Genomic DNA, 244,587 nt, shown 5'->3' with positions numbered 1-244,587 from the left:
GCCAGGGAACCAAAACTAATGCGCTATAATTAATATCATTTGGAAGATAATGTAACTTATTGTGAAATGTGTAATTGAGATTTAAGATTGACTTCTTAAGAAACTTCTTTAAGGATTTAAGATATTTGAAAACACGCTATTTAAATAAAAATAAAAGTTATTTTTTATAGTACATATAGAATTTTACTCTGTAACAGGACGTAACGTTTCGTAATAATTGTTTATTTGGATCAGATTTCATTATTAAAAATTTTTTATTTGTATTTTTAGTACTTTTCTGAATAACCAAATAGAGATAATAGATGTCTTATCGACATTTCACTTCACAAAATATCATGTGTCTACATTTATTTGTATCTGACGCTCACTGTCATGCCAATCGTTTGTCTCATATTTTGAGACACACATACACATGGGTCTCGTATATTCAATTACACAACTTAATGCTTCCACCAGTCCACGGAAGTTCATATTTTCTGAATAATCAAGGGGCATCAAACAGTTGGATTGTTGACTCGAACAAACGAATGGGCGGTTTAATCTGAAATATTTCTGTATAACATGACTCTTTGTACATAATTACACTTTTGCATATTTAGCTGATTCTGACGTGTGTTCAAAATATATCACTTGTTGTCTTTCCATATTTTGACATCAAGTGTCAAATGTTGCACCAAGATTGTACTAGGTACATTGCTCAGTCTACCAAATTATATCTTCGTAGTATACCCTATCCCGGGAAACTCTAGAGCGAGGCTTAGAATTATTCTCCCCTTATTCTTTGGACTAGAGGAAAAGTTTTCGAGGATAACTAAATATTGTACATATCAATATTGCCTGAAAGTCGTGTTTACGACCTCAAATTGTTCAGAATTCGCTAAACAACATACTGGTATAATTGTCATATCACCTCGTTATTTTGAAAATACTCATAATTATATACTTATGTAGTATATAGTAATGAGTCATGTGTTTTGCTGTCTCTGGTCGTAGCCCCCCCCAAAGTTGATGGTTTAGCGATCTCAGCCCCCCAAAGTTGATGGTCTAGAACATTTCAAATGTGCATTTAAAGTTAAGTTCATGTGGCACAATACAGAGTAAACCTTACAAGAGAAGCAAAATAATACATTAGATTGGGGGGGGGGGGGGGCTCGAGCTCCCCAAGCCCCATGGAGTCGGCGCCTATGAGTATACGCTACCCCGGGAAACTCTGGAGCGAGGCCTCGCATAAGGGCAGAGATGTCGAGAAAGCGAATGGGCGGAAGTGAAGCAAAGGGTACTGTCTGGCTGCCTTAGCTGAGATCATGGACGGAAGTGCGCATGCGCCAACTGGACGTGTTCAATGGCAAAATAGGAGTGACGGCACTTGTGTCAGGAAGCGGGTTCCGTGAAAATGGTCTGCTGTGGAAACAACAATGAAGTTTCAAACGTAGTAACATCCGCCAAAATACGTAGAGATGTTTACGAATTATGTAATGGTACAGAATGGAAAAAATAGCCATCGATATACTATATAAGCAAACATAATATATCAGGAAAGTATTCATCACGTCACATTAGTAGATAAACTTGTTTGTAAAATTGTAAACCAGTAGCTTTATTTTAGATCATTCAATTAAATTGATCTCCTTAGTAAATATTATAATTTGCACAAATGTACATAGCAGTAATCAGGATAGTATTCACTAATAATAGTATGTATTATACATAGTATTATAAATATAATATAGAAAATGTAGTAACTGAATTCTTTGTGGCATTGTGTATTATATTGATGGTGTTTTGTAGAATATGCAACAGAGACCAAAACGACACAGTTTTCTCTGTTCCACTTCGAAACGGTTGTGTTATGAATTTTAAGAGCCATCATAAACACAACACCGCAAGCGGTAATATACACAACAAGCAAAATGCCATAGGCTGGTTTGGTGAGTGTTCTACCTGCTCCCCTTCTCGCGTTTGGAATCGTACTTTCCAGCTAGTTTCGTTTCCCTTGGCCGGACTGTAACTGAAGTCTTTCCCCCCCCCTTCCCCGCAATCCCGTTCCTTCGCACGTGTTCATTGGTCGAGCCCTCTCGAGTCACTACTTGCGCAGAGACTTGTTTTCGTTCGCTCATTATAGAGATTCCCTGGACAGAGTATAGTTTATGTTCTGTTGTTGATTGATGATAATCCACAGTTCACTCATATTTGCAGCTTGCATAGTATCGAAGATACAGCAACGTTAAGATGTGTTTACTGTGTAACATATTCTCAATTTGTTGGCTATTTGCGAGTTATATTATGAAAAAACTTTATAAAATATATTTTTATATCGATCGTATTTTGTAAATATTGCAGTTCATCCAATGTAGCTTGAATATTTTCGGAGATTGTTCAGCTCTCATACACAGAAGGACTGACAAATCAATATAATTTCAAGAGCACTCAAACCAAACTACATGGCGGAGTGGTTAGCACAATGCGCTACGACGACAGGAGTTCCTGAATCGAATCCCGGCCTGAGCTTTGTGAGTGTCTCTTCATCTATTTCATCATATCATCACTCATCCTCATCGCCGTTATAAGCTAAAATGGCAGAAAAGCGACACTAATAAACATTACACAAATGTAGTGCGTTCAACTAGCATTTGCTGTGTCGTAAAGTTCACTAAAATCTTATTGCTCTCTTTAAACAATTTGTGAGACATCGACATGTCACATGATATCAATTGTTATTTCCTCTCATGGCCAGGAAGCATTTTTTGCGTATTACATGTATATCCATCAATGTAGAAATTCATAAAAAATAGTAATTGTTCTTTGCAATATTTAGAATCACATCGCGTGATTTTTCCCAAAAGTGTTCATTAAAAAGTTACTTTATTTCGTTGATATTGTTTAGGGGCCTCAAAGGCCCACCCCTTGGTAATTCTAAGGAAAGATTTCGCAATGATGTTTTAAAGGTATTTCAATACATGAGAGGATATATTCAATTGCTAAACTATAGTAACAATTCGAAATAATGAATGTATGGGTAGTAGAAAAAGAAAAGAAAGATGACATGAAAGTAGTGTCTAATTAATTAACTTATGTGTAAAAATGACAGAAAACACACATCAGTCCAGTTCAATTGAACTTTCATTCATGGGCCTCTGAGCCCCCTCCCCCTTGGTAATCCGTGTAAAAAAAAATACCTTGGCATTTAGGGTTAATCAATCAATTTTAGGGTACTAAACGCACGGCCATGAAATTAGGTGGATGGCAGAAGTTGCCACGTCGGAGCACAACCCCATGTGTTCTGAGGTTTAAGAGAATGAAAGTTCTCGTTGTAGAGTTAACAGTATTTGCTCGAAAGGTCAGGGATGACACAAAAGTGTCCCGGAGAGAGGTCGGTTTGAGGCTCGAACTAGGCAACGCAGCCCGGTTAACGTTGCCACACACTGCGCGGGAACCAGCGACTTTTGTCCTGCTATGGCTTTGCTTTTCCTACGTGTGACACCAGCGCAAATCTGCCCAGCAGCCTATTTCCATGGCTTTGCGTTTAATCATTTTAAATCTGAAAAAAAATCACGAATATGCGGCGATCGTGTCCGTCTGACTGTACGTCAGGTTCATCAATTTTTATATCAGAAACTGGAGCACAGATATAAAATCAAACTTTGGAGGATTCACAGACCTAACCAACAACAGATCAAAGCAAGCAAAACTAACTCTATCAAATGGCCCGTCTGGCCCTAAGAGACTTTTCGAAATGCCAGAAAGTAATTACTTGTATTTTTGCTATTAAGTGTTTCTTTTTTGCCACCTTGGGATTAGGATGAATGATGATGTGATAAAATTTATGAAGGATACCCAGAAATAACACCCATGGCCAAGACGGGATTCGAACTCAGAACCCAAGGCATCGTAGCGCCCTGTGTCAACCCCTCCGCCACAGGGGTCGACTATCAAAGGCTAGGAAATCAGAGATCAAAGATTACTCAACAACTGAAGTCCAAGTAAATGTGACACAAATTATTCTGTCGTGTAAAAGAACTGAAGCGAAAACTATAGCCCAGTCGATGAAAAGAGGGAGGAAGTCGAATTGGGGAATTATTCCGTAAAAGCTGAATTTTGAACAGTTGTCAGACCCTACCATAAGTGCAGAACTCCAAAATTCCCGCCCCCAGTGATTTCCCTACTCCCCCAAAAACCTCAGATTCGTAGATTGTTATTTCCTGACTAATGTTCATAAGCTGATAATCTTTTTTTAGTCTTCATCCTCATTAGATAGACTGAAAAAAGTTATGTTTGATTTTTCGCTAATGACAGTGGGTTTGCCCTAATTTAAACAATAATATTTCAGAAAGGCGATTTTCGATTTTTTGAAGGTTTTACCTGGTAACTTTTGAATAAATTAGGCGACAGAAAATTGTATCTTTAATTAAAAGTTTTAAAATGTTATAAGTTTTAATGTATTTTAATAAAAAATACGCCATAAAATGTGTCTATAAATTGAAGACAGTACATCATTTGTTAATGGTAGTGTGATCCAGTAGCGCCAAGTACATGTATATTCGATTTTAAACCAGGAGCGTAGTGCTGATTACATCACCTTCACAAATATCCAATATCGTAAATGTGTGGAGTTTGCTGCCACACCTCCATGGCGTGTTCCAATGTGCAGGGGCGGCCATGATAGAATAAAAAACGCCATCGGCGGATCACCGACCGTGGCAGAGGGGTTAGCACAACACGCTACAACCGCAGGGTCTCGGATTCGAATCCAGGCCTGGTTATTGGTGTTCTTTGTAAGTGCCCTTTCAACTTTCATCATATCGTCACGATTAGCCAATGGTGGAAGACAAGCAACGTAAAATAACCTAATTCAATCCATCAATCAAAGCCATCAGAAGATCGTTTAATTATTTCTTATTTGTATTTATTTTTATATTTATTTAGAAAGTAATATTGTCTTTTTTAAGCAGAAATTCGGCGTTAAATACTGTATTTAAAAAAGTTAATTCAAATCAATCATTCAATCATGTATTGTTTAACTAAAATACTATTAAGTTTTAAAATATTATCTGAATCTGAATATTAATTTCCAAATACGCACGCAAGGATGTACACCTCGTTTCGGAAAACACACATTTATGCAATGTGAATATTTACCTTAAAACTCTTTCAGTAAGTAATTAAACGCAAACAAAAACTTACCCCCAGTTTTTGTATGATCTCCGCTTTGCCCCGCAGATGCCATGGCTTTAGACGATGGGAGTAAACGCAAGCGAGACTTCGCCGGAACACACAATGTTGCCAGCTACTCAATCAAGTTATGTAGCATTCTCCCATCTAAAAATTTCAATTAAGAATCTTTACATGTTCCAAGTTATGTTGCGCACAACGTGTGGATTCAACTTTTTGATTTGGATTCATTACTCGGATCAGATGTAAATATGTAACGTATAGATTGACATTGTATTTTATTCTCCTTTATGGACAAGATTGGTGCATAATAATAGTAATAATAATAATAGCGAGAAATCATGAAAATAATATGAAAACTAAAGTGAATATTAATTTCTTCACACAAATCTCTTCCCGAAGATTACAATTTGTTACACGAATATTAGAAAATTTCTCGCCTTACAAACAAATTTACATCATATTTGTAGAACTAACAATCATATTAAATTAACATTTGTTGAATACTTAAATATGAACTGCTGAACACAATTCATTCATCAACTCTGTATTAATATACAAACATTTTAATGTGAAAATGACAAAAATATAAACCTCTCAGTTGTGTAGATTTCATTAAATTAATTTTAATACATAATTGTTTAGACAATAACAACAAATATACTAAAAACTCTGGTATTTATTGATTATAAGCTGGGAACATACTGCCAGTTTCTTTAAACTCAAATGCATTGTTAACGATAGCAATGACGACGTTTCAAGGTCTTAACAATATTTACTTCAAGAACAAGTTTAAATTTGAAAGCACATATAAGGTTGTATAAGGCAAGAAACAGATTAAACAATAACGTGCAGAATTCTAAGAAAGTCTAGGTCACAGGAAACATTCTAGAGAGGTATATACTATACTATACTCTCTAGCATTCTTAAACCTGAAGGTTAATGGCTGCAGCAACACAAGTCTTTCATCTGTCCATATCCTGGGCAAGATCAATCCAATATTTTCCATCCTCATCGATTTCCTTTAGGTCCATCTCAACGTTATCCCTCCATTTTCGTCTTGGCCTTCTTACAGGTCTCTTACCATCAGGTTTCACGTCAAGACAGGGATGCAGGAAAGAAAATATACAATTTTCGCTGCACGAACAACACAACACAATCCACTACAACAGGGTGTGCAGCAAATAGTTTACCCATTGTTGCCAGTTGTGTGAGTCTGTGACACAAAATGTACAATGTGCATCATGTCTTGCTGGGTAATGCAGTCTACAAATAAAGCTCAATTTATGTAGACTAATTTATAAATAAGGCATAGTTAGCAAACTTACACATCCGTAGCTACTACACTTTTGCAAAGGTCTACCTGTAATTAATTTGAATTTGAATTTGAATTTGAATTTTATTTTCTTCCGTTGACCCTTGATTAAAAGGGCATGGAAAACGTCAAGATACATAATGAAAAGTACATCATAACAAAAGAGAAGAAACATTGTGTAGTACATTACATCACTACACCAAAGTAAAAATTGAAAAATACACTTCATTTCACTACAATAAAAATGAAAACACATTATCGTTGTTGCATGAATGAAATAAGAATACAATTAAAATACATATTGCTTAGTACATTGGCCTTGTATTGTCTTGTTCCATAAATTCTGTGAGACTGTAGAGAGCTCTCTCTGTCACATATTTTTTTATTGTTTGTGTTTGTTTATTTTTTGGAGATATCAGTTTTATGTTACTAGGGACGTTCAATATATAAGTTTCTCTGTGCTATAAAATATTGTATAAAGCAATGCCATTAAAACGAAGCACATGGTTGACTAGCGCCATCCTTCGTCTACAAGGAACAACAATCGATTCGTTATCAGACGTGAAGGCGCATGCGCTCAAGGGCGAAAAGTAAATGCTTGTTCGGAAAACGCGGGCTCGCGTCATAAGGAATTCAGAAGCATGGATGGTGCACGCGTGTTGGAAAGCTGGAGTAAAGAAGGAAGAACAATTAATGCTGACCGTTATTGTCAAACATTGGATAAACTGAAAAACGCAATTCGACATAAGCGACCAGGTCTCCCGTCAGCTGGTGTCATTCTTCTTGACGATAACGCTCGCCCCCACTCAGCAGTGCAAACACAACACAAAATTGAAAAATTGGGGTGGGAACGGTTGCTCCACCCTCCATACAGCCCTGATTTAGCACCGAGTTATTTCCATCTTTTTCCGGTGTTAAAGTCTGAATTGCAAGGTTACCGTTTCGAAACAGATGAAGAAGTGAAGCAGAATGTGAGAATAGTGCTCAATAGCCAGAGCCCTGATTTTCTTGCAAAGGGTATGGACAAATTGGTGCAACGGTGGGACAAATGCCTGAATCTCTATGGGGATTATGTGCAAAAGTGAGGAAGGAGCCTCCTACACATGTATGTATAGTTTTCTAATGTATCTTAAAAGTATAATTTTTTACAGTATACGGAAACTTATATATTGAACGACCGAGGCAGCTGGTTGTAGTATATATTCCCGGCATTCATTGGTGATTGTTTTGAGATATTGAGTCTGTGTTGATTCTGGTAATAAGTATCTTTCCTTCTTGTCTTGTGGTTGTGTATTTGGTTATTTTTAGTCATGCTTCTAGTATTTAGAACAAACGTCATAGCCTTATAGATGTATAGGGAGTATATTGTCATTATTTGTTTTTCCCTGAATAACTCTTTGCAAGATTCCCTGCAGCCTACGCGATGGTAGGCATCAAAAGGAGAAGAGGGATCATCAATTTGTTCCTCGCAGTGCTGTGTTTAAGATGGACAAAATCTTAATTTTATTTAGGGCATCAAAATGATCTAGGGACCAATCAAAGACGTCTGTCGATACCAGGAGCTCCCAAGTGGAGAAATGAGATAAGACCAAAAACATAAAGAATGAGCTGAAGAAGTAATTAGACCATCCCTAGTTATTCGAGGTTTCAATGTTTTATACATATTTAGCTATATATATATATCTTCATTTATTTTTTATTTATTCAATTACTGCCTCAACAGAGGTAAATCCTCCAATTACAGAAGACAGATAAGCAATCTTACAAAAGATAATATAATACCAATACTGAAATGACGCTGTTCCAAAAATTGGAAACTTCAAATCATTTTTTTTCTCTTAGGCTCTACTAGTGTTCACCAGGACGAAGCAAGGAACTGAGGATTGATGCGATGAGTGGCTGAAGTGTTAAGAGATGTAAAGATTCCGTCATGGTTTAAAATTTGTTTCTGAAATTGTGATTTTTGTGGTTGTGTATCCTTTTGTCATATTTATTACATAATTCCTGAACCAAGGAAACAGGCCTAGAGACTATCCTCCAGCACTACCCAGAAACGGATGAAATCCAGAGGAGCAGCTCAAGTAGTCTAATTAGATATAGTCCTGCTGAAAGCAACACATGAGGAGCATGCTAGAATTGTATAATAACCAAGAAACATGTTAAGTACGTTGACCAACTCTGGTATCAGTGACGACAGAACAACTTGAGTAACCAAACTATCTCCTGGTTCATCCACTCATATACAGTAGTAGCTATTAGTGTCGGCCGGGGTATTGAGAAATATTTTACAGCTTAACCAAGATAGACAAAGTCGCGAAGTAAAGTGCACAGTCATTTGTTTTCTCCTCTCGTTTCCTCTTCTCTAGTGCTTTTTGACAGTACTGCAAAATTTGGCAAAGAAAGGACACTGGAGCATTTGCTGCTGATTGCATTGTTCACGCTCCCACCACTCGCTTATGGTTGAAAATTGTTTAAAAAATACCTCAGTTCTGTGTGCCAAATCGAGGTACGCCATATTGTTGGCTACCATATTGAATTCAAATAAAAACATATATAGGAAAAGGGGGGGGTGATATGATATATCACCGATATGAAGGAAATGGACTTACAGACACAGCTAAGATTGTCCGTGGGCCTAACCTATTTGTATCATGACGAATTGTACCCAGCATAACTCCTTTACATTTTATAGAGGGCGTTAAGGAACTTTTGACTCACGTTGTAGATAGTGTCCTTCTACATCTTACATCATTATTAGCATTACGTCATACTCTAGTTTTAGCCAAAAGTTTCAATTTTAATTTTATTTAAAGGTTTAGCTATGCAAATCCATCATGCTTTTTGTCTAAGCACTTTATCTTTAGTTTTTGCATTGACAAACATTGCATTCCTGTCAGCTCATTTCTTGATGTTCCCCTAAATAGGAGACTTCTGAACATTTGTGATAATTTCACCACTACTTTAGATTCTACCTGAAATACTTCAGGCTCCTGCTATGGATGGGCAGAATAAATTATCTTCATGAGCTCGGACAAAGTTTTCTATATTTTTATCTGTTCTCTAGCTTGTCAAACGTAGATGACATGGAATCATGGGCGTATATTTAGTTCACGAAAGGGAGGGGTTCAACTTTTGGTATGATAAGTTGAAAATCCAGGGCACTGCTGACCGGAAGCTTGTTGGGGAGCGGGGATGGGGAGGGTGGTGGACTCGGAAAAGTTGTGTGTATGTAGTCACGGTCATGCTACTTAGTATTGATACTTATCTGTTCATCTTGTGTCAAACAACTTGAGATTGTTACGATATTTATCTGGTTTTCTTGCAGTGCGTTTTTAAAAACCAAATTTCTTTAAGAAGTCTCAAGGGGAGAAAAATTATAACTGGTTTGACAGTCTCAATGTAGTTTCTTATGGCAGAAATTCCGAAACTTTCAGGAAATTGCAGACATTTGGTGTGCAGTCCCATCTGGTGAGTGGAATTACGTAATTTCCTTCCCACCCATATCTCGTCTCGAATTTAGGAAAATAAAATAAGTTCGAAGAAATTTTTATGAACAAGCTGATGGAACAGGTAATCTGGTAATTTTACTGAACCAAAAGGGAAGGGGGGGGGGTTTGACCCGTTGAACCCCCTTTAAATACGCCCATGCATGGAATCATTTCCTTTTGGTGGTTGTGGTATTTTGCTTCTCTATTCTCTATTCCTGCTACTTTTGGCTAACCGCAACGATGACGATGAGTGATGACGGGATGAAATTGATGAAAGGACACTCACAAAGAACATCCATGCCCAGACTGGGGATTCGAACTAAGGATCCCTGGGTCGTAGCGCGATGAGCTAACCGCTCCGTCACTAACGTCGCTTCATTCTCTTTTGATCTTGCGTTTTCCCAAAGAGCAACGTTAATGCATTTTCCTAATAATTGCAATATCGTCTTCTTAAATTTAGTACATATTCTGGGCCTGAGATATCTTGGAATTATGAAGTGAGAAAATGTTTTGAGCTTTAGTACTTTTAAATGTGCTCTGTTTGTTCGGTGCTAGTGGGCATTATGTGAAATTGTTTCAACAGCTTTTACGAAAATATTCGGGATTAATTTTCAGGATTATAGTGCACTGCTACTTATTACGGTTCTGGATTTCATGATTAAAAACTTGCGGTATACTCACCTATACTCGGTGCTGGCAATCTCTGGAGTAAGCGAACGAAAACAAGTCTCTGCGCAAGTGGTGACTCGAGATGGATTGACCAATGAACGCGTGAGAGGGGAAGTGGAGGGTAAAACGTCGCTGCAGCTCCCAGCCATTTGCAGCAGCGCGTGCTGCTGCTTCGCCAACTCGCTTTCTCCTCTTCTCTTCCGTTATGTGCGACCTCGCTCCACAGATTTCTGGGACATATTATACAATACACTTCTTTATACAACATGTTTGTCCAAAGTGCAGTTCGACCGTCATTGGACAAGAGTGCTATATAAAGAAGCAGGATTACTAAGTGTACCTAAGAGGGACGAGGGACAGGTAAGTGGAGAACTAACTAACTAACTAACTAACTAACTAACTCTCTAGCCTTCATAAACCCGAAGGTTCATGGCTGCAGCAACATAAGACTTCCATCTGTCCCTATCTTGAGCAACATCTAAATACTCTTTTCCATCCCTACCGATTTCCCTTAGGTCCATCTCAACGTTGTCCCTCCATCTTCGTCTTGGCCTTCCTACAGGTCTCTTACCATCAGGTTCCCCAACAAGAATCATGTAAACTCCTCTTTCCTCTCCCATTCGTGCCACATGGCCTGCCCACCTAAGTCTTCTTGATTTATTTTTTTCTAATAATATCTGGACATGAATACAAATTATGTAGTTCTCCTCATCCCTTTTAGGTCCAAATATTTTCCTAAGGATCTTATTTTCAAATACTCTCAATTTATGTTCCTCTTTCAATGTAAGGGACCAAGTTTAACACCCATATAATACTACAGGCAAAATTACTGTTTTGTATATTTTAACTTTCAGTTTCTTGGATATTAAACGAGAAAACAAAAGTTTAAGGTAAGTGACTGAGGTAAGTGGAGAGGGTTACATAATTTAGAAATACATCATTTGTATTAATGTCCAGATATTATTAGAACAATTAAATCAAGAAGACTTAGGTGGGAAGTCCATATAGTAATTTGGAGAAGAAAGAAAAGTTTAAAGGATTCTTGTTGGGAAACCTGATGGTAAGAGACCTGTAGGTAGGCGAAGACGAAGATGGAGGAATAACGTTGAGATGGACTTTAAGGAAATCGGTAGGGATGGGAAGATTGGATTGATCTTGCTCAAGATCTGGACAGATGCCACAGCCACAGCCATAAAGCTTCGAGTTTAAGAATGCTAGAGCGTTAGTTTTAGTTGGCTACTAAGTGAGGCAAGCGTACCCTTCATTTTTACTGTCTGAACTAGAGAGTAGGATTTTTGCCTTTAATACCAGGTTCTTTGTGGTGAGGTAACGACATTACACAGACTATAATATATGGTAGCTTTTCTGAGAGATGTAAATAGAAGGCTTAGCTGCTTGTTAAATATGGCATCAGAAAACGGGTTTTCTAGTTATGTAATGTAATATTGGTTGTAGGTACTATTTGCAGCAACAAAGGAGAAAACATAGTGTAATAAACAAATATCCTTGTTATATTTTGTATCTCAAAAGAAGTTTTATGTTCAGCATGTTTAATGTTGCTTTATCTGTGACCATGACAACGAACAGTAATAGTAATAAACGTTGACATTCCACATAACATTGACACTTTCCTCGAATACTGTTCCCCAATTTGGGCGATGGCCTCAAAAACCAATCTCACCAGAATAGATTCTGTTCTCAGTTTCTTTCTTGCAATTGTTCGCCATAGCATACCTTCCTTTCGACATGTATCCAAATCAGACACCATGGCTGCTCTGAATATTCACACTCCATCCTTTCGTCGTGATCTAGCTGACATGAAATTTTTGTACAAGATAATAAATGGCAAAATTAGAACTGATCTCCTAATCAGTGAATTTACACTTAGGGTACCCCAAAAGCTAACGCGCAACCTGCAACTCTTCCACAACCCAACCACTAAGCTATCCCTTCTACAACGCTCCTTGTTTTACAGGCTCCCAGAAATCTACAACAAACTTCCCCTGAATGTAGATATTTTCCTTCCAGAACGTAATTTTTGTATATTACTGACGAAGAACATGTAAATATATCCCATCTTGTTATTGTTTTTATCTTTTGTTATTTTTTGTTTCTACTTTATGATGTTTCAGTGAAAAATGGCCAAATAAGACTGTACCTGAAACTCTGAGTAAATAAATAAATAAATAAATAGATAGAAGTAATTAGTGGGATCCATACTCCGTAAGAGCCCATATTAAGTTTGATAGAACATTTAGGCTGGGGAAATATTTTTGAGGTGTGGATGTGTATACCTTGCTTATAATGTGTCATGGTGTTTTTATCAATTTTGAAATATTTTACCGCTAGATTTCCTGTCTCTTCTGTGTCATTGCGACAGGGATAAGAGGCGCTGGAAATCTTTGATCTCTTGGTCAGACATGGGCCTAAATGTAAATTAGTGCAAATTTATTGATCCATTGGTCAGATATGGGCCCAGCCTTTATGAACTTCGAACGAAAATTTCTTTACCTAGAAAACTGACATACTTCATTCCATTTTAAGGCATTTAGACGATGGGGGGGGGGGGGTAATCCAACACTCCCCCACCCATGGGTCCATCACTGTATACATGTACGGGGTGTAAGGGGTGACGTGACCTTCCACGTAGTACACCCAAATGTCAACCTCACTTCCACGTTAGTGCACCCTGGACTGAAGACTAATGAGGCTCTGGCGACTGGCCCCATAGCCAGAATAATTTTGTTTGTGGTGTCCTGTGTTTTGTCCTTATTTGTACTGAGTGCTCCTTTACAGCCTCAGCTTTTAACAGAAGTCAGAAGATTTTAATATTTTATGATTTTAGTTATGCAACGTTAGAGTTGTTCTGTGTAACGATAAGGGGCTGGACCCCGTATAATGTGACGGGTGCAAAATAGCCTTAGTGCTGACGCACCCAAAATTTTAAATAAAAAAAAATTCAACTGTATACATGTACGAGTGTATATGTGCGAATTTTGCATAAAGAATATATACTGCATGCAGTGGCGGCGATTGGGTTCCAAAACCAGGGGGTAAGGCGCCAAAACTGGGGGGGGGGGCAAAAACAGCATATTTCCATTTGTAGATAAGATTTAGCATAGTGCGGGGGCAAAAGTGGTAAAAAGTGTGTGGGGAGGGGGGCAATTGCCCTCCCTCGCTCCCCCTAATCGCCGCCACTGAGCATGGTGTGCAGTAGTGGAATTATGGTAGATATGATGGGATTATCCCCGCCGTAGCCCTCAAATGAAATAAAATGGCTTAGTTTTCTGAGTAATCAGTCCTTGTTTTAGGAAACCGAAAAAGAACACCCATGCACAGGTCGGTATTCGAACCCGGGACCCCTTGCACCATAGCGCGCTGTGCTATCCACTCTGCCACGGAGGTCGGCATCCTGACATTTATCGCAATAACATTTTGTGTAGTACATTTGGTTAACAGTTCAATATCGATTTGTCGTTTTCATAGTTCGATATAGTTTGAATATTGATATCGAAATTTTCGATATTGAAAATATAGATCGCGTCATCAATATCGATTTAACTAAGGGAAAGGGAGAATCCTTTTGCTGGTTGAATAAGCAAAAATAGGAGTCCAAAAATACAATAGAGTACAGTATCGAGGACGTAAAATTTGAAGAGAATGAATGTGCTGTTGCATTCTTCATGTACAGTCACGAGCACTTCTGGGTTACAAAAATCTCATTGACTTTCAATGAGATCATTACAACCCAAATCTGTCCGTAACTGTACAAGTTAAGTCAAGCACAAGGTTGTTTATGAGGACCATCGTCGATCTCAATAATATCGTTACCATCGATATCAGTAATATCTGTATTAGTGAATTCGATAATATCGATATTGTCAATGTGACGTCGGTATTTTCCGATATCGATATAACGAAGTCGCTAATATCAACGCTTCGATATTTTAAACTATCGAATCGATCGCACAGCTCTACATATGCTGCTGTTGACGCACGAAAGTGATTTGGTTCTAACGGTGATTCTGGATGTAGATACCGCCTGTTTGACTCCTGCAGTGAATTCTGCCCTGCTCTCGTAAATTACCACGTGAGCAAATACGTACAAAGCATAAAACGTGACAAAAAACTTTGAAGCAATCTCGCTGGTGGGCGGAGCGAAGGATGTTATCTGGGACAAGACCTGGAAACGTGCCAGCTCACTCCTCGCAGTTGTGTTTGTGACTGACAGAGAGTATGGCCTCAAAAGTTCAGTGTGGTAAGTAGATACTCCTTGTAGCAACAAGTTGGAATGTGGGTGGACTGCTTCAGCTCACTGACAAAGGGTCAACGATAACAGATAGTATTCATGGTGTTTGTACTTGCTTATTAACATAGCTTTTTCTCATAACATTGACTTTGACGATGAGAGGGTGACATAAAGGTTTTTTTTTTTAAGAGTGATAGAACTTTCGATAGGGATAGCTGTCATTTGTTTTGTTTTGATGACATGTTGTTTTGTCATTTCATATCAGTGAGCATTGGAAATGATCATGGAAAGACTGACGGCGCAACAACGTTTACAAATTGTGGAAATATATTTCCAAAATCAATGTTCTGTGCGCCAAACTTATAGAGCACTTCGGAAATATCGGTGCTGTCAGTGAATCGGCCTCACAAGATCATGGGACCTAACGCCACTGGATTATTTTCTTTGGGATATCTAGAGTCTCTGGTTTATGCTGATAAACCAGCAACAATTGACTCTTTGGAAGCCAACATAACTCGTGTTATTAACGACATACGTCCCCAATTACTTGAAAAAGTGGTTCAAAATTGGACTGATCGAATCCGGTTCATCACAGCTAGTCGTGGTGGACATATGCCGGAAATTATTTTCAAAAAGTAAATGTCAGAAAGTTATCTTTCAAATGAAAACACAATTGGCTTCAAACTTATTTTTTTATGTGCTTTATTTCAATTCAAAGTTCTATCACTCTAAAAAAAACATCGTCACGCTTTCAATAACGTGTTTCATGTCACTCTCAGTCCATAGGCGTGCGCACAGGGAGGCAAGAGGGGGCAGTTGCCCTCCTAATACTCTCAGTATGAGGCAAGGACAGTTTTTTTTTTTTTGGGTAGGCACCATTAAGAGGCCACAATGCGGGGGCAAAAAATAAGGGGCAACCGTCCTCTCCAAGCCCTACTAATAGCCGGCCGGCACTGTTGGAAGTGAATATTTGATTTTACTCTATTGTACGAACCCAGAAAGGGGGAAATAAAGGAAGGGGGCAAAGTAAGTTATGCCAAAGAAGTTTGAATTCTTCTAATACAGTGATTTTTCGGCGGGTCCGGACACACACTATATACGCTCCAATTTCGTACCCATCAATACAATAAAACATTGATATGAAATGTGTTTTCCCCTCCGATTGAACTTTCTTCAAGTCTTTGACCCCTAATCAGTGGGTCTGCGCACGCCTATGTCTCAGTCCATGTATTGCAGGGTCATTCTTTCGTCTTGCAAACACCTTGACGCTCCTGAGTAGGCATACAGCCGTGTAGAATAGAATGGAATAGAATATCCTTTATTGAGTGGGCGAGCCTGTTTCCACCTCGTTGGCCGCTCTTACATCAAACCCTTATCAAATACTTTTTACAATTGCACTTTATTTGAAACTCACTGTTACAGCAGAAAAATATAGAAAAATAAAACATGCATACTTATAGCGTAAACAATTAATATACTGAAGCCACACAGTTAAATATAAAACCACAATCACACCGCGCTACGACGCCAGAGGTCCCAGGTTTTTGTCCCGGCGGCCTAGACATGGGTATTCTGTGTGTATCCTTTCATCAATTTCATCATATCATCACTGATCCTCATCGCGATTATCCAAAAGTGGCAGAAGAGAAGAGATGACTTACTTGACTTATTTCCTGTTACTCCGCTACGAAGCATAGGGCCTCAACGAAGCATCGCCAAGGGACTCTGTTTCCAGCCATCTTCCTTATCTCGTTGCAGGTCTTTCCTGCTTCCCATATTTCTTGATCTATTGTCCTTCTCCAACTCATTCTTGGCCTTCCTCTCTCTATTGCCGATGGATCTTTCCTCAATGTGTGGCCAATCCACTTCCACTTTCTTCTTTGGATCTGTATTGCCACCGGTTCCTCTTGCGTACGTTTCCATAGATCTTCATTTGAGATAATATCTGGCCAATATATTCCTAGAAGTTTTCTTAGGCATCTATATATGAATGTCTGTAGGTCTTTAGTAATTTTCTTTGTTACTTTCCAAGTTTCACATCCATAAAGGAGAAGTGACTTCACATTAGTTCTAAAAATTCGCAGCTTAGTTCTTATTGAACTTTCTCTGGCTTTCCAAACTTTATATAGCTGAATAGATGCCACATTTGCTTTCCTAATTCTCGATCTAACATCATCTTCTGTTCTCCCTGTATTTGTTACCAGATATGTAAACTCCTTAACCTCTTCAATATTTTCCTTATTCAAGTGGAAATTATTTACATTTGTTCTTAATAATTTATTAATGAAAATTTATCTTTAAACCAACTCTTTTACTTTCCTTATCCAAATTAGAAGAGATACAAAAAAGATAATTTACGAAAGTTTTGCAGGAGTATGTAGTTCACTTCCAGTCGGCGAATATTGGATAGTTAACATTTATCCCAGATTTGAACTTGATTAACACCGTGCTTTTATCCATGTCAGATAAATTAATTTTAACTCATTACATATTCCGTAACGTTCTCCCAGGAACGGGGATCGAATCAGGGACTTTAAGATGTCCCGATGGGTTGATGTAGCTCATTGATCATTCATCCGTGTTTATGGAGCAACTCGCTATTCGTGGTAGGCTTGATGGTAAGGTGCGAGAGGTACTAACCACACACACTCAAGAGATGGCAAAACACAACTATTTGGATTTTACGCTTTCAAGTTTGGATCACACATTAGATAACGTGTCTTTGCTGATAGCTCTGACCTTCAGAGTGAACACTTAGGCGTGAGACTGTACAGCTCTCCCAAAACTCTCCTGCTGCTTCCAAGCCACAGTCTCATGGAAATTACCCCTCATCGCCCGTTGCACTCAATATGTATTCTCCCTCCTTTCTCCATAATGCCGAGTCATTCTTACAACCCAGAAGTATCCGTGATTGTGCCAGCGTTTCAATTTTGGTAATTCTATGTATTGTACACTGTATCTGGGGAGTCTGTGGAGCAGCATCGCACATAACGGCAGAGAAGGGGAGAAAGAGAGTAGGAGGAGCAAACCAGAGCGCGCTGCTGCAACCTCGTTTCCCCTTCATGCACGTGCTCATTGGTTCATTTATTTCGCAGTAGCGTAACTAACACGCTCTGTGCCCCCCCCCCCGCAACTTACAGTTCTGCGCCCCTACGCATTAAAAAAAAACTTTCTTCTCTAAAATATTCTGCATTTTTATTAAATTTTTACAAATATGAAAATACATACATGTAATTTGAATCTATTTAAAAACTGGTACGAAAGGTATTGTTACAATTACAAATGAAAATACACTGTTACTATTGTTAAATTCCCATTACCAGTCCTGCGCGTTTGTTGATGGAAGCGAATTTTTGTGCTAGTTTCGTCAAGTCCAGTTTTCGAGCACGATCGCTCTCAATGCTTAGCAGCGTTCTTCTTATGATTTCAGTTGATTCTACATTCTGAAATGAAGCCATTTATGTAGCTATAGTGCAAGATCTTGTTCATATTTCTTCTACACCAACTACAAAAGAAACTTAACAACACAATTTCACCAAACCTTGCTAAAACGCGGGCGCTAAGTAATGGCGGGGAGAGGTGAAAACGTTTCCAGCAAGGCCTCCCCGATGGCGCAGTGGTAGCGTCGTCGCCTTGTAATCAAGGGGTCCCGGGTTCGATACAAGTGGTTAGGATCCCACTTTAAACTGTAGGTCCAGTCCCGATTAGCCTTACTGTGCATAAAGTGGACTTAAAACAACATATCAATCAATCAATCAATCGTTTCCAGCAAATTCCCTTGCCTGTCCTCTACCCTTTGGCGACGTAATCTGTGACTTCAGCTAATGAAGGTTTTCTTCTAAACTGGTAATTTACTTTCTACTTTTCTACAGGCGTGATTAACATTTTCTGTTAAAAATATAATGTGTTCGGTTGAAAATATATTTTAACGCCAAAACTAAAACTTTTGTGAAAAATCAGTGTTTCTTAACTTTTAATTCTTACTGTGCCCCCGAAGCTCGTGCTGCATGGTTATTATTTACGCCACTGCCCTTTCAAGTCACTACTTGCACAGAGAATTTGTTCTCGTTCGCCTGCTGCACAATTTTGCGGGACAGAGTGTAGATTGAATGTTCCTAAACATTTGTGAGGAATTTTAAGTGTTGTACTACGTTTACACTTCCAAGCGGAAGACACAGGTTCAAGTTATCGGATGTGTGATCTCAGGTTGGGTTTTCCGACAATGCCCCTGTATAAAGAGGCTCTGAGGTTCACCCAGCCTCGAAGCAATGGGGCAAACCTATACTCAGAGAACTAAATGCATCATATCGATTGATGCACCAGAATGTTTTATGGTTTCTTCAAAGAATCAGATTCACGTTTGATGCATTTGGGTGAATTTTTGTGTGTCGTGAAAGAAACACCAAAGTGCATCATTTGATTCAAGTAAGGATTTCTTTCAGTCGAGATGCACTTCAATGCATCAGTTGATGCGTTTTGATGCACCTTCCTGGATCTTTTTTGATGATGCACTTAAACGTTTGGTCTGAGCTACACAAACTCTGTAGCTCAGACCAAACGTTTAAGTAGGGCCTCCCTGATGGCGCAGTGGTAGCGTCATCGCCTTGTAATCAAGGGGTCCCGGGTTCGATACCCGGTGGAGGCACAAGTGGTTCGGATCCCACTTTAAGCTGTAGGTCCAGTCCCGATTAGCCTTACTGTGCATAAAGTGGACTTAAAACACCAAATCAACAAACGTTTAAGTGCATCATCCAAAGAGATGTAGGATGGTGCATCAAGGAACATCAACTGATGCACTGAAGTGCATCTCGACTGGAGGGAATCCTCACTTGAATCAAATGATGCACTTTGGTGATTCTTTCACGACACACAAAAATTCACCCAAATGCATCAAACGTGAATCTGATTCTTTGAAGATACCATGAAACACACTTTTGTGCATAAATCGATGCATTCTGGTGCATCGATCGATATGATGCATTTAGTTTTCTGTGTGATAGGGAGTAAACATGACACGGGCATGGTGCTCATCACATTACATCCAGGATGACTGAGATCGAGAATGTGTTGAACCTTATCTCCACACCCCATATTATACGTACTTTCATGGCATGGTACAATGTACAGCGGTTAGCTTTACATTTTTATATTAAGACTTATAAAACCTACAACATACTTACATTTTCAATGCTAACATCTTTTATTTTCTAGAGGATATCCCAACGAACAAATCGACGCCACTCTTGTATCGTATTTGTGGGTGGATGACCAATGAATACTAATTTCCCGTTCAATGAATAATATTCTAACCAAACTGTACCATAGAAACAATTTACTCTTAAATATTTGCTTGTGAATTCACTTTTGTACCGATGAAGACGATAATTTCCCTTCAAGTTATTAAATTAAAGATTTTCTTTTCTAGTACTTGGTGAAGTTCCCGCTGAAAACCTGGGGAGAACGATTACCCATGAGCACTTATCTCTCTCCTTCAGCACATTTTACGTTCCACCTCCAGACATCATTAACAAATATTTCCAAAGAGGAATTTCCCTGGACAACGCTGGAATCATAAGAAACTATCCGTGAGTATCCTACCAGATGACTTAGGAATGCCATTGAATTAGAGTTATTTATTCAATAAATATTTTAGTTATTTAAGTTAAATATGAACAAATAGTATTTAAAGAGTTCAGTTCGTCTAAAGTATTCTGACAAACATTTCTTAACCTTACAAAATATAACTATTGTTTACTTCAAGAATTACTAATTCTTTCAACTCGCAGTTATTATCATAAAATGTTATAAATAGTGATTTTTTCTACAAACACATTATTTTTAATTTCTAAAATCGTCTTTAGATTTTGAACGTTGACCTACTTATTAAAATGCATTTGTCACTCCTACTAGACCTATTCTCAAATGTAGCGATACGATTCACAGAGGCTGATAATTGTACACATTTAGTTGTATATGCCAACAATTTATGAGCAATCTCACAGGGCCACTGAATATGTCCACCTACCTGGCAGGCAACAGATTTCGTAGCAAGTTTTGCGACTCATGTTTTGCTAATTACTTAGTATTAAATCGTTAGTGGCCTCTGTTATCCAGGGATATCTGTAGTTGCCCTTCCCCATCCCCGATTTTAGAACGCATCGCAATAAAATAACCTTGCTATCTAAGCGAACTAGGTAATATACTTGAACATTGTGCTTGCCCCAATGGAAGTTTTATAATGGAAACTGCAAACTTCTATTTTTTAAGTTTTCATCCAAAGTGGGTTTCCAGTACTATAAAAATCTAGGGGGCCACAGAGGGCTCAGACCTGTTTTGGGTGGCTTCAGCCCCCATAGCCCCCGTGTAGCACCGTCCCTGCCTGTGTATGGGACCTGTGGCCACCCACTATCGTGAGGAAATTTTAGAGTGCCGTAGCCCGGTCATGGAAACCTACAACAACGACTGGGGGTTCGTCGTGCTGACCACACGTCCAACCTCTGGCGGGAGTGGTACTCGGCAGTCGGTAGGTAGGCCCTGGTTCTCACGGGCTGTTGCGCTACGGACTGTTTATTATTGTTAGTAAGAAGTTTCAGAGTTAATTTGAGATATGTGCTTAGGGTGTCTTTGTTCCGTCCTTACCCTACAGTTTTCTCACATAATATTGGTACAAAATCAATGAAAAGTTTGAATTTTGCATAACGTCCAGGATAAAAAGACACCGTGAAAGTGTCATGCGCAGTGTTGCCACAATCTGAGGACATCATTTCCCTTTCCAAGGGGTAAAATTTCCCTTTTTGGACCATTTTTTCCTTCAACTAAACAAATATAATAATAATAATTATTATAAATATTAGCAGAAGTAGTAGTAGTAGTAGCAGCAGCAGCAATAGTAGTAAAAATTTCGTTGGTCCATGTTCGTATGAATAAAAAATGTTACACAAATTTTTCACATACATGTCAGCTTCATCGCTTTCCGGTCACATGTCCCAGGTTTGAATCATGGTCATGAATGCATTAAATCGTTAATTATCATCGTTACAATTATCCGAAGATACAGAAAAGCGACGTACAATAAACTTAAAAGAAATATAAATAGATATAGACTTATATTTATGAGAACAGAAATGAGAAGTAACAGGAAGAAATAAAAATGTGAATATGGAGCTGGAACTTAACATAAACTGTAATAATGTAGAGTCAGAAGTCTTAAAAATTCCCTGAAATTGTGATATTTTTCATCGAAATTCCCTTTTCGCTTTTGGCTAAAATTTTGGTCTGAATTTCCCTTCAAAAGGGAAATTTCCCTTCATGTGGCAACACTGGTCACGCGCCATTTTTGCGAACCCTGGGAGCCATCCAAGTTGGAAAAGTATCGGCTGGTATCAACAAATAAAACCCAACCGATGCCTTACGGCTCAGCCCTAAGAATATACTAAAATTAACTTGAATGCCCAATATTTATTTCGCTTAATACCAATTACGCTTTTAATTGACAGGTATTCCAGCAAGTACAATCTGATTTTCAACGACGAGGAAACACATGAAGCTGTTCTTGACGATGTCAAGTTCTTTCGACAGTGTGGAGGAGGAACAATCGTTGAGAATTCTTGCCATGGACTTGAACGGAATGTAAAGTTCTTGCAGGAAGTAAGCAGAAAAACTGGCGTCAATGTAGTTGCTGGAACAGGTACATTGAAACACCTTCATTAAGAAATATTACTGAAATTTGTCTATTGTGTAGGCATCAGATATAGAGTATTCGACGTGAGCAGTTTCAACCTTTTCAGTACTCGGCGAACATTTAAATTTATTTTTTAATCTTGTAGTATTTTCAACCAGGGGGACAAAGACAGTATATTTCCCTTTGTAGATAAGGTTTAGCATAGTGCGGGGGCAAAAGTGGCGCAAAGAAGGGGGAGCAACCCCCCCTTGCCCCCTAATCGCCGCCACTGCTATGGTGTTTGGTAAACACGCAACGCCAATCTGAAGAAAGAATATCCTATTCAAACGTCTGATTGACCCAAGCATACGCTAGTTACTTCAAATATCACAAACCATTAGCTTCTTTTTTAACAATGTACCCGATCACATATTTCACAACGTAGCATTTTTTAAAAACCTATCAACATTTTGTTCGCTTGAATTGATGTACAGTGGGTGCAGAAAATGTTCCTGCCCTTGAATATTAGATTTAAGTAGATTTGTTATTTTATTACACTACAAAGGCATTTGATTCTTCCGTTCGAAATAAAATATTATACAGGGTAATTATAAATGATCATCGGGTTTTAATGTGAAATATTTCCAAAACTATTAATGTAATATGTGTGTGCTAATCATGAAACGAAATAACACATCTGAAAGTATAATTTCTCATATTTGTAACCTTGGCCCTTGCCGACAGATGGCAGAACAAACCTAGTTTCCAAAATGGCGTCTATGCAGCAGAAAGGTTTCTGTGTTTTGGAATATGAGAAGTGTTTTTCAGTTGTTACCGTACAGCGTGCATTCCGGAGACAGTTTGCAACTACACCGCCAGTTCATCAAAGCATTCTGCGATGGCAGCGACGGTTTAAGGAAATGTAAATGCCTGGATTGGGCGATGTGCTAAAGATGACTTAGCGTTTTTCCATAGCCTCCTAGATCTCCCGACCTAACGGTTTGTATTTTTTTCCTTTGGAGGGCATGTAAAAGACAGTGTATGTGCCACCACTCCCAACATCTTTAGTTGAGCTGCAGGATTGCATTACAGCTGCATTTACGACCATTAGTAGGGATATGCTAGAGCGCATGTGGGGCGAACGAGACTATCCCATAGATGTGTGACGTGTGACGAAAGGAAGCGACATTGAACATTTGTGAAAGTATGTCTGAAACTTGGATAGTTTCTGTTTGTTTACATGTATAATTCTTTATTTTATGTGTTAGCTATATAATTTTTTGTTTTTAAAAAGTGGAAATTTCATAAAACCCCCCAAAAATTCAAAGCGATACTGTGCCCCTAATTGAGCCAGAGTGAAAACGATTGCAGATTCGGAATCTGCACGTCAAGACCTTTCAATAGAGTATATGGAAGGGTGAAGGGGGTCATACGAAAATTTAAAATCGCCATATCTCCGTTCCTAATTGAGCTAGGAGAATGGTTGATAGCTCGTTGGATTCAGAATGAAGTCCTCTTTCCGATTCTACAATACAAAATGGGGGTTTTATTTAAAATTTCGCCCACCGCCCCACCCCCAGGGGGCGGGGGTGGGGAATCAAGTGTGATATCATTGAATAGCTTTCTTTCACTTAATAAACACGTATATTTTCGTTTTCCAATTCGATGTGTATTTCTCACGATATGTGACCGTTCCGGGACTTTTGGACCACCCGGTATATTTTTTTCAAACCCGTTGAATCATTTATAATTACCCTGTACATATACTTAATAATTCTTACAGGTTTCTACGTTGCTGATGTTCAGAAGCCTAATGAACTTAACAGAACTATTGAATCTATGACTGAACTCATGACGACTGAACTCACCGAGGGATGTATCGACGCGAAAGATGTAAAATGTGGTTTTATAGGAGAAGTTGGAAGTTCGTGGCCAATTAAAGGTGCGTCTACCATATTGTTATTCTTTTAGTGTATCCTTTTGCTCTTTTGATACGAGTATTTTGCATTACACAGAGCGTGGAATAATGTTCTTAAGAATCTATATTTTCAGTATTTAAGAAATCATTTACATATACAAACATTTAAACATGCTTCTTGATGTAACTTTCGGAAGAACGTTCTCCTCCGTGGCAGTGCGGTCGAAGGCGCTGTGCTTTGGACTCCGACTGCTGGACGGCATGGGTTCGAGTCCGCCTGGGTTCAGTCTCTGGGTTCTCGGCCTGTGGCAGCCCACCTTCGTGAGAAAATTTGGGAGCGTAATCCGGTCATAAAAATCTCCTATAACGGTTGGGGGTTCGACGTGCTGACCTGCACGTCACCCCATTACCGGTTGAAGATCTCCACACTTCTAGGTAGGATTACACGGTTGTAGAGCCACAGATTACTTATATGTTTATTATATTTCGGGATAACACGCACTCCCTTTACCAGACATTTATTTATAGTTTAATCAATGTTAATATGACAAAAGAATACATTTAACAAATACAAAAAAATAAACAGTTAGACAATGAATCTTGTCAATAATATTACACTGTTAGAACCTAGCAGGTTCGGAGTACATAATAAAATAGAGAGGGGACCCTCTGAAGAAAGTCCGCCTCTATCCGCTTACTTTCATGGATAGGCGCTTGTCCTGGTGACTTTAATAATAAACCAGGACGTCAGATCCATTGAATGGCGGTTCACCCGTTTATTTTGTGCGTAAAGCGTTTCAAAATAATTTAATTACAATAGCAATACAATAATAGTAGAACATTTATTGATTAAAATATGCAGGAAGGTGTGAATATAGTTGGCCATCACTTTGAACAACTCTTACAACACAGGTTAGTACTTGCTATGTGTAATGAATACAATTTCCTGCATAGTAAAGTTATGTGCGTAAGAATAAGCGGGACGTCACGGGTCGAAAATGCCGGCATCCGCGCCGTGCCTCGTCGTTCTGCAGTCACGCGCTATCTCGGCCAGGAGTCAAGACGAACGCACGGCATAATTATATTACTTGATGAAAATAAGCAACTTTAGATTATAGACAAATATAATTTAATGCGAACATATCATCAGGAATAATTAATTGTCAGGCTTTATTGCGAAAAGGTGGATTTTCAATTCTGAGGCACGCCTTATGACACCTGTACTAACAGTTTACATCGAAACATTTATAGTTAATGCCATTGGCAGGTATTAATTTGTTTAGAAGTTACAAATTTCGGTATAAATAAATTTTTGATTAGATTAGCAATTTTTATGGATATGTGAAAGGTATTTTTGTGTTTTGTTTTTAACTGGTTCCGCGGAGGAGTTCCAAATCTCCTCAATGTGAGTTGATTTTGTTTAAAATCCAAATTTGTTTTATGAGTTTTTAAAAAAATATTATTTAAGATTGTTTTATGTTTAAAATTTGGAATTATTTGAAAAGGGTGGGTAAAATTGCGGTTTTTATTGAAAATAATTAAATTCTTTCTTAAATAAAAAGTCGTCATTGTTAGGCAATCAGTATCAAAGTTATTGTCATAAGTAACTCGAAAAGTGTAATTCTCAGAAAATACAGAACATCTTTGTTAATAACAACACAATACTTTATTGCAATAGTTTCTTAAAATCATGTACAAATTAAAATTGTTTTCATTCTGAATGTATGCATGTATATCTATGTTTTACAGTAAATATATAAGATGTAAATTTCAATAATAAAAGCATCCGCTGAAATTAGTTAGACCCTTTCATGAATTTTCAATTCTTCAGAAGTCTTTCGATATGTACCATTGACAACCATAAGTACAGCTTTTTAAATATACTGGTCGACAATTGCTAAGGAACAAACACATATTGACCCATAACTTTGTCATACACAACTCCGTGTCAGTTTGTTGCCAGAAAGAGACCAGTAGAGGGAAGAAGGGGCTCAACGATTCCTTGCTGCCCTGTATTGGTCTCTTTCGGGCAACAAACTGACACGGAGTTGTGTATGAAAAAGATATGGGTCAATATGTGTCTGTTCCTTAGCAACTGTCGACCAGTGTATATGGGACCTACAAAAGCCTCACATGAGATTTCCATGCAGTTAGGGATATTCTCAAGGAACACTGAGAGTGCGAAGCTTCTCATTTTTCAGCTAGTATCAGTGGCTGCGATTAGGGAGGGGCGGGGCAGTTTCCCCTCACGTTGTTCCACTTTTGTCCCCGCACTTTGCTGGATCTTATGTCCCAAGGGGAAGTAAATTGTCCTCCCCCCGGTTTTGACACCATTACCCCCTCCAATTTTGGAACCCAATCGCCGCCACTGGCTAGTATGGTAATTTTGTAAACATCCTGGAGACAAGTTTAAGTAGTGTATATTAGTTGTTTCTACGCAATACTTAGTAGGTATGCATTTGTAGCCTCTTTTTTTATTAATTGAATATCAGTTTTTGACATATTTTGACAATTTTTTGTCGACGTTTTAGCGTTTAGCGATGTTTTAGTAAAATTTCCCTTTTTTCCCACTTGTTTCTAACTCATACTTAGTAGGTATTGTCGTTTAGCATCTTTTTTTATCAATTGAATATCAGGTTTTGACATATTTTGACAATTTTTTGTCGATGTTTTAGCGCTTAGCGATGTTTTAGTAAAATTTCCCATTTTTCCCACTTGTTTGTAGGAGGTGTGGGGTTAGAGCCCCACACTTTCTTGATGACAGCCGATGTTGGGGGTGATATGATCAGAACCACGCCCCTGGCTGCCATTACCCCCCAGAGTTTCCTCCAGGTACCCACTTTATACGACGCTGGGTGGGCGCCGGAGCCGCTTGAACAGGTGGAAAAAATCCTGGTTCTCCCCCGCCGGGGATCCAACCCGGGTCTCTCGCATGGTAGTCAGACGCCATAACGACTGAGCTACCGAGGCCGTTAGATTCGTTCTAATGCTTTTTTCTGATACCTCGAAAAGGAGAAAATGGTACAAGAACACATTTATGACCTTTTACAGGTTAAAGATACGTGGAAATAACCTTTACCACTGCATTTCTCGTGAAATTCTAGCCTCATTTGATACATCATATCGCCCCCTTTCCATTTAAAATCTTGAAGTTCAATTCAAGATGGCAGCCGTCATCATCAAGTGCCCTATAACATTTCCCCCCACCTCTATTACAAATCTACAGTGATAGTTTTGCTGAACATGATGTATTCAACCTTTTTTCAACTTTTGGACCACCCAGTAAAATGACCGTGTTCTTCAACAAATTAAAATTGAAGGTGATTCTGATAATACCAGGAAAAGAAGATCATAGTGTACCAGCCCTGCTAATGTCTGGCAAGAGAGAACATTTCAGCACGTACCAGAAACACTCACATATGATGGAGGACCAGCCAACCTCCGCCGCGGAGTGGTTAGAACAACGCGTTACGACGGCAGGGGTCCCGGGTTCGACTACCGGCCTGGCCAGTAGTATTATTCTTTGCGAGTGTCTCTTCATCATATCATAAGCCATCCTTATCTTTGTGATTAGCCAAACGTTGCAGAAAAGCGAAGTAAATTTAACCGAATCAATAAATCAATAGATGATAGAGGACCACATTATCCGAAAAGAATTCGCCCTTGCCTGCATGGACAAAGTATGTGCGAGAACAAGCAGATACTTGTGTGAACGCTGTAATGTAAACTAGTAGTGTATATTAGTTGTTTCTACGCAATACTTAGTAGGTATGCATTTGTAGCCTCTTTTTTTATTAATTGAATATCAGTTTTTGACATATTTTGACAATTTTTTGTCGACGTTTTAGCGTTTAGCGATGTTTTAGTAAAATTTCCCTTTTTTCCCACTTGTTTCTAACTCATACTTAGTAGGTATTGTCGTTTAGCATCTTTTTTTATCAATTGAATATCAGTTTTTGACATATTTTGACAATTTTTTGTCGATGTTTTAGCGCTTAGCGATGTTTTAGTAAAATTTCCCATTTTTCCCACTTGTTTCTAAGTAACACTTTGTAGGTATGCTCTTTTAGCCTCTTTTTTTTATCAATTGAATATCAGTTTTTGACATATTTTGACAATTTTTTTGTCGATGTTTTAGCGTTTAGCGATGTTTTAGTAAAATTTTCAATTTTTCCTACTTCACACTTGTAGGTATTTCACGATCTTACGTGATATAACTTAACCTATCCTTTTTTCTTACTTGTTGTTTCAAAATAGTACTTTGTAGGTATCCTCTTTTCTTATCAATTGAATATCAGTTTTTGACATATTTTGACAATATTTCGTCGATGTTTTACCGTTTAGCGATGTACATGATGAATCCGCAAACACATTTTTCCTAAGTCTTACCGTTTCCAAGATAACACCACTTCCGGTCGCCATTTTGGATTTCCGAGCATAGGTTCTATTCATATTTTACTTACATATAGGCGTACGTGATGAATCCGCAAACAGATTTTTCCTAAGTCTTACCGTTTCCAAGATAACCCCACTTCCGGTCGCCATTTTGGATTTCCGAGCATAGGTTCTATTCATATTTTACTTACATATAGGTGTACATGATGAATCACCAAACAGATTTCTCCTAAGTCTTACCGTTTCCAAGATAACCCCACTTCCGGTCGCCATTTTGGATTTCCGAGCATAGGTTCTATTCATACTTTTCCTCACGTATAGGCGTACATGATGAATCCGCAAACAGTTTCTTGCTAAGTCTTACCGTTTTCAAGATAACCCCACTTCCGGTTGCCATTTTGGATTTCCGAACATAGGTTCTATTCATACTTTTCCTCACGTATAGGCGTACATGATGAATCCGCAAACAGTTTCTTGCTAAGTCTTACCGTTTTCAAGATAACCCCACTTCCGGTTGCCATTTTGGATTTCCGAACATAGGTTCTATTCATATTTTACTCACATATAGGCGTACATGATGAATCCGCAAACAGTTTCTTGCAAAGTCTTACCGTTTCCAAGATAACCCTACTTCCGGTCGCCATTTTGGAATTCCGAGCATGGGTTCTATTCATACTTTTTCTCACGTATAGGGGCTATCCACCGGAAGGAAGTGCCTTCGCGCGGACGCCATACTTGTAGCACAACAACTTCCGGTTCGTAGGCTCACAACATGCCGCTAAAGGGAGCTGAGATTGTGTCATGTATGAAAGGAACGAATGAGTGTGTACAAGGAGGATGTGAACTACGATCAGGGCTAAATAATCTTTCATGGATCTCTCTTCATCCATTTCCTCGAGATCTAGGCGCCAAATTATTACATTCAAGCTATCAGGCGTGAAAATTGGAAGACCATTAGCAGGAGTAGACTGCGCAGTAATGACAACGGAACGAAAAAAAAAAACACATTCCGATCCAGACTTCGGAAAAAATGATAGTTTAAAAGTAGTTTATTCCCTGCATTTTTTTGTACTAAATGTCCGAAATTTATTGAAATTAGCAGTTTTTATTCCAGAAATGCAAAATAAATCATCACCCGAGGGTGAAATTGTGTGTATAATTATTTTTTTTTTTTAGTATCGGGTAATGTTGAATATTTTCTGCTCCTATAATCTCCCAATTTAGTCGAGAAATAACATTATTTTTCCCGTTTTGAACGTCAGGACTTGAAAAATACCCCGTCCTGTTTCCTTCCCAACCAAAAATTTTGCGTCCCGCACCACTTGCACTTCATTAAAAGTAGAAGAGAAATCATTCAAATCTTGATTTTCTCTCTGTTTTAGTGATATGAGCAAAAATATTACTTTTCCTTTCAAAAAATGCTCGTTCATGGCCAGATAGGTTACACGTTAAGTTCTTGAAGTACACACGAACTGTATTAAATTTTGTGTAACCAGATTCTTTTTTGTGTGTGTGTAACCAGAGGAAATATTTTTTTGTGTAGCCAGAAAATTAATTGCGGGTACTATTATTAATTTTCGTCTTTTGCAATGGAAATCTTTTCAACATTGATAGATAGAGTGCTTCCCCGATGGCGCAGTGGTAGCCTCGTCGCCTTGTAATCAAGGGGTTCCGGGTTCGATTCCCGGTGGAGGCATATTGTGGTTCGAATCCCAATTTAAACTGTAGGTCCAGTCCCGATTAGCCTTACTGTGCACAAAGTGGACTTAAAACACCAACTCAATCAATCAAATCAACATTGATGGAGAAGAGGTCCTAGGTTTGAACACCATGGTGAGGCAATGGTGTGTCATTGTGTTTGTCCCATCATTAATTTTTCCAGTTTCTTATTCATCTTCATCGTCATGTTTAACACAAATAGCAGAAAATTGACTTAAAAAAACAATGAGCGTTTTGTATTTCTGCGTTCAAACGAGAACGAAACCAGCAAGTGTGCATTATCGCACGCCTCTGACTCGTCCTGACTGAAGAAAGAAGAAAAGAAGCTCCTTTTTCCGTTTTTTATATGTCCGTACATCTCGCACATTTTCACTTAAAACATAAATGTATGCATTTAAGCGCTCTCGCTCTGTAGGAAAAATTACTTTCTATTTAATATGTAGGCTACAAATATCACCAATGAAACGACGATCAGCAAATGGATCTCATCTTGGAATAATGCCGTATTACTTCCTAGTTGCTCATCCAATTGATATGCAAAGCCTCTACTTTGCCCTGATATCTCTTATTCTCCTCGTCGTCAAGTGCTTTTATATGATCCATTTCATCCGGTATACAAAACGAGAAGAAATGCCACAAGTACGCGCTTGAATTACCCGGCCGCCGTGAACCGGAAGTTGTTGTGCTACAGTTCGACAATCGATTGTGCCGTTCGATATGTTTTTGTTTACTCGTGGATAGCCCCTATAGGCGTACATGATGAATCCGCAAACAGATTCTTGCTAAGTCTTATCGTTTCCAAGATAATCCCACTTCCGGTCGCCATTTTGGATTTCCGAGCATAAGTTAGTAGATAGTAAATGTGATTCCCACCGCAACTCTGATTTCTTGACCAAACGACCTCAAAAACCTGAAAAACTCACTTTCTCTCCACGTTCCGCGCCTCATTTATTGCGCTGACGATGTTTCACAGCGTAGAAAAGCAGTGATGAGTGAAATTCACTCTCTCATCCTCTCATCCTTTGAAGGATGAATGCACCTTATCGTAATTTTCCAAGTCCGGGACCAATGTTTATATATCGTGAGCTTTGTAAACCTCTCGCGAACGATGTGATATTTCTACCACACACACACATATGCGCGTGCCTCTTATTATTTCTGTACTGTGACGCAAGCAAACAAACAAAATAATAATTGTTTTTTTTTTTTTTAGGATCCCCCTATAACCCCGCCAGGGTGCGTGGTGCCCAACCAAAAAAAGGTTCTTCTTACGGCTGCGGTTATAGATAACCACACCTCCGTAGAGTTTCACGTGTTTTTTTGTTTTTTTCTCAAAGGTCCTATGGGACACCTCTGTTTGTCAAAAATTCGAGATATTTGCAATTTAACGCTGTGGACTTAGAAAATTTTCGATTGATGAAAAAAAAATTGGTTCCATGACGACCTATGTTCATTTTGGTATGGGAGGACAGAGGACATCGAGACTCGACCGACACACTAAACCCAACCTCTCTTCGCGTACTCTACGTCACCAAAAGAGGTTAAAGGTTCCAAATAACAATAGTTAGAGTTTCCCCAATCTAGTAAAGTGGATTGGTTGAAATCTCCAAGGCGTATTTTGCATTTTTTTTTCAAATATGAACACGTTAAAACTGAACTGTCTCGGATTTTTGAGTTTTGTATTCGCCCTGAGAAAATTCTATATAAAATAACATACCTGAAAATTATATTCACAGTAGATTGATTTTTTTGAGTTTTGTAATCACCTCAATAAATTCTATATAAAATAACATACCTGAAAATTGTATTCACAGTAGATTGAATTCTTGAGATTTTGTATTCGCACACAAGAAATTCTATATAAATAACATACCTGAAATTCTATTTACAGTAGATTGAATTTTTGAGTTTTGTAATCACTCCAAGAAATTCTATATAAAATAACATACCTGAAAATTGTATCGCTATATACTAGACTTTTTGATTTCTGTGATTTTGGAGAAAGCAATGGCATCCACCATCAGTTTCAATCGTAAAAATGATAAAACTGAATGTGTTACTTGTGGGAAGCAAATCTCAAGGAACAATTTATCGGTACATAGGGCCAGATGTAGCGAAACAGCTTCGAGTTTAAATCGTTCGTTACCTTCTAAGCCTTGTGCTCGATGCGGAAAGATGATCAGCATTGCAAATTTAAGTAAACACCTGAAAATTTGCAAACCATCGACCGAACAAGGAACATTGAAAAGAAAAATCGATGATCCAGGAACCGAAGCTTCTACTTCCAAACAAGTAAAATTATCCGATGAACGAAAACCAATTAGATCTGCATTTAACCGTCATATTCAGGATTTCTCTTTTACTTCGGAACCAGGCTACGACATTCTTAGTTTCTTGCGTGAAACGAAAACATCTGTGATAAATATTCTAAAAAATAAATTGGAAAATAATTCCATAAAAGTATACGTTGATCTATTTTCCGAATACGAAAAAGTCGATGGTACAACAAGTATTTTTTATCATCGTACAAAAAACCAAGCTCTTCATTTGGCGGACGTCGATAATTTGGACGAATTTTATTCTGATCTTTCAAATGAACTGGTTAAGAAACACGACGATTTCGAGGCTAAAGGGTCGGGATGGTCTCTGTGTGGAAGTCCTCACACGTTAACCGTTTACGTGAACCGATTCTCGCCTCTTCGTGCATCCAGCTACGTTCCTCTTCCAGTGGATATTAAAAATAAAAAAGCTGTGCTGAATATTCAAAATATAGATGATAAATGTTTTCTTTGGTGTGTGTTGGCGGAACTTCACCCGATTCATTGGTCAAATCATCCAGAACAGGTTTATCATTACAAGCAGCATGAACCTGAACTGGAAAATGCAATGGCTGGCATCGAATACCCGGTGACCATTTCTGATATATCAAAATTCGAAACACGAGCACGAGATGCAGAAGGAAAACGCTTAATCATCAACGTGTATTCCTATACGTTGGATAAACATGTCGTGCATCCCGTCAGGATAAGCGATGTCGACGATGATGATGCTCGTGTGATTAATCTTCTTCTAATTTCAAACGACAGTGTTCACCATTACTGTATCATTCGTTCACTATCACGCTTAGTCAGAAGTCAATCAACCAAGCATGCAAACCACATCGAAGTTTGCCCGAGATGCCTAACCACGTTCGACGATCAAAAACAAGTCGATTATCGAAAATACACCGGACGTCAGATTGCTATCGAGAAACTTGCCGAACATAAAATTTATTGCGGCAACAACAGACCGGTTCGAATGTTGATGCCCGAAAAGAACGAAGTGGAAGAATTCAAAATGCACAAGGCATTGTTGGAACATCCGGCCATCATCGTTGCTGATTTCGAGGTGTTCCTCAAACCACTCTCATACTGCGATCCGGATCCCGAAGTTTCTTCCACCACACCTTACCAGCTTCACGAACCAAACAGTTTCGGTTACGTTGTCGTGCGACAGGATAAAATAGATGAACCGTACGTATACCGAGGACCCGATGCAATCGAACGCTTCTTCGAAAAGATGATCGAGGAGGTTGGGAAAATTGCATGCATGCTGCGAAAATCGAAACCGATGCTTCCGTTATCTGCTATCGAACTTCAAAATTACTATGACACTGTCAAGTGTCCTGTGTGCGATAACCACTTCACAGACGACAATCGTAAAGTGTTTCACCATTCGCATACGGACGGTCGCTTCATAAGCGGAATCTGTAATGCATGCAACCTCAAAATCCAAAAACCAAAATTCGTCCCCATATTCTTTCACAATGGTTCTAATTACGATTTTCATCCCTTAATTAGGAAACTCGGATACGACACTCAAAAAATAGATATTCTTGCTCAAAACGAAGAACAATACATCTCTATAAGTAAGAAAGTTATGATTCCTGAGACTAAAAATACCATTGAGATGAGGTTTCTGGATTCATACAGATTTCTCTCTGCCAGCCTGGACGCTCTTGCCAGCAAACTTTTAGACGAACAATTCAAAATAACTAGAGCTAGTTTTCCCAACGTAGACATAGAACTCGTTAGACGTAAAGGGGTTTATCCTTACGAATATGTTAGTGATAATTCTAAATTTAACGACGACGCTCTCCCACCTCCAAGAGAATTTTACAGCAGACTCAGAGAGAAAGGAATCACGGAAGAAGAATACCAACACGCGCAACTCATGTGGGACAAATTAGAATGTAGGACACTCGGAGACTACCACGATGCCTACTTAAAATTAGACGTAACGATACTCGCGGATGTTTTTCAATCGTTCAGGAAAACGGCAACGAATATTTACAAATTAGATCCAGCGTATTTCTACAGCCTACCGGGATTAGCGTGGTCGGCAATGTTATTCCAGACAAAGGTTAAGCTGGAACTGATATCGGACGTGGACATGTTACTTTCATCGAGAGGGGGATTCGGGGCGGGATGGTACAATGTGTGCAGAGATATGCAAAAGCCAACAACGTGCACATGAAAGAAGATTATGATTCAAATCGAGCATCGAATTACATCTTCTACGCCGACGTTAATAATCTCTACGGACATGCCATGGTACAGAAACTTCCTTACGGAGGATTCGAATGGGCATCAATAGACATAGAAAATTTCGACGATAGTAGTGGTATCAGCCCGGTTCACAAACCGAAAATGGGGCTCGGTGGGGCTCGCCTTAATGGATTTCTCTCGTAAGGCATGAGCCCCATTTTCTGGCAGTGTTGCCAGCTCCTTACTCGAAAAAATCACCAAGGTTTTTTTTTGGGTCTAACCTAGCCTAAAGCAAGGAGCTGGCAATCTTGCTTGAGGCTCGCCTTAATGGTTTGCTCTTGTAAGGCATAAGCCCTATTTTCTCGCAGTGTTGCCAACATCTTACTCGAAAAAATCACCAAGGTTTTTTTTTGGGTCTAACCTAGCCTCAAACAAGGAGCTGGCAACCTTGCTTGAGGCTTGCCTTACAGTGCATAAAGCAAGGAGCTGGCAACCTTGCTTGAGGCTTGCCTTACAGTGCATAAAGCAAGGTTGCCAACCTACTGGTACTTTTGCCATGGCTTTTTACAAAAAAGAGAGAGGAGAGAGAGAGAGAGGGAAGAGTTAAACAACCGACAGCTGCCAACACCCACCTACAGCTTTTTTTTCTTGGTCTAGCCTAACCTAAAGCAAGGAGCTGGCAACGTTGCTTGAGGCTTGCCTTACAGTGCATAAAGCAAAGTTGCCAACCTACTGGTATTTTTGCCATAGCCTTTTACAAAAAAGAGAGAGGAGAGAGAGAGGGAAGAGTTAAACAACCGACAGCTGCCAACACCCACCTACAGCTTTTTTTTTTCTTGGTCTAACCTAGCCTAAAGCAAGGAGCTGGCAACTTTGCTTGAGGCTTGCCTTACTGTGCATAAAGGAATTTTTGCCAACCTACACACACTAAACAAGGAGAGTCGGCAACAAACACGCACTGCCGTAAAAAAGAGAGAGATGGGTGGATGGTAATATAGTATGTGTGTGCGTGTGTGCGTATAATATGTAGCATTATTAACTAGAGTGTGTTGGCAACCCACTTACAACTAAAAAAAAATAGAGATGCCAACTTTGCTGTAAGATGAAGAGAGAGAGAGATTTATGGCTGGCAACAGTGGTGAGCGAATGCATCTTATTGTAAATGTTTTCCAAGTCCCAAAAAAAAAAAAGAGAGAGGCCAATGTTTATATATCGTGACTTTTGTAAACCTCTCTCGGGGGAACGATGTGCCACACACGCGCGCGCGCGTATGTATTGTGACGCAAACAAACAAACAAAATAATAATTGTTGTTTTTTAGGATACCTGGCCCCTATAACCTCGCCAGGGTGCGTGGTGCCCAGCCAAAAAAATAAAGGTTTTCTAACGGCTGCGGTTATCTACAACCGCACCTCTGTAGAGTTTCACGTGTTTTTTTTTCTCAAACTTCCATGAAACTCTACAGAGGACCTCCGTAATGCATGCAACGTGTACTAACGACTCTAGTGTTATTTGATGTTGTGATATTTTTGGATATAGAGTTTTATTGTGAGATATAGATAAAAATAATTATGTTTATTATAATATTTTCTTGATGAAGATGGAGAATATGTGTGTGTTACAAATAAAGTTGCATGCTTTTTTTTTCTAGTGTGTGTATGTGTTTTTGATGTTTCGACAGCATCTGAAACGATAAAAAAAGAAATTTTATTGTTAATTTTCACGTGTAAAAACAACAACAAATTTTTTTGTGCAAATTTTCTGATTGTCTCGTGCTATAGTGCAAAAAAAGATATTGTAACTGATAACTAATAAAATTGACATTTGTACCTGATCTGAACTAGTGAAATTCGTATTGTACTATTGTAACTGATTGTGCTAGTACAAAATATTTCTTATTGTGCAAGAAAAGATGTTTAACCACGTCGAATTGAAGGTAGAGGTCCGCTCTGTGAGGATGAATAAACCCGTTCTTGATCTTGCAGTCGTCGAACTTGCTGGAATCTTTTTCCTGATTCTTGTCCCTCCCGGTCTGAAAAAGCACTACGACGAAATCTGGCATGTCGAACTGTATGTTGTTGAACTGCGTCGTCACGTCGAATTCCATGTGACTTCCCGACGCCATCTTCTGCACGCACTGGTAACCGTGAAAGTGAATCGGCACCTGCGGACTTTTCAAGATCTCCGCTTTGTACTTGAGGGCGTAGTTCGTTTCGTATTCCACCACCGGCATTCTCAATTCCATGCTTCGGATGACGCATTTCGCCGCTTCGGGTAAAGTGTTGGCTATCGGCGTGGTGCCGTCCGGACCCAAAGTAGCGTATCGCATGAGTGCGTCGTTGTCGTTGGCCGCTCTTCGAAACGTGATCCTCAGTCCTCCCTTCCACATGATCTCCTTGTAGTCCGAGAAGAAACCAGGCAGCAGACGCATGGGAAAGAGCACCGTGTGACTTCTCGTCGATATTTTGGTCCCGGCTTCGAATCCCCCGGCCTGGTAGTACGCTGCGTCCGTTTTGGATAATTTCAACGTTCCCACTGCCGTCGACGTGATGCCTGGATAATCTATTCTGTCGATGACGGTGTTGTGTTTCCTCACCTCCACCTGCGAGAACAGGTGAGGCACGAAGTTGTCCACGAGTATCAAGTTTGCTGCTGCAGGAAACGCGTCTCCGCTTTCCTTCTTCACCACGTCGAATTGAAGGTAGAGGTCCGCTCTGTGAGGATGAATGAACCCGTCGCCTACGTCCACGTCGTATTCGATCTCCCTGTTCGCTTCGTTCAGATTGGCGAACGTGCGACGGTTGGGAGGGAAAGATTGCAATTCGTAACTTTCGATTTGCTCCATTTTCACTATGTATGGTTATTTATTATATGTTGATCTCCACGATGGCCGTCGTAGTGGCACCTGCGAAATCCACCACGTCTCCTTTCTCGTTCGTCACCACCAACTCTATGTCGTCTATGCGGTTGCGACATACTGGAAAATAGATCGGCGAAGAGGGTGTGTAGATGATCGGTTCCATGAACTCGGAACTTGGTTTGAACGTGGCTATAATTCCCGTCTGCTTGTGACTTCCTAACAATCCGTCCGAAGATTTCGTGATCATGCCTTCCGCCACGTTACAGTGTATGTTCAGAGTCTCTATGTCCAAGAATTTAGGAATGTTGGTTGCCACGTGCTTGATACCAGCTTCGAGTTTGGTGTCGTTCTCGAAACCTAAAAGTTCTCCCATGGTGCCCAGGTCCACGGTCTCCGTCGCGGATAGGATTTCCACTCTGTGCGTGACCGAATTTTGAGAAAGGTATGTGCCTTTGGGTAATTGAGCTTGCAAAGTGGAAAGATTGTATTGTCCTGGCGTGACGACGATGTGTTCGCTTCCGACGCTAATTTTGTTGTTGTGCTGCGTAACATTAGGTATGAGGTACATGCTGTAGAATGCACGCAGAGCCACGGATTTAGGATAGACGATGTCGTCGTGCAGCGTGAGTTTCAAGATCGAAGATTCGCTCGTAAGATGGAACACGCCCATCCTAGTGATGCTGTTTGAGGTTCCACAATGCTTTCTGGAAATCCTCGATCGTAGGGTTATTTATTTTAGAGAGAAACACGAGCATGGAGAGGCAGAGATGACCGCAGTTCACGTCTCCGAAATTTTGAATGCGTTCGTCGTTGTAGTATATAGAGGTTTTGCTCGTTTTCAGATAATGAATTAAATTTGTAGGTGGAACACCTCCGAAAGAATCGAAAACGAATGCTCCATCATCATTTTTGTGGTAACATATCCAATGCGTGCCTGGATTTTCTTGACCGTCCAAGTTGACTACTCCGCATTCTCTTCTTTTAACGCTTGAAGGTAACGAGTCGGACATGAAAACTCCTCTGAAGTGTTTGATTTGTAACGGTTCGATCAGAGATTCAATGTCTCGGTTGGTGAGTGCTGTTGTTTCTTTTTTTAAACTTCTTCATCATGCCCTTTTCTTTTTTCTTCTCCATGGCCAGGTTGTGACGTTTCTGTTCTTCCAACTCGGCCTTGTTCTTCTTCGAGTCGATGACGGTTTTCGCGATGGCGGCACTTCCGCCAGCCAAACTTCCAACGGCCCCCAATGCTGCCAGGATGGCCGGGATGCTGAATATGAAACCTCCGATCTTTTGCTGTTTCCGCGAACGCTGCAAGCGTCTCAATTGAGGTGTGCTGAGCAGCAATTTCATTCCGTGTCCTTTCGACAAGCAAGAACGTTTCTTCTCACGTTGTTTCTTGGTAAGTAACCCATCGAGGGCACCTAGATTTTTTAGATTCGAATATGGTATCTGGTACACGACACCCTTGGGCTTCATGTTGATGCTCTATGTGTTATTTTCACGGTATGTTATTTATATATATATTCTGAGATTTTTTCTTGTGTAGTTTTTTTACGGTATGTTATTTATATACCCCACCCCAATTTTTGTTTCGTGTTCATGGCGATGGTAGTACCCAGTGCGGCGACCCGTTCACCCAGCGATGCGTCTCTGCTCACGAACCTTTCGAAAGCTGCGTGCTCTAACTTTCTGTCTGCTTCGTGACGTGCATCCAAATCCGTCTGCGTGGTGTTGTAGACGATGTCGTGATCTTTGCATGCCGCGTCCAACGGATTCACACCCTTGTCTCCTCTCTCCAATCTTTTCTCGAGTTTGGTACCCGGTCCGCAGTACTGGTAGCCAGGTAGATGCATCTCGAAAGGTAACTTGTTGATGATGTCGTTCACGAGTCCCTTTCCTTCGGCAACGTTCCAGAATCTCGGAGGCAGCGTGTTGATGATTTTGATCAGGTAACCTATGCCCTTGTCGTCGTTCACGATGAAGTTGGAAAGTTTCGTGCTGATCATGTCCACGATGCCAATCTTCTCGTTGTAGAAATTACGATTGCCTGCATTCTCTTCGCCGGCTATCACCAACAATCGGTCCACGAGTTTCCTAACGTCGTCCACCCAAACGAATTCTTTGGGTAACGTGTTGTAGCGTTTGACGCCGCTGCCTGTTTTGACCTGGTTCCAAATCGGTTTGATGAGATTCCTGTACTTCTCACCACTGCTCGATTTCACCCTATTCTGCGAGGCGTCGTTGTTCTGGTACAAGGCATCCGTCATGATCAGAATTTCCTTGTAACTTTGGTAATCTTCGTCGGTGTAATCTTTCGGCTGCTTTTTGGCGACGAGTTCCCACAGTCCCACCGTACCCGGATACCTGGTCCAACTATCCTTGTCGCCTAAATTGACTTTAATGTCGTTGCCTTCGAAGGTCACCTTCGATTTCCCAATCTTCCACACCACACCGCCGCCTTCGCTGGTTTCCATGCTGGGATACAATCCGAACACTTCATCCTTGTCGAATTTCCCCGTGCTCATTTAGTCTCGTGCCAAAGGTCCCAACTCGATTTTATCCGAAGACGTGCTGCCTATGGCTCGACGTCGTGCCGGTGCATCCTTCAGTTCGAACGGCGTCGAAGGAATGCTCGAAATAGGCGTGGGTACGGCGTAACTTTTAGCTGCGAGCGGTACGAGTTCGTTGATCAAATTTTTATTTTGTTCCGTGACACTTTTAATTTCTTTACCTAGACCGCTGATGGCTTCGATCACAGGTTGATCCTGACGTTTCTTCTCTTCGTAGAATCCGCGATTCTCGGATTTCCAACCTTTGAAGCGTTTCGCGAGGTAATCGCGAAGCTTGAGATTTTCGTCTTCGATTTTCCGTTTCGTCATGACGTTATTTATACACGTCGTTTCTCACAACGTTGCAACGTTTAGAAAGTCGTTGATTTTGTTTCTGTATTTTCCGTCGTTGGGTTTCCTCGTCATGTCGATCGTAGCAAATCCGAAATCGTCACTGTTCCAGCAAGAAGAGCAGCCTTCCGAAAATTGATTGTAGTTCATGTCTCCGCCTACGTAGTCATCGTACGCATGCTTGAGGTTGGTGTGATCTTGACGAAACAAACATATGAAATTAGCGTTGTCGCGTAGTAACTGTTTTGGAATTTTGGAAAACGTTTGAGCTAGGTAAAAGCAATCCATTTCTTTGTGACGACCTTGCGTGAAAAAGTTGCGAATTTCATTTTGATTTTCCAGGATGGCGTCGTCGAACACGACGACTGAATTTTCACGACAATCGTCGAGTGGTTTTATTTCCGAGGCGAACGTTGCAATGTGCAGACCATCGTACAGTTTCATCAGTTGCTGGTATTTGGATTGCTCCAAACTTTTCGAGAACACGTACAGGTGCCTGTTTTTCCAATCTAACCAATTCGGTGCGAGGAGAAAATTGTCCACGAGCAGTGTCGTTTTCCCACACCCCGAAGGACCTACGATAAGACAGCGGATGCTGTCGGGAAGCAACTCACCGTTTTTTTTTCTCGTTTGACTTTCCGGATCTGGTAGACGCTTCACCACGTTCCACGTACTCACAAGATCACTTCGTTCGCGTCGATCCAACTCTTTTCCGGAAGTCCCAGCCATTTGACAAACAGTTTGTCACCTTTCCTACGCAATACTTTCTCGATGAGGTACGTGTCGGGGTGTTTCGTTTTAGAGATTTCCTCTTCGTAAAATCTTCCTTTCAAGATCTCGCCGCTACTATCTTTTATTATATACGTGTGTCGGTTTCCGGGTAGAACTCGAACCACCGTAAAAATTTCCGTGCTCCAATTTTTTGTGAATCCCTTCTCGAAGGTGCGTTTGAATTTGCTGATCCTCACCTGGTCTCCAATTTTGTATTTAGCTTTTTTTGTCGTGGGAGTGTACTTTGGACAGTAAACTGTAGAAATTAAACGCTGCTCGTCAGATTTCGTAACGTCAGCTGGCTTCATGCCTATCGTTCTGTGTGCCGTATCATTATAGGTGTCGACGAGTTCCGGCAGGATGTCGACCCATTTGTAATTTCCCCGAAGCGTGAATCGTTTCCACATGTGTGTTTTCAAGGTTCGATTAAATCTTTCCACGATGCTGGCTTTGATGTGACTGAAGGTCGAATAATGTTGAATCTTGTGTTTTTGAATAAACTTTTGGAATACGGCGTTGTAAAATTCTTTACCGTTGTCCGTTTGCAGAAACCGTGGTCGTCTGCCACCGCTTTCGCGAAAAATTGTCTTGAATGCTTCCGTGACGCACGTTCCCGTTTTCGCCTTCAAAGGTAGAGCCCATGCGAATTTCGAAAACTTGTCTATGACGGTGAGAAGGTACTTGTTGCCCTTGTTCAATTTATGCACGTTTTTCAAATTGCCGCTACTCATCTCCACGAGGTCACTTTGCCAGAGGTCGTCGATGCCCTTGGTTACCACAGCCAAACGTTCGTAGTTACGGCGTGCAGGTTTATGCAATTCTTCGACGATGGCTTGCCTAGACATTTTTTTAGAGATTACGTTTCAAGAGAAGCACAAGCGTGATGGGATTCAAAGAGGGTGGCACTTCGCTCGTGTTTTGAATGATCAGCTTATCGCCGGCACTCACGTCGAAAACGGTAAGATCATCGTCTTCGTGTATTTCATATATGTTGCGCGTTTCGTTCCAACGTGCCAGAGGAATGTTTCCTGCTTTCTGGACACCACGATTCGATATCAAAGTCATGGTAGGAACGCTAGCTTTTCTACCGTGAGACCAGTACGAAAATTCGTTTATCTGAATCGTTTCATCGAGGAGAAACTTGTAGTACGGATGATAAGGATGCAACATGTACAGTTTGTTACCTTCGACGAACGTGGAGATTCTCTGTTGATTGGGTACGCTGTTGATTTCGATGGCTTGCAGAAAATGCAGTTTAGCGAATTTAGTGTCGACGCCGAGCAGATTACTGTGAACTTGTCCGAGTTTATTTTCGATGGGCAGCAAATGCTCGACTATGGTATCCGTTACGGCAGAAAACGACGGTTTGATTTTCACTTCCACGTTCAACTGCTTGTAGTTTTCGTTGAGTTCTTGCAACTTGGCACCGAAAGAGGCCAGCGTCGATTCCTGCGTGGATTCCAGCACTCCGACTTGATCTCTGATGTTGACGACGATGTTCTGAAGGTTCTCGACTTGATTCAATTTCGAGCTCTTCTCGGTAAGATCGTTCACGATCCTTCGCATCTCTGTAAACTGCGTGTGAAGGTCGGCGACGCTCTGCGAAGTGGGCAGCGTCGACACCAGCGAACTAATTTCGTCCCGAATCTCTTCCACGTTCGCCGTTTCCGTTTCTAGTCGTTTCAGCATTCGAGATATGTTTCTTTTCAAAACGTGCAATTCTTTGGAGGTGGGGAGATTGGCCACCCTACTCTCGAGATCGCTCAATGAACTTTTGATGTCGCTCGATTCGGATAGTGCCGTCACCGCCGTTTTCAATTTTTCCAAATCTTCGCTCGAAGGTACGCTTGTCCGTAACGATTCCAAGTCACCCTGTATGTTGTCCAGTACGTGATGAAAATGAGCAAGATTGGATTCGACGTTCAAATTTTCTAAATATTCGATCTTCTGCTGAACCGTGCTCAACGTGTCTTGAATTATCGTCAACGCTCTCGCTTCAGCGTGAATATTTTTAATTTCTTCGTTGATCAATTCCAAGGACGCCTGAAGCGTAGCGATGGTGGTTTGAATGTGTTCGAAATCTTGATAGGCCTCCAATTGAATTTTTATGTTCGCGACGCTTTTACCGATGACCTGCAGTTCGTCCGACGATGGTAGGTTCGTCATTGTATCTTCCAAAGTCTGCAACTTGGATTTAATTTCTTCCAACGTGCTGGTGAATTCTTCTTGTAATTTGGAAACGACGACATGTAAGCGTTCTGCGTCTATATCGTTCACGACGGTTTGAAGTTCAGATAAATTATTTTCTATTGCGGAAGTTCGTTCTTCGATTTCGAGTTTCAATTTTTCCAAATCTTCATTTTTCGATTGAAATTGCTGTAATTTGGCCAAATCATTTTGAAGTGAATCCACGCTCAACTGTATATTTTGAACGTTGTCGTAAGAAGGTACGTCGACATAATTTTTTATCAGCGTCTTCAGTTCGGAATCGATTTTCAGAATGGGGTCGAGACATTGCGTTTGGAGCGTAGCGATTTCCGACTCTAAACTTTTGTTTAAGGTTTCCTGCAAAGCGATCAAATCGGTCCTCAACTTCTTAACTCGAATGTCCAACATGAGAATCTCTTCTGCGTGGTCTACACGCTTGGTGTTGCCGAAAATGTCGTTAGGCATTTTTGATTAACGGTTATTTATAATAGGATAGACGATTCGTAATTCTACGAAGAGAGGAATAAGTTTGTCGTAATCTCCGAGGAGTTCCATGTAAAAATAATCTCCTGCAGACACATCGTACGTAATGTTAGAAAGCATCTTGTCGTGCTTGATTCGAAAAATGTTCTTGCCGGTAGAAATTTTGATTTCGCCTGCGTTTTCCGGATTCACGGTGATTTGAAGTTTCCCGTCGATCGGAATTTCGTAGAAATGTAAATTGTTATTAAAAACATAAAACATCTTGCCCACATCGTCATTCAGTTTCGTCCAAATGCTGTTGAGGTGAATGATCAACAGACCGTTGAGTTTAGGTAACACGGAAGGTAAGACTTCATGATCTGGTATGGTTTCCATAATGATCTGTTTTTTGAAACCGAACAAATTCATAGACATGCTGGTTATTTAAGAATACGGTCAAAGTTTTTTTTGTAATGACAGTCAAAGTGTTTTTTTTGTTTTGTTTTGTTTTTATGAATCTTCTGTTGAAGATGGACATATGTTGCAGGTTTTGCTTTCTGCTAAGCGATAGTGCCCCCACGGCAATGTGTGAATACCACACTCGAGGACGCACCTCTTATCGTCATCGGGATCCAGCGCAATTTTTCTAACTTTGTTTGTGGTCAACACATGGTCGACGCTCTGGATGCGCTGTTCTGCTCTTAGAACCGACGACCTGGTCTTGAGGCAATCGACGAAGTCCTCGAATGTGAGATGCTCCCGAACCACCTGTCTGCCGACACCCTTGGCCTTCTTGGTAACGCTGCCCTCGGCTTTGATGGCATAGGCCTTGGCGCGAGGACCTGCAAACTCGAGAATTACATCACCGTCCTTCTCGTCTTTGAGTTTGCCAGGCACCTTCTTGTTGCGGGGCAGGATACCGTACTTGTTTTGCTGGGCATAGCCCGAGGTTTCGAAAAGGTTAACCAAAGATGGAACTGTGGCTATATCCCCGTACGCGTCGTCCGTGCGAACGTGGTACACCAAGCTGTCCGTGTCCGTGTAGAGTAGGCTAATATTGTCGTTATAGTGCTGGCGTAGTTTCCCATAATATATTTGAAACATGTGCAGCTTGCTCAGGTCTAATACTGAGGCGCCAACATAAATTGGCTTGTTGAGCTTCACCTCGCTCTTCCTCATATGCACCAGAGCAAGCTGTTCGTTATAAATGGTCCTCGATTTGAATAACGGGTTTGCTACGAGCCTGCGACATTGTGCTTTGTTTGATATTAGCCTCACATCTACACGATTCCGTACATTCTCCATGGTTTTCCCGAACACCGCATTGCTCATAAGCTTGAAGAAATCCTTATCAAGCTCGGACGTGGCTGCGGTGCGGTGTTTGGTGTTGACTTCAATATATGGACGCAACCACGGAGAATGCTCGAACTTGAGGATGCGGTGAACTGCGTGGACCGCGACCCCTCGCTGCATCAACCACCGGAGATTCTGGTAGTGCAGGACGTAATTCTTCTTGGGCTCGAAATCCATGACGAGCTTCTTCTGGTTGGAATCGGGTGGACACTTGAACTCGGGTGCAGGGGGGAGATCCCTGAACAAATCCTGCAGCTTCTCGGAGAATTGCAGATCAACCTCGGCGAAGAACCCATGTTCTGAATCGTCGAAGCTTTCGATGTCGAAGTTGGAGGGGTCAGCCCACTCGAAGTCTCTAAAGGGGAGTGGCTGCATCATGGAGTGTCCGTAGAGGTTATTGACGTCCGTGTACATGATGTAGCTGGACGGTTGTGAGGGGTCGTAGCCGGTGGCCATGTGGTGATTGTTGGCGCGCGAGTGTCGCTGCGACACCTGGACCATTCCACCCCGCACGGCACGTTCCACAAACAGCACCATGTCCACGTCCGAAAGAAGCTCCAGCTCGATCTTCGTCACCAGAAACATGGCTGACCACGCCAGTCCGGGGAGACTATAGAAGTAGGCAGGGTCCAGCTGGTAGATCTTCATTGCGGTCGCACGGAACGTCTGGAACACGTCGGCGAGGAGCGTCACATCAAGTCTGAGGTAGGCGTCGTGGTAGTACCCGAGAGTTCGACAGCCCAGCTCGCGCCACATGGACTGGGCGTGGTGATATTCCTCGTCGGTGATGTTCGAGCCTCGCAGCTTGCTATAGAAGTTTGCTCGAGGAGGTAGCGACGTCTCTGCGAACTTGGAAGGGTCTGTGATGTATTCGTAGGGATAGACCCCCTTACGCTTGAAGAGGCCGGCGTCCAAGTTCGGAAAGTTTCCGGAGGTAATGAGCATTTGCTCGTCGCTAAGCTTCCCTGCGAGAGCATCGAGGCTGGCCGGGAGGAACCTCAGGGAGTCGAGGAAGCGAAGCTCGACGGTAGAGTGTGATCCTGAGATTCGCACCCACTTGCTCAAGCTAATGTAACGCTCCTCGTTCTGCGCCAGGACGTTGATTCGCATGTCGTGAGGCACCCAAAGTGAGGCACCAGATGGTGGAAGTCGTATCCCGAGCCATTATGAAAAAACACAGGGATGAAGCGCGGGTCCCGCGTCATGAGGTTGCATCCGTTGCACCATGGACCAACGTACCTACCGTTAAAGTGATCATGGTGTTGGACTTTACGGTTGTTGGCGGTGTACTCCTTGACGCAGACAGGGCAAGCGATGGCCTCGTCGTGTCTACGTTGATCGTCGGGGGACAGTGGGAGCATAGACTTGTGGGGCCAACAGTACCTTCCCTATCTCGTTGGCCTCGACAACCACTCGAGGAAGTGTTTGGCTGCGTCGGGACCACGGTACACGTAGGGCTTGGGGGCGATGTGCCGGTCACGTCGCACCACAACGTATGCGAAACTGGATGCCTCGTGGAGTTGGTAAGGGGTGATAGAGGAAACTTCGGGATCGGGATCGCAAGTGGACAGGGGTTTGAGGAAGGCCTCGAAATCCGCGATGATGATAGCGGGGTGCTCCACCATGGCACCGTGCATGCGGAAACGCTCCACGACGCCAGATTCGGGTAAGACTGCCACCCCAGGCTCGTTGGCATTGCAGTAGCGCTTGTGGTGAGCGAGCTTCTCTGCAGCGATGTTGGAGCCTCGAACATGTTGGTAATTGTGTTGATCCCGTCCGTCGAACATTGACAAGCACCTGCGACACACCTCGACGTGGTGACTATCACTGCTCCGTTGGCTCGAAACAAGTCTAGAGAGCGAGCGAATAAGGGTGTAATGGTGATGGGTCTCGTTCTTGATGAGCAGAAGGTGAATTTCCTGCGCACCATCGTCGTCTACGTCGCTCACCCGGATAGGGTACACCACATTTTTGTCAGTGAGGCCATAAACGTTGATGGCCAACCGAGGGTTGTGTGTACGGGCCTCAAACTTTTGAATATCCGGGACCTCCACTGGGTAGTCGATCCCAGCCATGGCATTTTCCAGTTCTGGCTCGTAGGGTAGGTAGTGGTTAACCCGGTGTGGTTGGTTTTTCCAGTCGACAGGGTGCAACGCCGCAAGCACCGACCAGAGAAAGCACTTGGCGTCACTGTTCTGAATGTTCAGGACAGCCTTCTTTGCCACAATGGTAGGTGGTAAGGGGACGTAGCTGGAGGCGGAGAGAGGCATGAACTTACAAAGTTTGACGCACAGTTCGTGAGGCTCGCCACACAGCGAACCCCCCGAGCCTTTAGCTTGATGTTCTTCTTGTTTTGCCACCAGCTCATCGGCAAACTGGTTGTAGATGACCTCGAGGTTGTCGACATCCGCCAGATGCAGCGTCTTCGCCTTGGTGTTGTGGCAGAAGCTGTAAATTTCATCAGACGGCTTCTTGTACTGGCAACGTAGCGATGCGTAGAATTTGGTGGAGTGCGTTGCAAGCGCATCACCGAGGATGGAAATAATTTTGGCTTGCATGTTCTCCAAAAAGCTACGCACGTCGCATGAGCCCTCCGAAGTGAGGACAAAGTCCTCTAACAACCGCTCGAAAGCAGTCTGGTTCGCTTTCGCCACAGGCTTGACACGTTTGGCGGATGGTGCATTGATGGAGGCTGCTTCTGCCTTCCTCTTGGTGGAGGTCGAAGACTGGGCCCCAGATGTATTTTTGCTTAGACAATTAAGCTTATGCTTCTTGGCATACGCAATTGTGATCTGTTTATTGCATCCGGAACATAGTTCAGTGGCAGCCAAATGCTTGCCTGGCACGCAGGTACGACAATGTCTTGCAAAACGTTTGCTTGATATGGTTCTCTTGCACACAGGACAACTTTTCATGGAGCGCATTTTTTTTGGGGGGTATGTTTATTTATATGTGATCTGTTGGTGGTAGAGTGTTTACAAAAAAAAATGCCTTACGAGAAAAATTTTGTAGGCTAATTCTAATTAGTGTTAGTTTGAGGGGTTTATTTATATATGGGTGGCGTTGTTTTCCTCAAATATGTGCTTTAATAAACCCTGTAAAAAAATTTAAAAAAATATATAAGAAAAATATGATTGTAGATAGAAAAAAGCACAATAAATATTGTATGCATGTGTAATTCTATTTAGTTTATTTTTTGCTAGACACGAATCTTCTTCAGATTTTATTGCCCATTAGTATATTTTTCTACCAATCTAGTAGAGGTATGAAACTATGAAAATGTACTTGTTTATATATATTCTATTGTTTCGGCTGATATAATAGCAAATATATATATATAGCTATTTTGAAATTCTGAAACTTTCAGGTATACTTATTTTTACATGCAAACATACATCATAAAAAATTACACAATCGTATTTCTTTTTCCATACACACATTTTTTATTTTCAGAAAACAAAGTTATTTTCGATCTTTTTTTTTTAAATCAAACAATAAACATTATTTGTGTTTATAGTATTTGTCGGGCAATAGCAGATAAAACAAGAATGGGTTTTCTACGACCCATAGTTTACGAGTTACAAAACAACTTAGAAATTACATCTTGAAATTTAAATTTAAAATAACTCGAAAACAGTAAGCACTAATCATTATGTTTCCAATAGGTTGTAGAGTACATTCAATTTTTTATCAAATGTCATTAAAATTTTCGAAATAGGGTAAAAACTAAGCCAGCAAATCAAGTTTCTCAAAAAATAAAAAAATTGTCTATATTTTCGAAACTTGAGGGGGTGGAATCGATTTTATTTGCTAGTCGTATAGTTTTCGTCAAATCCTATCCAACAAACCTAAAATCTTCATCCTAGGTCAATTAGGAACCAAGAAAATCAATGTCTTGGAAAACATCTTAAGACAAATATCTTAAGAAAATTTTCTTGACAGACCGGAAGTAACATCTTGACAGACCGGAAGTCGACTTTCTTAAAGATTAAGACAAATATCTTAAGATGTTTTCCAAGACATTGATTTTCTTGGTTCCTATGGGGCCTAGAACCACGCAACTTTGGATTATGTATATACCGTTGTTTTTTCCTACATATTCACTAGGGCTCGAAAGTGCGGTGGTTGTGTTGTTGCCTTGTAATCAAGAGGTCCTAGGTTCGAACCCGATAAAAGTACATAGTGGTTCGGATCCTACTTTAAAAAAACTGTAGGCCTAGTCCCGATTAGCCTTACTGTGCATATGTGAATATAGGAAAGTACAATGCAAAATCAGCAATGTGTGATGTGGTCAGCACCAAATATTTTAATTTTATATGTATATTTAAGTTTCATGCATAAACATGGCAGTTTTCCTATATGCTTTTATGGTATGGTGCTATGCACAGAGGAGCACTTTATTTAAGCATATTTAACTTCTCTTTCCATCTCTCAATCTATTCATATTTGACACAGTCATTGCAAGTCGGCCATTTTGTTTACGTAGCAATTACGTTAAAAAAACTTTAAACCACATTATTGCTATTTTTTGTGAATGCTTGTTGTGATAAAAAAAAAACATAATTAGATATATTTTATTTAATTTTATGTTTAATATCTTTTCTGTGTATAAAACTAAATAATAATAAAATTCGAAACACTATATACCTCCACTAAATATCAAACGCACAAGAAAAAAAAACAGGCTAACACACGCAAAATTATACTGGTCTGCCAGACGCCAGAGCCTCGTTACTCTACAGTCCAGGGTGTACTACGTGGAAGTGAGGTTAACTGTTGGGCACCTTACCAGAAGATCGTCCTCTTACACCCCGCATATTGCTATTTTGCATATGCCTGATGTATATAGTAATATGTAATAAATATATATATATATGAAAAAAAAAGCAAGAAAAAAAAGGAGAGAGATACATGCAACACACTCAAAACTTGTATACTTTCTCTCTCTCTTTTTGCGTGTTTTGCGAGTATATATTCCTTCCACAATATGCTTAAGGATTGTTTGGTTTTTGTAGAGAGTTTTACCTTTTATCTACAATTTCTTTACATCTGTTTGGCTATTACAGAATCAACTCACAGAAGCAACACTACCTATTTATATAACACAAAGCCAACTCATGCAAGCTAACAAACAAATTTACTCACGCTAGTTAATTTCAATCACAATCACAATGTTCTCCTTGAAGCTCACAATAAAGATAGGACCTGATGCCTTCGAACTTCTAGTTTTATTAGTCGAGGAGTAATATGTAGGTTAACAACGTGGACTAGTAGAAATCCGCTCTAGAAAATAGTTCTATACTTCAATTTTTAGCAATATCATTTTCCTACTTTCGTAAATTCATCACGTCACCCCCACCAATGCTGTTACCTGACGTCATTATTTCTCAACAGTTGGCTGAGCTGATGTGAAAATTACATAGCATCCTCTGTGGTGAATATGAATTTTTGAACGAAATAAATGCGTCAGCATGAAATTCCATCATTATTGTTAGCTTTTGAAAAAACAGGAAGTACATCCGCCACTGTGAATAGCCAGAAATGCTACCCCTCCCCCCCAGTCATCCATCTCTCTTACAACAGCGTGTGTGTGCTGGCAACTCTCTCTAGTTGCAGGTTTTTTAGTTAACTCGTAATCCTCGTCAAAAACTACAGTAACATCATAATGTCATATTGCACAAAAGAGGGAGGACATCGCTCACCACTGTTGCCAGCCATAAATCTCTCTCTCTCTTCATCTTACAGCAAAGTTGGCATCTCTATTTTTTTTTTTTAGTTGTAAGTGGGTTGCCAACACACTCTAGTTAATAATGCTACATATTATACGCACACACGCACACACATACTATATTACCATCCACCCATCTCTCTCTTTTTTACGGCAGTGCGTGTTTGTTGCCGGCTCTCCTTGTTTAGTGTGTGTAGGTTGGCAAAAATTGCTTTATGCACTGTAAGGCAAGCCTCAAGCAAAGTTGCCAGCTCCTTGCTTTAGGTTAGGTTAGACCAAGAAAAAAAAAAGGCTGTAGGTGGGTGTTGGCAGCTGTCGGTTGTTTAACTCTTCCCTCTCTCTCTCCTCTCTCTTTTTTGTAAAAGGCTATGGCAAAAATACCAGTAGGTTGGCAACCTTGCTTTATGCACTGTAAGGCAAGCCTTAAGTAAGGTTGCCAGCTCCTTGCTTTAGGTTAGGTTAGACCAAGAAAAAAAAGCTGTAGGTGGGTGTTGGCAGCTGTCGGTTGTTTAACTCTTCCCTCTCTCTCTCTCTCCTCTCTCTTTTTTGTAAAAAGCCATGGCAAAAGTACCAGTAGGTTGGCAACCTTGCTTTATGCACTGTAAGGCAAGCCTCAAGCAAGGTTGCCAGCTCCTTGCTTTATGCACTGTAAGGCAAGCCTCAAGCAAGGTTGCCAGCTCCTTGTTTGAGGCTAGGTTAGACCCAAAAAAAAAAACCTTGGTGATTTTTTCGAGTAAGATGTTGGCAACACTGCGAGAAAATAGGGCTTATGCCTTACAAGAGCAAACCATTAAGGCGAGCCTCAAGCAAGATTGCCAGCTCCTTGCTTTAGGCTAGGTTAGACCCAAAAAAAAACCTTGGTGATTTTTTCGAGTAAGGAGCTGGCAACACTGCCAGAAAATGGGGCTCATGCCTTACGAGAGAAATCCATTAAGGCGAGCCCCACCGAGCCCCATTTTCGGTTTGTGAACCGGGCTGATACCACTACTGACGATAGTGAGTATGGCTTCTTCGCAGAGGTGGATATCGAATTCCCCGACCATTTACACGATCTGTTCAGCGATTTACCACCGGCATCCGAGTTCAAATCTTCGCCTCATTCTAATCAATGCAAGCTTTTATTGACTCTAGAGGGGAAAAAGAGATACGTTGTTCATTACTCGAATCTCCGATTCTTGATCGGGAAGGGTGCTAAGGTAGCGAATATTAGAAGAGTCCTCAGGTTTAAACATTCCGAGTGGCTCAAACCGTACATTGAAACAAACACGCAACATAGGACGGTTGCCACTTCCGATTTAGACAAAGATTTTTTTAAATTGATGAATAACGCGGTGTATGGCAAGACGATGGAAAACGTGCGGAATCATGTAGACGTGAAATTGGTTTCGGATAAAAATAAATGCATGAAGTGGATAGCCGATCCTAGATTCAAGTCGAGAAAAATTTACAACGAGAATTTGGCACTTTTCAATCTAGATATAAAATTGATGAAATTCAGAAAACCAATTTACGTTGGCGCAACGGTTCTCGACTTGTCGAAACTTTACATGTTCGAATTTCATTATGACGTGATGAAACCCTTCTACAATGATAAAATATCACTTTTGTACACGGACACGGACAGCTTCATTTACAGCATACAAACACCTAACCTATACGAAGACATAAAAAATCCTTCCATGCTTGAGTATTTCGATACTTCTGCGTATCCTCAACCCAACAGATTTGGAATTCCATCTCGTAACAAAAAAGTCCTAGGTAAACTGAAAGATGAATGTAACGGTGATATTATTGTCGAGTTCGCGGGTTTGCGTTCGAAGATGTATGCCATGAGAACAGAGAGTAGCGTCACGAAGAAAGCAAAAGGTGTGGGCAAGAATACGGTGGAGAACAAACTCACCTTCCACGATTACATCGATTGCCTTTACTCACAATCGAGAAATGTGAGAAATGTGAGAAACGTTGCAACGTTTAGAAAGTCGTTGATTTTGTTTCTGTATTTTCCGTCGTTGGGTTTCCTCGTCATGTCGATCGTCGCGAATCCGAAATCGTCACTGTTCCAGCAAGTAGAGCAGCGTTCCGAAAATTGATTGATCAACAGGCCGTTGAGTTTAGATAACATGGAAGGTAGAAATTCATGATCTGCCGTGCGGTGTACAGTCTCCATTGTTTGCTTTCGGAAACCAAAGAGATTCATTGTCCTTGCTAGTTATTTATTGTGTATGTGATAATTTGAGACAGTTAAAGTTTTTTTTATTTTAGTTACAGTTATTTAAGTTTATTTTTTTTTATTTGCATTGCCTACAATTTTTACTAATTTCTAAACGATAGTGTCCCCAAGGCAACGTGTGGATTCCACAAGACAAAATACATCTTTTATCGTCATGCGGATCTAATGCTACTTTCCTAACTTCGTTTGTTGTAATCACATGGTCTACACTTTGGATTCTTTGTTCTATACTTAGTATCGTCGATTGTGAGTAAAGGCAATCGATGTAATCGTGGAAGGTGAGTTTGTTCTCCACCGTATTCTTGCCCACACCTTTTGCTTTCTTCGTGACGCTACTCTCTGTTCTCATGGCATACATCTTCGAACGCAAACCCGCGAACTCGACAATAATATCACCGTTACATTCATCTTTCAGTTTACCTAGGACTTTTTTGTTACGAGATGGAATTCCAAATCTGTTGGGTTGAGGATACGCAGAAGTATCGAAATACTCAAGCATGGAAGGATTTTTTATGTCTTCGTATAGGTTAGGTGTTTGTATGCTGTAAATGAAGCTGTCCGTGTCCGTGTACAAAAGTGATATTTTATCATTGTAGAAGGGTTTCATCACGTCATAATGAAATTCGAACATGTAAAGTTTCGACAAGTCGAGAACCGTTGCGCCAACGTAAATTGGTTTTCTGAATTTCATCAATTTTATATCTAGATTGAAAAGTGCCAAATTCTCGTTGTAAATTTTTCTCGACTTGAATCTAGGATCGGCTATCCACTTCATGCATTTATTTTTATCCGAAACCAATTTCACGTCTACATGATTCCGCACGTTTTCCATCGTCTTGCCATACACCGCGTTATTCATCAATTTAAAAAAATCTTTGTCTAAATCGGAAGTGGCAACCGTCCTATGTTGCGTGTTTGTTTCAATGTACGGTTTGAGCCACTCGGAATGTTTAAACCTGAGGACTCTTCTAATATTCGCTACCTTAGCACCCTTCCCGATCAAGAATCGGAGATTCGAGTAATGAACAACGTATCTCTTTTTCCCCTCTAGAGTCAATAAAAGCTTGCATTGATTAGAATGAGGCGAAGATTTGAACTCGGATGCCGGTGGTAAATCGCTGAACAGATCGTGTAAATGGTCGGGGAATTCGATATCCACCTCTGCGAAGAAGCCATACTCACTATCGTCGAAATTTTCTATGTCTATTGATGCCCATTCGAATCCTCCGTAAGGAAGTTTCTGTACCATGGCATGTCCGTAGAGATTATTAACGTCGGCGTAGAAGATGTAATTCGATGCTCGATTTGAATCATAATCTTCTTTCATGTGCACGTTGTTGGCTTTTGCATATCTCTGCACACATTGTACCATCCCGCCCCGAATCCCCCTCTCGATGAAAGTAACATGTCCACGTCCGATATCAGTTCCAGCTTAACCTTTGTCTGGAATAACATTGCCGACCACGCTAATCCCGGTAGGCTGTAGAAATACGCTGGATCTAATTTGTAAATATTCGTTGCCGTTTTCCTGAACGATTGAAAAACATCCGCGAGTATCGTTACGTCTAATTTTAAGTAGGCATCGTGGTAGTCTCCGAGTGTCCTACATTCTAATTTGTCCCACATGAGTTGCGCGTGTTGGTATTCTTCTTCCGTGATTCCTTTCTCTCTGAGTCTGCTGTAAAATTCTCTTGGAGGTGGGAGAGCGTCGTCGTTAAATTTAGAATTATCACTAACATATTCGTAAGGATAAACCCCTTTACGTCTAACGAGTTCTATGTCTACGTTGGGAAAACTAGCTCTAGTTATTTTGAATTGTTCGTCTAAAAGTTTGCTGGCAAGAGCGTCCAGGCTGGCAGAGAGAAATCTGTATGAATCCAGAAACCTCATCTCAATGGTATTTTTAGTCTCAGGAATCATAACTTTCTTACTTATAGAGATGTATCGTTCTTCGTTTTGAGCAAGAATATCTATTTTTTGAGTGTCGTATCCGAGTTTCCTAATTAAGGGATGAAAATCGTAATTAGAACCATTGTGAAAGAATATGGGGACGAATTTTGGTTTTTGGATTTTGAGGTTGCATGCATTACAGATTCCGCTTATGAAGCGACCGTCCGTATGCGAATGGTGAAACACTTTACGATTGTCGTCTGTGAAGTGGTTATCGCACACAGGACACTTGACAGTGTCATAGTAATTTTGAAGTTCGATAGCAGATAACGGAAGCATCGGTTTCGATTTTCGCAGCATGCATCCAATTTTCCCAACCTCCTCGATCATCTTTTCGAAGAAGCGTTCGATTGCATCGGGTCCTCGGTATACGTACGGTTCATCTATTTTATCCTGTCGCACGACAACGTAACCGAAACTGTTTGGTTCGTGAAGCTGGTAAGGTGTGGTGGAAGAAACTTCGGGATCCGGATCGCAGTATGAGAGTGGTTTGAGGAACACCTCGAAATCAGCAACGATGATGGCCGGATGTTCCAACAATGCCTTGTGCATTTTGAATTCTTCCACTTCGTTCTTTTCGGGCATCAACATTCGAACCGGTCTGTTGTTGCCGCAATAAATTTTATGTTCGGCAAGTTTCTCGATAGCAATCTGACGTCCGGTGTATTTTCGATAATCGACTTGTTTTTGATCGTCGAACGTGGTTAGGCATCTCGGGCAAACTTCGATGTGGTTTGCATGCTTGGTTGATTGACTTCTGACTAAGCGTGATAGTGAACGAATGATACAGTAATGGTGAACACTGTCGTTTGAAATTAGAAGAAGATTAATCACACGAGCATCATCATCGTCGACATCGCTTATCCTGACGGGATGCACGACATGTTTATCCAACGTATAGGAATACACGTTGATGATTAAGCGTTTTCCTTCTGCATCTCGTGCTCGTGTTTCGAATTTTGATATATCAGAAATGGTCACCGGGTATTCGATGCCAGCCATTGCATTTTCCAGTTCAGGTTCATGCTGCTTGTAATGATAAACCTGTTCTGGATGATTTGACCAATGAATCGGGTGAAGTTCCGCCAACACACACCAAAGAAAACATTTATCATCTATATTTTGAATATTCAGCACAGCTTTTTTATTTTTAATATCCACTGGAAGAGGAACGTAGCTGGATGCACGAAGAGGCGAGAATCGGTTCACGTAAACGGTTAACGTGTGAGGACTTCCACACAGAGACCATCCCGACCCTTTAGCCTCGAAATCGTCGTGTTTCTTAACCAGTTCATTTGAAAGATCAGAATAAAATTCGTCCAAATTATCGACGTCCGCCAAATGAAGAGCTTGGTTTTTTGTACGATGATAAAAAATACTTGTTGTACCATCGACTTTTTCGTATTCGGAAAATAGATCAACGTATACTTTTATGGAATTATTTTCCAATTTATTTTTTAGAATATTTATCACAGATGTTTTCGTTTCACGCAAGAAACTAAGAATGTCGTAGCCTGGTTCCGAAGTAAAAGAGAAATCCTGAATATGACGGTTAAATGCAGATCTAATTGGTTTTCGTTCATCGGATAATTTTACTTGTTTGGAAGTAGAAGCTTCGGTTCCTGGATCATCGATTTTTCTTTTCAATGTTCCTTGTTCGGTCGATGGTTTGCAAATTTTCAGGTGTTTACTTAAATTTGCAATGCTGATCATCTTTCCGCATCGAGCACAAGGCTTAGAAGGTAACGAACGATTTAAACTCGAAGCTGTTTCGCTACATCTGGCCCTATGTACCGATAAATTGTTCCTTGAGATTTGCTTCCCACAAGTAACACATTCAGTTTTATCATTTTTACGATTGAAACTGATGGTGGATGCCATTGCTTTCTCCAAAATCACAGAAATCAAAAAGTCTAGTATATAGCGATACAATTTTCAGGTATGTTATTTTATATAGAATTTCTTGGAGTGATTACAAAACTCAAAAATTCAATCTACTGTAAATAGAATTTCAGGTATGTTATTTATATAGAATTTCTTGCGTGCGAATACAAAATCTCAAGAATTCAATCTACTGTGAATACAATTTTCAGGTATGTTATTTTATATAGAATTTATTGAGGTGATTACAAAACTCAAAAAAATCAATCTACTGTGAATATAATTTTCAGGTATGTTATTTTATATAGAATTTTCTCAGGGCGAATACAAAACTCAAAAATCCGAGACAGTTCAGTTTTAACGTGTTCATATTTGAAAAAAAAATGCAAAATACGCCTTGGAGATTTCAACCAATCCACTTTACTAGATTGGGGAAACTCTAACTATTGTTATTTGGAACCTTTAACCTCTTTTGGTGACGTAGAGTACGCGAAGAGAGGTTGGGTTTAGTGTGTCGGTCGAGTCTCGGTGTCCTCTGTCCTCCCATATCAAAATAAACATAGGTCGTCATAGAACAAAAAAAAATGTACCGAAAATTTTCTAAGTCCAGCGTTAAAAAAATCTTAAATTGCAAATATCTCGAAAATGGTAAGAGTTATCGAAAAAATATATCGAAAAACACCCCCATACGGCATCGTTAGATGCCCCCTGTCGATTTTGGAAGTGTAGAATACGTGTACCAAGTTTTGGTGGTCCTGGAGTCAAGGGGTAAGAAGTTAGCCCACCCCCTCCCAAAAACTTTGATCACTCGTAACTTTTGAACGAATAGTCGTAGAGAGGTCGGGTTTAGTGCGTCGGTCGAGTCTCGGTGTCCTCTGTCCACCCATACCAAAATGAACATAGGTCGTCATGGAACCAATTTTTTTTTCATCAATCGAAAATTTTCTAAGTCCACAGCGTTAAATTGCAAATATCTCGAATTTTTGACAAACAGAGGTGTCCCATAGGACCTTTGAGAAAAAAACAAAAAAACACGTGAAACTCTACGGAGGTGTGGTTATCTATAACCGCAGCCGTAAGAAGAACCTTTTTTTGGTTGGGCACCACGCACCCTGGCGGGGTTATAGGGAGATCCTAAAAAAAAAAAACAATTATTATTTTGTTTGTTTGCTTGCGTCACAGTACAGAAATAATAAGAGGCACGCGCATATGTGTGTGTGTGGTAGAAATATCACATCGTTCGCGAGAGGTTTACAAAGCTCACGATATATAAACATTGGTCCCGGACTTGGAAAATTACGATAAGGTGCATTCATCCTTCAAAGGATGAGAGGATGAGAGAGTGAATTTCACTCATCACTGCTTTTCTACGCTGTGAAACATCGTCAGCGCAATAAATGAGGCGCGGAACGTGGAGAGAAAGTGAGTTTTTCAGGTTTTTGAGGTCGTTTGGTCAAGAAATCAGAGTTGCGGTGGGAATCACATTTACTATCTACTAACTTATGCTCGGAAATCCAAAATGGCGACCGGAAGTGGGATTATCTTGGAAACGATAAGACTTAGCAAGAATCTGTTTGCGGATTCATCATGTACGCCTATACGTGAGAAAAAGTATGAATAGAACCCATGCTCGGAATTCCAAAATGGCGACCGGAAGTAGGGTTATCTTGGAAACGGTAAGACTTAGCAAGAATCTGTTTGCGGATTCATCATGTACGCCTATATGTGAGTAAAATATGAATAGAACCTATGTTCGGAAATCCAAAATGGCAACCGGAAGTGGGGTTATCTTGAAAACGGTAAGACTTAGCAAGAAACTGTTTGCGGATTCATCATGTACGCCTATACGTGAGGAAAAGTATGAATAGAACCTATGTTCGGAAATCCAAAATGGCAACCGGAAGTGGGGTTATCTTGAAAACGGTAAGACTTAGCAAGAAACTGTTTGCGGATTCATCATGTACGCCTATACGTGAGGAAAAGTATGAATAGAACCTATGCTCGGAAATCCAAAATGGCGACCGGAAGTGGGGTTATCTTGGAAACGGTAAGACTTAGGAGAAATCTGTTTGGTGATTCATCATGTACACCTATATGTAAGTAAAATATGAATAGAACCTATGCTCGGAAATCCAAAATGGCGACCGGAAGTGGGGTTATCTTGGAAACGGTAAGACTTAGGAAAAATCTGTTTGCGGATTCATCACGTACGCCTATATGTAAGTAAAATATGAATAGAACCTATGCTCGGAAATCCAAAATGGCGACCGGAAGTGGTGTTATCTTGGAAACGGTAAGACTTAGGAAAAATGTGTTTGCGGATTCATCATGTACATCGCTAAACGCTAAAACATCGACAAAATATTGTCAAAATATGTCAAAAACTGATATTCAATTGATAAAAAAAGAGGATACCTACAAAGTACTATTTTGAAACAACAAGTAAGAAAAAAGGATAGGTTAAGTTATATCACGTAAGATCGTGAAATACCTACAAGTGTGAAGTAGGAAAAATTGAAAATTTTACTAAAACATCGCTAAACGCTAAAACATCGACAAAAAAATTGTCAAAATATGTCAAAAACTGATATTCAATTGATAAAAAAAAGAGGCTAAAAGAGCATACCTACAAAGTGTTACTTAGAAACAAGTGGGAAAAATGGGAAATTTTACTAAAACATCGCTAAGCGCTAAAACATCGACAAAAAATTGTCAAAATATGTCAAAAACTGATATTCAATTGATAAAAAAAGATGCTAAACGACAATACCTACTAAGTATGAGTTAGAAACAAGTGGGAAAAAAGGGAAATTTTACTAAAACATCGCTAAACGCTAAAACGTCGACAAAAAATTGTCAAAATATGTCAAAAACTGATATTCAATTAATAAAAAAAGAGGCTACAAATGCATACCTACTAAGTATTGCGTAGAAACAACTAATATACACTACTAGTTTACATTACAGCGTTCACACAAGTATCTGCTTGTTCTCGCACATACTTTGTCCATGCAGGCAAGGGCGAATTCTTTTCGGATAATGTGGTCCTCTATCATCTATTGATTTATTGATTCGGTTAAATTTACTTCGCTTTTCTGCAACGTTTGGCTAATCACAAAGATAAGGATGGCTTATGATATGATGAAGAGACACTCGCAAAGAATAATACTACTGGCCAGGCCGGTAGTCGAACCCGGGACCCCTGCCGTCGTAACGCGTTGTTCTAACCACTCCGCGGCGGAGGTTGGCTGGTCCTCCATCATATGTGAGTGTTTCTGGTACGTGCTGAAATGTTCTCTCTTGCCAGACATTAGCAGGGCTGGTACACTATGATCTTCTTTTCCTGGTATTATCAGAATCACCTTCAATTTTAATTTGTTGAAGAACACGGTCATTTTACTGGGTGGTCCAAAAGTTGAAAAAAGGTTGAATACATCATGTTCAGCAAAACTAACACTGTAGATTTGTAATAGAGGTGGGGGGAAATGTTATAGGGCACTTGACGATGACGGCTGCCATCTTGAATTGAACTTCAAGATTTTAAATGGAAAGGGGGCGATATGATGTATCAAATGAGGCTAGAATTTCACGAGAAATGCAGTGGTAAAGGTTATTTCCACGTATCTTTAACCTGTAAAAGGTCATAAATGTGTTCTTGTACCATTTTCTCCTTTTCGAGGTATCAGAAAAAAGCATTAGAACGAATCTAACGGCCTCGGTAGCTCAGTCGTTATGGCGTCTGACTACCATGCGAGAGACCCGGGTTGGATCCCCGGCGGGGGAGAACCAGGATTTTTTCCACCTGTTCAAGCGGCTCCGGCGCCCACCCAGCGTCGTATAAAGTGGGTACCTGGAGGAAACTCTGGGGGGTAATGGCAGCCAGGGGCGTGGTTCTGATCATATCACCCCCAACATCGGCTGTCATCAAGAAAGTGTGGGGCTCTAACCCCACACCTCCTATACGCCTTCATGGCGTGGTGCAGAGCACAGGGGAGCACTTTACATTTTTTAAGGCTCTAACGCGTCAGTAAAGCATGAGCGTGTGTGGATTAGACATTTTTCAAGTAACGAATTAGCTAATCGCGAAGATGAGGATGAGTGATGATATGATGAAATTGATGAATGGACTGAACATCCATGATCAGACGGGTACCTGTGTTAACCACTTAGCCACGGAGGTCCGTAGCTGAAAAAAAGGAGGAGTGAGTTGGCATCTGAACGAGATTCCACTGTCGAAGTGTAAATCACCAACTAATTACTTAAGTTGACTACTAATCAAAGGAAATTCAAATTCCAGAATCTTGCATCGATTGCTACCACCTTTTCAGATCATCATAAACAAGACATTGCCATTTACAACGTTCTGAAAGTCACAGTTGCAAAATAAATACAGGAATAACCAAAAATACTAGGCAAAATTATACAATACGGACACTAATCCTCAAAATAGAATTTTCTAGACTATAAAAACCTGTTATTCGGCTTCAAACAACACGAAATGCATTTAAAACACCAAAACCTATGTTTTACTACGTAGTAATAAAGTAGGCAAATAGGCAAAAATTCGCCCCTTACTTATCAGGATTCAGGAGAATAAATTTGATCAAGCGATCACCGAATCGGGAGGAAACTGTTCGAAAGTTCTCTTTTACTATTTCAGCTCATTTTGCACAAAAATATTGTGTTTCAAACAAAAAAAAAAAGTTTTAGACAATTGTTAAGCCTTATGAAATCACGAAATGATTACATGTTTTGCGGAAGGCCAGGTCAGACCAAGAAATATTCATGCGTGTTTGGTTTGTATGCACTCATAGAAGACAATTGTATGAAACAAAAGAAAAAAAGAATCACTATTCATTTACATGTTATATGTGAATAACACTCTCCCCCCCAAATGAAGATAAAACTTTCACCCGGGGGGGGGGTGGAGCTTTGGTGTCCCCTACTTTCCATCCTGTCCGCACCCGCCCCCCCTCACATTTATATCCTGGCCTACCTACTTTCAACCTTTCCCAATAAGAAACATACCATGCTACATACGCGTGTACTTACGGCTTTAATGACCCAAAATAATAGCCTTATTTTCAAAATACTTTAAGTAAAAGATCACATTTATTGTAGGTATTAAATAATACCTTTATAATGACATCAAAATAACAGTAAGTGCTTCATGATTATTATGTTATTAAGCAGCAACTACAATTAATTCTTGTCAACATTATATCCAATCTTTTAAAAACAAATAGCCACGCACCCAGTGGAGGCACATACTGATCCGGATCGCATTTTGAACTGTAGGTCCAGTCCCGATTAGCCTTTCTGTGCATAAGGTGCACTTTCTCGATTTGGTGCCCCGAGCAATCGCCAGGGTCGTCCAGCCCAGGATATACCTTCTGTACAGATATGAAAAATAAGGTCCCTAAATATCGTCAACAAATTAATATCTACATAATTACACTGTTAATATTTCACACGTGTGTTCACGCACACACTCTCTCACACAAACCACACATGTGTATGTATTCAGAATTAATAAGTATTTTATCAAGCAGTAAAGTGAGGTGTCTTTTAAAATAACAATCCCAGACTTTTCATCTGTTATGTAATAAGTATATTGAATATTATGGTAGTAAATGCATTTTAACCTGAACGATTGTGCGGACACCAGAGGTGACAAAATGTTTGATCATTAATTTCCTGATCAGAGCCATCAACAATGAAAATTCACACCATGACATAATATTCTTATAAAAGTATGGGAAAGGGATAATAAAATTTATACAGAATCAAAATATCTCGAATGCACCTCATATGAAGCCTGGGGTGGGGAACAAGGAAAATGTTCGATGGTTGCCGTTTGAAAGAAGTGACGTCATAGTACAAGTCAGTTTTCTCCTTGCATTCAAGATTAACGTTCAAGAATTCTAATGTACAACGGTTACAAATAATGCTTTAAAGCTAGACTGTCGATCATCGAGAGACTGTGATATAGAAATCGAGTATCGAATGATACGTAGGCACTGATTGATTGATCGATTGATTTGCTTTATTTTACTTCGCTTCTTGTGTCACTTATGGTTAATTTGCGAAGATGGGGATGAGTGATGATATGACGAAATTGATGAATGGATTCGAACCCGGGACCCCTTGCGTCGTAGCGCGATGTGCTAACCAATCTGCCACGGGGGCCAGAACGTAGAAACTGAATGATATTTTATTGTATTCTGTGCTGAAGAGGAAGTAAAGTCATTCTTTAATCCTGATTGAATTGCAAAGAATTTATTCACTTTAAAGAAGCTTCCAAGTACGTTGCATTAAGGATCATGGAATTAGAACACATGTGTTGGAAGGCCTAAGATGAACCTTAGCGTATCAAAATAATAATATGAAACCTCCATGTCTGTTGAAATAATGTTTAATGTGTACAGATTTTCTCTTCTTGTGTATCATCTTGGAGTTTCATTTACTTTAAAAAAACATGCCATATTTGGTTAAAAATTGAAATTGCTGTCCAATTTTTGTTTGATAGGAATCGAATGTGATTTTTGAATCATTTCAAGTTTTCTGATGACAACGTTACAACTTTCGTATACTCATTTTATTGTCTTAAACGTTTTTTTCTTCAATGTACGAGATTGAATCCTGTTCTGAGGTTTTATTCAGACACGCAATTGGGAGAGATCCATATAGATAAGTTATGCATGATATTTGTTTAATCTAATCACAAAATAAGACGGTAGGAATGAAATGATCAGAGACTCCAATCGAACGAGAAGGACACGAAACTCTGCAACTCGACAAGAGGAAGAACGGGATCATCCTTCACAGACACTTATTTCATTTAAAGCATTCTTGTTGATGCACCAGGCAACATTACTAACAATGCGGCATGGAAGTTACAATATATCCATTGTTGAAATGTTGCGTGAAAACGCAGAAAGCTTTAGATTGTGATCAAGTACGGTTCGATTTAAGGTTTTCGCCATTCTCAAAGTGGAATAAAAGGAGTTAATTATGCAGCGCCAGGTGACAGAACGCAGGCAGACCCCAGGTCTCTTGCGAGCTATGATCATAGGCCGACTGCTAAGCCCTGCGATGCAGGAAGCGATGAGAACAACCCCTCGATCCCTCGTACGAAGAGCAGTGCGCAGGATGATATTCCTCGAGGCGTATGAATCTTCGTATAGCCTTCAGCTGTACAGGATTCACTATTTGGCTATTGTGGAAGTTGCGGCGGAGTATTATCTCTCGCATGGTGGTATAATTATCGCCGAGAAACAGGAACTTACCATGTGGACAGAGCAAGAAGTATGCCACAGACTTCTTGAAATTTCAAGTGCTGAGTTTAAGCAACCGATGAAAATTTTTGATGTCAATAAGAAGTTCGTAGTTAGTCAGAAAACGTTTGGACGAAATGAAGAAGTGGTGAAACGACTAAATCTCGCGGAGTTGGATAACAGATTTCACAGTTTGAGTTTATACAGGTTTACACATTGGCGCATGGCAGAAATCGTGTTAGGATGCCGTACATATGAAGTTAGATATGTTGGAGTGCTGGTAATGGTATTTTCTGAGTGTTCTGAGCAAGTTCTTAGTATGAAAAGTGAAGTTAGCGGTCAGAATGGAACGATTCTTCATTTCCTTGCTAGGCAGGCAGCTTCAAAGGACATACTTGATTCTAATTCGCAGAAAGATGGCGAAAGGAAATTATGCAAACATCCGCAGGAACTGGATTTAAGAGTTTCGACAGAAAAACAAGGAGAAATGATATACACCGTAGGATCGTATTTAATGTCGTTCTGGAGCAGAATCAGAAGTTATGTTGGAGAATATATTTATTCCTTGAAGTTTCCCTTCAGAGAACAACAGAAGAGTGACTTGAGTTGCAATTCGAGAGAATGGCAGGAAAACGGTGACAATAAACATCGTGAAATGAAAGAGTTTGAAATGGTAGAAAAATGCATGGTAAAAGACCTTGATAGAGAACCGGAGGACAGAAGTCAGGCAGACGATGGACTGAAACGTACAGAAATATGGGATGGAATGACGGAAGAAGGACAAGAAGTCTACAGAAGAGAAGAAGGTATCCCCATTCCAAAGTACATGTACGAGTCTACCCAAACGGACTTCACAAAACGAGAGAAATTTTTCTTCGAATATGACTACCTGAGCACTTACATACAAAGCTTGAAAGAGAAGAAGCGTAACATAAAAGGTATGGAGAAAGTAATATTTGATCTGTTGCAGACGTTGCCTACTGATTACTGTAGTAACGGTAACGAGCCGAGAGTGAAGAAGATAAAGGAAAGGGCGAAGGAACTGATGCAGGAGATGTGGGATCTGATGGAGAAGTATCACACTGAACACCGAAGTAACGAGCCGAGTCTGAAGAAGATAAGGGAAACGATGGCGGAACTGATCCAGGAGACTGACAGCATCAAAGATACGGTGAACATTTTTGCAAAGACCGTCGAAGGCCAGTATCGCATGATTGGGACAAAGATCGAACAAAACACCAAAGATGTGAGGTGGTCAGATCTTCCAGACGACAAAGGGCTCCGGTGGAATTTCTCTAGACTCGAACGTCAGAGGGACATTTCTGAACGCGCGCGAAGCTTTGTAGAGGTACGCAGAGGCTTGCGGCATCGTAACGAATACACCCCGGAAGGAGAAAAGCGAGAGAAGGCAGAAGAGACTGAACATATTTCCGAAGATGATCTTTGGGATTTCTACGTCTGTACCATGGAGACCCTCAGAACTTTGGAGGACACCGTCGAGAAGGTTGGTGAAGTCCCGGATACAACGCCAGGCGAAAACCTCCGAATAATGTACGAGGCGCGAGATCAGTACCGCAACGTTATGAAGGACGTGGTGTCGAAATTCAAGAAGTCCGTCTCGGACAAAGTTAAAGAAAAGGAAATTCTTCTTAGAACAGTCAATAAGCTTCTTGAGGAAGCAGAAGCGGAGTATATGCCATTAAACAGGTATATCAACATCAAATACAAACTAATGTTGCCAACGAAGAAGGCGTATGCGGATCGAAAACTTTCAAAGGTGAAGCCAAAATCTTCGGATGAGAAGCAGACAATGAGGAGTGAAGACGCTCAGATCGACGACATGTCTTCCGAAGTGAAGACACAGTCAATGGATAGGAAGCAAACAATGCAGATAGAAGATGGCCACAGCGATGGAATTCAAAATGCAACGAATACACTAATATCGAATCAACCGCTTATAACCAAGATTGAAGACGCTCAGCTGGACGACATGTCTTCCGAAGTGAAGATACAGTCAATCGATAGGAAACAGACAATGCAGATAGAAGATGGTCATAGCGATGGAATTCATTATGCATTTAAGACACTGGTATTGAATCAGCCGCTTAAAATCAAGATTGAAGAAGCTCAGGTGGACGACATGTCTTCCGAAGTGAAGACACAGTCAATGGATAGGAAGCAAACAATGCAGATAGAAGATGGCCACAGCGATGGAATTCAAAATGCAATAAATACACTAGTATCGAATCAACCGCTTATAACCAAGATTGAAGAAGCTCAGCTGGACGACATGTCTTCCGAAGTGAAGATACAGTCAATCGATAGGAAACAGACAATGCAGATAGAAGATGGTCATAGCGATGGAATTCATTATGCATTTAAGACACTGGTATTGAATCAGCCGCTTAAAATCAAGATTGAAGAAGCTCAGGTGGACGACATGTCTTCCGAAGTGAAGACACAGTCAATGGATAGGAAGCAAACAATGCAGATAGAAGATGGCCACAGCGATGGAATTCAAAATGCAATGAATACACTAGTATCGAATCAACCGCTTATAACCAAGATTGAAGAAGCTCAGCTGGACGACATGTCTTCCGAAGTGAAGATACAGTCAATCGATAGGAAACAGACAATGCAGATAGAAGATGGCCATAGCGATGGAATTCATTATGCATTTAAGACACTGGTATTGAATCAGCCGCTTAAAATCAAGATTGAAGAAGCTCAGGTGGACGACATGTCTTCCGAAGTGAAGACACAGTCAATGGATAGGAAGCAAACAATGCAGATAGAAGATGGCCACAGCGATGGAATTCAAAATGCAATGAATACACTAGTATCGAATCAACCGCTTATAACCAAGATTGAAGAAGCTCAGCTGGACGACATGTCTTCCGAAGTGAAGACACAGTCAATCGATAGGAAGCAAACAATGAAGATAGAAGATGGCCACAGCGATGGAATTCATTATACAATGAAGACACTAGTATCGAATCAGCCGCATGGAATGAAGAAGGAAGATGTTGAAAAGGATGAACAGCCTGGCATAAACGGAGAATCTTCCAAGGACATAGTTCTTATAGATGACGAAGAACCAGTGGAAGATGATAAACCAAGCTTTATTAGGAGAATTCGAAGACTGCTATGCATGTGCTAATTGAAATTAGAAACTTGTATCAATATAGTTAATGTGAAATAAAGTACAGTATTGAAACAGTATCAAAATGTTAACTCTACCAGTAATGAGCAAAACTTTGAAATTCAGAAATATCTTTGTTATCTGATATGCTGTAAATAGTTAGAAGTGTGTGGGTTGTTTTTTGTTAATTTCAGTTATCTTATGGTGATCTTATATACCTCGGCTTAATCGTCATAATGAGGATGAATGATGATTTAGTGTAATAGAGGGAGCAAGTGAGTGGGGCATTTTGTATACTCACTCACTTCTCATTTATACGAAAGTGAAACGCATTTTAGGAATAGGTTCTATTTTCTTTCGTTTCATTTGCACCACCAATGAGAACATTAAAAAAAAAAGTGTCTCCCAACTGTACCTCAATAAAGAGAAAAATACCTATGTGAGAAAGACATAAACATTACTTTTAAATTGGGTAGTGTTAAACAATTATAACAACAACGACTATATTAATAGCATTTGCAGTTTATTTCAATCCCGTAGTAGTTTGTACAACACTTCTTTTTAAACAAACTGAGTCTCAAATTCCCCTCTTTTGATTTTTACATAAGATGGACAATGCCATGTCGAAGAAGTGAAGTAGTTAAATATATAAGATTTTAATGCCTAATTAATTTTGTGTAAAAAAGAATGGAAAATGATTAGGAATTTCTAGAAAATATTGCTCCTTCTGTTTCTGTAAGTTCTATACTTGAACCATTTCACCTATCTTACCATACTTTTCCATCTTTCCAATTTCGACCGGTGGGAACACATAGTGGTTTTCATCCCATTTTACACAGTGCATAAAAGTGTTCATAAAATTCATTTCAAACTCAAGGTCTACTTGCCAAAAGTGGCGACTTGAAAAATTTACATAGGGGCAAAACCAAAAATTCTAGTCACATCTCGCGACTTTGCTAATTGCAATCGTTGCCTCCCTTTTCTCTTAGGAGGACTCTCATACTAGATTTACACAGCACGGTGAAAGCAACAAAGAACATACTAATTACAGTTTTACACACATAATTAATAAATGCAACAGGTGTCTGCAATTAACAGCACTATTACCTAGGTATACTAATTTACACAACATTACATATGCAATACACATGTGTTGAATCAACATAAAAAACGACAGTTGATAAAATCACATAAAATGAATATTGCGCCGGGGCGATAATCTTTCGTGGTTGGTGGGAAGGGGAACGGTAGAGGAGAGGACGCCATTTCATGCAGTCAGTTGCAATGGAGGGTTGGAGAATGCAACAACGTGTTACCTGCAGAGATTTTAAATAAATTAAATTTCGGTCCAGGAGAGAAAATCAGCAAGCGTAAATGGGTTCTGGACCGTAAAGAACCTTTTTATCTGTAAAGTATTTCAATTCGGTCCAGGAACCTTTTTCTCCGGGTCAATTTCAATACGGTCCAGGAACCTTTTTTCTGGATGAATTTAAATACGGTCCAGGAACATTTTCTTCTGGATGAATTTAAATACGGTTCAGGAACCTTTTCTTCTGGATGAATTTAAATACGGTTCAGGAACCTTTTCTTCTGGATGAATTTAAATACGGTCCAGGAACATTTTCTTCTGGATGAATTTAAATACGGTCCAGGAACATTTTCTTCTGGATGAATTTAAATACGGTTCAGGAACCTTTTCTTCTGGATGAATTTAAATACGGTCCAGGAACATTTTCTTCTGGATGAATTTAAATACGGTCCAGGAACCTTTTCTTCTGGATGAATTTAAATACGGTCCAGGAACCTTTTCTTCTGGATGAATTTAAATACGGTCCAGGAACCTTTTCTTCTGGATGAATTTAAATACGGTCCAGGAACCTTTTCTTCTGGATGAATTTAAATACGGTCCAGGAACCTTTTCTTCTGGATGAATTTAAATACGGTCCAGGAACCTTTTCTCCTGGATGAATTTAAATATGGTCTAGGAACCATTTTCCAGGATCAATTTAAATTCGGTCCCGGAACCTATTTGCAACGAAACAATAAGCAACTTGGACCGAATTTAAATTGTGTGAGAAAGAAAGGTTCCGGTCCTGTAACGGAACCAAATAGAACCCATTACAATTTATGGATTCCTGGACCTTCAACAACCCTTGTTACCTGTGTTCGTAGTTATTACGAAGTCTGTGACAGGAGCAGCAGACGACAGTTCATTGTTGGTCGACATAAACACCAAGGACGTATTTAGTGGGGGTCAAGGGGTCCGGACCCCCTTCCCCGAAAGACTAAACAAATATTACTAAAATTAAGAAATGAAAAATATATTCGTTTAGCCTATGTTGTATAATTTCCTCTGAACTTATTGGAAGAAAAGAATTATATTTGGATCATACGGTTGATTGATTGAACGATTTAGTTTATTTTACTTCGCGTTTTGTGCCTCTTGGCTATTTTACGAAGATGGGGATGAGTGATGAAATTGATGAATGGACATTCACAAACAACCAAGCCCGAGCGGGATTCGAACGGGACCCTTGGCGTCGCAGTGCAATGTGCTAACCACTCGGCCACAGGATCCGGCTTGGATCATATGGCTTTAAAGAACAGGAAGAACGTATTTTGGGGGGTCCGGACCCCCCTGCCCACCCGAAAGACTCATTAAGTACGAAAATTATATGAAAATATACTTCTTTAGCATTTGTTGCTTAATTTGCTCTGAATGTATTGGAAAACAAGGATTATACAGAGCATTCCCTGACATTCGCTACGAGACTCGGCGGCAAGCTGCCCGGCATCAGCGCTTGTCTTTCCCGGTGAACGGGTCAGCGACAGTCGCTAGAGTCGGGTATTGAAATTACAGTTTTCATATTGTGTACTAACCTTGACTACAGAAGGTTTTAAAAATGATGTCCCTCTGCTGCAACACATTCCTGGCATCTCCGAAGGAAATTGGCATTTACACGTGCAAGTTCGTCTACTGTAATTCTCCAGATTTTTCGTACAATACTCTCTTTTAACTCACGGATGGTGTGCGGATTGTCTTTGTATACTTTATTTCCCCATTTTTCTTTCCACTTTTATTCAGAACTGACCCTGTTCCTCTAAACGTTTTTACGAGGTTTAATAAGAGACTGTCGCGGATCCGTTCACCGGGAAAGACAATCGCTGATGCCGGGCCGCTTGCCGCCGAGTCTCGTACCGAATATCAGGGAATGCTCTGTATTTGGATCATACAGCTTTGAGGAACAGGGAGGACTTATTAAGGAGGGGGGGTTCAGATGGACCCCCCGAAAGACTGAAGAAGTACTAAAATTAAGTAATGAAAATATTAGCATTTGTTGCATAATCTATGGTTATTAATTTCCTCTGAACTTTTTAGAAGACAAGAATTATATTGTGATCATACGCCTTTGAATGACATTATAAAGGTGATTTGTGTACACTATTACTCAAAATAATATGCATAAAATATTAATCAGAAACTTACTAGGGAACGTAAAGAAAGCTTATTTTCACCCCGAAAACTACGGTAATTGAGTTGCAGTAGACTTTCGTATTTCAAAATATGAGCGTCAGAATTTTTTACAGAGGCAAGGTAGAAATTTGGAATGACGGAAAACAACTATTTTTCAATTACGTTTAAAAATTTGAAAATGACAAAATACGTCAATATTGCTTTTCCAATTTAGTGTCGCTATTGAATTCGTTTACACAAAACATCTAATTAACTATTTTGAAACGAATATTAATTACCCAATTTATTATGAAGAAAATATAGAATAATATTTGGAATATTTGTACAATATTAGAGCCCGTACACACATAACGTTACGGTCTAAACTTTTCAAATATGCTAACATACTTACTCGTTTCCATTCTTCCAATAATACACTCCTATTTTCAACGACATTAAGAGTATTGAGGAAACTAAAACGTTGCCGAAGGTCACGTATGTGAGCGCATGCGCGAGTCTATTATACAAGTATATATTGGAATGTCTTGTCGTTTTCCTCTGAGCTTTTTTAATGTCTTTTGTATTGGTTTTTAATGTCTGAATTCATAGGGATGTGTTTTGACATTGTTCTGTTGCAATGATTTTCAGATTTCGAGAAGAGGGCCATTGAAGCCACGGGTGCAGTTCAGGAGAGCCTTGGTTGTCCAGTGAGCTTTCACCCGGGGAGGGACAAGAAGGCCCCTTTTGAGATCATCCGCATATACCAGGAGGCTGGAGGCTCTGTCGCTAAGGCCACCATGTCGCATCTTGAGAGTGAGTACGTTACATACTATAGTGTTAGTTCCGTAGAAGTCATAGAGACATGGGAAAAAAATATTAAGAAAATTATCACGGGAGGAGCAAGAGGCCCTTATTGTAATTTAAAAGTGTTGTTTTTCGAATCTACCTAGGTAAGCATAACAATAAGTACGTAGATTTTCCTTCATGTGGGCTGTTGTTGGAAGGTGTGTAAAATCTAGACTGAAAATGTTTATCCCATTTATTTAGCAGACTCTTAAATACCTGGTGATCCGTTTGAGATGTCAGAAAAGTAAACCTTTATACACAATAGGTTATTGTACGTATCTGTGAGCAGTTTGTTATAATGTAAGCACAAGTGATGTAAGTTTCGAGTGATTAGAGATTAGATTCAGCTGCGTGGCGGCAGTAGCATGCATGTAATACTCGAAAATTTCTCATACCATACAACAGACTGTGTGCGCTGTTGTGCCGTGATCACCACCTTTGTTACCATGCACATTAGCGCCTCCATGTGGCTGAAATCTGTAAACTTCCACTCATTCGAAACTTACATCCTTTCTGCTTATATTACAACAAGCTGCTCAGAGATACGTACATTAACCTCTTGTGTATAAAGGTTTGCTATTCTGACATCTCAAACGGATCACCCGGTATATTTTAAAGCGTACTTTTGCTTTAAAATGTATGTCATTCCATTGTTATAATTGTGGAAAATTAAATAAGTACACTGCTTAGTGTTTATGGTTACCCAACATACATTCTAAATCTTACATCCTATATAATCTGACAATTCTTGTTTTCGTTTTTAAGGTTTTAGGGTATTAATAGGCAAATCTGAGAAAAGTATATCCATACTTTGATCCTGTCCATCCACTCGATTGTGTTAACTATCGCATCTCAGAAAACACAGAACTATAAAGACTCTAGACTACCAAAGAGCAGCTTAATACAACACAAATTAACCTGATAAGAACATTAATCAATCTAAAACAGTAAATATGAAAATTTGATATTGTCTAAAATAGAAATGTTTATTTCAAGACACATAAATTACATCAATTTGACAGCAATAAAATATCGAACGTTATTAATATATTAGTTGTATCGAGTTACATCGAGGTGTAAACAATAACAATAGGTTCCTTTAAAACATCAGTACATCCTTTGAATATGTCTGGTGAGATTTTTTAAATCCAGTTTTATGGATCCATACGTTTATCTACTAGTATAATATTTAGATGGTTAAAACTAACATTATAATAATATTATTACGTTTCCACATTGGTAAAGAGTCCGTACGATAAATTAAACTTAATGCGAGTCTTGATGAAAATGAACTTGCACAACATTTAAACAACGCATGTTGTCAGCAGTTATTTCAAACTATCTAATTATTCCGTCATAATGATTGTTTGGATATTAAGTATTCCTAACGTTCTGTATTGCAAAAATTGTTTCAATGAGAATTTGAGTCTCATACAACTGTGTGGAGGCACACTATTCAGTGGTTCAAATCCTTCTTTAAACTGTAGATGAAGTTCCAATTAATCTACATGAGCATTATTATTATTATTATTATTATTATCATAGGCGTAACTTGGCGGGGGCAAGGGGGGCACTTTCCCCCAATATTTTCAGGTTTCTTAAAATGTACATGTTAGGGGAGCAAAGTAATAGAGAGTAATATTTGTGATTTCGCAAACGTCACAGTTATTTAGCAAATAATCCTGGATGCTATTTTTATGAGATGGAAAACTTTTCAATCCTCTGCCCCCACCCCCAAGAATAAAACCCCCGATTTGATTCTGCCCTCCCAAAATTAGACCCCCTGTCTGATTCTGCCCCCTCAAAATTAGACCCCAGGTCTGATTCTGCCCCCTCAATATTAGACACCACGTCTGATTCTGCCTCAAAATTAGATCTCAAGTTACGCCCATGATTATTATTATATTCTGTTATTTCCCATTTCAGGGACGCTTTTGGATGATTCTGACCTTCTGGAATTTGCTGATCTTGGAACTTATTGTCAATTTGATTTGTTTGGCATCGAAGTTTCGTTCTATCAGCTAGCACCGCAGATAGAAATGCCATCCGATGCTCAGAGAATACACAAGATAAATGCCCTGATAAAAGACGGAAAGGCTGACAAGATACTAGTTGCTCACGACGTACATACAAAACATCGTTTGGTAAGTAGTTTCATGATGTTTCAACGAGCAGGGGAAAATTCTATTACTATTGTCGACTTCCCGTAACTAGTTCGTGACTACCAAATAATTCAAAAGTGTGGACAATGTTTCAGTTGTAAGAAAGTACATCCAAATTTCGTGGAGGATTAGCACTTTTTCGGTAAAAGCTGATTTATCACATTCCCTGGCCTATGTTTTAATAAGATAATACAGTGCTCTTCACGGTTGTCCGTGGAGCGGCGGATAACGCACCGGGCAGTAAGAACGCGTCTGCCGGCAAATTGGATGCAACATCCGCGTAACTGAAACCGAAGCTCGTACAATTACATCGTTTCAATTTAAATGAGCACGTACCTTGTTACAAGAGGTGCTGGAAGTGTCCTTCTGCATCCATTCATTTACGGCATCTTTTAAGCAAATTTTCACTAACATGTATCAGTTCCTCTTCCGAAATTACTTCAATTTCTCTCCTGATACTTTCTTTCAGTTCTTCTAATGTATGGCTTCAGGTTGAAATGCTTGGCCACTCTCCGCCCAGACGTCATGGGAGTGTCTGTTTCTTGTACAAGGTGCCGGAAGAATTTCTGAGGAGTGTGTTCAAATTGTGCTCCAATGTCGTCTAGTTTCTCCCCAGTAAGCACACGCCGTTTCACCCTTCGCTTCTTATCAAGAACAGAACCTGTTTTCGTAAATTTCTTCACAAGTTTTCGAACACTGTCTCTGCATGGAACAGGAACGTCTGGGAATTCTACTGCAAAAAAACTTCTACTTCCCCACAAGAATTCGTAATGATGGAAGAGTTGTACATAAACTTTCGTTGTTTTAAATTGTACTTATAGCATGGCATTATTAGGCTGCAGAAAAGTACCAGTAATACGTAAACTGAAACAAGTACACTTCGCAACATCTTATTTGACCGCCCTGAAAAACTTTAAAGTCCGGAATTCGTAAATTTGGCAGCATAGAGCTTCAGAACCAACTAAGAGTAGCCAACTTTGCAACATTTCTTCTTCCTGAATGAAAACGCTCGTGATTTTTTTTCATTCTTTCACATTCCATAAAGTAAAGATACCCTAAAGCAGTAATAAAATATATGAGTAGACAAAAAAATGTTAAGTAGAAATACGAATGTTGAAAATATTTCAAGATCCTTCGTTCTGAATTTGAAAATAGGAAAATGTATGTGCATTGTGAAACACTGAACAGGTTCTCATCCACCTGGAAAAATTTGCGGTCACATTTGAATGCAAGGACGCAAATTTATGATGATTTTATGCGAAATGTTTAGTAAAGATACCTTGCACAACACCAAACGATTCTGCAAAGTGTGTCTTTTCCTTGGTTCTTGGCGAAAAATGGTTCGAAACTCCGTCACAATGTTGCTTCAACTGAGATTAACGTGCTTTACTGAGCTTTCTATTAGCAATCTCCTGGAGTAGTTGGTTAGATGACAGCACTTTCGTTTTTTTACTGTTTTCGTCAAGATCGAAACATCGTAGGTTCAAATCCCACCCTTTCCTTATTATTTTTTCCTTTTTATTTACCGAGTACGAAGTGTTCTAATAACGTAATATAATATTATATGATGTTACTGTAAATATTTATGCGATACATGCTCAGTGCCGGCGATTGGGTTTCAAAACTGATGGGGCAAGGTGGGGGGAGGGGGGAGGGCAAGGTCAGTTTCTTTGCCTTGGTAGATAATGTTTAGCATAGTGCTGGGTCATCTGCCCCTCCACACTCCATAATCGTCGCCACTGTGCATGCCTCAAGTAATGCTTCTACTAATGTTTTTAATCTTTCAGTGATTGGTAGGATTTTAGGAAATACTTTTTCTTTCATTCAGCTCTTATAAGTTAACACATATTAAAACTTACATGTCAACTTTCTGCATCCGGAAATGCTGGACATAAATCGCATAAATATCAACGGAAATATCCAAGAAACGTAGATAAGCATTCTCGTCCAAAGCCGTATACTTCCCAAAAAAGATTTTGCAAGTATTTTTGTACCCATGACCTTCCATTCCATAAGCAAACGATCCCCCTACACCACACGATTCACATTATTTTATGCACTCGGTTCGGATCCCACTTTAAACTGTAGGTTCAGTCCCGATTAGCCTTACTATGCATAAAGTTGACTTAAAACACCAAATCAACCAATTCATCTCCTTTCAGAGTGGGCCTTCTATGATATTGGAGTCGGCCAGCATCCGAAAATACAGTTCTGCTTCGCGTATACCAGAGTGTAATTGCATTTAATATTGTGACTAATTTTACTTTAAAACTACAGATTAAAGCGATAATAGTGTCCAGAAAAAGAACCTCAAAGTAGATCTTCACACAAAGTATTTTAATCCATTGCCAAACATTTCAGTTAAGAATAATATTATGCTTTTCCATTGACCGTATTTTCGATCCATGGTAAATTTGCTAAAAGGACCATGTCAAGAAATCTAAATATGTAATATGTAAATTTTACTAGTAAATGCATTTAAAATGCACGAAACAACAGGGGAGGAGAAAAATAAACCTCAAAAATGAAGTAAAAATGCAACAAAAACTGTTAAAAATACTGACAAATAAACTAAAAGCCAAAAAAGACAGAAAAATGCAAAGAAATGTACAATAGAAAGTGTTTTCCGGCTCTAACTGAAGGGAAACGGACATGATATCAGGTTTAGCATTGTTTTTAAGGGTCAGAAAAAAAGTTGATTTTTTCATCAACTTCCGGACCCTAAGTAGTAATTATGACCATTGAAAAAGTTGGAGGTAACTTACTTAAAATTTTCTTGTTGAGGGATCATACGTCCCATATCTTCACTTCATAATAAAGAAAAACATCAAGTTCATATTTCGGAAATGACTTGGAGTTTTCCACCACGAAAATGTGTTTTTCATAGTTTGAAGTTCGTTAGTATTATCTTTCAAGGTTTCTATTGTTTTAATTTCACACATATTTTATATTTCATACGTTCCTCTCTCTTTTCATACAGTCTTTGGAAAAAAGCTGAAGTTTCTTATCAAACAGGGTCTGGTTCAAATTACTCCTTTTCGCTCTCCTGTTCTTACTTTAAACAAACAACAAAATACTTCGTAACTAAACGATTGCTTGTTCAAAACACGGAATTTTTACACAATTTACAAAATATGACAAAACGCCAATAGACATTGTTGCGTTCCCCGGAATATTCTCAATGGATCTACTTACTTTTATTCCTCAACGGCGATCATGAGACTTATCAGCCTACTTTGAAGCCCTCAGGTAGTGGGAAATCAGATAAGGATATGTTAACGTAAACCTTACTAACTCTCGCACACACAAGATATATTTAGATGTCAGTTAATGTTAATATATAACACTTGCACTCACAATTAAACTTCTTATTACAAACAAAATTGTATTAAGATCATAATACTTCTTCACTACACAAATTAACACATTCACATTTAAAAAATCACTTCCATTATTCCAGCAACATCCATAATGATATCTCTCACCTCACAACCCACAATCAAATGTTTTTAGGTATAACCATAACAGACTACCCAATTGAACAAAACAAATTACGTCATAATAGACAATTAACATATTAAACATATCAAACACTTAAAATGATACAATAAGTGGGTGCGTATCAACATGTTCATCACTTTTCCCTTTCAACGTTTCTCGATTTTATCTGAATTCGTTTCCTCATGAAAATTGCCATGAGGAAATTATAGATATGACATTATGTGTGAATTGGTTTCTTCAAACTGGTAGCAAATTTTAACATGAGCTACCTGGAGAAGAGGTAGGGTGCTTGATTCTTACGAGGGAGGTCGTAGATTCGATTCTCCAACTAGGCAGGTTTTTTTTCAGGAGTATATCGTTGAGTGTAAAGTTTATCCACCGTGCTAAGAAGTTAACATTGGTCTCTGTATTTCACGAGAGGAAAGGAAATAGTAAGAGAAAGTTATTTCGATGATAGGAGGATGTCATATGCCACGTGGAATGCGCAGAATCAAGTTACATAGAGCTAAGTCTGTAATGGTGGTTTCGAATATTGCAAAGTTAGTGCGGAAAGTTTGTTATATCTGATACTCGTACTTTCTGTTCAAAGAAGACAAACATTTTAGATACAAAGCAGTGAAGAATTAACGATCATTATGAGGTTTTAAATTTCTTGTTTGCCACTCACTATTATTAGTAGTTTCTTACCGAATCGGCCTTCGTGGCAATAACAATTTGTTTATGTTAATTAGCGATTTACTATTAGTTTTAGACGCATGGTAAGATGGTGGTGAGGGGATTGACAACAGTCATTACGAAGGAACGGACATAAAATTACCAATCTTAGCAATTTGAACTCATTAAATGCTCTCCTTCGTTACAGTACTACACTACATCACTACTTAACATAGCTGGTTTTCTCTATCGATATCAAATAATCAATATTTTAGGTGTCAGTGAAGAACACACAATACATAACTTAAATAACATTACATTTTGCATCCTGAATACATATATGTGATTTGTGAATTAATCATGATGTGTGTGTTAACACAACATATGAATAATAACTAAAAAGAAAAGTTTTAACTTTAAATCCTGGAAATCTTCAACTTCTAAGGGGAAATATGCGCAGAAGGGACGTCCCTCAAGTGTGCATCTAATTCATTTTTAAATATTCTAATATCAACGGTATCTGTTCAGCAAACAAAGAAAAAAAGGAAGAGGAGAGGGTTGGATTGGAACCCGCGATCTTTCACGCTTGATGAAAAATAAATTATAGCAGCGCCTCACCAACTGCTCTACGTTAACTTAATGACGTTATACCCTTAAAAACATGTTGACGTTTATGAAGACTCCCACCTTCCTGTGTTTCAAGCACATTTTCTCGACAAGTAGTGTAAAATATATGTTTTTGAGAACTGTTCGATATTATGCAAGGTATTGTAAATAAAATGTTGCATAAACTCCTCACAAATTTGCATCTTTCTGCACAAACGTGATAGAAATTTCCTCCAGGTGGAAAAAAACTCTATTCAGTGTTTCAACCCCCCCCAAATTTCAAGTCGAGCAAGCACAATCGTAAATATCCTTCAAGGTTCTTTTTCCAATTTATTATTTCTGTTTGATTGTGTATAATAATAGTGGTTTATAGTTTCTAAGTTCATGGAAAGTGTTAAATTCAAAACCTATCACTGCAGCGTTTTTCGTCTAGTGGAAGGATCTACTCAAAGTTGGCTACTCTCACCTGGAGCTGAAGTGCAGTGTTGCTAAGTTTACGATTTCGGGACTTAGAATTCTTTCGGGGCGGTCAAATAAGATGTTGCGAAGTGTACATCTAAAGCGCTTGTTAACACCTTAACGCTTAACAAACACGTGCAAACTGGACACCAGCTATCTCGATCCTGAAGCAATGACGCGTCCAGTGCCAAGGTCAGCAAACAGCTGCGAGTCTAAATATCGGCAGATGCGCTCTCACTGCCCGGTGCATTAGTTGCCGCTTCACCGACAACTCGACCGTGAAAAGCACTGCACTATGTATCATTTGTTGTTTACGCGTTATTACTGGCCAGGGACTGCAGTTGAAACCTACTTTCAGTTTCAGTTTCAGTTCGGCCAGGAATGAAACATTGTGGTTCACTTTCAGTTCTCGAACTGAAACTGGATTGAAACCGGAGTATATATGTCCGAACCAGAACTGGAATGATCTGATGTTTTACATCCAGTTCGGCCCGGAATGAAACCATTCGGTTCATTTTCAGTTCTCGAACTGAAACTGGAATGGAACCGGAATATATCTATCCGAACCGTAACTGAAATTATCTGAGGTTATGGTTTCAGTTCTCGACCTGAAACTGGAATGAAACCGGAATATATCTATCCGAACCGTAACTGGAATTATCTGAGGTTATGGTTTCAGTTCTCGACCTGAAACTGGAATGAAACCGGAATATATCTATCCGAACCGTAACTGAAATTATCTGGGGTTATAGTTTCAGTTCGGCCCGGAATGAAACATTTCGGTTCACTTTCAGTTCTCGAACTGAAACTGGAATGAAACAGGAATATATCTATCCGAACCGTAACTGGAATGATCTGACGCTGTGCTTCTAGTCCGAACTGTAATTGGATGGTCTGAGCTTGCACTTCCAGTTTGACCCGGAATGAAAGTTTTCAGTTAAGTTTCAGTTCTCGAACTTAAACCGTTTCCAGACCCAAATGTTAAGGATCTGGGTGTTTTGCGATGTTTGAGATCGAGAAAAATACTGAGTAACTTTTACATTTTCTTCATTTAAGAACTGTATCTCACATTGTACTGACAATTGTATTTTTTTTGTAATTATCTGTGAAATGAAAACGAAAAGTTTATATGAATCCGCCGCGTCACTTTTACCGCAGTTGATTCAGTTCAAAATGGCATCAAACAATGGGATGAAAATTAACTGTGGAAAAAGTTACGTATCTTCTACTAAGAAAATTAACTTAAATCTATACAAATTGTACATACAATCATAATAAATAAAGCAATCTAATTACATTATATCTCTTATATCTCATGATTCCAAAACAAGATTCTGGTTGCTATTAGATGATGGTATAAACTTATTTTGAGAATTTTTTTCAACCTTGTAAAATTTTCACTTTTTGAGAAATTGTGTTGATTTGAGTGAAATCATTTGACATGGAATGACCCAACTATATACTGTATATTTATATATAAACATACATACATACATATATATATATATATATATATATATATATATATATATATATATATATATATATATATATATATATATACACATATAAGGTATCAAAATTGCAGTTATTTCAATATGTATCTATATACCTAGGTATAATCTTTAAATAACGGCCCTAATAACGGGTACACAGAAATATTCAGTTATGTCAAGGGGGACTCTCAGGCAAAAAGTTTCAGAAACACTGCTTTAATGGCATTTCGGATCTTATCTATTTCCAAATTTTCGGATCTGGCACCCCCCAAAATACCAAAATTGGTCACTACGAAGTTTTCTTCCGAAACAGAACTTAAATTGAAAGTACACGGAGGGTTATGGTGTACCAGAATGTAGCGAAACATTTCAGTTCAGGTTCGGGTGCGAACCAAAAGTGTTCACAATGAGGTTTCATTCCGGAACTGAACTGAAACTAAAAATACACGGAGGGTTATGGTGCACCAGAATGCAGCGAAACATTTCAGTTCAGGTTCGGGTGCGAACTATAAGTCGAACTGGAGCATGTTTCAGTTCGAGTTCAAATTCGGTTCGCAGTCCCTGTTACTGGCATCCTATCTAACTTGCGGCTGAATTTATATTGTTAATCTCCACCTAATATAATATTCATCGAAGATTTGCTGTTGTTTTTATTTTCTCCTGTTAATAATTAAAATACAGAGCGTTCCCTGACATTCGCTACGAGACTCGGCGGCAAGCTGCCCCGCGACAGTCGCTAGAGTCGGCTATTAAAATTACAGTTTTCATATTGTGTACTAATCTTGACTACAGAAGGTGTTGAAAATGACGTCCCTCTGCTGCAGCACATTCCTGGCATCTCCGAAGGAAATTTGCATTTACACGTGCAAGTTCGTCTACTGTAATTCTCCAGATTTATCATACAATACTCTCTCTTAACTCACGGATGGTGTGCGGATTGTCTTTGTATACTTTATTTCTCCATTTTTCTTTCCACTTTTATTCAGAACTGACCCTGTTACTCTAAACTTTTTTACGAGGTTTAATATATATATTATAATATATTATATATAATATATATTAATATATAATATATATTATATATATTAATATAAGCGACTGTCGCGGACTCGTTCACCGGAAAAGACAAGCGCTGATGCCGGGCCGCTTGCCGCCGAGTCTCGTAGCGAATGTCAGGGAATGCTCTGTATTTGAATCATACAGATTTGAGGGACAGGAAGGACATATTAATGAGGAGGGTTCAGATGGACCCCCCGAAAGACTGAACAAGTACTAAAATTAAGTAATGAAAATATTAGCATTTGTTGCATAATCTATGGTTATTTTTAGAAGGCAAGAATTATATTGTGATCATACGCCTTTGAATGACATTACAAAGAAGATTTATGTACACTACTGCCCAAAATAATATGCATAAAATATTAATCAGAAACTTACTAGGGAACGTAAAGAAAGCTTATTTTCACCCCGAAAACTGTAATTCTTTCGATTTCTCGTACAATACTCTCTTTTAACTCACGGATGGTGTACGGATTGTCTTTGTATACTTTATTCTTAGATTTCCCCATTTTCCACTTTTATTCAGAACTGATCCTGTTACTGTAAACTTTTTTACGAGGTTTAATATAGTGGTCCTATGTGGAACGGGAACACAAGGAAATTTCGTTTCAATACGTCGTCGCAATTCTCCACAATTCCTCTTTCCGAAGTAACACTCGACAAGATAAATCCTTTCCGAGGGAAAATTATACTGGCGTCAGTCTGCAACGTCAACAGAAAGGGAAAGAGAGCGAAGGCAGGGACAGCGAAAAAAAAGCAGACTGTAGCGTGCGACTGTCGCGGACCCGTTCACCGGGAAAGACAAGCTCTGACGCCAGGCCGTTTGACGCCGAGTCTCGTAGTGAATGTCAGGGAATGGTCTGTAGTTAGGCTACGTATTTTACAAAGTTGGTGAATTTAGATTCAACTTTTGTGCTACGTAACCTGAGTGAAATAAAAAAGTAATTTGACTGCAAGTAAGAAAAATATATTGTTTATAATTTAACTTCTGCCTTCAAGTTGGCTATTTTGTTTGTTAAAAGGAGGCTTTTGTGACACCATAAAGCATTTGGACCACGAAGGCAATACCCACCGCTACACATAGAAGTCGTATTTTAATGTCCAGAAATTCAACAACATAAAATTTATCTTTTACTTTCGGCTCAAGAGCAAAGAGGAAGCGCATATGTATGACGGTGGATAACTCTACTGACAAAATCTTAAGATGTATAGTGTATAACTTGTAAGTGAACGTGTGCGATAACTTTTGATTTTTCCTTTGTTTCAAGTATGTAGTTTAACAAATATTTATCCGGAACGAGGTTATCTGATCGAGATTCAAGCATATATTGTAATATCTGAAGTAACTTATTGGTCATTGAAATATTTAGGTAATTTTGTAGGGATTTTGATTTATATTATTTGGTCCCTAGTCCAGATAATAACCGATACTATTAAAATAACATACAACTTGTACACTGATACTGGTTATCTCAAATATAGAACGCACATTGTACAGTTCAAGACCTCATAAGTAAGATATGTACTTATTTGTTTAGAAGACTGTGTAATTTGTTTGAATATTTAAGGAATATTACGAAGAGTACGACCCTGTTTCTATGTAGGATATTGTTTCTATAGACGAGAGACGACATGGAATAAATAGGTGGAGGGGGTGTATTGAAAAAGCATTGCATACAATTGGAAACATTTGGAACCATTGGAATTATTTATTAAGTTGATTTGGATATGAAATCGCGATTTTGTTAACCTCAATAACATAGGTGGGAAATGTACAAACTAACTACACTTTTATAATTTAGCCAAAGCTTTTCTTCTCACTTATTTATGACATCTTGTGGTATCAATATCTTAGCATTGTGTACTATTTTATAAATTCGACCAGTAAAATAATATGCATTTTTGATTGATAACAGGAAAAAAATTGAAAATCAAGAATGTTTATTTTTAAATTGTGAAAATACAGCGTTATTAAAAAAGAATGGTACAAAAGTAAGGTTAATTTATTTTTAAGTGAAAAGAGATACAAAAGCAATTCTGGTGGGAAAGAAGGAGGAAGGTTGTAAATTTATAGCCTGTGGTTGTAGTTGACGTAAAATCCGCAAGAACCGATACTTGTTGTTGATAGCTAAAATGGCAACAACGAAGGTAGAGCAAGCATATTGCGTAATGAAATTTGCACGAACAGGGGCAGTTGTTACAGTTCAGAGACACTTTCGTGCGAAATTCAAGAAATACCACCACATAGACACTGCCTTACACGCTGGGTGCAGAAGTTTGAATCAACTGGATGTTTGTGCAGTAGAAACATTCCCGGTCGACCAGGAACGTCGAGGGAGACAGTGGATTGGATTCGTGTTGCTTTTCAAACGACTCCCAGAAAATCGACAAACCAAGCAAGTAAAGAACTTAATGTGCCACAACCCAGTGTATGGCGTATTCTAAGAAAGCGTCTATTCTTTAAACCATACAAATTGCAACTCATGCAGGCGCTGAAAAACGTAGGTATGCCAAAACACCAGACCTTCTGCATTGAAATACAGATTCTGTTCGAAGAAGAGGATGGATTCGCTGACAGGTTAGTTTTTAGTAATGAAGCGACATTTCATGTTAGTGGGAAAGTGAATCGCCATAATGTTAGGATCTGGGGTACAGAACACCCTCATAATGTAGTGCAGCAGGAAAGAAACCCACCAAAAGTGAATGTGTTTTGTGCAATAAGCAGACGGAAAGTGTATGGACCTTTCTTTTTTGCCGAAGCCACTGTTACTGGCCAGATCTACCTGGACATGTTATCGGAATGGCTTATGCCACAACTGTACTGGAAGAAGATATTCCGAATTCCATCTTTCAACAGGATGGTGCTCCTCCCCACTTCCACAACCCTGTTCGTGCAAACCTCAATGCCACCAGACCAGGTCGTTGGATTGGCCGTACCGGGAATCAAGATTTGACAATGCTGACCTGGCCTCCACGATCCCCAGATCTTACTCCATGCGACTTCTTTTTATGGGGGTTTGTGAAAGACACCGTGTACGTTCCTCCATTACCACAGGACCTGGATAATTTAAAGCAACGCATCTCTCATGCAGTGGAGCTGATAACCGAGGATATGTTGGAACGCGTCTGACAAGAAATGGATTATCGTTTTGACATCTGCGTGTCACCCAGGGTGCTCATATCCAACATTTGTAATTGCCCAGATAAATGTACAACCTTCCTTTATTCTTTCCCACCAGAATTGCTTTTGTATCTCCTTTCACTTAAAAATAAATTAACTTTACTTTAGTACCATTCTTTTGGAATAACCCTGTATTATCCATAGACAGATGCATGCATGAAGGGAAAATTTAATATTTTCATTACTTGAAGTACTATGTTTTTCATTTTTCAGATCAAATTTGGTGGTCATGGTTACGCGCACATACTCTTGAACGTCGCTCCAAGGCTTTCCGGGGAAGGAAGGGACAAGGAAACAGCAGATAAAATTTTAATTCAAAATCCAAAATCGTGGCTCTCATAATATTACATCAAATAAAACTGTTTTATAACATTATAGAGGTACTGAATTTGTGGTTTTTAAGGATGGAAGTTATTTTTGTATTTTTAATTGAAAACTTAATATACAGCTATAAATTTTATTTTACCATTGAATAATTGTTTAATTCAATAACCTCCAGAATATTGTTTCTTACAATGCATGGCAACTTTTAAACTGAAAATTTTAATTTGATCTTTCACACCTAGTAGAAATTCATTTGAGGGAACATGAGACCAAAAATTATTCTCGTGGAATATGGCTACCACAAGCTCTAATACAGTCATTGTGAAAAATAGCATCGGTGTGAAAAATACTCCAACCCACTCTCCCAATTTGGAGTTACAAAGATCGAAGGTAATAAGGATTTGTTAGTAGTTTCAGTACAAAACAAATCAAGTGATGTCTTGAAGTAATTTCGAGGGCCTCCGGATTCGAATCTCGACCTGGGCATTCTTTATGAGTGTCCCTTCATCAATTCCATCATATTGTCACTCATCCGCATTGTCGCGATTAGCCACAAGTGACAAAAAAGCAACGCTAAATGAACAATAAAAACTAATGAAATCAAATCGAAGTATTTTTGAGATCATCAATTTAACTAAAGGTAATTGCAAGCTATCTTACAGAAGTTTGAGCTTTAAAAACACTTACGACTTCGATTGAAAATAATATGTGCTTTTATTTATAAAATAGTGACAAAATAATACAATAAAGATTGTTTCGAAATCAATAAGCCAGTAGCGAGGAAACAAAAATAACATTGGCGATAAATATATTGGGGTATAAGGATTATATGTATTTCATGTTAATAAACAAGATTATTAAATAATAATTATATACACACAACGATGTAAAAAATGCACAGCTAGAAACATATATAATAAGAGTCATTGTAGAACGTTTTCTTCATTAGCATTACATTGTTAATAGTGTTCTACGTGCAAGATTAAATAAATCGAATTTCGTAAAACATGACTGACAAACTTTTTCTCCTTTCTTTCACAGAATACATAATTTTCGTTGTCAACTTTCACTTTCTTCTTTATAAGGTCTCACTTATGGAATTAACTGACAATAAATGCTTGTTTTTATAGTTTCAAACCTGAAATTTTTGTAGTTCAAATGTCAAATCAACTCACTTCAAGTCCCATTCCTATAGTGAACCAGCAATTTTTTCTTATACCTTTCAACGATATGATAGTGTTGAAGATTGCTTCGGTGAGCGAATATCAGACTTCTATTTCTACGTCAGAAAGATCTGCTATGCATGGATATTTCTCTGCAGCTTCGGGCAAAGATATTAAGTCATCCGAAGGCGGGATATGCAGGGCTCTCATTTCATCACGCACCTGAAACACAAAGAATTAACACTCACTGTCAAAGTTATGCAACGCACAAAGCATTATAGTACAGTTCAAAGTTCAATTTTGAATATTCGTGTTGCCTTCGTAGGTGCATTACTTAGGGAATATTTTAAAAAAATAATAGGAAACTGGAAACGAGTCATTCCAGCAAATTTTGTAAGATGCATTCTGGGCACGAGCTATCATGTTCACATAATTGTAATTTTGTAACAGTTGAAGAGAATATATGATTTTTTAATTTATTTACTTGAAGTTTCAGATACTGTACTGAAAGACCATTTTATACTGAAACTGTAGCAACAAGAAAAATAAAACTATCACAACAAAACAAGACAATACAAGATGGCAGATGAAAGAAAATAAATTGTTACACGTACATTCTTAGTGATTGTCGGACACTACACTATGTTCTGAAAAGAAAATATCAATATTTACAGGCAGGTTATTATATAAGTGGGGGAGCCTATAGTAAAGATACCGCTGTAGGAGAGAGAGCCTTGTAGTGGGAATGTTAAAGAGCTTTACATTGCGGGCTGGCCGTGCTGACACTGGTAGTGCAATTGGTTGACTGGGAATTCGGTTTTTATTTTGCCATTAATGATTTTATGCAAAACTTTGATGCCTGCTAGTTCGTGACGAGTGTGTGATGACTGGATATTCAAAATAGACATATCTGTTTTATGGAGGTGTTTGGGAGAAGGTATTCTATGGCGAGCAATGGCGAGGAAAAAGCTTATGACAGGATCAATCCTGGATAGATTCGTTTTAGAAGCCATAGTCCAGATGGGACGTGACACCCTTTGACACACTTTTAAGATTGGATGCAGAAAATAGAGGAAGGGCTTTTGTTTTAAGATATTTTATTTTCGGGATTAAGGATAATAGTTCGTCACGTATTTACGTACAAAGAGATCTGATACCACTACAAGTATCACTTGATCCCTATTTCTTATTACAAGAGTCAAACGAAAACCTTAAAGAGTCCAATAAAAATTGTAGGATACACTGTATACAGCTCAAATTAACATGAGGTATCAACTGCTACTTACGAAACGACCTCAAGGCTGCAACAATAATCAAGTGAACTTCAAAACATCATTTTTGTTATTTTTAAATGGTGCCTCCTATACACACTTGCACTAGTGAAGAGGAATAGTTTCTTGCCCTCTGTTAGTCTAAAACGTACAGATCTCGGCAAATGAAAATGCAATATCTCTGTGAATGCTTACCACACCAGCAAGTTTATTAATGGAGGATAAAGTTCGACAATGGCCTCAGTTCGCAGGCAGATGGGTGGTAAGGCCTTCGCAGAGGCTCATAAGTGACTGCACGTGGATCCCCCAAAAAACTTATTCTTCTTAAGGCATACAGGCACTAATTCAAAGTTGAAAATATATGTAGATTAGCAATAGGTCTGTGCTAAAATGCAGCAAACTTGTTCAACTCAACATACAGAAATCTACTAGACAAGATACAAAAAACTTAAGGTTTTATTTGACTCTCCCGTGTACTTATTTAATGGATTTTTTTTGTCGATGCATGCAGGTAAAGCCCGACCCTGTGGCCGAGTGGTTAGCACATCGCGCTGCGACGCCAAGGGTCCCGGGTTCGAATCCCGGTCGGGCTTGGTTGTTTGTGAATGTCCATTCATCAATTTCATAATTTCATCACTCATCCCCATTTTCGCAAATTAGCCAAGAGGCACAAAACGCGAAGTAAAATAAACTAAATCAAATCAAAATCAAAGCATGCAGGTAAACACCTAAGAAGGCAACACGAATTCTCAAAATATTCACCGTTCTGTGTATTTTCATGTGACAACATAGAAAGTTCTCGTATTTCCATGTTCATTTTGAAAATTTTAGCTAGTTGCAAAGCTAGACTGAGAAAAACCGCAAGAAAGTGTTTGGACGCTCAATTGAAAACACTTAACCAAACCAAATAACGTGCCCTCCAAAAGTTGTTTGAAATTTTGTATGTCTCATAATATCACCTATAAATGATTAAGTATGGAAAATGCCCAAATCTCACCTTCTCTACTTCTTTGAAAACACGTAGCAGGTTCAATCCTGCTATTTTCTTCAGGTCTTCTACTGTCCACTGAAGAGTCCTGAGGAGTTCTGCAAACAACAATGGGTACATGGAAACGTCTTCCAGGCCTCTTGGAGTTCTGTGACGAAAGATAAAAGGATGAGAAGGCTCTTGATATATCAAGTGAATCTTGGTAAAGATAACGGATTTGCCGTAATTTTACCTCGATACAAAAAAAAAATATACATGTAAGGTAACTGGGGGGAATAACGCCTATTGAAGTAATAACGCCAGGTGGCTATATATCGAAAAGTTGAAAGTGAATTCGATAGATGGCATATGTATTGTGTGCGTTACTAGCAAGTAAGTCACGTGATTCCTTTGTTCTGACGGCGCGCCATTCTTCCCAGTGTGAGTTAGCTGTTTGTGGTGAAAGCTGGAGACGCTGATGTAAAATTGAGAAGGTAAGTTCTTAGTGTGCAGAAGTTTTTTGCTCACGTTAGAGGTTCGCGCTCTGTATTATTTTTGTACGTGGGTCGTTATGTTTTCCAAACGTGCTACTAACTAATTCTCTTTGTTTTGAGGAATAAGCAAAATGACTTCCGAAAGAGGAACTTGCATATTATGGGTAATAGCGCCAACTTCGATTTGGGGTAACAACGCCAACTTTGCCATTGTGTTTATTTTTAATATGAGATATCTTCAACACGGGCACTTATTGTTTGCTTTCGGTTTGTGTTTTAGATGCCACGAAAGTACACGAAAAGACATATCAGAATGTATCAGTACTGTAGAAAATAAATAAACGTGGAAAATAAGTAGTTGTATTTACGGTACTATAAACTCACGAAAGTATGAACCCCCCCTCAAGCAGATTTGCTATACTTAAAACAAGCTGAACATGAGCATATGAGCTTTTTGCTCAAGTGTGGAATCTTGTCTAATTCAAGATTTTTGTAAAAATGCCCTCGGGAATATTTCGGAAAGTATGACCCCCCTCAGATTGATTTGCCTATACTTACAAAAGGCACTTCTGTGAGATTGTTGTCCATAAATTTGTTAAAAATATGCCCTTTTTGATATTTTTTGATATCTTAAGTATAGTGACTGCTATAGTGCCCTAGCAGGTATAGATTTCAAAATTTTGTTAATATTACACTTTTCAGAAAATTCTATTTATAAAAATTAGGCATTTACAGCTTAAGTATTGCATATATCAGGAAAATTATAGAGACATAAAATGTAGAGAATCATGCCTAGAATATGCCTACAAAATTTCAAGTCTCCAGTACTGATAGTTTATGAAAAATCTCAAATTCAAAAAATTATCGATTTTTTAACAAAACTTCTAAACAGCCTCTAGATTTCAAATATGCAACCCCCATGCACCTATCTTGAAAAATAGGCAAGTTATTTAAGATCTAGAGAACAACAAGAGATTTTTGAAAAATTATAGAGATCAAAAAGTTGCATCTTGCCATGCCCAGGCCAAAGCAACAAACCCCATGTCTCTAGGATTCATGGTTCCAGAGATAATCAAAATCCAAAAAATTATCGATTTTTTCAAAATTTGAGTATGTTGCTCTGGGGAACATGCAGAGTCACCCCATAAAATATTACTGGCCTAGGATCAAAATTAGTGAAAATTGCAAAAATAAAATAATCGATTTTTTCAAAATTTGAGTATGTTGCTCTGGGGAACATGCAGAGTCACCCCATAAAATATTACTGGCCTAGGATCAAAATTAGTGACAGAATGCAGAAACAAAAATTATAATAGGGCTTGGATACAGCTACCAGCCATTATATTTTTATTTTGAACACAGCACTTAAAACTAAGCCAAGATGCACCCCCACCCCCACCCACACCCACCCACCCACACCCACCCACCCCTACCCACCCCCACACCCACCCACCCACATCCATACATATTTACTTCCCGGCACACTTCTATTGCATCATGTTGTGCAATATTAATTGATTAAATGGTTATGACATAATGTGCTGATGTGGTGTTTTCTGATTGGCTAAAGCAAGCAAGGTTTTGATTGGTCCGACAAAACTATAAAAGCCAGGGCACAGTGCAGATTCTTCACCATTGCTGGATCGGCAGTGGAACCCACAAGTGGGGGATAGAACCTGAACAGGCTCCACCAAAGTATAGGAGACTTGAAGCATATAATTTGGCGGAATAACCCAAGTAAGGTCATAGAGACAATATACACTGATGCAATAAAAGCCAATTTTTGGCAGGGGGGCCAAAGTGGTTCCTAAATACAAAATAATTAATATCTCAAGAACTAATTGACATAGAGCTATGCAGTTTTTTTTGTCTGCACTGGAATAACCCAAGTAAGGTCATAGAGACAATATACACTGATGCAATAAAAGCCAATTTTTGGCAGGGGGGCCAAAGTGGTTCCTAAATACAAAACTCAAGAACTAATTGACATAGAGCTATGCAGTTTTTTTGTCTGCACTGAACTCAACTGATCCAGCATAGAGTTTTGATTTGAACCCCAAGAAATTGTATATAAATACCAAAGCCAAAAATATTAATACACATATACACACACACAAAGCACAGTGTTGAACTCAACTGATCCAGCATAAAGTTTTGATTTGAATCCCAAGAAATTGTATATAAATACCAAAGCCAAAAATATTAAGTGTATACACACATATATACATACACACACACAAAGTACAGTGCTGAACCCCAACTGATATTTTTTATTCAGTATAAAGTTTTGAATTGAATCCCCGGAAATTGTATATAATAAACAACAGCAAAAATGCCGAATCAAAAATATTGCGACCAGTGCAATAAAAATATATCCAGCCCCAATTGGGCCAAGCACCAAAAGATTTGTAACCCGGGCAAATACAGAACTCCCACAATAATTTGCCCCAAATGCCATAGAAAATACAGCATGCAATACTTCACATATACACATAAAGATACTTGCTCTGCATTGCCCTCTCAACCATCTACATCTGGTCTGAAAAGAAAGCACGAAGCACCTCTTAATGCCAGAGCAGCAAAACAGCCACGCTATGAACCTATCCGTAGCAGTTTTAACGGCCAATTAAGGGATCACCGGTTTGTATCAGAGCCAAGATGTGGCATTGAGAATTTCTTGAACAGTGTAAATCCTAAAGTGCAGGCAATTCTAAATGAACAAAATGGCTCTTATAAGCTGTCCCTCAAATTGTTTGTACAATATAAGAAACCAAACGGTACAAAATTTACACATCCCCACTTAACAGAAACTGTACCTGTATATTCAAATACAAATTCAGACAAAATAATAAGCAGGCTGATAGATCAATTGAACATTAAACACTCTGAATTTGCGGCAAAAGAGTCAGGATGGAGCCTATGCGGTTCATCACACAAGTTATATGTTAATATTTCTGAATTCAGCCCATTACAAGGTTCCACTTATGTGCCATTACCTGCTAATATTAAAAACAGAAGAGCCGTGGTCAATATAGAAAATACCGACCAGAAATGTTTTCTGTGGTGTATATTAGCTGCTTTGTATCCAGTTTCAAGGAATCCTCAGAGAATAAGTTATTACAAACAGCATGAACATGATTTTGACGATGCAATGGAGGGTTTGGAATATCCAATGTCTGTTCAGAATATTGATAAATTTGAAAAAAGGGCCAGGCACATCAATGGCAAACAATTATCTATTAATGTATTTACTTGTTCTACTGGCAATTGCTTGATAGATCCTCTCAGAATCAGTACATTTGATGATGATTCTGCAATTCCGATTGATCTGCTCTTAATTGAAAAGGATGGTACATATCATTACACTCTGATACATAATCTTGAAGCTTTAGTGAGAACACAACTAGACAAAACTCATACAATATTTAAGTTGTGCAGAAGATGTTTAACTGTATTTGATGGTCAAAAAATGGTGAAAGGGGTTCGGGAAGAGAGTGCAGAAATTGCTAAAAACAAGTTAATTGAGCATCTGAAATACTGTGGCAACCATAAACCTGTTCATATGGTGATGCCCAATCCAAGTGAAAATTGCAAATTCAAAAAGTATGAAGCCTTGTTGGAACACCCAGCATATATTGTTTGTGATTTCGAATCGAACCTCAAACCTCTTGCATTCTGCAATCCAGATCCCGAAGAATCTTCAACTACACCATACCAGTTACATGAACCTTCCAGCTTTTGTTATACAGTTGTACAGGATGGTGTAGCTAGTGAGCCATATTCATACAAGGGACCAAATGCCATCAAAATATTTGCACATAGAATAGAAAATGTGTGCCGTGACATAGCATCTAACATCTTATTAAAATCAAAGCCTATGTTGCCTTTAACAGAGGAACAGATTGAAGATTTCAACAATGCAGAAAAATGCCCGGTATGTGATTCTGAATTTTCAGATACAAATATCAAGGTACATCACCATTCTCATACAGATGGTCGATATAAACAGGCCCTGTGTAATAGCTGTAATATTAAGATCAAGAGACCAAGATTTGTCCCCATATTTTGCCATGGAGCATCCAATTATGATTTCCATCATCTGATCAGGTACGAGGGGTTTGACAAGCAGAATTTAAATATTTTAGCTGAAAATGATGAAAAATATATATCTATTAGCAAGATAATTAAAGTTGATGGTGTTCCTATTCACATAAGATTTCTTGATTCTTACAGATTTTTATCTGCTGGCCTGGCCACACTGGCCTCTCAATTATCTGATGATCAATTCAAAATCACACGTGCATTGTTTCCAAATCAGGACCTGAAATTAATTAGGCGGAAGGGTGTATATCCATATGACTATGTTACAGATTTTTCTAAATTTGATGAGTGTTCTCTGCCACCACAACAAGCATTTTACAGCAAAATCAGAGGATCTGGAATCACTGATGATGATTATCACCATGCTCAGTTGATGTGGAACAATTTAAAATGCAAGACATTTGGTGATTATCACATGGCATATTTAAAACTTGATGTAACCCTCTTAGCTGATATATTGCAAGCATTCAGAAAATCTTCCATGCAAAATTATAAACTGGATCCAATATATTTTTACAGTGCCCCGGGCCTAGCATGGGCTGCAACGTTTTTGAACACTAAAATGCAATTGGATCTGATCCACGATCAAGATAAGTATCTGTTTATGGAGAAATGTATAAGAGGAGGGATGGTGCAATGTTCCCAGAGATATGCCAGAGCAAATAACAAGTATATGCCTGATTATGATCCAGCACGGCCATCAAATTATATAACGTATGTAGATGCAAACAACCTCTATGGTCACGCCATGATGCAAAAACTGCCATATGCAGAGCTTGAATGGGTTGAAAATTTCAATATTGAAGATCTTAAGGACTTTGATGACAGTGAATATGGCCTATTCATAGAGGTTGATCTGACAATTCCTGATGATTCGCACAATAAATTTTCTGATCTGTCCCCAATTCCCGAGGTCCAGTGCTCACCTGGCTCTAAACAGAAGAAGCTCATGATGACACTGGAGCCGAAACAAGGATATGTTATATATTACAAAAACCTCCAGTTCCTGATGAAACATGGTGTTCAAGTGACCAAAGTTGGCAAAGTCTTGAGGTTCAGGCACTCAGAATGGTTGAAACCATACATTGATACAAATACAGAGCTTCGAACATCTGCAAAGAGCCAATTTGATAAGGGCTTGTTTAAATTGATGGTGAATTCAGTGTATGGCAAAACAATTGAAAATGTCAGGAAACATACCGATGTTAAAATAATTACTGACCCCAGCCGGAGCAAAAAATTGGTTGCAAAGCCTAATTTCAATTATAGAAGAATTTATGATGAGCACATGGCACTTTTCAACATGATGAAAACAAAGATTAAGTTTGATAAACCTATTTATGTAGGGGCTGTGATATTGGAATTGTCCAAATTACATATGTTAATATTGTATTATGATGTGCTGAAACCTTTTTATGGTGATCGTGTAAAATTATTGTACATGGACACGGATAGTTTTATTCTTGATATTCAAACAGAAGATGTTTATCAAGATATTGCACAGTCTGAATTGTTTAAATATTTTGATACCAGTGAATTGCCTGGCCATCTGAATATTCAACCCCACAACAAAAAGGTGCCTGGCAAGTTAAAAGATGAGACGCTTGGTGATGTTATTGTGAAATTTGCTGGGTTAAGTGCCAAGATGTACACTTTTAAAACATGTAGTGCTGTTGTCAAAAAAGCCAAGGGCATTGGCAGAGTGACTGTTGACAAAGAGCTTAAATTTGAAGATTATGAAAATTGCATCAAATCCCAGAATTCAATCAGAACATCAGAAAATAGAATTCAGAGTGAGGATCACTTATTGACTTCAAATATTGTAAGAAAAGTGGCCCTGGACCCACATGATGACAAGAGATGCATTTTATCATGTGGCATACATACTTTACCTTGGGGGCATTGTGATTTGAAAAGTGGGAAACAATGCCCAATTACAGAGCATGATTTGAAATAAATAAACATGCCTATGAACTTATTTGGGTTCAAAAAACAAGGTATTATGGACCTGCCAACACCACAACCCTCTCCTGATATGCTGTCTAAACTGAGTGGCTTGTTAATTATTCACCTGAACAGCATATTTACAGATAATGATGATGAAACAGGTAAAACATTGTACATATTTAACAATAATTTAAATCATTACCAATTACCTGTAGGTGGGCAATTGCAATTTATTACAACCCCTGAGGGCGATGTCAAGATTTCAGTAGGGAGAAATATTTATAGAATTAAGCACTCAAATATGATTTCTGGCACTGTATATACTGTTTCTGCTGGTGACTGCTTATATATTGAGGTCCCTGGATCATATGACAAGCTTATACCCTTTTTTATAGAATTAAGAATCAGATACTCTATAATAAATAACCATTAAAACAAAAATGCCTAATGATATATTTGGCCATACAAGACATGAAGATCACAGTGATGAGATTCTGATGCTTGATGTCAGAGTCAAGAAATTAAGAAGTGATTTACAAGCTTTACAAACCACACTCAATGCCAGTCTTCAATTAGAAATTACAAATTTACAATCACAATGCATGGACCCTCTTCTTAAAATTGATTCTGAACTCAAATTGCTGCTTCAGAGATATACTGATTTGGCAACATTGGATAATTTTCAAAGTTTAGAAGAAGCTGTAGCAGCTCTTCAAGCCAAATTTAAGACCCAGGCTAACAACTCTGAGCAATTGAAACAACAATTGGAAGAACAAATAAATAATGTCCAGGCACAGCTCCAAACAATTGTCAAAAGCATAAAATCACAGGAAGATTTTGATCTAGTGATTTCCACTCTAAAAGAACAGATTCAATCCCTCCAAATACCTAATCTGGACCCTCTGAACAATGCCATAGCCGAGGTTAAAGAAAAAATTGAGACACTTGAAAATTTTATGAACAACTTGCCATCTTCTGATGCTTTGAATGCAATAACTCGGAGTGTTGCAAATATCAAGCTGCAACTTGAGACATATGAAGATTTTGGAAAAATTCAAAGTACCATAACCCATCTTGAAGGTACAATAGCAGCAGTGCAAAGTGATTTGTCAAATGTACTAGAATCCAGATTGCCTGGGATTGTAGATACACTTGTCAGTGTCCAGCAACAAATCACAAAGCTTGAAAACCTCAACACTGAATCTGAACTATCTCATTTTCATCACTTGATCGATGATATCCAAACAAAGCTTGAAATTTTACAACAATCAACACCCTCTCAGGCAGATATAGCCCTGCTCCAAAATGCTATGCAAAATGTGGCTGATGCATCTGAATTAAACAATGTGAAATTGGCACTTGAATATTTGCAAAATACAGTATCAAATCTCCCTACATCACAGGAACTTAAAAATATTAAGAGGGCAGTGAATCGCATATTGAAATCAGAAGATATCAAGAATATCCAAGCAGAGATCAAACATCTCACTCAGACAGTGGCCACTCTACCAACAAATCAACATATTAATGAACTGCATGCCCTGTTTGAGGATATCAGAAGACAGGTCCATGATCTTACTGCTCAAAATTCAAAATTGGCAGTTGTTGAAAATTTGCAACAAATTGTAGCTAATATCAAGCAACAGCTAGGAACCATGGAATCCAATCAAGCAAATGCTCTGTCTGTTTTTGCCACCCAGCTACAAGAAATTGTGCAACAATACAAGAAACTTATTGTGGACATAAAAATCAAGCCAGGCCACGATGATGTTGTTAGGACCATCAATGAGCACCTTGAATCTGTAACAAGCAGATTGCTCACAGCAGAAAAGGAAATAACAGGCATAATCGAGAATCCAAAACATACAGTAATTCTTGAATTGTACAGCATCCCCAACAAAGAATATGATTCTCCATTTACACCAGGTGGCAAAATATATATGCTGTCCCCTGCACAATTTTATTACCAGTTTTTTGTTGGGGGCACATTGAGACCAATCAAGATCAAATATTGGCATCAACCACAGGCACACCACTACCCTACCTTATCAATAACAAATGCTGATAACAAAGTAAAAATCACCAGTGTAGAGTTAGAGGATTTTACAGACCCCAATACATTAGAAACATCTTATGTTGAAGATGATGGCTCTCTGGAATTTAAAATACAAATAGGGGACAAATTATATTTAGAAAATCCTGCAGTATCAGCTGCTGAACACCCCATAGTTGCAATATTCTTGTTTACATATTATGTCTAGACAAATTATTGTTGATGAATTACACAGACAAGCCAGACATAATTATAAGAGACTCCCAGTAGTCACAAAGGGCATAGATGATTTATGGCAGAGCGACTTGATTGAAATGGCAAGTGGACAGCTGAAAAACTTAGACAAAATCAACAAGGGCTACAAGTATCTACTCACTGTCATAGATACATTTTCAAAATTTGCCTGGGCTGTGCCACTCAAATCCAAGACTGGAAAATGTGTTACAGAAGCCATCAGAACAATCATCAATCAGAGTGGAAGATCCCCGCGCTATTTGCAAACAGATAATGGCAAAGAATTTTATAATTCAGTGTTTCAACAATTTATTAAAAGCCAGTCAATACAACATTACTCGAGTTACAGTGATCTCAAGGCCTCAATTGTAGAGAGATTCAACAGAACCCTAAAAAATCTTATGTATAAACAATTTACACTTCAAGGTAATTATAAATGGATTAATATTCTTCCAGAACTTCTACATAAATATAACAACTCGGTCCATTCCACAATCAACATGAAACCCTCCGAAGTAACTTCATCTGATGAGCAAAAATTGATCAGGACTGTTTATTATCCTAGATACCAGCCAACAACAAGAAGGGCCAAATACAGGGTGGGTGATCAAGTAAGAATCAGTAAATATAAGCACTTATTCAAGAGAGGCTTTACAAGAAACTGGAGCACTGAATTATTTACAGTGGTTCAAGTTAAACCCGGGACCCTTAACACATATATAATAAAAGATCACAGAGGAGAAATTCTCAAAGGCAGGTTTTATGAACAAGAGCTCAGCAAAACTAAACAGCCTGACACATATCTCATAGAAAAAATCATCCGCAGAAAAGGCAACAAGTTACTTGTCAAATGGCTGGGTCATCCGGAAAACAGCTGGATCGATGCAGACAAAGTGATAATATGAGCACCTGGGATGTTATAAAAAGGCTGCCAGAACCTGAACAGCAGATTAAGAGAAATGGCAAGTTGCTGCCTGAAAATATTAGATGTCTTATTGTTGGGCCATCGGCTTGTGGTAAAACTACACTAATGGTTGATAATTTTTTATTGGCACCCAACTGGTTAGACTGGAAAAACAGGCACTTGTATGTCTTCTCTAAGAGCTTGGAACAATTAAAATATCAGCAGCTGATGAAGCTATATGATGGATTGGATATTGCCACTTTTGAACCAGATGTTAAGCCACTTCATGAATGTCTCGATAATTCTGTTGTTGTGTTTGATGACATTATACTGGATAATCAAAACAAGGTTAGAAATTTCTTTACACAGGGGCGGCACAAAAACATTGATTGCTTCTACCTTGCACAGACTTTTTCAAAAATTCCGAAGCAACTGATCCGAGACAACAGCAATTTTATATGTGTGTTTCATCAAGATCATACCAACCTCAAACACATACATGATGAATATGTAGGTGGGGACTTGAGCTACAATGATTTTTCCAAGTTTTGCAGTAGGTGCTGGAACCAGGACAGTTATGGGTTTGTCACAATTGATATGACAAGAACACCCAATAGCGGCAAATACAGAAATAAAATCAACGATTTTCTAGACGTTGAAACATATATAAATAACCATGAAACGACCAGTCATTGATGATCTTAAGTTAAGAGATTATCTTGTAAAAAGATTTAAGGGATGGAAATCAGAGAACCGAGGAATTTATGAAAAACACAAACAAACAGAACAGCCTGTAATTGATGCTATTAATAATTTAGGTAAGAATATCAAAACTGTTACAGAGCAGAATCAAGATTTGATCACGGAGCTTGTACCTGTAGCTGCAAGGAACATATTAGATTATCCATTCACCCCACTTTCCAGTATTCATACACCTAGTCCTGTTGCTCCTCGAAGAATTGAAGCTACTCAGGATCCTATTGAATTGGGTCTTCTTGCTCAAAAATATTTAACTACACCTAAAGACAACAAAGATGAGGTCTTTGGCTTATATGCTGACACAGAGCTTGATGGGAGCATCATTCATAGAATTGGCAATTTCAGAGTAACATTTATGGGGGATGATATAATTGTTTATTCAGAATCTCGTCTCGGAGAAAAAGGTGCTTTTGTTAAGTACCCCGGAACACCTGGATTGTGGGAACTGATGACTAGGAAAAGGCCTGGCAGCTATACAGATCAAGATTATGAGCATTACAAAGAAATATTAATAAAATCAGATGCTCTATACCAGAACAATGATCCCACACAAAAAAGATTCAAGTCTAGCAGTGGGGCAAAATACAATAATTTAATCAAGCCCATATGGTCACAGATCAAGACAGGTAGTGGAATCAAACAATACAACACCCTGCCCAAAGAATTTGTGTGGGTTGATGATGTCAGGAAACTTGTAGATAGGTTATTGGTGATAGCTGGGGAGGAAAATGCTGGCAACCACAATTTTTACAATGAAAAGGTTGGAATTATGGACATGATAAGCACAAAATTGTCTAATTTTATAGTGAATGACACTAAGGGGATTGGATATCTCATAAAAATTATTAATACTCTACCCCCTAAATTTTGGAATGTTTCTGAGGGTCGGGGGTTGGTTAATGACATTATAAACAAGCTGCCATTTGAACTACATATTCCAGGCTATCAGTATTGTGGTCCAGGCACAAAATTGGATCATAGATTAAACAGAGGTGATCCTGGTGTAAATCCCCTAGATGCTGCTTGCAGAGACCATGACATAGCATACAACACACATACCGATCTTGACAAGAGACATGTTGCAGACAAGAAATTAGAAGAGGCTGCATTTGGTAGATTTGTAAGCAAAGATGCTTCTTTGAGTGAGAGAATAGCAGCATTGGGAACCACCATAGCTATGAGCACCAAACAAAAACTGGGGTGGGGGCTGTGAATATGTATATAATAAACCTAGAATGAAGGCCAAGGGTGTTATGTATCAAATACCTTATGCAGGTCTCAAATCTCTTAAAACTATTGACAGTCTCTTGACCAAAAAGCAGCGCAAGAAAAAAAGCTCTTGTCTTGCAAAAGGACATGGTATGAAATTGTTGCTTAGTACCCCCCAATTAAAAAAATTACAGCAATCTAGAAAAAAATCACATACAGGGGGTTTCATATTTACTATCCCGGCCATCTTAGCTGCTCTCGGGGCTGTTGGGAGCTTGGCTGGGGGATCAGCCGCCATAGCAAAAACAGTAATAGATGCCAAGAAAAATAGGGCAGAATTAGATGAGCAGAGGCGCCATAACCTGGCCATGGAGAAAAAAGGCAAAGGTGTTAAGAGAGCCATGAATAAGTTTAAAAAAAACAAGAGCCGCTTACAAACCAAGATATTGAAGCTTTAATCAAGCCACTGGGCATCAAAAATTTTAGAGGTGTGTACATGTCTGATTCTTTACCAGAACAACCACTCAACAAAGAGTGTGGCATTGTTAATTTGGATGAGTACAAAAATCAGGGCACTCACTGGATCTGTTATCTTAAATATTTAAACAATGAGGCATTTGTGTTTGATTCATTTGGAGGTGTTCCACCTGAAAATTTAGTAAAATATCTAAAATCACCTAATCTTTATTACAATAATGCCCGTGTTCAAAATTTCAAAGATGTTAATTGCGGACATTTGTGTTTATCTGTTCTTAGATATATGTCTCAAATAAATAAACCATCAATTGAAAATTTTCAAAAGGCCTTGTGGTATCTGAAACATCATGGGGGTATTCCATCTCACCAGCCAAAATTCAATATTGAAACTCAAATTACATGATGACATAGTGTATCCCAAAACAATAGCTCTCAGAGCATTTTACGGCATGTACTTGATCCCTAATATTACGCACCACAACAACACAATTGCAATAGGGGATCAAAAAATTGTCATCACTCCAGGGCAATATAATCTATCCACTCTAAATGCTCAATTACCCAGAGGTGTAGTGTTAAGTCAAAATTCTGTCACTCACAGAGTAGAGATTGTATCTGCTACAGAAACAGTGCATCTGGGTACTATAGGAGAGCTGTTAGGATTTGAGAACAACACAAAACTTGAAGCGGCCATCAAACACACTGCTATGAATATACCTAAATTCTTAGCCATAGAGACTCTGAATATTCACTGTAATGTGGCTGAGGGTATGATCACCAAATCAAATGGCATAGGCACTCACAAACAAACCGGCATCATTGCAACATTCAAACCTAATTCCGAATTCATGGAGCCAATCATCTACAATCCATCCCCAACATTATATTTTCCTGTGTGCCATAATAGAATAGATTACATTGAATTGATGGTCACTAATGAAAAAGAAGAATTAGTTGATTTTGCTGGAGCCACAACAACTGCTGTCATAGAGATTAACATTTAAATAAAAATACATACAATGGAAAATATTGAGAGTTATGAGCTACAATCATTCCCCCCAAACAGGAGGACATTTGCAAATTTAAATCAACCCAACACAGAGATTGAGGTTGATCTTGATGTAGGGGATGGCTTTATACACCCCCACAGAGCAGATCTATACATCAAGTTTGATGTTGTAAAGCTCGATGGAACAGATTACCCTGCAAATTCAAACATAAGATTGGTAGATAATTTTGTGCCGCATCTGTTCTCTGAAATTGAGATCAGAAAGCATGGTGTTGTTATAAACAGAATAGATTATCCCGGCATTACCTCCACAGCTTTGGCCACACTAAAATTATCCAAAACCGAGGCTTCATACTACAAAATAGGTGGATTTGAAGCTGGTGATAAAATATTATCCAAAAATCACACAGTGCTGTTCCCCATGCGCCTGTTGCCAGGATTCTTCTCGGATTACAAAGATATTATGTGGAAGGGCGGGTTAAGAATCACATTTAGAAGAGCTGCAAATGATAACAATGCATTGATGAGGTACAGCACATTAAACTCTACAGGAGAAGCTCTGCCTAATACCTTACCAGATGCAGGCAAGTGCATTATTCAGACTATGGAGCTAAGAATCCCAGTTGTTGAATATGAAGCCAGTTATGCTCTTAAATACAAAGCTGATATCCTAAAAAATCCACAGATTCCTCTGCAATTTTACACATATCAATGCGTACAGAAGCCTGCCGCTGGTACTTATTATGAGTTTGATGCTACAAATTCATTCTCCAGCATACAATACGACATGCCTGATTTTGTGGTGGTACTGTTTCAGACTGGAAGACACAACAATCAGGAAAAAAATTCAAGCAAATTTGATAGCTGCAACATCAAGAACATATATCTTAAAAATGGCAGAAATGAGGTATTTCCTAGAGAAAATTACAATTTAGACATGTCCAAGGATGATTTCCTCAAATTATATGAAGCTTTTTCGGCTTTCAAGAGGGTCACTACTGGCAGTACTGACATGTATTACACACCAGATGAATTCAAAGCACGGAGACCCATGTTTGTCATCAACGCTTCAAAAAGGAAACAAGTTGTGGTTAATGACAGGACAAACATTAAAATTATCTGTGAATTCCACGAGGCATTACCCGATGACACCATATGTAGTGTTATTCTCATAGGAGAAAAATCATATGTTTATGACATAAGAAATGAGAGAGTCACGGAGCAATTCTAGAAGAATTACATTGTTTTAATATTAGATAAACAAATTGAGCCTGGTATCCAATTGAACTTAAACCAGAAATAAATATGTGTGTGTCTGTGTGTGTATGTATGTGTGGGTGTGTATGTGTGTGTGGGTGTGTGTGTGGGTGTGTATGTGTGTGTGTATGTGTGTGGATGGCCTAGTTTTAAGTGTGGCCACAAGAGGGGCATATTTTTAACAAATTTATGGACAGCAATCTCTCAGAAGTGCCTTTTATAAGTGTAGCCTCATCAATCTGAGGGGGTCATACTTTCTGAGGAAATTCCCAAGGGCATTTTTACAAAAATCTTGAATTAGACAAGATTCCACACTTGAGCAAAAAGCTCATATGCTCATGTTCAGCTTGTTTTAAGTATAGCAAATCTGCTTGAGGGGGGGTTCATACTTTCGTGAGTTTATAGTACCGTAAATACAACTACTAAAATAGAATCTGTTTTTGTGTATTATATACATTTCCATTTACTATATGTTTATGTTAATGTAATATATTATACGTTGCATGTTATGGCATCTTCTAAATAGTTGTAGAATGAATAATGCTTCAAGTGTGTATAAAGTGAGTAATTACCATTTATCTATTTTATTAGGACATTCTTATAGTATGGCGTTATCACCCCTACACATGTGGCGTTATTACCCGGCTATGTGGGAAATAACGCCAAAATGCACCTTCTTAGAAAAAAGCTCTCAGAAAATTTACTATTTGAAATAAAGATACCATAATTTTTTTGTTGCTAGCGAAAAAATGCATCTATTTCCATATCCAGTTTTTACATTGCCAGATGTTTTTATAATGCCAGGAAAAATCCAAGAAGCTTAGAATGGCGTTATTCCCCCCAGTTACCTTATTAGTAATTATATATGATGTAAATAACCTTCGAATATGGAAACAAAGTTAGTATTTCGGGGTTTAAGGGGTGACACTTTATCCGGACACCCAAATGTCAACCTCACTTTCAAGTAGTACACCCTGGACTGCATTTGGCAGACTAACGAAGCTCTGGCGTCTGGATCTATAGCCAGTGTAATCCTCTGTAGGGCTGTGTGTGTGTTGTTCTGTGTTTTGCCCTAATGTGTGCAGAGTGCCATTTTACAGCCCCATCTTTTCATTCATGTAAGAATATTTAGTCCTCCGACATTATAGTTATATAGTTATATTTTAGAGCTGAACCCGCATAATATGACGGGTGCAAAATTGCCTAACTGCTGAAGCACCCAAAATTTTAAATTCAATCAATCAATCAAAAAAAATAGTATTTCAATTTCGTTGTGTCTAAATACCTACATTGGTTTTATGAACGTTAGGAAGTCGAATAATAATCTATACTCGGAAAGAAAGATAGACGAGAGCTTGGTTCTCACACTTCCACGAAGCTCGAATTACAAGCATTTGGAAACGAAAGTGAGCGCAGCGCTCACCCGCGAGTAACGGCGGGTTAACCTCGGAAAGAGGGTTCCAAGTTTTAGTCCTGGCTTTGCACGAGAATTTTATCTCCTTTGGTTTATGTACTTTTAGGATAATTTCTTACTCTAAAAATATAATGGCTGTATTGTTGGGAACAAGCAAGCGAGCAAGGAAAGTTTTAATAAATATATTTCTTTAAGCCGATAACTTTGTTAATGTAATAATTTATATCACATTTAAAATACGTTCACTGAGCGTCACGATATTTCTTGTTTCCAACTTTCCCTTCCCTAACCGACACAATTTTTAGGAAGAATAGGGACGAACTATTGATTATTAAGTACATTTTGCGTAACCTTTGAAAGAGGACAATGCTACTGAAATATAAACCATTTGGCCTAATTGTAAAAACATGCTATTGCATCATCAGTTTGCTGAAACAGACATTGTGGTTAAATTTAAAAATGTGCAAAACACAGATTAGCACGAGAAGATTTGTGTTTCATAAGCGGTGTGTCATATTAGTTAAACCAAATCAGAGGACGTTCTACTTTAGTGAACTAAATTTTAGATGGTTAATTTCTACATTGCTATCATGGTGTTTTTTATGTAGAGGGATTGGGGTAAACAGACAAGTAGCCTCATTGTGTCGGCTAGGAGAGGAAACGTCGGAAACAAGAAACATCGTGACGCTCAGTGAACATATTTTAAATATGATAATAATTATTATATTAACAAAGTTATCGGCTTAAAGAAATAGATTTATTAAAACTTTCCTTGCTCGCTTGCATGTTCCCAACAATACAGCCATTATATTTTTAGAGTAAGAAATTATCCTAAAAGTACATAAAGCAAGGTAGATAAATTTCTCGTGCAAAGCCAGGACTAAAAACCCGGAACCTTCTTTCTGAGGTTAACCCACCGTTACTCGCGGGTGAGCGCTGCGCTCACTTTCGTTTCCAAATGCTTGTAATTTGAGCTTCGTGGAAGTGTGAGAACCAAGCTCTCGTCTATTTTTATTTCCGAGTATCTCCTCCAATAAGATACCACAATCCGAAATATGAGTGATAGCTAACGCTCTCTGAGGTGCCTTTGTTTCAGTCGTGTCGGAGCTGCAAGATGAAGGGAACACGGTGTTCACCCATGAGCAACTATATTTTCGCCTGGTAATAAGTTACAATGGATTCTATTTGCTTCTTAAGTGAAGCATTGAAATGTGTACTATGCATAAACAAAATATACATAGTCTACATTGTGTAAAGTTCATGATCTGAGTCAAATTTAGCAAACAAAAAAAAATCATTACATGTCGAAAAATAGGTGGAGTGAGAGCCACGCTAACCCACGAGTTAGGGCTTGACCGAACCGATCGCGAGTATCGCCAGGTTAAATAAAAAAAAAATGAACCTACAACTCAAAGCGTTCGACTAGCGAGCTGGCATTAAATATTTTGGAAATCTCTAAAAACTGCTTCAATTTCTTGTAAGGAATCTACGAGTTAACTCAAGGTACCTTTATTAGGTATGCCATTCCCGAGGTTTCGAGATTTTTTCCCATGATTCTGTGCGCGCTATGACGTCATTAAGAGGACAGAATGGAACTTACTTCGTTAGCGTATATGGAAGCTTGAGATAAATGGGTCGATTATTTACTTATAAGGTACACACCTTTTATTGAATGCCGGTAGAATGAGAACAAATCACCCTTTTGTGCTCTTGCCACGTGCAATAATAATAGAAGAAAATCGCCTGGAATAAAGTATTCATCGCTTCGCAAAAAAGAAGTTGCTGTAGCAGGATTGATTCAAATTGTTCCTCCAAATTTTGGACTTATTCAGTGGTGCAAACCACAGGGTGGGCAGGGGTATTGCCCCCCAACCTTCGACGGAAGTCAATTCTAGGAGGGGCAAACATTGAAGACCAAAGGCACCTGCAGGGAGCACAGAGGAGCAATTGCCCCCTTCTATTTCAAATTTTATACAAATAAAAATACTGCTTTTCTCAGTCTCGTCAAGTTCAGAGCCGTAGCTAGGGGGCGGCGGGAGTCGGCTATGGGCGCCAAATAATCTAAATTAAGAAAAAAAAAGTTGTGAAAGAGAGAATGCATTGGCGCCATGTGATATTATTTGTTCCCTATTAAATCAATATTGTTTTAAATTGCAAAAATTGGATCTAAAAATTTTCTTTCTCGCTTCGCTCGCAATATAATTGCTTTCTGTAATGTGATGTATTTAAATAATATGTTTTGTATATATGTAATGAATAAACTTTGAATACGTACATAATTTAGTGTTAGCATCTTGCATATGTATTTTCTTATTTTATGTCGCTCCATGTTTGCGTTGTGTAAAACATATGAAAGTTATACATGTTATATGTACAAAAAAATATCTTCAGCATGCATTTAACATTCATTTTCTGCCATTCAAAAATACAGTCTGTGTGCTTGTTTTCAATTATTAGCTAATGTAAAATTTCTGGTGTTGAAAAAATATTTCAAATCGATTGTTCCAAATAAATGCTTAAGTACAGACATCGACCTCCCTTTTGCGTAATTTATGAGGATAATAACGTCTTTGATACTACTACTACTGCCAATAGTAATAATAATGCCATTATTAATGTTATTATTATTACTATTATTATTATTGGTACGTTTATCCTGGCACTTGCCCCCTCCAGACAAAAATTCGTGGTTGCGCCTCTGGCCTTACTTCCACACTCGCCTTCCATATCATCACGTATGCAACTTTCAAAAACCTTTACACAATCGGAACTCAGTTTCTAAGTATTGCTTCATTGAATATTGAGTGAAAGATAAGATTTATTAGCTTTGAAGTTGAAACATCGCCCGAGAAAATAATACTTTGAACATCTCGTAGGTAGCCAACACTAATTAACAATTACACTGTGTTACTTTACTTTATGTGCGTTTGTAGAGAAATTGTGCTGAAAATATAATGTACGACTTACAGGACAGACGTTTTGCCCCTGCACATCCTTTCAATTTTCTCGTCAATCAATGAGAACAGCTGTCATGTAAATAATGCCCAAAGAAGCTATTCAATGTAAAGCATACTTATCAAAGCAAGGAAAAATTTATCAATGATTTTTGTATTATCAATATAATGTGTTGTATACACGTCTATTATATTATAATTTAAAGATATCGTACAAATATAATACTATTTTGCTGGCTTTAATTTATTTTATATGTGCTTTAAAAAGCCTCGTTGGTTCAGTCGGTAAATAATCTGACTGTCACACTGAAGACGAGGATTCTGTTCCCAGGGTGGTTGGTCTCGAGGGGGATTTTCTCAGCAACGTCCTTGCATGAAAACTGTTTTGAGGTTCACCAGGGGTCTAAAAAAATAGTATTTTGGGGGCCGGAACGTGATGCTAACACCACCTTCATAAATGGCCGGGATTGTGAATCATAATCCCTATATTCATTCATGGCATGTTACAACGCGCAGAAGGTACTTTTGCTTTTAAAACTTAGTGCATATTTAGTCGCACACCGTGGCCGTTCGGTCTAAGACGTCATGCTTTGGGCTTTGGCTACGGAACGCGCAGGTTCGAGTCTCCTAGGGGAAGCGTAACAACTTTCCTTCTGAAGTTACGGACTGTGTATGGGACCGGTGGCCACCCACCATTGTGAGCTACAATGAGTAGCGTAATCCGGTCATGGAAACTTACAAAAATGACTGGGGGGTCGTCGTGCTGACCACACGCCACCTCGTAACAGGTTGGATGATCTCCCTCCTCGGCAGGTGGAAGTGAGGCCGGCAGTCGGTAGGTAGCCCTTAGCCCTGTATTAGTACACATTTGAATACATGCCACGAGAATACTGACACATTATGAAATTTGTTTGACTCAACTCAAACATACTGCAGAAACTCTTTCCATGTAGATTTAATAGCCGGCATCCGTGGCAGAGTGGTTAGCACATCGCGCTACGACGCCAAGGATCCCATTTTCGAATCCCGACCTGGGTATGGATGTTTGTGAGTGTCCATTCATCAATTTCATCATCATGACTCATCCTCATCTTCGCAATTAGCCAAAAGTGGCAGAAAAGTGAAGTAAAATAAACCAAATAAAAAAACAACTAGATTTAATATTTCATATTTGTGTTGCTTGGTTGAATTGGCGTTTTAAATCCGCTTTTTGCACAGAAAGGCTAATTGGGACTGGGCCTACAGTTTAAAGTTGGATCCGAACCACTATGTGCCTACACCGGGTATCGAACCCGGGACCCCTAGACTACAAGGCGACGGCGCTGCCACTAGGTCATCGGGGAAGCCATATTGGTGTTGCTTCACAAGACTTATTTTCTAATTGCGCACTGTATTATTAGTAAAACACATTTTATGTGTGTGTTGGATATGGTATGAGATTTAATTAGGAAAAGCGATGGATAACGTAATATTTATACAAAGTAAATTAATGTATTATGTTCTTACAACAAATGTAACTATTACACAATAGGAAGCAAGTGCCGTAATTAGCCGTAAGTTTCTTTTTAATTCCTCGCAGTAGTAAATATTGATACAAATAAAATCTAAAAATTTAGATCCTCAAATTATAATTCTCAGCTTGCATTTACCTCCGAAGAAGTATCATTCGTCCGAAAAGCAATCTCTGACTGTTGGCTGATAAATGCGACTTGCCTAATAGCTATACAGGAAAACGTAACAGCATAATCGTTCCATTTTTTTTTGTTTTGTATTTGTATTGCTTTTGGTGGCCGCGGTGGCTCAGTCGGTAACGCGTCTGACTACCATGCTAAAGGTCCCGGGTTCGATCCCCGGCCGGTTCAAATCCGGGAACTTTTCTAACGGTGGAAGCGGCCCCGGCGCCCACCCAGCGTCGAATAACATGGGTACCTGGGGGAAACCCTGGGGGGTAAAGGCGGTCAGGGGCGTGATGCTGATCACATCACCCCCACTCACGACCGGATCAAGAAAGTGTGGGGCGTTACCCCCACACCCCCTATACGCCTTCATGGCGTGGTGCTATGCACAGGGGAACACTTTACCTTTCTTTACCTTTGTTTTATTTCAAGTATAATTTACCCCTTGGCTAATCGCAAGGATGAAAATGAATGGTGAGTAGATGAAATGGATGAAGGGATGATCACAAATCCATGTGGATCACAAACAGTACAGAGTAATACATATTGCTGGTTGTTGATTGTTGGATTGTTGTTGATCCCTTCGGCCTTCGACCCGAACTAGCACTACACTGAGGCTCCGGAAATTCCGCTGTCGTTGATGTCTTCAGCTTTGGACTCCAACTGGAACTAGTAGTAGACTTCGTTACTTTACGGTATTTAGTCCTTTTCATCTTCGAATCACTAGATCTTATAAAGCCACCAATGGACACTGACTGATCACTAATCGATTGTATGAACTGTCACACTTACCTTTGAATTCTCATTAACCGATTCTGTTGTACAGATCAACTTGAAAATTGAAGCCGCGTATTTTAACCTCATTATATTCTAGAACGTTCCGCAGATAAAACGATTCGTTAATGTTGACAGTAGTTCGATTCCTTCTCTTATTCAAGTACGTTCCCTCTCGCGCTTTCCAGAGATTAAAAAATTACAATGAATCGCCCTACGTGTGGCACTACGTTTGCAGCTTCCAAATGCTGACAAGTCTTTACATAGTGCTGCGACAACACCGAAAGCTCCAAAAAGTTTTAATGCAATATTATCAACAACAGGGTTATAGAACACTCTCCGTGTTGGTAAGTATTTCTCTCCTTATATTATCGGCACATTATTCAAGAAAACAAAAACCTAATTTTATGTAGTGTAAACTGAAAAAATTAAGGGGGGACTCCAGCCCCCTGATCCCACCTTGGATACGCGCTATTAACAATAACAGGGTTATAGAACATTCTGTGTCTTGCCTCGATAATTATTTCTCTCAAATTATCATCACATTATTCAAGAAGCCATGAACCTAATTTTATGAAGCGTAATTTCCTGAAGGGAGTGCTGGAGCCCCCTGATTCCCACCTTGGATACATGCTTGACTCGATAATTATTTCTCTCCTTAAATTATCGTCACATTATTTTATTTCCCACCACAAGAAACCAAAAACCTCATTTTATCTATTGTAAACCGTAAACTTTCGAGGGACTCGAGCCCCCTAAGCTCCCCCTTGGATACGTGCCTGTTGCGAGTGTCCCTTCATGAATTTAAACTAAACATCACTCATCCTGTTCGTCGCGATTAGCCAAAAGTGGAAGAAGACGCTAAATAACAAAAACAAATTTATCCTCATCCTGGCGATCAAAAGTAGCGTAAAATTATTAAAGGGAAATTCCAGGACATTCAGTAAAAATTCATATCAGAATATGCCCGGACAAGAACTTTCCTTAGAACTAGACATTTAAAATAAATGCAATAGGTTAGCTGGATAGAAAAGCCGGCAGTGGACTACAGCTAACAGGGACAAGATATCACGCAAATAATGTCTGAAAAATAAACTATGCATTGTTTCGGAATAAGTGTATTCTTCTATCGCGTATTTGATCTCTTGTTGTCAAATTAAATTAACAGCTTTGGTGTATAATATCAAAAGATGCATGAAAACACAGCGTTTCATGTGCAATCTGCTACTTTCTACGCATAGCTTTCTTCCGCTAGTGTCCTCTTGGTGACGTCACAAGCTCTAGCCAATAACGTGCAAGTCGCGGAGTGGCCCCCTCTGGAGTTAACTCTCGAACATTGTAACGAGAAGAGTTCGATCCCAATATAATTTTCTGAATTTCTCTTATTTTTCCTGCGATATATACGTATACTATTTAAAAGTCTTTATTTATTAATTACAATAATATTTCACATGAATGGTACACTTCGCAACATCTTATTTGACCGCCCCAAAAGAATTCTAAGTCCCGAAATCGTAAACTTAGCAACATTGCACTTCAGCTCCAGGTGAGAGTAGCCAACTTTGAGTAGGTCCTTCCACTAGACGATAAACGCTGCGGTGATAGGTTTTCAATTTAACACTTTCCATGAACTTAGAAACTATAAACCGCTATTATAATACACAATCAAACAGAAATAATAAATTGGAAAAAGAACCTTGTATGATATTTACGATTCTGCTTGCTCGACTTGAAATTTGGGGGGTTTGAAACACTGAATAGAGTTTTTCTCCACCTGGAGGAAATTGCAGAAAGAAGCAAATTTGTGAGGAGTTTATGCGACATTTTATTTACGATAAGTAAAGTAAAGTAAAGTGCTCCCCTGTGCATAGCACCACGCCATGAAGGCGTATAGGGGTGTGGGGGTAACGCCCCACACTTTCTTGATCCGGTCGTGAGTGGGGGTGATGTGATCAGCACCACGCCCCTGACCGCCTTTACCCCCCAGGGTTTCCCCCAGGTACCCATGTTATTCGACGCTGGGTGGGCGGTCAGGCGTGGTGCTATGCACAGGGGAGCACTTTACCTTTACCTTTAATTCCTTGTAGCAGATTTCTACAGTTTAGTTATTCAATTGATGTTAGATACGTGGACAATAATGAACGAATACATAAACTGTGTATGTGTTTGTTTGTGTGCACAAGTATCATTATTAACCTGCTGAAATAATTTTATACGAAATTACATAAATAAGAACGTAAATTATTTTACCTATTTATTCCGTCGAAATCACCACCTACACCAATATGGTCTATTCCAATTAGATTTCGAATGTATCTGATATGATCTGAAATATAAAGGAATGATTCAGTCATATATTCATTGAAACTGGCACAGTTATATATGTAGTATATCGAGATGCTGTATGTACATATCCGTGTGTATATTTAGTTATGTTTAAGGCCATATTTACCATAATATAATTAATGAGATGCATCACAATAGTAGTGGTTGTTCTCGTCAATATTAGTAATTGAACATTTGTACTTAATTTGGTACTCTTTCACTGAGTCCCGAGTTTTCATTGCTTCCTTTCCAGTAATACTTCATTTTGGGCCATATTTTTAGCTTGTCTCTACTTACAAATGCAGCATATTTTCACTTCTCACTTACGATATTCATGCAATGTCAACTTCTAGTCTTATCATTTCTCGCATACCCATCTATGCACAATATTATGTATTGCCTGTAATTTCCTAGCATACTTGGTGGTACAATACAGGTTAGAATACATTAAAATAATGTGATACAGTACTTTCGTACACGAATGACTAATACTTGCAAAAAAATGGGAAGCAATGACATTAACAATTATAATCTGAAGTTACACTTATGAAAACACAAGACAATTGTGTCAATAGCAGTGTGCGAATTGACAGAGGGGCATGCCGGGGATTTCCCCCAACAAATCCCAGGCAAAATAAAATTATTTTTATCCCTGCCAGGGATGTTTTTACCCCATTAATTTATTTTACTGGCTGGTAACATATACAAATTTTCATACCAACGAAAATCTACCCCCGAAATCACAAATAAGTCACTGGGTGGCATCCTTCCAAACCAGAAGGCTTAATTCGCCCCATGGCGTTAAATAACTTAATAATGAATCGAGGAGATTGGATAGAAAAGAAGTATTTGAGATCACTCTATTTAAAAATAAATGTATGCTTTTGCAATAAATAAATAAATAAATAAATAGCGAATAAATACAATCATACCTGCAACATCTGCGACGGATGCTTTTGGTCCACATTTAACGAAATAGTTGTAAAAGGTTACCATCACCATTCCGCCGTTAATAGCCTGGAAAAAAAGTAGGAACCAAAGTTGAAGACTGGTACTTATTTGTAATAGTATTTATAGAATTCTACGTTTTCTAAAGACATTAGACTAATTCACAAAATAAACAGTAATATTACAATCAGCAATATATCGTATCACGCCGAAGGAGTGACTCGAACCCGGAACCCCGGGCGTCATAACCCGATAGTCTAATCACTTCATAAAAAGGGCCCGGTTGAGGAAGCTGGAAAGAGCTTCCTTCAAGCAAATTACACAAGCGATCTTCAGCGGATGTAATAAATTGCTGATATGAATTCTTCCTGAAATCGTAGGAAAGAGAATGCAAACGCAGCCTTACGCTATAAACACCGTTATCGAGGGACACGGTCTCGTCAACGGTTTTAGTGATCGAAAGTTCGAATTTCACATAAATAGTTCGAGAGAACATTCTCAGCCCCAGTTGTGTTCATAAATTTATAGCCTACACAGTCGTTGCCTCCGAATTCTCTGATTTTCAATTGATACGTAAAGATATACCGCGGAGTTGCGCTACGTAAAAAAGTTTATTTTCAGGACTGCGCCGTGTCTACCGATTCAACGAGATCTTCAACTACAGGACACCAGAGGTAAACAGACATTCCTTTATCCCGTTTCTTACATTTACACAACCCTGCCAGACCAGTCAATCGAAGTGTTAAAATCTAATGGTTAAATGTTCTTATTCCACAGGGGCAAGCCCCTTTTGCTTATTTGAGTCTTACCGTTATGTTTCTCCCGGGCTATCACTCACAGCTAAATGTGCACCTCTCGCAGCCAAAACTTATAGTACCAGGCTCTCACATAGCCTGAGGTTCGATCCCCTAAATTTACTTTAGATTTAGACGACATTAACAACTTATCAATCTTAGAATACGTTAGGCTATGTTCCTCAAACTACTGGTACGCTTGTCGGTGCAACCACTACTGTTCCAGCATGAGCAATAGTATTTACTAGTGGTGGTAGAAGTAGGTAATGAACATAACACAATTCACTTTTGGTTTCAGTAATATGTTATTGAGAAATAAGACGGCAATTTATTCATAGTAACAACTTCCCACATATTTTCTTCAGTCAATGACACAATAACAATATAGAATGTATTCCCTGTGTATACAAGAAAATATAATCGGTTAAGAAACGTTGCCTATATTGAATGACTTACACTCGTTCCTGTAACAAGCTTAGTTAAAGAAAGTAGGGAGCTTTTTTTTTTTAGATTGAACCACGTTTTACATAAAAATACTAGTTCTCATTTTTCATTTGCAAAACTTTTATTATAATGATATTAAAATAATATTAAAAATACATTCTGGAAACGCTGTAATGGATAGTTCTGCTAGGATATGGAAAAATAATCAAAGTGATTAATTTTGTGGATAATGATGCTTATTTTGGTTATAACACCATTAAGCCTTGTTTCCATGATAAGAAAAACTCAATTATGCTGACCAGGGCAGTAATTTATTTTATTATAAAACATAAACTAAACTTAACGTTTCAACTTTCTAGCAAGGTCTTCTTCAGACTCTGCACCAAGTACAAATGTAACAAGGTACAAAACAGGACGATATATATCTATACACAAACATTACTCCCCTCCAGACTATTAGAAAGTTGTTCTGGAACAATCTAGCAGGTGGCTTTCCCTTGTCAACTGTACTTTCACGTAAAATACTAAACATATTTACTTCCATCTAGAGTCCAACCACATTCTGAAGAAGACCTTGCTAGAAGGTTGAAATGTTAAGTTTAGTTTATGTTTTATAATAAAATAAATTACTGCCTTGGTCAGCATAATTGTTTTTTTTTTATTATTTCGGTTTTTGAAAAATACTTCTTCAAACTATGGCAACACTGAAATAAAAACTTTCTCATATTGCCTGAAGAATTTGGAGGCAAAATTCCTGCAAGTACTTTAAGTTACATTCATTTTGTTCAGGTTCAACTCAAAGTATGTCGAACGGCACTTCTATATTATTGATAAAAGACAGGAACTAAACTCGCATACTTAGATGGATACACTTACCAAATCCCTAAGAACGTCATCGGGGACATTCCTGGAGGAGTTGCAGAGGGAGTAGACGGAGGAGTGGGAGAAGATGACGGGGGCTTTGCTGGTCGCCAGAGCGTCCTTCATCGTGTGGACTGACGTGTGGGACAGATCCACCATCATCCCCAGCCGGTTCATCTCCCTCACTACGGACTGAAACAGGTAATATGTTACAATAATCATTCACAAGCAACATCAAGGGAGATTTTGCAAATAATTCACAAGTGCAGCTATTCATTACAATTACTACGAAGAGCCTGGGTTACCACATACAACGTGGGAACCTGTATTCGATTCCACGTTAGGGGACTATTTGTGGTTATTCTTTCATGAGTTTTACCAAGTACTGGCTGACAATCAGTTGCAATTAAGCTAGGGAGGTACAGTGAAGTATGAAATTGGTTGCTGGAAAAAAAAGTATAGTATATTTTCCTGATTTCCAAAAATCTGAAAATGTCTACCAGTCCGTGCCAAGGTACTGAAAATGTTGAATCAACAATCACAATCATATTTATAGGGATCATAATAGCATAATCGCCAAAATTATGACCATAAAGTTGAAATAGGCTCCAAATTAAAAAATTACGACCGAGCATTGTGTGAAAGTGCAATTTACAATTTAGTTTGGTATGTGAAAGTTCTCATATACTCGGCCCTAGGGAAATAATTTTGCAATTTAGAAGAAAAATATTTACGGAGTTATCACTCAAATAATGCATAATTGTTATTTCTTCATAGTAAAAGCTAAACAGAGCTTTAACAATATCAAGCAATGGCAAAATGTGAATTTGCATTCTGTATCTGTTATATTACACAAATTCTATTAGTGTATTATCCAACTTAGTAACTAAGATATTATGGTTAATAGAATTAAAAGTTTTGAAAATTCGAGATGCAGTATACCTAGTTGATTTCTATTACCAAAAGCTGGTTAATCAAATTATAATTAAGGAAATTGATATCTAGACACCCTATGACGTTAGCGTACTCCGAAATTTTATTTTGGTGGGATCTGAACTTGTAACCTATTAGACCCTACATGATTTTTCCCATATTATATATTAATGTTTGTGTTAGACACGTTTGATATACTTTAAAAAGTTACCTAATTTTGGAGGTACAATCTCATTACACCGGTGGAGGCACATAGTGGTTCGGATCCCACTTTAAACTGTAGGTCCAGTCCCGATTAGCCTTACTGTGCATAAAGTTGACTTAAAACACCAAATCAATCATCCAATAAAAAATCTAATTACCAAGTCTTTCTTGTCTGCGAAAAGGAGAGGTACTTTGGGGGTACTGTCGCTTGTACCCCTTCTGGCAAATTACCAGTTCTTACAATGTTCAAGATATCATTCAGAATTCTTTGGTTACCTTACGTCCATATATGTACATTTTAATCTAAAATTATCTTAATTTTTAATTTGGCATATTCCTAAATATTACATGTAACTCACAACAATGTTTTCCTCAAACTTTAATATTTTTTTTCTTTCATGCATTTTGCTGGGAGCTACTGGCTCATCAGCCTCTCTCCTCGGCCTTGTCCTTTGTGTACGATATCTCTTGTGACGTGTAAGGGGACGGGGTGTCATCAGGCAACCCCCCAAAGAAAAAGCTTTATATAGTTGTCATATTTTATTCTTCAATTGTGAAATATGCGTCCTGAAGAAGTTGACCTTCATATCAAAAGTGTAATTCTCTCAATTCTTATCAAAGTTTTGTGCATTAATCATAATTAGGGCCCAGGACTTTTTGTCCTATAATACTGTAAAATATGTTGCTAATTTATGTCATAAATTTAAAATATGTCAGAAAAATGCAGAAATATTCCCAGTAAAGTAAAAAAAATATGCACAACTCCCAACGACTAGGATGGGGATGAGGTATTAAATGAAGTCAGAATTCCTGTAATTATCCTAAGTTTCATTTACAATTATGGAAACTAAATAATAATTGGCAGCTCGGTAGAGCTCTGGTAAATCTAGGCAATGAATAGATACAAAGAACTTTTGAAAGCAGATCTTAACTATATAGAATTTGAAAAGCAGCCCACAAAATTTTTATTAGAACAAATTACACTCAATATTATTTCAGTTCTGGGTCATTCCATGTCAAATCATCCAGAAATTTGTGAAAATGTCACCCACCATCCCCGATTTTGATGAAATTCGGTATACTTATGGAATTTTTAATGCTGATTACAAAATTGACAATTTTTTTTAGATTGGTCAAGGGGCTCAGAAGTTACGCGCTTTTTAAAATCTCAATGTACGCCACTCGAGGCTCCACTTTGAATGACACGCATTAGGTTATAAATGATGCTATCTTCCCTCAGGTTTGCCATAGAAACTTCAAGTTTCTTTTCGTTTGTTCAAAATAGTGTAAACTTTCATTTAAATAAGGTTTCAGATGATTGTATTAATAACCATGTATTTTTATGTATAGTTTCATGTATTTTTTTAGAAGAAAAAATTACTAATTTCAAGAGCGAATTTCGTGCAATGCCCCCCTTCAATTTTCCCCCAATTTTATATGTAGGTAGCTCAAAGTGTGTACTAATGCCTGATGGAAAAATTGGTATGGGCGGTTCAGAGACAGGGTGATAAAAAAATTATTTGCATGAAATGACATTAAAAGTTAATCTTATTAAAAATGCTTATGTATTTAGCACAAAGTCTGAAGTACAATACGTTTTAAGGTATAACATTCAAAATTTCTGTTCACTATGTGTGAAGGTAAGCATAGGCGTAACCTGGCGAGGGCAAAGGGAAGAATTTGACCCCTCCAAAATTAAATTAAATTAAATGTATTTAGCAAATAATCTTGTACACTATTGTTATGGGATGGAAAACTTTGTGTTTCTTTCAACCCAAAGATAGTTCCCAAGTTACGCCCATCAAGATAGTACTAATAATACTTAAACTATTGTACTCTATGCATTGCCAAAGTTTCATGTACTATCAATTGTACCCTTCACATTTTAGAAGTTTCTGTGCTATATGGCAAAATCTCCTTGGAAAAACTTCAATCAGCACAAATGTGTATTATTAATTCTAACTTCATATTACGTATCCCAGTGAAGAGTAGCCAAAAAAATAACTTCCATATTGAGATAAAATGCACAAAAAGAACGTTCTCGAAGATAATTTGCTAAACTTGGGAATGCTAATAATGATGACTATATTTCTTAAAAAAATGAAGACAGTTGAAACTGACTTAGATACAGTGGAACGTCGATTTTATGTTATTCAGGCGACCAAGCTGAAAAAAAACTTAAAAGGCGAGAAAATGTAAAACGGAGGAATATTTCTTAGCAATTTGCTATGTTGGGACCGCCAAAATTGAATATAAAATACAGGACAATGTAAAATCAAGGAACTTGAAATCGGGGTTCTGCTGCAATTGTTATTTGTAAATTTTAATTAAGTTTTGAATTTCGGAGGGGGTAAATGCTTCCCATTGCCCTCACCAGGTTACGCCTATGCTTACCTTTACACATAGTGAACATAAATTTTGAATGTTAAACTTAAAACATATTGTACTTCAGACTTTGTGCTAAATACATAAGCATTTTTAATAAGATTAACTTTTAATGTCATTTCATGAAAATGATTTTTTATCACCCTGTCTCTGAACCGCCCATCCCAATTTTTCCATCAGGCATTAGTACACACTTTGAGCTACCTACATATAAAATTGGGGGGAAATTGAAGGGGGGGCATTGCACGAAATTCGCTCTTGAAGTTAGTAATTTTTTCTTCTAAAAAAATACATGAAACTATACATAAAAATACATGGTTATTAATACAATCATCTGAAACCTTATTTAAATGAAAGTTTACACTATTTTGAACAAACGAAAAGAAACTTGAAGTTTCTACGGCAAACCTGAGGGAAGATAGCATCATTTATAACCTAATGCGTGTCATTCAAAGTGGAGCCTCGAGTGGCGTACATTGAGATTTTAAAAAGCTCGTAACTTCTGAGCCCCTTGACCAATCTAAAAAAAATTGTCATTTTTGTAATCAGCATTAAAAATTCTATAAGTATACCGAATTTCATCAAAATCGGGGATGGTGGGTGACATGGCCTGGATGAATTGACGTGGAATGACCCATCTATAATTAACACATATCTATCATCTTGTGGCAACAATCAATGCACAAAAAACATTTTAGGGGGATTTTTAAGTATGAGGGTCATTCGGAAAGTAACCGCCGTTTGGCTTAAAAAAAACAACTCATAGATACAACAAATTTTTACTTTACATGTAAAAGGTACAACTGTCCTCTATTTTTCAACATAGTCGCCATGAAAAATTCAAGTACTTGTCATAGCGTTTCACGAACTTACAAATCCCTTCTGCATAAAACTCTTTCGCCTGGGAATTCAACCAACCTGTCACAGCATGTTGAAGATCCTCATCGTCAGCAAAGTGCTGTGCCCCAAGCCCCTTCTACATGTGAGTGAACAGATGAAAATCAGAAGGAGCCAAGTCCGGGATGTACGGGGATGATCAAAAACGTCCCATTTGAATTGGCGCAAAAGGTCTTGTGTTCACCGAGCAGTGTGAGGGCGAGCGTTGTCATGCACGAACACAACCCCAGACGTCAGCAGATCGCGACGTTTGTTCTGGATGGCTCTTCTCAGTTTCTACAAAGTGTTACAGTAAACTTCAGAAGTTATTGTCGTACCACGTTCACGATGAATGTCTACCGCTTACAGATTTTTTGCCCAAAGAAATCTTATCACTCCGCGTACCACGCATTTGGGCGGGATTTTCGATGGCAGCACACATTTTATGACGTTATAACCAGCACAGCTGGAAGCTTACTGAATCACAGATTGCGTGATGTAACAACGGTTGCGCTCTGCCAACTACTACTAGCGCCACGCCACAACGGCGGTTACTTTCCGAATGGCCCTCGTACATAGAATTTGAAAAACAACCTACAATTTTTTGTCAGAACAAGTTACACTAAATACTGTCACAAGTTTCTGTTCGTGGCATTCTATTCACTCACACTAACAGTAATACGTGCCTGACTCAAACGACAACTGATCTTGTTGCCTATAGAGAAAGGGCTGTAATGTACAAACAATTGAAACTTGTTTACTTCCTGTCCGTTAGTTCTCGTGCCCGCACAACAATGTCGGAGAGCGGTTTTCCTCAATAATGCTCACTCTGCTATCAATTGTTGGAAGGAAAAAAAAGGAAGGGGTATTATTCTGTACTATAGCTCTTTTCAGTTGTTACGGCGTGCGCTCTAGAAGCTGCCAGGGAAAGTGGAGAGCGGGGAAACGACCTATCCAGCGCAACGAGACAGGCCGGTTAGGGAGAGAGACTGCAGCGTTGCCAGAGTAGCGGGAAAGGCGAGTTGAAATCTAAAGAACCATGAAATACAGACGTCCCATTGTTCGCGTATGGCCTGAGTATGAGTATTATCCCCATCTTGTGGTCAGTAGAATACCGATAAGTGTATGATATCAAGTGTATACGTTGTAGGAATTCTTTCCAACTGTACCGAATGGTATCTATAGCATTGTCCATTACAATCACTGCGTCTTTGATGTTCCTTTCGTCAAGCATATCTAAAAACTGCAAAAACCACTGAAAACTTATTTACATTCCTGTAGAAAAGCAGTGTGACTGGAACCTACGTGACAAACAATAATGCGCCCACCTTTACCCACGGGCACTTTTAAATCCCCTGTACCCTCTTTATTTTGCCAGATTTTCGTTGGATCGTAATTCTGATGTATGTACGTTTCATCTAAATGAAATACCTATATAGGGCAAAGGTTCCTTATTTTTTAGAAGATGCATTTTTCGCAAAAACGTTACTCTGGCTGTGACTATATCGGCTCTCTCCATCAGAAATCGTCTACCGTCGTTGCTCTTTTTGTACTTTAACCCCATATACTTCAGTATCCTCCACAACGACGAAACTCCCCACTGAAAGCTTTTTTGTGTATGCAAATCAACGAAAACTGGTTCAGTGTTGGATATTTACCCTTTACATAATACCCGAGGATAATTCTTATTATTATATCTTTATCGCAACCGTCGATACCCTTTGCGATACTGTTCCTTTTGATTCGTTTGCGCGGTGATTCAAATGACCTGGAACCCGACGCCTCAAGACAGTCTTTGCCTTCCCCAACAATACGCTGCGCAGTTCGCGTCACTCCACAAGCTTCCGACACTCTCTGTTGTACTTCGTGCACACTTACCAAGGGACCACTGTTTTCTGCTTCCTTTTGAAAATATCCATGAACCCTACTGATTATTTTCCTGCCTTGGCTACAAACTACCTCTTTCCTGTTCGCCATCATACGATACTTACTGCGTTAATAAGCACAAAGCTCCCTATGGAACAACGAGAGTACAAATAAACGTCACATCACATGCCACGTACACGTTTATCGAAGAAACAATGCAGTTAGGCAATGCACGATGCGACAACAATTACTCCCACGTATGTTATTCCTACATTCCGCTCATAACAAACAGGAATCAACACTGGGGCAAGACACCATCAGCAACGCGGTGAATTGGCAACACAGCAACGTGCAGAACGAAGTTAGCGCTGCAGCTTCCTCCCGCAACTGCGTAACTTTCGGCTCCACCGCTAGGTGGTCTGTTCTGTGGTTGGTCAGCGGCATGTTCCCCGCTCCCCACTTCCCCTGCCAGCTTATAGAGCACACGACGTAAGAACTGAAAAGAGCTATAGTCGGCAAGAAAAGACGGCAACTGCTTTTAATTTCTTCGTCCATAATTTCCTTATCCTGTCATTGATAATATGAACTATCCGTTCCGCTAAAGTTATGAAGAATAAATTATAAAATAACCGATTATATGAAAGATAATTAAGAAATTATACAGAAATAAGTCCTATTACGAGAAAATTGAAGAAATATGTTGTAAAAAACATGTAAAAATATGTGAAAATATGCCTTATCAAGTTGGCCTGTTTCGGCTGATTTTCATCAGATACGTAAAGATCGCACCCCGGTATTCGATCCAATGCCAAATATAAAATATGTTATAACATAAAGTCCCTGGCCCTAATCATAGTATAAAAATATTAATCCTTCGAATTCTTACCTTTCCAAATTCAGAAAGCCCAAGATGTCCTCGAAACGAATCTTCATTCTCAACTGACGAGGAATCTGCCCTGAAATGGAAATTATTATAAGCAATGATCATAAATTTTCCAATTTTCTGGTTACTTCTTGTTCAAATTAACATATTCAGAAGTTAGAAAGTTGACGCAATAAAAAAGTGTTAGTGTAACGACAATTAATAATATATGTATATTAATACAATTAATATGTTAAACTAATAAACTAAATTAGTAAATGTCATAATGTTCCTAATATATACACTTTTATAGTATTCACAATGAAACAGCTACTCACCGAGCCTGTAAGGTACCTCTCTGGTAAAAATTATATAAATTTTGTCTCAAGTGCGCAGATTCCTGTAGAACAAAACATTATCTCTTAATTGTAACAAAGTTAATTTACTAAAAAAAATTGCCCTCTGACAAAAGATAGAATGAACATTTTCTGATAGTTTACTATGCGTTAATAGTGACATCGCCCCTCAGCAAACAATAAGAATTACATAAATAAATATTATTTTAGCCATAATTTACACGTTTCTATAGTAGGTAGGTGTAAACTGATTTTAACTGCTCCCGCAGATAATACCACCTACCAACTATCTGCCTCATCAGTTAATTTCTCTGGAGTATACAATGAATAACGCAATATTATTTCTAAGATAACAATATCAGCCTGAACCAGTTAAGCAGTCGGCTTTGAATCTCGCATCCGATGTTCTCGGGTTCGAGTCCAGACCTGATCATGGGTGTTATTTGTGAGTATCCTTTCATTAATTTCATTTAATCATCCTCATCGTTGCGATTAGCCAAAAGTGTCAGAAAAGTGACGGAGAACAACAAAGAGACAAATAAAAGAAAAATAATCTTAATAAATATATATGGGCTTTCATTATAATAGAAAACCATTCATAACATTTAGTTGTTATGAATAAATTTTTACTATGGCTAGTAATGCCGCTATAAGAGCCATAATCCAAAGGGGTTATCCCGGTTCTTACATTTCATATCTTTACTTTGGTTAATCGTGACGATGATGATGGATGATGATTAGCTGAAATTAATAGCAATCATACCCAGGACAGGACTCAAATCCACCTTAGGTAATCATCATACCGAATAAATTGAATAGAATTATTGTGATTGGTAATACGTAAAAACTTGATATTACAAAGGCAAGAAAGGCAATTTTAGATCTCTTTCTTTGTAAATTTACAGGAATAATAATTTAATCTAATGGTGCATCGCGAAGCTAATTCTTTTCCAACATTTATTTTTCTAATTCAGTACGCTCTCTTGATCTCTTACTGGAGTGACATCCCGCCAATATATACTTATTTATTTTCTTCTTTCATAACAAAAATGTGAAGAAATTGAAGAACTGGAAAAAAGAGGAAGGTATGACTTGATGTATCGTGAAGTAAACTGCTTGGGCTTCCAAAAGAAGAAATGGAAAACAATGTGGATGATAGAAGACGAGGAAGGATGTGAAATCACAGACAAAAAAGGAATATCGAATGTGTGGGGAAAGTACGTTGAAGAGCTCTACCAGAAAGATAATCGCCCAGACAGTCTGAATGTAGAAAATGAAGACGACGTGCCTGATGATGAGAAAGGATACTATATCCTGAATGAAGAATTTGAGCAAGCACTCAAAGAAATGAGGAATGGGAAAGCAACGGGCACTGATGAAATTCCTGTTGAACTTATCAAATGCCTGGGAGATGGAAAAAGAGAAAAACTGCACTTATGCAATGAAATCTATGAGAAAGGGGATTGGCCACAAGATTTCACGGAGACTGTTTTGATACATCTGCAGAAGAAAATCAATGCCAGAAAATGTTCTGAGTACAGGACAATCAGCTTGATATCTCACTCGGCAAAAATTCTTCTAAGAATTCTGAACAGACGCCTATACTCGAAGGTCAGTGGCGAGTTAGAGGAAGAACAGTTTGGTTTCAGGAAAGGAAGAGGTACAAGGGATGCAATTGGTTTACTGAGGACCATTGGGGAAAGATATTTAGAGAAAGGAAAGGAGGTGTTTGTAGTATTTGTAGACCTGGAGAAAGCCTTTGATAGAGTGAATTGGGTTAAACTTTTAGAAATTCTGAAGAAAATTGGTGTAGATTGGAAAGAGAGAAGACTTCTAAGCAACTTATACATGAATCAACGAGTTAAAGTGAGAACAGGAGACGAAATGACAGAAGGCTGTGAAATTGGAAGAGGAGTACGACAAGGATGCTGCCTATCGCCTACTTTGTTTAATATCTATTTAGAAGATATAGTGAAAACTTGTTTCCAGGGTACAGGAGGTGTCAAATTGGGAGGAAGAAGAATAAACTGCATAAGATTTGCTGATGACATGGCATTATTCGCTGAGGATGAAATAACCATAAATAGAATGTTAGAAGAGTTAAACAGCAGCTGTGAGCAGTATGGAATGAAGATTAATGTAAAGAAGACAAAGGCAATGGTTATAGGACGGAAACCAAGGAATATTAATGTGAGAGCAAACAGTGAAAGAATCCAGCAAGTGGATAGCTTCAGGTACCTCGGATGCACTATAAGCAGTGACATGAGCTGCAACCAAGAAGTGAAAATGAGAATCGCAATAGCAAAAGAAGCTTTCAATAGAAGAAAAAATGTTTTTTGTGGACCCATGGACATAGGTCTAAGGAAGAGATTAGTGAAATGTTTTGTGTGGAGTGTAGCACTATATGGTGCAGAAACCTGGACGTTGAGAAGAAATGAAGAGAAACGACTCGAAGCTTTTGAAATGTGGACATGGCGAAAAATAGAGCGTGTAAAATGGACGGACAAGGTAAGAAACGAAGCCGTACTGAAAAGAGTTGGTGAAAAAAGATCTATACTGGAGACCATCAAGAAGAGGAAAATAAACTGGTTAGGACACTGTCTAAGAAGGAACTGCCTGCTAAGAGATGCCTTGGAGGGAATGGTTGAAGGAAGAAAAGTCCGTGGAAGAAAGAGATATCAGCTTATGGATGATATTAAATTAACTGGGTCGTATGCTATTACGAAGCGTAAGGCAGAGAACAGGGAAAGCTGGAGATTGCAGTGAAAAACCTGCCAATTAGGCAGAAAACAATGAATGAATGAATGAATATGTTAAGTGAAGCGTAGAATAATTCAAAACATAGATTATGCAGTAAATTTTGCTACAACTCTCTAGTGGCAAAACAAAAACTTGATATTTGATAAACAAACAAAAGGGGTACATGTAACAAAATTCTCACTAACCCCGCAACAGCCACAGGTATATCAAACAACGAACAAGGAATTATTGTTTTGTTTCGTGCATACTGAATATAAACTTTGATGGCTGTAAAGCATCGAGGCAGAGTGAGCTAAAATACATTTATTTAGTAGATTTTCTTGCTTTTTGAAGAGCAGGCTGGTCAATTGGGATACAGTTGCGCATTTTCCCCATCGGACATCATCACTGCTGTGTGACACAAGCAATGATGCTCGATGTATGTGCATTTTGTATCAAACACTGATAAACTTTAGCGAATGCTACAGCAGGTTAGACAAAATATGAAACCAGAAAAATCTATATTCTGTGCAGTCGTGCCATAAAACAGAACCCGAGAACACAGATGACATTTTTTATGCCATGTACACACAAGGCGTACACACATGTTCACTTATGTGAAAGTATTATAGAATCACAATTGAGAGATTTTATATGCACAAGAATAGATTTAGGTGGATTCTGATTTCAAATTATGTAAAACAAACCAGAAACATTCCACAAAATTCTCTGACAAACACATGGAGCAAAATTAGTATTTGCAGAGCTTCGGACACTGTTTATGCAGAATTGTCCAAGGGACGGGGTTAAAAGTTGTTCTTAGGGTGAAAGAAGGTAATTTAGTGTCATTTTTGGGCATTTGTGAATACTTTTATAGGGGAGAGTGTATTGCAGAAACTCCAAGGGTGTGTTGATAAATGATTCACTGGTCCCAGCTCAGAAAATTTCTAAAAAAAGTTTAAAGTAGTATTTGGGTGCAATATCGAACATATAGAAAGACTGCCCTGAACGGTATAGTTTTTTGTCACTAACTTTATCATATAATAATTAAGAAACTTAATAGGATAACACCTAATTAAAAAATGACAATGACAAACGTTCTCAGAAATCGAAATCATGGTCACATCTCGTAAACTGTTTGTGTGACGAAACATACCAAATAATACACGTAAAATCTAAACTGCTTGCCAAAGAACTAGTTTCTTATGGAACTAGGGTCTCGTATCATTATAAAATGGACAGTGATCAAATGTTCACAATTATCAAAAATACGGTTTAATATTAAAAAAGAACAAAATCCTAAAATGAAATGTAGTGTATTGCTAGAAAAAGACCTGTTATAACTTGGATTGAAGACATATTCCTAGGAGTGACCCGAAATTTCATCAATAGGAAATATTTAATTGGGCTGGTAAGTCTACTAATTCATTGTTTACTACTTTAATTAAGGGATGATAAATTCGTATTGGTTTTGTCATTTGTAATTATTTAATCATTTTAAGGGAGCCTGTGATAGTCTGGTGATGTGTACAATTGCAATTAATGTAATATATAAATATGTCCTGTGCTTCATTAATTTGTAAGTTATGGTATTTTTTAGAAGTCTCCCCTAGGAGTTTACAAACATTTTCGAAACAAAACCACACCAAATGGATTATAAGGAGTTTAAAAAGAATGGGTGTCGGGTAGAAATGTATTCACAAAATGAAAAATATTGACTTTGCCGTCACCAAACCTACAAACACACAAATATAGCACTCGAAATAACACGTGATAAAAGCTTACTTTTTCGGACTGTCGCTGGTTCAAGAAGACAATTATTATGTAATAACAGAAGATATGGAGATTGATTGGTTGACTTGGTGTTTTATGTCCACTTTATGCACAGTAAGGCTAATCGGGACTGGACCTACAGTGTAAAGTGGAATCCGAACCACTATGTGCCTGCACCGGGTAACGAACCCGGGACCCCTTGATTACAAGGCAAAAGATATGGAGAGTTTCAAAAGTACATTATAAGTTCTAATGAATCAGGAAAATTGCATTACAAATGAGAATCTTGTAAATCGTGGTCATTTACGTACTAATAAATTCTAATCTTCTCTATTAAAATATATTGTTAAGGATACCCAAGCAAACAAAAAACGCCATCTTAAGTAACATCCCAAGTTAGAGAAGATTTAAGCTAAGATGACATTCGTGAAAAAAAAAATATGGTCTTGAAAGCGTGCAGTGGTATATTTGATTTTATTTCAAGGAAATTTTAGCGTATTCTTTGTCTTGTGTTTGTAATAATGAAAATAATACTTCGTTTCTGTGAACCCACATTCTGAAACCTGCAAAAAAACCTCTTCAAACTGCAAATCCATGCTATTTACACGAGACCACATATCCGGTTTTATTATCAATCAACTTCAAGCCAAGTCTAAAATGGGTTGTTAATTTATTTTTCTAAATATCCAATAATTACAAAGCTACAAGTGCTTGTTTGGCACCATCTTGCACGAAAAACACACTTCAGTCTTTGATCTCAATAGAACATTCTTAACATCAATCCGTAAACCCAAAATTAGCTGATACAATATTGATTCGACATGATGGCCCAAGGGACGCAGTACGTGCAAATGGATCTCCCGCAATTGGTTTTCTAAAATCATATCCCCATAGGGAACACATATTACCACCACAATACCGCATCCTGGAATACAATATACATCATATTTGAAGCACTGAAGCATTAATCTATCAAACATTGATGTCCGATCTGGACACACAATAACGTACGCGTTACATTTAAATCATCAACTAACATTAGTACGATTGACAAATATACACAGACGATCCAATTTAGGGAAGCAGAAATTTCACCAGTTCATATATAGTAGTAGGGTGGGTCGAAAAAAATCACTTCATTTCAATTTCTAATAACGTTGGAAAGTTGCCGTACGTGACGTAAAAACCTGGAGAAAAAATCAAATGAGAATCGGATAACATTTTCAGTTCGTGAATTGAGGTTGCACTGAAAATTTTGCCAAAAATATTCAATTTTTAAGGAAACTTGTAGGCAAAACCCTCTAGTAACAAAAAATAATAGCAATAGGTGAATTCACCACCCAGATACTACCCTGATCTCTTTAAATTCACAATATTAAGTACTAATCAAAACAAAGATTTTAAATTTTATTAATAATTACTGTATCCATAAATGAGCTTCATTAAAATTAATGAACGATATGTTGCATGCTGTTCTGATTCTAAAATGTTATCAGAATGTATGTTCGTATTTACAGTGTATATACAGGGTGTCGCAAAACTCTTTCAACAACGCTTGGGCGCTGGTAGACATCATTAAAACAAGTAACATTTCCCTATAAAGTTTCTGCGCTATAAGCGCTTAAAATCTATCCTGTACGTATGCAACCCAACATCGCAAACGCTGGCTTTGACATAACTACCAGGGGCGCGTGGCAGGGTTGCCACTAGCGTTTTTCTCGTTAAGAGAGACGACTTGAAAACAACAACTTGGGAGTCTTGCCTGAGCAAAATCCAAAACATTAATGATACTTACGAGGTTGTAAGAAGAATTGACATTATTTATAAACTGACCAAGACAAATAATGGGCAGACTGAAATTCAAGATTACTTACTCATTCTAAAATATCTCCATAATTGATCGATTGATTTGGATTATTTTAATTTGTTTTTATGCTACCTTTGGCTAATCGCGAAGATGAGGATGATATGATGAAATAACAAATGGCACCATTGTCTAGGCCAGGATTTAAACCCGAGACACCTGGTGTCTTAGCGATCTTCGCTAACAACATCACCACGTAGTTTTTCGTGTATCATGCAATATCAACAATTGCAAGGGACACGTAAGATAGGGGAAATTCACGAACGAACAAATGTAAATAACACGCAAATGTGCAATACGAGTGCCCTTTACAGTTCAGCGCTTGATATATGTATGCATTTCTAGGCTTTGGTTCTTAATAAGCACTAGTTTTAATTTGTGAATTTTTTAATGTCTAAACGATGCTTTTCATTAAATTGAAAGTCGTCCCCGTGGCGGAGTGGTTAGAACATCGCGCTACAATGCCAGGGGTCTTGGATTCGAATCCCGGCTTGGGTATGAATGTTTGTGAGTGTCCATTCAACAATTTCATCATATCATCACTCATCCCCATCTTCGCAACTTAGCCAAAAGTGGCACAAAAAGATAAGTAAAATAAATCAAATCAATCAATCAATCAATCATTAAATTAAAAGAGCCTTGCAATTATTTCCTTATGATTGATTGATTATGTGTTTAAGTCCACTTTGTGCACAGTAAGGCTAATTGGGATGGGCTTACAGTTTAAAGAGGGATCCGAACCACTATGTGCCTCCACAGGGTATCGAACCCGGGACCCCTTGATTACAAGGCGACGACGCTACCACTGCGCCATCGGGGAGGCCTAATGAGACGAACACGATTAGCAATAACGCTAGCACAGATAGAAATAATTTTCAAATAAATTGTAATAACATTACAGTCTGCGTGTTCGAAACGAGGCAGCAAACACATCATGTTTACATTTGTTCGTTCGTGGATTTCCCCATCTTACGTGTCCCTTGCAATTGTTGATATTGCATGATACATGAAACACTCCGTGGTGATGTTGTTAGCAAAGATCGCTAAGGCGCCAGGTGTCTCGGGTTTAAATCTTGGCCAAGACAATGGTGTCATTTGTTATTTCATCATATCATCCTCATCTTCGCGATTAGCCAAAGGTAGCAGAAAAGCAAATTAAAATAAACCAAATCAATCGATCAATTATGGAGATATTTTAGAATGAGTAAGTAATCTTGAATTTCAGTCTGCCCATTATTTGTCTTGGTCAGTTTATAAATACTGTCAATTCTTCTTACAACCTCGTAAGTATCATTAATGTTTTGGATTTTGCTCAGGCAAGACTCCCAAGTTGTTGTTTTCAAGTCGTCTCTCTTAACGAGAAAAACGCTAGTGGCAACCCTGCCACGCGCCCCTGGTAGTTATGTCAAAGCCAGCGTTTGCTTTGTTGGGTTGCTTACGTAGATTTTAAGCGCTTATAGCGCAGAAACTAAGCGCTTTCGAGGTAAACTTTATAGGGAAAAGTTACTTGTTTTAATGATATCTACCAGCACCCAAGAGTTGTTGAAAGAGTTTTGGGACACCCTGTATATACACACACACACACACACACACACACACACTTTCGCCCGACCCTGTGGCCGAGTGGTTAGCACATCGCGCTGCGACGCCAAGGATCCCGGGTTCGAATCCCGGTCGGGCTTGGTTGTTTGTGAATGTCCATTCATCAATTTCATCATTTCATCACTCATCCCCATCTTCGCAAATTAGCCAAGAGGTACAAAACGCGAAGTAAAATAAACTAAATCAAATCAAATCAAATCAAACACACACTTTCATTTGGATTGCAAGACCAAAATCGCCATAAAATTTCACTTTATTTCATGTTTTGAACATATTCTTTGGGTAGTATGGAAAGTATACAATAGTCAGTTACCTAGCATATAAATTAAGCCATAGGTCTATATTAAAATTGTTCCACAGAATGAATACATTCAGGGCAAGCACTTACCACGGTGTGTTGCACGTGTGTGTCAACGTCATGTAGCGTACTCCAAGGTCGTAGAAGGTCCTGAGCACAGCGAGGCTGTTGCCTATGGAATGGCCTCCTTCCACGCCTATGAGGCTGGCTATGCGGTTCTCGGAGTGTGCCTCCAGGATCTCTGGAAGAAAGGCAGTACCTATCATTGCTGCACAATAAAAAATCAACTTAACATGTACTTACTTTATTATTATACAAAACAACTATATCGAATGGGAATTCAATGAGCCTGAATATCTGCCGAAGGTGGCATGTCGATGGAATCTTGACCCTCACAAAACAAAACACACACACCCACACCCACACCCATCCACAAACCCCACACACTATACTATACAGGGTGTTTCATAAATCCCTCCGGGATTTCGGAAGTCAGTTGCCCAGAGGCCAACTCACCCACGGGAATGAAAGCCTGCCAGTAAAGGGAGTAAATATGAAAGATTTTAACCCATCATACAAGTGTTCCATACGTCCTCCTTGGTGACTCAACAGACGTAAAACGAACAGGTAAATCTGGGCCAACGCCTGAAACTGTGGACCGCATACAAGCGAGATTACAGAATTGACGTCTGTTGAGTCACCAAGGGAGGACAGACATATCGAACATTTGTAAGGTGGGTTAAGGGGGTTCTAAACTTGGATATTTACTCTCTTCACTAACACGCTCTCATCCTTGTGGGTGAGTTGGCCTCTGACCAATAGATTTCAGAAATCCCGAAGGGAATTCTAAAAAGCTACAACTTTACAATAATAGATTTATTACGACGAAATATTGTTCTTTACACAGAGGAAAATTTAAAATTTTGTTCTGCCCACACTGCTGAATAACGTGTGTGCCGGTGATCACAAGATCACGCGATTCCAAAGTGGACACACACCTTGGCCCGCAAGGTCACCAGATCGTACGCCCCGATTACTGACTGTAGAGACATATCAAGACCCAGGTGTATGTGCAGAAACCGACAGCTCTTGACGTTTTGAAGTTCAAGAAAACATTCCGGACAAGCACCGTCAGAACACAATTCTCGGATTCAAACGAAAATTGCAAGAGTTTGTGGACGTGAATGGTGCCACACCGGAGATCTGGTGATGAACTAAACCACATGAAACATTAATTTTAAAGTTTTCTCTGTGTAACAAACACTATTTCGTGGTAATAAATCTATTACTTTATAAGTTATAGGTTTTTAGATTCCTGCAGGACTTTTAGAACAATCTGTACATATTATATTCTATGTATATTGAGAACTACACTTCTTTCCACTTTGTTGTCTCGCTATGAGGAAAGCATTAATATTACCTTTTGCAGAAGCAGCGAATCGCATATGAATAGAGTACTGGTCGATCAATCGTTTGATAAGGTCGATTTGTTCTAAAGTAAGTTGCACTGCGTTTAAGTGCTGGGACCCGCAAGGCACGTACGCCGCCCAAAACTACAAAAAGAAAAACAATATTCTCTTAAGAAACATTAATGTACAATGAAAAGCATGTATTAAATGAAGTATATAATGTAACTAGGATATAATCAATAATTGAAAGTAAAATAATATTTTAGCATATTTGGTATTTGCATACAGTAACGAAGTTTCAATCCAGCATGTTCTTTTAATGATTTTGAGATGTTGAAGTCAAGGTCTTGGCATTATTCACACAATGGACTATTATACATTTTGAAAAGATATAATATTGCTAATTTTGCTTCATATTTTAACGCTCTACATGCAATTGTCTTCTTACCATATATTAACAATCTTTCTCTCTTATTAAACAACAGATTAATAAATGACAGTGTAAGTAGTGACAGATATAACAAAGCACCTGGGATTGATTTAATACCAGCTGAGTTAATTAAAATATGGTGGAAATTTGTTAATATGTCAAATTCATGAATTAGTTTTTTAAACATGGACCAACAACAGTGGAAAGAATCCATAATTGTTCCTGTGTTTAAAAAAGGTGATAAAATGAACTGCAATAATTACCATGGAATTTGTCTACTCTCAATAACATATAAAATATTATCTAACATTCTTTTAACAAGACTAACCTCATATGCTAATGAAATTATAGGTGATTATCAATGTGGATTTAAACGTAACAGATCAACTACAGATCAAATTTTTCACATCAGACAGACACTTGAGAAAAAGTGTGAATATAATCAAAATGTCCATGAGCAATTCATTGATTTCAAAAAAGCATATGATTCGGTCAAATGAGATACATTATATTATATATTAGTCGAGTTTGGAATACCTAAGAAGCTTGTTAATATGATAAAAGTATGCAAAAGTGAAACAGAAAGTAAAATTCGTGTGGGTATTAATGTGTCTGGCAAATTTACAATTCATGATGGGTTAAAACAAGGAGATGCATTATGTCCATTGCTCTTTAATTTTGCCTTAGAATATGCTGTTAGGAAGGTAAGAGAAACTAACGAAGGACTAAAATTAAACGGCGTGACTCAGTTGTTAGCATATGCAGATGATGTAGGCTTATTAGGGGATGATATAAATACAATTAAGAATAATGCTAAAATATTTTTCAAAACTGCTAAAGAGATAGGTTTGGAAGTTAAAGAGAAAACTAAATATATGCTTACAGGCCGAAACCAAGTGTTATGTAATAATCAAAATCTAATTATTGATAACAACTCGTTTGAACCAGTTTCCAAATTCAAATACTTAGGAGTAATATTAACAAATGAAAATTATATTAAAGAGGAAATAAAAAGTAGGCTTAATTCAGGAAATGCATGTTACTTCTCTCTTCATAAACTTTTGTCTTCTAAGAAACTAAAAGTTAAAATATACAAAACAGTAATTTTGCCTGTAGTATTATATGGATGAGAAACTTGGTCCCTTACATTGAAAGAGGAACATAAATTGAGAGTATTTGAAAATAAGATCCTTAGGAAAATATTTGAACCTAAAAGGAATGAGGAGACTGGCGAGTGGAGAAGGTTACATAATTTAGAACTACATAATTTATATTCATGTCCAGATATTATTAGAATGATTAAATCAAGAAGACTTAGGTGGGCAGGCCATGTGGCACGAATGGGAGAGGAAAGAGGAGTTCACAGGATTCTTGTTTGGAAACCCGGTGGTTAGAGACCAGTAGGAACGCCAAGACGAAGATGGAGGGATAACGTTGAGATGGACCTAAAGGAAATCGGTAGGGATGGAAAAGAGTACATAGATCTTGCTCAGGTAGGGACAAATGGAAGGCCTGTGTTTCTGTAGCCATGAATCTTCGGGTTAAGAAGGCTAGAGAGTTAGTTAGTTAGTTAAGTAGTGACAGATAATATGAAAACATTGCAATAAATTCCAAAAAAAAAATCTCAATTTGTGTGTAAATGTGACTAAAAACGGATACTAGAACTGAACATTAGAATTTCAAATTAAGTTATAGTTTTTATGGTTTTTTTGAAGTAGTGTAGAGCAAGTGCTAAGTTAAGAAAAATACATTTGCAGAAAGAATAAAAGCCTGTTTAAATATTTTTCCTTTTAAATCGTAAATAAAGTTAAAAATAGAAATAAAATCTGAGGGATTGGCTGAAATTTCATTAAATTCAGAATATTGTACTCGTATTATGCTAATGAAAGCATGTGAAATATTACACTTCAATGTTCCAAAATTTTCCATAAACATTAATAACATGATAAAGTTGCGGTAAATAATTAAAATAAGACTGTAAATAAAAGAAAATAAATGCAGAATGAAACAATTTGCAGACGGCGTTTAGGAATTTTCACACAAAATTTGCTTACAAATTTAGCAGATACACATTTCTCGTAATGTGCTACAAATATTAAAGGTTACATAACAGATTGTGAAAAGTCAGTGAACAACCTAATTCGTCTTGATTTTATTTATGTAGGGCGTTCTAGCAAATGTATTTACAACTTCTTTAATACTTATATCGTCTGACTACCATGCGAGATGCCCGTGTTCGATCCTGGAGGGTGACAGCCGAGATTCTTTTCACCTGTACAAGTGGCTCCGGCGCCCTCCCAGCGTCGTATAAAGTGGGTACCTGGAGGAGACCTTGGGGGCGGCCAGGAGCGTGGTGCTGATCACATCACCCCCAACTACACCCGGGATTAAGAAAGTGTGGGACACTAACTCCACACCCTCTATACACCTTCATGGCTGGTGCAAAGCACAGGGGAGCACTTTACTTTTTTAATACTTATATACTTAATAATTATAGTACGTAAGATAATGGAATGCGAAGTTTGAAAATCATCATATGTGCAGCCATGCTGTAGTAATAAAATGAAACGTAATTGACTTTTCCTGTACAAAGACATGAGCGACAAAAAATGCTACTTACTTGACCACCAACCAATCCCCTTCTTAGTCTCTGAAGATCTGTATGTGACCAGGGACTTTTGGACCATGGAACCACAGACCTCAGATCTGACGCAAAATTGAAATCCTTTAGTTGATTATGGACAAACTTCCTTATGTTCCACGGAAGGTCATTGTGCCTGTTACACAAAAGTAAATCTTAGTCAAGGAAAGAAATATATCGGAAAAATGTTCGTCGACCATTGACTCAGAATTTTGAAAGTACGAGGGTCATCCAGAAAAAAATGAACGTTTTGGTGTAAAACACAAACGACAAATGACGTGCGTGAAAAATTTATGGTGCAGAAACTGCATACCTTACGCTACTTTTCCACATATTCGCCACACCCATTCAAGCACTTACCATAGCGTGATGCCAGTTTGTTGATACCGTCATCGTACTTGGTTGCTGCCAATGTATTCAACCATGTAATGACAGCGTTTTTTTTGTGCTTTACAGCAAAACGTTTCTTTTCTTTTTGGATGGCCCTCGTAGTTGGTAACGTAATTGTACAGCAAGTCACAGTAATATAAAGAAGAGTGCTACATTTACAAGAAAATATGTCCCCGTACCATTAGGCAGTCGTGTCTTTCGTCGCCCTCAATAACTCAATCGATTGATTGATGATTTATTTTACTTCGCTTTTGTGCCACTTTTATTCAAGAAGATGAAGATGAATGGTGATGGGATAAGATGAATGAAGGGACAATCGCACAAACATATAGGGGCAACACAACACGAGACCCACGGTGTATTATACTGGGTGTGAGTCTAGACGCCATAGCCTCGCTAGGCTACAAAATGCAGTCCTGGGTGTACTACGTGGAAGGGAGGTTGGCATTTGGGTGTCTGCAAGGAAGGTCACCTTCAATAACTCAAGACCTACTGTAAGGTGGTTCATGTATGTCTTTCGCGCTATGTGTTCAAAGTGCGCCATCTTTAAAGACGTTGACTTATTAACTGTGTGTGTGTTTTGCACGAAATAACCAGTCAAATACCTATCAATTTGGCAGTTTGTGATCAGTACCTTTGAATCATATTGACTTCTTAAGACCAGCTCCAACTTGCTTGCGCGTAGGTGCAGTTTCTGCTCGAAGTTTCACTAACAAAGAAGGAGCACGATTTGTTGCAGCAAGGATGAAATTTTTATCTAGCACATGCAATAAACTATATCTAAAAGTACCTACTATAAAATGTGTAACTCTTATATCAACAGGATGTACAGAAGTGCAAATGCTTAATAGAATACCAACAAAGATACACGAGTCGCATGATTATTCTTATTGTGATATGATATATTGTGTGATATTAATTAATTAGAATCAAATAATGCAATATGAGCCACATTAGGTACGTAATTTACACGCTAATTAGGTTACAGAAGCCGTGTAATCACATTTTGAGCACATAAATTTCCTGGAGTGATGGCACTGCACGAGAAGTTACATTTTCACCATTCTCATTTCGAAACCAAATACCAATGGACAGTGTTCAAATTGAAGAAAATGCAGAAGGGGGAAAACTTGGGAACTTTTTCTTTTGGGAGGAGGCGGCTTTTTCGGATTTTATGTATGAGTGTGACAGTTATCACTGGGTAGGTTCATACATTTCGATGCATAAATGATGCTTTGCAGCATGGTGTCCTTCATTTAGCCACATTTCAGAAAATTTTGTCACAGGAAGATCGTCCAGTGTAGGTAGAGGTGGATGTGGTTGGAAAAAAGTTTTTTTTAAAGAAAAATAGTTTTATCTGTGGCTTTTTAGTTGGGATTTTTTCAAATTCATTCCTTGGTAAAATTTGCCATTAAAAATGGAATGACTGAGTATCTTTGTTCACAACATCGTGAACAGCAAGCTCGAATTTGTGGCTGAAACAGTAATGCATGGCTCTTCCCTGTCTTCCCCCCTTCATTTCGAATACTGCCAATGGCGTTTGGAAAGAGAGAAGATTAAGTTTTTGAAAAACGTGAATATGGCAGCCAGAAACTAGTAAAATATTAATTTTTGAAGTCGATAGAAATGGAATATGTTATGGTATTGGATTCAAAAGAGGTCGTAACCATGTTTATGTTGAATATCACAAAATATATGATTTCGCTAATCTAAATTCTCAGCTACAGAAAATACATTTTTTGTACTTGTGACGGGTTGTCTAAGTCAACTTTATGACCTTCCTTAGAACACTCTGTGATGGATTTACTTAAAGAATTTCATTTTACTCGACATTTAGATGGTTTTAGTTTCTAAAAATATTACTACATACTTTTTTTATTAATATCTTTTGCCTGTGACGGTTGTGAATGCACATATAGGATTATGGAACAATGTAAAGGCTATGAAAATTATCATAAATAGATTCTTCAAGGCTTAAGATATAGAAACAATATATGAGACAATTAGAACGAAATTTGAATTATTTAATTTTTCTTATGGTATATAATATTGTATCATAATTAATCTAAATTAAGTGGACACACCACAGATAAAATCCAAATTCTACTATAAAAAGTAATGGGTTTAGCAAAATGTTATTTAAAAGCCATGAAGCTAATGTTTGTATTAACAATTCTAAATTTTGAATAGTTTTCCTTTGAATTTCACATATAGACTAATAAGTGATATTTTCAATAAAAATAAACTAAGCTTGTTTGTCCACTTTCACACGGAATGGCTGTGACCAAAAGTCCCCCTTTATCCACGAGCTCATAATGATATTGCTGGGCCCACAATGTTGGAAGTGGTGGATCCATAACGTCACATGCAGAAACGACACCACTGCTATAAAATTCTGCTCACAAAGTCGGAATCAAAAACACCTAACTTTATGCTTCGGTGCTTTAAATGGTTTGCAAGGTTACGGCATATACAAAGTTGTCTGTGAAAACGCCATTGAGTATCAAAATATACGCTGAATTAAAAATACATAAACATTTATTTCTTCTCACGATTTATCATCTGGATTGGAAAGTTAGATTATGAAAATGAGTTTTTTTTAGACATGGCCCGAAATTAATATTGTGGACTACAAAAATTAAGTTGTTTGTTTATTTCTAATTCAAGAAATATTTATCGATATAATATATTTGAAAATTATTGTGTCGCATGGCGAATTAACGTTTCGACAATTTATGAGCAAAATGTATTGTGTCAATATTCTCTAAGGACGTAAAATTAAGTATTTTTTTAAAAATAAAACTATTAAAGATATTTCGTACGAAACAATGGAATCAGGTGTGACTCCACAATGGTCTAATGGCAGTAAAGGGTTGATAAAAGCAAAGAGGACGCAGAAGGGGCTGATATGGCTACAGACCTTCACGAAATTTTGAGAAAATTGAAATTGTCAAATGAAATCAGTAAAGAAGTCGAGAGAAACCAAAGTGGTGAATGCAAACCCACCTTAAAATGACCAAGATTATTTTTTTCTTTGAACAATTTTTTAAACAAAGGTTAAAAGTCGTAATCACGAAATATTTTGTAGTGTGTTGATATGTAATACCTATGTTTCCAATTCCAGCCATTCCGAAAGAAATAATGTATTCTCTTGTTAACTTGTCGTGTGATCATAAATTGTGGTCACTCTGTGTAGATGTAAGATTATGTTTGCAGTATAAAAAAAAATGTAATGAGTCATTGTTGTAAATGCTCTGAAAATATCTTCTCTTACTGAGACAGGAATTTTGCCATTTTGGACGTGTATTACGTACCCATCTATAAGTGGCACCTCTGCCAGGATCTTCTTAGCGACTTCGAGTCTCTCACGGCCAGTGCTGAGGTTCTCCAGCTGAAGGCCTTCCGTTCTTCCAGCCTCTTGGAAAAGCAACGGCAAACACAGTATCAAGGGAACGAAGTAGAACTCCTGCCATGCCATCTTCACCTCTCCTCTTTTTCTGAAATGAAGAAAAATCAAGGGAAATTGCATTTTGTTTAAATTGATAAAGCATTTTTCACATCATGGCGTTGTCCACTATAGCTATTACTTTCAACTACTTCTGACAAATGTAGAAATTTTAAGCATTTGACAATTTCCTTCCTTTTTTTTTGTCTTTGTGTTCCCCTGTGCATAGCACCACGCCATGAAGGCGTATAGGGGGTGTGGGGGTAACGCCCCACACTTTCTTGATCCGGTCGTGAGTGGGGGTGATGTGATCAGCATCACGCCCCTGACCGCCTTTACCCCCCAGGGTTTCCCACAAGTACCCATGTTATTCGACGCTGGGTGGGCGCCGGGGCCGCTTCCACCGTTAGAAAAGTTCCCGGATTTGAACCGGCCGTTCTTTAAAGAAGTCATTGTTGCAAATTTTGATAATTTTCTTCCTTTTTGCATGAATTACGTTTTTTTAACTAAACAATAATACTTGAATACTGTATTACAATATTCTACAAAACAGCTAGTTCACAGTTCAAAAACAAAACAGCGGTCTGACAGACCCCTTCATAGTAGTTGTATAATTGTCAACGTCCATCGTACTTAAGAGTTAAACTGTAGGTCCCGTCCCGATTAGCCAATCTGTACATAAAGTGGACTTATAACAACAACTCAACAACTCTATTATACTATCCACTGATCTATTCTTAAATTTTGTTTAATCGCAGTTATGTACGCTTTGGCGTAATTGTTAACCAGAGAGGCCAAATTGTTATAACATTATATTACAGCTGAAATATGCCACATCATAGCAGGGTCTAAGAATATTTAGACGTGAAAAATTCTGGTACATACCGCCTTCCTCTAACCTAGTTTTCTGATAATTTTTTATACATATATGTAAAACCAAGTAGATGCAGAAGGGTATTTATCAAATTTGAGCCAGTAGGCAATATTTTAATTGAGGTCCAGCCGATATCATCGTCATTATTATTATAATTTGACAATTTTCTTATCGTGGTACTTTACTTCCATTAATTGCATGCTCTGTATTAATAATACTTGTAAACTTTAAAATATAGACACATCTGATTAAAAATTAATTAATTAAACTTCAATAAAACTTTTTCACTTCGAATTAACAAGAGAACACTCACATAAAACTGTTGGATTCTGGCTTTCATGGCAACAAACTGTTGAATGAGAGATTCGAAGTCGAAGATATCAGCTGTGAATGATGCCAAACTAGAAACTCTGGTATCTGACGCTGAATTTATGAGGGAAGTTAGAATTCTTTTTGGAACACTGAACGACATTTGATGGTAAAATACTCACAAACAATGTCAAGATTTGGAAAGGCAGTGATAAACGTTTTTCACGGATACGTTTTAAATAGTCAACAGCCGAATTCACTTCATACTTTGCTTCAGTCAAGTGTTAAAAATTCTTGAAAGTGCACATGTTCTTCAATTGGCTCATATGCAACATCGTGTGGATATTTATCCACAATATTTTCAGCATTTTCTTCCGAAGAAAGAGTTATTGAGGAAACCAAAGAAGGTTTCATATTCGTGGGATACGAATGTTCTTATTTCTAATTCTGCAATTACAAGGGTCGATCAAGGTTGATCGGGATTTTCGTACGTAAAAAATCGATGAATAGCCGGATCATGATGAAACGTGCGGGTGACGTAATGTATTCCTTCGCGAGTAACTAGCGCTCGGCATGACGTATTTCGCGCATGCGCAGCAGTTGCAGCGAATATGGCGGCAAGCAGTGTGTCTGTGGCTGTGGAGCAGCGGTGTGTAATCAAATTTCTCGTGAAGGAGAAAGTTAAACCAGCTGAGATTTTCAGACGATTGCAAGCACAGTATGGTGAACAAACGATGTCGCTGACAAGAGTGTACGAATGGTGTGAGCAGTTTCTCGAAGGACGGAAGCTGGTGACAAATGAAGCGCATGGACACATTCGCCCGACTGCAGTCACACCAGTGAATATCGCACGTGTTGAGCAAATGATTCTTGAGAACCGGCGAGTAACAGTGCAGGATATTGCTGCCGAGGTGAATATCAGTGTCGGGAGTGTTGAGACAATCATTCACGACCACTTACGCTTCCGCAAAATCTGTGCAAGGAGGGTTCCCCGCCAGATGACATTCGATCAGAAGTGGACACGCAGGACGGTCTGTGAACAGCTTCTGAATCGGTTTCGAGTAGAAGGTGATGAATTGTTGCAATCCATCATCACGTGTGATGAAACATGGTTGCACAATTCAACCCCAGAGACCAAAAGACGCAGAATGGAGTGGCGGCATAAAGGTTCCCCGCCCCCCCCCCAAGAAAAGCAAAACTCAGCCGTCCGCTGGAAAGATCATGGCAAGTGTCTTCTGGGCCATGAAGGGCGTTATCCATGTGGATTTTTTGGACAAAGGGAGCACGATTAATGCCCAGTATTACTCCACATTGTTCAGTGGTGCTGTACGAAAGTCCATTCGCAAGAAAAGACCTGGGATGTTGTCTGGAAATGTCATTCTTCTCCATGAAAATGCCCGCCCTCACACGGCCAATGTGACAACAACAACTCTGGCCGACATGCGCAGGGAAGTTCTGCCCCATCCCCCCCTACAGTCCGGATTTAGCCCTTAGTGATTATCATTTGTTTGCACCCCTTAAAGACCATCTGGGAGGGAAGAAATTCACGACAGACGAAGCACTGCGGAGCGATGTCCTCCAGTGGCTACGGAAACAACCAAGTTCTTTCTACGCCAAAGGAATTCGGGAGCTGCCAGAACGATGGCAACGGTGCCTCGGCGCGCACGGAGAATACTTTGAAAAACTGACATAGTTTGGTGTTTCTTCTGCTACCTATTTCCTCTGCAGAAATAAAAGTCCCGGTCAACCTTGAACGACCCTTATAGTTTGTCAGCCATTACTCGGAATGTATTGATTTCCATATCTGATTTTCCATCAGGTTCTACATGACTATCGAACTCCTCTTCTCTTCTTTGTTTACTTTGTCTAGTTGATAGTATGATACTTGCATTTCCTTTATTTCATAAAATGCATATCTTTCTCTAAGACCTTTGACACAAGTATTGAGTGAATTACACAAATGTGCAACGTCGATCAATGTAGTAGTTTCAGTTTGCAACACCTCATTTGCATGTTGAACTCGCTCCAATTCTAGCCTCTGAAAATATTTACATGGTCCATTAGCTTGAATTCGAATCAATTAAGGAATTTTAATAGTCGATGGCCATTGTCACTTCTACCCGTTTAGCGTCTCATTTTTGTGCCCTCTGGATTTGCGCCCCCTAGGCTATATCCTAAGATAGCCTAGTGGCAAATCACCACTGTATAGATGCAAGCTTATTTCCACTCAAAATATTTTAGTTGCATTTTAGAGTAAGAAAAGGCGTAGGTTCAAGGAAGCCTCCTACCCAAATAAACATAATTTATCTACGTTCAATGAATATTTTGCAATGATTGAGCGCATGAAGCGGTCGACTTTCGATCTTGCCTCAAAAGTTTCTGGGTTTGAATTCCCGCTTGGGCTTGGTTGTTCCTTCTGCTTGCCCTTTCATCAATTTAATTTAATCATCCGTCATCCTCATGGTCGCGATTAGCCAATAAGTGGGAGAAAAGCGAAATGAAAACCGTCCTAAATTTGTAAGCTAAAAAATACATTTTTGAGGTAAGAATAACAAAATAAATCTTATATGTATTATATACAGGGGTGGATTAAGACGAAATTGGGCCTGATGCTTGAAATCTTCGGTGAACATTAAACACAACGACGTTATAGTTACGTCACAGCGCAAAGGATAATACGAGGGTCACTATTTATATTTTGAGCCTTGGCAACACTGATTTAAGTTAGGCGCGATTTGACGTTTGCACGGTTCGTCTGGCATTATTGACCATAACGTACTTCAAATGTTTTGTCAATAGCTTCATTTGTGTTGTTTATGTTGCCTTGGAGATTACAATAAAATGGAATTAACTAGTGAACATTTTCGTGCGATGATTTTTTACGATTTTCGACGTGGATTATCAAGACAAGAGTGCATCGATCAACTTACTTCCACATTTGGCGATGAAGCCCCATTCTTTGCCACTGTGAAACGCTGGTATAACGAATTTAATCGTGGCCGCCATTCGCTCACCGACGAGATTCGCGAAGGTCGTCCAAAATCAGTTGTTGTTCAAGAAAACATTGATGCTGTGCAAAACCTAATACTGCAAGATCGTCATGTGACATACTGTGAGATTGAGGCAACCATAGGCATTAGTTCCACCAGCATATATAAAATATTACATGATCATTTAGCTGTGGGAAAGGTATGTTCTCGTTGGATCCCACACAATTTGACACAAACTCAAAAAGACGCTCGCGTCAATTGGAGCAAACAAATGCTCAATAAATACAATCGTGGTGCTTGAAAAGACGTATATAAGATTGTAACAGGTGACGAATCATGGATATATGCATATGAGCCGGAACGTAAACAGCAGTCGACTGTATGGGTGTTTCAAGATGAACCCAATCCAACAAAAGTTGTTCGCGCTCGAAGCACATAGAAACAAATGGTCGCCTGTTTTTTTTGGAATTTACCCCATTATGCTTGAAAGGTGAAGCACCCGAAAATATATATTTGTGTCTGATGTTTCAAAATTTCTTTAAAAGAATTGCCATGATGATTAAAAAAGCACGTTGGTTATATGCAGTAACAATATTAAAGATGATGGAAATATTCTAAACCTACTTTTCCTAAGCCTATTTGAGATTGATTGCCTGATATTGGGTTATCTTACGTCGCCTTTCTGTCACTTTTTACTAATCATGGCAAAGAGGGTGAGTGATTATATGAAATCGATGAAGTGATACTCACAAAGAACAATCAATCATCCTCAGACTGGAATTCGAACCTGGGACCCCTGGCGTCGTGGATTGCTGTGGTAACCACTCCATCACAAAGGTATTGCAATATAGACAGTGGCGTGCATAAAGGGGGGTAATAACTCTCCTTTGGCCCAGTAAAAAGAATGTCAAAGACAGGAAAAGATGGCAAATAGATGGCTACCTACTAAAAAATGTATAGCCCCCCCCCCTTACGAAAGTCCTTGGTACGTCACTGTATAGAGAGACTTGCAGTTGAAAGTGGAATCCGAACAACATGTACCTCAACCGTGCATCAAACCCGGGACCCATTGATTACAAGGGTCTATGCAATCTTTCAAAAAAATAAAACGAAAACTGTCCAACAACTTGTCAAGACATGGGCTGTTCCATTTGGAACAAATAAAAGTAGAATAAAGGTCTGTTCCACTTTCTGATGAGGAGGAAGTGTGATAATTTAAATTGACATTTCCTAATATTTAAAAATTATTTTCTCAAAAATGGAAAGAAGCCCCAAAGATTTCTCATTTCCAGGTGCTAGTACATATATTCACCTACAAGTTGGCATACTTATTGTATTTTTACCTTGATGCTGTTTTGAAATAGGCCTAATTCTAAAGTTGAGGATATCGCAATTTTTGAGTATTCAAAGGATTATATCTGCTAACAGCATCAATATCCCAGTAATGTGGTATATCAGATAGCTTGTGCTAATAGTGAGCTTCAGTGTCCAGTAAACAAATCTTTGTGGTAGTGTTGCTTAACCAATATATTAAGGGCCGATAACAGGAAAAAACTACATTTTGAACCATCTTTGTTGCCGCTTAACAATGGAAAGCAACAATATCCCATCAAAACAATTGAATGTATATAAGCAACCCGTGTTATATTAACAGTATATCAAAACAAAAGTTTGGGACGTTGTTGATTTCCAAAGACACAGCACTCCAAACTTACCCACGTTTCACTTACATGAAAAATGGGGTCTGACCTTCAATTTTGACATTTTCTACAGAGGAGGGGAAAATTTTTAAATATCTAAAAATTGCAGAATATTCAATAAAATAATAGAAGTATCCAAATATCCTTTTTTTGTTTGAATTTCAAAATAATTGCTCTTAAAAGATCCAAGGAATTAAAGAAAAATGTATTGTAAATAATCCTAAGCTTCTGTAAACGAAAAGTAACATTTATGAACCATAATTTCAAAAATGTATTGTAAGTAAAATTTTGAAATTCCTGTATTGCAAGTTCAGGTTATTGAAATGTTGGAATAGTTTTAAAGAATTACTATGCATGCTATGCAGCTTTACGAACATCTTACAGAGGCTTACTTGTTCAATACGAAAACAAATTTGCCGTTTATCTTTATATTTTAATTTTACACATGTTGGAAAATATTCATTGATTATTTTAAAATTTGAAAGCAAACACGCCTTCAGTTTTCCATCCATCGCACCGTTATTGTATTAAAGGAAATAAAATACAAGGAATGTGAATCTAGTAAAATTTTCTAACGATCTTTCCATGCCTTGCAAATTTGAATTTTCAGCAAGAAAATGAGCAGTTATCTACATTTTATGTGAGTTTTCATACACTCTGCTGTGTACTGTAAAATAACATAAGGAGAGCATTATACAAGCTTCAAACGAACGTGAAATAACCCTCCTAGGACTTGAAACAGCTGTTTGTGAAAAAACTCACGTACCGCCATAAACCCACACCACCATTTTCATCATTTCCCTTCAGTTTGATGGGAATTCTGATTGCGTTGCGTCACTGATGAGCCTTCGTTGGAGCGTGGAACTCTCAGCTCTCAACATTCTTGATTAGACTGTCTTATTTTTTTTCTAATGGCATTTGTGGATCTCGTATCGTGAAATGATAGACATCAGTGACAGATATATCATGATTAGTTTTTTAATGGCGTTGCTGTAAGTTTCTTAAACTGAGGTCTTTGCTCGAAATGTGAACCAAAATGCAATTTCAAAAGAGGAAATAAGACAGCGTAAAACGTGAATGGATCGGTTCGATAGCTTCGCCGACATTCTCGTCTTTCCCATTCCCGGAAAGGGTTATATGTAGGCTTTCTCCAAAGTAGCAACTCTAGCTGGAACCATTCCCATCTATTTTTGTTACTTAGCGTCGCTTTTTTTCCACTTTTGCTTAATTGCGACAATGAGAATGAGATGATGAAGGAAAACACAAAAACAACATCAATGCACAGGCCGAAATTCGAATCCGAGACCATGGCGTCGCAGCGCACTGTGTTAACTATTTATATATATACACATAATGTAGGGGCACGAAAAATTCCATTTTCTTCCATTTTAGAATAGGACACGAATTTGCTGTTTTTCTAATGGAAAGTTTACATAAATACATTTTATTTCTTTATATTTTAGAACTTATGGTTATTTCAAAAACAGATAATAATTCCGAAACATATATAGCTAGCTTATTTCGAATACCGGTTATTTGTCATGAGCTCATGATAACCAATAATTCGATATTAAGTTCAATAAACTTTATTAAAATACCAACTACAAATATGTTTACATCGATTTGATTTGCTTTGTTTTACTTCGATTTTGTGCCACTTTTGGCTAATTTGCGAAGATGGGGATGAGTGATGATATGATGAAATTGATGAATGGACACTCACAAACATCCACGCCCAGGTCGGGATTCGAACCCGAGACCCCTGGCGTCGTAAACAAACATGTTTAGATATCAGCGTAATATTTCTTATGATGAATGAAAACACTCTTTCTCTCTATTAACGCTTTCACTAATCAGAACATTATTTGTCTTATCTGTCTGGTTTGAAATGGAACGACTCGGTCGTCAAAATGAATATGCATCTTTATTAAAGAAAGTTAGTATATGCCTTTATGAAGTTCTTACTTATAGCTGAACTTAACTAAACACATAAATAACCATGAGTACGTTTTTGGAAGGAAAACATTTCTTCGAGATCCTATTTACGAACTACTAAATTGAGAGTTATTTAATAGGGAAAATAGTGTTTCATAATGTATAAATTTCGTTTCACAAGTGCACGATGGCAACGTATGAAGAGGTTATAAAGTAAGATCACATGAAAATAGTTCACGATGGTGGATAAAATTACGATATGTTTAAAACTGGAAGTACTGATAAAAATTTCGAGAGAGATTTTAAGAAGTTGTGAGATCAAGAAAATGTTTAAGATTAATAATAAAATTGTGAGCCGCAAAAATTTTGATGATCTCAAAGGGCCAATTTAAAATAAAACAAGTTAAAATATTGGAGCAAACCTGAAATAGCCGAAAGTAACATTAAAAGAAGTGAATAAAATGATACATGAAAATACGCTTGTTTATACGTACGTACTTGAGAATGCTGTAATGTGTTAAATAATGAGATCATGGCAAAGAAGGGTCAGTCTCTACCTTGCAGCTCGAATAATTATTTAGCAATTATTGTTGGAAGAAATTCACGCACAAGACTCCAAAGGGTAAAAAAACAGGCAAGTCAATTTTTTGTCGTGAACAAGGTACTGGTGTGTCACTGTCTGCCATGTGGAAGCTGTACTGGACTTTACAACATGCTTTCGTTCCATACATTTGACACTTTCATTAATTATATGCTCATTTCTTTTCAATTACATGCCCAGTAACGTTTTGCAATTAAAATTTAATTTTTCTGGAGATTGAAGAGAGTTGACTCACCTGTTTTTTTTCCCTATGATCCTTCAATTTTAAGGGTACAATAATTTATTTTGGCTATTACTCGTAAAACGTTAGACGATGTAAATAACTATTCCAAAAGCAAATGATTTCAATACTTGTGGTAACATAACATAATGTAAGTACAATCAAAGACAATTGTAATAATAGGATGATTGTCAATTTATAGTTTCTAAGGTATGAAGTTGTACTGTTGACGGAGCTGATACGAACTTATCATCGCACAAATCAACGTAATTGAAAAGAGGGATGGATAATTTGAAATATATTCAATCAATTGCGTTACATAAGTGCAAATAGTATTTCGATATATTTGGTAAGTTAGTATGATAATTACATTTCAATATTGTAAGTGCAAATGGGAAAATATTTCCAGGAAGCAAATCCAGAGATTTCAGGGATGGGAACCGGAATATTCCATCCACCGCGGGCAAAACTTTTCTTCTTGGATTTCTCCAACTTCCCTGGCGTTCAATATGTCCCACGCCCTCCTGCAACTTTTACCTTATTCTTCTCTCTAACCTCGTTACTTGAGAGTTCCGAGATGTTACCTAGTTTTCCCGTTCCTGCCGTTTGGGATTTTGAATTGGCGAGCGTTCCAATCTTCACAATGTAGCCTTTCCCTGTTTGTATATTTGTGTGCGGTGGATGCGAACGCTTGGGGATGTCTTGATTTAGAATCGTAAACGTCGCTACTCAAATTAATTTTGGAACCGAATTTGCCTTCAATTCACATTCAACATGCAAACTAAGGTGAAGCTACTTTGAATAATTCAGGTATGTCACATAAAGCTCGTTCAAAAGAAATCGCCTTTAAAATTCTAATTTTCTTAACAGATATTTCACCTTGGTTCTGATTATAAACTTTGTGACTGTCATCTTTTTATAACATTCACAATTTAAATTTATTAACGGAAAGACATTTCATCATCACTGTTACTGTTTAAGAAATGTATTATGGGATATATACACGAACTCGTAAGTTGATTTCTGTATTATATTTCTTACAAGAATTTATATATTTTGTGCTTGTTACTTATTTAAATACTAACAGCATCAACTTTCAAAGGCTTGACTTGTAAATCTATTCTGCACTCCATTGTCTGACGATTAAACAATTTTAACCCTTAAGGTTCACCACGGCTCGTCTGACTAAGCATAATGTCGCCAATTATTTTTTTCAACAGTTTTATTTTTTCTAATCTTCAACAACATGTTTGCAATCAAATATAAATGACAAAATAGTTATTTAACATCTTGATATGAATACTGCATTTTTTTAATGTGTTCACCACGTGCCTACTTGTGTAACTTTATTTTAAACTACATTTTATTTTATTTCAAATGTTTGCTGGTGTTTGGTATGTGTCAGACATCTAGTGGAGTTTTGCTGCATTGGAGACATATAGTGCTGCTTTGAGAAGGCCAAAGACGTGTCTGTGGTACAAGCTGATTTGTAATTTAGACTTTGCAACTTCATTTGCTTCAATATATGGCTGCATAAGAATAAAGCTGTTTCCGATGCTGAAATTGGTGCTCTGTTATATGAAAGTAATGATAGTGATGATGTTAAAATACAAAGTGATGACAATGTCAGCAATCACTTGTCTGTGAGTGAACATGACACATCTAGTGAAATTGAAGGACATGATGACAGCGATGATGACAGTGCCAATTCTGATGCTCTCAATAAATCAGGTAGTGAGATATCTGACTTTGGCTCATCAGGTAACACTCTTCAATCAAATGAAGATGAAAATGATCTGCCTTATTACGTTGCAAAAGTTTGAAAAACAAAGTGGCTGAAAGATCCTCCACCAAAAACCAGAACCCTAAGACGTAACATTGTAATGAACCTTCCAGAATTAAAAGTTGGAAAGTTTATTGCAAATGTAATAAACATGTTCTACGTGCATAAGAAAATAGTACATGACTTTATTCCTTCACCTATACATCTCTGATGATGTGCAGTAATAAATAAATATATCCCACAGTAGTATAACAACATATATAAATTCCATGAATTACACAATTCCACGCGCCCATTTAAGGGTTAAAGAATTAATCATAAAAGTGAATGAAATACACTTTAGCTATAGCCTACTCTGTCCAGGGAGTCTCTGGAGCAAGCGAACGAAAACAAGTCTCTGCGCAAAACCAATGAACGCATGAGGGAGGAAGTGCATGGAGGGGAAAACGCGGCTGCAGCTACCAGCCGTTCACAGCAACGCGCACTTCGCACTCGTTTTCTCCCCTTCTCTACGATTATACGCGGTATCGCATAACGGTCGACATGTGAAATTGATACGCTACCACCAGGCTACTTGGAAGACGGAATATATTTCCCTAATGAGGCGCGCATGGAAATCTTCGAAATTATGAGGTACTCTTTCTCGTAAATGGTGGCTACTGAGCTCTAGTATCTTGCCATTTCAGTACCTATGGGGTACCCTACCACTACACGAAGCCCCGTCTCTAACTCAATTTCCCAAGTCGTGCCCTCTCCTTGTCAGAGTTTGGTGAGCGAGTGGTGTGAAGTGTGACATAGTTGGACGGGATTTTCACTTTCTGTGAGACTAAAGACCTGACTTCACAGGGTCTCGGCTACAAGATTGCTCTGTCCGACAGTTATGTGAATTCGCTAGTGTTGCTTCTTATCTCCCCATCTCTCACGCGAAACCCTCTGGAGGACTCTGCAGCTACACATAGAATAAACGAACAAAGACGTTGTATGAAGAAGTTGTAACGATGCCATGCACTAATGGCTTTGGAGGCAGGCGGCACAGACCCCATGCACACCAAGGTGACGTCAAGTTGCTGCGTGACCTTGACACTGGAAATTTTGCTAGTGGTGGTTAGACAGTGACATAAAAATAGTATAATAGAAGTATTAATAAATGATTATTGTAAATTAATAATAAGCTATTGATTCATTACCATTTTTATATTGTGCTCCCCGATGACGCAGTGGTAGCGTTGTCGCCTTGTAATCAAGGGGTTCCGGGTTCGATACTCGGTAGAGGAACATCGCACAGTGGTTCGGATCCCACTTTAAACTGTAGGTCCAGTCCCCATTAGCTTTAATGTGCATAAAGTAGACTTGAAATACCAACTCACTCAACCCATTTTAATATTATTATAACAATAATAGAGACTTCTACTGGAGATGAAAATCGAACGCAACAGTTTTTAATTTATTTTTAGATATAGAAACACATAGTTATTTTATTTTGTTATTAACTTTAAAACACTTCATTCAAGAACAATCTTTGTAGGGATAGAATTTTACTCATAACGTCAACGTTGTGTAATTTCTGACGTCAAAATCGTATTTTTGGAATTTGGAAAACACGTGGGTTCATTTAGGTACTTGGATTAAGTGGTAGACTATGACAACATGAAGCTCTGTTCTGGGTTATGAATTTTTACAATCAAGTTTTTCTTTCTAACCCATTTTTTACTTTCATTATTCTGGTGTGTTAATAACTTAATAAACTTAATTTTGATTCTTGACTATAGTAATAACATGCTTTTCTTATATTCTAATTTGAAATTAGGGAAATTTCCAGGGGGAGGGGGTTCAATGGACTTGCCCGACCAACCCTCCCGATACCCATGTGTAGGACTGCAACCCTCAAGACTTGTCTAATATGTCTAATATCACAGGGGCAACTTGCACAATGGCTGGCAGACTCTGGCACTCAGGTAGCTGTTTCGCCAAGGAGTTAAATCGTTACTTGTCCAAATATTGTGCTTCGACGCTATTTTTAATTTTAATACAAAAAAAGTGCAGTGCTCAAAGGATTGTGCTTTTAACGTGCAGTTGCCTGATTCATTCCAAAGGAAATACTTATATGCTGCCATCTGTGATTACTTTTCTAAACTTATTACTGAACATAAAAATCGATGCGTGTATGGTATCCTTTACCATTATTATTATTAGGGTTGTCGATTTATATATATATATATATATTACCCAAAATGGTTAAATCAAAAGAAATGCATTTGATAATGACTAATTTATCATGAATGATGTATCCCTCTTTCCCTGTATATATGCGTCAAAAATTAGCAAGAATAATAGGCTGGTCGCGAGTCGCGTGTTACAGCTCCCTGGGGAACATGCGAATCAATCAACACAGCAAGCGTGACCGTTTTGGCATGAAGAGTTCTCATACCACATACATTGCACTTATAAAAGAATTTTCGTTTTATTCCTCCATCGAGTGTAAGATTGATTCCTTCTCATGTGCATAGACTTTGTAAGAGACTGGCAATTTAGCAAAATATCTTGCAAGTGTTAAAGTCAAAGTTTATCGTTGGACGAAACGTTGAAGTATTAATTTAAACAATTGTGTGTACATGTTTGTTTCTTGTACGCACTCGTGAGCGATTACTTATTTACTGCAAAATATTATACAGGGTATCATTTTAATGGCGCCCACGGACCACAGATTCGTATAGAGGACATCAAAAGAAACAACTTTTCTCAGTGACATTTTTTTCGTTGGTGCGTCGATTCGACGCTACAGCCGTTCAAAAAAGACCGTTTTGCCGCCTATATGCTGACAACCCAACACAACATTTGATCTTATTTGTGACGTCATTTCCTGCGGCAAAACAGCGCACGGCAGGGTTGCAAGGAACACACAAATTTTGTGAAAGATGACAAACTACCCACCACATTATTAGCTGTAAAACGAATGCGTCCAGAAGACCGAACATCATAGCCTACCAGCCAGAAGATCAGCAGTCATCTCAGGGAAAGGGGGAAGTGAAAAAACGATATGAGAAATGGTAAAAAGGTATTCAAAATGAAGTGTCAATATCGGATTTTGTCTCAGCCTACATGTCAAATATCAATAACACTAAATTTTAATGGACTTGCAGCTTACATGTGGCTGTTTACGCCCAGCTACATGTCAAATATTTGCAAATCTCGTTGCAAGGTTGATATCTACAGATTTGTGTCCAGATGCCTTGTGGTACTTTTGTGCTGATAACTGAAGTATCCGAGGTTCACATTGTTACATTTCGGCTAAAAAACGTACAACTACAGTAACAAGCTAATGATGAATCAGTAGCGAATATACTGCCCTGTTCACAGTTGCAAACTATGACATGTGTATCTGGTGCATAGATAAACACAGTCGTCGGAGAGGATGTATTACTGCTACTTATATCCCTGTATTTTCAACCATTTTTGTCACTTGCCTCATAATGCCCTGAATATACATTATATTATGTGTTGCTTACCATTTGAATTTTGAGTTCTTTCATTTCTATTTTGTCATCTGTTCAGTGTGTCACAGACAACTAGTATCAGAAGGACGAAGTGGATAGACTAAATTGTAGATGCCAACTACATTTGCAAATATTTGACATGCAAGCTGAGAAAAGATTCGATATGACCACTTCCACTTGAATTCTATTTTTTTTCTACCATTTTTCGTATAGTTTGTTTACTTCCTGTTAAGTTACAGGACGTGTTTTTTTGTTTCGTTTTACGGTACATAATGTGGCTGATTGTGGCTATGTCATTTTTCACAGAATATGTGTGTTCCTGGCAAACCTGGAACGCATCGCTTCACGACGGGATATGTCGTCACAAATTCAATTAAACGTTGTGTGTGGTTGCCAGCTTTCAGGCGGCAAAACGGGCTTTTTTGAACGACTATAGCACCGAAACTACGCACCAACGAGGAAAAACGTCACTGAGAAAAGTTGTTTGTTTTGATGTCCTCTACAGGGTGATTCTAAAGGTATAGTACAAACGAAAACCACAGATACCTCCCATGAAATAGAGACGAAAGTTCCCCTTCCACTTTGCCGAGAGATGCCTCCGTGAGGAGCTAGACAACGCCGAAAACGTGTGAAAATGAACTTCACACCTCTGTACAGCCAGTAGCAGGGAAGATAGAAAGGCGGAACAAACGAAGTCAAAAGGAACACCAAAGTCGCCCATCCGAAAAACACTAGGCGGCAGCTGCGCAACGCATGCGCATGGGGTTCCACAAAGGAAATAGGAGTGTCCCGCAAGACAAGTGAAGGGAAAGGGTAGCGATCGACAACGGTAGGGAGAAAAGAAGCTATGAAGCATCAAGTAACAATTGCACAGCGGGAAACAAACACCATGACTGAAGCAGTGCAGTCGAGAAAAGTAGTGCGGGGTTGCAGAACCACGGGAGGACGACGTAGGATGTAAAAACACACCGAGAATGCAAGCAAAGTCGTCCGTGACACTCGACAGGCAACAGACGCGTACATGGTTCGGGGCAGAAATGGCGGCGCTGGCGGTGCAGCGCAAGGGGAGTCCCCAAAACACAGTGGGGAGACACCGCAGCAAGAACAAAGCACGGTGCAACAAAAGAGAAAGAGGACCGGACGGGGAATGGTACCTGCCAAGGAGACAACAAATGAGGGACGAGGGATTCCCCGTAGCAGCACCGAGGGGATGTCACACAGAGGTCGTGCGCCAGCAGGACAAACACAGCAACTACGGGCACAGGAGGTTATTGCTAATGAAAGGTGCACGTACAGATAGGACCACGTACCCCGTACTGAAGTTGTAACAAACGTCGTGATGGGGCCCAATCAGCCTCTTAGAAATGAAGCCGGAGGCACATCGCTGGGTGGGAGCGGGCGAAAGGCTGCTGGAGTGTCGTACGGACCCCACCACTCCGTACGGTGGACGACACTAATGGACGAGGTCGGAATGTTTCCATCCCGATCACCAGGTCCACCGTTCCCAGACCTGACGCGGCTGCTTGCTTCCGAGCGCAACCCCAGCCGAACAACTCGAGTCCCTCCTCGGCTGCAGCCTTCCGCTCCGAAACCAAGCGTGGCCTCACACCGCAGCCGCACACTGCCGCGTGGGTGTGAGACCGGGCCGAGCAAGGCTGGACAGATAAACTGCGTGGGACAATCGTGTAATAAAGCTACGTGGGGGTATGCACGTCTGTTCAACTGCTGGGTTATCCCACATTGGTGTACACAAACACCACACGATCGTACGTTGTGCTCCCCGTCGGTTCGAGCAAGACGGACGAAGTACGTGTTGTGGGTGAATGGGGCAAGAATTAAGGACGCTACATGTGTTCCACGATGACAAGGCCCCAGAGTACATGGCCCCACCTGACGGCAGTGGTCAGGTAGTGAAGAGCACAGGCACGGGTGGCTCAGGAACGTCAGCTGATTGTACCACAGCGCCGTGCGGACGTGTAAGCTGATTGGAAGTACAGCGTCAGGGAGCGTGTCAGTGAAAGAGGTGTGCTTGACGTACGACAATTGAGTACGTTGTTTCGAAGCCGTTGTGACCAGTGTGTGTGTGTGTGTGCCACCTGTGCACTGCAGTACAGTATTCCATAATTGGCACCATCCTCACCGTACCATGGAACGCTACACATTTGTAGAACTGAGGGACATGCATTTTGTCTACGGCCTTGCAGATGGCAATGGCCGAGCAGCTGCACGCCTTTATCGCGGACGGTATCCGGAGAGGCGACGACCCGACAGCAGGTTGTTTTCGAACGTGCACCGTACCCTTGGTGAATCGGGTGTGTTACGTGCAGGCCATCATGTCGGTCACCCAAGACATGTGCGCACCGCGGCGGTCGAGGAGGACGTACTTGCTCGCGTGGACGACACACCGTCCACTACAGTAGCACCCGTAGCATTGCACGTGCAGTGGGAGTATCACAGTCGGCAGTGTGGCGTGTCCTTCATGATGATCTGCTGTATCTCTATCATCCACAGCGAGTCCACGCGTTGCAGGCTGGGGATTACCCACGACGTGTGGAATTCTGTCAACGACTGTTGCAGTTTTGTACCGACGATCGCCGTTTTTTGCGCCATGTGCTTTTCACGGACGAGGCAACATTCACACGTGAGGGCATCTTCAATTGCCGAAACAGCCATGTGTGGGATTATGAAAATCCACATGCAGCAGTCGAGGTGCACCATCAGACCCAGTTTGCAGTGAATATCTGGGCAGGTATCATCGATGAACAGATTATCGGTCCATACCTGCTGCCAGCACGTTTAAATGGCCGCCTCTATCGCACCTTTCTTGCATCAGTCCTTCCAGAGCTGCTAGAAGATGTACCCCTCAACGTGCGACATCGTATGTGGTTTCAATTGGATGGAGCGCCTGCACATTTTGATGGCACAGTGCGAACCCTTTTGCACCATACCTACCCACAGCGCTGGATCGGCAGAGAGGGCCCCGTCCCCTGGCCCGCCCGTTCGCCTGACCTCACACCAATGGATTTCTTCTTGTGGGGCCATGTGAAAACACTCGTCTACGAGACCCCGGTGCCTGACAAGGAAACATTGGTAGCGCGGATACTTGCAGCATCGGCCGAGGTGTGTACCATGCCAGGGATTTTTGATAGGGTTCGCCAGAATTTCCTGCGACGCTGCAATGCCTGCATTGAATGTGGTGGTCGTCAATTTGAGCAACTTTTGTAACAACGTCAGTCCGGGGTACGACTACGTACTACGTACTATTCCTATCTGTAAGTGCACCTTTGCGTGGCAATAAACCTCCTGTGCCCGTAGTTGCTGTGTTTGTCCTGCTGGCGCACGACCTCTGTGTGACATCCCCTCGGTGCTGCTACGGGGAATCCCTCGTCCCGCATTTGTTGTCTCCTTGGCAGGTACCATTCCCCGTCCGGTCCTCTTTCTCTTTTGTTCAACCGTGCTTTGTTCTTGCTGCGGTGTCTCCCCACTGTGTTTGGGGACTCCCCACGCGCTGCATGTGTTTGTTTCCCGCTGTGTAATTGTTACTTCATGCTTCATAGCTTCTTTTCTCCCTACCGTTGTCGATCGCTACCCTTTCCCTTCACTTGTCTTGCGGGACACTCCTATTTCCTTTGTGGAACCCCATGCGCATGCGTTGCGCAGCTGCCGCCTAGTGTTTTTCGGATGGGCGACTTTGGTGTTCCTTTTGACTTCGTTTGTTCCGCCTTTCTATCTTCACTGCTACTGGCTGTACAGAGGTGTGAAGTTCATTTTCACACGTTTTCGGCGTTGTCTAGCTCCTCACGGAGGCATCTCTCGGCAAAGTGGAAGGGGAACTTTCGTCTCTATTTCATGGGAGGTATCTGTGGTTTTCGTTTGTACTATACCTTTAGAATCACCCTGTATACGTTTCCGTGCTCCGTGGGCGCCATTAAAATGACACCCTGTACTATAGATTATCTGCATGTACGGAAGATTGAAACATATATTCTCATAAGTTTTAAGGTTTTCATCATGATTCACTGCTTTTCCCTAGTTACAAACGAAATGTAATTATACATGTGTATATTTAGAATAATATTCATCAACAGCGGCGGTGCCAGGATTAATCATCTGGGGATGGTGAGGGGGTGCGATTTGGAATTTAGGGGGTTCGATGTTGAAAATAAAGAAAACATAAATATGTTTTAGCCACTAAATCATATACCAATCAACTTTTAGTATACATCTATGTTAATATGCCAATGAAACTGAAGAATACTACCAATTTGCTTGATTTTAGCAAAAATACATCCTCAGAATTTTGAAATGAACAGCTTGTTCAATGACATACATGGACGACCGGAGGAGTTTTTCCAGGGAAAGGAAAGCAAGGTATTTTTCCACGGGGGGACAGAAATATTCCCCCCCCAGATAGTGTTGCTCTCTAAAAATAAACACTCCTTCAGATTAAAGCTATCATGTTCCCGCAACATGCATTACTGTGAAATGAAATTATATGTGTTAAATATAAAATTTTAGATTTACATCCATTTTCCAGCCCCCCCTGCCCCCTTCTGAATTTCTATGATATCTGTATTAAGTATTTTACTCCAAGAAAGTGGACTTAGAATGTAAACGTTCAGACACACGTTACAGTCTTTTTGAACTACGTAGTGAAATACAAGATAAAATTCTCCTTCCCTTTTAAACCTTTACAATAAATGTAGAAATTTGTGTTTTCGGTTGAACATTGGCTTTTTGAAAAGGGTGTGCGGAAGCACCCCTTTGTACCCCCCAACGCCTCCCCTGTCAAAATACCTGATAATATTACGAAAATTGTAAAAAAAGAAAATATGAAACAAGTTCTAAAGTAATATTTTACTTTCAAGGTGCACCGCTAGATGGTGCGCTCATGGAATATCTTGAAAATGTTAAAATGAGAGTTTATCGTTGAACGTAAAGTTCAAGTGCTACTTTTAACAATTGCGTGTATATGTTTCTTTTACGCACTCATGAGAGATCAATGATTTACTGCAAAATAGTATATAGATTATCTGCATGTGCTGAAGAGTAAAGCATATATTTTCATAATTTTTAAGATTTTCATTATCATTCACTTCTTTCCAGTAATTACAAATGAAATGTTGCAGACAATTTGAGACTTTGGTTTGCTAAGAAGAATATTGAGTGCTATGAAATACAATTGATCGTCAATTGCAGGCTAACACAAAATAAACTAAAATATACATAATATACAAATACAAATTGTAAGTGTATTGCTGAATTGAACATTTAAAAATTATAGTACCATATTTTATTGTGCTGGATCTACACTTCTTCACTTAACTAAAATCTCATTGACTATAACCAAAATAGAGCAATAAAATGATCCATGTACAGAATCTATAGTTTTGTGGTGTTCAAATAGGTACGAGTGACTTGTATATTTAGGGAAACATATGTGCAGAATCACCTTAAACACAAATATATTTCTCTAAATTTATAAAATATAATTCAATGACTTGAATAAATAAAGAAGAAATATGAACTTTTGTATCTTCTTTACATCATAACATTGACATGTTACTAGTAAAAACAAGGTCAAATATACAGGGTGCTGCAGTACAATGCTGACAAACTTTCACAATGCGTAGAGAACATCGAGGCGAACATCTATGCTGAGTTACGTTTTGAAGTCTTGTTTCAACCTCTCGAAGAACGTAATTTTCTAACCTGTATGTATAGAACAACAAGGCACACACACAGTACAGTCCAGACGGTGTACTGATCTATCCGCCGCTATATAATCAAAGGGTTCCGGGTTCGATTCCCGATGGTAGCACATAGTGGTTCGGATCCCACTTTAAACTGTAGGTCCAGTCCCGATTAGCCATACTGTGCATAAAATGGACTTAAAACGCCAACTCAATCAATCAACCACTTCAAAATGTACATCCAGAATATCTTAGCTTAGAATTGGCTTAAAAGCAAATTTTCACGAAGCTCAGATTCATGGTTGCCACTAGCATATTATTATTTAAGTCTACCTTATGCAAGGAAAGGCTAATTGGGACTGGACCTACAGTTAAAGTGGAACCGAACCACCACTGCGTGTCTCCACTGAGAATTGAACTCGGGCCCCGGATTGAAAGTGAAACGGATAGAAAAATAGGACACCGGTTGGATTGAGAATAATTCAAGACAATAGTTCCGAAGTCCTTCCTTAATTCAAAGACTAACCAGTATAAATGTATGTAACCTGGAAAAAAGTGCAATCCTAGCAACTATACGGAAATTGTATCTCTGTTGAAATCATATTAGTATAATATCCGTAGGGTGAGAAATCATTATACACATTTGACTGATTTAACTTATTTTACTTCGCTTTTCTGTCACTGTTGACTAATCGCGAATATATGGATGAGTGGTGATTCGATTAAATTGACAACACCAATGCAAGAGTGCGCGTCAAATCTCCTGCATATGGCGATAGCCAATAGCAACGCACTGCAGCCGTGCCATGTCGAAATCTTACACGGAGATTTAGTAGCGAGGTGAAACAGGTTCTGAACTAGGCAACTCCGCACGTCTGTGATTCGCTGGTGCTGTTCAGCCGTTCAAGGCCATATGCAGGAGATATGACGCACACTCTAATCCCACATAGGATTATACTGGCTGTGAGTCTAGAATTCAGAAGCATCGTTAGTATATACAGGGTGTATCATAAGTAATAGCGCAAACTGACACAGTTGAAAGTACACGATAATAGAAGCAAAAAAGTCTCAGTAAACATGGCTCTGCAAACGAGCCGTTTTCGAGATAATCGCGAATGTGTGATTACAAGCCGCCACTGACTTCATTGTTTGTAAACGTCGTCCTAGTTGGTAAAATGCTAATAATGTGTGCGAATGTGTGGTTTGAAGCCGTCACTGATTGCATTTTGTAAACACAGAGTTCTTACTCCTTGCGCGTTCCGAGGTTTGCTCTTTGTTTACAAAACAGAACATTTCCGAGAGGTGGATACAATCAGTACACAGTCTAATCGCACTGTGGGAGTCACGTCAGTTGTGCTGTACTGCGAAGTGAAAATGGAACCTTACAGCAACGAAGAGTACATTTTACCAACTAGGACGACGTTTACAAACAATAAAGTCAGAGGCGGCTTGTAATCACACATTCGCAATTATCTCGATTGATTGCTTGATTGATTTAGTTTATTTCACTTCGGGTTTTGTGCCTCTTGGCTAATTTGCGAAGATGGGGATGAGTGATGAAATGATAAAATTGATGAATGGACAGTCACAAACAACCAAGCCCGAGCGAGATTTGAACCCGGCACCCTTGGTGTTCCAGCGTGATGTCCAATTATCTCGAAAACGGCTCGTTTGCAGATCCATGTTTACTGAGACGTTTTTGATTCTATTATCGTGTATTTCACCTGTGTCAGTTTGCTCCTATTACTTATGATACACCCTGTATATATATACACACACACACACAAACACAAACATTACACCATATATTAAAAAAAGTAGTATATGAATGCATTTATCAACTGGTTGGCACTATTTTTTCTTCTTCTAAAGTTAATTTACAGGGAATCGTTAATACAATAGTATGTATAATAGAACAATATTGTAAGAGTGATACACACATGTCTTAAACTTCACGACGAAGGATTATTTTACAACTGACAAAACTATTTAAATACAAATATTAAATATTGTATTGTATATGGCTTCAATCTTTTCTAACGGTGGAAGCGGCCCCGGCGCCTACCCAGCGTCGAATAACATGGGTACCTGGGGGAAACCCTGGGGGGTAAAGGCGGTCAGGGGCGTGATGCTGATCACATCACCCCCACTCACGACCGGATCAAGAAAGTGTGGGGCGTTACCCCCACACCCCCTATACGCCTTCATGGCGTGGTGCTATGCACAGGGGAACACTTTACCTTTACCTTTATGGCTTCAATCAAATGCCCAATTTCTAAATTTTGAAGTTTTCAAACACTCCGTGCATATACTTTCATTCATCAATTGGTACATTGGACATGATACAATCACAAACAAATCTTGCGTAATGATTGTTTTTAGTTAATAATTTTAAACACGTGACTTGCAGAAACAATTGTAAGCGAATTGAGCAAGGATTTATTTCCTCTTTCTTTTGAAACGACGAATACTATTTATGGTAACAGTATGGTATAGTGAAAACACAGTTCACTCGTTTATTTCTTAATTATTTTCATTTGAACTTGCCTGTTATGCATAGCGGAACATTTTTGAACGTGGGATTTTGTTTTTTACACTGAAAAAAGCGTTATTTTTCACATTACAAGTATTTATTGTTCTTTGCTAATTCGCTTTCGTTAGACACAATATGGCGGGCAAATCTTGACTCACGTTGTCTATCGTCAGCTGATATGCAGTGTTTCCAAACTTATTAACCGAAAAATGTCGTACAAACTATTCGCACAAGGTTTTTAAGCGAAAATTGATCCACAAACCATTCACGGAAGGTTAGGTTAGGTTCAGTTAGGTTAGGCAAACAAAGAAAATTAAATTGGAAAAAAAATCACAATGCAACCTTCCTTCACACATCATCTTGTAAAACTACCGCGTGGTTGCTACACTAACAGGGGGTTACATAATCGAACGCACGGAACATTTGATTCACGTAGTCGACCGTAATGGTGGCAAGAGCTATCGTGCATCGGAGATGCATTTATGTTGAAAAAAATACATGATTTACCGGCCGAATAAGTTGAACGAAGGGAGAAAACACTTCCACGAGCTTCCAAAAGTCTACAGAAACTCAGTTCCGTAAGTAGTTTCTTCTGTAAATTTGAAGAAATGTGTTTTCACTATACCATACTGTTACCCTATTTATTTAATAGGGCACCAACAATTTTCAAGGGGTTCAACTTTTCCTTTTTCCTAACTTTTTCTTTATTTTTTCGTTTTGCTTGTTAGGTGCTCTCTTTTCTTTAGTATCCGGACCGATTGTCCCGTTTCCCCCTTCTCCCCGTGGCTACAACTCTGTTATCAGTCCAATTTCATATAATTTTGAAATCTATTCATAACTACAGCGCCATGTTGTGGTTGTGACTCCGTGCTATTACCAGCACAATAGAGAGAGAGAGAGAGAGAGAGAGAGAGAGAGAGAGAGATAGGTAGATGGTTCGATACCCGGTGGAGGCACTTAGTGTTTTGGGTCCCACTTCAAACTTTAGGTCCAGTCCCGATTAGTCTTTCGGTGCATAAAGTGGACTTAAATAAAAAACTTAAAAAAATAAACCTTCACGCACACAACATACACACAGATTGACATATATTTCGTCCAGTGTATTTTCGATATTATCCTTGTAGGTCAAGACTGATTGATTATGTGTTCGTTAACATACAACGCATCAATGGTTGGGGGAAAACGCCCACGCGTCACACGCATGCCGCACCCTAATTGCTACTGACAACAATGAATCTGCTCCGCTCCGTGCCGATTTGAAGGCTGAGAGCGTTAAGTTGTCGAATGGTCACCGAGGTTCCCGGGTTTAAATCCCGGCATGGGTGTTCCTTGTGAATGTCCCTTCATCAATTTCATCATATCAAACCTCATCCTCATCTTCGCGATTAGCCAAAAGTGTCAGGAAAACGACCCTAAATAACAAAAATAGAAATACAAATACGAATCTGTGCCACGTGGTGCCATACACGCAAGATAGAAATTTCCATTTATCGAGGATTCTTGGCGTTTTACAAAAAATATTTATTATACTTTGCTTTTCTGCCACTTGTAGCTAATTACCACGATCAGGATGAATGATCATAAGATGAGACAGATGAAGGGACAATCACAAAAAAGCAGAAACGACACAACACGAGCGCCACACAGGATTATCGTGGCTTCAAATCCAGCCACCAGAGCCTCGTTCGTCTGCAAAATGTAATATATGGTGTATATTTGGGCTTCCATAGAAAGGATCACCCCTTAGCTGGCGCCGAAAAGAACAACGAACGAAATGCTATTTAGAAAAGCTTTCACTTTGTCTGCGTTGTTCGACGACACCCTGTATATCTTAATTTACACAAAAGAGCTATACAGACAGAAATTATTAGTTATAAGTTTCAAATTTATCAAGAATGACGAATAAATATACTCACTGCGGCTACCACTTCCCAAACTTCAAATTCTCCAAACCATATCTTCTGCCAGGCAGCATGCAGCACACGTGGTTTACCGTAACCAATTATCTCTCGGGAACTGAGTGCTTTCTTTGCAGTCCGCGCTGGATAGCGACCGACGCGGGACTGGAGTTCCCGTGGCGAACAGAAGCAAGGAGGCGATCCGTATCGAGCATGTGCAGACGATATTCGCCCTCAGCAAATGTAGCTTCACTCTCTCCAATATCGAATTCTGCCTGTGAAGCTCGAACGGAAGGATTTGTAACTGTCAACTAATCAAACATAAATCTACTCTGTTCACAGAAGTCGAAGCATAATTCAAATGGCTCCAATATCAATAAACTCGTTAATTTTCTTACACATTTCTTGAACTTCTTCAATATGTTTATGAAATATCAACAGCTTCATTGAATATTCTTTTTAGAATATTTCATTCATAAATGCATAGTAAAGGACTTGTAATCAAGTGGTCCCGGGTTCGATACCCGGTGGGCATACATAATGGTTAGGATCCCACTTGTAGCTAGCTGTAGGTCCAGCTCCGATTAGCTTTTCTGTGCATAAAATTGACTTAAAACAACATTGAATCCTTCATATGTAGAGTAAAATAACGATCTTATGATAAAACAGGTTATTTTCTTCTAAGTATCATTTATAAAAAAAATAGTACACATCGCTCAATTCATAAATTATAATGATATGGTAATAGTCCTGGCGTTCAAAAAAATACTTAGAGTTTTGATGATAGGAGGTACGAGGTAAACGTCTTCTGCAATTCATACGTACAGTCACGGACACTTCTGGGTTATAACAATTCCATTAACTTTCAATGGAATCGTTACAACCCAGAAGTGTCCATGTGTGTATATTATATATAAAATTGGTTCTCACTTACGGGATAAGATTCAAGGATCTTTTTGGTCAAGCGCGCCCTTCGACTTGTGACGTCAGTGTATTAATGCAAAGAATCTTAAAACTAACATGCCTAACTTACCCGATGGAGGGTGGGCTGTCAGTTTTATAATATAAAAATGAAAAATAAATTATATTGTTCCCTAGGGTGTTCCCAATACGCATGTATTACTTTTGCTGATAAAAACATAAATGGAATGTAAATAGGAGGCAAAATGCACTTGTTGGGCCGTTCAGGCGCCATCTTTGAATGCGTGTAATTCGAAACAATCATGGCAGTGACAGTTTACAATTGGCTGGTAATGATGGTAATTTTTGTAATTATTTTATTAAAAACCTAGTTAATAAGCAACTGCACCTTTATAAACAAAAATACATTAATGAAAAATTATTATGTTTTTGGTGAGATTTAGTGAATGGTAAAATATGTGTGACACTCATGCAAAAATTGGTTATTATTTTTTATTAATGATGGTAATTTTTGTAATTATTATAATAAATAAAAAAGGGCAAATATACACTCCTCACAAAAAGTTTGGAATATTGTTTGTTATATTAGGCACAAACATTTTGGAATATTGTTATACGGTATTAGGCAATAGCAACAGTGGCATATGTAGGCGAAAACACAAGAACGTCCAGCAGACAGACAGGTACCACGTGTTGATGCATTCCAAGGCTGCGCCTATCACCAAATGCCTAACATAACAATATTCCAAATTTTTTGTGAGGAGTGTATAATCAACAAAGGAAGCAGTGATTTAATAACAAATTGGTTTCTTGAATTTTAGTGATAAAATATATGTGGCGTGGGCCCCCACCCACCCAGGTAAGTAAATATCTAGTACGGCACGGGTAAGCAAGGGTCAACAACGACTATGATGTGAGAATATGAAGGGCGGGGCTTGGCAAATAAAGGTAGTCGGGGAATTGTGCTATCAGACCTATACAAAACTTCAATCAGTCAACTTCCAACCTCCGACAGTGTGAACAGTGTTTTGCAGTACGTCACCGATCCCCTGATCTCACCGTGGATTGCCTTGTCTATTGCTTCATCGCACAATAACACTACCTTCGTAAGCTGCATGCAGGTACTAGTTTGTGCGTCTGAACGAACAAACAACCAGCCGACTGGAAGAAGCTTGCTCCTACATCGTTGAATGGGGACAGGACAGAACAACAAACTTGTCAAAGATTCCACCAGATGGCAGTGAAACCAAACAGGGCGGTGAATCAGCACGAAATTACGCAGGCAAGGTGCTTATCTTATATCTTACTTTGGTGTGGCGATTGAATTACGCTTTTATTTGCGAAGTGCTCAACAAATTCCGGTCGTTCTTTCTGCTTCAAAACGCACAAACGTATAAGCCTGAACTTACACATCGACTTCGAACGACTCAACTCGATTCTTTAACCACGGTTTTACACGTCGCTGTTAAAAATACACAAGCCTACTCGTTACTTCCACGACAGCAAAGTTTGTGTGAAGAACCCTCGAACCCAGAAATGTTTAGAAACCGCTTTCGAAATATTCACAATCCGAGTTAAAGATAATGCAATTCCATCCTAACCTTAAGATCCCTCGAAAGCAAGGTACGAGTTGAAAGTTCAGACAAGACTTGAGTCATTTGAGAAACAACGTATGCAAATGTGTTTGTTAAAGTTTTTGACTTACAGAATAATTCATGAATTATAATTTATTGCGATTGTATAGTTGCAAAGAAATCGCTGCGAATGTTTTGTGATTTATGAGTTGGAAATTTTTACAGAACTTTCTGAAGATAAAGTCTAGCTGAACTTACCTGTCTTGGCATAAAATGTGAATCGTATTAGTCGTTCGAGCAAATCTTAACAATTGAATTTAATGAGTAAGCTTGAGGAAAATAAACAATATTTTAGAACTTTAATTGTAAATTACGAAGTGTTGCAAAACACAAATTGTAATAATTGTTCTCATGACTGATTGATCTGCTTTATTTTACTTCGCTTTTGTGCCACTTTTGGCTAATTTACGAAGATGGGAGTGTGTGATATCATGATGAAATTGATGAATGAACACTCGCAAACATCCATGTCCAGGCCGGGATTCGAACCCGCGTCGTGGCGCGATGTGCTAACCACTCCGCCACGGGGACTGGCAGTTTTTCTAATGATAATTAATTTGTGCAGCATTCATTCATTCATTGTTTTCTGCCTAATTGGCAGGTTTTTCACTGCAATCTACAGCTTTCCCTGTTCTCTGCCTTACGCTTCGTAATAGCATACGACCCAGTTAATTTAATATCATCCATAAGCTGATATCTCTTTCTTCCACGGACTTTTCTCCCTTCAACCATTCCCTCCAAGGCATCTCTTAGCAGGCAGTTCCTTCTTAGACAGTGTCCTAACCAGTTTCTTTTCCTCTTCTTGATGGTCTCCACTATAGATCTTTTTTCACCAACTCTTTTCAGTACGGCTTCGTTTCTTACCTTGTCCGTCCATTTTACACGCTCCATTTTTCGCCATGTCCACATTTCAAAAGCTTCGAGTCGTTTCTCTTCATTTCTTCTCAACGTCCAGGTTTCTGCACCATATAGTGCTACACTCCACACACAACATTTCACTAATCTCTTCCTTAGACCTATGTCCATGGGTCCACAAAAAACATTTTTTCTTCTATTGAAAGCTTCTTTTGCTATTGCGATTCTCATTTTCACTTCTTGGTTGCAGCTCATGTCACTGCTTATAGTGCATCCGAGGTACTTGAAGCTTATACTTCAACAATAACAAAAGACGAGAGGTGCTAATTATGAACATTTATTCTTGCTTCTTTAATGTTTTTATCCCACTATTGTTATTTCTTTTTTATTCTACATCCTGTGTTGGTTTAAGAAATGAAACTATGTTGGTCCGAAGCAGGACTTATTGACGTCTTTATTTCAATTCATTGTCAACACATTGTGTAATTCAGACCGAATGATGGTGGTGGACAATTCGCCTGCTGTTTTTCTCGCCGTTGGGTTAATTAAATCAAACAACACCCAAGGGTTCTCCCTAAGCAGGGGGTATTAACCGGGGCTGGCGAAAACTTGGCTTTTGCCTGAAGCTCAGTTCTGTGTTAGCTGTAAGTGACGCAAGCAATAACCATCTGAGCGCCCCGTAGAAATATATGCATCGCTTCACACACTTGATGTGAGGCTCTCTTAGCAAACCGCGTTCCTCCAGCTGTGGCCTCAGTCGAAATCCTTGTAGAGAGCAGAGGGATTCAGACCAAGTTAAACGAACAATGAAATATAAACACAGTCTTTCATTATTTTCGTAAATGATAAACATTGTTTCTTCGTTTGTATTCGATTAATTCACGTCAATTTTTTACCTCTTAGGGTAATCACGGCGATGAGGATAAACTGTGATAAAATTAACAAAACAAACATAATGATTGTCACGTGCCAGTTCCGACGACACAATGAAAAACGCAAGGAAGAAATGTTTCCCGAGAGCGACGGCAGATGGCAGCACGCCATATATAGGAGAGCAGAGTTCATTGTAGAAACTAGGAGCGGAGAAGAGCGATTATATATATTATAGTAAATGTAAAATATATAAAGGAAGAGTATAAAAATTATAGAAGGAGTAAATAAAATTTGTAAATAGCCAATTAAGATAAATAAGAATATGCTCATATATGAAACAATTAGGAAAGTTAATAAGTGAGCAAATGAATTCAGAAATGTACGGTATCTCTCCTTTTTGATCCTAGTGATCAACATTTGATTTAATACCTCTGACGAGGAGAACATCGTCAGCTTTTGTATTTGTCCGTCCCTCGGTGACGCTGTGCTCAATTAGACGTCCCGAAGCACTTACGGTTGCGCTTCTTATTAGACGCACTTGGCCATAGGCAGCGCTTGCTCTTAGCGATCCTGGGCTATCCCCCTTTTGGTCGTTACATAGGAGGTGGCGCTATTGTCAGTTTAGTCGACACTACTCTCTCTATAAGTATAGCTTGTGTCTTTTGCCAAAGAAGCGGGGAAAACGAGCGCATATATATATATAATAAGTAAGATTACGCTTTAAAAAGAAATACAATAAATTAGAAGAAAGAAAAGAAGAGGAAGCTTTTTCCTAAAATAGAAGGAAGAAAAGAAGAAGAAGCCTATTCCATTATCAACGATAGAAAAGAAGAAGAAGCCTTTTAACAAAATAGAACGATAGAAAAGAAGAAGAAGCCTTTTCCCAAATTAGAAGGAAGAAAAGAAGAAGAAGCCTTTTCCCAAAATAGAAGGAAGAAAAGAAGAAGCCTTTTCCCAAATCAAAGAGAAGAAAAAGAAGAAGAAGCCTTCTCCAAAAATAGAAAGAACAAAAGAAGAAGAAGTATTTTCCAAAAAATAGAAGGAAGAAAAGAAGAAGCCTTTTCCCAGATCAAAGATAGGAAGGAAGAACAAGCCTTTTCCCAGAAATTACGAGAAGAAAGAAGAAGAAGATTTCCTTTCAATTATTCATATATGTATAAGAAGAATATAACCGACGTAAATTTGGAATCAGCATATATATATATTTCAATGTACATACAAGCTTCGCTATATATTTTTCTCTGTATTGTGTATAGTTTCCAGAATATGGATCCGCATTTAACTATATCCTCTTGGCTATAAAACGCTTTCTTATTTGGAATGCTCGAATAAAGAACCTATCCCCTGAGATTAAGATATTTCTGCAGCCGTGGTAAATAACATTTAAGTACGTACCCCCAGGGTTGTAGCATGATAGATTCAACTTAAGTAGGGTTCTAACCTTGGATCGGTCACTACATAACGTGTCACACTGACCAATTTGCAATGAGGGTTAACAAGGAAATTGTACATTTTCTTATGAGTGGTTTTAGGTAAGTTTATTGTTAAAAATGAGAGCCAAAAGTAACTAAATCAACATATTCACGTTATTTACTCAGCTTTGAAGATTTTTTTCGCAAAAACCAACTGTTTTGGCATTGTTACAATTAAAAATATCAGATTAATCCTTTTCTAATGATTATAGAATGACGCACATATTTGTGGAGCGTATATGTACAAAGTTCTTGGCTATACAAGTATTACTTCATCAAGCAACAAACGTTGAAATAAAAGGGGCGTATTTTCTTAAGAGCAACAGCACTGTAGTAATGTCGGCGGAAGGATACAAACTCGTCGAAGAAATCAAAGAAGTTGCTCGTTACTTCTAACTTTTCGATTTAATCTTAGAGTATAGAAGGAATGGAGATAGCGTGTGTGACGTCAGCTGAAGCCAAAAAAGCTTCCGGCGGCCGCCATGTTGGAACGTGCCACCCGGCTGTTGCGTCTATTTGTTAACATTCAGCGAGAGCGAATTTCGTCGTGAAAAATAAGGCTGCTTGTTATGCTTCTTTATGTTTAAATCGTCAGAAACAATAACACGACGTTCTTAGTAATTAATTTTGACAAATAAACAAACAGATCTAAACCTTCATTTACCATATGTAACGCTCTATTATATCTCGTTAGTACACCAGAAAGAGTTTAATGAAATAACAATAGAATCAAAATAGGAGTTTAATTATAACTCCTACTCTCGTAAATGCACCACAAAACATTATTATATAAAAATATGAGTTAATTTCAAACGTGTAACAGTATTTAATAACACAATTTACTCCACCTCAATATACGTAGATAGTTTCGGACCGAAACATCAGGCGATGAGCTACACAAGAGAGGCGACAAAAGACAGGAGCCCGTTCATTCAATGGATGCATTCAGACCGAAGCGACAGGCAACAAGCGATAAGCGTCTCTTGGCAACCGACTATCAGAAATGAATGCAACAAAAAAATGCATTTATTTCTGTTCATTTTCGAACCGAAGCGACACGACAAACTGCACGTGTCGCCTGGCTCGCGTGTTACCATACATACATAATGTCGCTTCGGTGTGTTGTTCACGTATGCGGTGAAAATTTTGCTTTGGGGAAAATTCACACCGAAGTGACAGGCGACACGTGTCAACAGTAACGTTTCACACCGTAGCGACATGACAAGCTGCACAAGGCTACATTCGGTCGGTGAAATCCTCAAGCGTCACGTGTCGCCTGTCGCTTTGGTGTGAATTCTCCTTTAAACTGAAGGGTCACATGTCGCTTGCCACACCGGTGTGAATTCTAAGGGGATCGCGCGACACATGCCGCTTAGGAAAGAGCCAATCAACAGCAACGTTTCACACCATAGAGGCGTGACATGTCGTACTAGCCTGCTTTCGTTTGGTGAAATCCTTAAGCTACACATGCCGCGTGTCACTTCGGTGTAAAATCTCCCTAAAAAGAGCATTCAGCGCCCATGCGCTACAAACAGACCGAGGTGACACGATAAACGCTATTGGGAATACGGACCTGTCAGAGTGACACATGCAACTTGCCGTGTCGCTTCGGTTCGAAAAGTTGAATTGATTTCTGAGGGTTCGCTTCCAAGCGGCAGGTGTTGCTTGTCGCTTCAGTCTGAATGGAGAAATTTCATAGCGAAACAACAAGCGATACGTGCCGCTTTGAGGATTTCACCAATGCAGCCTTGTGCGGTCACATATAAAATATTATCTAACATTATTTTAACAAGACTAACCCCATATGCTAATGAAATTATAGGTGATTATCAATGTGGATTTAAACGTAACAGATCAACTACAGATCAAATTTTTCACATCAGACAGACACTTGAAAAAAAGTGGGAATATAATCCAAATGTCCATTAGCTATTCATTGATTTCAAAAAAGCATATGATTCGGTCAAAAGAGATAAATTATATAATATATTAGTAGAGTTTGGAATACCTAAGAAGCTTGTTAGTATGTTAAAAATATGCACCAGTGAAACAGAAAGTAAAATTCGTGTGGGTATTAATATGTCTGACAAATTTACAATTCATGATGGGTTAAAACAAGGAGATGCATGCATCTCCATTGCTCTTTAATTTTGCCTTAGAATATGCTATTAGGAAGGTAAAAGAAACTAAAGAAGGGCTAAAATTAAATGGTGTGACTCACTTGTTAGCATATGCAGATGATGTAGACTTACTGGGGGATGATGTGAATACAATTAAGAATAATGCTAAAATATTTTTCAAAACTGCTAAAGACATAGGTTTGGAAGTTAACAAAGAGAAAACTAAATATATGCTTACAGGCCGAAGCCAAGTGTTATGTAATAATCAAAATCTAATTATTGATAACAACTCCTTTGAACCAGTTTCCAAATTCAAATACTTAGGAGTAATATTAACAAATGAAAATTATATTAAAGAGGAAATAAAAAGTAGGCTTAATTCAGGAAATGAATATTACTTCTCTCTTCATAAACTTTTGTCTTCTCGTTTAATATCTAAGAAACTAAAAGTTAAAATATACAAAATAGTAATTTTGCCTGTAGTATTATATGGATGTGAAACTTGGTCCCTTACATTGAAAGAGGAACATAAATTGAGAGTATTTGAAAATAAGATCCTTAGGAAAATCTTTGGACCTAAAAGGGATGAGGAGACAGGTGAGTGGAGAAGGTTACATAATTTAGAACTACATAATTTGTATTCATGTCCAGATATTATTAGAATAACTAAATCAAGAAGACTTAGGTGGGCAGGCCATGTGGCACGAATGGGAGAGGAAAGAGGAGTTTACAGGATTCTTGTTGGGAAACCTGATGGTAAGAGACCTGTAGGAAGGCCAAGACGAAGATGGAGGGACAACGTTGAGATGGACCTAAGGGAAATCGGTAGGGATGGAAAAGAGTATATAGAACTTGCTCAAGATAGGGAAAGATGGAAGGCCTGTGTTGCTGCAGCCATGAACCTTCGGGTTTAAGAAGGCTAGGGAGTTAGTTAGTTAGTTAGCCTTGTGCGGTCTTGCCGCTAAGGCAGGCGTAAACGTTGGCTGGCTAGTTCCGACGCGACATAAGTCGCATGTACATTCGATCTGAAAACTTTATTATTTGACCCGACAAGCTACACGGGCACTTTCAGTCAGAAGCAGACAAATTGACCGTGCATGTGCCACCAACAAACCGAGGCGACACGATGGACTGTATTAAGAAAATGACCCAGACCGAGCGACACGTGCAGCTTGGCGTGTCGCTTCGGTTCGGAAGGTCTCATTTATTTCTGATGGTTGGTTTCCAAGCGACAACACGTCTCTCATTTTCCATGTCTGAAGTCTGTTAGTTCAATGAATTTACAGTCCAGAAAGTTCTCAACAAGTAGGCTATAACTATTTTCAATAGTTACCTTTAGGAAACGTGCGAACAATTTTTGCTATTCTGATACCATCACAATTTTGAATTTAAAATTTTGTACAAACCGTTAATAATAATACCACTAATAAAATCACAACAGAAATGCGTGTATAATAAACGTAAATATGCTGGAACCTCTCAATTCCTTCTTCTTCTTCTTCTTTTTTTTTAAAAAAAAACATTTCTTGCCACTTCTATTGTTGCAACCGAAAGCTGCACACAGAGGCATAGCTTCTTATTTATTATCTACTCGCAATGTCACTGAAATGTACAGATAGTATGCGCTGCGCTATAAACGAACATTCCACGCTCAAATCCTTACTTCCACCACTGTATCAGCGTAACTGTGGCAGATTCCAAGATGGCGGTTTTACCTCACCCCCTTCCCCTCACGGCTTCATTCCCCTCAACCAGAAAACACGCTTGGGCTCTCTCTGTACCTTCTATACTCTAAGGATTTAATCAAACGAGATCAATATTTATACATGTTTGACGAAATCGTTTTAACAGTATAGATTCCCCCAAATATGTCGAGTGGCAATAACTGTAAGTGCTGAATTTTAACCAAGAACGTGGAAACATTTACTAATTGAAAATTGTATTTAAAGTTTCGAACTATATTTTACATATTAACAAATAGACATGCTCATTTATTTTATTGAGAAATTTTGCATGAAGTGTTAACTTTGATATAACAATATATATGTGTTAAGTGATGTTACGATTGTTGAATTGTTAGTAAAATTTAGAAGACAAATATAAGAAAGCCATATCACAGATTAAGTAAAATTGCAGCTTAAATATCAAATAAACAAGATGGGTATGGAAACAAGCAAATTAAGCAACAAAATTCAAGCTGTACTAGTAACCATCTGACCATCTCTCTGTCTTAAAAAATTGAATAATAGCAGATCAGATCAACTAGCTACCTAGCCTAGTTCAACATGTAAGTAAATAATACCCCATAGATACAATGTTATATGCTCATTTTGTACGACAGTTGTGCAAAATGAATAACTGTGTCAAAACAATGAAGAGAAGAAGAAGACATGATAAAAGGCCGAAGTAAGAAATAAGAAGGCATGGCAACAAATCTTGCCGAAACTTCAATATGTAAAGGAAACCGCCAAGATTGTAGATGAGATAATATTCTCGTAGATTTCTTCTATTCGTCTTGTAAATTTTACTAACAATTCAACACTATTCTACACTGAAAAATATCTCGACTTTAGTTATAATTAGCATTTTCTAGTCTCAAGTTTGTTGGCGGAAAACTGAGATGTTTGATCTTAAGCGGATAGAGTTGCCAAAGCATTTGAAACTTCTAAAGGGTTGATGTTGACCGACGCAACTTCAGGAGGCCTTTGGGAGAAGATCTCAACAGTGGCTTCTGCCCACAAAGTCAACAGAAGGGAACTGAAGAGCGCTCAAGAAATATTGAGAGAGTTGCTTTGGAGGAAATGAAGCATAGTCCTCATTGAAATTAAGTTTGTAGCTCCTCCCACGTAGAGAGACATGCCATGAAAATACATGTAGTTCGTAAGCAAGATTTTGCTGTTTGTAAATTGGAAGTTTTCGTGTCATGAGAGTTAAGTAAAGCACATTTGAAGTAGAAATTAACTACGGCACAAATAATGTATGTTGATACGAAAATGTTCGCAGAAAAATATCAAAACATTTTTATCCAAAGATAAAAAAAATACTCGCAGAAACTGAAAGAAAATTACTAAATAGGAAACGGGTGAAATTTACAAGAGAAGTTAAAGCAACTAAATTAATTATGGAGTATCGCCCGAACACCTCTCACTCGTTTATTTCGTTCATTTTAGCTTACCTATTCTGCATTGCGGAAGATTCTTTAAGGTTAAGTTATGCCTTTTCCCATAAAATAGTGTCAACTTTTCATATTACGAGTCATTATTTGTCTTCCTTGTTTCGCTTGTGTAACAGACAATATGGCGTGCACTCGTCAAGAATCATCGCGCGTCGTGCTTGTGTTTTGTTGATTTGCAGTACGCAAGCAGTGTTTCAAACCTTAATGACCGAAAAGTACGTACTATTACGATTTGTTTTACATGTTTCCATGATTTTTGCATGATTACCGCCACGAACCATACACGGTAAGGTTAGATTAGGTTAGGTTAGGTTAGGCAAACACAGTTAAAAAGAAAATTAAAAAGGGTTTACTACATAAACAGCCACTACGTGTCGAACAGATGATTTTCGATTTCAGGAAACAAAAAGCGTGTTTGGAAACACTGACACGGGGTTACGTCATCGAACGCAGGCAAATAGCAAGGAAATGGCAGCAGTCGCCTCTGCGTGTTGGAAATATTTCTCAGGAAAGAAAAAGGAATTCCGGGTCAGAAAGCTTAAACGACCAAAGAAGACACCTTCACGAACTTCCACAACGTTAGAGAAATTGATTAAAGTAAGTAGTTCCTTCTGTATAAATGAAGGAATCCGTTCGGACGATACTACGTATTTACCGAAACTGAAAGTAAAGAGGGAAGGGTGGATGCATAAAATACTTTTCTACTCCCGTGATTGTACGAGATAAAGACAGTTTCTTAACAACGGAACACCTTCCAGCAATGTGAACTTTTCCCATAATCTGTGCAGAACGCCACAACCTCGTTAGCCTTATTGCAAAAGTTTGCCCTAATTGCTAACTCTCTCCATTCGGTATTAGTAGAAATCCAGAAAAATCTCAACGCTCGCTGGATATAAACTTCACTAGCACAATAACGTCTCCTCAATATTCTTTAAATATACACTACACCACCACACGCTGTTGAAACAAGTTAGCCAACTCTAGTACGTTTTAGTTAACTGTACCATCTACTGCATGCTCATTCTATAACATTTCAACCAATCCTCGTTTCTTCATTATTTTTAATAACTAACTAACTAATTAACTAAGAAGAGATTCAAAAGCACTTGAAACCTACACATTTGTTAACATAAAACTAGATTAAAATAACAATATTCCTGTATTCATCACTTATACATGGCCTTCTTCTTCTTCTTCGTGACCCTACCGCCGGGTATATGACAGTTTGGTCAAGGATCTTGGATGTAGAACACTGGTGAGTAGGAGTACCATTGAATCGAAGTCGTAGCAGTGTAGTTGTGGTCGTAAAGATATCGTAATATTACACTTCACTTCATTGTACTTTAACACTGATTACAAGCTTGCATATACACACACATTTCAAAATTGCATACCACTCTGGCGGGCAAAACTATATAATATAAAATCCAAATCGTACGAGGGGAAGGAGACGATAATAGGGAGGGTATGGATACAGGAAATGGTATCTTGGCTCTGTGTAGTCTGTTAAAAAGAGCGTGTCTGTGTTTGTTCCTTAACGGGCAATGGAAGAAGAGATGATTTGGTGTTTGGTTCTTTGCTTCACAATCACAGGCAGGGGAGGGATTTTGATGCAGTCTTGCTAGGTGTTCGTTTGTACAAACGTGTCCCGTCCGTAGGCGAAGTGTGAAAGTTATCACTTCACGAGGAAGTTTCAGTTTATGAAACCAAGGTCGACTAAATATCTTCTCTGCGTACCATTTATTCGTATTTGCAATTTGATTAGTGCCCGAGCTTCCCATTGGGAATTAACTTTCATTTTAACTCGGGGTAGAAGGTCAATATAGGATAAACGAATGGAAGTAGGAAAAAGAGTGTTCTTCGCCTTTTTTTTTGCATATTGGTCCACTAAGTCCTGATTAAGTTTGCTATGAGCTTTTACGTACGTGAATTGCACTCGTTGATCATTTTGGCGGAGATTTAATGTAGTTTGTAAGATCGGGACGGGAGAATGGGCATGCGGTATGCATCTTTCTCACAACGATCGAGTGTAAATAAAACACTCAATGCGTCAGTTAGAATTAGAGTTTCTTTGCATCCCGCTCCAAGGGCATAGAGCAATTCCTGGTGGATTGCATAACATTCTGCCGAAAGTGCAGACATGTCCTGCGGTAAGGAGAATTGTCTGACGACGTTTTGGCAGGGTGTGTAGAATGCGCAGCCGACAAGTTCGTCATCTTTAGATCCGTCAGTATATATGAAGTCATGGTCTGGCCAAATTTCTTTATAATATTCGTGTCGATCGAAATCGACATAATTGACATTGACAGGTAACTCGGTAAGGATCCTCAAAGTGTAAATCACGGAATTTTGTAGGGTGTAACTTAGGTGATATGCTTCTCTAAGTTTTAACAATAAAGAAAGTAATATTAGTACATGATCTATCCAAGTATAAAGTATCACCCAGTTGTCGTTGTATTGCAAATGCTTTATTGAATGGATGGGTGTGATATTCCCATATTTTAAATAGAAATTTCGTAGTAGAATACTGGCGTTTAAAAGAAAGGGCCTGTTCAGCGCTCTCGCCACCAATATTTGGACTAGATTTCATTATTCCTAGACAAACGTGGAATGCCTGTCTCTGTAAAATATCTATTTTATCGGGCCAAGCACCAATTGTTCCACCATAAACGGGTGCCGAATACTGGAATAAAGAGCGAAAGCAATTTTTATAAGTCAAAGTTATAATGGAAGGGTGACCACATACCTTTGGTATGTACAGGAAGGTACCACCGGAATCTGTAGTATATGTGTCAGATTGTTAGGGTGTCGGTTAGGTGTATAAGGGTTAAAGATTATGATTTTGGATTTCTCGGGAGAAAATATAAACCACGAGATAATACCGAAGGTTGTTTCACGTCGATGGTAACGATTTCGATTACCAGGGAGCAGCACGTAGACACAGCACAGAGCCGGTGGTACGAAAGTACTGTGTGTTGACTTGCAAACATGACGGTTGATGTGTGAGTGAGTGTTTATATGGCACCGAAAATTCCAGTCTTTTGGAAGGGGTACATCTGTGCCCTTTCCGACGTTGGTTATAGTTATAGCCAGGTAATTAAACAGTGCCAGACGAAAGCCTTCCATGTGTCAAAGAAGGGCATCAACGCAGTGTTGAATCGCCATAAAGCGTACACCATACCTGTTGCTTGAACCAGTCAAAGTGGGCCTCTGACATATCGGAAGCCCAAGCGTTCCCCCGATGTTGTGCGGAAAGTGAGATCCTTGGTGCGACGTGCAAACGCAATGAGCGATTGCACAGGCAGTGCAATGTTCCCCTGCAACTGTAAATCGCATCATAGCCTAAGATTTACAACACACAAGGCTCAAGTTCATAAGCTGCGTGCCTCATATGTCCAGGAGAGGAAGACCAACAGTCGGAAGCTCTACGAACGCCATCTGGCTGGGGACCGCTGGAAGTATGTGGTGTCCCTAGATGAAGCATGGGTGTATCTGTCGCGATGTGATAAAGAGTGCCATCTACTATCGTCCACGTGATGCAAGAGGTCGATGTGAGTGGGTACATGAATGTACTGAAAGTTTCCCACGTGGGTTCATGGTTGTTGGTGGTTACTGCCATAACGGCAAACTTCCACTGCACAGAGTGGAAAAAAAGGCTAAAATAAATGCAGCCATTACCACACGAATATTTTGGAGCCACTTTACACACATGATATTAGTTCTCTCTATGGCAGCGACACATCTCGCGTTGTCGTACGGCAAAGTCCACGCGGGCATACATGGATCGGATGGCACGTGAAACGGGCATTCGTGCAATCCCTTTTACAGACATCCCTGTGAAATCCTCCGATGCCTCTCCCATGGATTTTTGTGGGTTTCCGTTGTTGAAACGAGCCTTGGGAAGTAGACGGCCCCCTCAAAATTGAGGGTCTTTAGAAAGCTTGTCAGGAGGAATGGGATCGTTTGGACCAATGTGTTCTTCAACGCAGTCTCCTTCAATGGAAACTCCGCTGCAGGGCCATTGCTGCACGTGGAGCACCACCGCTGGTGGCGTCACGGTTTTTCTTAAGGTGAGGTGGGTTCTAACTTTGTTACCATGGACGTGAAACGACCTTCTGTAATTGGACACGTAGAGTATGAATCAGGTTGCGTAATTCTAAAATTCCTTAGCTTGGCGTCTGATGTGCTTTGATAATAACAAAAATCATCAGCATATTGTATGTTGTTGTGAGTGGCCCTTGATATTTGATGTATATATTTGGTGTAAATGTTAAAAGGGGGAATCATATGCTTTGGCGATATCAACAAACAATCAGAAGCAAAATTGTCTCAGGAGTTGGCTATTCTGGATAGCAACAGTGAGTGTAACTTATGGTACATAACCTTTTGTAAACTGTTTACTATATTCGATAGTCAGATGTTTCTTTTTGGGCATGTACGTTCATTAATTCACATAATAATGTCACTGTAACTCAACATTGTAACTTTTATGCTCATTAGGGAAAATTTTCTGCGCGAGACAATTATTCAATAGACATTAAATCGTCGAATAAGAAGAACATTTACAATAAAAGAGGTACAATTACAAACTGCTTTCAACAAACACTAACGCAATGCAACATAAGGCACGCCATCCACATATTAAGGCAATTTTCTTTGTCATATTATCTTTATACAAAGAAGCAAAATTCATGACTTTCTTCCATAAATATACACAAACATTTTAATACGATAACACAGAAAATAAACACAACTTTGTCATGGAATGCCCCAAATTCAACATGTCGATAGCTATTATCAAAAACATTTCGTCAGAGTTTCTCCTAAATGCCAAAAATGCACTAGAATATAAATGCATTAGAATATTTACTTTGCTGAGGGGAGGGGGTCATATATGCATTTTGTTCTTTGACATCGCTTTTCTGGCCCTTTACACTAATCACGACGATGATGTACGATGATAATGAATTGGAATTTTCTCCAAGGAACACCAAGACTCGAACCTCGGACATTTGATGACGAAATTGTGAATATATCACTCAACATGTTGGGCCACAGACGTGTGACGCAAAGTTAACATGTGAAACAGAAACACACAGACTGTACTGATATGCTAGCTTGATCATTTGATCGAGTGATTCCAATTGAGTAAATTGCGAGTACATAGCCTAATTGATTTCGCTCACGAATATCCACCCACTTAATTTGATAGCAGTGTCCACTTTATTGCGGTATCCTAAATCAACGCAATTACATCACATTGTTTATCTATTCGTAATGTGAGCAGTTTTGCAGCAGTTATTTGTTTATTGTTTTGTTGTTCAAACAACACCGTATTTTATTAACATTAGCTTAATGTAAACAGGCGGCCATGGAATTAGGCCGGTGGCAGAAGTTCGCGCTGTTGCTCCGTGTGTTTGAAGGTTTAAGAGAATGGGAGATCTCGTTGTAGAGTTGGTCTTTGTAATCCATGTGATACAAACTGACAGTATTTGCTCCGGGATGACACAAAAGTGCCCCGGAGAGGTCTGTCTCAAGGCTGGTTTATATTGGCCGAGTGAGCGGGAGAGTTACTGGGACGAGTTACTGGCCTGTCTGCTCGATTTAACTCTCCTATGGCGAGTAGTTGTTTACACACTGTTTACTCGACTCCAGCAGTGGAATAGTAGCTGCAGCTGTTTGGTGCTCTTTTGACAGAATGAACTGTTGGCGAATTTTTTTAAAAAATAATTCTGAAACGGTTTACACACTTTTTTCACAAGAAATGAATACAATAATGCACGAGGACATGTCTGGAAAGAAAACCACCGACTTTTATCTCGCTCTAGCTTTGCTTTTCCTACATGTGGCACCAGCGCAATTCTGCCCAGCCGCCTATTTTCATGGCCTTGCGTTTAGAGAAGCGAGATGAGTATGGGGGGAAAATGACAATGAAGTAATATCATCCTCGTATGCTACTGAGCCGCTGCGGAAAGACACAAAAAATATTGCTTTGGTTCTTCTCATTTCAATTTGCTTTTCTACCACTTGAGATGAGGATGAATGATGATCTGATGCAGTGGCGGCGTTTGGGTTCCAAAACCGGGGGGTAAGGTGCTAAAACTTGGGAGCAAAGAGAGTATATAAGGTTTAGCACAGTGCGGGGGCAAAAGTAGCGAAAGTTAGGGGGGGGGACTGCCCCCTAGCCTCCGTAATCGCCGCCACTGATCTGATGAAATTGATGATGAGGCAGCCACAGTAGTTGAAGCAAGACCTTTTATCCAAAAAAGCTACTTACTGTACTATTTATTTTGTTATATTGATAAAATGTATACAGCGTAATTTTGCATTAAACGTTGTGTGTTCAAAATTGTACATCATATTCATTCAACATAACATTTTCGAGAAATGTAACAAAATAGAAATTAATAATAATAATATATGATACATCATGCATATGAAACAAAACTTAAACAATAAATAATAAACGAAATGTATCAACATTTTTGGGTCAGTTACATAGTGTTGCTCACGAGACGAGACAGGCGAATATTTTCGAGACCCGAGTCTCGTGGAAACCTTAATTCTCAGCGGTACATCCTTGCCTTCCCTATGGTTAGAATTTGTGGTCACTGTATAGTGATCCGTTACAAATTAAAACTTAAAGCACGCAGAACAAGAAACACAGAACTTTTAACTCGTCTCTTTTTTCAAGTAATTGCGGGTTTATAGTCTTGTCACATGTCATGTGGGCTCGATGTAAACTATTATTTCAGTGAATCTTCTGCCAGTTATCTATCAGTCAAGAAAACTTTTATTTAAGAGGAGATCTTTCATCTGGAAACATCTGGTATGTTGTGTATATAACTCGTGCTATCAAAGCTCAACATTTCCTGGGAAACCAAACTGAGAAAAGTAACATTATTTTACACGCTTTTCTGCCACTTTTGGCTAATCGCGAAGATAATGATGAAATTGATGAAGGAATTCTGACAGAGTACACCCATGCTCTGGCCGGGATTCAAACCCAGGCGTGCGCATTTCTTTAAATATTTACTTACTCTCTCCACATCCGATAGTTAAGCTGGACGGGTTAATAAAGTAACTGTTCGCTTAACTGTAGTCTACCCGTGCCGTACGAGAAACTTATTTGGGGGGAGGGGGCTTACAGGCCCACACTTTATTTTGAACTAAAATTCAAGAAACAATTTTGTTATTGAATAACTATTTTCTTCGTTGTTTATGTACGTTGAGTTATTTGTAAATTATAAGAATTACAAAAAATATAATACAGGGTAAGCCAAGAAGAATGAAACAAGTTTACACGGTTATAATGACGTTCCTATTTATGATAGATAAACAGACAAGATCTCAACATAAAGAAAAAACTCTGGAAGTTTTATTCCCATTTGGTGGGCTAATGCTGCTTTGCTGCTGCTCCACCAGGATCGCCAGTGTCGCAAAATGGCTAATGACCAGTAGAAGGTGTATTGTGTGTTGGAGCTATCGAGAACTGATTCAATCACAATGGTGCAAAGACATTTCCGCATGCGTTTCGGTAGTAATGCATGTTTCACTCTTTCGAAAGATTTGTCAAAGTTACAACTGCGAATTGTTAGTGCCTTTGAAACTGTGGACAACGACTTTGTCTTGTGCATAGCAAGTACCTGATTATCGTTTGGACCTTTTCCGCGTAACACGTTGTTCCCATGTTGAATCTTCACAATGTGAGTCATGTGAGTAAAACGTCCCGAGTTCTTCTTCATATTGATGCCTTGTCTGATTTTCTATCATAAATAGTAACGTCATAATAACTGTGTAAAGTTGTTTCATTCTTTTTGGTTTACTCTGTAATTACAAAAAATATAATAAAAATAATAAATTATTACATGTGACGCACATATATTATTATATTATATATTTCACTAAAACTAAAAAAAACATTAATTGTTTATCATTTTTATTTTTTTAGGAGCAGTTATGTATTAATTACTAATAACTACATATTATCATAATTACCAACTAATTCTACACTAGCGTCAGTGCCTCGAATACCATGCATCCAAAGGGGGTGCCTGATAGAGCCACCAAGTAAATTTTGTCTACTATGTACGTTACATTTATGATTTTAATAATAATCGTTTATTTTAAGTGTTGAGCACAGGATGAAACCTAATACAGCACTAAGTCAAATACAAAAGTACAAAGTTACACGAATAAAATACGTAAGCTGTATAATAACATAACATAACAAGTTAGCATATTTACACTTCAAGTTACAGTTTTCAACGAGATCTATTATATCTCTGATACTAATAATTGTTTATTGTTATATAATATTGTGCAATTAACTGTGTATTGTTCTAATAATAATAATAATCATATTTATTGAAGTGATGATAACGATTAAACAACCACTATGTTATACAAAATTAAAAAACTGAATACATAATTATAAAATAAAACAGTGGATCGTACAATCTTATACATCATCATAAATTCAAATTGTAGGTTTCAACAAGATCAGCTACTAAACCTCTGGCCTTGTTTAGGCATGTGAGAATTGAGATATACCTATGGGAATATCTGGGAATTTTATAAGCTATATTATTCAAAAAGTATTCACTGTCAACTTGGAAAGTTAATATCTTCTCTACAAAATTTATCCTTTTCATTTTTCTTCTTTCTTCTAAAGAAAACATATTCAATTGTGATAACCATTCAGAGTAATGTTGGTCATAGTAATTTTTTTAAACTTTGTGCATAATAACCTGATAAAAAGTTTTTGAACTGATTCAACTTTTTGAAGGTGACTGGTTGCAGTCAGAAACCATAATTCATTTGCATATTCAAGAATAGGACGAACTATCGTTTTATGAACAAAAGTAATACAGAAATATTGAGAACACTAACAATGTATTTTTTTATAGAAATGTTCATGTAAAAATCGAAAACCTGGTGGAGGTGAGCCTGACAGCCCCCTCTCGAGTAACTAGGGTTAATAGGGGTGAAGAGACAATTGCGTGCATTGTTCTTTCATAAAATACACTCTAGCATGACTATCATAACAAACCTATCTAATCGACTGGTATTGCATTACTGGGCGCGGAAACTAACCATAGATTTCATTGTTTTATGGTGGAGAAAACTGGGATGTTTTGTGTTACAAGAGAGATTTTTGGCAAGACTTGATATAGAAAAGTGAAAATTCTTTGCTGAAGTGAAATATATCTTCTCCTTTTATATTGCCCTGGAGTTGCTTCGCTTGGAGCGACCCAAACATCCTTTAGAATGCAATTCCAGCACTAGGTGGCATTTTAGCAGCCCCCAAGGCATTGGGTTACAGCAGGAAAAAAGAGTGCGCGGGAGTTTCAGGGCAATAAAATCCGAAGCAACGTTGGGCAAAGCCATCAATCGAAGGAGCGGATCTAATCCTTTTATCTCTCCTGCAGGAGGCGCCCGCTAGGGGTCACTGCATTCCCTTCGTTTCCTGGTGTCAAACCAAATATACAGATTCGCTGGGACGTGATTGCAGAATCCGTGGGCGACCGCCGGCAAAGGCCACGGGAGGTTTATTGAAAAATTTCGTGACCTGAAGGAACCTTTTTATTTTTTGTCCGCCATTCTTGAATTTACGGGAGAAATCCTAGCTACGTTGGCGGATGAAGCAGCGATTTGTACTTGGTCCAGGGAACGTGGAAGGAATCATTGTCAACCGACTCGCATCTTTAGGAACATCTTTCATCGTGAGCAAGGGGTGAGAAGAAGTCTTAAAGCTTACAAAGAATGTACCCAGGAAACCGAACGAAGTGTGCTTAGTTTTCGACTCAGGACCACTTTGATTTAGTTTATTTTACTTCGCTTTTCTGCCACGTTTGGCTAAAGCGAAGATGAGGGTGAAAGGACAATCACACAAGTTGACAGCACAGAACACAAGGGCTCGAGATTATTATACTAGCTGTGAGCCCAGACGCCAGAGCCTCGCTAGTCTGCAAAATGCAGTGCAGGATGTATTGCGTGGAAGGGAGGTTGACACTTCGGTCTCTTAGGAAACGATCTCCCCTTACACCCCGATTCAGGATCAGGTTAACGAAGATAATGAGGTTGAGGGTTCGAGTCACGGCCTGGGTAGATTTTTTCCCTTCATTAATTTCATATAATCATTGTCAGTGTTGTGAACTAACCTAAAGGGTCCGAAAAGCAACATCAACTAAGTATCGGAAAGTAAGTACCGTTTGCAAATATCGCCGCTGTAGCACTACAGTCGCGACCGTGTGAGTTCTCGCTGACGTCCTTCATCTGTTAGTTAGCCACAGACACGCGTGGGACCAGGTCATGCTTTTTCTTCGTAGTTTTCTGAAGGTTTGAAATGTTCAAGAAAATCAATCGGCCCGCCGACTGTGAAGTCCGGTCTGTGATTTGTTTTCTCAATGCAAGAATTGTAGAATTCTTGCTTAGAGGACAGGCCACCAACAAAGATGCCTTCTGTGACACATTAATCAGGCTGCGTCGTGTAATTCAAAACAAAAGACGCGGAATGCTTAGCGAAGGCATTGTGTTGCTTCACGGCAATGCTCGTCCGCATACGGCTCAACAAACTCAAAATGTCATCACGTCATTCGGCTGGGAACAATTTGTTCATCCGCTAACAGCCCTGACTTGGCACCAAGTGACTACCATCTTTTTCTTCATCTGAAGAAGAAGTTTCTTGCTGGTCAGCGTTTCTACGAGGATCACGACGTCGAAGCAGTAGTGCATGGATGGCTTTCGTCACAGACAGGAACATTCGATGATGATGGGATACAAAAACTAGTGCCACGCTATGACAAATGCTTTAGCAATGGTGGAAACTACGTAGAAAAGTAGTTTGAGGCATGTAGAATGCAATGCAAATAAAAAAGGTACGAAACTATTTTACTTTATTTTTTACACCCTTTCGGTACTTACTTTCCGAATACGCCTCGTATATCTATATATCTACAAAGACAAGATAAATATTAACGCAAAACAATCATAATGGAGATTTTCGCGCCAAGTGTAAAAAGCCTGCACGTTTTCTAAAAGTATTGTCTTAAATGAAGGACTAACTGGAAGAAGGGCATTTTGGAGGTAAATAGAGAAAATTATATGCAGCATGCATCTCTTGCTGTAATGTGACAATATTTCACATAAGTTGTAGTCATTCATTATGTAAAAAAGTATGCGAACTGAGATTGCAAGGCATAAGTATTCATTTTGCTTTGAAGGGTTATCTTATCTTGCATGGGCATTCAGTGTTTGTTGTCAAATATGTAGTTTCCATTGTTAAACGCTTTCGTCTTGAACAATGAAGCCCCGCTTATCATTTCTATACATATTCCTTGTTCAGCATACAACTATTGAATTTGTATTATCATGTGCTCCTAGTGATTTTTAGGTTATGGATTTTTACAAGCATAAACGTGATAATTCTTAGTGAATTGATGCGAACTCTTAATAAGTGGGTTTGCATTACTAAGCGATCTTAGTTCCAACTTTCGCCACCCACTTATGCTGCCACCGCACAGTATATAAGCAGTGAAGCAAGGCCGGAAGCTCAGTTGACTGCCAGATGCGAAATTCAGAAGACTTCTTTCTCAGACATATTCCTGGCGCCCAAGACCAAAAAGAGTCCAATAGCCAAGCAATTAGAAGAACGAGGTGAAGAAGAGCATAAGATAACTTACGTACCTGGCATGCCCAATTCGAGCTTCGTGATGTCCTTAGGTCGTTGATAAGTCCAAGACTCCTTGGTACTCACACCACTACCCCCTCGCAATGAGCATTGATTGATAGATTGATTTGCTTTACTTTACTTCGCCTTTTGTGCCACTTTTGGCTAATTTGCGAAGTTGTGGATGAGCGATGATATGACGAAATTGATGAATGGACAAAAAACTCCATGCCCAGGTCGGAATTCGAACCCGAGACCTATGGCGTCGTAGCGCGATGTGCTAACCTCTCCACCACGAGGCCCGGCGCTATGAGCATTGAATTCCTGTAAATCAACTGCTCTCTCTTCTGTGTATATGTGAAATGTTGTCCGTTAGAAATATCCTCTCACCCTTCAGTTTCTCTGTTTTTCTCCTTTCCATAACTCTTTGATTCCTGCTGCAGTAACAATGCAGTCACATAGTTCTAACCCTTTGCCATTTCTTCTATCGATTGAGCAGTGTACCTGAAACTGTAGGAGGGACCTAACAAAACCTAATTAGCTTGGTCATCTGAATCTTGGTTCTCGAATGAGAACCCTTCCTAGTCTATTAAGATGTTAAAAACATAAAAAATACATTCGTAATTATATATTCGTTATTTTCTACGTGAAATATATTTCAAATCTTTCTATTAACCAGGAATTAACGCCCATTTATATTGTTAAGTTGTTTACTAGGAAAACGGATTATTTGAAAGTAAGGGTTCTTATATATATATATATATATATATATATATATATATATTATATTTTACCCGCAATATTGCATGCAACCTATTCACATAATTAGCTCTAGCAACATTAATTAACTGTTAATTTGATGAGATCAGATGGAATAAGAGCTCTTTCTAGGTGTGATCTCTGGAGTTTTTGTAGGTAAGTGTAAATCTAAGAAGATAAGGCTCCAATGAAATTGCTATTCAATTAAATTCGGCGACCAAGCTTGCAGTATTTCAAATTAAACTTTTATACCTTGTAGCAAGCAGCCTTCAGCAGTGGCGGCTGGTGGTCTGGCTCTATGGGTGTGCACTTCAGCCTCGCGTCCAGAAGTGTTATCTCCCCTCTCAAATACTCACACCAGTTTTTGTGTACATAATGATGCTAAATGTATTGGCAACCCAAGTTATGACCACCTTTCACTTAAAATGAGGCCATGGCAGTGTTATATTTCATGGATTTTTTTTAAATAAGCTTTTATTTTACAAATTTGAAATACCTCAGAGATTTTTCCGCCAATCATGAGAAGAGCGATGTTATTGTGCTATACATAATTCAGCATTCGATAACTTGACAAGATCACTCAAAACATAGAAATACCGATTTACAATTTCAATACTGTTGTCAAGTTAAAACATATTTAGTAAAAACTTCCTCTCTCGCCCAGTGATAATAGTGAGGAAGGAGAATAATAATATTGGCGAACACCAAAGAAGCCGGTCCAACTACTACATGGAATAATTCGGTTGTAATCTATCTAGCAGTTGTTTATTTCTAGTGACCGACTGACCGAACCAACATATTCAGGGGAAATCAAGAGAAGACATATTTAAAAAAATAACAAAACTCACTCAGTCCACACTGAACTGCTTCTTATCTCAATTTTTTCTTTCCCTTATCCGTATTATTACTGCAGTCGCTGCACGCTGCAACCCAACTTCCCTCCAAATATTCAACAAAGTTAAATATTACGTCTCTGCTTTCGTTATGTACAGTTTTCCATTTTACCATGAAATCAAACACTTCGCACTAAAACAGGAACGAGCTTTTGACAGTGCGGAACAATTGTGCAACTCAATAGCAGGCACGCAATGGTATAGCCTGACAAGTTAAGTCCCGATATGAGCAGATCGCTGCGGAGCACTTCCTATTACGTCATCCTCCCCACCACTCTTCTACGTACTGGTCTGGCCTTGAGACTACGAGTGGTGCCAACTCAGCAAAATTAAGCTTAAACAAATATGACAAACTATTTTTACTGTGTAGATTGTCGGTGCCGGCTCATATCAGTTTATCAGTGGTTCATTTGATTTAATCCGGTCTTTGAAAATGCGTGCGGTGCGCGGATCGTAAACTGTAGGATTACGCACGCGCGTTAAGGTTTATAACGAAGAGAAACTACTGGGCGAATTACTCCATTTTCTGAATGCGACATCGAGCAGTGGCCTGTTTTCTTTTTCAAGCCGAGTGGGGTGGGTGTTATTTTGTTTATCGTACAACAATCACTACGATAAGGCAATCTGATAACACGCTTGCCTGCGTTCTTTTTTAAAACGCTGAAATGTTCTTGCTCTTTACTCTTGGGTGAATATTTTTGAAATGCAAAAATTAAATCATGCCGGGAAAGCCCCTTAGAGGACAGGCCAGAGAAATTGTTTACAATGTTGCAACATATTTGCGAAATCAGAAGGAGTTACATAAACTTCAGTATAATGTTGTCGTGTCCACAAGCGCGGCCACGGGAGTATCTAAATGGATATTTTCTCAAGTTTTAAAATAATTGGATTGGATTGATTTGTTGTTGTAAGTCCACTTTATGCACGGTAAGGCTAATCGGGATTGGACGTACAGTTTAAAGTGGGATCCGAACCACTATGGGACTCCACCGGGAATCGAACCTGGGATCCGTTGATTACAAGGCGACGACGCTACCACTGCGCCATCGGGGAGTTCAAGTTTTAAAAGAAGGAAAAGAGTCGTTGGCGAAAGGTGAGCTGAAGTTCTGTACTCCGACAGGTAGAAAGCAGCCCAGGAAAAAGGGAATACAAATTTCGTTGAAAATCCTCAGACCATTCCACTCCCTTCAGATTGCAACACCGCGAAACAACGTCGCTGCGGAGAATGGAGTGGCGAAATGTGGTGTGAGCTGCGCAACAGCTATTTGCAGCGTCTTGTTTTTAAACTTGTCAAGTTATAGAAGATGACTGACATACCCTCCCTCCTCGCGCGTTGATAATTCGACTACAGCACCACAAGGACAGTTAATTTTGGCCAAGCCATTGCAAAGGCTTGTTTGAAACACGCGTCTTGCTTTCAGTTGCTCCCCCCCCCCCCCGCTACTCTTGTTTCTTGCCCACGCCATGCTCGGAACAGGGTGGGCAAAGATACCATAAAATTTCCCATTTCTAAAAAAAAAAAAAAATCCCAATTTGCAATGATTGCCTCGACTCCGTCACACGTTCTCGAATGGAATAGGTTTGCAACACTGCTACTAACACGCGAACCGCTGCGCTCACGAGTTCCCTAAATCCCCAGGCATAGCGCTCACGCCAGACGAGCTAATCAGCGTTCTCTACGCGAGCGTGAGTGAACAAAACTCGACTTGTGTCTGCGAGTGGGCCATGGTCCATACAGGTTGATATCACTGATCGCACGCTTCTCCACCGCCTTTCTTGGTGATGCGGCGTGGGAACATTTGATGTTTTAAAGGAGATAGAGTTCAGTGAAGAAATATAATAACTATTTGGATTACAGATTTATTTGGGTGTGCACGTGCGAATAGGCAGAAGCCGCTACTGCCTTCAGGTACTTACTTAAAGTCTGCCTGTGATGATTTAGACTTCTTTTCTGTGCGAGAAGCTAAATGTTGGAAGAAGAGAGAGAAACAGGGTGTATGGAAAATGTCTATACTTATAAAATATATGTTTTCTCATTCATTGGATCATTAGCTGCGATTTCATTTAAAACCTCCACAAATTGTAGTGGACTACGAATGTTCTGGAGTAAATAATGAACATAGTGTTTAATTGGTAATAAGTCGTAGAAACATACTAACTGTAATCAATCCAGTGAAAAGATATTAACTTTTTCCAACTTTGTTACTACACACCAAGAAAACTGACAATATATGAAAGATCACATATCCAGTTCACAATTTCCTCTTTACTTATTATGTTCATTGAAGTACTTTCACTCAACAAATAATACGAAATGAACAGACAAGACGCCATTAATATCGCAGTAGTGTAGGAATATTCAACACGTGTTCCGCAAAAACATATCATAATTGAATACCAGCAACATAAAGAATAATAAAAATAACTTTCAAAAATTTAGTACATTATTACACAACGCCTAATGAACGAGAACGAAAAATAATTGAGTTATTTCGTCAGAAAATTATTGGATATAAATTGACATTATAATAATTTATTGATAATGATTTATGAGAGTGGCGACGATTAGGGAGGGGGGCGTGGGAGCAGTTGCCCCCCACTTTTTGCTACTTTTGTTCCCGCGCTATGCTAAACCAAGAGAAACTAAACTGTCTTTGGCCCCCGTTTTGTAGCAATTTGGCCCTCCGGTTTTGGAACCCAATCGCCGCCACTGGTTTGTGATAGTTTCCAATTAGGCTATGTTAGCTGAAGTCTAGCTGAAATCTAGCTGAAATCTATACCACAATGCCATACTTTCTATGTGTTTATCGGATTATAATAACCTGAGAATAGTTATTGATTCACGACTTTCATGAAAATAATTCAATATCGGTTGTGAAGACATGAGGATATGGAAACAAGTGGTTAAGTTATTAATATTTTTAAAAAGTAGTGAGGCCACAAATTAATTGAAAATTGATTGATTGATTTAGTTTATTTTACTTCGCGTTTTGTGCCTCTTGGCTAATTTGCGAAGATGGGGATGAGTGATGAAATTGATGAATGGACATTCACAAACAACCAAGCCCGAGCGGGATTCAAAACCGGGACCCTTGGCGTCGCAGCGCGATGTGCTAACCCCTCAGCAACAGGGTCCGGCAATTGATTGAAATGTTATTGAATGACCCTGTATATGTAAATGAAATATGTAAGAAATTTAAAAGACAATAGGTTTTATTTACGTTTTTAACTGTAAATGTTTTTAAAAATGACAGACTTACAGAGTTTTATATTACAATTGTACAGTCACTGCCAACAAAAATGGGACACCTGCAAGGCGTTATGTGTGTTGCCTAACTTTACGGCGATGACTAGATTTTAATAGGAAATTTTCAATGACAAGTTCTACCTACCACCATTGCAGAGTTAGGCAACGCTCATGACGGTACGCAAGAAAGCTGATATTTCATGAACTAGGTGTCTCATACGTCCTATATTTCAATAGATATGGGTTTTAATTAGGGTGGATTGCACCTCGTTGGCAGAGGGTAAAAAAAATAGACTATAATCAGAAATTCGATTGTAGCAAACAATTTTCAACTTTATATTATTGTGTTTTAATTGCTCATTCCTTTTAATCTTTCTTATTTAATATAAATATTCAAAGTTTAATAAACATATCTTGAATATGAGTGAAAATTAGCAGTAACTATTTGACTTTATGGAAGGTACGCACTCAACGTAAATTTTGCATCTTGTATGCGTGCGTGTGTGTGTGGGTACTGTGGAGGTAAAGGTAGGGCTCCATACACTCTCGAACTCGTCCATATTGGAGGTGATGTGACTGGGAGATCCGCAGACCTTCTTTGTGCAGAGATATTGTCCAAACATTTCCACTCGAGACCACCCACTCGTGAAATGGAACCCGGATCTCCTGTGTGGCAGTCAAGCACCCTATCGACTGAGCCACTTCGACTCGATTCATATCCTAAACGGAAAGTGTTTCTTGCAAGTGGTAATTGCAATTTGCTGCAACTGTACAGTCAGAGAAAGAATTACCTGGGCCACGGGACCTAGAATTTCGTAACGTTTTAAAGCCTGTTGTTTATGCAACCCAAATAACAAAATATTCGCTTAAGTTTGTCTGGTGGATCTGTGTTCTAGGGAAGGATTGAGCATTGATAACATGAATGACATGACTCATGCCCCAGCCACAACAAACAGCTCGGTGCTACGAGGCCTCTAAAATAAAATTTCAGGAACTGGTTTCTTAACAAGAGCTACTCGTGAGGAAATATTCTTTCGAGTGATACTAGTCATTGTCAAGAAGGTTCACTGAAATGATGGTTCGCATCACAGACCACATTCCACATGCTAATTGATTAAGTCCAGTTTATGCACTGGACATGCAGATTAAAGTGGGATCCGAACCAAATGTTCCTCTACCTGGTATTGAATTCGGAAGCCTTTGATTACACATGTCGAAGACGTTACCACTACGCCATCGGAGAGGCAATTGAACGCCTTGAGAAAGAGACGAGGGAAACCATATTTGGTGTAAATTTTAAAAATAAGACAACATTTTGTGGTCACAGTTTCGAACCGTGGGAGAGGCATAGATTTTTTTTGTCCCATCGTCCATTTCACGAGTTTGTAATCATTTCTCATCGACACGATTAACACGAGTGGTAGAAGAAAAGCGAAGTAAAATAACTGAAACAGAAAAAAATGGAAAAAGCGAAAGAAATTTTATTCATAATATTCTGCAGTCACTTCAGTCGTGTTCAAGGAATGCTACCTTTAAAGAGAGCCGTGGTCTCTAACTTCTCTTTTCCCTTCCTTTGTGTTCTCGATTCGATCAGTCACGATTGGTCTAAAACTAAGTAATGCGACGTTAATTAGACAATCCAAACAACGAAACAATGCAATCAACTGCACAAAACAACATTTGAATTATTTTCGAATCGGAAAACATTTGAGATGCAGTAAAATGAAGCAAGATGCAGTAATAAAGTGGGAATTTGATACGATATAGAATTAAATCGGTGCAGATGTTCCATTTGATTGGATGTTTGTTATTTAGTGTAGCTATTATTTCACGTTTGGCTTGGTTTGATTTAGTTTGATTTGCTTTATTCTACTTCGTTTATTGGTGCCACTTTTGGCTAATTTGCGAAGATGGGGATGAGTGATGATATGATGAAATAGATGGATAGACACTCACAAACATCCATGCCCAGGCCAGGATTCGAAACAGGACCCATGGCGTTGTAGCGCGATGTGCTTACCACTCCGCCACGGGGCCGGCCCTTTCACGTTTGGCAAATAGCGTTGATGAAGATGAGTAATGAGTAATGATATGATGACATTGATTAAGGGACTCTCACCAAGAACACCCAAGCCCAAGCCGAGATTTGAACCAGGGGTCCATTTTGTCTATTTTGTGCTAACCACTCCTCCATGGACATCGGTTAGGAGTGGACATTATACCATATTTTGTGTGCGCAATTGGGATCAATCACTTTAATGACTAAGTATATTATATTATTAATATATTCATTTCATAATATCACGTCATATTATTCGGCACGAAGTAACATCGGAAACATTCAATCTTGCATTTTTGCCTTTCAACTAATTCTTCGACTTCAGGTTAATCACGTCAATAAGATAAATTATGAAACAAATTATAATGAATGCGGGATATTGACAGTTATTACGAATTACCTGACACAAGCAACATTCAGCAGACTCGGTGGGCAAGTTCATTAAGTGGTCGACATTCGATCTCGTCACCAAAGTTCCAGGGTTTGAGTACCGTCCTTCTCAAAGGTGTTTGAGTATTTCGTCATTAATTTCATGTAATGGTCACTCGTCCCAGAATTGGGAAGAAAAGTGATGTTACGTAACAAAAATAATAAAAATAAACATGATCGAAGAGTACTTATTTCATCTCTCACGTAATCTCCTACCAAACCGGGATATACGAAATATATTTATCTTCACATATGTTTTCGATTTCTATATTTAACTAGTCGAGACCGAGAACGGGAGAGCATTTAACAATTCGAGAAACCGAGAGAAGGAGACACTGTCAAGTCTTGCTTCTTTCTTGACATCTCCCTAATTGATTTGTTGTTCTGTTTGTTATTGGCAATTATTGTTATTATTCTTCGCCTGTAGGTAAACCATTACGACGACGTAAGATGAAATAAAGCATATAAAAGGGCAAAATCAAGAAAGTCATGCCTGGCCGGGATTTCAACCCAGAACCTTACTTAACGAGATTTGAAATTCTGGAGAAGGCATCCGTGTCTCGCTTGGCTTTGTATTTTCTCTACTTCTGTTATTTTATCATACACATGTAATGAAAATGTATCTGAGAAAATACGTTGCGATCCATAATTGTGTTGGTTAAATGCTACAGATGTCGACTCCAACATGGAATAAATTATTATTTTTTGTTTCGTTTGTGATTGAACATGAAATTTTCATACACTGTGACAATTTATTATTTTAGTTTTTTTGTTTTGTGCACAGATAAGCTAATCGGGACTAGAACTTCAGTTTAAAATGGGATACGCACCACTACGTGCCTCCACCGTGCATCGAACCCGGAATCCCTTGATTACAAGCCGACGACATTATCACTAAGCCATCGAGGAGGCCCCATGACAAAATGTTATTCACTCGATCTATACAATAATTTATTTTAACATTTACATTTTAGTTTTGTTCTTTCTTTTTGTTAACTACTCTTAAACGACTCTTTTGGAGTCTTCGAATTTCTTCTTGTTTCAGGAAAGAAAAAGATGCATGCAGGCTGTATAACCCCCGCCCCGTGCAAATAGATAGAAAGCTCACTCTCGAAAACTAATTTATAAATAACGTAACCATTAGGAAACTATCCGAAAGGTAACTGATATAACTGCAGATGAAAAAATACTTACAGACTCTAACGAAATATCTATTCTTGTATAAGCTCATAGGCAACAAATATCTGGTGAGTCATTCACTCTTGCTAACTATGAGCAAAGGTCACTGAACCAGAGGGTGGCAAACAGGCGTCTGCTCTACGAAACTAGGGTTAGCAGACGAGGCCACGTGTTCCTATTATCAATGACGTACGAAACAAGGAGGAACAGAACTTTTATATCAAACTAGACGTGTGTTTTGGTCCCGTCATTGCATGTAGAACACTTTCTCGTCTTGGCCTAGAAGGCCTACCTAAAGGCTTCTCTGCAAGAAGAATACCTTACCATTGAGTGGAGGAAAAGTGTGTGTGCATGTGTGTCGCGGTCCTTCAACTTTCGTATTCTTCTTCATTTCAGAACGCATCCTGTATCGTCTACTTAATCCAATCTATCCTTTGTAGGTTTTAGGTTCTGTTTCTGTTCGGTAATTTCACATTATCTTTCAGCTTATGTTATTCGCGACGAAGCTTCTGGATTCGATAATCTGGACAATAACGGGATTGTGTTGGTTCGTTGATTTGGTGTATTAAGTCATTTTATGCACAGTAAGGCTAATCGGGAATGTATCTACAGTTTAAAGTGGGATCCGAACCACTATGTGCCTACACATTACTTTGCTACTAGATATTTGCATGCTAAGATGTAGGAAGTGCTACATTTTCAGTGTGTAGAATTGAGAGTTATTTATGATACAAAAAATCGGACAATGGAGTAGTGAGTAGTGGGAAAAGGATCACCTCCCATGTTTGATTTATACCCCTGCCCCCCCCCCCATTCCCACACATACACAGACAGAACATCGCCCGTGGTTTATATAACGAATTATAACATGGATGAATTGTGTCAAGAATTGGAGCCTATTCACATCCCTACGGAACTTGGAAGAAAGTCCACGAATAGATTAGAAAGTTCTGTTCCGACAAATCGGGACGTATAGTAAATGAAGAAGCAAAGTGCTACCTTGTGCTTTGCACCAAGCCATGAAGGCGTGTAGGGGGTTCGGAGTTATGGCCTCACACTTTCTTGTTACGGCCGAAGATGGGGATAATGTGATCAGCACCACGCCCCTGTCCGTCTTTACCCCCCCCTCCCGAGTTTCCTACAGGTACCTACTTTATACGACGCCGGGTGGGCGCCGGAGCCAGTTGAACAGGTGGACAAAATTCCAATTCTCCCTAGTCGGGGATCGAACTCAGATTTCTCGCATGGTGATCAAACGCCATAACGACCGAGCTAACGCGGAACATATAGTAAAGTAGCCTATGTAATTAAGGCAAGAATAGTTTTAGCGTTTCGTTCAAAGTTTTTAGGCGAGTCATTTTCGGAGATATAACGTGTAGCTATTGTCACTTCTGCGGCCTGGCTTGAGAAAAGGCGATTTTCTGACGAACAACATTCCACCTGACAAGTCACGTGACTTTCCTGAATTTCCTGTGCCTGTAGGCTATTGCATGATAGACGAGTTGCTCTTGAGACAGACAGAATCACCCGATTACCTAAAGGTGCAATGTGTGTTGTCTACCCTTCCGGCATTATTTACTGCCATTAAAGTCTTATGGGGAAGAACTTTTTTTTCACCACTGTACAGTCACCGGCAATATAAATGGGACACCTATATCCTGAAATACTTGTTTCTCTGCAAGGCGTCATGTGTGTTGCCTAACTCTAAGGGGATAAGTGGATTTTAATAGAAATTTTCAATGGTAACTTCTACCACTATTTCAAATTACATAAACGGAATGCGTTTCCCTCGCTACATATGACCATCGATTTTACTACAACATTCGACAAAGTTTGATCTGTTTGATTTTTGTTATTTAGCGTTGCATATCTGCCACTTTTGGCTTATCGTGACGATGAAGATGATATGATTAAATTCATGACATGACACTTACAAAGAATACTACACCCAGGCTGGGATTCGAACCCGGGACACATGTCGTAGCGCGCTTTGCTAACCAATCCGACATGAAGGCCGGCTTGAATAAGTTTTGAGTTTCAACCAGGGTTGTTACTGGTCCAGGACTCTATAAATTCTACGTAATAAGTTCTATTGGATTCCGTTGCAGGACCGGAACTTTTTTTTTCTCGCACAATTTAAATTCGGTCCAAGTTGCGTATTGTTTCATTGAAAATAGGTTCCTAGACTGTATTTTAATTGATCCGGGGAAAAGGTTCCTGGACCGAATTTAAATTCATCCAGAAGAAAAGATCATATATCACAACAGAGATGGGCAGTGCTGCTACAACCAAGTGAAGAAACGCGCGCGAGAGAATGGGGCTGCATGGAGAGGGGCAACGTTTGTGTTTCACCCAATTCTACCTTGTACCTTAGATTCTCGAGACAGTCAGTACCTGGATTCGTCTTTCATGCTCACAAGTGGATAATTGTTTATCGCCAGGTCCGTATTCGATCAAAGTTGCGTATTGTTTCATTTCAGTACGGACAACTGATTCGGTAAAAGAAAGGTTCCTGGACCGAATTTAAATTGATTCTGGAATAAAGGTTCCTGGACCGAATTTAAATTGATTCTGGAATAAAGGTTCCTGGACCGAATTTAAATTGGTTCGGTAAAAAATGTTCCCGGACCGTAATTAAATTCATTCGAAAAAAAGGTTCCTGGACCGGATTTAAATTCATTCAGAAAAAAAAGATTCCTGTACCGTATTTAAATTGATCGGGAAAAAAAATCCTGGAGCGAATTGAAATACTATAGAGATAAAAAGGTTTTTTACGGTCCAAAACTCATTTACGCTTGCTGATTTTCTCTCCTGGACCGGAATTGAATTTATTTAAAATTCCTGGACCTTTAACAACCCTGGTTTTAATAACCTAACTTTCCCCAAAGTAACAAACAGTGGCGGCGATTAAAGTGTGTGGGGGTGGGAAGTTCCCCCCAAATTTTTACCACTTTTACCTACGCACTACGGCCTATTAATGCTAAGACTTGCCTACGAAGGAAAGTAATATGTCCTTGCCCCACAGTTTTGGCAGCCAATCGCCGCTGGAAACAAATATCAACATACGAGTTTGCATACTAAGTATGATAATACCAGCTTTTCCGTAGGATGTAACTTTAAGACAAAAATGACCAATCAAGTCAACTAGACCCTGTCCAAGTAATATCTGGAGCAGGCGAACGAATACAAGACTGCGCAAGTAGTGACGCGAGACGGTTACACCAATAAACACGTGAGAGGGAATGGAATTGCATGGAGGGGGAAAGCAACTGCAGTTAGCAGCCTTCACAGCAGCGTGTGCTGCTTCGATTTCTTTTTCTCTAACGCGCCTTGCTCTAGAGATATCTGAGACAGAGTATAATGAATTGAACGAACAAAAGCACATTGCACATACTTACCTACGACAGCGTTTCTTGTTGCGCGTATCGCAAACACAGCACTAATCAGAGTCTGTCAGACAACACACGTGACTTTCGCAAGACGATCCCCATGCTGTCTGCCCGCTCGGAGCCATGCGTTCTTGCACGAAACCTCTCGAAGTCTGTACTCGTTGCAAAACCAACCCAGTCAAGGTAGAACGGAAGAAAACAGGCTACGGCGAGCATGTGCAAGCGAATTTCGACCTTCAGATCCGCGAAGGCGCAGCTGAAACAAGGCTAAACTCGCTTGCAACCGCCTCGTGAAGCATTACGCGAACTTGAATCACAAAGGTGAGATTTTTCATTACCGAGCTTGGAGGAGCTAGCCGGCAACTCCAGAGCAAAATTGGTGCCTTTGTTTTTGTCTCAGCCACTTCCCAGCGTGCCCCGCGGCAATCAACTGAGCCTAATGTTTTGATCAACGGACAGAGGGAGCAACAAGCGCCCCTTTTTTGTTTCACAGGAAATTACTCTTCCCTGTCACCCTTCCCGCAGAAAGAATAAAACATAGAGCTTCACTATTGGAGATCGATGTTTTGTGTACCCGAAGCGTGACCTTAAGGCTTATCCTTCGTCTCTTAGCCTTTCGCTGCTTTTTCCCAACTCGAAACTTCAGCACAGAAAAGAATAATCATCTTCCGGAATATGGAAAAGGCTTTATCACCAAAATTACGTCATTGTTCTTTAGAACAGTGATTATAAAAGCAGTTATAAGTTCTAAAATATTAACGGAAGCAGAGTCGCCAACATTGGGTGGGCTCAAACACTTGAGTTATAAGTTCACAAATAATTTTCTCAAATTCTTTCTTCAACAATGAATTTTAACCAACTAATTAACTCTCTAGCCTTCTTAAACCCGAAAGTTTATGGCTGTAGCAACACAAGCCTTCCATGTGTCCCTGGGCAAGATCAATCCAATGTTTTCCATCCTTGAATAGAATGAAATGAAATGAAACAATGAATTCTAACTTTAAAAAATCTATTATTTACTGCTTTCAATAAGTACTCAATCACAAATCACGATAACAAATATGTAATATTATTATTATGCATAATAATAGCAAGGTAAATTATTGGAAGGGCTCGGACCCCATGTAAGTTGCCGCCACTGAACGGAAGGGCTGTTATAATTAACAAATTAAAACATAAGAGGTAAGATGCGTCTGAAAACAAATCAACGGATGCTGGGTAATGCATTAATAGAGACTTAGAATTTAAAACACTCTATTCAGATTTGAATTCAGTAGTTAAGGGGTGCCTCATTACCCTTTTTGGTTATCCTTGAATAATTTACCCCAGGTAAAGAAAGGTAGAGTACCCTGTCCACCGTATCATGAAGGTACAGGGGGAATATGGGGATAGACCCACACATTACCGACCTAAGTCATTTTTTTGGAAGTGACGTGATCAGCACCACGCCCCAACCCCCTTTACCTTTCCCCAGGGTTGTCCACAGGTACCCATTTATTCGAGACTGTGTGAACTCCAGAGCCGCTTCACGCAGGGACAGAATTGGAAAAATTCCGACCTTAGATCCTTCCGCCCCGTGAATCGAACCCGGGTCTCTCGCGTTTATATTTCAATACGTTTGTAGTCATAGAAATGTACCTAAACGAACCCAGAATTCACAGTTTTCACCCCGTGAATACTTCTAGAAAAATATTATCAAAATCTGAGGCTAGGAATTTGTAAAAGCATGATTTATTGGACAAACTGGCTCACACAGAACTACAGAAAATAAACACCACATTACACCTATATCTTACAATCTTCATTGCCATGTAGTTACGCGTAAAATATTAATTATTATGTATTCTCACTGCTACTACTCTACTTTGTAATAATTTGCAATTGTTAACATATACCCTTGATTTTTCGATCGCTCAATATACATACTTTAAGTATATTAACGACGAGGAAACGAATTTATATGTAAATACATATTTTGGTATGATGCTTAAATCAGTTATATTTTGTATTATATTTTCGATTCATGGCATGTAAACTCGTAAAATTCAGTTTTTATTTTCCATATTTGTACATATATTAGGTTTTGGCTCATATTCTACATATTTTAATTATTTGTACATGTTCTTTCATATTTTAGAACATTTCTCAACATATACTCCATAGTGTGCAATAACTGCATGTCCCGGTGTGACCGAAAGCGTTGGGTGAATTTCTTGCGAATGACTGACAAATTTTACAGTCCCATTACTTCTTGCGATATTGAACTCAGTTTTAGTCAATATAAATATATGTTAAGAGACAACAGAAGGAAATTCACGTTCGAACACTTAGAACAAAATTTTGTTATTCATTGTTTTGGAAGCAGAAAATGAAAACACATTTTGTGTTGTTTTCCAATTAAGCGTGATGTATTTTATGTCGCTCGTGTAGTGTCTTATATTATTATGTAGGTAAATATTTACCATTTTAAGTCCATATCTAACTCCATATTTTCGTGAATTTAACTAAATATGTACAGTAAAACTTCTCAATAATGGACAGGCCTGAGGGGAAAATAAATGTCTGTTATTAGGAAGTGCCTGCTATTCAGGAAAAAAGTGAAATATGTTACACAATAGGATAAGCATATTACTGTACGTACTTTACGAACATAATGTGTTTTCCCCTACATTCAAGGAACAAAATACTGTACTACATACGGTGAATTTAAATTTAGTAAAGTATTCCTACATACATTACAAATTTCAAAAAATAGAATACAGTACACGTAGTATAATCCTTTGTTAAATTACTGCATTTAAAATGACACACTTCTCATGATAACCACAAAGAATAGTGTCTACTGTCACTTTGAAAAGAGATACGTTCGGTGTAACATGAAAGAATGCGCTATAGTTGGAAATACTGGCTATTGTTGTGTCGAATTACAGGAATTGCTGTGGCCGACCTCCGTGGCGGAATGGTTAGCAGAGCGCGCTACAAATTCATAGGTTCCGGGTTCGAGTCACCGGTAAGGCATGGGTATTTGTGTTTGTCCAAATGATAAGAAAATGAGAAAATGTAAGAATTGAAAAGTGTAAAAGTGAGAAAAAGTGTGAATCGTGGGAGATACCTCCGTGTAGGGGGTGTTCCCTTTTTTTAAAAAAAAAAGTGGTTAGCACATCGCGCTGCGACGCCAGGGGTCCCGGGTTCGAATCTCCCTCGGGCTTGGTTGTTTGTGAATGTCCAATCATCAATTTCATCATTTCATCACTCATCCCCATCTTCGCAAATTAGCCAAGAGGCACAAAACGCGAAGTAAAATAAACAAAATCAATCAATCAATCAATCCAGGAATTGCGACCGTTTTCTTTCAGGTTGTCCGTTATTAAGAAGTTTTATTTGCGTTGGGAGGTAGTTTTCAGTGTCCGCGTCCGTTATTAAGAATGTCCGTTATTGAGAAGTAATATTGTCATTAAGCCTTGTATTTCTGCCAGGGAATTTAAAAATGTCCGTAATTTAGAGGTGACCGCTATACAGAGTTGTCCCCTAGAAGACGTTTTACTCTATTTACATATTTATCACATTTTTACTACATATAAATCAGATCTCTGTTAATGACTCTAAAATTCTCACCCCAATCTTGAGAAAATAAACAATACTAAAAAATTACAAATTCTGCTATCTTCTAGTGAATATTTTGTCTCCGTAGTGAAATGGTAACAATGTTAGATTTCTTAATTTGCAGTCTACTGGCCTGCTGTGAATATACGGCGTTTCTTGTTTACGAAATATAAATACTGTATCTTCCTTATGTGGAGAGAGAGATCCCAGTATCGCACAATGTACGCAAGTAAACTGTTGTCTTCCAACGAAGCGGTAAACAGTTACTTGTTCGTTTACAATGGAAATGAGAAGAAATTCTGTGTGCTTAGCTGTGCAAACTTAATGATCCAGTCACACTCTTAGTTAGTTAATTATGTTCGAGATTTGCAAGTTTAATGAGAACAGCTAAGTGGATTCTTGTTACCAACACAAATTTCGTCCTCAGGGCGATGTAGAAACCCCTTTCCTCCCCCGGGTCTCCAGCCATGCAAAACTTAATGAAAACGCCACCAGGGGTGGATTTCTGACCAGTCTTAAGGCTGGTAATAATCACCAGGAAATGAAATGGAGATCCCGATGTTCCGAAAGTTACTTTGTAAAATTCAATCAATTGAAGTTTCTTGGCTGAGAAAATTACCGAGTAAGAGTTATTAGGATATTTTGGAAATAATGTCCTGATATACAAATTAGAACACACAACGCTCCTCTGCACGAATTTTAAAAATATTCTTGCAGATGCTTTCTTATCAAATATATTTCAATCTGGATTATGTAGGAAGATGTGATGGGGATCATCAAATGCATGTTTGCCGACCTCTGTGGCGGAGTGGTTAGCACAGCGCTCTACGACACCATGGATCCTGGGTTCGAAGTCTGGCCTGGTCGTTATTTGTGAATGCCCCTTCATCAATTTCATCAAATCACTCGTCCACTTCTTTATTAACGAAAAGTGACAGAAATGCGAAGTAAAATATACCAAATCAAATGGAAAGAAAGTAACGCGAATCTTCTATATATATGTAAACGGATGTATGTGTGTATATGTGTGTATTTCTTTGTTCAGCAATAACTCTCGAACGCCCGGAGCGATTTCAACTAAACTTGGTACACATATCACTTGCAATGTCGAAAGAAATACTGTGGGGGTAAGACACCCCCGGCACCCACAGGGATGGGGGTGGGAAGGGGACATAAAATAGCATTCTGTTGCGTGGCATTTTCGTGTCACATCCTGCAAGTTATGCTTCCTGCAACACAGCACGACGAAGTTTGTTGCCTACACAGAAGGTGCGATATTGCTATCCTCGAGCAATTTCAACACACATCACTTATAATCTGTAAAGAAATACTGTGAGGGCAAGACACCCCTGGCACCCCTAGATGTGGGGGTGGGAAGGAGGTGACGTAAAAATAATCGAAAGCAACCGATATTAGTGTGGAATCCATTGTTTTCGGGGTCACTAAGATGAATAGTGACACTCCCAATGCCATTCAACTCCATATTCATTTTACACTATAGTTACAATTAATTATTTTCATGTCTAATAAAAGATTGGGATAAATAAATACCCGGGCAACGCCGGACAATCAGCTAGTATCTTATATAGGTGCCATATTCCTTATATTGTGCATTGTCAGTTAATGTTAGTGCATACATTACTAAAAAATTATTCCCAATAAGTTCCATGAATATAAGCTGGAATATCTTTACATTTTCTGGATCTCAGATTTCCGAAAAACTACGAACTTAGATAGCGCCGAGTAAAAATTTGAAAGATGGAATTCAGATTCGCGTGGTTGCTTTGCCGCGTCCACCGAGATGAAAGATGGAGAAGGAAATTACATTTTAATGTTCGTTTGAAAGCTGGAAAGTGCGAGGGATTATCATATGAAAAGTAACCCCGCGAGAGAAAGGTTTCAATAGAAGCCCCGGTACGGAAGGAAGAAGGGGTTCTCTCCCTCTGGCGGGAATATTTTCATGCCGGAGAACACTTGAAACGGAAAGTTTGTAGTATTTTGAATTGGTTCGGATCTCGGTCCTCATTCAAAGTTGTGGAGGAGCGAAAACTTTTCTCTCCCGATCGAGGGAAGAAGTGTGAAAGTTTTCTTTGAGGTTTCCTGCTTTCTACGTAAATCTACACCCTCTAAAAAAAAATGTGCGAAATCTCCAAATGACTGGACAAGTGAATATAAGGCAATCAGCAGTTGAAGCAAACACGATCATTCAACCCTTACTTCAAGCGAAATGAAAAGTTTTGACAGGCAAGCAAAGGCAATATTGACTGACCTGTTCATTTCCAATTTAATAACTGGTTAATCTCAATTAGCAAGTTAACCATGGAAACTTTTTTTAACTTATTTTTTAAATTTGAACTTAAAAGTTATTTGTATTATTTGTGTCTTTACTGTACTATATACGCAAGCAAACTCAATTTTTGTTTTCCTAAAGTAATGCTCATAATTTCGGTCCCATATACTCTGTCCCACTTATCTCTGGAGGAAACCCGCGCATGGTGGCAGAGAAGGGGGAAAATCGAGTGGGCAGAGCGAAGCAATACACGCTGCTGGGAAGGCTGGTAACTGCAGTCGATTTCCCCCTCCACGCAATCCTGATCCTGTGACGTGTTATTGGTGGAGCCTGCTTGCGACTTGTGTTGTGTGGATTTCTTACTGGGTGCACGAAACCACAAATGTCACCTTTCGGTTAGCATATGCCTTGCTAAAAGGGTTCCCCCAGTGGGCAATGGACAGCTTACGCCGAATTGTATCTTAACGTTTCTTTTATATGACTCTTTTATGCTTAATATGTGCATTTATACCGATGCAACACCGTCCAGCGTAGCCGCTGTGTTCCCACATGGTGAAGCTTTATTTGCTCTTGGGATGAGAACTTTCCAAAATTCTATATTAAGTTTTTAGGTGTATTAGTTTCAGCCAATGGCTGACGACGCTTCGGTCACGTGAGTGCTCCGGACAGAGTTTAATTTTAAGTCACCAGATAGGACAATACATTTTCTTCTTGTCTATGTTTATGTTAAGGTTATTTTATTTATACAAAATAGGTAAAATTATATTGATTTCAGTTCAAAGAATTGAAGAGGCTACAAAAAATAATTATAAATACAGTAAAGCCTCGTTAATCCGAACCTCGATAAACCGGACTTCGCTTAATCCGGACAGGCGAAAGGCAGAATGCAAGGTTTTATATGTGGCTAGAAGTCAACAATCGCATTCGTCATATTGCTCCGTAACGGATAAAAATACGTACATCCAACGTCCATGCGAGAACTTCCAAAAGAGGCCGTCAACCACTGATGAAATTCTGTTTTACAGTACAGACTTTGTACTGTACTGTATAGTGTATTTAAACGTGTTTTGTTGCTATAAACGGAATTTAGGTTATTTAAGTTAATCCGGACTTTCGTTAAACCGGTCAACTTATCACTCCCGTTAGTCCAGATTAATGAGGTTTTACTGTACAAACAAATGGGAGGACTTTTTGGCAGTAAAATAAGACAAGGATCCTATAATACATTTGTTTAGAACAGGCCTCAACAAGTGACAAACATGGCTAGCAAAGAGAGATAATTCAAACTTGCCCCCTTCAAGTACCACCCTGATCTTTGGTAATTTGAATCGAATCTGTCTGCATAAAGCATTATGCCTGCTCTCCGACAGAATCTTAATAAACACTTAAATCATCTTAGTTTTGAATTTTGGTTTTAAGTCTAATCTGAACTGGATGTACAGTTTAAAGTGGTATCTGAACTAAAGTGTGTCTTCAGCGAGTATCGAACCCAGGACCCCTTGATTAGAGGGCGATAACGTAACCACTATGCCATCGGGGATGTCGTAATCTTCGTTTTCATATGAGCCACTTTTATGAACACTTGATTCATAGTCCTCCTTATCACCACTTATATACTCAAGGCCACTAAATAAACTATTTAACAATTTCCTTGTCATTCAAGTTCGTTACAATGAAAAGTTGACAATAACAAAAGCATGACTGATAAAAAATACACTCACCACATCTGAGCTCATAGTAAATTACTTAACGACGATATAAAACTGAACGTTAACAATTTCTTTGTCATTCAAGTTCGTTACAATGAAAAGTTGACAATAACAAAAGCATGATTGATAAAAAATACACTCACCACATCTGAGCTCATAGTAAATTACTTAACGACGATAAAAAACTGAACGTTAACAATTTCTTTGTCATTCAAGTTCGTTACAAAGAAAAGTTGACATTAACAAAAGCATGATTGATAAAAATACACTCACCACATCTGAGCTCATAGTAAATTACTTAACGACGATAAAAAACTGAGCGAATTGTCTCTACCCTGACTGGCAGTCCAGGAAGGAATTTACGTAGAACTGCCACACTTGGCTAAACAGTGAAGGAAAAATTACCTCTGGTCCCAGATGTGACAGTTACAGGGTAAAAAATAATGTTCGCACACCGACACTTCCATCTCGGTACAGCCTTCATTACGGAAGCATCGTATACTCAAGATCAGCATTCAACCCTTGAGCGTTGAGATATCCTATGAAATGAAGTTAGGAACAGAAACAATATTTGGACTTATCGTTTTTTATTCATATAATACCTGTGGTGCGCAAATTATGCATAGGCTATGCTTTTCTGTACTCCATTAATCATGAAATTATGTTCTGTTTTTTTGCCCGACCCTGTGGCCGAGTGGCAGTTCGCTGCCAGCACTGGCACGCGGTGCATCGTCTCTACGTGCGGTCCGTGTTGAGCATTTACGTGCAAGCGAGTGAAATTCCGATAAGTCTACCTTCCGTGTTCTGAACCATGTCTGTACGGCGCGTGAATACTGTGAAATTGGACTTCACGAATGTGCGACAAAAACCGACATCGATACAACTGCATCGGTGGATACAGCAGAATTTGTCACTAACAGAAGATGAAGTGCTTAGTATTGAAATCGATCAATATCGTAAGTGTGTGTTTATAAAGTTAATATCGCGAGTGTTAGGCGAGCAGATATTATTAAGATCGGGAGGCACATTAGTATACACTGATGACAATGGAGAGCATGAGGTAAAACTGGAATGGGCGGATCAAAATAGTGTAATTGTGAACGTACACGTAGTTCCTATGGAACTTCCAATGGACGTTCTACAACAGACACTGACAACATATGGTGATGTGAAATATGTTGACGATGAAAAATACACGGATGAACATATATACTCTACGCGTACCGGTACAAAGCGAATTCGCATGACGCTTAAAAAACCAATTCCATCGTACATCACTATCAAAGGTGATCGATATTGGGTAACGTACTATGGTCAAAAGATTACGTGCAGGATATGTGAATCTACAGAACATCTCTCAAATTGTTGCGATAAGCGTAGAAAACCAGGAAGAAGGACAGCCTCCACATATGCGGAAGCCACCCACCGATCACCAATCAATATTGATGCAGCAGAACAACCACTGCCATACCAGCCTACAAGTTTTCAATTACCCAAGACAACCCTGGACATAGAAATGAAATAATTCCCAAAGGAACTGTATGTAAAGGAACCCGAAGGTGCCGCACAGACGCCACTGGATCCTCCGACGAACAAAGTTTCATCAGAGAGAGCAGCAAAGGAAACTTCCCATTTGTTAACAACAGAAAGTCAAAATTCGACATGGGCCGCAGAAGTTGAACGCGAGGAACTTTCGAGTAACTACCAGGTCACGCCTGAAGCCCCGATTCGTGATAAGATGGTCCCTCCCCTACCCGTGAACAGCTGTGTATCGGAAGGTGAAAAGAGCCAGGCAGGTCATGAGCTTTTCCTGCCAGGCGCTTCCTCGTCCACAACGACCTTGAAACTAGCAGAAGGAAACGTGAGTGAACAACATGACCAACCTACAATTGTTCCCCCCCTTCCCTCATCACAATCGCAAGAAATGGTATCAGGAGATGACTCACAAACCGAAGAGGAATCCACAGATGATAAGCAAGTTATGGACAAAGGTCAACGAAATAGAAAAAAACGCACCAGTTCACGACTGAAAGCGGTAACAGAAGGTAAGAAAAAGAAATGTACAAGGATGTCTCTAAGCCAGCAGTCCGTCATACCCAGCAAGAAGACCCAACAAAAGCGAAATGTTAATTAGATGTGGTTCCGATCGCCTTTCCCTCCCCCTTCATTAGGTAGTTTGTGTAAGGAGAAATGTTTGTTTATGTTTTGAGATGAGAATGATGTACGGGTGTAGTGCAGGACAGAAATTTGTTTACTTTCCTAATGTATACAGTGTACTGTTACATATTACATGATAGTGAGTTACAAGATGAATATCGATATAATAACAGGTAGAGAAAATAGTGTAAATTGTGTCATGCACATGAACGATTATTATCATTCTGAAACCACTTAGGAATAATACTTACTTTAGTGTAATTGAGCACCAAAAATGCACATTTACGTGGTATTCTTATATTCAGTTTATTATAACTTCATATTGTGCATGAATTACAGCACTCGTCTGTGTACCCTTAATATCAATGGGATCTTGACTCCAGTGAAATGCAAATTGCTTGCGGACTTTGTCCGAATCCACTCGATTGACATTTTATACTTGCAGGAAGTTTGTATTGTAGATTTTAACTTCTTGTATGGGTACGAGGCTATTGTAAACTTGGGGACACGCGGGAGAGGGACGGCAATTTTAATCAAAAGTGGTATAGAAATAAAAAATGTAAAGAAATTAGTCGATGGGAGGGGAATTAGTTTTCAAAGTCAACACTATACTTTTGTTAATATCTACGCCCCCTCCGGACAGCAAAACAGATGGAAAAGGGAACAATTTTACCAGACTGAGATAGTATACTTACTTCCAAATAATGATTCGTGTATAATCCTAGGTGGTGATTTTAATCAAGTGCTGCGATCATATGATTGTGTAGGCAAGTTTCAAAATAGTTTAGCATTAACGACCTTAATCAGCGATTTACAGCTGAAGGATATCTGGACCGAAAAACGGAAGGACATAGTGTTTACCTATTTCAATAATAAAGCAGGTTCTAGCTTGGACAGATTCTATACACTTGGTCATACTATAAAATATGTGACGACAATAGATGCTTTGCCGGTACCTTTTTCAGATCATATAGCAATCAGAATGAGTATTAATCTACAAGAATCTAAATTAGTTTGGGGTCCGTCCTATTGGAAAATGAACTCTGCCCTACTTCAACAGCCTAATGTTAATGATATGTTTGAAGAAAAATGGAAGTATTGGTGCCGGCAACAAAAACACTATACTGATTACAATACGTGGTGGGTAAAATACTTAAAACCTCGAATAAAATCCTATTTTCAATGGCTAGGGAAATAGAGTGCACGTGACCGGAACTTAATGTTGAACTTCTATTACAAATGTTTACATGAGTTATGTATGCGATCTGACGTCACCGAACATTATCCACAGATACAAAAATACAAAGCACAAATCCTTACGTTGCAACGGCATCACTTGGAGGGTATAAAGATAAGAACTACTCATGCGTCATCCTTGCAAGATGAACGAACCTCTTTATTTCACTATGTTCACACACAAAAACAAAAGCGAGCTCTTTTGATAAACAATATTGTCGATTCCGGCGGAGATACACATAGAACTCAACAAGGTATATCATAGGCGTTTTACACGTATTATAATAATTTGTATACAGGTAAAGAAGTAGATCAATTGGCTGTACAACAATTGCTCACCTCGGTAAATAATTTTTTGACGGACGAAGACAGAACTTTGTTAGATAGTGACGTCACCGTCGATGAGGTGTATGAAGCACTGCGTACTTGTAACGTTAAGCGCACTCCTGGGAACGATGGCATGGGCTACCAATTTTATATACGTTTTTTTGATATTATGAAACATGAATTGGTGAAGATAATACAAGATGCTTTTAGAAACAAATGCGTGCTTCAAAATGAAGGTATCATTGTACTGATTGCCAAAAAAACGCGTCCGAGTGCAGTGACTGACTTTAGGCCCATTACTTTACTAAACTGTGACTATAAGATTATGGCCAAAGTCTTGGCTAATAGACTGAAACCTATATTATCTTCCTTACTCAGTTCACAGCAAACATGTGTCAGTAAAACTCAAAATATATTTTCAACGGTGGCGGGTATACGTGATGTCATATCTTATTATGAAATGCAACAAACATCAGCTTGTGTACTATCCTTTGATTTTACAAAAGCTTTTGACCTTGTAATTCACCAATATTTGTTTGAAGTACTTCGAGCCTATCGCTTCGGTGAAGCTTTTATATCTGTTTTGCAAAGTTTCTATAGAAAGGCAACCTCCCGTCTTCTTATCAATGGATTCGTGACTCCTGCAATACACGTGACGAGATCCATTCGCCAGGGGTGCCCCTTGAGTATGCTTCTCTTCGCTTTGACCTTGGACCCGCTACTTCGATATATTCAGTGCCGAGCCCCACCCGCAGCGAGTGCTTTCCTTGAAACGCAAGTGTTTACATTCGCAGACGATTTATCAGCTTGTGTAACAACAACGAACCAGCTTCAAAATATACTAAATGCAATGTGTTTGTATTGTTCTGCCAGCGGAGCGGAAGTAAACATGACAAAATCAAAAGCTTTACCTGTTGGCAACTGGAAGCAAGATAATCCGGACATAGGGATACAATATGTAAACGAACTCAAAATACTGGGCATTACTTTTCATACTACCGAATCCAGAATGCTGGATCTAAACTGGACGAAAATTGTAAGCGAAATCAGGTTACAGTGCTATCAAATGAGAGGAAGACAACTCAATTTAATTCAGCGTGTTTGGTTCCTACACACTTTTATTTTTAGTAAATTAAATTATGTCGCTCAAGTGTTGCCAATCACACAGCAATATCTCCGACAAATAAAGTCTGCTGTGGGATGGTTCATGTGGTACGGACATTTTTTTCGGGTACCTTTCCCGATCATGTGTCAAACACAAATGACAGGTGGTCTAGAACTATGGAATATTGAAAATAAATGTAAGTCGCTATTTTTAGCTAGAAATTATAAATTGTACTTAATCGAACAGTCGATTACATCAATGTGGTTGCGTATATTTACCGATACGTTTCCACCGCAAAATCCACCCAACTTGTCTCGACTAACAAAGAACCCTATGTATGTACGAATTTTTGTACAAGAATGGAGTTATGTGGAGTTTCCCATGGATTTGAAGAACAATACTTTGTCCAAATATTTGTATGAACATTTTCAACGACAACTTATCTTGCAGCAGAGTCGAATAGAGAAAAAATTTCCTAATGTTATTTGGTCAAATGTATGGCAAAATCTCCACAAGCCTTTCCTTGACACGGACATACGAAGTTTGTGGTATACCCTGGTGCATGATCTCGTTCCAACAAATGTTCGACTAAATGAAATAAAAAGATTACCAACAAATGAGTGTAGACAATGTGGAGAGGTGGATACAAATGAACATCGCCTCACTACATGTAAAGGAATTCCAGAAATTTGGGCCTTTCTCATTATGTGCCTTGCCAAAATATGTCGTATATCGCCAAAATGCTTTCAAGCAAAAATATGTATATTACCAGACTTCAAACATTTCCCTGTGAAGAAACAAAATGCTATTGTGTGGCTAATAGCACATAAAATATACTATATATATAGCAAAAAGTTTGAACCAAATATCACCCTATATACAATGTATCTTAAAAGATCTAGATGGAAACAATCAAAAAAACAAAATGTCAGATTGTCACAATATTTTGGTAAATATCTGGATGTAATGTAATTGTATGTATACATGTAGGAAAAAAATCCATTGATGTAAAAAAAAAAAGTGGTAAGCACATCGCGCTGCGACGCCTAGGGTCCCGGGTTCGAATCCCGGTCGGGCTTGGTTGTTTGTGAATGTCCATTCATCAATTTCATCATTTCATCACTCATCCCCATCTTCGAAAATTAGCCAAGAGGCACAAAACGCGAAGTAAAATAAACTAAATCAATCAATCAATCAATCATATGTTCTGTTTTCTTTTCGCATGTCACAGATTTTCTGCGGTAATGTGGTTCGTTTAACGGTTTTACCATTAGTCACCTATTCAGCCCTACTAAAGCGATTCACTACCTGGAAGAATTTGGAAGCAATATTATTTTTCTCTGTGGCCAATTTGAAGTTTGTATCCATTTTATGACTGAACGGCTAATCGGGACCGGATCAACAGTTTAACGTGGGATCAGAAACAAAAAATGTGCCTCCACCGGGTATCGAACCCGGTACCACTTGATTAGAAATTGACACGTTACTGCAATACCATTAGGAAGGTGCTATGGCTTCCCTGTTGTCAGAAGAACGTGTTTTCAATACTGATACAGTGGACTATTGAATTTGAGCCTGATTTTGAATATTGCACTTTCATATCAATTATATCAAATGTTTCTTTTTAGGTAGTAGTTAAGGTGGTAATATTTAAGTTATCGTCATGTAGTTGCGATATTAGTGCTCATTGTCTATAGTTCACATACTTAGGGCATTATCCGAATATTCAGTAATCAACTTTTATGTTATGGAATTCGACTGTAATCTTGAACAAACATTATGAAAGTTTTTTATTAATTTGGAGATATAATTACATAACTTCCGTGCATGTTCCCCATGTTCGCAATTAGCCAAAAGTGGCAGAAAGAAAATAAACTAAATCAGTCAACAAAAAATATTGTTGCAAGTTATAACACGATGCGGATAGCAACTGCGCAGTTCTCAATATTAATCAACTTTTAACAAGAAATTCTTAAAAATACACTGATATCGTTATTTCAATCTTAAATCCCGTGGTGTTTGAATATAGGTGACGTACTCATTGTAATGTTTTCTCATAAACTATAGCTTCTATTTCGTCTGTCGTAAAAATACATTTGCCGCCATAGAAAAGTAGTGGGGTTGACTGTATTATAAACCCGAGAAAGTATGAACCCCCCTCAGGCAGATTTGGCTACACTTAAAACAGGCTCAACATCCCCATATGAGCTTTTTGCTCAAGTGTGGAACCCTGCCTAATCCAAGATTTTTGTAAAAATGCCCTCAAATATTTTCTGAGAAAGTATGAACTCTCCTCAAGCAGATTTGGCTACACTTAAAACAAGCTCAACATGCCCATATGAGCTTTTTGCTCAAGTGTGGAACCCCGTCTAATCCAAGATTTTTGTAAAAATGCTCTTCGGAAAGTATGAACCCCCCTCAAGCAGATTTGGCCATACTTACAAAAATTGCATCAGCCGGATTTTTGTCCATAAAACTTGTCAAAAATTGATATTTTTTTGGCTACACTTAAAATTAAGCAAAAACCCATACCTACCCACACATATTTACTTCAGGTTTAAGTTCAATTGGATGCCAGGTTCAATTTTTTTATCTATATGCAGAGCCCCTCTAGAATGGCAATGACCTGGCACTGTGTTATGTATTGATTTTTGCTTCCCGAGTAATGAAGCTTTGCGTGCAAACAATTGCTTCAGCCACTATTGTGAGAGTGGTTGAGGAGAACAGATGTGTTGTTACAGTGCTTCTCATACTTACAGGCCTGTTTGTTTTAATATCATATTTCTGGTATATTGAACAATATTTTGCCTGACATCCAGCTTGTTTGTTGTAATCCACTCATATTTAGGGGGTCAGGCTTATATCTGTCCCAGCCTGTTATACAAAAATCAATACATAACAAGGTTATTGCCATTCTAGACATTCATGTCCGTGCAGGTATTTGTGCTAGGTCAGTGTGAATGAATATTTATTCTTTTTTTCCACTTGTAGGCTATTGGCTTTACAACCTGTCATAAGATAAGCATAGAGTTTTTGATTTGGACCCCAAGAAATTTTATATAAATACCAAAGCCAAAAAATATTAACACACATACACATACACACACACACACACACACACACAAAATATACAAAGCACAGTGCTGAACCCAGCTGATATTTTTTATCCAGCATAGAGTTTTGATTTGAATCCCAGGAAATTGTATATAATAAACAACAACAAAAATGCCAAGTCAAAAATATTGTAATCAATGCAATAAAAATATATCCAGCCCCAATTGGGCCAAGCATCAAAAGATTTGTAATCCAGACAAATACAGAACCCCCACAAAAATTTGCCCTAAATGCCATAGAAAATATAGCATGGAATATTTCACATATAAACATAAAGGTACTTGCTCTGCACAGGCATCAACATTGCCCTCACAACCATCTACATCTGCTCTGAAAAGGAAGCATGAAACACCTGTTAATGCTGGACCTGCAAAGCAGCCACGCTATGCACCCATCCATAGCAGTTTTAATGGCCAATTAAGAGATTATCGGTTTGTATCAGAGCCAAGATGTGGTATTAATAATTTTTTGAACAGTGTAAATCCTGATGTGCAGGCAATTCTAAATGCACAAAATGGCTCTTATAAGCTGTCCCTCAAATTGTTTACACAATATAAGAAACCAAATGGCACAAAATTTACACAGCCCCACATAACAGAAACTGTACCTGTATATTCAAATGCAAATTCAGACAAAATAATAAGCAGTTTGATAGATCAATTGAATATTAAACACTCTGAATTTGCAGCAAAAGAGTCAGGATGGAGCCTATGTGGCTCTCCGCACAAGTTATATGTTAATATTTCTGAATTCAGCCCATTACAAGGATCTACATATCTGCCATTACCTGCCAATATCAAAAACAAAAGAGCCGTGGTCAATATTGAAAATACCGACCAGAAATGCTTTTTGTGGTGTATTTTAACTGCTTTGTATCCAGTTTCAATGCATCCTGAGAGAATAACTTATTATAAACAACATGAAAATGATTTTGATGAGGCAATGGAGGGTTTAGAATATCCAATGTTTGTTCAGAATATTGATAAATTTGAAAAAAAGGCCAGGCACATCAATGGCAAACAATTATCTATTAATGTATTTATTTGTTCCACTGGCCGTGGCAATTGCTTGATAGCACCTCTCAGAATCAGTACAATTGATGATGAATCTGCTGTTCCGATTGATTTGCTCTTAATTGAAGGGGATGGCACATATCATTACACTCTGATACATAATCTTGAAGCTTTAGTGAGAACACAACTAGACAAATCCAATACAATATTCAAGTTGTGCAGAAGATGCTTAACTGTATTTTATGGTCAAAAAATGGTAAAAGGGGTTCGTGAAGGGAGTGCAGAAATTGCAAAAAATAAGTTAATTGAGCATTTAAAATACTGTAAAAATCATAAACCTGTTCATATGGTGATGCCTAATCCAAGTGAAAATGCAAAATTCAAAAAGTTTTAAGCCTTGTTGGAACACCCAGCATATATTGTCTGTGATTTTGAATCAAATCTCAAACCTCTTGCATTCTGCAATCCAGATCCTGAAGAATCTTCAATTACACCATACCAGCTACATGAACCTTCCAGTTTTTGTTATATAGTTATACGGGATGGTGTAGCTAGTGAGCCACACTTATACATGGGACCAAATGCCATCAAAAAATTTGCAAATAAAATAGAAAATGAGTGCCGTGACATAGCATCTAATATCTTATTAAAATCAAAACCCATGTTGCCTTTAACAGAGGAACAGATTGAAGATTTCAACAATGTAGAAAAATGCCCGGTATGTGATTCTGAATTTTCAGATGCAAATATCAAGATGAAACACCATTCTCATACAGATGGTAAATTCTTAATGGCCCTGTGTAATAGCTGTAATATTAAGATCAAGAGACCAAGATTTGTCCCCATATTTTGCCATGGAGCATCCAATTATGATTTCCATCATCTGATCAGGTACGAGGGGTTTGACAAGCAGAATTTAAATATTTTAGCTGAAAATGATGAGAAATATATATCTATTAGCAAGATAATTAAAGTTAATGGTGTTCCTATTCACTTAAGATTTCTTGATTCTTACAGAATTTTATCTGCTAGCCTGGCTACACTGGCAAATCAATTATCTGATGATCAATTCAAAATCACAAGTGCCTTGTTTCCAAATCAGGACCTGAAATTAATTAGGCGGAAGGGTGTATATCCATATGATTATGTTACAGATTTTTCTAAATTTGATGAGTGTTTTCTGCCACCACAAGAAGAGTTTTACAGCAAAATCAGAGGATCTGGAATCACTGATGAAGATTATCACCATGCCCAATTGATGTGGAACAATTTAAATTGCCAGACATTTGGTGATTATCACATGGCATATTTAAAACTTGATGTCACCCTCTTAGCTGATATATTGCAGGCATTCAGAAAATCTTCTATGCAAAATTATAAACTGGATCCAATATATTTTTTCAGTGCCCCGGGCCTAGCATGGGCCGCAATGTTTTTCAACACCAAAATGCAATTGGATCTGATCCAAGATCAAGATACGTATCTGTTTATGGAGAAATGTATAAGAGGAGGGATGGTGCAATGTTCCCAGAGATATGCCAGAGCAAATAACAAATATATGCCTGATTATGATCCAGCACGGCCATCAAATTATATAGTGTATGTAGATGCAAACAGCCTCTATGGTCATGCCATGATGCAAAAACTGCCATATGCAGGGCTTGAATGGGTTGAAGATTTCAATATTGAAGATCTTCAGGACTTTGATGACAGTAATTATGGCCTATTCTTAGAGGTTGATCTGACAATTCCTGATGATTTGCACAATAAATTTTCTGATCTGCCCCCAATTCCCGAGGTTCAGTGCTCACCTGGCTCTAAACAGAAGAAGCTCATGATGACTCTGGAGCCGAAACAGGGTTATGTCATATATTACAAAAACCTCCCGTTCCTGATGAAACATGGTGTTCAAGTGACCAAAATTGGAAAAGTTTTGAGGTTCAGGCACTCAGAATGGTTGAAACCATACATTGATACAAATACAGAGCTTCGAACATCTGCAATAAGCCAATTTGATAAGGGCTTGTTTAAATTGATGGTGAATTCTGTGTATGGCAAAACTATTGAAAATGTCAGAAAACATACCGATGTTAAAATAATTACTGACCCCAGCCTGAGCAAAAAATTGGTTGCAAAGCCTAATTTCAATTACAGAAGAATTTATGATGAAAATATGGCTCTTTTCAACATGAGAAAAACAAAGATTAAGTTTGATAAACCTATTTATGTAGGGGCTGTGATATTGGAATTGGCCAAATTACATATGTTAACATTGTATTATGATGTGTTGAAACCTTTTTATGGTGATCGTGTAAAATTGATGTACATGGACACGGATAGTTTTATTCTTGATATTCAAACAGAAGATGTTTATCAAGATATGTCACAGCCTGAATTGTTTCAATACTTTGATACCAGTGAACATACAAAAATTAAACCCCACAACAAAAAGGTGCCTGGCAAGTTAAAAGATGAGACACTTGGTGATGTTATTGTGGAATTTGCTGGGTTAAGTGCCAAGATGTACACTTTTAAAACATGTAGTGGTGTTGCTGCCAAAAAGGCCAAGGGTATTGGCAAAGTAACTGTTGAAAAAAAGCTTGAATTTGAAGATTATAAAAATTGCCTCAAATCCCAGAATTTAATCAAAACATCAGAATCCAGAATTCAGAGTGTGGATCACTTATTGACTTCAAATATTGTAAGAAAAGTGGCCCTGGACCCACATGATGATAAGAGATGCATTTTATCATGTGGCATACATACTTTACCATGGGGGCATTGTGATTTGAAAAATGGCAATCAATGCCCAATTACAGAGCATGATTTGAAATAAATAAACATGCCTATGAACTTATTTGGGTTCAAGAAACAAGGTATTATGGACCTGCCAACACCCCAAGCCTCTCCTGATATACAGTCTATGCTGTCTAAACTGAGTGCTTTGTTAATTATTCATCTGAACAGCATACTTACAGATGTTGATGATGAAACAGGCAAAATATTGTACATATTTAACAATAATTTAAATCATTACCAATTACCTGTAGGTGGGCAATTGCAATTTATTACAACCCCTGAGGGTGATGTCAAGATTTCAGTAGGGAGAAATATTTATAGAATTAAGCACTCAAACATGATTTCTGGCACTGTTTATACTGTTTCTGCTGGTGACTGCTTATATATTGAGGTCCCGGGATCATATGACAAGCTTATACCCTTTTTTATAGAATTAAGAATCAGATACTCTATAATAAATAACCACTAAAACAAAAATGCCTAATGATATATTTGGCCATACAAGACATGAAGATCACAGTGATGAGATTCTGATGCTTGATGTCAGAGTCAAGAAATTAAGAAGTGATTTACAAGCTTTACAAACCACACTCAATGCCAGTCTTCAATTAGAAATTACAAATTTGCAATCACAATGCATGGACCCTCTTCTTAAAATTGATTCTGAACTCAAATTGTTGCTTCAAAAATATACTGATCTGGCAACATTAGATAATTTTCAAAGTTTAGAAGAAGCTGTAGCAGCTCTTCAAGCCAAATTTAAGACCCAGGCCACCAATTTTGAGCAATTGAAACAACAATTGGAAGAGCAGATAAATAATGTCCAGGCACAGCTCCAAACAATTGTCAAAAGCATAAAATCACAAGAAGATTTTGATCTAGTGATTTCCACTCTAAAAGAACAGATTCAATCACTCCAAATACCTAATCTGGACCCTCTGCACAATGCCATAGCCGAGGTTAAAGAAAAAATTGAGACGCTTGAAAATTTTATGAACAACTTGCCATCTTCTGATGCTTTGAATGCAATAACTCGGAGTGTAGCAAATATTAAGCTGCAACTTAAAACATATGAAGATTTTGGAAAAATTCAAAGTACCATAACCCATCTTGAAGGTACAATAGCAGCAGTGCAAAGTGATTTGGCAAATGTACAAGAAACTCTAGAATCTCGCCTGTCCGGTATTGTAGATACTCTTGTTAGTGTCCAGCACCAAATCACAAAGCTTGAAAACCTCAACACTGAATCTGAACTATCTCATTTTCATCATTTGATTGATGATATTCAAACAAAGCTTGAAATTTTACAACAATCCACACCCACTCAGGCAGATATAGCCCTGCTCCAAAATGCTATGCAAAATGTGGCTGATGCTTCTGAATTAAACAATGTAAAATTGGCACTTGAATCTTTGCAAAATACAGTATCAAATCTTCCTACATCACAGGAACTTAAAAATATTAAGAGAGCAGTGAATCGCATATTGAAATCAGAAGATATCAAGAATATCCAGACAGAGATCAAACAACTCACTCAGACAGTGGCCACTCTACCAACCAATCAACATATTAATGAACTGCATGCCCTGTTTGAGGATATCAGAAGACAGGTCCATGATCTTACTGCTCAAAATTCAAAATTGGCAGTTGTTGAAAATTTGCAACAAATTGTAGCTAATATCAAGCAACAGCTAGGAACCATGGAATCCAATGAAGCAAATGCTTTGTCTGTTTTTGCCACCCAGCTTCAAGAAATTCTGCAACAATACAAAAAACTTGTCGTGGACATAAAAATCAAGCCAGGCCATGATGATGTTGTTAGGACCATCAATGAGCACCTTGAATCTGTAACAAGCAGATTGCTCACAGCAGAAAAGGAAATAACAGGCATAATCGAGAATCCAAAACATACAGTAATTCTTGAATTGTACAGCATCCCCAACAAAGAATATGATTCACCATTTACACCAGGTGGCAAAATATATATGCTGTCCCCTGCACAATTTTATTGCCAATTTTTTGTTGGGGGCACATTGAGACCAATCAAAATCAAATATTGGCTTCAACCACAGGCACACCACTACCCCACCTTATCAATAACAAATGCTGATAACAAAGTAAAAATCACCAGTGTAGAATTAGAGGATTTTACAGATCCCAATACATTAGAAACAGCATATGTTGAAGATGATGGCTCTCTGGAATTTCATATACAAATAGGAGACAAATTATATTTAGAAAATCCTGCAGTATCAGCTGCTGAACACCCTATAGTTGCAATATTCTTGTTTACATATTATGTCTAGAGAAATTATTGTTGATGAATTACACAGACAGGCCAGACATAATTTTAAGAGACTCCCAGTAGTCACAAAAGGCATAGATGATTTATGGCAGAGCGACTTGATTGAAATAGCAAGTGGACAGTTGAAAAACTTAGACAAAATCAACAAGGGCTACAAGTATCTACTCACTGTAATAGACACATTTTCAAAATTTGCCTGGGCTGTGCCACTCAAATCCAAGACTGGAACATGTGTTATAGAAGCCATCAGAACAATCATCAATCAGAGTGGAAGATCCCCGCGCTATTTGCAAACAGATAATGGCAAAGAATTTTATAATTCAGTGTTTCAACAATTTATTAAAAGCCAGTCAATAAAACATTACTCGAGTTACAGTGATCTCAAGGCCTCAATTGTAGAGAGATTCAACAAAACCCTAAAAAATCTTATGTATAAACAATTTACCCTCCAAGGTAATTATAAATGGATTAATATTCTTCCAGAACTTCTACATAAATATAACAACTCGGTCCATTCCAAAATCAACATGAAACCCTCTGAAGTAACTTCATCTGATGAGCAAAAATTGATCAGGACTGTTTATTATCCTAGATACCAGCCAACAACAAGAAAGGCCAAATACAAGGTGGGTGATCAAGTAAGAATCAGCAAATATAAGCACTTATTCAAAAGAGGCTTTACAAGAAACTGGAGCACTGAATTATTTACAGTGGTTCAAGTTAAACCCGGGACCCTTAACACATATATAATAAAAGACCACCGAGGAGAAATTCTCAAAGGCCGATTCTATGAAGAAGAGCTCAGCAAAACTAAACAGCCTGACACATATCTCATAGAAAAAATCATCCGCAGAAAAGGCAACAAATTACTTGTCAAATGGCTAGGACTTCCAGAACACAGCTGGATCGATGCAAACAAAATAATAATATGAGCACCTGGGATGTTATAAAAAGGCTGCCAGAACCTGAACAACAGAATAAGAGAAATGGCAACTTGCTGCCTGATAATATTAGGTGTCTTATTGTTGGGCCATCTGCTTGTGGTAAAACTACACTAATGATTGATAATTTTTTATTGGCACCCAACTGGTTAGACTGGAAAAACAGGCACTTGTATATCTTTTCTAAGAGCTTGGAACAATTAAAATATCAGCAGCTGATGAAGCAATATGATGGATTGGATATAGCCACTTTTGAACCAGATGTTAAGCCACTTCATGAATGTCTCGATAATTCTGTTGTTGTGTTTGATGATATTATATTGGATAATCAAAACAAGGTTAGAAATTTCTTTACACAGGGCCGACACAAAAACATTGATTGCTTCTACCTGGCACAGACTTTTTCAAAAATACCGAAGCAGCTGATCCGAGACAACAGCAATTTTATATGTGTGTTTCATCAAGATCATACCAACCTCAAACACATACATGATGAATATATAGGTGGGGACTTGAGCTACAATGATTTTTCCAAGTTTTGCAGTAGGTGCTGGAACCAGGACAGTTATGGGTTTGTCACAATTGATATGACAAGAACACCCAATAGTGGCAAATACAGAAATAAAATCAACAATTTTCTAGACATTGAAATATAAATAAATAACCATGAAAAGGCCAATCATTGATGATCTTAAATTAAGAGATTATCTTGTAAAAAGATTTAAGGGATGGAAATCAGAGAACCGGGGAATTTATGAAAAACACAAACAAACAGAACAGCCTATCATTGATGCTATTAGTGAATTAGGTAAGAATATCAAAACTGTTACAGAGCAAAATCAAAATTTGATCACAGAGCTTGGGCCTGTAGCTGCTAGGAACATTTTAGATTATCCATTCACCCCACTTTCCAGTATTCATACACCTAGTTCTATTGCTCCTCGAAGAATTGAAGCTACTCAGGATCCTATTGAATTGGGTCTTCTTGCTCAAAAATATTTAACCACACCTAAAGACAATAAAGATGAGGTCTTTGGCTTATATGCTGACACAGAGCTTGATGGTAGCATCATACATAGAATTGGCAATTTCAGAGTAACATTTATGGGAGATGATCTGATTGTTTATTCAGAATCTCGTCTCGGAGAAAAAGGTGCTTTTGTTAAGTACCCCGGAACACCTGGATTGTGGGAACTGATGACTAGGAAAAGGCCTGGCAGCTATACAGATCAAGATTATGAATATTACAAAGAAATATTAATAAAATCAGATGCTCTATACCAGAACAATGATCCCACACAAAAAAGAGTCAAGTCTAGCAGTGGGGCAAAATACAATAATTTAATCAAGCACATATGGTCACAAATTAAGACTGGCAGTGGAATCAAACAATACAACACCCTGCCTAAAGAATTTGTCTGGGTTGATGATGTCAGGAAACTTGTAGATAGGTTATTGGTGATAGCTGGGGAGGAAAATGCTGGCAACCACAATTTTTACAATGAAAAGGTTGGAATTATGGACATGATAAGCACCAAATTGTCTAATTTTATAGTGAATGACACTAAGGGGATTGGATATCTCATAAAAATTATTAATACTCTACCACCTAAATTTTGGAATATTTCTGAGGGTCGGGGTTTGGTTAATGACATTATAAACAAGCTGCCATTTGAACTACATATTCCAGGCTATCAGTATTGTGGTCCAGGCACAAAATTGGATCATAGATTAAACAGAGGTGATCCTGGTGTTAATCCCCTAGATGCTGCTTGCAGAGACCATGACATAGCATACAACACACATACTGATCTTGACAAGAGACATGTTGCAGACAAGAAATTAGAAGAGGCTGCATTTGGTAGATTTGTAAGCAAAGATGCTTCTTTAAGTGAGAAAATAGCAGCATTGGGAACCACCATAGCTATGAGCACCAAACAAAAACTGGGGTGGGGGTTGTGAATATGTATATAATAAACCTACAATGAAGGCCAAGGGTGTTATGTATCAAATACCTTATGCAGGTCTTAAATCTCTTAAAACTATTGATAGTCTTTTGACCAAAAAGCAGCGCAAGAAAAAAAGCTCTTGTCTTGCCAAGGGTCATGGCATGAAATTGTTGCTTAGTACCCCCCAATTAAAAAAATTACAGCAATCAAAAAATCACATGTGGGGGGATTTATATTTACCATCCCTGCCATCTTAGCTGCTCTCGGGGCTGTTGGGAGCTTGGCCGGCTGCCATAGCAAAAACAGTAATAGATGCCAAGAAGAATAGGGCAGAATTAGATGAATTGAGGCGCCATAACCTGGCCATGGAGAAAAAAGGCAAAGGTGTTAAGAGAGCCATGAATAAGTTTAAAAAAAACAAGAGCCGCTTACAAACCAAGATATTGAAGCTTTAATCAAGCCACTGGGCATCAAAAATTTTAGAGGTGTGTACATGTCTGATTCTTTACCAGAACAACCACTCAACAAAGAGTGTGGCATTGTTAATTTGGATAAGTACAAAAATCAGGGCACTCACTGGATCTGCTATCTTAAATATTTAAACAATGAGGCATTTGTGTTTGATTCATTTGGAGGTGTTCCACCTGAAAATTTAATAAAATATCTAAATTCAGCTAATCTTTATTACAATAATGCCCGTGTTCAAAACTTCAAAGATGTTAATTGCGGACATTTGTGTTTATCTGTTCTGAGATATATGTCTCAAATAAATAAACCATCAATTGAAGATTTTCAAAAAGCCTTGTGGTATCTGAAACATCATGGGGGTATTCCATCTCACCAGCCAAAATTCAATATTGAAACTCAGATTACATGATGACATAGTGTATCCCAAAACAATAGCTCTCAGAGCATTTTATGGCATGTACTTGATCCCTAATATTACACACCACAACAACAAAATTGCAGTAGGGGATCAAAAAATTGTCATCACTCCAGGGCAATATAATCTATCCACTCTAAATGCTCAATTACCCAGAGGTGTAGTGTTAAGTCAAAATTCTGTCACTCACAGAGTAGAGATTGTATCTGCTACAGAAACAGTGGATCTGGGTACTATAGGAGAGCTGTTAGGCTTTGAGAACAACACAAATCTTGAACCGGCCATCAAACACACTGCTATTAATATACCTAAATTCTTAGCCATAGAGACTTTGAATATTCACTGTAATGTGGCTGAGGGTATGATCACCAAATCAAATGGCATAGGCACTCACAAACAAACTGGCATCATTGCAACATTCAAACCTAATTCTGAATTTATGGAGCCAATCATCTACAATCCATCCCCAACATTATATTTTCCTGTGTGCCATAATAGAATAGATTATATTGAATTGATGGTCACTAATGAAAAAGAAGAATTAGTTGATTTTGCTGGAGCCACAACAACTGCTATCATAGAGATTAATATTTAAATAAAAATACATACAATGGAAAATATTGAGAGTTATGAGCTACAATCATTCCCTCCAAACAGGAGGACATTTGCAAATTTAAATCAACCCAACACAGAAATTGAGGTTGATCTTGATGTAGGGGATGGTTTCATACACCCCCACAGAGCAGATCTATACATCAAATTTGATGTTGTAAAGCTCGATGGTACAGATTATCCGGCAAATTCAAATATAAGATTGGTGGACAATTTTGTGCCGCATCTGTTCTCTGAAATTGAGATCAGAAAGCATGGTGTTGTTATAAACAGAGTGGATTATCCCGGCATTCCTCCACAGCTTTGGCCACACTAAAATTGTCCAAAACCGAGGCTTCTTACTACAAAATAGGTGGATTTGAGGCTGGTGATAAGATATTATCTAAGAATCACACAGTGCTGTTCCCCATGCGCCTGTTGCCAGGATTCTTCTCGGATTACAAAGATATTATGTGGAAGGGTGGTTTAAGAATCACATTTAGAAGAGCTGCCAATGATAAAAATACTTTGATGAGGTACAGCACATTAAACCCTACAGGAGAAGCTCTGCCTAATACCTTACCAGATGCAGGCAAATGCATTATTCAGACTATGGAGCTAAGAATCCCAGTTGTTGAATATGAAGCCAGTTATGCTCTTAAATACAAAGCAGATATAATAAAAAATCCAAAGATTCCTCTGCAATTTTATACATATCAATGTGTACAGAAGCCCGCATCTGGTACTTATTATGAGTTTGATGCTACAAATTCATTCTCCAGTATACAATATGACATTCCTGATTTTGTGGTGGTACTGTTTCAGAATGGAAGACACAACAATCAGGAAAAAAATTCAAGTAGATTTGATAACTGCAACATCAAGAACATATATCTTAAAAATGGCAGAAATGAGGTATTTCCTAGAGAAAATTACAATTTAGACATGTCCAAGAATGATTTCCTTAAATTATATGAAGCATTTACGGCATTCAAAAGGGTCACTACTGGCAATACTGACATGTATTACACACCAGATGAATTCAAAGCACAGAGACCTATGTTTGTAATCAACACTTCAAAAAGAAAACAAGTTGTGGTGAATGACAGGACAAATATTAAAATTATCTGTGAATTCCATGAGGCTTTACCTGATGACACCATATGTAGTGTTATTCTCATAGGTGAAAAATCATATGTCTATGATGTAAGAAATGAGAGGGTCACAGAGCAATTCTAGAAGATATTTGCTTCTATTATGCTGTTATACAACACACAAATTTCAATTGTATTATCAGCTAGCAGTGAATATCTTATGTGTGGGCAGTTGTATATATTTCAATCTTATATCAGGACTCGAACCCAAAGCCCCTGATTACAATGCAACAATATTAACACTTCTCAATATGGAATATGCCCACATTTTACTGGGTTCTGAGACCTTAATACAGACAAAATTGGATTTTGAACTGCCATAATATTTTCTAAGTCTTTGCCTAGGCTCATATTATCAGAATAGAATTGCTTTCAGCATGAAAAACAGTTCATTGCCACTATGCCAGAAGATATGTATTTTTATCTCAATAATCTTTGTTACACTTTTACATGTCGCACAGAAAAATTAATGGCCTCTTCAGTGAATCGCACAGAAAAATCATTAATGTTCCCTTCTAGCTGTGTAGATTATATCTCTTGCGTGCCGGCAAAACATGCAAGCAATTAATTATGTTTGCCCGCTTTTCCCCTATTGTATGGCTGAGCGGGTGGTTCCCAATAGAGAATAATTTTGCTCTGTTGAACAACACTTTTTACCAGGTTTCAGATCTGGGAGTTGTATATCAACTAGGAATAATTATTCTCAAAATCTCACATATGGAAATATTATTTTGCAACATGTATTTCAATCTTATAAATTTTATCAGGACTCAAACCCGAGCCTCTTGTTTACAAAGCAACAATATTAACATTTTGCCATCAGGGGAGGCTTTACATTTTTACCAGGATTGAAACCCGAGCCTTTATTACAAGGCAATAAAAACCATGCACCACACTCTACTGGGTCTCAGAACCCAATAGATATGAGCTTTATATCAATTCAAGATTCCTGGGATTTTGACAGAAAAACACACTATAAACAATAAAATCATATGGGAACTTGGCATTGTTTTAAGTATGGCCAAATCTGCTTGAGGGGGGTTCATACTTTCCGAAGAGCATTTTTACAAAAATCTTGGATTAGACGGGGTTCCACACTTGAGCAAAAAGCTCATATGGGCATGTTGAGCCTGTTTTAAGTGTAGCCAAATCTGCCTGAGGGGGGTTCATACTTTCTCGGGTTTATAATACAGTCAACCCCACTTAGAAAAATTCGTCTGCTTCAGCCAGGCCCGTACCCAGGATTTTTTTCAGAGGGGGGCCAAGTCCGAAACCTCGGAGATATATGTGTGTGTGTGTGTGTGTGTGTGTGTGTGTGTGTGTGTGTCATGAAATATATGTCAATTATAAAATAATGAATTAATATTATTAATTTATTTATTTATATATATATATATATATATTTATAAACAAATTAATTTGCTAATTTACAAACTAGCAAATTATTTCCTTTAACGATTTGTTCAAAATGTCAAGATATTATAAGATAGGTGAAATGTTTTTAATAAGTTTTAGATATTATTTAATTATTACTTTTTATTAAAAATGATAATTAAATTTCATACTTTATGTTTTTATAAAGGTGTAAATCTAATGGTCTCGCGAAAGGAAATATTTCCTTATCAGAGTTGTAGCTAGAGATTTCAGCGCCCAGGACAAGAATGATTTTCTCACCCCCTGTACCAAATTTTCAACCCCTATCTAGATGTAGCTGACACACTTTTTTTATGTAGCCTACCTACTCTTTTCCGTCCCATTCGATGAAAAGAAAAGTTAGCATTCAAGAAATGTGGCTAATAAAAGGACAGTCGGTTGTGCCATCTTCATTGAAGCAGTATATGTTATTGTTCACATCTGCAAAATCGATTGCAAATTAAAGATAACTAGATGGGGGGGTCAAAAAATGAGAAAGTTTAATACGACATTAGTTTCCTAATAAATTAATATGTAAGTGCTATGTCTTATTCCCGACGAAAAAAGGTGAGAAGTGGAGGAGAAATAACAGATCGGTTTAATTTCTAGGGGCCTAGGGTGACAATGACACCCACCTTATAATATTATATATATATATATATATATATATATATATATATATATATATATATATATATAATATTATATAATTTTAAAATCTTATCTATGATTGTAGAAGTACGAGAGAGAGAGAGAGAGAGAGAGAGAGAGAGAGAACAAGAGATCTATGCAACATTCACACACAGGCTGACAAAAAACTTTGTTGTTCCTTCTATGTATGTGTTTATGATGTTATTCTTAGTAAAGAATTTTTGAACTCCAAACTAATTCCTTATCTTTGTTGTTATAACACAAAATCTTACCCTCGGAAAATTTTAATGTGCGAAAAATTTTAATAGAACAAGATCGTTAGTGGGAAGGTGGGAGATCCCCCTTCTGCCATGGGAATTGGTACCCTAAATGTGACCACCAACGCTGTGGAATTATCCTTATAATGAAGAACATGTCTGAATGTGATTTATCCGCAAAAAGAAAACATTTTCTCATCAAGACTGCAGTTCGAAAAAAGTCAAAACAGGGATTAAATATGGTAAACTTTCCCGCACAAATTGGAACATTTAGAAAAAAAAAAAAAAAAAGTGCTCCCCTGTGCTTAGCACCACGCCATGAAGGCGTATAGGGGGTGTGGGGGTAACGCCCCACACTTTCTTGATCCGGTCGTGAGTGGGGGTGATGTGATCAGCATCACGCCCCTGACCGCCTTTACCCCCCAGGGTTTCCCCCAGGTACCCATGTTATTCGACGCTGGGTGGGCGCCGGGGCCGCTTCCATCGTTAGAAAAGTTCCCGGATTTGAACCGGCCGGGGATCGAACCCGGGACCTTGAGCATGGTAGTCAGACGCGTTACCGACTGAGCCACCGCGGCCAACATTTAGTAGCTTCACATATATGGTTATAAAACAAAAATTACTAAATATTGTAGACTGCAAACTTCTGGAATCTGCTTCTCTCCAGAGACAACTCATTCATTTATACAAGTAGAAAATCTAAATTCTTGCAAAATCTTAAAAATTATCCATGTTTTTGTGTAGGTTTGCATCAAAATATTTCATGACTCGAGGGAGTGGGGGGCATGACCCCCTTGCCACCCCTGAGTACGGGCCTGGCTTCAGCTTTTCTTCCCTCGTTTCATGGCGTAACTAAGCGAGAGAATGGCTCACTTTTGTGCCGTAAAGCAGTCCTTCCGTGTTATATATAGTTCAATGGTTTATCCCCATATGAGAAACATATCTCCTTCCTTCGAGTTTTAGTAAACAATTCAAGAATTATATTGGAATAATATTACTAGATTTGAACACAAAGAATCACGACTACAAATATTTCAGAATAACATGTAATTATCTAAGAAACTATCTCAAGTTTGTTCCTCTCTTGAAAAACTTTCAGATCAAACCTTCACACTGCTTTTACTCTGCTTTTCATCTTTTTATTCCTTCTTATCGAACTCTTTTTAGTGAAATGCATGATTTTTTTTATTTCTCAGGATGCTTGTTTTACATTTCTGGCGTCTCCCTCTCGTCTAGAGCAAACGCCAGCGTGGTTCCTGTTGCCAGAGTCAGGCTTCATGCACCATCAACCCCTCCCGGTCGGATGCAAACATGCGGAGGGCAAAAAGGAAACGAAATTCAGGGGGGGGATGCTGGGAAAGTACTCATCAGGCCCCTCTTTCTTCGCTGCGGAATTTAAAGTAGAGTTAGTTTTTGTTGTTTTATGTTCTCGTACTGCACAAATCGACCTTTCCTCCTGTTCTTTGCTTTGAATGTTTCCATTTCTCCCACATGCTTCCGGACTAGTATTTCTTTCTTCCTTTATGAATGATATTTCTCTTCGAGCTCCCAATGGCTTAATGTGGATACTTTTTCAGTCTTGAGCAAAGCTTACCGCATAAATCGAAAGCTGAAATTTAACCCATTAGTACCCATTTTCCACATTTGTTGCCGTCTACTGATCATGTCCATAAACTACAAAATAAAAAAAATAGAGTAAAATAGTTGTTATTGTCAGTTACGAGTTGGCAACAGTGATCTGCGACAGCGTTGTCAGAGTGAACGTTGCATTCGTTTTGGCGGGAACGATTGTTCTAGTTAATACATCCAATAGTATGGCAAGTTACACAAGCTAAGGTATATTTTCCATGACATTTACATAATTCTACCTATTATCTAAAAATAACTTTTCAAACTACTATCATGCATGTATCTATCTTCTAATATATAAAAATGGATGTTTGTGTGTGTGTGTGTGTGTGTGCATGTGTGTTTGTTCCGGCATAACTCTCGAACGCCTGGTGCTATTTCAACCAAACTTGGAACAGTATCACTTGCAATCTCGAAAGAAATACTGTGGGGATAAGACACCCCTGGCATCCCTAGGGGTGCGGGTGGGAGGGGGTGACATGCAAAGATAATCGAAAACGACAGATATTAGTGTGTAATCCATAGTTGTCGGGGTCGCTAAGATGAATAGTAACACTCCTAATACCGTTCCACTTCAAGTTCATCAAATATCGGCATGGGGAGTGAGAGGGGGTGAAAATTAAAATGTCAAAAATGATCAAGATTAGTGTCGAATCCATAGTTTTCGGAATCTCTATGCTAATTGGTGACGTTCACGATGACCAAACTTGGTACACATATGACTTAAAATCTGGAAAGAAATACTGTGGGGGTAAGACACTCCTGGCAACCCTAGCGGTTGGGGGTGGGAAGGGTGACATGTAAAGACAATCGAAAACGACCGATATTAGTGTGGAATCCACAGTTTTCGGGGTCGCTAAGATGAATAGTGACACTTCCAATGATGCTATTCAACTCCAAGACACGTCTGGCACCCCCAGGGGTGGGATTAGGGGGGTGACATAGACAAGACCGATATTAGTAAGGAACAGATAGTTTTCTGGGTTGCTAAAATGAATAGTGACACTCCCAATGCCATTGAACACCAAGACACCTCTGGCACCCATAGGGGTGGGGTGGGAAGGGGGTGACATGTAACAATAATCGAAAACGACCGATATTAGTGTGGAATCCATAGTTTTCGGGGTCGATTAGATGAATAGGGACACTCCGAATGCCGTTCAATTTATTTATTCTTGCTCTTGGAGGTGGAACTAAAAATGTTGTTCATAAATTGTTGTTAAATTTATATTATAGTGAATCTGTAAAATATATTACTTTACATTTTGTATACTGTACTTGTACTTTTAAATACCTGTAAATAAAATTAGTTATATTTTAGCTATAGTTAGAATTCATTAAAGAACCGGGTAACCCCGGGTCATGAGCTAGTTCTTTGAACTTTATAATATAGTAACAGTACAGGTTTAATTTTTACTGCCCACTTTTGTTAGCAATAGGCAAAAGTGGGTGGGTGAACTTTCACAGCTATTTACCTTGCAGTGTGCCTATGTTTCACATGAATTATAATTTACACAACAAATTGATTTCAAGGAGAACATATAATACAGAATATTTACTCTATCGCATTTAGAAATTATGCAATAAAATGATTGAAGTTTATAAGATTATAAGAAGTTCTTCGTAGCGTAACACTCCTAAAAAACACTTCATTTATTTATTTCAATAAATTTATTAATCGCGAAGAAGAGGATGAGTGATGATATGATGAAATTGATGAGAGGACACTTACAAAGAAAGCCCACGTCAAAGCCGGGATTCAAAGCCCGCGTCCAGATATTGTACACCACGCAGTTGACTGTCACAAATTGCTTTACTTGCAATTGACACTTGTGTACCTGTATCTGTCTGGAAGTTCAAAATAGATTTGTTAATATTCAGTGCAATTACAGATTCAGATGAAGATATAAACTTACAAGTGGCTTTATGAAATTAAGTTTTTTGCTTGACTTGATTTCATTTTTTGAGACCTCTTTATACACAGAAAGCTAATCAGGACTGGACCTACAGTTTAAAGTGAGATCCGAACCACTGTGCCATGTGCAGGGTTAGCATGTTTTAAACGAAACTGTTGTAAACAACTTGTTTTAAACGTTTAAAACACATGGCTTGATTTTTTCAGAAATGTTTAAAACGTTTAAAACAAAGTGTTTTAAACATGTTTTTTTCAGACTTGTTTAAAACACATTTTGATACTTGATGTTTGATTGTTTGTCGTTATTTGCGTGTTTTGTAACTATGTCTTTTCATTCAATACGTGTCATTCTGTGTATTGTGCATAGCAATCTGTTCAGTGGCTGAAAATGTATATTGAATTAACAAGGAAGCATATCGTGATGAATGTTTAAAACACCTGGCTGTTTTTTTACAGGTGTTTAAAATAGTTTTAAAATTGTATGCTACATACATGAAACCATTTTGTTCTTCACTCAACACACTGCGCAATGTGCACATTGTTGTTTATGTCAATATTTAGTTGCATTCACGAAAAAATGTCGCATTAAAAAAAGAAAAATAGAAAAACAAAACCCGTGATACCGCGTGGACTCAGTTGGGTCTGGCAAATGTGGATTAGTCAGTTCTCGAACTGCCTACATACGAGATTTAAGACTAACATAAATGTGTATTTAAGAAATTAGTCAAGCGTTTACTTAATAATAGGAACACATTCCATCCTTTGATAATTAACAGATTCCTTATTAATCATTATTCTTATAAAATAAGTCTTCTTGGCATTATGTTTTAAACGTTTTTTTTGTTTAAAAAATGTATTTTTCGGTTCTTGTTTAAAACACTGTTTAAAACATTAAAAAATGTTTAAAACAAAAAAGCTGTTTGTTTTAAACATATTTTAAAAAAAAAAGTTTTTCCAACCCTTGCCATGTGCCTCCACCAGGTATCGAACTCGCAACCCCTTGTTTACAAGGCGACAACGGTAACACTACGCCATCGGGGAGGCCAGTGAGCTATTTGCATAGGCAAAAGTTTGGCCAGATTTAAGATATGGTTGCCACAAAGCCGAACTTTCATTACAGTGAGATAAACTACTTGTATATGCAACCGATCCATCTTGCAAAGAACAATATTCTTAATTTAATTCCATAGTGATTATTCCAATCACTATTTGTTCAACAGCTGACACCGTACTGTCTGTATCATCTGAATTAACAGGTTCAATAGTCTCCACAGCATTAGTCTTGTACTTACTATAAGGTTTACTAGTGTTAGTCTGCACTGCTTGAAAGATTTTTGCATTCTTCATTATTTTCTTGATTTTGTCTAAACCCAAGATTGGATTCGCTTTGCCTAATGTTACAATTCTGAAGCTTTCATCTATTCTGTTTCGGATTAGTATGAACGTCAGAGCTTAAAGGTGTGCGTATTTCCCTCCGTACGATTAGTGATTTCGTTCCCTTGCTCCAGAGTGCGTAATATATACACTGGGTTTGAAAATTTATCGCTATTGGGTTATGAATCAAATTCAAATCAGGTTAACAAGCCATTAGGTTACTGATCTACTGATCAAATATTGTCACGTGCCAGTTTCGCACGACACAATGAATGTTGCAAGGAGGAATGGTTTCTCGGAATCGACAAGAGATGGCAGCACGCTATATAAAGAGGAGCGAAGGAGATTATAAAAAACTTAGAGCGGAGAAGATGGATTATATATATTATAGTAAATTGAGAAATATATAAAAGAAGAGTTCAAATACTATAAAAGAAGTAAATAGACTGATGTATATAGTAAAATAAAAGAATTAAGAATATGGCCGCATATGGAACGTTTAGGAAAGTTATTAAGTGAGCAAATGAATTCAGAAATGCATCTCAATCTCTTTATATTTTCCTGACGAGGAGAAGATCGTCAGTGTTTTGGTTGTTTGTCCCCGGTGGCGCTGTGTCAAATTAGACGCCCCGAAGCACTTTTCGGTTGCGCTCTTCATTAGTCGCACTGGGCCATTGGCAGCGCTTGTTATTAGCGATCCTGGTTATTCCCCTTTGGTCGTCAAATAGGAGGTGGCGCTATTGTCAGTTTAGTCGACCCTACTCTTTCTACAAGTATAGCTTGTATTGTTTGACAAAGAAGCGGGGGAAAAGCCTGCACATAAATAAGATTACGCTTTAAAGGAAGATAATAAATTAAACGAAGAAAAGAAGAAGAAGCCTTTTCGATTATCAAAGAAGAAGAAGCCTTTTCCATAATAAAAGAAGAAGAAGCTTTTTCCATATTAAAAGAAGAAGAAGCCGTTTCCATAATAAAAGAAGAAGAAGCTTTTTCCATATTAAAAGAAGAAGAAGCCGTTTCCATAATAAAAGAAGAAGAAGCTTTTTCCATATTAAAAGAAGAAGAAGCCTTTTAAAAGAAGAAGCCATTTAAAAGAAGAAGAAGCCTTTTCAATTATACATACATACATACATACATACATACACACACACACACATATATATATATATATATATATATATATATATATATATATATATATATATATATATATATAATTTCTCTGTATTTTGTCAAGTTCTCAGAATATAGATCCGCATTTTACTATATCCTCTTGGCTATAAAACGCTTTCTTATTTGGAATTCTCAAACAAAGAACCTATCCCCCTGAGATTAAGATATCTGTAGCCGTGGTAAATAACATGTAAGTACGTACCCACAAGGGGCGTTGCAATATCAAACACTTTGCATTGTTAAATGAGAAATCGACTGCATGAAATTTGGATACGTGAACTAAACGCACGGCCATGAAATTAGGCGGGTGGCAGAAATTCACGCTGTTGCCACGTCGGAGCACAACCCCGTGTGTTCGGAGGTTTAAGAGAATGAAAGATCTCGTTGTAGAATTGGTGTTTGTAATCCATGTGATACGGACAGAGTATTTGCTCGAAAGGTCAGGGATGACAACTGTATGCCCCGGGGAGAGGTCGGTCTAACGCTCGATGGCAAGGCAGCCCGGTTTATGATTCCACACATTGCGCGGGAACCAGCGACTTTTGTCCAACTCTCGCTTTGTTTTTTCCATATGTGGCACCAGCACAATTCTGCCCAGCCGCCCATTTCCATGGCCGTGCGTTTAGTAATAATACAACTTTCAAGGAGTACACTGTGTCCCAAATATCTGTGAAGTAGGCGAACGAAAACAGGTCTCTGCGCAAGTAGTGACTCAAGACGGCTCCACCAATGAACACGTGAGAGGAACGGGATTGCATGGAGAGGGGGAAAGCGACTGCAGCTACCAGACTTTCCAGCAGCGTGTACTGATACGCTCTGCCCACTCGATTTCTCCCACTTCTCTGACGCTATGCGCTACCTAGCTCCAGAGATAAGTGAGACAGGCTATAGCTAAAAAGTTTCAATGAATTCGAAATCCTACCAGTCCTCGAGAAAGGAACTTCATCGTAATTGAATTGCTTCATCCCAGCACCTCCCGATTCTTGTTTCACTATGCGCCTTAATTAACGTATAGAGTGGTTAAATTAAGTTTTGTTTCTAAAATGGAATTGTGGTTTGCATGCGTATGAGACTAACATTTTCATGTTTAAAAAATGAATACAGCAAACTCAAATTGGAAGCCTTTCGAGACACTAATGGTAAAGTTAATTTTCCTGTCAATATTATGACAAGTCAGTCAAGGAGAAAAGGGCTTTGGACATTGCATTAACGTTGATATTGTAGGGACAGAGATATCATACAAAGCTCTCACATAGCATGACTGGATTTCAGAATTGCGATAAAAAGAGGAACGGGAAAATGTACTGGATCCAGAATTTTCGAATATAGAGGGGTTAGATGGGACGGGGGGGAAAAAGGCAGAAAAAGTTAGCGAGAGAGAGAGGAAAAAATGGGAAGAGTGGACAGTGGCGTAGGGGGTGTGGGAGAGTCATCCTCGAAATCTGGAAGGGGATTTGTCAATTCAGGGCAGACATTAATGCGTTGGGTGAGCATACGTCCTCATTTCGCGTGCATTGTTATTGCTCGGAGATTAATGTTGCGACAAAGAATTGACGCAGAAATACTAAAGCGGGGGGAATGAGAGATTTCACCGGGTGAGAGTTAATCATTTCATCTATCAGCTTAAAACCGACGATCAATGCGGTGAGCGGGTAATTGCATTGCCTCGTGTGGGAAGAAGGATCTGCCCCACGCACAGCACTATTGTTTCTGGTAACAATGCCATGCCAATTTATGACTGCTTATCACACGTTGTTTTTTCTAAAATCCACAAAGTACTGCACACTATTGTTGATGTATCTTTACCTAAAAGTCGTTAACATTAACAATGTGAGTATGTTGTTTTTACAAGTGCCAGATGCTACACCAGATGCCTACTTTATTTTCCATTTAAAGACCAAACAGAAACTGCAAATCTCCGTACGAAGTTGAAATTCTTTACAATAAATGTGGTTTACAATTTTGCATAATTTTCAGGATAATTTCCAGGCAACGCGCGCTACACACACACACACATACATCGTAACATCCTAGATCGAAATCGTGTACAATCTTGCACAAACTTGTTCTAACTTGCCCAGACCTGTAGTTGGATTTTGTTGAGAAAGACGTTTTGCCACAGGAAGCGGCGAGACGGTTTTCTGGGGAAAGGTGAGTGAAGGTCAAGCAAAAGTGACAAAAATAGGAGAATCGGGGTTCAAGGGGCTTTTTGGTTGATGATCGCGAATAGGTGAAGGCGGAGGAAGGTTCTACACGATATCGAACAGGGTGAGTTATCATTATTCCCTTATCTGCCGTTCTCAGTCAGAAGGGTTTGGATAAAACAACTGTTACGTCATTTACTTAACTTAGATCAGTTACTGATTGGCCCCTATCGGGGCCGTCGCGGCAAGCAAGTGTTGCAATTTAGGGGATGAGCTACACCCCCATTGGTTCGTTCCCCCGTTCTACAGGGTTGAAAACCCTACGACATATACATACTGTACGAATTTAGCTTTTTGCTTTGGCGCGGATGGCCACTCACTGGCTGTATTTACGATTTAATTTTGGGAGATAGGTTCTATTAGGTATGAAAATTTGTATTTGTTACCAGCAGTCCCGCAGTCAAAATTTTATTTCGGGTGGGGGAACTCATACCTTATCACCAGCGCCATCTAAAGACGAAAGAGTGGCGGGGGGTAGGGGGGGTAAAAGTTCTGATAATTTAATCCTCAGTATATTACAATTTATTATACAAGTTGTTTAATCCTGCCATATATTAAATTAAATGTTACTTTATGCTATTTAAATTAATTGGATTACGGGGAGGGCTTGGGGCTGAGTAAATTAAACTATTGCCTTACGGTTTTAAGTACCTTAGAAAAGTGGTCCTAATCTGTGGCATTAAGTGTTATAACATTTACACGTAACTTAGAAACACAATACAGTAAAACTTCGTTAATCCGGACTAATGGGGGGATAAGTTGACCGGTTTAACGAAAGTCCGGATTAACTGAAATAACCTAAAAGAACAGTAGAAAGTGCATTAAAACTTAGTTTATAGCAACAACATACGTTTATTATGGTGTATTTAAAGGGCATAGGCCTAAATACACTATACAGTACAGTACAATATCTGCGGGAAACAGATTTCATCAGTGATTGACTGCCATTTCTTTGGGAAGTTCTCTTGTTGACTTCTAGCCACATTTAAAACCTTCCATTCGGCTTTTTGTTTTGGCCTTTTGCCTGTCCGGATTAACCGAAATCCGGCTTATCGGGGCCCGGATTAACGAGGTTTTACTGTATTTGCATTCTAAGAAATTCGTAACTCATACACAAAAGGAGTTATGGAACTAGAGTTGACGAGCTGTATCTTTGCGGGTGACCTTGGCTACTCCGCGCAGAGTGTGAGAGAGATACGTTTATGTAGTTGCCACCTACTCGCCCTTTGGGTGTTCGACAGCAAGGATAGAACGCAAGAATAATGACGCGCAGCCGGTAGCTCCTCCCCCTTGCTACTGCGCAGCCGGGCTTGGGCAGGGTTCACCCGCAATGATACAGCTCGTCAACTCTAGTAACGCCGAAACCTGACGAAATGTCTATAATAAAACATAAAATATGAGCACTATGTCATCACCCTAAGGGATCGTATCATAGAAGCGATAGATACTATCGTCAGGCCCATGTTGATGCAAACATTTCTAGGTGTCAAAAAAAGAAAACCTGCCTTCCTCGTTCGTTCTAGACTTGTTTCATTAACGTAAGTTCATTACTTTACTCGCAATAAATATTTGCAACCCCTCAATTATTTCTGAAACACCCGGTATATAGTTTGTGCTACCATACATTAATTATGCTGCAAATAAGATATTTCAGTTGATACACAGGTAGTGTGCATTCACATTGCACAGCTGTTAATTAAGTGAGCGATAATTTTGAAGGGTCTTTGAACATAGGCGGATTGACAATTCACATCATCGTCTAATATAGTTTGCAAGCGTGAGAAGCACTTTCCATGAAAGTTAGGGCGTTGCGAAGTGAATTAATTGAATGTAGTGAACAGAAGCATCGGCAGAACTTCGAATCAGATCTCGGTAATAATTCAGAATTTGAAATTCATCAGCTGGTGCTCTTCCGTGATCGAAGATGAGAGAGGAACTTTCTAAGAAGAAGAAGAATTAAAGAATTTCTTCGGATGTTGAGAACAGAAGTTGAGTATAGCTTGGATGATTTATTTCCCGAGACGCCAGGTGACAGCACAAAGAAGTTGATTAGAAAATAACTGATAAAATTGCAGACAGTTTTAAATGAAAGTAACATATTTATTAAGAATGTTCGATGAATAATTTTCTCAGTATAATGATAAAGAAGAGTGTTTATATATCTTTATATGATGCTAAAATTCATGTTATTTTGTATTATCTTTGCCAATCGTAGTATGTTAGTTCGGTAAATGATATTTTCATTTTCAATATTATTGTTGCGGTAATGACCGACTTCTGATTCGTTGATACTCTGGTAATTTAAGGGAACTGTTTTACCTTAGGCGTAGTTCTACCAGATGAATAATACGGTACATCGATTTAGATTTTAGAATATTTATAATACTAAAGAATACATATTGGTATGTAGAACCGTAATTACAACTGTCTAATATCGTAGATAGTAGGAGACGCGCGCGTAGTATCTTGCACGGCCGAGCTCACATGAGCAAGTCAAGTCCTATTCGCTGCGCGCGCATGCGCCGCAGACGGCTCGCAGCAGAATGCTTTCATTCCCGAACATACTCCCCCCGGTTGAATGAACATAATTCAACTAATCTCCGTCTTTACCTATGGGGAGGAGCACAATTTTACTAACACTTCTTCTAAAACCTCCGTCTTTCGTTTTCACTATCACTACACGCACTAGTCCATCGTTCCCAGGATGCACCGCTTCCACCTTAGCTAGTTTCCACTGTAGTGGGGGTACGTCGTCCTCCTTCAGCAGTACAACTGTCCCTGGAGACAAGTTTTTGGTGGAGGAGGTCCACTTCTGGCGTTGTTGAAGAGAATGGAGGTATTCTTTATTCCACTGCTTCCAAATGGATCTTCTCATCTTCTGTATCAGCTGGTATCTGCTGAGTCTATTGTCAGGTATGAGGGTAAGGTCAGGTTCTGGGAAGGTTGTTATGGGTCTGCCAATGAGAAAATGCCCTGGAGTTAATATCTGGTAATCTGATTCGTCGGGTAAAATGCAAAGTGGTCTTGAATTTAATATTGCTTCAATCTGGCAAAGTAAGGTACTTAACTCTTCGTAGGTTAGTATGGTGCTTCCCATCACTCTTCGTAGATGATGTTTTAGCGATTTAATCGCCGCTTCCCAGAGTCCACCGGAATTTGGCGCTCTTGGCGGTATGAATTTCCATTCAAAGTGCTCATTTGCAGCGTAGTCTTGAATGACATCTTGAAACTGTGTAGATTCAAACATATTGCGTAGTTCCTGAAGTTCTCTGTGTGCACCTCGAAAGGTACTGGCGTTGTCACTGTAAATGGCTGCGCATTTTCCTCTTCGGGATATAAATCTTTTCAATGCAGCTAAAAATGCTTCAGTTGTTAAATCGGTAACAATTTCAACGTGTACAACCTTCGTTGAGAAACACACAAAAAGTGCAATGAAACATTTTCTCGTCGATTTGCTCCTTGGCGCTCCAGTCTTTATCCTTATCGGTCCCGCGTAGTCTACGCCACTGTACTTGAATGGATAAGCGGCTCGGATTATGTGCTCCGGTAGATGTCCCATCAGTTGTTTACTAGCTTCTGATTTAAGTCTATGGCATTTAATACAATAGTGTAGGATGTGCTTAACTATTTGTCTTCCCCGGACGATCCAATATTTTTGTCTGATAGAGGAAAGTAGTAACTGTGTTCCAGCATGAAGTAATCTGCGATGTTCGTATTCAATTAACAGCCGTGTAAGATGGCCCTTAGGAGGCAAGATTATCTGATGTTTAGCTTCAAAAGCTAGATCGCTGTTTTGTAAACGTCCGCCCACGCGAACAATGGAATCGGCGTCGAGAAATGGATACAGATCTTTTATTCCACTGTTCGGAGAAACTTCTCTCTTGTGTGTTAAGTCTTCTATTTCCTGCGCGTAGAATAAGGCTTGCGTTACTTTAATGCACGTATCTGTGGCTCGTTGCAAATCCTTGGCATTCAGTTTCGAAGTACAAACATTTCTCTTCGTGGGCCCCTTGCAATTATCAATGAAAATATGACAAAGTGCCATAACTCTTATCATTCTGAAAAGGTTAGAGAATCGCGTAAGAATTTCATCTGATTTGTGTGTAGTTACCAATGAGGTTATTTTCACCTTCCTTCGTTCTGGTACTTCTGTAGGTGGATTCATTCCAAAACTGATGTCGTTGATGGCCAACTTCGGATCTTGATCTGATTGGCTTAAAAATACTGGTCCTTGGAACCAAAGTGAGTTTCCCTTTAGCTTCAGGGGTTCGACTCCTCTCGATAACATATCAGCAGGATTATCCTTTGACCTTACATGCCGCCAATCACACACCTGCGTGTATTCCTGTATTTGAGCCACTTTATTTGCCACAAAGGGTTTCCATGTCTCTGGGTCCTTTGCGATCCATGCCAAAACAATCTGCGAGTCTGTATATAAATATACCTTGTTTATTTGGAGATTCAATAAAGGTATCACTTTATTAACTAATTTTGCCAAGATAAGTGCTGCGCACAGCTCAAGACGAGGTAAAGTTATTTTCTTAATCGGTGCAACTTTCCCCTTGCTGCACAATAACCGTGAATTAACTTCTCCTCCTGCAGTTACAGTTCTGACGTAAATGCACGCGCCGTACATTATCTCAGACGCGTCAGAAAACCCGTGAATTTGAATGTTTATTATCTTCCCTTTAGGTAAAATACATCGTGGAACCTTAATGTCTGAGATATGGCATATTTGTGCTTGTAAAGTCTTCCATTCGTTTAATACATCTGAAGGTAACTCGTCGTACCAGGATACATTTAATTTCCATAGTTTCTGTAGAAATTGTTTAAACAGTGCAATAACAGGCCCAATAATTCCGAGAGGATCGAAGAGTTGCGCGATTTGACTGGCAACCCTGCGCTTGCTTAATGTTTCTTGAACGTTCAAATCGTAGCAGGTCAAATTGTTTTCTTTCTTCGCACGTATCGTCGAAAAGCTTTGTTTATCGTAAGGAGGTTTGCTGCAGCCAGCAGCCTTACTGTTTCTTTCATTGTTGATAGCTGGATGATTGTTTACACAACAAGCGTTGGTGTCTGCTTTCTCGTGTACTGGATCGCTGCGTAGGGGGTAGGTTGTAAGATGATGTTTCTTCGCCGGTACGAGTGTAGCCAACTCAGTATTGCGTTCTGGCGCTAGCGCTGAATCTCCGTCTGTTAATATGCAAAGAGTGTCAGCGGTGGTATTCCAATTGACGCCTAGAGTTTTTGTACTGTCGTCGTTAAACAGAATCGTTTCTTTAACTTCCCGTAGCTCTAAAGGTATAGTTTCCATTACTCTTGCAGAATTGGATGCCCATTTTCGTAGCTTAAATCCTCCTGCCGATAATAATGCTGACAGTTCTTTACGTAGATTAATGGCTTGATTCTCGTCTTCTTGCCCTGACAGCAAGTCATCTATATAAAAGTCTCTCTTCAGTATTTCAGCAGCTTGTGGATAGTTGTGCATTTCGTCTGTCGCTAGTTGCTGTAGGCATTTAGTTGCTAGATATGAGCTAGATGTCAGGCCATAAGTTACAGTGTTTAATTCGTAGATCATCAGTGGTTCGTCGTGAGATTTTCTCCATAATATGCACTGTAATTTCCTATCAGAAGGGTGCATATGAATCATCCTATACATCTTCTCAATATCAGATTTCAGAGCGATTATATGAGTCCTGAAGCGAAGTAGTAACCCGAACAGATCCTCTTGTAGAACCAGTCCTGCACTTTGTAGACAATTGAGTGACCTGCCACTGGTCGTTTTTGCTGAGGCGTCGAATACGACCCGTACTTTCGTCGTGGAGCTGGCTATATTCACAACTGGGTGATGGGGGATGAAATATCGGATGTCTCCCGTTGCTGGCGCCTCTCGCACTTCCTGCACTGCTTGCATGTGGTGTAATCTCTCGTACTCGCTCATAAATTCCACATATTCTTCTTTCAATTCCCGTTCTCTCTCTAGTCGGCGTTCTAACTGTAAAAATCTGGAGTGTGCATATTCCAAAGATTCCCCTAATGCTGATCTATCTTCCGTCAAAGGCAAGCGTACCGTGTAAGTGCCATCTTCATTCCTTTCTGTAGTTTGGCGAAAATGTGCTTCCATTTTCTTTTCTTTAGGCGACATAATTTCTTCCGACAAATCTTCCACCGACCAGAAACGATGTAAAAGGATTTCTAACGGCTCACCCTGTATAAAGAATGATCTGCTTGGATGTGACGTTGTTCCTGGAGTGTTGCCCACTACAATCCAGCCAAACTGTGTATTTTGTAACGTAGGATAAGGTCCTTGCTTCGACATCTTCTCTGGCAGTAAGATATCGAAAAATATACTTGCAGAAATTAAAATGTCAATCCTGGCAGGAACATTGAAGTTTTCATCCGCAAGGTCAATATCTGTAGGTATCTCCCATGTTGAAATATCCATTTTTTCTGCAGGCAAACGTTCCGTAATATTTTTCAAGGCAGAACATTGTGCCTCTACAGTAAATTCATTGAATCTTGATTTTAATTCCACATTCACAGCATAAGGTGAATTTACAGTGTTGGAACTTATTCCCTGTATCAACGTATTTTGTCTCTGTCTTCGTAACCCAAGACGTTGTACCATATCCATACCAATGAGGTTCACTTGAGACCCCGGGTCCAATAAGATGCGGCAGGGCAAGTATTTTCCATCTTTGTTCTTTGCTAGAACACAGGCAGTAGCCAGCAAAACATTCTGGTTCTTATTCTTTACTGAATACGATGAACTGGTTCCCTCTCCGATTTGAGGGTTGGAAACACTGCTTGTTTCGTTCGCAGCTGATCTTCCTGGAAGGAGGGGAGGTACACGGCGCTCGCCACCCCTTTCTTTGTGCAAACTCGTGTGATGACGCAACCTACAGTACCTGCAAGAGCCGGCTTTACAATTTAACACTGAGTGATTAGCAAAACGCAAACAATTCGTGCATATGCGGTTCTCATGCAGGAATTTATATTTCTGTTTATTCGTCAATTTCAAAAATGACTGGCATCTGAATAAAGGGTGAAAAGGAGATGCATCTCTGCAGTAGATGCAGCTTTTGCTCGACGCAGTAAAATACGTGTTAGATGCTTGTGGCGTTCTTGGCCTGATGTTACTAACAGCTGGTGACCTTGAAAACGACTTCGTTGATGTCGAAGGTTCATTCGCTTCGAATTTCTGTAGATAGTTGCACTTAGCTTCTAAGAATATAAGCAATTCTTCTATGGTACTGAATTCTTTGTTGCTTGATTGTTTCTCAAAGTCCCTTCTCGTACATTTATCCAATTTGGCTGAAAGATACTGAACGAGAAAAATATCAATTAAGTCCGCGTCTCCCTGAATGTTTCTTAATGCTTCTATAGAACTTCTAATCGTAGTCGTGAACTTTCTTAATTCTGTTACACTTTCCTTAGTGACTGAAGATACATTCAAAATGTCACTTACGTAAGCAGCGGCTATTAACTTTGGGTTATTGTATTTGCGCTGAATCAAATCCCAGGCGACCTTGTAATTAGCACCGGTGAGTTGCAAATTCTCGATCGTTTGTAATGCATCACCCTTTAACGAAAGCCGTAAATACTGCAATCTTTGTATGTCTGACAAGGTTTCATTTTTTTCTATGAGGGCTACAAAAATATCTTGAAACGATGAAAATTGAGTATAGTTTCCGTCAAACGTTGGTAAAGTTACATCTGGGAGCTTGATTGGAGATTTAGTTTCAGGCTTACATGTATTATTTTTTCTCGTCGAGTCTTTGTCTATTATTGAAAGCATTTTAGCTTCTAACGTGAAGTAACTTTGCTCAAGTGACGCTCTCTTCTCGTCGTGAGATTGCTCATCTGATAATTCGGATATCTTGTCCATTACATCCTCTAGTTTTGACCAAACACTGCCGAGTTGCTTATGCCTGGCTACAATTTCGTTTACATGACCACTTGCTTCGTCATAATTGGACACGTAGTTCTGAAGCCGAGTTAATTGTCCTTGAATTACACTGCGTTGTCTCACTAGCTTCTCAAGCATTTCACTTTCTTCCGGCATTTTCTCAGGCAAGGTTAGGAATATGAACAAACAAGCATGGAAAAGGAAAATAAAAGGATTTACTCACGTACATGGAATCTGCAGCAGTCGATAATTCCTCTGCTCTTGGCAACCCTGTGACTGGATCGTGCTGTCCGTTGATTCTCCTAGCTCGCTCTAATTTCCCCTCGCGCGGCGTGGCTGAAGTGGCGGGAAAACTGCTTTGTTCTGTAACTTCACTGTACTTTCACTGTCTGTATCACTTCACTTCACTAAACTGCACTTTCACCAGTCCCGTCGTTTACCGATATCCGTAATTCATCCGG

General features: G+C 38.7%; 3 protein-coding genes across 3 annotated transcripts; 1 reads left to right on the top strand and 2 right to left on the bottom strand.

The window, feature by feature from the left end:
- The first annotated feature begins 14,710 nt into the window (after nucleotides 1-14,710).
- On the top strand, nucleotides 14,711-86,265 carry LOC146005032 (phosphotriesterase-related protein). Its single transcript, XM_083144171.1, has 7 exons — nucleotides 14,711-14,899; nucleotides 20,316-20,475; nucleotides 22,387-22,577; nucleotides 24,334-24,492; nucleotides 71,972-72,136; nucleotides 74,096-74,313; nucleotides 85,501-86,265. Exons 1-7 carry the CDS (start codon nucleotides 14,878-14,880, stop codon nucleotides 85,627-85,629), a joined length of 1,044 nt encoding a protein of 347 aa, XP_083000297.1. The 5' UTR covers nucleotides 14,711-14,877; the 3' UTR covers nucleotides 85,630-86,265.
- A 42-nt stretch (nucleotides 86,266-86,307) lies between these two features.
- On the bottom strand, nucleotides 86,308-198,554 carry LOC146005031 (dipeptidase 1-like). The gene is made up of 11 exons (XM_083144170.1): nucleotides 198,435-198,554; nucleotides 139,589-139,771; nucleotides 135,864-136,020; nucleotides 132,825-132,957; nucleotides 131,495-131,645; nucleotides 122,797-122,866; nucleotides 115,662-115,838; nucleotides 113,532-113,616; nucleotides 112,525-112,600; nucleotides 89,043-89,181; nucleotides 86,308-86,996 (listed from the first exon to the last, which is right to left on the bottom strand). Exons 2-11 carry the CDS (start codon nucleotides 139,750-139,752, stop codon nucleotides 86,877-86,879), a joined length of 1,272 nt encoding a protein of 423 aa, XP_083000296.1. The 5' UTR covers nucleotides 139,753-139,771; nucleotides 198,435-198,554; the 3' UTR covers nucleotides 86,308-86,876.
- A 40,256-nt stretch (nucleotides 198,555-238,810) lies between these two features.
- LOC146004786 (uncharacterized) lies at nucleotides 238,811-244,282 on the bottom strand. The gene has a single exon (XM_083143809.1). The coding sequence runs from the start codon at nucleotides 244,280-244,282 to the stop codon at nucleotides 238,811-238,813; it is 5,472 nt and encodes a 1,823-aa protein (XP_082999935.1).
- Nucleotides 244,283-244,587: the final 305 nt, after the last annotated feature.

This window comes from Lepisma saccharinum, chromosome 22 (genome assembly GCF_977018435.1).
Source record: "Lepisma saccharinum chromosome 22, izLepSacc3.1, whole genome shotgun sequence".
Lineage (NCBI taxonomy): Eukaryota > Metazoa > Arthropoda > Insecta > Zygentoma > Lepismatidae > Lepisma > Lepisma saccharinum.
The sequence above is the reverse complement of the archived record's forward strand: the minus strand, read 5'-3'. Positions and strand labels throughout refer to the sequence as shown.

Excerpts from the sequence above, each read along its gene's own strand:
- LOC146005032 (XM_083144171.1), top strand. The coding sequence starts at position 14,878 with ATGGCCTCAAAAGTTCAGTGTG. Across the intron at positions 24,493-71,971 it reads AAGTTCGTGGCCAATTAAAG|ATTTCGAGAAGAGGGCCATT; the intron begins GTGCGTCTACCA and ends AATGATTTTCAG. Across the intron at positions 74,314-85,500 it reads TACATACAAAACATCGTTTG|ATCAAATTTGGTGGTCATGG; the intron begins GTAAGTAGTTTC and ends TTCATTTTTCAG.
- LOC146005031 (XM_083144170.1), bottom strand. The coding sequence starts at position 139,752 with ATGGCATGGCAGGAGTTCTACTTCGTTCCCTTGATACTGTGTTTGCCG. Across the intron at positions 122,867-131,494 it reads CACACGTGCAACACACCGTG|GGCAGATTCCTCGTCAGTTG; the intron begins GTAAGTGCTTGC and ends TTTCCATTTCAG. Across the intron at positions 89,182-112,524 it reads GATTTCGACGGAATAAATAG|AACTCCAAGAGGCCTGGAAG; the intron begins GTAAAATAATTT and ends CTTTCGTCACAG.
- LOC146004786 (XM_083143809.1), bottom strand. The coding sequence starts at position 244,282 with ATGCCGGAAGAAAGTGAAATGCTTGAGAAGCTAGTGAGACAACGCAGT.